This window comes from Bos indicus, chromosome X, assembly GCF_029378745.1.
Source record: "Bos indicus isolate NIAB-ARS_2022 breed Sahiwal x Tharparkar chromosome X, NIAB-ARS_B.indTharparkar_mat_pri_1.0, whole genome shotgun sequence".
Taxonomy (NCBI): Eukaryota; Metazoa; Chordata; class Mammalia; order Artiodactyla; family Bovidae; genus Bos; species Bos indicus.
This window is the reverse complement of record NC_091789.1, coordinates 104,828,162-105,116,519: the sequence shown is the minus strand read 5'-3', so window position 1 is coordinate 105,116,519 and position 288,358 is coordinate 104,828,162. Positions and strand designations below refer to the sequence as shown.

Here is a 288,358-nt window from a genome sequence, read left to right as displayed (position 1 = left end):
CCAATAGTAATAGTGTTAGTCACTCAGTCATGTTCCACTCTTTGCAAAACCCACAGATGCAGCCCACCAATCTCCTCTGTCCATGGGATTCTCCAGGCAAGAATACTGGAGTGGGTTGTCAATTCCTTCTCTAGAGGATATTCCTGACCCAGGGATCAAACCCAGGTCTCCTGCATTGCTGGAAGATTCTTTAGCATATGAGCTACAGGGAAGTTCCCCCCACCCCCACAAAAGACCCTTAAACTGTATACATTCTTAAGATTCTTTAAAACCTTTTTCTTTATTTTCTAATATGGTGTGTCAAGTGCCTTTTCTTTGAGCTCACTGATATTTTGTTTGCTTTATCTAGTCTCCTACTGAACCCACCTTGTACAGTTTTCAGCAATATGTCCATGCTTTGATTAGAATTTTCATTTTACTTATCTCCAATTCATTGTTTCTTTTTTCTGAAGTTTTAACATTTTCTTATTTGAGAAACATATTCCTGTGTTTCTCATTTCTCTTGATTCTCTGTGTTTGTTTCTATGTATTAGATAAAATGTCTACCAATCTTGAAAGGGTGGCCTTGTATAGAATTTAAAATGTATCAATGAACCTTGCTCTAGCTATTTGTTATCTTCAAACCTCTGTGATTGTACAAGTAGCCTATTTTGTTTTTAGTATGTCTCAGCTGTTGAGGGTGTTCCAAGACCTGCCAGAATCTCAAAGGGAGAGATTTCTGTCAGAATATAGATTCAGGTGTTAAGGAAGCTAGACTCCTTAAAGCAACTTTTAAAGTATGTAAATATATATTGTCCTCTGGGTTCATAAGCACAACTCCAGTTGGCCATCAAAGCAGGTGATCTGGAAGTGTCATTTGGGTGATAGTTGCAAAATTGGGATTGTAGATGAATGTATAAACTCCTTTCTTGAAGATACCAGTGAGAAATAGCTAAGCATAGGGATAGTGCAGAGATAGTGTCCTCTAACCTACATTCCCCAAGAGCATAGCTGTAGACTACTAGATTAGTGCTAAATCTGAAGTCTGCCCCTCAGGGCAAAGCTTCAAGGCAAGCAAATAAGCCTCTTCCACAGAATAACTGGGGGTGCGTATTTCAGTTTGTTGTCTGTGTAGTACCCTGGGGGATGGTAGGCTAACAAGAACTGTCTCTTCAATTGTTACAGTATTGTGGGGCATAGGAACACAAGCCCCTCTAAGCATCAGAACTGGGTATTAAAGGGATTTCCCTTGAGTAGCAGTCACAAAAACCAGGGCACCAGTTTAAAAACCAAAGCAGCAGATGTGTGTAAAATCTTTCTTCCAGGAGACACTGGCACTATGAAACATGGCAGAAGGAGAGTCTGAAGATGTCACGCACCCAGTGTGGAAAAATCTAGAGTCAAAGAATGGTGTCAGAAGGCAGAGGTAGAGCACAAATATTGCATCTGCCATTACCTCTATCATCAAAGAGGATCCCAACAGGCCTCTGCTCCTCCAGGTAGTGATTTAATACTAGTAAATAAATGTCTTCACATAAAGTCAGGGATCTTTTTAGAAGGCTGCTTATGTTTTAGGCCCTGGGGTAAGTTCATCTACATGCAAGCCTTTTCAGAGCTGTGTTTTCAATTCCCTACAGCTCTTTGCGTCTCATAGACAGGAACCACACTGGTTTTTAAAGTCAAATGTTTTGGCGGCAGTCCTAAGATGGTGGAGGAATAGGACGGGGAAACCAGTTTCTCCCCTACAAATTCATCAAAAGAACATTTGAATGCTGACTAAATTCCACAAAACAACTTCTGAATGCCGGCAGAGGACATTAGGCACCCAGAAAAGCAGCCCATTGTCTTCGAAAGGAGGTAGGGAAAAATATAAAAGACAAAAAGAGAGACAAAAGAGGTAGGGATGGAGCTCCATACCAGGAAGGGAGTCTTAAAAAAGAGAGAAGTTTCCAAACACCAGGAAACACTCTCACTGCCGAGTCTGTGGTGAGTCTTGGAACCACAGAGGGCAACATAATCAGGAGCAAAAATAAATAAATAATTAAAGCCCACATATTACGTGCCCAAGGGTAACTCCCCCAGCGGAGAAGCAGCACAGATGCCTGCATCCGCCACTAGCAAGTGGAGGCTGGGCAGGGAGGCACGGGCTGCATTGCTTAGAGTAAGGACCAGGCCTGAATGCCCTGAGGGCAATCTGAGGGAACTAACGTGGGCTAGCAAACCAGACTGTAGGATAGCTACCACACGAAAAGCCCTAACCTAAGACACCACCTGGCCCACCCACAGAACAAAGGACTGAGCAGAGCTAGCCGGCTGCAGACTGGCCCGTCCCCTGCCACCAGCGACACGCAGGCCAGGGCAGCCAGAGCTGGAAGGGGGCTATTGCGGGCCCAGAGAGGCTTTACCTACCAAACTGCAAGCAGGCTTCATTGCTAACCAAGACTTCTTGGGATTCTGGATGGTCAACATCCACTTGAGAAGGTGCACCAGTTGTACACCTAGAAAACTGAGCGGCAGGATCAAGGGAGGAGATAAGTCGCAGCGACCAAGCTTGCCAAACACCTGGTCACCTGAGCTCTTCGGATCTGGGAAGGGCACAAAACGCAGGCCCAACCGAGTCTGCACCTCTGAGGACTACCCGAGTACCTGAACCTGAGTGGCTTAGACCTGGGAAGTGCATACAACCAGAGCTGGCCTCAGACAGTTCCTAGAAGAGCAACCTAGAACCTAAGCAGTGTAGACAGGGAAAGCACACATGCCGTGAGCGGGGGGAAACCCAGTGTGGTTGAGACACTGCAAGCACATGCCAGTGTTTTTCGTTTGCAGCTTCCCTCCCTCCCCACAGCACAACTAAACAAGTGAGCCTAAAAAAGTGTCCACCACCGCCCCCTTGTGTCAGGGCAGAAATTAGATGCTGAAGAGACCAGCAAACAGAAGAAGCTAAAACAGAGGGAACCTCCTTGGAAGTGACAGGTGCAAAAGATTAAAACCCTCTAGTTAGCACTGACTACATAGGAAGGGGCCTATAGATCTTGAGAAATATAAGCCGGATCAAGGAACTATCTGAAAATGAACTGATCCCACACTGCCCAAAACTACACCAGAGAAAGTCCTAGATATATTTTTACTATTTTTACTATCATTCTTTAATTAAAGGTGAAAAGACAGCCTTTAGAATGGGAGAAAATAATAGCAAATGAAGCAACGGACAAACAACTAATCTCAAATATATACAAGCAACTCCTACAGCTCAATTCCAGAAAAATAAATGACCCAATCAAAAAATGGGCCAAAGAACTAAAGAGACATTTCTCCAAAGAAGACATACAGATGGCTAACAAACACATGAAAAGATGCTTAACATCACTCATTATCAGAAAAATGCAAATCAAAACCACTATGAGGTACCATTTCACGCCAGTCAGAATGGCTGCAATCCAAAAGTCTACAAGCAATAAATGCTGGAGAGGGTGTGGAGAAAAGGGAACCCTTTTACACTGTTGGTGGGAATGCAAACTAGTACAGCCACTATGGAGAACAGTGTGGAGATTCCTTAAAAAACTGGAAATAGAACTGCCTTATGATCCAGCAACCCCACTGATGGGCATACACACTGAGGAAACTAGAAGGGAAAGAGACACATGTACCCCAATGTTCACCGCAGCACTGTTTATAATAGCCAGGACATGGAAGCAACCTAGATGCCCATCAGCAGATGAATGGATAAGAAAGCTGTGGTACATATACACAATGGAGTATTACTCAGCCATTAAAAAGAATACGTTTGAATCAGTTCTAATGATGTGGATGAAACTGGAGCCTATTATACAGAGTGACACAAGCCAGAAGGAAAAACACCAATACAGTATACTAACGCATATATATGGAATTTAGAAAGATGCTAACAATAACCCTGTATATGAGACAGCAAAAGAGACACTGATGTATAGAATAGTTTTATGGACTCTGTGGGAGGGGGAGAGGGTGGGGTGATTTGGGAGAATGGCATTGAAATACGTATAATATCATATATGAAATTAGTCACCAGTTCAGGTTCGATGCACAATACTGGATGCTTGGGGCTGGTGCAGTGGGACGACCCAGAGGGTTGGTATGGGGAGGGAGGAGGGAGGAGGGTTCAGGATGGGGAACACATGCATACCTGTGTCGGATTCATTTTGATATTTGGCAAAACCAATACAATATTGTAAAGTTTAAAAATAAAATAAAATTTAAAAAAATTTAAGTCCTCTATTACTCCTTTAATTTTCATTTTTATAACCTACTATTACTTTGCAAAAAAAAAAGAGAACCTTATTTTTTAAGCAAACTTCATATATATGTATATTTTATAATTTTTGTGATTTTTTTTCATTAATTTTGTATTTTTGAAAATCCAAATTCTACTCTAGACTTCTAATCTTTGCTTTTTGGTATTTGTTATCAATTTTGTACCTTTAAGAACCCAATCTTCAGTACCCATTTTTACTTAGGGGTGAGATTACTGCCTTGACTGCTTTCTCCCACTTTGGACTCTCCTTTTTCTCCACCAGGTCGCCTCTATCTCCTCCCTCCCCCTTCTCTTCTATACCAAACTCTGTGAATCTCTTTGTGTGTTCCAGATGGTGGAGAACACTTAGGGAACTGATTACTGGCTGGATCTGTCTCTCTCCTTTTGATTTCCTCCGTTATCCTCCTGGCCACCTCTGTCTCCTTCCTTCTTCTTTTCTTCTCTGTATAACTCTGTGAACATCTCTGAGTGGTCCAGACTGTGGAGCACACATAAGGAAGTGATTACTGGTTAGCTTGCTCTCTCCTCTTTTGATTCCATCTCATCTCATACTGGTCACCTCTATCTCCCTCCTCCCTCTTCTCTTCTCCATGTAACTCTGTGAACCTCTCTGGGTATCCCTCACTGTGGAGAAACTTTTCATCTTTATAGATGTATAAAGATGCTGTATAGATGGAGAAGTCTTGAGGCTACTGTAAAAATAAGACTGAAAACCAGAAGCAGGAGGCTTAAGTCCAAATCCTGAGAACACCTGAGAGCTCCTGACTCCAGGGAACATTAATCGACAGGAGCTCATCAAACGGGTCCATACCTTCACTGAAACCAAGCACCATCCAAGGGCAAACAAGTTACAGAGCAAGACATACCATGCAAATTCTCTAGCAACAGAAACCCAGGCCTGAACTTCAATATACAGGCTGCCCAAAGTCACTCCAAACCCATTGACATCTCATAACTCATTACTGGACACTTAATTGCACTCCAGAGAGAAGAAATCCAGCTCCACCCACCAGAACACTGACACAAGCTTCGCTAACCAGGAAACCTTCACAGGCCACCCGTACAACCCCACCCACAGCGAGGAAACTCCACAATAAAGAGAACTCCACAAACTGCCAGAATACAGAAAGGCCAAGCCAAACTCAGCAATATAAACAAGATGAAGAGACAGAGGAATACCCAGCAGGTAAAGGAACAGGATAAATGTCCACCAAACCAAACAAAAGAGGAAGAGATAGGGAATCTACCTGATAAAGAATTCCAAATAATGATAGTGAAAATAATCCAAAATCTTGAAAACAAAATGGAATCACAGATAAATAGCCTAGAGACAAGGACTGAGAAGATGCAAGAAAGGTTTAACAAGTACCTTAAAGAAATAAAAAAGGTCAATATATAATGGATAATGCAATAAATGAGATAAAAAACACTCTGGAGGGAACAAATAGTAGAATAATGGAGGCAGAAGATAGGATTAGTGAGGTAGAATGGTAGAAATAAATGAATCACAGAGGAAAAAAGAAAAACGAATTAAAAGAAATGAGGACAATCTCAGAGACCTCTGGGACAATGTTAAATGCCCCAACATTCAAATCATAGGAGTCCCAGAAGAAGAAAACAAAAAGAAAGACCATGAGAAAATACTTGAGGAGATAATAGCTGAAAACTTCCCTAAAATGGGGAAGGAAATAATCACCCAAGTCCAAGAAACCCAGAAAGTCCCAAATAACATAAACCCAAGGTGAAACACCCCAGTTCAGTTCAGTTCAGTTCAGTCGCTCAGTCGTGTCCGACTCTTTGCGACCCAATGAATCGCAGCACGCCAGGCCTCCCTGTCCATCATCAACTCCCGGAGTTCACTCAGACTCACGCCCATCAAGTCAGTGATGCCATCCAGCCATCTCATCCTCTGTCGTCCCCTTGTCTTCCTGATCCCAATCCCTCCCAGCATCAGAGTCTTTTCCAATGAGTCAACTCTTCGCATGAGGTGGACGAAACACCCCAAGACACATTAATCAAATTAACAAAGTTCAAACACAAAGAACAAATATTAAAAGCAACAAGGGGAAAAAGACAAATAACACACAAGGGGATTCCCTTAAGGATAGCAGCTAATCTTTCAATAGAAACTCTTCAGGCGAGGGAATGGCAAGACATACTTAAAGTGATGAAAGAAAATAATCTACAGCCCAGATTACTGTACCCAGCAAGGATCTCATTCAGATATGAAGGAGAAATCAAAAGCTTTACAGACAAGCAAAAGCTGAGAGAATTCAGCACCACCAAACCAGCTCTCCAACAAATGCTAAAGGATCTTCTCTAGACAGGAAACACAAAAAGGGTGTATAAATTCAAACCCAAAACACTAAAGTAAATGGCAATGGGATCATACTTATCAATAATTACCTTAAATGTAAATGGGTTGAATGTCCCAACGAAAAGACAAAGAGTGGCTGAATGGATACAAAAACAAGACCCCTATATATGTTGTCTACTAGAGACCCACGTCAAAACAGGGGACACATACAGACTGAAAGTGAAGGGCTGGAAAAATATATTCCACACAAATAGAGACCAAAATGAAGAAGGAGTAGCAATACTCATATTAGATAAAATAGACCTCAAAACAAAAGCTGTGAAAAGAGACAAAGAAGGACACTAAATAATGATCAAAGGATCAATCCAAGAAGAAGATATAACAATTATAAATATATATGCAACCAACATAGAAGCACCACAATGTGTAAGACAAACGCTAACAAGTATGAAAGGGGCAATTAACAAACACAATAATAGTGGGAGACTTTAATACCCCACTCACACCTATGGATAGATCAACTAAACAGAAAATTAATAAGGAAAGACAAACTTTAAAGGATACAATAGGCCAGTTAGACCTAATTGATTTCTATAGGTCATTTCATCCCAAAACAATGAATTTCACCTTTTTGTCAAGTGCACACGGAACCTTCTCCAGGATAGATCACATCCTGCACCATAAATCTAGCCTTGGTAAATTCAAACAAATTGAAATCATTCCAAGCACCTTTTCTGACCACAATGCAGGAAGATTAGATCTCAATTAGAGGAGAAAAACTATTAAAAACTCCAACAGATGGAGGCTGAGCAACAAGCTGCTGAATAACCATCAAATCACAGAAGAAATAAAAAAAAAAATCAAAATATGCATAGGAAAGAATGAAAATGAAAACACAACAACCCAAAACCTATGGGACACTGTAAAAGCAGTGCTAAGTGGAAGGTTCATAGCAATACAGGCATACCTCAAGAAACAAGAAAAAAGTCAAATACATAACCTAACTCTACACCTAAAGCAACTAGAAAAGGAAGAAATTAAGAACCCCAGGGTTAGTAGAAGGAAAGAAATCTTAAAAATTAGAGCAGAAATAAATGCAAAAGAAACAAAAGAGACCATAGCAAAAATCAACAAAGCCAAAAGCTGGTTCTTTGAAAGGATAAATAAAATTGACAAACCATTAGCCAGACTCATCAAGAAACAAAGGGAGAAAAATCAAATCAATAAAATTAGAAATGAAAATGGAGAGATCACAACACACAACATAGAAATACAAAGAATCATAAGAGACTACTATCAACAATTATATGCCAATAAAGTGGACAACTTGGAAGAAATGGACAAATTCTTAGAAAAGTACAACTTTCCAAAACTGAACCAGGAAAAAATAAAAAATCTTAACAGACCCATCACAAACACGGAAATTGAAACTGTAACCAGAAATCTTCCAGCAAACAAAAGCCCAAGTCCAGATGGCTTCACAGCTGAATTCTTCAAAAAATTTAGAGAACAGTTAACACCTATCCTGTTCAAACTCTTCCAGAAAATTGCAGAGGAAGGTAAACTTCCAAACTCATTCTATGAGGCCACCACCACCCTAATACCAAAACCTGACAAAAATGCCACAAAAAAAGAAAACTACAGGCTAATAACACTGATGAACATAGATGCAAAAATCCTTAACAAAATTCTAGCAATCAGAATCCAACAGCACATTAAAAAGATCATATACCATGACCAAGTGGGCTTTATCCCAGGGATGCAAGGATTCTTCAATATCCGCAAATTAATCAATGTAATACACCACATTAACAAATTGAAAAATAAAAGCCATATGATTATCTCAATTGATGCAGAGAAAGCCTTTGACAAAATTCACATCCATTTATGATAAAAAGTCTCCAGAAAGCAGGAATAGAAGGAAAACACTTCAACATAATAAAAGCTATATATGACAAACCCACAGCAAACATTATCTTCAATGGTGAAAAACTGAAAGCATTTCCTCTAAAGTCAGGAACAAGACAAGGGTCTCCACTTTCACCACTACTATTCAACATAGTTTTGGAAGTTTTGGCCACAGCAATCAGAGCAAAAAGAAATAAATGGAATACAAATTGGAAAAGAAGAAGAAAAACTCTCACTGTTTGCATATGACATGATCCTCTACATAGAAAACCCTAAAGACTCCACCAGAAAATTACTACAGCTAATCAAAGAATATAGTAAAGCTGTAGGATATAAAATCAACACACAGAAATCCCTTGCATTCCTATACACTAATAATGAGAAAATAGAGAAATTAAGGAAACAATTCCATTCACCATTGCAGCGAAAAGAATAAAATACTTAGGAATATATCTCCCTAAAGAAACAAAAGACCTATATATACAAAACTATAAAACACTGGTGAAAGAAATCAAAGAGGACACTAATCAGATCAGATGAGATCAAATCAGTCGCTCAGTCATGTCCGACTCTCCGCAACTCCATGAATCACAGCACGCCAGGCCTCCCTGTCCTCCCTGTCCATCACCAACTCCCGGAGTTCACTGAGACTCACGTCCACCGAGTCAGCGATGCCATCCAGCCATCTCATCCTCTGTTGTCCCCTTCTCCTCCTGCCCCCAATCCCTCCCAGCATCAGAGTCTTTTCCAATGAGTCAACTCTTAGCATGAGGTGGCCAAAGTACTGGAGTTTCAGCTTTAGCATCATTCCTTCCAAAGAAATCCCAGGGCTAAACCCCTTCAGAATGGACTGGTTGGATCTCCTTGCAGTCCAAGGGACTCTCAAGAGTCTTCTCCAACACCACAGTTCAAAAGCATCAATTCTTCGGCACTCAGCCTTCTTCACAGTCCAACTCTCACATCCATACATGACCACAGGAAAAACCATAGCCTTGATTAGATGAACCTTTATTGGCAAAGTAATGTCTCTGCTTTTGAATATGCTATCTAGGTTGGTCATAACTTTCCTTCCAAGGAGTAAGCATCTTTTAATTTCATGGCTGCAGTCACCATCTGTAGTGATTTTTGAGCCCAGAAAAATAAAGTCTGACACTGTTTCCCGTTTCCCCATGTATTTCCCATGAAGTGGTAGGACTGGATGCCATGATCTTCGTTTTCTGAATGTTGAGCTTTAAGCTAACTTTTTCACTCTCCACTTTCACTTTCATCAAGAGGCTTTTGAGTTCCTCTTCACTTTCTGCCATAAGGGTGGTGTCATCTGCATATCTGAGGTTATTGATATTTCTCCCAGCAATCTTGATTCCAGCTTGTGTTTCTTCCAGTCCAGCGTTTCTCATGATGTACTCTGCATAGAAGTTAGATAAACAGGGTAACGATATACAGCCTTGACGAACTCCTTTTCCTATTTGGAACCAGTCTGTTGTTCCATGTCCAGTTCCAACTGTTGCTTCCTGACCTGCATACAAATTTCTCAAGAGGCAGATCAGGTGGTCGGGTATTCCCATCTCTTTCAGAATTTTCCACAGTTTATTGTGATCCACACAGTCAAAGGCTTTGGCATAGTCAGTAAAGCAGAAATAGATGTTTTTATGGAACTCTCTTGCTTTTTCCATGATCCAGCAGATGTTGGCAATTTGATCTCTGGTTCCTCTGCCTTTTCTAAAACCAGCTTGAACATCAGGAAGTTCATGGTTCCCATATTGCTGAAGCCTGGCTTGGAGAATTTTGAGCATTACTTTACTAGCATGTGAGATGAGTGCAATTGTGCGGTAGTTTGAGCATTCTTTGGCATTGCCTTTCTTTGGGATTGGAATGAAAACTAACCTTTTCCAGTCCTGTGGCCACTGCTGAGTCTTCCAAATTTGCTGGCATATTGAGTGCAGCACTTTCACAGCATCATCTTTCAGGATTTGGAATATTGCAACTAGAATTCCATCACGTCCACTAGCTTTGTTCGTAGTGATGCTTTCTAAGGTCCACTTGATTTCACATTCCAGGATGTCTGGCTCTAGGTCAGTGATCACACCATCGTGATTATCTGGGTCATGAAGATCTTTTTTGTACAGTTCTTCTGTGTATTCTTGCCATCTCTTCTTAATATCTTCTGCTTCTGTTAGGTCCATACCATTTCTGTCCTTTATCGAGCTCATCTTTTCATGAAATGTTCCTTTGGTGTTTCTGATTTTCTTGAAGAGATCCCTAGTCTTTCCCATTCTGTTGTTTTCCTCTATTTCTTTGCATTGATCGCTGAAGAAGGCTTTCTTATCTCTTCTTGCTATTCTTTAGAATTCTGCATTCAGATGTTTATATTTTTCCTTTTCTCTTCGCTTTTTGCTTCTCTTCTTTTCACAGCTATTTGTAAGGCCTCCCCAGACAGCCATTTTGCTTTTTTGCATTTCTTTTCCATGGGGATGGTCTTGATCCCTGTCTCCTGTACAATGTCACGAACCTCATCCCATAGTTCATCAGGCACTCTATCTATCAGATCTAGGCCCTTAAATCTATTTCTCACTTCCACTGTATAATCATAAGGGACTTGATTTACATCATACCTGAATGGTCTAGTGGTTTTCCCTACTTTCTTCAATTTCAGTCTGAATTTGGCCATAAGGAGTTCATGATCTGAGCCACAGTCAGCTCCTGGTCTTGTTTTTGCTGACTGTATAGAGCTTCTCCATCTTTGGCTGCAAAGAATATAATCAATCTGATTTCCATGTTGACCATCTGGTGATGTCCATGTGTAGAGTCTTCTCTTGTGTTGCTGGAAGAGGGTGTTTGTTATAACCAGTGCATTTTCTTGGCAAAACTCTATTAGTGTATGCCCTGCTTCATTCTGTATTCCAAGGCCAAATTTACCTGTTACTCCAGGTGTTTCTTGACTTCCTACTTTTGCATTCCAGTCCCCTATAATGAAAAGGACATCGTTTTGGGGTGTTAGTTCTAAAAGGTCTTGTAGGTCTTCATAGAACCGTTCAACTTCAGCTTCTTCAGCATTACTGGTTGGGGCATAGACTTGGATTACTGTGATATTGAATGGTTTGCCTTGGAAACAAACAGAGATCATTCTGTCGTTTTTGAGATTGCATCCAAGTACTGCATTTTGGACTCTTTTGTTGACCATGATGGCCACTCCATTTCTTCTGAGGGATTCCTGCTGGCAGTAATAGATATAATGGTTATCTGAGTTAAATTCACCCATTCTAGTCCATTTCAGTTCGCTGATTCCGAGGACACTAATAGATGGAGAAATATACCATGTTCATGGATCGCAAGAATCAATATAGTGAAAATGAGTATACTACCCAAAGCAATCTATAGATTCAATGCAATCCCTATCAAGCTACCAACGGTATTTTTGACACAGCTAGAACAAATAATTTCACAATTTGTATGGAAATACAAAAAACCTCGAATAGCCAAAGCAATCTTGAGAAAGAAGAATGGAACTGGAGGAATCAACTTGCCTGACTTCAGGCTCTACTACAAAGCCACAGTCATAAAGACAGTATGGTACTGGCACAAAGGCAGAAATATAGATCAATGGAACAAAATAGAAAGCCCAGAGATAAATCCATGCACCTATGGACATCTTATCTTTGACAAAGGAGGCAAGAATATACAATGGAGAAAAGACAATCTCTTTAACAAGTGGTGCTGGGAAAACTGGTCAACCACTTGTAAAAGAATGAAACTAGAACACTTTCTAACACCATACACAAAAATAAACTCAAAATGCATTAAAGATCTAAACATAAGGCCAGAAATTATAAAACTCCTAGAGGAGAACATAGGCAAAACACTCTCTGACATAAATCACAGAAGGATCCTCTATGACCCACCTCCCAGAGTAATGGAAATAAAAGAAAAAATAAACAAATGGGACCTAATTAAACTTAAAAGCTTTTGTTCAATGAAGGAAACTATAAGTAGGGTAAAAAGACAGCTTTCAGAATGGGAGAAAATAATAGTAAACAAAGCAACTGACAAAGAATTAATGTCAAAAATATAGAAGCACTCCTGCAGCTCAATTCCAGAAAAATAAGTGACCCAGTCAAAAAGTGGGCCAAAGAACTAAATAGACATTTCTCCGAAGAAGACACACAGATGGCTCTCAAACACATGAAAAGCTGTTCAACATCTCTCATTATCAGAGAAATGCAAATCAAAACCACAATGAGGTACCATCTCACACTGGCCAGAATGGGTGCTATCAAAAATCTACAAAAAAAGAAGTGCTGGAGAGGGTGCAGAGAAAAGGGAACGCTCTTACACTGTTGGTGGGAATGCAAACTAGTACAGCCACTCTGGAGAACAGTGTGGAGATTCCTTAAAAAACTGGAAATAGAACTGCCATATGACCCAGGAATCCCACTGCTGGGAATATACACCAAGGAAACCAGAATTGAAAGAGACACGTGTACCCCAATGTTCATCACAGCACTGTTTATAATAGCCAGGACATGGAAGCAACCTAGATGTCCATCAGCAGACGAATGAATTAGAAAACTGTGGTGCATATTCACAATGGAGTATTACTCAGCTGTTAAAAAGAATACATTTGAATCAGTTCTAATGATGTGGATGAAACTGGAGCCTATTATACAGAGTGAAGTAAGCCAGAAAGAACAGTATACTAATGCATATATATGGAATTTAGGAAGATGGTAACGATAGCCCTGTATGTGAGATAGCAAAAGAGACACAGATGTATAGAACTGTCTTTTGGACTCTGTGGGAGAGGGAGAGGGTGGGATGATTTGGGAGAATGGCATTGAAACATGTATAATATAATATGTGAAATGAATCGCCAGTCCAGGGTCGATGCATGATACAGGGTGCTCAGGGCTGGTGCACTGGGATGACCCAGAGGGATGGAATGGGGAGGGATGTGGGAGGGGTTTTCAGGATGGAGAACACTTGTACACCCATGGCTGATTCATGTTGATGTATGGCAAAACCAATACAATATTGTAAAGTAATTAGCCTCCAATTAAAATAAATAAATTTATATTAAAATAAAGTCAAATATTTTGGATGCTTGTCCTTCATGTGTAAGTCTTGACATTTGGAGTGTTTGATGTCAGGTATAACACCTTCATCCACCATAGAACGTTTGGATTTGTGAATTTCCTTCTAATTGGGGGTTGCTATACTGGGGATGGGGTTTATGGCAAGAAAATGTCTCAGAAAATGTCCTATTTATCTCAATGTGGCCCTTTTCTCATTTCCTGATGTGAAGGAGATGCTCAGCTAATTTTCAGCATTTTATCAGAAGAAATTGTTCACTGTGTATCTGTAGATTTGGTATGTCCATGGGAGGATGTGAGCCCAAGATCTTCCTACATCAACATTTTGAGCAACGTTATATAATCTACATATTCTTATGATACCAGCTCAGGGCTTTCCAACAGAGTAATGATAGTCTAATGATACATTCTTGACCAGGTCGAATGAGGAAGAGGTCAATGACAATTCCAAAGTCTAGTTTCTGGTGAAATTTTAGGGCAGGTATCTTTGTTGGCAAAGCCCATGTGCAACTGGCAGGCTATTGAAGTATCTAAAAAGCAACTGGGTAAAGGTATATTATTGATGCTCAAAGGTGAAGACAAACTGTGGTTGAGTCATCTACACACGTTTCACTGAATAGCATATGCTAAGTTTATAACTCAAAATACAAGAGTCCATAGATGCTCTGGATTTAACAGAAATGCATTGTTTTTAATGGTATCTATTAAAGCAATAATATCTGATAAAAATATCCGATGAGAAGAGAGAGGCTACCCACTCCAGTATTCTTAGATTTCCTTTGTGGCTCAGCTTGTAAAGAATCCCCCTGCAATGTGGGAGACCTGGGTTAGGTCTCTGGGTTAGGAAGATGCCCCTGCAGAAGGGAAAGTCTACCCACTCCAGTATTCTTGCCTAGAGAATCTCATGGAAAGAGGAGGTTGGTAGGCTACAGGCCATAGGGTTGCAAAGAGTTGGACATGACTGAGTGACTTTCACTTTCACTGTCTTAGCTGGTACTGTTGTGTATTTACCACCTGTACCAGTATGGGAAGGTTAATTGATTCCCACCAGGAAGTACTCACCAGTAGTATAAGCGACTTAATTTTGTTCCATGAGTTTACCTCATTGTTGGAGCATGATAAACTGCTTCAGTTGTGTCCAACTGTTTGCCACTCGATAGGCTGTAGCCCACCAGGCTCCTCTGTCCATGGGATTTCCAAGGCAAGAATACTGGGGTGGGTTACCATTTCCTGCTCCAGGGGATCTTCCCAATCCAGTGATCGAATCTGAGTCTCTTACATCTCCTTCATTGGCAAGCAGATTCTTTACCACTATCATCACCTGGGAAGCCCTTTTGTTGAAGAGGTCCATTCAAATAATAGGAAAATGGATAACCTTGGGAGGGACAAGCAGAACATCAACATCAGTTTAGCAAATCCAGGCTGACATTTTACATTTGTGTTGTAGAGCAATATGGTGATATAGGAATTTCTAGCTCTCTTCATCCCCCTCCAAGAAACATCAATTTGAAAAATTATCCATAACTCCCAGGTGGTGCTAGTGGTAAAGTACCTGCCTGCCAATGCAGGAGATGTACGAGACTCAGATGTAAGAGACACAGGTTCCATCCCTGGGCCAGGAATATCCCCTGGAGGAGAGTATAGTAACCCACTCCAGAGTGGGCCACAACTGAAGTGAATTAGCACTCATTCATGAACAACAATACCTTTGCAAGACATGAGAGGTTATAGTAACTGAGTGAGGCACATAAATAAGAAGAGATGCATAGAAGAGAGTAAGAAATATAGATTTGCACTCTCCATTAGCCCTCCCCAAGCCCAGGTAGTCCATTGCATAAACAGACTCCTTCCTTATTGGAGGAGAGAGAAGTGAGCACCCAACTTCACCATGGGTGACAGGGCCTACCTGCCACAGCACTAGGTTAACTCTTGCAATCTTAGGTAGCTTCCTGTGGGTTCTTGTGAAACAAGTTTCTGGCTCACCTGAGCACCCTCTAGCTCCAGCTACTCCAAACAGTTCCATGGCTCTATGTGGCTACTGCAGCACCAAGATCCTGGTAGACTCTATAAACCCAGCCTCTAGGCTTAGCTTGGTACCTAATGACTCTAGCAGTTCCAAACAGCTCCTACAGCTTCATGTGGCTTGCATGGCACCAGGCAACTCTGTGGGACCAGGCTTTCACTGGGCTGCCACAACCCCAGACTCTGGACCCACCCTGATGCTTGCTGACTTTCACAGCCTTGGGCAGTTCCCATGTCACCAGGCTCCAGGAAGTCTTTCAAGAACCCAGGCTTTTGATTCACCCTATTTCCAGTCAACTCCCATGACTATTGGGTACTCTTCTGGCAGTAGAGTCTAGGTGAAAATTCTTGAATCCAAGCTCCTAGTTGGGCCCAGTATTAGGCTGACTACCACAGACCCACTCTTTTGACTTAGTACCAAGGAACCCTAAGACCCTAGTGCACTCCAGTACCAAGCTGTCCCCTGTGAACCTAAACTCCAGACAAGCTCCCATGGAACCAGGCTCCCATCATGCCCCAGCACTAAGCTAGTCTCCAAGGCCCTGCCTTGAAAATAGATATGACAAAACCAGGTTCTCAGCCTGCCATGGCATCAGACCAGCCTCCACAGATCCAACCACTAGGCTGTCCCCAGAAGCTCCAGGTTACAATTTAACTTCTGTGGTCCCAGGTTCCAGGGTTACCCTACTACCAGCTCCCATACCCTCAGCCTCCAGGCCAGGTCCTGCAAAACCAGGCTCCTGGCCAGCCCACACTAGTAACAGACTGGTCCTTTAAACTTTAAGATGCAAATGCTACTCCAGTGGTCTACTCCAGTGGTCACTGGGACTGGGTTCACGTCTGTAGACTCAGGTTCCTGCCCATGCAGAACCAGGTCCTAGGCCAATGAATGCAGACCAACTCCAGTGAATCAAGGTTACATGCCCACCCCCTGTGGATCCAAGCAGCAGGTTGATCCTCAAGTGCCCAAGCACCAGGCCTCTCTATAAAAAGACTGACAGTATTCTTGCTTGAAGACACCACTAAATGGCCTACTTAGGATTTCTGGAAAGACTGACTGGTGATGGGCTTTGCCTGCCAAACCAGTGTGTAAAGAGTAGAAGAGGTGCCTACTTCCTCAACTGTGCAGGTATCAACAAAGGGCCAAATGAATCATGGATAATCAGTGAAACATGACACCACCAAAGGAAACTAATAAAACTTCAATGACTAAATCTTAAAGAAATGGATATCTATAAGCTGTAAGAAAAAGAATCCATAATAATTGTCTTTTAAAAATTCAATCAAGGACCAGAAAATACTAACAATGAAATGAAATTAGAAAATGTATGAACAAAATACCAAAGACAAATACAAAATAAAAATAAATAAACACTAAAATTGAAGAATAAAAAGGATTCAATAGAGAGCTTCAAAAGCAGATTCAACCAAAGAGGGAAAAGAATTAGTGAACTAGCAGATGTGTCATATCATTGGAATTACTCAACATAAGAGCAAAAAGAAAAAAACACTGAAAAGATTAAAGAAAGGTTATGGGAATTATGGTATACCACAAAAAGGAACAATCTGCTCATTATTGGAGTCCCAGAAGGAAAAAATAAGGGGAAAGGGGCAGAACACTGATTTTAAAAAGCTAATGGCTACGACCTTCCTAAATCTAGGAAAAGATTTGGACATCCAAGTTCATGAAGCTAATAGGTCCTTTCAAAATTTAAAACAAACACAGTATTTTCCAAAACAAACTATAACAAAACTGCCTAACATAAAAGAGAGAGAATTCTAAAAGCAGAAAGAAAAAAAAGTTTTATATATAGATAATTGCTTAAGCTATATAAGGCTATTTCTCAGCAGAAGTCTTTCAAGCTCAGAGAGTGTGGTGATATATTCAAAGTGCTAAAAGATAAAACACAGCCAACCAAGAAACAAAGCAAAAATTAACATTCCAGATCTAATTAAAATTAAAAACTTTTGAACAGCAAAGGAAACCAGTGACAAAAAAAAAAAAAAAAAGACATCCTGCTGACTGTGAGAAAATGTTTGCAAATAATGTGACTAAAAAGCAGTTAATATAAAAATATACAAACAGCTCCAACAACTCAATGTAAAAAACAAAACAAAACACCAATCTGATTAAACAATGAGCAGAAGTGAGTAGACATTTTCCAAAGAATGCATATGGATGGCTAAGTGGCACATGAAAAGATGCTCAGTGTCACCAATAATTAGATGAATGCAAATCAAAACAACTCTATCACATGTTTCAGAAAGGCTATATTCCATTATAGGCTATTAGAAGATAATGGCTATAACTCCTTATGCTATACAGTGTATCCTTCTGCTTATCAATTTTATACATGAGGTTTCTATATCTAATCCTATACTCCTGATTTGGCCTTCCCACCTCCATTCACCCCTTTGGTGATCACAATTTGTTTTCTATGTCTGTGAGTCTGTTTCTGTCTTTGCATATACATTCACTTGTATTATTTTTTAGATTCCACATATGTGATACATACAGGTTTTGCCTTACTCTGACTTATTTCAGTAAATCTAATCTCTAGGTCCATCTAGATTGCTGCAAATGGCAGAATTTCATTCTATTTTTATAGTTGAATGATATTTCATTTTATATAAACATATCACATTTCTTAATCCAAATAATCTGTTGTTCCAGTCTTTTAAAGAGTGTTGTTATGAACACTGGGGCTTATGTATCTTTTAAAATTAGTGTATTCATTTTTTCAAAGTGAAAACTTGATACAGGAAACAGGAGTGGAATTATTGGATCATATGTATCCATGGTGGTTCTATTTTTAATTTTCTATACTGTTTTCCATAATACCTTCAGAATTTACATTTTCATCAATGGTGTACAAGGGTGCCCTTCTTCTCCATATCCTCTCCAACATTTGTTATTTGTAGGCTTTGATTATAGCCTTTCTGAAAGAGTTATCTATATATAAACCTTTTTTTTCTTGCTGCTTTTAGAATTCTCTCTTGTATGTTAGGCAGTTTTGTTATAGTTTGTCATGGAAAATACTGTGTTTGTTTTAAATTTTGAAAGGATCTATTAGCTTCAGTTTTAACTGTTGATTCTTGAGCCACATACAGGTTTCTCAGGAGACAAAGAAGGTGGTCCAGTACTCTGGTCTCTAAGAATTTTCCACAGTTTATTGTAATCAACATAGTCAAAGGCTTTAGAATAGTCAATGAAGAGGAAGCAGATATTTTTTTTTTTCTGGAACCCCCTTGCTATCTTCATTTTTCAGTGAATGTTGACAGTTTGATCTTTGGTTCCTCTGCCTCTTCAAAACCCAGCTTATACATGTGGAAGTTCTTGGTCATGTACTGCTGAAGTCTGTCTGGAAGAATTTTGAGCATTATCTTGCTAGCATGTGAAATGGGTGCAATTGTATGTTAGTTTGAACATTCTTGGCATTGCCTTTCTTTGGGACTGGAATGAAAACTGGCTTTTTCCAGTCCTCTGGCCATTGCTGAGTTTTCTAAATTTGCTGACATACTGAGTGCAGCATTTTAACAACATCATCTTTTAAGATTTAAAATAGCTCAGATGGAATTCTGTCACCTCCACTAGTTATGTTTTTAATAGTAATTCCTAAAGACCCACTTGACTTCACACTCTAGATTTCTGGCTCTAGGTAAGTGACAACACCATCGTGGTTATTTGGGTAATTAAGATCTTTCTTGTATAGCTCTTCTGTGTATTCTTGGCAAATCCTCTTAATCAGTTAAATTTCTGTTAGGTCCTTATCATTTCTGTCTTTTACCATGCCCATCCTTGAATGAACTATTTTCTTGCTATCTCCAGTTTTATTGGAGTCCAGTGTTTCCTATTCTATTGTTTTCTTTTATTTCTTTTGGAGAAGGCAATGGCACCCCACTCCAGTACTCTTGTCTGGAAAATCCCATGGACAGGGGAGCCTGGTAGGCTGTAGTCCATGGAGTCTCGAAGAGTCGGACACGACTGAGTGACTTCACTTTCACTTTTCAGTTTCATGCATTGGAGAAGGAAATGGCAACCCACTCCAGTGTTCTTGCCTGGAGAATCCCAGTGACAGGGGAGCCTGGTAGGCTGCTGTCTATAGCGATGCACAGAGTCGGACATGACTGAAGTGACTTAGCAGCAGCAGCATACCTGAATGGCCTAGTTGTTTTCCCTACTTTCTTCAGTTTAAGCTTCAATTTTGCAATAAGGAGCTCTTATTTTTGCTGGCTGTATAGAGCTTCTCCACCTTTGGCTGCAAAGAATATAATCAGTCTGACTTTGGTATTGACCATCTGGTGATGTCGTTGTGTATAGTCATCTCTTAGAATATTGGAAAAAGATGTTTGCTATGACCATCGTGTTTGCTTGGCAAAACTTGTTAGCTTTTGCCCTGCTTCATTTTATACTCCAGGTCCAAACTTGCCTGTTATTCTGGATATCTCTTGACTTCCTACTTTGCGTTCCAATCCCCTATGATGAAAATGACATCTTTTTTTCGGAGTTAGTTCTAGAAGGCATTGTAGATCTTCATAGAATTGGTCATCATCAGCTTCTTTGGCATGGTTGGGGCATAGACTTGGATTACTCTGGTGCTGAATGGTTTGCCTTGAAAATGAACAGAGATCATTCTTTTGCTTTTGAAGTTGCACCCAAGTACTGCATTTTGGGCTCTGTTGATTATGAGGGTTACTCCATTTCTTCTAAGGGGTTCTTGACCACAGTAGTAGATATAGTGGTCATTTGAATTAAGTTAGCTCATTCTCGTCCATTTTAGTTCACTGATCCCTAAGATGTCAGTGTTCACTCTTGCCATCTCCTGTTTGACCAGGTCCAAGTTATCTTGATTCATGGACCTGATGGGGCTTCCCAGGTGGTGCTAGTGGTAAAGAACTCACCTGCCAATGCAGGAGATATAAGAGATGTGGGTTTGATCCCTGGGTTGGGAAGAGTCCCCTGGAAGAGGACATGGCAACCCACTCCAGTATTCTTGCCTGGAGAATCCCATGGAGAGAGGAGCCTGGTGGGCTAGAGTCCACAGCATCACAAAGTTGGACATGACTGAAGTGGCTTAGCATGCACACAGGCACATGGACCTAACATTTTAGGTTCTTATGCAATATTCTCTTTACAACATCAGACTACTTTTACCACCAGACACATCCACAACTGAGTGTTGTTTCTGCTTCGGCCCAGCCACTTCAGTCTTTCATGAGCTATTAGTAATTGCCCTCTCTTCTTGCTCAGTAGCATATTGGACACATTCCAACCTGTGGAGCTCATCTTACAGTGTCATAACTTTTTGCCTTTTCATACTGTCCATGGGCAAAAATACTGGAGTGGGTTGCCATTTCATTCTCCAGTGGACCACATTTGGTCAGAACTCTTCAATATGACCCATCTATCTTTGGTTGCCCTGCACAACATGTCTCATAGCTTCATTGCGTTAAGCAAGGCCCTTCTCCATGACAAGGAATTGATCCATGAAGAAGAAAGAAATACTACACAATAAGAAAAAGAAGTTTTTGCTTTGAATAACAGCATCTAAAAAACTCAGAATAATGCTGAATTAAAAAAAAATACACACCTAGAATATAGTGTGTGATTCTATTCATTTTATTTTCAACAGAATTAAAATTAATTTATAATAAGGGAGAGCAGATCAGTGGTGCCTAGGGATAGGGATGGGATTGTGTAGAGAGGAAAGCTATAAAAAGTGGAATAAAAAGACTTTTAGGGGTGATAGATATAGTCGGTATTACAATTTTGGTAAGAGTTTCATGAAACCCAGGGATCAAACCCAGGTCTCCCACATTTCATTCAGATTCTTTACCATCTGAGCAACCAGAAAAGTTCCATGACTAACACTAAGGCTTCTCTGATGTTTCACATTGGGAGAAAACCAGCCCAAGAGGCTGCACCCACCCAACTTTGGCTCCTACAAACCCAGACCCTTTGAGGTTCTATTCCAGACTTGCCATGTGACCTTGGCCAACACTGGGAGCTTTCTTGAGTCCTTAAGTTTCCTCAGGCAAAACTTCCTGGCATGTCAAGTGAGGGCCTGCTTTTCAGTTTGACAGTCCAGGAGCCTGTTTGATTCTGTTATGAAGCACATGTAAACACAATTATGTGTCAGAAGTTTGATATTTAAGGAACACTCTGGACTAGGCACCTGCTGTTGGAAAATGAAAAAGCAATAAACAGTTATTATAAATTTCACTTGAAATGTCAATTACTCAAATGTTCTAACTGGGTTAGAATGCTTTGTTAGCAAAAAGTTTCAACCAATTCCTGTCCTCAGTTTTTTCCCCAATACTTCTTCATCTCTCAAGATCCCAATCTAAGGTTATATACAAGTCCACAGTAGACTTTGGGGCAGTGCTTCCTTCTTGGAAAAGTAAGTCATATGCAAAACAGACTAAAGTACAATGCAGCCAGTGGTTGGGAACAATACTCAGCCTGGGCTTGAAGAGTTTAGGAGATGGCAAGGAAGAAAAAACAAATTTTTTTTCTTTTAGTATTTCTTAGAAAAAAAGTATTTATATTTCTATTTAAGGTATGTGCATTATTTAAGACATAGTGCTATTGTACATTTAATAGACTACAGTACAGTGTAAACAAAACTTTTATAAGCACTGGAAAACCAACAAATTCATGTGACTCATTTTATTGGTATTTCGTTTATTGTGGTAATCTGAAGCTGAACCTGCAAAATCTCCAAGGTACACTTGGATGTGGTCAGATATGTTTGCTCCCTGTTGTATCAAAGATTGTCAGTGGCAGCTCTAGCTTCAGTAAAATTGTCATATATTACCTTGAAGATTCACTAGATAAGTCTATTGGACTTTGAAGCAAGCACATTGCATCTCCATGTGTGGGATAAATGATGTGGAGCTCACCGATAGCTCTCCTGCTGAGCCAGCTGCAAGGAAAAAGTTTTCTTTCGACCAAAGTAGCTATCAGGTTGTGAACCTCTTTTTCACTCTAGGCCTCGCCCTCTGTGCTGAGCCTGAGTCCAAAGTTTACCTCACAGAGAACTCAAAGCCAATGCTCAGATCCATGTGAGGCTGTCTAATTGTGGCATGGGACCCTGGGGAACAAACTCCTAGAAGAGGGAGGAGGGAGGTGAGGACAACAGTGAAATGAGCAGAAGTTGAAAATAAATGTGGATAGATGGTGGTTACTATGGTCACAAGATCATGAGTCGAATATATACCATGTATCCTTCTGAGAAGTTAAATCATCAGAATATGAAGGGGGTTAAACTTCCAGCAAATATGGAAGGCAGAGAGTCAAGTTTTGCAAAGTTCCCTGCTTAGAAAATAGTCCCTCTCAGCCATGCCCTCTGTTGGCAGACAGTGAAAATATTTTCCAGAGGAGGGCCCAGGCCATCAATCCCTGGTTCATTTTCTGGTCCCAGAAGGATCTTCTCTAGGGAAAGGATTGGCTCCATGGGTTCTTTTCTTGAGATCTAATTCCCCTGACCTAGTCAGAGTGCACTGCACCAAGGTTGTAGATGGTAGAGAATCCAGGCTTAGGCCAAGTCTTGGCATGACCATGCAACCTCTGAGTGTGGCTTGGGGTATTCATAGTAAGAATAAAGGGAAGGTGAATGAAAACTCTCTCACTCATATAATCCCTGGGGGGAAACTGGAGCTTATGTAAGGAAGCCCGGACATTCTCAGAAATTGTATAATTGATATATTCTGAGGAGGAGATGCAGGGCATGGGGAAGGTTTCTGCGGTCTTGTAGTTGTCAAATTCGCACAAAGCACAGCTAGCTGGTCCGCAGGAATAAACACAAAGTTTACCCTGGCCCCATCCCCTCTTCTCTCAGTTGAACCAGAGAAAAACAACTATGTGAACTTCCAGCATTCTCACTCTGCATCCTCTGCCAGAGCACAGCATTTTGGAGTGAGAGACACAGTAAATAAGACTGTACCTTCCCTCTGTTGACACAACAGGGGGGCTTTAACTATATTACTGGGGTTCAGGAGGGACAGGACAAAGGTCATTCGGGTTGACTTGTTTCCATCGAGCCTATGCCTTATGTTGTTGTCAAGTCCTTTGTTCAGTTCAACTCTTTGTGACTTCATAAACTGCAGAACCTCAGGGTTTCCTGTCCTTTACTATCTCCCAGAGATTTCTCAAACTCATGTTCATTGAGTTGGTGATGCCATCCAACCAACTTATCCTGTCATCACCTCCTCCTGCCTTCTATCTTTCCCAGCATCAAGGTCTTTTCCAATGAGTCCACTCTTTCCATTAGGTGACCAAGGTATTCAGCTTCAGCATCAGTCCTTCCAATGAATATTCAGGGTTCATTCCCTTTAGGATTGACTGGCTTGATCTCCTTGCTGTCCAAAGGACTTCCAAGAGTTATCCAGCACCACAATTTGAAAGCACAAATTCTTATGTGCTCAGTCTTCTTTATGGTCCAATTCTCACATCCATACATGACTATTGGAAAACCATAGCTTTGACTATAAAGCTATGTTGTCAAAGTGATCTCTCTGTTTTTTAAAGCATTCTCTTGGTTTGTCATTGCTTTTCTTTCAGGGAGCAAGGTTCTTTTATTTCATTGCTGCAGTCAGCATCCACAGTGATTCTGATGCCCAAGAAAAGAACATCTGCCACTCTTTCCACTTTTCCCCCTTATATTTGCCACGAAGTGCATGAGCATACCAGATGCCATGATCATAGTATTTTGAAGGTTGAATTTTAAGCCAGCTTTTCATTTTTCTCTTTCACCCTAATCAGGAGGCTCTTTAGTTCTTTTAGTTCATGCTTTCTACTATCAGAGTGGTATCATCTGCATATCTGAGGTTGCTGATATTTCTTCTGGCAATCTTGATTCCAGCTTGTGATTCATCCAGCCTGGCATTTCTCATGATGTACTCTGCATTTAAGTTAAATAAGCAGGGTGGCAATCCTTTCCCAAATTTGAAGAAGTCCATTGTTCCATGTATGTTTCTAATTGTTGCTTCTTGACCTGAATACAGGTTTCTAAGGAGGCAGGTAAGGAAATTAAAAGATGCTTACTCCTTGGAAGGAAAGTTATGACCAACCTACATAGCATATTGAAAAGCAGAGACATTACTTTGCCAACAAAGGTCCATCTAGTCAAGGCTATGGTTTTTCCAGTGGTCGTGTATGGATGCGAGAGTTGGACTGTGAAGAAACTGAGTGCCAAAGAATTGATGCTTTTGAACTGTGGTGTTGGAGAAGACTCTTGAGAGTTCCTTGGACAGAAAGGAGATCCAACCAGTCCATTCTGAAGGAGATCAGCCCTGGGTGTTCTTTGGAAGGAATGATGCTAAAGCTGAAACTACAATACTTTGGCCATCTCATGTGAAGAACTGAATCATTGGAAAAGACTCTGATACTGGCAGGGATTGGGGGCAGGAGGAAAAGGAGACAACAGAGGATGAGATGGCTGGATGGCATCACCGACTCGATGGACGTGAGTCTGAGTGAACTCCAGGAGATGGTGATGGACAGGGAGGCCTGGCGTGCTGCGATTCATGGGGTCGCAAAGAATCGGACACAACTGAGCGACTGAACTGAAATGAACTGAAGGTGGTCTGGTATCCCCATCTCTTTAAGAATTTTCCACAGTTTTTTTTGTGTGTGTGTGATCCACACAGTCAGAGGCTTTTACGTAGTCAATGAAGCAGAAGTAGATGTTTTTTTTCTGGGATTCCCTTGCTTTTTATATGATCCAATGGATGTTGGCAATGTGATCTCTGGTTTCTCTGCCTTTTCTAAATCCAGCTTGTACATCCAGAATTTCTTGGTTCACCTACTGCTGAAGCCTAGCCTGAAGGATATTGAGCATCACCTTGCTAGCATGTGAAATGAGAGAAATTGTACACACGTTAGAACATTCTTTGGTACTGTCCTTCTTTGGGATTGGAATGAAAACCATTTCCAGTCCAGTGGCCACTGCTGAGTTTTCCAAATTTGCTGACATATTGAGTGCAGCACTTGACAGCATTATCTATTGGGATTTGAAATAGCTCAGCTGGAATTCCATCATCTCCATTATCTTTGTTCGTAATAATGTTTTCTAAGGCCACTTGACTTCACACTACAACATGTCTTGCTCTAAGACAGTGAACACAGCATCGTGGTTTTCTGGGTCACTAAGGCCACTTTTGTCTAGTTCTTCTGTGTATTCTTGCCACCTCATCTGCTTCTGTTAGGCCCTTGTCATATCTGTCCTTTATTGTGCCCATCATTGAATGAAATGTTCCCTTGGTATCTCTAATTTTCTTGAAGAAATCTCTGGTCTTTTCTGTTCCATTTCCCTCTATTTCTTTGCATTGTTCACTGAAGAAGACTTTCTTATCTCTCCTTGCTATTCTTTGGAACTCTGCATTCAGTTGGGTATAGCTTTCCCTTTCTCCTTTGCCATTCACTTTTTTTTTTCCCCAAGCTATTTGGAAGGTTCCCTCAGACACCCATTTTGCCTTCCTGCATTTCTTTCACTTGGGATCATTTTGGTCACTGCCTCCTATACAGTTTCACGAATCTCCATCCATAGTTCTTCAGGCACTCTGTCTACCAGATTTACTCCCTTGAATCTATTTGTCACCTCCACTGTATAATCATAAGAGATTTTCTTCAGGTCATACTTGAATGGTCTAGTGATCTTCCATACTTTCTTCAATTTAATCCTGAACTTCATAATATGATAACTTCGTGCATGATCTGAGCCACTGTCAGCTCCAGGTCTTGTTTTGCTGACTCTATAGAGCTTCTCCATGTTTGGCTGCAAAGAATATAGTCAATCTGAATTTGATACTGACCATCTGCTGCTGTCCATGTATAGAGTCATCTCTTGTGTTGTTGGAAGAGGGTATTTGCTATGACCAGTGAGTTCTCTTGGCAAAACTATGTTAGCCCTGCTTCATTTTCTACTCCAAGCCCAAACTTGCCCTGTTACTCAAGGTATCTCTTGATTGCCTACTTTTGCATTCCAATCCCCTATGATGAAAAGGACACCTTTTTTTGGTGTTATTTCTAGAAGGTCTTGTAGGTCTTCATAGAACTGTTCGACTTCAGCTCCTTTGGCACTAGTGGTTTGGGATTAAACTTGGATTACTGTGATGTTGAATAGTTTGCCTTCGAAACGAACTGAGGTCATTCTGTCATTTTTGAGATTACACACAAGTACTGCATCTCAGACTCTTTCATTGCCTGTGAGGGCTACTCCGTTTCTTCTAAGGGATGGTTGCTCACAGTGGTAGATATAATGATCATGTAAAAGCAAAGACATTACTTTCCCAACAAAGGTCCATATAGTCAAAGCTATGGTTTTTCCAGTAGTCATGTACGGATGTGAGAGTTGGACTATAAAAAAAAGCTGAGCACTGAAGAATTGATGCTTTTGAACTGTGGTGTTGGAGAAGACTTGTGAGAATCCCTTGGACAGCAAGGAGATCAAACCAGTCCATCCTAAAGGAAATCAGTCCTGAATATTCACTGAAAGGACTGATGCTGAAGCCTCAATATTTTGGACACCTGGTGCAAAGAACTGAATCATTGGAAAAGACCCTGATGCTGAGAAACATTGAAGGCATGAGGAGAAGGGGATGACAGAGGATGATATGATTGGACGGCATCACTGACTTAATGGACATGAGTTTGAGCAAGCTCTGGGATTGGAGATAGACAGGGAAGCCTGGCGTGCTGCAGTTCATGGGGCCACAGAGTTGGACATGACTGAGTGCCTGAACTGAATTAAATTCGTCCATTCTCATCCGTTTTAGTTCACTGATTCCTAAAATGTGATGTTCACTCTTGCCATCTCCTGCTTGGCCATATTCAATTTACCTTGATTCACTGATCTAACATTTCAGGTTCCTATGCAATATTGTTATTGACAGCATCTGACTTTACTTTCACCTCCAAACACATTCACAACTGTGTGTTGTTTCCTCTTTGGTTCAGCCTCTTCATTCATTCTGGAGCTGTTTCTCTGCTCTTCCCCAGTAGTATATTGGACACATACCAACTTGGGGGGCTCATCTTCCAGTGTCATAACTTTTGGCCTTTTCATGCTGTTCATGTAGTTCTCAAGGCAAGAATACTGATGTGGTTTGCCATTCCCTTCTCCAGTGGACCATGTTTTATCAGAACTCTCCACCATGACCTGTCTGTAAGAAAGAAAGAAAGGGGTGGAGGAGAAAGGAAGTGACAATTTATTTTAAAATGATGATTAAATAGCTGATTCTCTCCATTGTACAGCAGTAACTAACACAACATTGTAAAGCAATTATATGCAGTGGTGTGTGTATGCTCAGTTGCGTCCAACTCTTTGCAACCCCATGACTGTAGCCTGCCAGGCTCTTCTGCTCATGGGATTTCCAATGCAAAATACTGGAGTGGGTTGCTATTTTCTCCTGCAGGGGATCTTCCCCACCCAGGCATGGAACTCAGGTCTCCTGTGTTTTCTGTACTGGCAAGTGGTTTCTTTACCACTAGTGCCACCTGGGAAGCCCCAACAAAATAAACACCTTTTTAAAAATACTTGCAGAAATTTAAAAAACAAATAAATGATGATTAAGAAGATAATTGAGGTGATTAAAACACACTTTGCTTAACCCTTCATAAAGTGGACAGTTTCTTTTGGAAGAGCTGCATCCTGAAGAGGAAGGCAGGAAGCTTGTATAGGATAGACAACAGGGAAGAGAAAAATGGAAACTACCTGATTGGCTGGGTCTGTGGGGTCACTGTTGTTTGGGATGCAATGAGCAAGGAGATAAGTTGGGAAGCCAATGCTGGCTTGGCTTGGGGTTGGCTGACTGCATGTATGTGGTTCTGGTCAAGCAGAGCATTCTATAAGGACACAAAAGTTTCTTATGCTTCAGCTTACTGATATGGCACCCAGGAGGGTGCAGCTCCGTGTTGGACCCTCATGATCTGGGGGCTGACTGGGCTCTCTGGCCATTGCCCAGCATCTCCAGAGAAGATGGGACTATGTTACTGACCTCTCTCCCTCTTCACTTGTTTTTACTCATTCGTTCTGTTTTAGTGCACTGCATTTTCTTCCCCCACCCTTCCCACTCATAAGGTCACTTTACATATATTCTCAGAAAACAAGGGTGAAAGAAGAAGTGACCCTAGGTCAATCTGGCCGGCCACTTATGAGCCAGGACCCTGAGTCTCTGGCTCCAGCGGGTGGAGTGTGTGGGTTGGGGTCCCCAAGCTGCGTCCCACCCACGTGGGAGCCCATGGCTGGCTTCTTGGAGGCAGAGGTGGAGGCAGAGTTGATCAGGTTGACAGTCGGGTGGCTGAGGTAAAACTTGTCAGTTTATTCTCAAGGGATGCAGCATCAGGGCTCCTTGGTACCTGAGTCGTCCTCCTGACCTGGAAGCAGCTGTTGGCCTCGACTCATGGCGGTTGTGGGAGAAGAGCTTGGAGCCCTTGTGAGATGGGGAGTCAGGGCCTGGGTCCCTGAATGCCACTGGCTCCTCACCCACCCTTGTCACCAGGCCCTGCTTCTGGATGATGGCATATCTTCACAGCCCTTGCCTCTACCCTCCTCCCAATTTCTGTATGTATATGTATACATATACATACACACAGTGGAATATTACCCAGCCACCAAAAAGTAATTACAATTTTGTCATTTGCAACTACATAGATGGACCCAGAGGGTATTCTGCGTAGTGAAATAAGTCAGAGAAAGACAACTACTCTATGTTATCTATATATCGACTAATAAAATAAAAAAAGTAAATATAACAAAACAGAAACAGCTTCACTAATATAGAGAACAAACTAGTAATTGCCAGTGGAAGAAAGCATCACTATGAAGAAAGCTAGTGGAGGTGATGGAGTTCCAGTGGAGATATTTCAAATCCTGAGAGATGATGCTGTGAAAGTGCTGCACTCAATATGCCAGCAAGGAAAACTCGACTGGAAAAGGTCAGTTTTCATTCCAATCCCAAAGAAAGGCAATGCCAAAGAATGCTCAAACTACCGCACAATTGCACTCATCTCACATGCTAGTAAAGTAATGCTCAAAATTCTCCAACCCAGGCTTCAGCAATACGTGAACTGTGAACTTCCTGATGTTCAAGCTGGTTTTAGAAAAGGCAGAGAAATCAGAGATCAAATTGCCAACATCCACTGGATCATGGAAAAAGCAAGAGAGTTCCAGAAAAACATCTATTTCTGCTTTATTGACTATGCCAAAGCCTTTGACTGTGTGGATCACAATAAACTGTGGAAAATTCTGAAAGAGATGGGAATACCAGACCACCTGATCTGCCTCTTGAGAAATCTGTATGCAGGTCAGGAAGCAACAGTTGGAACTGGACATGGAACAACAGACTGGTTCCAAATAGGAAAAGGAGTACGTCAAGGCTGTATATTGTCACCCTGCTTATTTAACTTATATGCAGAGTACATCATGAGAAATTCTGGGCTGGAGGAAGCACAAGCTGGAATCAAGATTGCTGGGAGAAATATCAATAACCTCAGATATGCAGATGACACCACCCTTATGGCAGAAAGTGAAGAGGAACTCAGAAGCCTCTTGATGAAAGTGAAAGTGGAGAGTGAAAAAGTTGGCTTAAAGCTCAACATTCAGAAAAGGAAGATCATGGCATCTGGTCCCATCACTTCATGGGAAATAGATGGAGAAACAGAAGAAACAGTGTCAGACTTTATTTTTTTGGCCTCAAAAATCACTGCAGATGGTGACTGCAGCCATGAAATTAAAAGACGCTTACTCTTTGGAAGGAAAGTTATGACCAACCTAGATAGCATATTCAAAAGCAGAGACATTACTTTGCCAACAAAGGTCCGTCTAGTCAAGGCTATGGTTTTTCCTGTGGTCATGTATGGATGTGAGAGTTGGACTGTGAAGAAGGCTGAGTGCCGAAGAATTGATGCTTTTGAACTGTGGTGTTGGAGAAGACTCTTGAGAGTCCCTTGGACTGCAAGGAGATCCAGCCAGTCCATTCTGAAGGAGATCCAACCAGTCCATTCTGAAGGAGATCAGCCCTGGGATTTCTTTGGAAAGAATGATGCGAAAGCTGAAACTCCAGTACTTTGGCCACCTCATGCGAAGAGTTGACTCATTGGAAAAGACTCTGATGCTGGGAGGGATTGGGGGCGGGAGGAGAAGGGGACGACAGAGGATGAGATATCTGGATGGCGTCACTGACTCGATGGACATGAGTCTGAATGAACTCTGGGAGTTGGTGTTGGACAGGGAGGCCTGGCGTGCTGCAATTCATGGGTTCGCAAAGAGTCGGACACGACTGAGCGACTGAACTGAACTGAACTGAAAGCAGTGCAGATAGACAAGATAGGGGTAATGAATTGAGGTACACCGTACTATGTATAATATAAATAATTTACAAGCATATATCTTACAGCATAGGAAATATAGGCAATATTTTATAATCACTTTATAATCACTATAATGAAGTATAAAGTATTTAATCACTATACTGTACACCTGAAACTAATATAATATTGTAAATCAACTGCACTTCAATAAAAATTTAAAAATCAAAAAGGAAATAGCACACATACGCACAGACACATATATACACACACACACAAAGAAACTGTGCATCAAGAAGTGAGTGGAATTAACTATTTAAAGTGATGAAAAAAATCTATACCAATCTATAATTCTGGATCAATTTGAATTTTCTTTTAAAACTGATTGAGTTACTTTGCTCACAATCCTATATGCAAGGCAGCAACAGAGACACAGATGTAAATAACAGACTTTTGGACTATGTGGGAGAAGGTGAGGGTGGGATGATTTGAGAGACTAGCATTGAAATGTATATATTACTGTATGTAAAGTAGATGAGCAGTGCAAGTTTGATGCATGAAGCAGGGCACTCAAAGTCGGTGCTCTGGGACAATCCAAAGGGATGGGGTGGGGAGGGAGTTGGGAGGAGAGTTCATGATGGGGGGACACATGTGCAACCATGGGTGATTCATGTCAATGTATGGCAAAAGCCACCACAATATAAACCCTTCAATTAAAATAAATAGATTAATTTACAAAGTGACTGAGACACAGGTTTTCCTAAACAAACAAAAATTGAGAGCCCTAGTTATCAGTGGTCCTGCATTTTAAGAATTTATTTTCAAAATCTTCAGAAAATTTGGAATATTATATGTCAGAAATTATGTTACACATAAATGAAGGAAAGATGCTGGAGAAGAAATATATGAGGGCAAAGAAAAATAATATTTTCCTTATCCTTAGCAGACAACTGTGTATTCAAAATCATAGTAGTAGCCTTGTAGGGAGTGATTATATCTTTCAGGTAAGTGAAATGAATGATAAAATTTTCATAAGGGAAAGTGAGGAACTGAGAATACTGTTTGAAGGCCCTTCAGTTACATGTGGAGTAATATAATGCTACTTGAAAAATGGGTTTGAATTAGCTTTAAATGTATATTGCAAACACAAGGGAAACAAAAATATGTCTTAAATAGAGTACAATGATATGCTAAGAAAGGAGAAAAATGGGATGACATAAAATGCTGAATTAAAACAAAAGAAGGTAGATAAATCGTGGAAGACCAAAATGAAAAGAAAGAACAAAGCTATAAATAGAAAAGAGTTATACATAGTACTTATTTTTCTCTTTCTGACTTACTTCACTCTATATGACAGACTCTGGGCCCATCCAAGAATGACCCAATATCATCCACGAATACCCAATATGGCTGATTGATATTCCATTGTATTTATTTACCACATCTTCTTCACTGCCATGTGTAAAACAAATAGCTAGTGGGAACCTGATGTATAGTGCAGGGAACTCAGCTGGGTGCTCTGTGATGACCTAGATGAGTGGGAGTGGGGTGTGGGAGGGAGACCTAAGAGAGAGGGGATATATATACATATAACAGTTTCACTTTGTTGTACAGTAGAAACTAACATTGTAAAGCAACTATACCCCAATTAAAAAAAATAAAGTAACAAAACTGGTACATATCAATCATACTATATCAATATTACTTCAAAAGTTAATGGCCTACATCATCAAAAAATCTACAAACAATAAATACTGGAGAGGGTTTGGAGAAAAGGGAACCCTCTTGCACTGTTGGTGGGAATATAAATTGATACAGCCACTGTGAAAGACAGTATGGATATTCCTTAAAAAACTAAGAATAGAACTACCATATGACCCAGTAATCCCACTACTAGTCATATACTCTGAGAAAACCAAAATTGAAAAAGACACATGTACCCCAATGTTCACTGCAACACTATTTGCAGTAGCTAGGACATGGAAGCAACCTAGATGTCTATCGACTGATGGAATGGATAAAGAAGCTTGTATATACAATGGAATATTACCTGGCCATAAAAAGGAATGCATTTGAGTCTGTTCTAATGAGGTGGATGAACCTAGAGGCTATTATACAGAGTGAAGTAAGTCAGATACAGCAAAACAAACATTGCATATTAACACATATGTATGGAATCTAGAAAGACGGTACTGGTGAACCTATTTGCATGGCAGCAATGGAAATGTGGACATAAAGAACAGACTTGTGGACACGGGGATGGGTGGAGGAAGGAGAGTGTGGAATGAATGGAGAGAATAACATGGAAACATATACACTACCATATATAAAATAGATATCCAATGGAAATTTGCTGTATGACTCAAAGAGCTCAAACTGGGGTTCTGTAACAACCTAGAGGTGTGGGATGGGGTGGGAAATGGGAAGGACATTCAAAAGGGAGGGGACATATGTATACCTATGGCTGACTCATGTTAATTCATGGATGAAACCAACACAATATCGTAAAGCAATTATCCTTCAATTAAAAATAAACACATTTTTATAAGTTGAATGGCTTAAATACACCAGTCTAAACACCAAGACCAATAGTGGACCATAAGAACACCCAGCCATATGCTTTCTATTTAAAAAAATCACATTAAATGTAGAAGCACATAAATGTTGAAAGTAAATGAATGGGCCAGGATGGTGGAGTAGGAGATAGCAGCTTCTCTTCTTTGACAAATAACAATTAGATAGTTACCCAGGAATAAAAAAAAAATAGTTCTATGATAGCTCAGGAGATCACTTAAGTTTTATTTTATTTTATTTTGTTCCAGAGTGGAACAAAAAACCTGAGAATGACTGCCACCTTCAAATTGCTTGTATTATCCCAACCCCCAGGCTGCTGCTGCTGCTAAGTCGCGTCAGTCGTGTCCGACTCTGTGCGACCCCATAGACAGCAGCCCACCAGGCTCCCCCGTCCCTGGGATTCTCCAGGCAAGAACACTGGAGTGGGTTGCCATTTCCTTCTCCAATGCATGAAAGTGAAAAGTGAAAGTCCCCCAGGCTGGCGCTACTCAATACCAAGAGGGAACTTCCCAGCCTGAGAGAGTTTGGAAAAGGAGAGAGAGTGAGCAGCTAGCCTTCCCAGCCATTCTGTGCACTATACTAAGAACTTGCTTTGGGTTGGCCTCCAGTATAAATGGGACTTCCCTGATGGCTAAGTGGTAAAGAATCTGTCTGCAGTCCTGGAGACAGAGGAGACATGGGTTTGATCACTGGGTGAGGAAGATCCTCTGGAGGAGGAAATAGCAACCTACTCCAGTATTCTTGCTTGTAAAATTCCATGGACAGAGGACCCTGGTGGATTTCAGTCCATAGGTTCACAAAGAGTTGGACACAACCGAGCATGCACACACCTATAAATAAAAACTGAGATGTACAGAGATGGGTAGGAACAAGGAAGAAGAGCAGGGGCTACCTGTATCAGGCCCAGGGCAGGAGTGACTGTGGTTCCCAATGGTTTGCTCTGTGGTTCCCACCAGCCGTTACTACTGATGTCCTCAATGAAAAGTGAAAGTGAAAGTCACTGAGTCATGTCCAACTCTTTGCAACCCCATGGACTATACAGTCCATGGAATTCTCCAGGCCAGAATACTGGAGTGGGTAGCCTTCCCCTTCTCCAGGGGATCTTCCCAACTCAGGGATTGAACCCAGGTCTCCTGCATTGCAGGTGGATTGTTTACCAGCTGAGCCACAAGGGAAGCCTGATGACCTCAATAGTCTTACCATATGCTGCAGATATGTCGAGCTTACATCAGTCAGGACCTCATCATGGACTGAAGAGAACTGATCCATAGAAGACCTCAGCATCTTTTGCCACTGAGGATCCCCAAACTTTTCACATTCACAAAAGCCTGTTGCCTGAGTCCCTCCCTGCTCACTTCTTTTTCCTCAGCTGCCCAGTCCAGCACTCCACAAAATCCCTTGGCCCTGGGATTTGTACTGGTAGTTAACTCTAGCCTCTGAAGCTGTGCCTTGGTCAAATCCCACTACGAGAGGATCTGCAGGTAGCACTTCTAGATGAACAAGGACATGACAATAGCACAGGGTCTTGCAGTTTCTCATGTGCCCAGATCTGGTATGATTCTTGTCACTGAATTTTACTGCTGTGCATGTACCTTTGGCTATCCCCTGCAGCAGCACACTGATATCAAAGACCTCTACAGATGCTCATGGGCCTATATCTGGCCCTGATACTGTCACTGGCCTATATCACTGCACACATGCACAGCTAGCAACTACAGCCTTGCATCTGCTGCCCTAAGTTCTGTCACCAATCTCTACAGCTTTGTATACATTTGACTAGCTCCTCTGGTACATGAGTGCACACTGACAGCCCAGGCCTGCACAGCTGTTTGTGCATCCATATCTAGCCCCAACTGCTGTCACTGCACCACCAGGCATGCCCACAGCTAGCACCTACAGTTCTACACTTTCCTAATATTAGCTCCAACTCCTGTCCACATCCTTCACTGCCATGTGTATGCTCCTGGTAAGCCCCTGCAACCACACAAGGACATGAAGGACATGCCAACAGGCAAGACCTCACAGATGCCCCTGTATCAAGAGCTGGTCCTAATCCCTGTTGGAGGCCTGCACCTCACATAAGCCAACACCTAAAGGTATGGGCATGCCCCCGCACTGTTAGCTTCTATTCCCTTAACTGGACACTGCCATTATCCACATGCCTGTGGGTAGCCCCTGTAGCCACATGAGTTCATGTCAACAGCCCAGGTTTCCTCAGCTGCTCAGGTGTCCTGAGTCACCACAGACTCCTGTCACTGGCCTATGCCACCATACCTGAACAGAAGTAACTTCTTCAGACAAACACCTGCACAAAATCTTCCCCAACTATCTTCAGTGGAGCACTGGCTATACAAGCTATCTGTGTATAGCCCCTAAAACCATAGAAGTACACATTGACAGACTGGGACATCACAGTTGCTCGTTTACCTGTAGTTTGCCCCAGCCCCTGCCACTGACCCTGGACCTCACCACAGCTCATGTGCCTGTAGCCAGACCCTGCTACTATGCAGGAACCCACAGCTCATCCATATAGCCAAGCATGCACATTGGAGCATTGGTTCTGGCCACAACCACCACCTGCCCACATTCTTCACTGCTGTATCTGGAGGAAATGATGAGGACTCCGTCAGTCTTTATAGTCACAATGAACCCTTCACTGACTTTCACTGTCAAAGATCACATAGCTGTCCACATTTTGGACACCACCTTCATGAACTGAGAAGACATCACATCCCACTTGGCATAACATATCATTAGATCCAGGACCACAGCACATTCTAGCATTCCACCCAAGGACAGCTGAATGACCTTCCTTACTAAAGACAATCTGTAAAGTTTAGACTAGTTTGCTGCCACTTCAAATTTTCAGACACCTATGAAGGCTACAGGGATCACAAAGAAGTAGGGAAACGTGATTTCCCCATAGGAATACAGTAAATCTACAATATCTGGCCTAAAAAAGTGGAGCGCCATTAACTGCCTGAGAAAAAAATTTAAAACTATTGTTCTAAAGAAGCTCAGAAAGCTACAGGAGAAGAGAGATATACAATTTAACAAAATCAGAAATACAATGCAAGAAAAAAATTAGAAATTCAACAAAGATATAAAAATAGTTTTATTTTTTTTATTTTATTTTTTTATAACAAAGATATAAAAATAGTTTTAAAAACAAAATTTTGGAGCTAAATAATAGAATGAACTAAAAATGGAATGTGAATGCATGCTAAGTTGCTTCAGCCATGTCTGACTCTTGTGACCCTATGGACTGTAGTCCTCCAGGCTCCTCTGTCTATGGGATTCTCCAGGCAAGAATATTGGAATGGGTTGCCATGCATTCCTCCAGGGGATCTTCCCTATCCAGGGATTGAACCCATGTCTCTTATGTCTCCTGCATTGGCAGGTGGGTTCCTTACCACTAGAGCAACCTGGAAAGCCCCAAAATGCAATAGACAACTTGAATACTGACTCAATCAAGCAGAAGAATCAGCGAATGTGAAGACAGATCACTTGAAATTATCCAGGCAGAATGAAAAGAGGAAATAGTAGAAAGAAATGAAGAAAGATGATGGGACTTAGGTAACACCAACTAACTAAACAACATTTACATTGCAGGAATCCAAGAAGTAGAAAGGAGAAAGAGAAAGGAAAGATAGATTATTTTAAAAATAATGAAATGAAAACTTTCCAAATCTGGGGCTTTGCCCAGATGAACATCCAGGCACATAAAATTTAAAGGTCTTAAATTAGGTTCAATTCAAGGAAGACTTCACCAAGGCAGTTAAAGAAAAACTGTCAAAAAATTGAAGACAAAGGACAAAATCCTGAAGCAGTAAGAGAAAAGAAGCTTGTCACACAAAAAGGAAACCGCCCCCCCCCCCCCCATAAGGTTATAAGAGGGTTTCTCAGAAGAAACCTTGCAGGTCAGGTGAGAGTTGGATAATATATTTTGACAGAGATGAAAGAAAAAATAACCTGCCAGCCAAGAATACTTTACCTGGCAAAGTTACCTTTCTGAAATGAAGGTGAGAAAAAGATGCCTCCAAATAAAAAGCAGAAGAAGATTATGACCCCTAGAACTGCATTATAGGAAATATTAAAGGGAGTTCTTCAAGCATAAAAGAAGGAATAATAGCTAGCAACATTAAATCATGTAATGGTATGAGAGAGTCATTTCCTAGTCAGGTTGATAGGGAGTCTAGGGGTCCCCAAGGAGAAAGGGGTCTGGAATTCTCAAGGAGGAAGAAAGGACAAACTTTTTTTCTTTCTCTTCTCCACATTCCTTAGGATTATATAACAATAATGTATCCTGCCTAAGGACAGTCTTTGGATTCAACCTTCTGTTATCTTAAATTGTTAATTATGGGAGCAGACCTGGTCTTTACAAGGATGTATCTTGCCTGAGGACAGTGTTATCTTAAAATGTAAATTATGGGAGTAGGTCTGATGAGGTCTTTACAACCTCCAGACATTCTTTGGATTATATAACCTCATTGTTAACACTAGCAAGCGGGTACTCTTTCTACCCGCTTCTGATGTCTATGTCAGAAGCTTTCTCTATCTCCTTTATACTTTAATAAAACTTTATTACACAAAAGCTCTGAGCGATCAAGCATCGTCTCTGACACCGGATTGAATTCTTCTCCTCCGGGGGCCAAGAATCCTGGTGTATTCGCGTGATTCAACAACAACCTTTCAGGTATAAAACTGGCTAGTAAAGGCAAACATACAGTCAAATTCAAAATACATTAATATTCAATTGGTTCACTTCAGTTCAGTTCCTCAGTCATGTCCAACTCTTTGAGACCCCACGGACTGCAGAACGCCAGGCCTCCCTGTCCATCACCAACTCCGGGAGTTTAAACAAACTCATGTCCATTGAGTCAGTGTTGCCACCCAACTATCTCATCCTCTGTCGTCCCCTTCTCCTCCCACCTTCAATCTTTCCCAGCATCAGAGTCTTTTCAAATGAGTCAGCTCTTTGCATCAGATGGCCAAAGTATTGGAGTTTCAGCTTCAACATCAGTACTTCCAATGAACACTCAGAACTAATGTCCTTTAGAATGGACTGATTGTATCTTCTTGCAGTCCAAGGGACTCTCAAGAGTCTTATCCAACACCACAGTTCAAAAGCATCAATTCTTTGGCTCTCGGCTTTCTTTATAGACCAACTCTCACATCCATACATGACTACTGGAAAAACCACAGCTTTGACTAGATGGACCTTTGTTGGCAAACTAATGTCTCTGCTTTTGAATATGCTATGTAGGTTGGTCATAACTTTCCTTCCAAGGAGTAAGCGTCTTTTAATTTCATGGCTACAGTCACCATCTGCAGTGAATTTGGAGCCGCCCCCCCCCCCCCCCCCCCCCCCGCCAAATAAAGTCTGACACTGTTTCCACTGTTTCCCCATCTATTACATGAAGTGATGGGGCCTGATGCCATGATCTTAGTTTCCTGAATGTTGAGTTTTAAGCCAACATTTTCACTCTCCTCTTTCAATTTCCATGGCTCTTCAACTCTTTTTCACTTTCTGCCACAAGAGTGGTGTCATCTGCATATCTGAGGTTATTGATGTTCCTCCTTATAATCTTGATTCCAGCTTGTGCTTCTTCCAGCCCAGCGTTTCTCATGATGGACTCTGCATAGAAGTTAAATAAGCAGGGTTACAATATACAGCCCTGACATACTCCTTTTCCTATTTGGTACCAGTCTGTTGTTCCGTGTCCAGTTCTAACTGTTGCTTCCTGAACTGCACACCGATTTCTCAAGAGGCAGGTCAGGTGATCTGTTATTCCCATCTCTTTCAGAATTTTCCACAGTTTATTGTGATCCACACAGTCAAAGGTTTTGGCATAGTCAATAAAGCAGAAATAGATGTTTTTCTGGAACTCTCTTTCTTTTTCCATGATCCAGCGGATGTTGGCAATTTGATCTCTGGTTCCCTCGGCCTTCTGTAAAATGAGCTTGAACATTGGGAAGTTCAGAATTCATGTATTTTTGAAGCCTGGCTTGGAGAATTTTGAGCATTACTTTACTAGTGTGTGAGATGAGTGCAACTGTGTGGTAGATTGAGCATTCTTTGGCATTGCCTTTCTTTGGGATTGGAATGAAAACTGACCTTTTCCAGTCCTGTGGCCACTGCTGAGTTTTCCACATTTGCTGGCATATTGAGTGCAGCACTTTCACAACATCATCTTTTAGGATTTGAAATAGCTTAGCTGGAATTCCATCATCTCCACTAGCTTTGTTCATAGTGATGCTTACTAAGGCCCACTTGACTTTACATTCCAGGATGTCTGGCTCTAGGTGAGTGATTACACCATCGTGATTATCTGGGTCGTGAAGATCTTTTTTGTATAGTTCTTCTGTGTATACTTGCTACCTCTTCTTAATACCTTCTGCTTCTGTTATGTCCATAACATTTCTGTCCTTTATTGTGCCCATCTTTGCATGAAGTGTTCCCTTGGTATCTCTAATTTTCTTGAAGAGATCTCTAGTCTTTCCCATTCTATTGTTTTCCTCTATTTCTTTGCATTGATTGCTGAGGAAGGCTTTTTTTTTTTTTTAATCTCTCCTTGCTATTCTTTGGAAGTCTGCATTCAAATGGATATATCTTTCCTTTTCTCCTTTTCTTTTGGCTTCTTTTCTTTTCATAGCTATTTGTAAGGCCTCCTCAGACAGCCATTTGCTTTTTTGCATTTCTTTTTTTGGGGGATGGTCTTGATTCTTGTCTCCTGTACAGTGTCACAAACCTCCATCCATAGATGATCAGGCACTCTGTCTATCAGATCTAGTCACTTAAATCTATTTCTCACTTCCACTGTATATTCATAAGGGATTTTATTTAGGTCATACCTGAATGGTCTAGTGGTTTTCCCTACTTTCTTCAATTTAAGTCTGAATTTGGCAATAAGAAGTTCATGATCTGAGCCACAGTCAGCTCCCCATCTTGTTTCTGCTAAGTGTATGGAGCTTCTCCCTCTTTGGCTACAAAAATATAATCAATCTGATTTCAGTGTTGACCATCTGGTGATGTCCATGTATAGAGTCTTGTGTTGTTGGAAGAAGATGTTGTCTATGACCTGTGTGTTCTCTTGGAAAAATTTTATTAGCCTTTGCCCTGCTTCATTTTGTACTCCTACTTCATTTTGTACTTCAATTTGCCTGTTACTCCAGGTGTATCTTGACTTCCTACTTTTGCATTCCAGTCCCCTATAATGAAAAGGACATCTTTTTTGGGTGTTAGTTCTTAAAGGTCTTGTAGATCTTCAAAGAACCATTCAACTTCAGCTTCTCCATATTACTGGTTTGGGCATAGACTCGGATTACTGTTATATTGAATGGTTTGCCTTGGAAATGAAGAGAGTCATTCTGTCATTTTGGGGATTGTATCCAAGTACAACATTTTGGACTCTTTTGTTGACTACGATGGCTACTCCATCTCTTATAAGGGATTCCTGCCCACGGTAGTAGATATAATGGTCATCTGAGTTAAATTCACCCATTCCAGTCCATTTCAGTTTGCTGATTCCTAGAATGTCGATATTCACTCTTGCCATCTCTTGTTTGACCCCTTCCAATTTGCCTTGATTCATGGACCTGACATTCCAGGTTCCTATGCACTATTGCTCTTTACAGCATCAGTCACATCCACAGCTGGGTATTCTTTTTGCTTTGGCTCCATCCCTTCATTCTTTCTGGAGTTATTTCTCCACTGATCTCCAGTAGCATATTGGACACCTACTGACCTGGGGAGTTTCTCTTTCAGTATCCTATCATTTTGCCTTTTCATACTGTTCATGGGGTTCTCAAGGCAAGACTACTGAAGTGGTTTGCCATTCCCTTCTCCAGTGCACCACATTCTGTCAGATCTCTCCACCTTGACCCCCCCATCTTGGGTTGCCCCACAGGCATGGCTTAGTTGCATTGAGTTAGACAAGGCTGTGGTCCTAGTGTGATTAGATTTACTAGTTTTCTGTGAGTATGGTTTCAGTGTGTTTGCCCTCTGATGCCCTCATGCAACACCCACCGTCTTACTTGGGTTTCTCTTACCTTGGGCGTGGGGTATCTCTTCACAGCTGCTCCAGCAAAGTGCAGCCATTGCTCCTTACCTTGGACGAGGGGTATCTCCTCACCACCACCCTTCCTGACCTTCAAAGTGGGATAGCTCCTCTAGGCCCGCCAGTGTCCGCACAGCCACGGCTCTTTGGGATATATTTAACTTATGTGCAGAGTACATCATGAGAAACTCTGGACTGGAAGAAACACAAGCTGGAATCAAGATTGCTGGGAGAAATATCAATAACCTCAGATATGCAGACGACACCACCCTTACGGCAGAAAGTGAAGAGGAACTCAAAAGCCTCTTGATGAAAGTGAAAGTGGAGAGTGAAAAAGTTGGCTTAAAGCTCAACATTCAGAAAATGAAGATCATGGCATCCGGTCCCATCACTTCATGGGAAATAGATGGGGAAACAGTGGAAACAGTGTCAGACTTTATTTTTCTGGGCTCCAGAATCACTGCAGATGGTGACTTCAGCCATGATATTAAAAGATGCTTACTCCTTGGAAGGAAAGTTATGACCAACCTAGATAGCATATTCAAAAGCAGAGACATTACTTTGCCAACAAAGGTTCATCTAGTCAAGGCTATGGTTTTTCCTGTGGTCATGTATGGATGTGAGAGTTGGACTGTGAAGAAGGCTGAGTGCAGAAGAACTGATGCTTTTGAACTGTGGTGTTGGAGAAGACTCTTGAGAGTCCCTTGGACTGCAAGGAGATCCAACCAGTCCATTCTGAAGGAGACCAGCCCTGGGATTTCTTTGGAAGGAATGATGCTAAAGCTGAAACTCCAGTACTTTGGCCACCTCATGTGAAGAGTTGACTCATTGGAAAAGACTCTGATGCTGGGAGGGATTGGGGGCAGGAGGAGAAGGGGATGACAAAGGATGAGATGGCTGGATGGCATCACTGACTCGATGGCCGTGAGTCTGAGTGAACTCTGGGAGTTGGTGATGGACAGGGAGGCCTGGCGTGCTGCAATTCATGGGGTCGCAAAGAGTCGGACGTGACTGAGCAACTGATCTGATCTGATTTGATCTGTTGATGGGTGGAGCTGTGTTCCCGTCCTGCTATTTACCTGGGGCCAAACCCAAGTAAGCAGATAGATATCCTGAACCGGAGCTCAGGGCCATCTGTGCTGGAGACACATATTTGGGAGTCAGTCACAAGGCAATGGCACCCCACTCCAGTACTCTTGCTTGGAAAATCCCATGGACGGAGGAGCCTGGTAGGCTGCAGTCCATGGGGTCGCTAAGAGTCGAACACGACTGAGTTACTTCACTTTCACTTTTCACTTTCATGCACTGGAGAAGGAAATGGCAACTCACTCCAGTATACTTGCCTGGAGAATCCCAGGGATGGGGGAGCCTGGTGGGCTGCCGTCTGTGGGGTGACACAGAGTCAGACATGACTGAAGTGACCTAGCAGCAGCAGCACATATAGATGGGGTTTGACGCCACCAGCCTGATGAGATCTTGGAGGAACGAGAATATGTAGAAAAGAGGTCCAAGCCCCATCCACCTTGCCAACAGTCCCTGTTTAAGCCGTGTTCTCAAACGTTTTATGCTAGGATCCCACAGGGGAAGGGGTTAAAATTCGAGGCTGATTCTGTGTGTCTTGAGATCCTGTATTTCAGCAATGCTGCAGCACAGGGACTGAAGTCTAGAGACCCCACCTAGAATGGCGGGGGCCTCGCTTATGCCCAGACAGAAATGGGAGCAATTGACAAAAAGGGTAACATGCCTCTTCACTTGGAGAAGGCAATGGCAACCCACTCTAGTACTCTTGCCTGGAAAATTCCATGGGTGGAGGAGCCTGGTTGGCTGCAGTCCATGGGGATCTCAAAGAGTCGGACACGACTGAGCGACTTCACTTTCACAAAGCTATCTTGAGAAAGAAGAATGGAACTGGAGGAATCAACCTACCTGACTTCAGGCTCTACTACAAAGCTACAGTCATCAAGACAGTATGGTACTGGCACAAAGACAGAAATATAGATCAATGGAACAAAATAGAAAGCCCAGAGATAAATCCACGCACATATGGACACCTTGTCTTTGACAAAGGAGGCAAGAATATACAATGGAGAAAAGACAATCTCTTTAACAAGTGGTGCTGGGAAATCTGGTCAACCACTTGTAAAAGAATGAAGCTAGAACACTTTCTAACACCATACACAAAAATAAACTCAAAATGGATTAAAGATCTAAACGTAAGACAAGAAACTATAAAACTCCTAGAGGAGAATATAGGCAAAACACTCTCTGACATACATCACAGCAGGATCCTCTATGACCCACCTCCCAGAATAATGGAAATAAAAGCAAAAATAAACAAATGGGACCTAATTACTTAAAAGCTTCTGCACATCAAAGGAAACTATTAGCAAGGTGAAAAGGCAGCCTTCAGAACGGGAGAAAATAATAGCAAATGAAGCAACGGACAAACAACTAATCTCAAAAATATACAAGCAACACCTACAGCTCAACTCCAGAAAAATAAATGACCCAATCAAAAAATGGGCCAAAGAACTTAGTAGACATTTCTCCAAAGAAGACATACAGATGGCTAACAAACACATGAAAAGATGCTCAACATCACTCATTATCAGAGAAATGCAAATCAAAACCACTATGAGGTACCATTTCACACCAGTCAGAATGGCTGCGATCCAAAAGTCTACAAGCAATAAATGCTGGAGAGGGTGTGGAGAAAAGGGAACCCTTTTACACTGTTGGTGGAATGCAAAGTAGTACAGCCACTATGGAGAACAGTGTGGAGATTCCTTAAAAAACTGGAAATAGACCTGCCTTATGATCCAGCAATCCCACTGCTGGGCATACACACTGAGGAAACCAGAAGGGAAAGAGACACGTGTACCCCAACGTTCATCGCAGCACTGTTTATAATAGCCAGGACATGGAAGCAACCTAGATGCCCATCAGCAGATGAATGGATAAGAAAGCTGTGGTACATATACACAATGGAGTATTACTCAGCCATTAAAAAGAATACATTTGAATCAGTTCTAATGAGGTGGATGAAACTGGAGCCTATTATACAGAGTGAAGTAAGCCAGAAAGAAAAACACCAATACAGTATACTAACGCATATATATGGAATTTAGAAAGATGCTAACAATAACCCTGTGTACGAGACAGCAAAAGAGACACTGATGTATAGAACAGTCTTATGGACTCTGTTGCAGAGGGAGAGGGTGGGAAGATTTTGGAGAATGGCATTGAAGATGTATAATATCATGTATGAAACGAGTCGCCAGTCCAGGTTCGATGCACAATACTGGATGCTTGGGGCTAGTGCACTGGGACGACCCAGAGGGATGGTACGGGGAGGGAGGAGGGAGGAGGCTTCAGGATGGGGAACACATATATACCTGTGGTGGATTCATTTCGATATTTGGCAAAACTAATACAATTTGTAAAGTTTAAAAATAAATTAAAATTAAAAAAAAAAAAAAAACCCAAGTAAGATGGTAGGTGTTATGAGAGGCATCAGAGGACAGACACACAAACCACAAAAGCAGAAAACTAGTTATTTCTTAAGTTTGTCTACAAATTTGTATTATTCACTTTCTTGGTTGTTCTCAGCCATCTCTCCTATCCCTCTGATTTGTGCTGCACCTAAGTAGTATATGCAGGTCAGGAAGCAACAGTTAGAACTGGAACTGGACTGGAACAACAGACTGGCTCCAAATATGTCCAAAAAGGAGTATGTCAAGGCTGTATATTGTCACCCTGCTTATTTAACTTACATGCAGAGTACATCATGAGAAAAACTGGACTGGAAGAAGCACAAGCTGGAATCTAGATTTCCAGGAGAAATATCCATAACCTCAGATATGCAGATGACACCACTCTTATGGCAGAAAGTGAAGAGGAACTAAAAAGCCTCTTGATGAAAGTGAAAGTGGAGAGTGAAAAGTTGGCTTGAACCTCAACATTCAGAAAACTAAGATCATGGCATCTGGTGCCACCACTTCATGGGAAATAGATGGGGAAACAGTGGAAACAGTGTCAGACTTTATTTTTGGGGGCTCCAAAATCACTGCAGATGGTGACTGCAGCCATGAAATTAAAAGACGCTTACTCCTTAGAAGGAAAGTTATGACCAACCTAGATAGCATATTGAAAAGCAGAGACATTACTTTGCCAACAAAGGTCTGTCTAGTCAAGGCTATGGTTTTTCCAGTAGTCATGTATGGATGTGAAATTTGGACTGTGAAGAAAGCTGAGCACCAAAGAATTGATGCTTTTGAACTGTGGTGTTGGAGAAGACTCTTGAGAGTCCCTTGGACTGCAAGAAGATCCAACCAGTCCATTCTAAAGGAGATCAGTACTGGGTGTTCATTGGAAGGACTGATGCTGAAGCTGAAACTCCAATACTTTGGCCACCTCATGCGAAGAGTTGACTCATTGGAAAAGACTCTGATGCTGGGAGGGATTGAGGGCAGGAGGAGAAGGGGACGACAGAGGATGAGATGGCTGGATGGCATCACCGACTCGATGGACGTGAGTCTGAGTGAACTCCGGGAGTTGGTGATGGACAGGGAGGCCTGGCGTGCTGCAGTTCATGGGGTCTCCAAGAGTCCGATACAACTGAGCAATTGAACTGAACTGAATTGAAACTTTGGTGGAGGTATTATTCAATGGTGTATGTAAATCATAAAGGTAGTGTTAAGGTTAAAAACAAAATAATTAAAAAAACATAAAGCTACAATAATTTGCTAATGGATATACAGTATAAAAAGATGTAGACTGTGATACCAAAAATATAAAATGTATTTGGGAGAAAGAAAAATGTTGATATTTTGTATGCTGACAAATTTATGTTGTTATCAGGTTAAATCAGACTGTTACAAGATATTTTATGTAAGTCTCATTGTAACCACAAAGCAAAAACCTATAGTCAATACACAAAATTGGAAGAAATCAAAGTATATTACTACAGACAATTACTAAATCACAAAGACATCAAGAAAGAAAAAAAAGTAACAAAGAATCCATAATACTCTCAGAAAACAATTAAGAAATGGCAAAAGTCTTTAAAAGTGAAATTGTTAGTCACTCAGTCGTGTCTTACTCTTGCAACTCCATGAAGTGTAGCCTGCCAGGCTCCTCTGACTCTGGAGTTCTCTAGGTAAGAATACTGAAGTGGGTTGCCATTCCCTTCTTCAGGGGATCTTCCTGACCTGGGGATTGATTGAACCCAGGGTCTCCTGCATTGCAGGCAGATTCTTCACTGCTTGAGCCACTAGGGTAGCCCCCAGTAAGTTTTACTTATTAAAAATTATTTTAAATGTAAATAGACCAAATTGTCCAATCAAAGGACATGGTGGTTAAATGGAATTTTTAAAAAAGACTCAACCATAAGCTGCCTACAGTGAACTCATTACAGATTTAAGGACATACATATGCTCAAAGTAAATGGCTAAAGAAGATATACCATGTACACACAAACCAAAAGAGAGCAGGGTTAGCTATACTTATTTCAGAGAAAATAGATTTTAGGACAAAAACTGTAATAAGAGAGAAAGAAAATATGTTTTCAAAATATGTGGCCAGTTCCTCAAGAGAAAATATCTCCAGTATTAGACCATCTAATTGAACAAGGCAATTCATGACAGATACAAAGGTAGAAATAGGCAGCAATACAATAACAGTAGGGGACATCAGTAAGCTGCTATGAGCAAAGAGTAAATAATACAGACAGAAATATCAGTAAAGAAACATTGGACTTGAACAACAACTTAGATCAAATGAAGCTAACAGATATAGGGAAAACTTTCCATTCAAAGCAGCAATTCATATTCTTAAGAGCTCGTGAAATATTTTCTAAGATGAATAATATGCTTGGCACAAGAGAAATCTTAACACATTCAAGAAGACTGAAAATATATTAAGTATCTTTCCTGACTCCAATGGTATGAAACTAAACAGAAATTAATAACAGGAGGAAAACCTAAAAAATCACAAATATGTGGAAATTGAACAAAACACTACTGAAAAAGCAATGGAATGGGAAGTGAGAGGGAGGTTAAGTGATGTACCAATATATACAAATCAATAAATGTGATATACCACAATAATAAAAGTAAAGGATTAAAAAGTAGAAAATAACATTAGACTTAATTTTAAGAGCTAACACCATGACAGTTCTAGAAGAAACGATAGGAAAAAAAATCTAAGTGAACTTGGATTGGGCAAAAATAAGTAGGTAGCCAAAACTATGAAGTATAATAGACAAAATCAATAAGTAGGATATCATCCAAATTAAAATAATTCACTCCAATAAGGGCATTATTAGGAAAATGACAAGTAAAACAGAATCGGAGATAATACCTGCAAATATATAACCATCAAAGGTCTTGTAATTAGAATATTATAAAGAACTGCTAAAAATCAGTAATAAGTAAACTAAACAAATACAATGGGAAAACATTTGAACAGACACTTCAGCAAATAAGATAAATTGGTGGCAATTAAGCATATGAAAAGATGCTCAACTTTATAAGCAATTGAGATATTCATTAAAACTAAAATTATATATCACAACACACCTATTAAAATGGTTCAAATAAAAAAAACTCATCATATGAGTAAGTGATGAGATTATATGTTACAGATATTTGGAAACAGTTTGGTGGTTTCTTAAAATGTTAATTTTAATTTTATTTTTAAGCTTTACAATATTGTATTGGTTCTGCCATATATCAAAATGAATCCGCCACAGGCAAAAATGTTAAACATACAGTTAATGTAGTGCTGCTTTTAAGATTTTATCTAAGTGAAATGAAAGCATAGGTCTCTCAAAGACTTGTATGCTGGGGACCAGCCCCAGCTGATCCAGGGTATTCGAAGGAGAGACGGCCTAGGCGACTATTTATATGCTAATTAGAGATATAGAGAACAATAGAATGAGGATAGCTCAGTAGGAAAATTCAGTGGAGAAAAGAAGCTGAGTAGCTTGGTTTACGCGGGAGACCAATAAAACTTCAAGACAAGAAGTTTGCACCACTTACGTAGGCCGCAGGCGCCCTCTCGAATAGCGGAAGGTGTCTCACCCTAGACTCCTTCTCGAGTGGGTCTTAGAAGCCCAGGCATAATTAGTAAGCGTGGTGGGTTCCGCGCTCCAGATGGAGACTCAGCTGGAAGTTAAAGGGAAGAATGACATGGGGAGACCAAGCGCTGGTGAACAAGGCCCGTAGCTTTATTTTTAACAGGGGCTTTTATACCCTAAGTTACACATAGAGGATAATAGGGGATGCAAAGTCAGCAGTCTTTGATTCTTATCAAAAACCAAGGTTTCTTTCCTGCAAATGTATCGTATACAAATGGTTTAGGTGATTTACATCATCTTCTGGCCAGAAGGCCTACTAACATTTTATGACTCTTGACAAGGACTTATCAACAAAGACTTACTTTCTCTAAGAGTAATTATTTCAAGGTTTGGCACCATCTTCCAAAGATAAAATTGCATTCCTATAGGGCGGATGTGTAATGGGTTTACAACAAAGAAAGAATTTATTACCTTAAGGGTCTAAAGTTACTAACACCAAGGCCACTACTTATTTTTTCTACATACCCACTATTAATTGATACATATTCAAGGATACAATTCAGGGGATGTGAAAACTTGGCAACAAGCATTGACTCATCAATGAAATCCTTTACTAGTTTATTCTGACAGTTTTTAACTCTCTGAGAGGCTCTAAGCTATTTGAATATCTTAAGCTTCCCATGCCTCTCGAGGCTGGGAGACTGTAAACAATCGTATGCATAGCTGCAGGAGTCCGGGTAAACTTGTCAGGCGAGTTAGAGAGCCATCAGAGGGGTTTGGATTTAAACACTCCTAATTGCCCAGGAACTTTATTAATTGGAGCTGTAAGCTAACTCTTTGACACGGAGAGAGAGAGAGATGGTGGTAGGGGACAGCCCCCAGTAAGGTCAGAGGTGAGAGCACAAAGCAATAAAGTAGGCAGACTCTGGTTTTTTGGGGGAAAATGCTCGAGAATATCCGGGGGGACTCCTGAGGCTCGATCCCGCCTTTGCGTGTGCCGAGCCTCCTTCCTCATGACCTTTGTCATGAGTGGAATGCCTCACTGGCTCCCCGCACTTGTACATGAATATCCATAGCAGCTTATTTGTAGTATTCAAAACTGAAAACAGCCCAACTAGTCATATGATGAAACATACAACAACAATAAGAAATAACTTATTGCTGAAAATAACAGCATTGGAAAAAAATCTCAAAATAATTATGCTAAGTTAAAAAAGACAAAAAAAAAAAAAAAGAAAATATAGTATATTATTACATTTGTGTAAAATTAAACAAAATGCAAAAGGCATTTAGTGAAATTAAGACAATAGTGAAAGAAAGCAGATCAGTGGTTGCCTAGGGACAGGGATGGGCTAAGTAGAGAAGAAAGTAATACAAAGGGAAAAAAAGTTTTTGGAGGGGATGGGTATGGTAACCATTTTGATTGTGGTAAGGTGTTCAGGAAAATGTAAACATGGATTTATTTTCTAATTTAAGGACTGGAAAAGCATGTTTGGAGTGGAAGAATCCTGAAATAATTTAAGGTCTGGAAAGTGCTTATCAACTTATTACCCAAATAGCTTTTCTTTAAAATGATACTAAATCAAAATGTTCAAGATTTTTTCTATTTAATGTGGTGTTGTCTTTTTTGCATTCTTGGTCATATTTTACAACTAAATCTTTGTATTCTACAAATATGCTTTTTTCTGTACTATTAGTAATGTGCATCTCCAGTAAGGTCCTGCTTTTCAGTTTGCCAGTACAAGAGCCTGTCTGATTCTGATGTGAACCACTTCTAGGCACAAGTATGTGTCAGAAGTCTTAAATTTAAGGAACATTCTGGACTAGGCACCTGCTGTTGCGAAAACAAAAAAGCAACTAGCAGTTATTGCAAATTTCAGTTGATAAGTCAAAGACTCAAATGTACAAACTGGGTTTGTACAGACTGTTCTGTTACCAAAAAGCTTCAACCAGTTCCTGTCCTTGGTTCTTTCTTCCCAATACCACTTCGTCCCTCAAGATCCCAGTCTAAAGTTGCATACCAGCCCACAGTTGACTTTGGCGAAATTGCTTCCTCTCTGGAAAGGTAAGTCATGTGTGAAACATGCTAAGGCAAAACGCAGCAGTGGTTGGGAATAAATTTTGGCCTGGTCCTGGAGAGTTTAGGAGATGCTGAGGAAGAAAAATAAAAACTTTTTAAAGTAATTTTTAGCGATAAAGTATTAATATTTTTATTTAAGGTAGGTGCATTTTTTTTAACTGAATAGACAACAGTATAGGGTAAACATAACTTTTATAAGCACTGGGAAACCAACAAATTCATGTGACTCACTTTATTGATATTTGTTTTATTGTGGCAATCTGGAACCAAACTTGCAATACCTCCAAGGTACACCTGTATGTGGTCAGGTAGGTTTGTTCTCTGTTGTGTCAATGGCAGTTCTAGCCTCAGAGTCCACTAGGCTTTTAAACAAGCATGTTGCGTCTGCATGTGTGGGATAAATAATGTGAAAACCAATAGATCCTGCCAAGCAGGCTGCAAGGAAAAGATTTTTTTTTTTTTTTTGACCGAAGTAGTCATCTTGCTTGGAACCTCTTTTCATTGTAGGCCCTGCCCTCTGTGCTGAGCCTCAGTCCAAAGTTTACCTCACAGAGAACTCAAAGCCAAAGCTCAGATCCCTGTGAGGTTGTCTAATTGTATCATGGGGCCCTGGGGAACAAACTCCTAGAAGAGGGGGGAGGGTGTGAGGACAACAGTGAAATGAAGTTGAAAATAAATGTGGATAGATGGTGGTTTCTATGGTCACCAGATCATGAGTGGAATATACCATGTATCCTTCTGAGAAGTAAAACCATCCTCAGGATATGAAGGGGGTTAAACTTCCAAGGCAATGGCACCCCACTCCAGTACTCTTGCCTGGAAAATCCCATGGACGGAGAAGCCTGGTAGGCTGCAGTCCATGGGGTCGCTGAGGGTCGGACACGACTGAGCGACTTCACTTTCACTTTTCACTTTCATGCATTGGAGAAGGAAATGGCAACCCACTCCAGGATTCTTGCCTGGAGAATCCCAGGGACGGCGGAGCCTGGAGGGCTGCCATCTATGGGGTCGCACAGAGTTGGACACGACTGAAGCGACTTAGCAGCAGCAGCAGCAGCAAACTTCCAACAGCTATGGAAGGCAGAGGGTCAAGTTATGCAAAGTTCCCTGCTTAGTAGATAGTCCCTCCCAGCCATGCCCTCTGTTGGCAGACAGTGAAAAAATTTTCCAGAGGAGGGCTCAGGCCATCAGTTCCTGGTTCATTTTCTGGTCCCAGACAGATATTCTTTAGGGAGAGGATTGGCCCCATGAGTTCTTTTCTTGAGATCGAATTCCCCTGAGCCAGTCAGAGTGTATCAAATTTGCAGATGGCAGAGAACCTAGGCCTAGGCCAAGTCTTGCAGTGGCCATGCAATCTCTGAGTGTAGTTTGGGCGTGTTTATAGTAAGAAGAAAGGGAGAGTGAATGAAAACTCTCTCACTCCTATAATCCCTAGGGGAAACTGGAGCTTATTTACGGAAGCCTGGGCATCCTCAGATATTACTATTGATATATTCTGAGGAGCAAATGCATGGCATGGGGAGGTTTCTGTGGTGCTCTAATTAACATGAAGCACAGCTAGTTGGTCCCCAGAAGTAACACAGAGTTTACCCTGGCCCCATCCCCTCTTCTCTCAGTTGAACCAGGGAGAAACAGCTATGTGAACTTTCAGCATTCTTGCTCTGCATCCTCTGCCAGAGCACAGCAAGTGAGTGCTCTGTTGGAGTGAGAGACACAGGGAATAAAACTGTACCTTTCTGCCATTGACACAACAGGGGGACTTTCATTGTTTTGCCATGGTTCAGGAGTGACAGACAAGGGTCATTCTAGTCGACTCAGTTCCTCCCAGCCTATGTCTTATGTCACTGTTCAATCCCTAACTCGTATCTGACTGCAACTCCATTGACTGCAGCATGCCAGGCTTCTCAAATTCCTGTCCATTGAGTCGATGATGCCAACCAACCATCTCTTTCTCTGTTGTCCCCTTCTTCTCTCACCCTCAATCTTTCCCAGTATCAGGAACTTTTCCAATGAGTCAGCTCTTCACATCTGGTGGCCAAAGTATTGGAGCTTCAGCTTCACCTTCCAATGAATACTCAGGGATGATTTCCTTTAGGCTTCACTGCCTTGATCTGCTTGCTGTGCACGAGACTCTCAAGTGTCTTCTCTGGCACCAAAATTCAAAAGCATCAATTCTTCAGCACTCAGCCTTCCTTTTAGTTCAACTCTCATATCCATACATGACTAATGGAAAAAACCATAGCCTTCACTATACAGACATTTGTTGGGAAAGTGATGTCTCTGTTTTTTAATACCCTCTCTATGTTTGTCACAGCTTTATTGCCAAGGAACAGGAGTTTTTAAATTCGTGGCTGCAGTCAACGTCTGCTGTGATTTTGGAGACAAAAAATAAAATCTACCACTGTTTCCAATTTTTCCCCATCTATTTGTCATGAAGTGCATGATGGGACCAAATGCCGTGACCTTAGCATATTGAATGTTGAGTTTTAAGCCAGCTTTTCACTCTCCTCTTTCACCCTGATCAGGAGGCTCTTTAGTTCTTTTAGTTCACTCTTATTACCATCAGAGTGAAATCATCTATATATCTGAGGTTGCTGATATTTATTCTGGCAGCCTTGATTTCAGCTTGTGATTCATCCAGCCTGGCATTTCATATGATGTACTCTGTATATAACTTAAATAAGCAGGGTCACAAGCCTTTCCGATTTTGGAGAAGTCCATTGTTCCACATCTGGTTCTAATTGTTGCTTCTTGACCTGCATATATCTTTCTAAGGAGTCAGGTAAGGTGGTGTGGTATCACCATCCCTTTAAGTATTTTCTATAGTTTTTTTTTTTGTGTGTGTGTGATCCTCACAGTTGAAGGCTTTAACATAGTCAATGAAGCAGAGGTAGATGTTTTCCTGGAATTCCTTTGCTTTTTATATGATTCATTGGATGTTGGCAATGTGATCTCTGGTTTCTCTGCCTTTTCTAAATCCAGCTTGTACATCCAGAATTTCTTGGTTCACCTACTGATGAAGCCTAGCCTGAAGGATTTTTTAAAAATTTATTTATTTTAATTGGAGGCTAATTACTTTACAATATTGTAGTGGTTTTTGCCATACACTGACATGAATCAGACATGGGTATACATGTGTTCCCCATCCTGAACCCCCCCTCCCATCTCCCTCCCCACCCCATCCCTCTGGGTCATCCTAGTGTACCAGCCCTGAGCACCCTGTCTCATGCATTGAACCTGGACTGGTGATCTGTTTCACATATGGTAATATGCATGTTTCAATCCTATTCTCTCAGATCATCCAACCCTTGCCTTGTCCCAGAGGCCAAAAGACTGTTCTATACATCTGTGTCTCTTTTGCTGTCTCACATATAGGGTTATCATTGCCATCTTTCTAAATTCCAAATATATGCCTTAGTATACTGTATTGGTGTTGTTCTTTCTGACTTACTTCACTCTGTATAATAAGTTCCAGTTTCATCCACCTCATTAGAACTGATTTAAATGAATTCTTTTTAATGGCTGAGTAATACTCCATTGTGTATACGTACCACAGCTTTCTTATCCATTCATCTGCTGATGGACATCTAGGTCACCTCCATGTCCTTGTCATTGTAAACAGTGCTGCGATGAACATTGGGGTACATGTGTCTCTTTCAATTCTGGTTTCCTTGGTGTGTATGCCCAGCAGTGGGATTGCTGGGTCATAAGGCAGTTCTATTTCCAGTTTTTTAAGGAATCTCCACACTGTTCTCTATAGTGGCTGTACTGGTTTGCATTCCCACCAACAGTGTAAGAGGGTTCCCTTTTCTCCACACCCTCTCCAGCATTTATTATTTGTAGACTTTTGGATAGCACCCATTCTGGCTGGTGTGAGATGGTACCTCATTGTGGTTTTGATTTGCATTTCTCTGATAATGACTGATGTTGAGCATCTTTTCATGTGTTTTTTAGCCATCTGTATGTCTTCTTTGGAGAAATGTCTATTTATTTCTTTGGCCCATTTTTTTTTTTTTTAATTAGGTCACTGATTTTTCTGGAATTGAGCTGCAGGAGTGCTTGTATATTTTTGAGATTAATTATTTGTCAGTTGCTTCATTTGCTATTATTTTCTCTCATTCTGAAGGCTGTCTTTTAACCCTGCTTATAGTTTCCTTTGTTGCACAAAAGCTTTTAAGTTTAATTAGGCCCCATTTGTTTATTTATTTATTTTTATTTCCATTATGTCAGAGTGTGTTTTGCCTATGTTTTCCTCCAGGAGTTTTATAGTTTCTGGTCTTATGTTTAGATCCTCAATACATTTTGAGCTAATTTTTGTGTATAGTGTTAGAAAGTGTTCTAGTTTCATTATTTTACAAGTGATTGACCAGTTTTCCCAGTACCACTTGTTAAAGAGATTGTTTTTTCTCCATTGTATATTCTTGCCTCCTTTGCCAAAGATAAAGTGTCCGTAGGTGCATGCATTTGTCTCCAGGATTTCTATTTTGCTTCATTGATCTATATTTCTGTCTTTGTGGCTGTACTATACTGTCTTGATGACTGTAGCCTTGTAGTATAGCCTGAAGTCAGGCAGGTTGATTCTTCCAGTTCCATTCTTCTTTCTCAAGATTGCTTTGGCTCTAGAGGTTTTTGTATTTCCATACAAATTGTGAAATTATTTGTTCTAGTTCTGTGAAAAATACCATTGTTAGCTTTATAGGGGTTGCATTGAATCTATAGGTTGCTTTGGGTAGTATACTCATTTCCACTAGATTGATTCTTCCAATCCACGAACATGGCATATTTCTCCATCTATTTGTGTTCTCTTTGATTTCTTTCATCAGAGTTTTATAGTTTTCCATATATAGGTCTTTTGTTTCTTTAGGTAGATATATTCCTAAATATTTTATTTTTTTCATTGCAATGGTGAATGGAATTGTTTCTTTAATTTCTATTTCTGTTTTCTCATTGTTAGCGTAGAGGAATGCAAGGGATTTCTCTATGTTAATTTTATATCCTTCAACTTTACTACAGAGGAGCCTGGTAGGCTATAGTCCATGGTGTCACAAATGTCAGACACGACTGAGAGACTTCACTTCACTTCACAACTTTACTATATTAATCGATTAGTTCTAGTAATTTTCTGGTGGAGACTTTAGGGTTTTCCATGTAGATGATCATATCATCTGCAAACAGTGAGAGTTTTATTTCTTCTTTTCCAATCTGGATTACTTGTATTTCTTTTTCTGCTCTGATTGCTGTGGCCAAAACTTCCAAAACTATGTTGAATAGTAGTGGTGAGAGTGGGCACCCTTGTCTTGTTCCTGACTTTAGGGGAAATGCTTTCAATTTTTCACCATTGAGGATAATGTTTGCTGTGGGTTTGTCATATATGGCTTTTATTGTGTTGAGGTGTGTTCCTTCTATGCTTGCTTTCTGGAGAGTTTTATCATAAATGGATGTTGAATTTTGTCAAAGGCTTTCTCTGCATCTATTGAGATAATCATATAGTTTTCATCTTTCAATTTGTTAATGTGGTGTATCACATTGATTTGTGGATCTTAAAGAATCCTTGCATCCCTGGGATAAAGCCCACTTGGTCATGATCTTTTTAATATGTTGTTGGATTCTGTTTGCTAGAGTTTTGTTAAGGATTTTTACATCTATGTTCATCAGTGATATTGGCCTGTAGTTTTCCTTTTTTGTGGCATCTTTGTCTGGTTTTGGTATTAGGGTGATAGTGGCCTCATAGAATGAGTTTGGAAGTTCACCTTCCTCTGCAATTTTCTGGAAGAGTTTGAGTAGGATAGGTGTTAGCTCTTCTGTATATTTTTGGAAGAATTCAGCTGTGAAGCTGTCTGGTCCTGGGCTTTTGTTTGCTGGAAGATTTCTGATTACAGTTTCGATTTCTGTGCTTGCGATGTGTCTGTTAAGATTTTCTACTTCTTCCTGGTCCAGTTTTGAAAAGTTATACTTTTCTAAGAATTTGTCCATTTCTTACACATTGTCCATTTTATTGGCATATTGCTGCTGATAGTAGTCTCTTATGATCCTTTGTACTTCTGTGTTGTGATTTCTCCATTTTCATTTCTAATTTTGTTGATTTGATTCTTCTCCATTTGTTTCTTGATGAATCTGGCTAATGGTTTGTCAATTTTATTTATCTTCTCAAAAACCAGCTTTTAGCTTTATTGATTTTTGCTATGGTCTCTTTTGTTTCTTTTGCATTTATTTCTGCCCTAATTTTTAAGATTTCTTTCCTTCTACTAACCCTGGGGTTCTTCATTTCTTCCTTTTCTAGTTGCTTTAGGTGTAGAGTTAGGTTATTTATTTGACTTTTTTCTTGTTTCTTGAGTAAGCCTGTATTGCTATGAATGTTCCCCTTAGCATTTCTTTTACAGTGTTCCATAGGTTTTGGATTGTTATGTTTTCATTTTCATTCTTTTCTATGCAGATTTTTATTTATTTTTTTTATTTCTTCTGTAATTTATTGGTTATTCAGAAGCGTGTTGTTTAGCCTTCATATGTTGGAATTTTTAATAATTTTTTCCCTGTAATTGATGTCTAATCTTACTGTATTGTGGTCAGAAAACATGCTTGGAATGATTTCAATTTGTTTGAATTTACCAGGGCTAGATTTATGGTCCAAAATGTACCTATCCTGGAAAAGGTTCCGTGTGCACTTGAGAAAAAGGTGAAATTCATTGTTTTGGGGTGAAATGTCCTATAGATATTAATTAGGTCAAACTGGTCCATTTACTGTCAAAATTTATTGTAAAATTCGTGCAGTTAAAAACTCTTCAGAATAAAAGTATTCTCCTTTGAAAAATTTTTTAGTGTACTAATCATAACACAAGTCCTTTTACTCTTTTCAGGCAGCAACATTTTAGGAATCCATTGTGTACTAGTTGCTGTGTGGAGAGAAAAATGAACCCTGTATTTAAGGAGTTTAAAATACAAATGAGAACACAAGTGAGATCTGTTTTTTATGGGAAGAAAGCAAATATATTCTTGTAGATTTTGGCATGAAGAAAGATACCAGAGATGAATGCCACAAAAGCAGCTCAACTTGAAGCAGGTAAATTTAGTGATCAGAACAGAACAAGATTAACTAGGATAAACTTCCATAAAGAGATGCTGTACAGAGTAACATATCCTTTTCATGCTGATTATCTTAACAAGGTTTAATACATGTGATTATTTTTCAGTCTTTTGAGTTTAAATTGTTCAAGTAGCCATAAGGTCTGAAAACAGACAAATATACATAAGCAGTTTATTCATCTTCTATGATATGTTCAGTGTTCCTCACTAGCAGTTCATGGTTAAATAAGCAAATTTGCAATGAACAACATGCACTACCAAAAGGCACTCCCATCAGTCCTTGTACATTCATTTATATTGCATTGTCCCAGATGATTCAGGTCAAATTTTCACTGAATAAGCTTGCACCTTTTCTCATTTGCCTTTTGCTTCTCTTCTTTTCTCAGCTATTTGTAAGGCCTCCTCAGACAACCATTTTGCCTTCTTGCATTTCTTTTATTTGGGGATGGTTTTGATTAACACCTCCTGTACAATGTCACAAACCTCTGTCCGTAGTTCTTTAGGCACTCTATCAGATCTAATTAATTGAATCTATTTGTCACTGCCACTGTATAATCATAAGGGATTTGATTTAGGTCATACCTGAATGGCCTAGTGGTTTTCTCTACTTTCTTTAAGTCTGAATTTTGCAATAAGGAGTTAATGATTTGAGCCACAGTCAGCTCCTGGTCTTGTTTTTGCTGAGTGTATAAAGTTTCTCCACCTTTGCCTGCAAAAGAATATAATCAATCTGATTTCAGTATTGACCGTCTGGTGGTAACCATGTGTAGGGTCATCTCTTGTGTTGTTGGAAAAGGCTGTTCACTATAACTGGTGCATTCTCTTGGCAAAACTCTGTTAGCCTTTGCCCTGCTTCATTTTGTACTCCAAAGCCTGCTCCTGCTGCTGCTGCTAAGTCGCTTCAGTCGTGTCCGACTCTGTGTGACCCCATAGACCGCAGCCCACCAGCCTCCCCCGTCCCTGGGATTCTCCAAGCAAGAACACTGGAGTGGGTTGCCATTTCCTTCTCCAATGCATGAAAGTGAAAAGTGAAAGGGAAGTCACTCAGTTGTGTCTGACCCTTAGCGACCCCATGAACTGCAGCCTACCAGGCTCCTCCATCCATGGGATTTTCCAGGCAAGAGTGCTGGAGTGGGGTGCCATTGCCTTCTCCGACTCCAAAGCCTAACTCGTCTATTACTCCAGGTATCTCATAACCTCCTACTTTTGCATTCCAGTCCCCTATGATGAAAAAGATATCTTTTTTGGTGTTCGTTCTAGAAGGTCTTATAGATCTTCATGGAACCGTTCAACCTCAGCTTCTTCAGCATTAGTGGTTGGGGCATAGACTTGGATTACTGATATTGTAATGAATTTTGATACTGAATGGTTTGCCTTGGAAATGAACAGAGATCATTTTGTCATTTTTGAGATTGTACCCAAGTACTGCATTTCAGGCTCTTTTGTTGACTATGAGAGCTACTCTACTTCTTCTAAGGGATTCGTGTCCACAGTAGTAGATATAATGGTCATCTGAATTAAATTAGCCCTTTACAGTCCATTTTAGTTCACTGATTCCTAAAATGCCAACGTTCACTCTTGCCATCTCCTGTCAGACCACTTCCAATTTACCTTGATTCATGGACCTAACATTCCAGGTTCCTATGCAATATTGTTCTTTACAGCATTAGACTTTACTTTCACCACCAGACACATCCACAGCTGGGCGTTTTTTTTTTTTACTTTGGCTCAGCCTCTTCATTCCTTCTGGAGTTATTTCTCCACTCTTCTCCAGCAGCATATTGGGCACCTACTGACCTGGGGATTTCATCTTTCTGTGTCATATCTTTTGCCTTTTCACACTATTCATGGGGTTCTCAAGGCAAGAATGCTGAAGTGGTTTGCCATTCCCTTTTCCAGTGAAACATGTTTAGCATATCCTAGAAGTAATCAAGGGAGCTCAATCTACTAGAAATATTACGTAATCTCTGTTTCTAGACTTTGTGGTCCCTGGTATTTTTTATAAGATTCACCTACTGTCAGTCTTATAAACATTTTTGCCATTTATATTATACAAGGGAAAAAATGAATACTAAAAATGAGATAATGGGGAAAAAAAAAAAAACAGATTTCTTTTGCTTCCAAATTATTCTACAGAATGTTCTACCAGAACATTTTGCTGAAGTGATTTTAATCTATAGTTGAAAGACTCTTTATATGATACTCAGAATACATTACAAATTTGGTTTTAAAATAGATTTGAGTCTAGAACAGGACTCATTCACAATGATTCCAGAACACAATGCAGAAGTGCAACAGTTAGGTGATGACTTCTTAATTGTTCAAGGGGATAAAGATCTTCAAATATGGATGGAAATTAATCTCTAAGAGTTATTCTCCTTTACAGACTACAATATTATTGTCAGTTTCATATACTTTTACTTTATAAAGAACTTCCACATGAAGAAATTTATGGAGGTTTTCCAGATATATACGGCTACATTTTCTGTTGTGCTTACAATGTCTGTAAAATACAGCACATCTAAATCCAGATTCTTATGATCAAGGGGCTTCATAATTGCCTTCTCCATATACTCTTTGAGGTCAGTCAAATTCATGACCATTCCTGTAACAGGAACAATCTCTCCATATACTGTCACCACAACTTTATAATTGTGCCCATGGCCATTTGGGTTGTTGTACTTCCCAAATAATTTCAAGTTTTCTTCATTACTAAGAAATTTGCTGTGGAGGTGGTGGGTTGTGCTGAAGGAGATGAGGCGGGATACTCGTGCCTGCCAGAGAGGGCCCAATCCTGCCCCATTCATGGCTCCATAAGCCCAGGGCCTGGCCAGCATCTTAACCCCTCGGCTCACTGTCAGCCTGGGGTGGGCCCCACTGTATCATTTAAAGTTTGTGTTTCCTTGTTAATTTTCTGTTTAGTTGATCTATCCATAGGTTTGAGTGGCATATTAAAGCCTCCCACTATTATTGTGTTATTGTTATTTCCCCTTTCATACTTGTTCAGTTCAGTCACTCAGCCGTGTCCAACTCTTTGTGACCCCATGATTTGCAGCACACCAGGCCTCCCTGTCCATTACCAACTCCCAGAGCTTACTCAAACTCATGTCCATCGAGTCGGTGATGCCATCCAGCCATCTCATCCTCTGCTGTCCCCTTCTCCTTCTGCCCCCAATGCATCCCAGCATCAGGGTCTTTTCCAATGAGTCAACTCTTTGCATGAGGTGGCCAAAGTATTGGAGTTTCAGCTTTAACATCAGTCCTTCCAATGAACACCCAGGACTGATCTCCTTTAGAGTGGACTGGTTGGATCTCCTTGCAGTACAAGGGACTCTCAAGAGTCGTCTCCAACACCACTTTTTAGCATTTGCCTTACATATTGTGGTGCTATGTTGGGTGCATATATATTGATAATTGTTATATCTTCTTCTTGGATTGATCCTTTGATCATTATGTAGTGTCCTTCTTTGTCTCTTTTCACAGCTTTTACTTTAAAGTCTATTTTATCTGATATGAGTATTGCTACTCCTACTTTCTTTTGGTCTCCATTCGCATGAAATATCTTTTTCCAGCCCTTCATTTTCAGTCTGTATGTTTCCCTTATTTTGAGGTGGGTCTCTTTTAGACTGCATATATAGGGGTCTTGTTTTTGTATCCATTCAACCAGTCATTGTCTTTTGGTTGGGATATTCAACCCATTTACATTTAAGGTGATTATTGATAAGTATGATCCCATTGTCATTTACTTTGTTGTTTTGGGTTCAAGTTTATACACCCTTTCTGTGTTTCCTGTCTAGAGAAGATCCTTTAGCATTTGTTGGAGAGCTGGTTTGGTAGCACTGAATTCTCTCAGCTTTTGCTTGTCTGTAAAGCTTTTGATTTCTCCTTCATATCTGAATGAGACCCTTGCTGGGTACAGTAAATTGGGTTATAGATTTTTCTCTTTCATCACTTTAAGTATGTCCTGCCATTCCCTTCTGGCCTGAAGAGTTTCTATTGAAAGATCAGTTGTTATCCTTATGGGAATCCCCTTGGGTGTTGTTATTTTCCCTTGTTGCTTTTAATATTTGTTCTTTGTGTTTGATCTTTGTAAATTTGATTAATATGTGTCTTGGGGTGTTTCACCTTGGGTTTATCCTGTTTGGAACTCTCTCGGTTTCTTGGACTTGAGGGGCTATTTCCTTCCCCATTTTAGGGAAGTTTTCAACTATTGGATCCAGATTGCTACAGAACACAACACCTACAACAAATATCATTCTTGGAATTACTAAAAGCTTTCTTTTGAGAGTTTCATCAAGTAAGAATGTCCGCTATCACCTAGAAAGTATCAGATCAGATCAGATCAGATCAGTCGCTCAGTCGTGTCTGACTCTTTGCGACCCCATGAATCGCAGCACGTCAGGCCTCCCTGTCCATCACCAACTCCCGGAGTTCACTCAGACTCACGTCCATCGAGTCAGTGATGCCATCCAGCCATCTCATCCTCTGTTGTCCCCTTCTCCTCCTGTCCCCAATCCCTCCCAGCATCAGAGTCTTTTCCAATGAGTCAACTCTTCGCATGAGGTGGTCAAAGTACTGGAGTTTCAGCTTTAGCATCATTCCTTCCAAAGAAATCCCAGGGCTAAACCCCTTCAGAATGGACTGGTTGGATCTCCTTGCAGTCCAAGGGACTCTCAACAGTCTTCTCCAACACCACAGTTCAAAAGCATCAATTCTTCGGCACTCAGCCTTCTTCACAGTCCAACTCCCACATCCATACATGATCACTGGAAAAACCATAGCCTTGACTAGACAGACCTTTGTTGGCAAAGTAATGTCTCTGCTTTGGAATATGCTATCTAGGTTGGTCATAACTTTCCTTCCAAGGAGTAAGCGTCTTTTAATTTCATGGCTGCAGTCACCATCTGCAGTGATTTTGGAGCCCAAAAAGATAAAATCTGACACTGTTTCCCCATCTATTTCCCATGAAGTGATGGGACCGGATGCCATGATCTTTGTTTTCTGAATGTTGAGCTTTAAGCCAACATTTTCACTCTCCACTTTCACTTTCATCAAGAGGCTTTTTAGTTCCTCTTCACTTTCTGCCATAAGGGTGGTGTCATCTGCATATCTGAGGTTATTGATATTTCTCCCAGCAATCTTGATTTCAGCTTGTGTTTCTCCCAGTCCAGCGTTTCTCATGATGTACTCTGCATATAAGTTAAATAAGCAGGGTGACAATATACAGCCTTGATGTGCTCCTTTTCCTATTTGGAACCAGTCTATTGTTCCATGTCCAGTTCTAACTGTTGCTTCCTGACCTGCATACAAATTTCTCAAGAGGCAGGTCAGGTGTTCTGGTATTCCCATCTCTTTCAGAATTTTCCACAGTTTATTGTGATCCACACAGTCAAAGGCTTTGGCATAGTCGATAAAACAGAAATAGATGTTTTTCTGGAACTCTCTTGCTTTTTCCATGATCCAGCGGATGTTGGCAATTTGATCTCTGGTTCCTCTGCCTTTTCTAAAACCAGCTTGAACATCAGGAAGTTCACAGTTCACATATTGCTGAAGCCTGGCTTGGGGAATTTTGAGCATTACTTTACTAGCATGTGAGATGAGCGCAATTGTTCGGTAGTTTAAGCATTCTTTGTATACCAGAAAGTATAGTAGGTGGGAAAAGAAGGAACAAAATGCTTGGAAAGGAAGACGTGAAACTGGTACTATTTGTATATGATATAATTCTGTACATTAAATTCTACAGGTATTTACAGACAAATTAGTAGAATCAATAAAAGAGTTTAGGTGCCTGTTTATAGGATAAAATATTAACATTCAGAAGTCAATTTTATTCTATTTACCAGCAACGCATTTACAAAATGAAAATTTCAAAGGCAGTATTTGTAAAATATGAAGTGCCTAGGATAAAATGCTCTTATGGGAAAAATGAAATATTATTGGGACATATTAATGAAGTTTTTATTAAAAGGAAAGCCACACCATATCTGTTCAATAACATTCTATATTATAGACAAGAAGTAAAATCTAAAAGTGCAATGCAGTCCCAATTAGAACCCTAAATGAGATTTTGGTTGAATTTTTTCTGATGAATTGATATTTGAAAAGGATTCAAGAGAGGCAATGGAGAAGGCAATGGCACCCCACTCCAGTACTCTTGCCTGGAAAATCCCATGGATAGAGGAGCCTGGTAGGCTGCAGTCCATGGGGTCGCTAAGAGTTGGACACGACTGAGCAACTTCACTTTCACTTTTCACTTTCATGCATTGGAGAAGGAAATGGCAACCCACTCCAGTGTTCTTGCCTGGAGAATCCCAAGGACCGCAGAGCCTGGTGGGCTGCTGTCTATGGGGTCGCACAGAGTCAGACACGACTGAAGCGGCTTAGCAGCAGCAGCAGCAGCAAGAGAGGCAGAAAATAACCTAGACATTCTCAAAGAACAAGGTAGAGTTGACTGTCCTTATCCAAATAACAGAATTGGCTGTAGAACTGTAGGGATTAATTTATGGTATTTTAAGTAGACAGATAAATAGAGCCATGGTACTTAATAGAGAGTCCACAAACTAGCCCATGCATAGGTAGACGTTTGATTTATGACACATGCAGAACTGCAAATCAGTTGGAAAAGGGCAGACTTTTCAATAAGTGGTTCACTGAAACAATCAGATATTCACATTAAAAAAAAAAAAAAAGAAAGAAAGAAACCATACTCAACACTATACACAGACATCACTTGTAGGTGGATTATTACCTAACTGTGAGAGGCAAAACCATAAGTATTTCATAAAACAATATAGGGAATAGTTTCATGGCCCCAGGGCAGGGACAGATTTGTTGAAACAGAAAAGCACTAGCCATAAGGAAAAGAATGATAAAGTTTGACTATGCTATCATTAGGTATGTTATATAATTAAGCATGTCTTAATCAAAGTCTGTTCACAAAGCACAGCACAGAAGAGAAAATACAAACAACAAAGTGAAAGATTATTTTAGCCACACATATAACCACCAATGGATTGGTATTTAAAACACATAAATAATTCACTATATCAGTAAAAACAAGATGGGAAATAGAATATAAAAATGGTGAAAGAGTTGAACATGAACAGGCTTTTCATAGAAGAGAATGTCCAAAATGTTCATAAACGTGAGAATGTGCAAAAACTTAATAGTAGAGGAAAACAAGTAAATTAAATTCCGGCAATACTTGGTGTAGATGAAGATGTGCAGGCAGAGGAACTCTCTATGTTGCTGCTGAGACTGTAAGTTGGTACAATCACTACAGAAAACAATTTGGCACCATGTAGAAAAGCTGAAGATATGTATACTCCATGGGGCAGTGATTCTGTTCTTGCATATATACCCAAGAGACTTTTAAACATGAGTCCCATGAAAAATGCCCAAGAATGTTAATTGCATCATTGTTCATGATTAAAAGCTAAAAACAGCCCAGTGTTCATCCAGTGTAAAATGGTACAATCATATTACAATTACTTTGCTAAAATCATGCATTGGAATGCTAAGCAATGATGGAGACAAAAGGTCTAAGGCTAATAGGCACAAGATGGATGCTGCTGCTGCTGCTAAGTTGCTTTAGTCATGTCCGACTCTGTGTGACCCCATAGATGGCAGCCCACCAGGCTCCGCTGTCCCTGGGATTCTCCAAGCAAGAATCCTGGAGTGTGTTGCCATTTCCTTCTCCAATGCATGAAAGTGAAAAGTGAAAGTGAAGTCGCTCAGTCATGTCTGACCCTCAGCGACCCCATGGACTGCAGCCTTCCAGGCTCCTCCGTCCATGGAATTTTCCAGGCAAGAGTACTGGAGTGGAGTGCCATTGCCTTCTCCAACAAGATGGATGAGTCTCTCAAATAAATATGATATAGAATGAGAGAAGCAGGTCATAAAAGGGAGCATGCAGTATGATTCCATTGACACAACTTCAAATAAACTGTATTGCTTAGGAATGCATACAGAAGCTGTAAAGTCATGTTTATAAAAAAGCATTTTAGAAATGATTATCATAAAGTCAAGATAATGACTATATCCATAGGGGAGGGTGTGGGTTGTGATTCGGAGGAACACCGGTGGTTGTATGCTGGAAGGCTGGCAAAGTTCTATTTCTTGACTTTGGCCCTGGTTACCTGTGTTTGCTTTTATAAGGGGCTTCCCTGGAATTATCTAAACCTGGTAGCTATATTTTATGCACTTCTATGTGCATCAGACAGTATATTAAACCTAGACAGCATATTTGGAGAAGGCAATGGCACCCCACTCCAGTACTCTTGCCTGGAAAATCCCATGGATGGAGGAGCCTGGAAGGCTGCAGTCCATGGGGTCGCTGAGGGTCAGACATGACTAAGCGACTTCACTTTCACTTTTCACTTTCATGCATTGGAGAAGGAAATGGCAACCCACTCCAGTGTGATTTCCTCGAGAATCCCAGGGATGGGGAGCCTGGTGGGCTGCTGTCTATGGGGTCACACAGAGTCGGACACGACTGAAGCGACTTAGCAGCAGCAGCAGCAGCAGAAGCAGACAGCATATTAAACAGCAGAGACAGGGAGGTAGTTCTAAGATGGTGGAGGAATAGGATGGGGAGACCACTTTCTCTCCTGCAAATTCATCAAAAGATCATTTGAACACTGAGCAAATTCCACAGAATAACTTCTAAACCCTGGCAGAAGATACCCGGCACCCAGAAAGCAACCCATTCTCTTTGAAAGCAGGTAGGACAAAATATAAAAGATAAAAAGTGAGACAAGAGTTAGGGACAGACACCCATCTGGGGGAGGGAGTCGTGAAGGAGGAGAAGTTTCCAAACACCAGGAAACCCTCTCACTGGTGGGTCTGTGAGGAGTTTTGGAATCTCAGAGGCCATCATAACTGGGAGGGGAAAAAAACAAAAACCCCACAAATAATGCACCTAACTGCAACTCCCAGTGGAGAAGTAGTCCTTGATGCTTGTGTCCGCCAGCTGCAAGTGGGGGCTCTACAGGAAGGTATGGGCTGCATGCTTAGGGTAAGGACCAGGCCTGTATACCCTGAGGGCAATCTGAGGGAGCTAATGTGAGATAGCAACCCAAATTGTGGGATAGCCAGAGAGAAAAAAGAGAGAGAGAGAGAACTTTCCCATGAAAAGCTCTAAGGTACAGCCTAGCCAACTCACAGAAAAAAGGACTGAGCGAATACCAGAGGAAAGCTAGCCAGCTGCAGACTAGCCCCTCCACCCACCAGAGGCTGAGAGGCAGGCTGGTGACAGCAAGAGCAGGAAGGCAAGGGGCAATCTTGGCTCCAGAGATGGCATCCTCCACCAAACTGGAAGCAGGTTCCCAATTGCTAACAAGTCTTCCTGAGATCCTGGATGGTTGACCTCTTCCAGGAGGGTCGCAGTCAGAGATTAGCTCCCCAGAGGAGACACACGGCACACCTGAGGTTGCACTTTCGTGGCACACCCAGGAAACTGAGGGGCTGGGACTGGGAGGTGATAAGATGCACCACCCACCTGGGAGAGTGTGCTTGCCAAGCACCTGGTTGACTGAGCTGCTCAGGCCTGGGAAGGGCATAAAATGCAGGCCCAACCAAGTCTGTGCCTTTGTGGAGTAACCGAGAACCTGAATTTGAGTGGCTTAGACCTGCAAAGTGCACGCAACCCAGGGCCTGCTTTGGACAATTCCCCTGCAGAGCAACCTGGAGCCTGAGCAGTGTAGACTGGGAAAGCATATGCACTGTGAGCTGGGGCAAACCCAGTGTGGCCCAGACACTGCAAGCAATCCCCCAAAATGCCAGTGATATTTGTTTGCAGCGTTCCTCTTCCCTGGTGGCTCAGATGGTAAAGTGTGTGCCCGCAATGCGGGAGACCTGAGTTCGATCCTTGGGTTGGGAAGATCCCCTGGAGAAGGAAATGGCAACCCACTCCAGTACTCTTGCCTGGAAAATTCCATGGGCAGAGGAGCCTTGTAAACTACAGTCCACGGGGTTGCCAAGAGACTGAGCCACTTCACTTCACTTCTTCCCTCTCCACAGCACAACTGAACAAGTGAGCCTAAATAAGTGACCACCTTCTCCCCTTTGTGTCAGAGAGGAAATTAGACACTGAAGAGACTTGCAAACAGAGGAACCCAAAATAAAGAAGAGGGAACCACTTTGGAAGTTACAGGTGCAACAGATTAAAACCCTGTAGTTAGCACTGACTATATTAGAAGGGGCCTTTAGACCTTAAGAAGAAGTATAAGCTGGAACAAGGAACTATCTGAAACTGAACTGGCCCCACACTGCCCTCAACAGTTCCAGAGAAATTCCTATATATATTTTACTATTATCATTTTTTAATTAAAAAATTTATTTTTAAGTTCTTTATTATTCCTTTAATTTTCATTTTTATAACCTATTACCTTGCAAAAAAAGACCCTATTTTTAAAGCAAATTTCATATATATATTTTATAATTTTTGTGATTTTTTTTTAATATTGTATTTTTGAGAGTCTAACGTCTACTCTAGATTTTTAATCTTTGCTTTTTGGTATTTGTTATCAATTTTGTACCTTTAAGAATTCAACCTTCAGTACCCATTTTTACTTAGGAGTGAGATTACTGGCTTGATTGCTCTCTCCCCCTTTTGACTCTCCTTTTTTCCCCCTAGGTCACCACTATCACCTCCCTCCCCCTTGTCTTCTCTACCCAACACTGTGAATCTCTTTGGGTGTTCCAGGCTGTGGAGAACACTTGGGGAACTGATTACTGGCTAGATCTGTCTCTCACCTTTTGACTTCCCCTCTTCTCCTCCTGGTCACCTCTATCTCCTTCCTCCCTCTTCTCTTCTCTATGTAACTCTGTGAACCTCTCTGAGGGTTCTAGACTGTGGAGAGCACATAGGGAATTGATTACTGGCTAGATTGCTCTCTCCCCTTTTGATTCCCCCTCTTCTCCAAAGACTCTGATGCTGGGAGGGATAGGGGGCAGGAGGCAAAGGGGACAACAGAGGATGAGATGGCTGGATGGCATCACCGACTCAATGGATGTAAGTTTGAGTGAACTCCGGGAGTTGGTGATGGGCAGGGAGGCCTGGTGTGCTGCGATTCATGGGGTTGCAAAGAATTGGACACGAATGAGTGACTGAACTGAACTGAACTTCTCCTCCTGGTCACCTCTATCTTCCTCCTCCCTCTTCTCTTCTCCATGTCACTCTGTGAACCTCTCTGGGTGTCCCTCACTATGGAGGGACATCCTAGATGTTTTATCATTGGTTCTGTATGGATGGAGAAGTCTTGAGGCTACTGTAAGAATAAGACTGAAAGCCAGAGGCAGGCGGCTTAAATCCAAAACTTGAGAACACCAGAAAACTCCTGACTCTAGGGAACATTAATCAACAAGAGCTCACCAAAAGCCTCCATACTTACACTGGAACCAAGCTCCACCCAAGAGCCAACAAGTTTCCTAGCTAGACATACCAAGCTAATTTTCCAGCAACACAGGAACATAACCCTGAGCATTAAAATACAGGTGGCCTAAAGCCACAACAAACCCATAGACACCTCAAAACTCATACTGGACACTTCATTGCACTCCAGAGACAAGAGACCCAGCTCCACCCACCAGAACACCGACACAGGCTTCCCTAACCATAAGCCTAACCATAAGCCACTCGTCCAACCCCACTCACAGGGAGGAACATCCACAATAAAGAGGAACCACAAACTTCCAGCATACAGAAAGGACACCCCAAACACAGCAATCTAAACAAGATGAAAAGGCAGAGAAATATTCATCAGGTAAAGGAGCATGATAAATGCCCACCAAACCAAAGAGGAGGAGATAGGGAGTCTACCTGAAAAAGAATTCAGAATAATGATAGTAAAGATGATCCAAAATCTTGAAAACAAAATGGAATTACAGATAAATAGTCTGGAGACAATGACTGAGAAGGTGCAAGAAATGTTTAACAAGGACCTACAAGAAATAAAAGAGTCAATCAATAATGAATAATGCAATGACTGAGATCAAAAACACTCTAGAGGGAACCAACAGTAGAATAACTCAGGCAGAAGAGAGGATATGTGAGGTGGAAGATAAAATGGTAGAAATAAATAAAGCAAAGAGGAAAAAAGAAAAAATGTGAAAGAAATGAGGACAACCTCAGAGACCTCTGGGACAATGTTAAACACCCCAACATTCAAATTTTAGGAATCCCAGAAGAAGAAGACAAAAAGAAAGGCTATGAGAGAATACTTGAGGAGATAATAGTTGAAAACTTCTCTAAAATGGGGAAGGAAATAGCCACTCAAGTCCAAGAAACCAAGAGTCCCAAACAGGATAAACCCAAGGCAAAACACCCCAAGACATATATTAATCAAATTAACAAAGATCAAACACAAAGAACAAATATTAAAAGCAACAACACACAAGGGGATTCCCATAAGGATAACAGCTGATCTTTCAATAGAAACTCTTCAGACCAGAAGGGAATGGCAGGACATACTTAAAGTGATGAAAGAGAAAAATCTATAACCCAATTTACTGTACCCAGCAAGGATCTCATTTAGATATGAAGGAGAAATCAAAAGCTTTACAGACAAGCAAAAGCTGAGAGAATTCAGCGCCACCAAACCAGCTCTCCAACAAATGCTAAAGGATCTTCTCTAGACAGGAAACACAGAAAGGGTGTATAAATTCGAACCCCAAACAACAAAGTAAATGACAATGGGATCATACTTATCAATAATCACCTTAAACATAAATGGGTTGAATACCCCAACCAAAAGACAATGACTGGTTGAATGGATACAAAAACAAGACCCCTATATATGCAGTCTAAAAGAGACTCACCTCAAAACAAGGGACACATACAGACTGAAAATGAAGGGCTGGAAAGAGATATTTCATGCGAATGGAGACCAAAAGAAAGTAGGTGTAGCAATACTCATATCAGATAAAATAGACTTTAAAATAAAGGCTGTGAAAAGGACAAAGAAGGACACTACATAGTGATCAAAGGATCAATCCAAGAAGAAGACATAACAATTATCAATATATATGCACCCAACATAGAAGCACTGCAATATGTAAGGCAAATGCTAACAAGTATGAAAGGGGAAATTAACAATAACACAACAATAGTGGGAGACTTTAACACCCCACTCACATCTATGGATAGAACAACTAAACAAAAAATTAACAAGAAAAGACAACCTTTAATTGATACAATGGACCAGTTGGACCTAATTGATATCTATAGGACATTTCACCCCCAAACAATGAATTTCAACTTTTTCTCAATTGCACATGGAACCTTCTCCAGGATAGATCACATCCTGGGCCATAAATCTAACCTTGGAAATTCAACAAATTTAAAATCATTCCAAGCATCTTTTCTGATTACAATGTGGTAAGATTAGATGTCAACTACAGGAAAAAAAAAAAAAGGGAGGTGGGAGGGGGGTTCAGGATTGGGAACACGTGTACACCCGTGGCAGATTCATGTTGATGTATGGCAAAACAAATACAATATTGTAAAGTAATTAGCATCTAATTAAAATAAATAAATTTAATTAAAAAAATACAAACATATGGAGGCTAAATACCCCGCTTCAAAACAACCAACAAATCACAGAAGAAATCAAAAAAGAAATCAAAATATGCATAGAAACAAATGAAAATGAAAACACAACAACCCCAAACCTATGGGATTCAGTAAAAGTGGTACTAAGGGGAAGATTCATAGCAACACAAGCTTACCTTAAGAAACAAGAGAAAAATCAAATAAATAACCTAACTCTACACATAAAGCAATGAGGAAAAGAAGAAATGAAAAACCCCAGGGTTAGTAGAAGGAAATAAATCTTAAAAATTAGGGCAGAAATGAAAAAGAAACAAAGGAGGCCATACCAAAAACCAACAAAGCTAAAAGCTGGTTCTTTGAGAAGATAAATAAAATAGACAAACCATTATACAGACTCATCAAGAAAAAAATTGAGAAGAATCAAATCAACAAAATTAGAAATGAAATGGAGAAATCACAACAGACAACACAGAAATACAAAGGATCATAAGAGACTACTATCATCAAAGATAGGCAAATAAAATGGACAACTTGGAAGAAATGGACAAATTCTTAGAAAAGTATGACTTTCCAAAACTGAACCAGGAAGAAATAGAAAATCTTAACAGACCCAGTACAAGCATGTAAATTGAAACTGTAATCAGAAATCTTCCAACAAACAAAAGCCCAGGACCAGATGGCTTCATAGATGGATTCTACCAAAAATTTAGAGAAGAGATAACACATATCCTACTCAAACTCTTTCAGAAAATTTCAGAGGAAGGTAAACTGTCAAACTCATTGTATGAGGCCACCATCACCCTAATACCAAAATCAGAAAAAGATGCCACAGAAAAGCAAACTACAGGCCAATATCACTGATGAACATAGATGCAGAAATCCTGAACAAAATTCTAGCAAAAAGAATCAAACAAAATATGAAAAAGATCATACCTCAAGATCAAGTGGGCTTTATCCCAGGGATGCAAGGATTCTTTAATATTTGCAAATCAATCAATGTTATACACCACAAATTGAGAGATAAAAACCATATGATATTCTCAATAGATGCAGAGAAAGCCTTTGACATAATTCAACATCCATTTATGATAAACCCCCCCCCCCCCCCGCCAGAAAGCAGGCATAGAAGGAACATACCTCAACATAATACAAGCCATATATGATAAACCCACAGGAAACATTATTTCTTAATGGTGAAATATTGAAAGCATTTCCCCTAAAAACAGGAGCAAGGCAAGGGTGCACACTCTCACCACTACTATTCAACATAGTTTTGGAAGTCTTAACCACAGCAGTCAGAGAATAAAAAGAAATAAAAGGAATCCAGACTGGAAAAGAAGAAGTAAAACTCTCACTGTTTGCAGATGATATGATCCTCTACATAGAAAACCCTAAAGACTCCACCAGAATATTACTAGAGCTAATTAATGAATATGGTAATATTGCAGGATATAAAATTAACACACAGAAATCCCTTGCATTCCTATACACTAACAGTTAGAAAATAGAAAGAGAAATGCACAGATATCATGTAATTAATCGAAAGGTGGTTTGCTTAATAAATATTTAACTGTGAAAAAAAAAAAGAAAGAGAAATTAAGGAAACAATTCCACTCACCATTGCAACAAAAAGCATAATATACTTAGGAATAAATCTACCTCAAGAAACAAAAAAGCTATATATAGAAAACGATAAAAAACTGATGAAAGAAATCAAAGAGGACACAAATAGATGGAGAAATATACCATGTTCATATATTGGAAGAATCAATCTAGTGAAAATGAGTATCTACCCAAGGCAATCTATAGATTCAATGCAATCCCTATTAACCTACCAATGATATTTTTCAGAGAACTAGAACAAATAACTTCACAATTTGTAGGGAAATAGAAAACACCTCTAATAGCCAAAGCAGTCTTGAGAACTAATAATGGAACTGGAGGAATCAACCTGCCTGACTTCAGGCTCTACTACAAAGCTACAGTCATCAAGACAGTATGGTACTGGCACAAAGACAGAAATATGGATCAATGGAACAAAATAGAAAGCCCAGAGATAAATCCACACACCTATGGACACCTTATCTTTGACAAAGGAGGCAAGAATATACAATGGAGAAAAGACAATCTCTTTAACAAGTGGTGCTGGGAAATCTGGTCAACCACTTGTAAAAGAATGAAGCTAGAACACTTTCTAACACCATACACAAAAATAAACTCAAAATGGATTAAAGATCTAAACATAAGACCAGAAACTATAAAATTTCTAGAGAACATAGGCAAAACACTCTCTGACATACATCACAGCAGGATCCTCTATGACCCACCTCCCAGAATAATGGAAATAAAAGCAAAAATAAACAAATGGGACCTAATTAAACTTAAAAGCTTTTGTGCAATGAAGGAAACTATAAGCAGGGTGAAAAGACAGCCTTCAGAATGGTAGAAAATAATAGTAAATGAAGCGACTGACAAAGAATTAATGTCAAAAATATAGAAGTACTCCTGCAGCTCAATTCCAGAAAAATAAATGACCCAGTCAAAAAGTGGGCCAAAGAACTAAATAGACATTTCTCTAAAGAAGACATACAGATGGCTAACAAACACATGAAAAGCTGTTCAACATCACTCATTATCAGAGAAATGCAAATCAAAACCACAATGAGGTACCGTCTCACACCGGTCAGAATGGGTGCTATCAAAAAGTCTACAAACAATAAATGCTGGAGAGGGTGCAGAGAAAAGGGAACCCTCTTACACTGTTGGTGGGAATGAAAACTAGTACAGCCACTCTGGAGAATAGTGTGGAGATTCTCTAAAAAACTGGAAATAGAACTGCCATAAGACCCAGGAATCCCACTGCTGGGCATACACACCAAGGAAACCAGAATTGAAAGAGACATGTGTACCCCATTGTTCATCACAGCACTGTTTACAATGACAAGGACATGGAAGCGACCTAGATGTCCATCAGCAGATGAATGGATAAGAAAGTCGTAGTACATATACACAATGGAATATTACTCAGCTATTAAAAAGAATGCATTTGAAACAGTTCTAATGAGGTGGGTGAAACTGGAGCCTATTATACAGACTGAAGTAAGTCAGAAAGAAAAACACCAATACAGTACATTAATGCATATATATGGAATTTAGAAAGATAGTAACGATGACTCTACATGCGAGACAGCAAAAGAGACATAGATGTAAAGAATGGACTTTTGGACTCTATGGGAGAAGGCGAGGGTGAGATGATTTGAGAGAACAACATTAAAACATGTTTATTATCATATGTGAAATAGATCACCAGTCCAGGTTCGATGCATGAGACAGGGTGCTAGGGCTGGTGCACTGGGATAACCCTGGGGAGGAAGGTGGGAGGGGGGTTCAGGATGGGGAACACATATATACCCATGGCTGATTCATGTCAAATATATGGCAAAACCCACTACAATATTGTGAAGTAATTAGTTTCCAATTAAAATAAATTAATTTTAAAATGCAACACATCTAAAAAAAACAAACAAACAAACAGAGACATTATTTTGCCAACAGAGGTCTTTCTGGTCAAAGCTATGGTTTTTCCTGTTGTCATGTATGGACATGAGAGTTTGAATATTAGGAAAGCTGAGTGCTGAAGAATTGATGCTTTTGAACTGTGGTGTTGGAGAAGACTCTTGAGAGTCCCTTGGGCTGCAAGGATATCCAACTAGTGCATCCTAAAGGAAATCAGTCCTGAATATTCATTGAAAGGACTGATGTTGAAATTGAAACTCCAATACTTTGGCCACCTAATGCCAAGAACTGACTCGTTTGAAAAGACCCTGATGCTGGTAAAGACTGAAAGTGGGAAGAGAAGTGGACATCAGAGGATGAGAGTGTTGGATGGCATCACCGACTCAATGGACATGAGTTTTTGTAAACTCTGGGAGTTGGCGATGGACAGGGAGGCCTGGCGTGCTGCAGTCCATGGAGTCGAAAAGAGTTGGACACGACTGAGCGACCGAACTGAACTGAAATGTGCCTCAGATTTAAAAAAAAAAAAGTTTCCTCCAAAAATTTAATAGAAAGAAAAATGTGTGATGTAGAAATTTTGATGAGGTTTGAATTGTTGTGGATTAAAAACTTGATGTTTTAATCAAGAGATCAGCAGTTGTCCATTATTAAAAGAGGGGAAAGAAGGGATTATTTAAACTGTCGCTTAGTCACTAAGACACGTCTGACTCTTTTCGGACACCATGGACTGTAGCCGGCAAGGCTCCTCTGACTGAGACTTCTCAGGTAAGAGTACTGGAGAGGGTTGCCATTTCCTTCTCCAGGGAATCTTCTTGACCCAGGGATGGACCCGCGTCTTCTGCATTGGCCGGCATATTCTTTACCACTGAGCCACCAGGGAAGCCCATTTAAACTATAGGTATCCCATAATATAGTCAGCACTTGAAACCTTTCTCTTGCCAGATAATTCACCCTATATTTATATCGGTTCCCAACTCTGACAAATTGGAGGATCATCATCAACATTGATAAGATCATTAGGCATCACAGGCCAAATCCATTACAGTGAGACTAGGCCACCATACTTAATTGCAAGCAGGCACACCGAGGCTACTGGTCAGGCAAAAGGCATCTGTGCCTTTTTCTCAGGACAGTCCACTACAGTAACTTAGGGTTTAACCTTATCACATTTCACCAATATTGCTGTCCAGAGACCTCCACGTACTGGAGAATCTAGAGTAAGCTGAGGAATGCACTCATCATGCTGTGAGATTGGACATGAAATTTACCATGGTGTACCCAAAGCTGGAAGAGCGAAGAGTTGGTTTAGGTTGTGCACCTTATAGGGAGAACCCAGAAGGAGGTTTGGTCTTCCAGATTTCAATATAAACTACTTCATCCTCCAGGCCTTGCATTTCTAGGCTCAACAGTGCTAATCTGCTTTGACCCCACCTCTTACTCATTATAGTCTCTGCAACAGCAGGACGAAAAATTTAACTATGGGACAAATTTTCCTGAGGACATTGCTCAAGACAGTTCTGAATATGGAAGTTTCCAGGAAAATTTTTAAAAAGCCATCATTTTCCATAGTGTATTCTCTCAGGAATTTTCTGTCACCTATCAATCCAGCCAGCCAGCCATCCAATACACAGTGTATAACACATGGTAAGTGCTAACTACCATGCTTAGTACTGGGAGGGACTGGGGTGTATGTGTTTATTTTGGTACATACCGTGAGGTTCCAGTTTATATTGTCATTTAGTAGATAGATACCTAAGGTAGTCATTTCAGCACTTTTTACTGAAGTGAACTGCCATTTCCCTTGTATCTCTGAAAACCTCCTTGATTTCCTACTAATATTAACAGTGGAACTTGCTTATGTATACGAGGCTCTGCCCCTGGGCGTTTTATTCTGTTCTAGAGACCCTGTACAAGAATATTTAAATCACGGTGGCGTTCAACACGTTTTAATATCTGATAGGGCCTGTTTCTGCGCAGTACATTTTTTTTTTTTTTTCCCTTTCAGGAACGTGTTCGGGCCCGCGGCAGGGGGCGGGGTCGCACCTCCTCCGCGGCTCTGGTTCCAGGGGAGCTTCACAGACGAAGAGATGGAAATCCCGAGGCTGCTCCCGGCTCGCGGGATGCGACAAACCGGCGGGGCTGGCAGCCCCGAGGGTGGCGGCCGGATCCGCGGAGGTGCTAACTTGCGGGCCGGTCAGGCCCCGGCGCGCCGCCTCCTGCTGCTCCGTGGCCCTCAAGATGGCGGGCCCGGGCGGCGGCGTGAGGAGGCCAGCGCGGCTTCCTCGTGCCCAGGCCCGGGCCCGAGCCCTTTGGCGCTGAGGCCCGATCACGCTACCGGCTGTGGCAGTGGCGGCGGGAGCGGCGGCGATGACTTCTTCCTGGTGCTGCTGGACCCGGTGGGTGGAGACGTAGAAACCGCGGGCGCTGGCCAGGCCGCAGGGCCCGTGTGGAGGGAGGAGGCCGGGCTGGGCCCAAGGCTCCTGGGGGGCGAAAGCGGCGCGAACCCCGAGGGCCGCCCTGCGCTGGGCCCCAGCTGCCTGTCGGCTATCCCCGCCCCAGTCCCGGCCTTGGCCCCGATCCCCGCTCCAGGCCTGGGCCCTGCCACGGCCTTCGCAGGCACTGTCACCATTCACAACCAAAACCTACTGTTGAGCTTGGAGAATGGCATTCTCACTCTGGCCACGCCCCCACCGCCCGCCTGGGCGCCTGGGGTCGCCCCTGCCCCGCAGCCCAGGGGTCTGGTCGCCCCGCAAGCTGGGATCCCACACGCCGCGGAGTCTGGAGATTGTCCCGAGCTGCCGCCCGACCTCCTGCTGGCGGAGCGGGCAGAACCTGCGCCTGCCCCAGCTCCCAAGGAGGAGGAGGAGGGCCCGGCGGCTGTTGAGAGCCCCCGCGGGCCGCCAGGCCCAGGCCAGGGCGTGTTGCTGTACCTGTGTCCTGAGGTGCAGTGCGGACAAACCTTTGCAAAGAAGCACCAGCTGAAGGTGCACCTGCTGACACACAGCAGCAGCCAGGGCCAGCGGCCCTTCAAGTGCCCCCTGGGTGGTTGTGGGTGGACCTTCACCACCTCCTACAAGCTCAAGAGGCATCTGCAGTCACACGACAAACTGAGGCCCTTCGGCTGCCCAGCAGAGGGCTGTGGCAAGAGCTTCACCACCGTGTATAACCTCAAAGCACACATGAAGGGCCACGAGCAGGAGAACTCATTCAAATGTGAGGTGTGTGAGGAGACCTTCCCCACGCAGGCCAAGCTCAGCGCCCACCAGCGCAGCCACTTCGAGCCTGAGAGACCCTACCAGTGTGCGTTTTCCGGCTGCAAGAAGACATTTATCACAGTGAGTGCCCTGTTTTCCCATAACCGCGCCCACTTCAGGGAACAGGAACTCTTTTCCTGTTCCTTTCCTGGCTGCAGTAAACAGTATGACAAGGCTTGTAGGCTGAAAATTCACCTTCGGAGCCACACTGGTGAGAGACCGTTCCTTTGTGACTTTGAGGGCTGTGGCTGGAACTTCACTAGCATGTCCAAACTCCTAAGGCACAAACGGAAGCACGACGATGACCGGAGGTTCATGTGTCCGGTGGAAGGGTGTGGGAAATCTTTCACAAGGGCTGAACATCTGAAAGGCCACAGCATAACCCACCTGGGCACGAAGCCTTTTGTGTGCCCGGTGGAAGGTTGCTGTGCCAGGTTCTCTGCTCGCAGTAGTCTCTACATTCACTCCAAGAAACACTTGCAGGATGTGGACACTTGGAAAAGCCGATGCCCAGTCGCCACTTGTAATAAACTCTTCACATCCAAGCACAGCATGAAGACCCACATGGCCAAAAGGCACAACCTGCGCCAGGATCTCTTAGCTCAGCTGGAAGCTGCAAATTCTCTTACACCCAGCAGTGAACTTACCAGCCAGGGGCAGAGTGACCTCAGTGATGCTGAGCTTGTGTCTCTCTTCTCTGATGTGCCTGGTAATAATAGTTCTGCTGCAGTACTGGACACGGCATTGGTGAACTCTGGGATCTTGACTATTGATGTGGCTTCTGTGAACTCAACTCTGGCAGGAAACCTCCCTGCTAATAATAATAATTCCTTAGGGCAGGCAGTGGACCCTCAGGCCTTGATGGCCACCAGTGACCTTCCTCAAAGTTTGGATACCTCACTCTTCTTTGGAACGACAGCAGCAGGTTTTCAGCAGGGTCCCTTAGATATGGATGATGTCTCAAGTCTAAGTGCGGGGCCGTTGGCATCTCTGAGTTCTTTGGCTTTGAAAAACTCGAGTCAAGAGCCCCAAGCTTTGATCCCTAGCAGTAAGCTAACAGTAGACACAGATGCTCTGACTCCTTCAAGCACCCTTTGTGAAAACAGTGTCTCAGAACTACTGCCACCAACCAAAACGGAATGGAATGTACATCCTGACTCTGACTTCTTTGCACAGGAGGAAGAAACCCAGTTTGGATTCTCCAATCCAGCAGGAAACCATGGGTCTCAGAAAGAAACAGATCTTATCACAGTGACTGGCAGCTCATTTTTGGTATGAACTAAATTCTGTTCATTCCTGCCACATGGCTTACTTTTATTGATGACACTCAATTTTGAGAATATTCTGGCCTGAATGCTTAAATACAGTCATTTCTTATAGGTCTGAAGGAGAACAGAGCCCTGGGCTGCAAGTTTGGAGATTTAAATCCTGATCTTGGGTCTGGAACTTGCGGGTTGTGTGACCTTGAACAAGTCACTTATCCTATCTGAGCCTTAATTTCCTTATTTATGAGATGAGGTGGTTTGAATAGATTGTTCATGTGGTCATTTTAGCTCTATTTTCTTGAGTTTGTGCTCTTTCTTGAAAATTTTAGGACCTTTTACAATGATTAACAACTGCATATGCTGCTAATGTAAGGAAAAGTGCACTGAGAGTTAATGATCTGAATGCATAGAACTGGTGTTTAACTTTAAAATTTTAGTGGAAAATTTTTGCAGTGCCAAAATATCTCTAAAATCTAGTGGTAGCGCTTTAAAAAGAAAGCTGAAAGTCTGGGTTAGCTCTTTTTACATTTTTATCTTTCTAGCCTCTTTTTTTTTTTTTTTTTTGATGGAAGGCTGTGTTGGCGAAAGTGCCAAGTGTTTGATATGACTCAGAGTCAGAAATATTGACTTTGTGGTGTTGAAAAAGTGGCCTTAAATAAGTCATTTTCTCTTACTAACCCTTATTTCCCTAGGTGTCATGACTTCATTGTAATTTACACATACCTGATGCATTGTAGACTTCCTTTTCTATCCTATTAGTTAGGTTTGGAGGGAAAATGTTTTGTACTTTGGCATGCTTTAGTGAAATTTTATGACCTTTTCTGCCCTCTCATTCCCTTCTTCAAAGAGAAACAATTAGCATAATTTAACATCATGCTTGTTCAGGCAATGATGTTTAATGCAGGTTAACAAACAGAAAAGGGAATCTCTGTCTCCCACAGATTAAGGAATTTTTACAACACAATTCTGTGAGTTTGCCAACCTGTTCAATAGACCAGGACAGTGTCTTTGCTCTGCCTTCAAAGCTGTCTTGTAGAGTGACGAGAAAGCCTGTGGTTCCAAGAAAATCTGGAAATGGACCAGAGTAAGATTTTCTTCCCTCTGTGCTCCAGAGAGTTCATTGTTTGCCTTCTTCCAGAGTTGGAATGAGAGATTTACTTTGCATTTTGAGTAAATATTATCTGTCTTACCTGAGCATAGAATTTTATAGTTTATGTAGCACTTTCACAACTGTTATATTTGATCCTCACAATATTTTGAGATAATTGTGGCAAAGTTGCAACTATAAGTCATATTAATATTTACCTAACTCATGTCTGTGTGTGTGTGTGTGTCTATGTGTGTGTATGTATGTATGCACATCAACTTTCATTCTACTCTTCAGAGTTTCATGGTAACTTTTGTTTATAACCACTTGTTCTGTTCCACCATAATTGATGTCTGTTGTCTTCTGCCAGCTCTGCTCCCTCTCTATTCTCTCACATGTGCACTACATTCCTTGCCATGATCTCTGTTTTTTTGAATTAGGTAAGTTTTTTTCATGGTCACCATCTCTCAACCATTCAGGACATGGCCCATTTTTCAGTCCCAATATTTACTGCAAGTCTGAATTAAGAAATTATTTTCTGGAATTAGAGGTCAGAGTGTTTGTATATGAATCAAATAATAATGGGCATATTTTATGTAAGGTTTTAGTGAGACATGTAGTTTTTTATTTTTCTATTTTTTTTTTTTTTTACTGTGTAATTCTGCTAGCAAACACTATTGCTCTGAAGCATTCTAATCCAGTACTGTTTGTATGTACGTTTGTCGATAACAATTACTGTAGCACTTTGGCAGTGCACTTTATAATTTGCCATCTTGAAATGCATCTGTGCTGTCTAATTTTTAAATTGGTTGTACTCATTCAGTGAAAAAGCAAAAAGTATGCATCAATTTGTACTCCAAAGAAATGGTCAGAGTGTAATTGTTTCTAACCGTTTAACAGTTCTCCCTCAGCACTTTCAAAAAATTTAAGCCCATTTTAGAAATGTGTTGTCATCACTTAAGTCCAAGAGGAAGGTCTTAAGCATCTGTTAATATATATAATCATAAAGATATTTTAAAATCCTGTCATTTTGTTTCTTTTATCCCTCATTAAAAATGATCTTAAAATATGCTTTTGTTATATTCTGTTGCATTGTCAAAGGACAGGCTCTATTTTTCTTGAAGATAAAAATCTTGTATTTATGGGCCCACATGATTTCTTTCAGTCAATTTGTTGAAAAGATTTCTCACTCAATACCTTTTTTCCAAGCTGACAGTGAAAATAGCATGAAACTACAGTCAGAAGTATCACTACAAGCATAATGGTTATGTTTTTGTTAGTGTTGGCATAAATTTGCCATTCAGAAGAGAATAGTGGGGTATGATTTAATATTATCTCATTTGCTTTTTGTGCTTTTTCAGTCTTTGATCTATTAAAATTTTGCCAATTGAAATCCTAATAACAAAATACTTTATAGAAAGCTTTGCATCCCCAGGGTGTTCACCATGAGTTGAAATACTTTTATCTTGACATTTTTACCTTGATCTCACTATAGTATTACATAATTGAAAGCCTTGAGTAATAGAAGTGAAACTTGATAGAATATAAGGGTCATTTTTCTCTGGATCAAATACTTCATATTCCTATCCAGGAAAAATAAAAGAAGGGTATTTATGACTATTCCTTGATTCCAGATAAAACATTGATTAATTCCCTGTTTGTGAATATCCATAATCCCTTCATAATTACTGACATCAAACAGATCCACTTGATGATTTGGTAATAAAACCTAATTTGGTTGCAGCTCACTCAAACTATTGATAACAGTGATGATTGAAATATAAGACTGAGCTGAAATTTATGTAATTTATTGGTTCTGAACTAAAGATTTGTTTAACAATTTTTTTATAAAGTGAAATATGTTATGAATATTTAGAGAACAGGTTATCAAGCACTTTGTCAGAACACAACTATATATTAAAAGCAAAACACTTATTACAAATGAATTTTTTATATTTTTCAAATTTAAGTTGATTTGGTAACATTATAAGCTTATTGTATATTTCATGCTAATTTACTGCCTATATACAAAATACAAGATAGAAGAGTATTAGAGATTCAGATAAGAGGAATTAAATGTGAGCTACTTCTTAATTTTGGAGAGGAAATGTAAATTTACATTAAATATTTCATATCAGAACAATATCAGCAAGTGTGTTTTCAGACATTAAATTAATGGCTTGGAGGAAAGGAGGAGCAATAGCTATGCTTTAATGTATGGTTAGATTTAATTACATAGATAAGAAAATAGATAAATTCCAGTCAGGAAAAAAAAGCACAAGAAAAGAATTTGAAATGCAATTGGCCACAAAACACTTGGAAAGACAACTAGCTCAAATGCAGGATGCATTTTTGATAAGTGCTAGGTCTGCAAATATGGAACCAATCTCTGAAGAACTATGAAAACCAGTCACACTGGATAGGACTTTATTCTGGACATGTTTAAGAGTCAGTGAAAATATTAATGTTTAAGAAGAGAAGTTAAATGATGAATATATAGAAAGTTTAATATAGTAGACATGTACAATGTGAATTTGGTTAGGGGAAATAGGAAAATCATTTAGGACTCTAACAATTTCAGGGTTCTGTGATGAAGGCTTGGACTGGAGTTGTGGCAGAAAAGGACAGATTGGAGATGTTTCTAAATTGGAGAAACATATAACTTGGTGACTCACTGAATATATGAGACATCTATGAGAGAACAGAAGATCAGAAATGATGCTTTAAGGATTTTTTTGAAAACTAAAACTTACATTTCATTAACATAAAATGTTGGGTATTGACTGTTTTCAGGAATATATACTGAAACAAAATTAATTTAGGGCATGTTTAATTTATTGAGAAGTGAAGAATCAGTTAAACCCTGAATAAACTATACATATTGTGGGTTATACACACGATTAGACAGGGGCCATTTCATATCTCTTGGCTCCTTCATATAGTCTCAGATTTACATTCAATGTCTGTACTCTGGTTTGCCTTTGAGTATTAATATCTGCAGTCGTCTTCAACCTCATACAACACCCTCCCACAATACTCTGCATCAAAATGTGCTATATTACCTTGTCTGACAATTTTTTGTTACAATACTCTTCCCTACAATGGATATTCAACAGATGTTTTATGTAGTACTTAGTAATATAATAAATCAATTCTCCAGAATTGAGAGATGCTGTGTAGTCATTACTTTCAATAGTTCCTCAATATAAACTCTGCTAGATTGAATTTTACCTATATTTTTCTCATAGTAGAACAGATAGGACCAGAATTGTCCAAAACTAACTTCCATGTGATCCTTGGGGCTCCTTATTCATGATTCCCTCTGTGACTAACAATGTGGTGTAGGAACTAAGTCACAGGGATCACATCCTCTCTTATTTATATATCCTAGCATTTCCCCCCCCTCCTTTTTTTTTTTTTTTTTTGGTTACCTTTACCAATAATGGTGATAACTCAGATGGAATGGAGTCCAAAGAAAAAGTGAGAGAATGAAAAAGTAGCATAAATAATTACATAGCAATTATATTTTGTTTGATGGTGAATTTTGTCATCTGATGTTCTGTCATCAACAGAACACTTCATCTCATTCTGATTTTCTGCTAACATTTCAGTCAGTTCAGTTCAGTCGCTCAGTCGTGTCTGACTCTTTGTGACCCCGTCGACTGCAGCATGCCAGGTTTCCCTGTCCACCACCAAGTCCTGGAGCTTGCTCAAATTCATATCCATCGAGTTGGTGATCCCATTCAACTATCTCATCCTCTGTCGTCCCCTTCTCCTGCCTTCAGTCTTTCCCAGCATCAGGGTCTTTTCTAAGGAGTCAGGTCTCCACATCAGGTGGGCAAAGTATTGGAGCTTCAGCTTCAGCATCAGTCCTTCCAATGAACATTCAGGGCTGATTTCCTTTTCAATTGACTGGCTTGATCTCCTTGCAGTCCAAGGGACTCTCGAGTCTTCGCCAACACCGCAGTTCAAAAGCATCAATTCTTTGGCACTCAGCTTGCTTAATATTCAAACACTCACATCCATACATGACTACTGGAAAAACCATAGCTTTGAGTAGATGGACCTTTGTTGGCAAAGTAATGTCTCTGCTTTTTAATATGCTGTCTAGGTTAGTCATAGCTTTTCTTCCAAGGAGCAAGCATCTTAATTTCATGGCTGCAGTCACCCTCTGCAGTGATTTTGGAGCCCAAGAAAATAAAGTCTGTCACTGTGTCCATTGTTTCCTCCATCTATTTGCCATGAAATGATGGTACTGAATGCCATGATCTTAGTTTTTGGAATGTTGAGTTTTAAGCAAGCTTTTTCACTTTCCTCTTTCCCTTTCATCAAGTGTCTCTTTAGTTCCTCTTCACTCTCTGCCATAAGGGTGGTGTCATCTGCATATCTGAGGTTATTGATATTTCTCCTGGAAATCCTGATTCCAGTTTGTACTTCATCTAGCCTGGCATTTCACATGATGTACTCTGCACATAAGTTAAATAAACAGGGTGACAATATACAGCTTTGATGTTTTCCCAATTTGGAACTAGTCTGTTGTTTCATATCCAGTTTTAATTGTTGTTTCTTGACCTGCATGCAGATTTCTCAGGAGGTAGTCAGGTGGTCTGGTATTCCCATCTCTTAAAGAATTTTCCACAGTTTGTTGTGATCCACACATTTAAAGGTTTTGGTGTATGTCCAACTCTTTGTGACTCCATGGACTATACACTCCATGAAATTCTCCAGGCCAGAATACTGGAGTGGGTAGCCTTTTCCTTCTCCAGGGGATCTTCCCAACCCAGGGAGTTTTGGTCTGGAAGATCCCCTGGAGAAGGGAACGGCAATCCACTCCAGTATTCTTGCCTGGAGAATTCTATGGACAGACCATGGGGTCACAAAGAGTTGGACACAACTGAGTGACTAACACTTTCATCTTTGTCATAGCTTTTCTTCCAAGAAGCAAAGACCTGAAAAAAACACTTGGTCTACAGAAAACCATTCACTATTTTAAACAAAGCAAGACAGTGATTTTAAGAGCACTAAGAAAGTGTGAATCCCTTAGGAAGATCTCTTACTGTTATCAGCTTTTTAAGAAATGGATAATTACTGAGTGCTTACTCTGTGTGAGACACTATAAAGTTTAAAACAAAAGCTTGCATGCATGCTAAGTTGCTTCAGTTGTGTCTGACTTTGTGAACCTATGGACTGTAGCCTGCCAGGTTCCTCTATCCATGGGATTCTCCAGGCAAGAATACTGGAGTGGGTTGCCATGTTGTCCTCCAGGGGATCTTCCTAACCCATGGACTGAACTTGTGTCTCTTACATCTCTTGCATTGGCAGGTGGGTTCTTTAACAATTCATTCAAACAAACATTTTTGAGCACATATTTGACAATCTGTTCTTATGCTCACAGACATTATTATATAAGTAAAGAAAACTCAAGCAATGAAAAATAATATATAGTCAAGTTCTAAATGGTTATAGTTTAGAATGATAAAGATTTAAATAGCAGCTGTCATTCTTAGAGTATGGAGTAAAAATTGTGATAAGAAAAATTCAATACACAAATTATCAAAGGTACTTCAAAAAATTTTAAGAATCTAAACTTTAATTTGGCATACAGCAATTAGATTAAACTATCCTAAATTAAAATTTAAACAAAATTTTGAGTGGTACTTAAATAATTATAAGGAATCCTTTGGCAAATACATTTTAAATTATGCTTTATTTTTATTTATTCTATACTGGAATCCTGAATGTAGTATTATATATGAAAGTGATCTTCTGGAAATCATATAAAATAAATGTCATTTTCAAAGCAAAAACTATAGATAATAGTACTAAGATAAGTGAAATTTCTTTTTTTTTTTAGAGTAGAATTATTTTATTTTATTTTATTTTATTTTTTTTTTGGTAGGAGGAGCACAACTGCATTTATTTATTTATTTATTTAAATTTTATTTTATTTTTAAACTTTACAATATTGTATTAGTTTTGCCAAATATCGAAATGAATCCACCACAGGTATACCTGTGTTCCCCATCCTGAACCCTCCTCCCTCCTCCTCCCCATGCCCTCCCTCTGGGTCGTCCCAGTGCACCAGCCCCAAGCATCCAGTATTGTGCATCGAATCTGGACTGGCGACTCATTTCATACATGATATTATACATGTTTCAATGCCATTCTCCCAAATCTCCCCACCCTCTCCCTCTCCCACAGAGTCCATAAGACTGATCTATACATCAGTGTCTCTTTTGCTGTCTCGTACAGGGTTATTGTTACCATCTTTCTAAATTCCATATATATGCGTTAGTATACTGTATTGGTGTTTTTCTTTCTGGCTTACTTCACTCTGTATAATAGGTTCCAGTTTCATAACACAGTTGGAAAGGGGAACAAAGTCCACCATAGCAAAACACGACTCTCTTTAGTGGCAAGCAGCACTGTGTTTCCGAGATGAAAAACAATTACAAATGGTAGCAAAAACAAAGACATTTCAGCTCTAGGCACTCTCCCTTTGGAATGAAGCCCCAAAATTGTTAATCTTTAGCAGGCTTTATTTCCCTTTCTTGTTTACCTGATACAATGGAGGGATAACTGTGGTATGAAACAACATTATGCTGGATGTGGAAGAAGGAAGCTGGCTACCTATCTGTTTGTGGGGAATTAGCCAAAACAGAGAGCTGAAGTGGAAATTCCTCAGGCAATGACTCAGTGAATAGAGTAAAAGTTCATTCCAGGATAGTTCCAATTTTAGATTGTGTACTGATAGATATTTTTTCCTCTTGATTCATATTGGAATTAATTAATACTAAATATAGCATTTGGTGTTTCTAAGGAAATGCAACATTTTTTTCTCCCTTAAAGTCACCTTATGTTCCTGTGCTCCTTGTAATTTATGATTATTACTTTATTGTTAATTATCAATAATATAAATAAGAACTGTTATCAGATGCCATGACATACTAATAGAACAAAGGGGATGTCATATTTGTTATTTTTGCCTCACTTACCAGAAGGTTGATTAAGTAAAACTTGTTTTTCTATGTTTTTTCCTTTGAAGATTCACTTTCCCAAGGCTATGTCATTGTTTATGTACTTAGAAAGCAATAGGTCTTTGGAGCATTGTTAAAATATTAATGTCTTTGCAATTATAACCTTAGTAATTTGGCTACCTTGAAAATGGAGAAACCTAGGCCAGATGTAAAACTACTTCCCTGGCGAGGGCATATGGAAAGGAATGAAGGAAAAATTCATTGGGAAAAACAGAAATTCCTTTCTGTTATTAAATCAGACTTTGTTTTATCAATCCTTGTGATTAATCTTGTGTATTTTACCGCATATCATAGTCTACATTCAGAAGACTCTATATACAGTATTGAGTCTTTCTTAAAATAAGACTTTAAAAATTTGCTGACTTTTAATATATTTAACTTTTATTGAATTATAATTGGCATACAATATAATGTTAGTTTCAAGTGTACAACATAGGTATTTAACATTTTTTTTTTTTTTTTACTTTTAATTAGTTCAGTTCAGTTCAGTCGCTCATCGTATCTGACTCTTTGTGACCCCATGAACCGTGGCATGCCAGGCCTCCCTGGACATCACCAACTCCCGGAGTCCACCCAAACCCATGTGCATTTAGTCGGTGATGCCATCTTACCATCTCATCCTCTATTGTCCCCTTCTCCTCCTGCCCTTGATCGTTACCAGCATCAAGGTCTTTTCAAATGAGTCAGCTCTTCGCATGAGGTGGCCAAAGTATTGGAGTTTCAGCTTCAACATCAGTCCTACCAATGAACACCCAGGACTGATCTCCTTTAGGATGGACTGGTTGGATCTCCTTGCAGTCCAAGGGACTCTCAAGAGTCTGCTCCAACACCACAGTTCAAAAGCATCAATTCTTCAGCGCTCAGCTTTCTTCACAGTCCAACTCTCACATCCATACATGACCACTGGAAAAACCATAGCCTTGACTAGACAGACCTTTGTTGAAAAAGTAATGTCTCTACTTTTTAATATGCTGTCTAGGTTGGTCATAACTTTCCTTCCAAGGAGCAAGCATCTGTTAATTTCATGGCTGCAATCACCATCTGCAGTGATTTTGGAGCCAAGGAAAATAAAGTCAGCTACTGTTTTCACTGTTTCCCCGTCTATTTCCCATGAAGTGATGGGAACAGATGCCGTGGTCTTTGTTTTCTGAATGTTGAGCTTTAAGCCAACTTTTTCACTCTCCTCTTTCACTTTTCATCAAGAGGCTCTTTAGTTCTTCTTCACTTTCTGCCATAAGGGTGGTGTTATCTGCATATCTGTGGTTATTGATATTTCTCCCAGCAATCTTGATTCCAGCTTGTGCTTCCTCCAGCCCAGCTTTTCTCATGATGTACTCTGCATATAAGTTAAATTAGCAGAGTGACAATATACAGCCTTGACGTACTCCTTTTCCTATTTGGAACCAGTCTGTTCCATGTCCAGTTCTAACTGTTGCTTCCTGACCTGCATATAGGTTTCTCAAGAGGCAGGTCAGGTGATCTGGTATTCCCATCTCTTTCAGAATTTTCCACAGTTTATTGTGATCCACACAGTCAGAGGCTTTGGCATAGTCAATAAAGCAGAAATAGATGTTTTTCTGGAACTCTCTTGCTTTTTCCATGATCCAGCGGATGTTGGCAATTTGATCTCTGGTTCCTCTGCCTTTTCTAAAACCAGCTTGAACATCTGGAAGTTCACGGTTCATGTATTGCTGAAGCCTGGCTTGGAGAATTTTAAGCTTTATTTTACTACCGTGTGAATTGAGTGCAAGTGTGTGGTAGTTTGAGCATTCTTTGGCATTGCCTTTCTTTGGGATTGGAATGAAAATGGACCTTTTCCAGTCCTGTGGCCACTGCTGAGTTTTCCAAATTTGCTGGCATATTGAGTGCAGCACTTTCACAGCATCATCTTTCAGGATTTGAAATAGCTCAACTGGAATTCCATCACGTCCACTAGCTTTGTTCGTATTGATGCTTCCTAAGGCCCACTTGACTTCACATTCCAGGATGTCTGGCTTTAGGTGAGTGATCACACCATCGTGATTATCTGGGTTGTGAAGATCTTTTTTGTACAGTTCTTTTGTGTATTCTTGCCACCTCTTCTTAATATCTTCTGCTTCTATTAGGTCCCTAACATTTCTGTCTTTATTGAGCCCATCTTTGCATGAAATGTTCCTTTGGTATCTCTAATTTTCTTGAAGAGATCTTTGCTGCTAAGTTGCTTCAGTCGTGTCCGACTCTGTGCAACCCCATAGATGGCAGCCCACCAGGCTCCCCCATCCTTGGGATTCTCTAGGCAAGAATACTGGAGTGGGTTGCCATTTCCTTCTCCAATGGATGAAAGTGAAAATTGAAAGTGAAGTTGCTCAGTCGTGTCCGACTCTTAGCGACCCCATGGACTGAAGCCTACCAGGCTCCTCCGTCCATGGGATTTTCCAGGCAAGAGTACTGGAGTGGGGTGCCATAGTCTTTCCCATTCTACTGTTTTCCTCTCTTTCTTTGCATTAATCACTGAGGAAGGCTTTCTTGTCTCTCCTTGCTATTCTTTGGAACTCTGCATTCAAATGGTATATCTTTTCTTTTCTCCTTTGCTTTTCACTTCCCTTGTTTCCACAGCTATTTGTAAGGCCTCCTCAGACAGCTGTTTTGCTTTTTTGTATTTGTATTTCTTGGGGATGGTCTTGATTCCTGTCTCCTGTACAATGTCATGAACCTCCATCCATAGTTCATCATTTTCTTTTTAATTTAATTTATTTGAAGTATACTTAATTTTATTGAAGTATAATTGCTTTGCAATCATATTTATTATAAAATTATATTTATATAAATTTTTTATTATAAAATTAATTTAATTTAATTTTATTGAAGTATAATTGCTTTGCAAAATTTTGTTGTTTTCTGTCAAACCTCAGCATGAGTCAACCGTAGGTATACATATATAATTTCCATTTTGAACCTCTGTTCCATCTCCCTCCCCAACCCACCCTTCTAGATTGATACAGAAACCCTGTTTGAGTTTCCTGAGCCATACAGCAAATTCCAGTTGGCTATCTATTTTACATATGATAATGTAAGTATGCAGATGACACCACCCTTATAGCAGAAAGTGAAGAGGAACTAAAAAGCCTCTTGATGAAAGTGAAAGTGGAGAGTGAAAACGTTGGCTTAAAACTCAACATTCAGAAAACAAAGATCTTGGCATCTGGTCCTATCACTTCATGGGAAATAGATGGGGAAACAGTGGAAACAGTGTCAGGCTTTGTTTTTTCCGGCTCCAAAATCACTGCGGATGGTGATTGCAGCCATGAAATTAAAAGATGCATACTCCTTGGAAAGAAAGTTATGACCGACCTAGATAGCATATTAAAAAGCAGAGACATTACTTTTTCAACAAAGGTCCATCTAGTCAAGGCTATGGTTTTTCCAGTGGTCATGTATGGGTGTGAGAGTTGGACTGTGAAGAAAGCTGAGAGCCGAAGAATTGATGCTTTTGAACTGTGGTGTTGGCGCAGACTCTTGAGAGTCCCTTGGACTGCAAGGAGATCCAACCAGTCCATCCTAAAGGAGATCAGTCCTGGGTGTTCATTGGTAGGACTGATGTTGAAGCTGAAACTCCAGTATTTTGGCCACCTCACGCGAAGAGTTGACTCATTGGAAAAGACTCTGATGCTGGGAGGGATTGAGGGCAGGAGGAGAAGGGGACGACAGAGGATGAGATGGCTGGATGGCATCACTGACTCGATGGACGTGAGTTTGAGTAAACTCCAGGAGTTGGTGATGCACAAGGAGGCCTGGCGTGCTGTGATTCATGGGGTCGCAAAAAGTCGGATACGACTGAGTGACTGAACTGAACTGAATGTAAGTTTCCATGTTACTCTTTCCATACATCTCACCCTTTCCTCCCCTCTCCCCATGTCCATAAGTCTATTCTCTATGACTGTCACTCCACTGCTGCCCTGTAAATAAGTTCTTTAGTACCATTCTTCTAGATTCTGTATATATGTGGTAGAATACAATATTTATCTATCTCTTTCTCACTTCACTCTGTATAATATGTTCTAGGTTCACCCACCTCATCAGAACCGATTTAAATGCATTCCTTTTTATGGCGGAGTAATATTCCATTGTGTATATGTATCACAACTTCTGTATCCATTCATCTGTTGATGGATATCTAGGTTGCTTCCATGTTCTAGCTATTGTAAATAGTGCTGCAATGAACAATGGGATACATGTGTCTTCTTCAATTTTGGTTTCCTTAGGGTATATGCCTAGGAGTGGGATTGCTGGGTCATATGGTGGTTTTATTTCTAGTCTTTCAAGGAATCTCCATACTGTCTTCCATAGTGGCTGTATCAATTTACATTAACCAACAGTGCAAGAGTGTTCCCTTTTCTTCACACCCTCTCCAGCATTTATTGTATGTAGAATTTTTGATGATGGCCATTCTGACTGGTGTGAGATGATATCTCATTGTAGTTTTGATTTGCATTTCTCTAATAAGATGTTGAGCATCTTTTCATGTGTTTGTTAGCTATATGTATGTCTTCTTTCAGAAATATCTGTTTAGGTCTTTTTCCAGCTTTTTGATTGGGTTGTTTGTTTTTCTGGCATTGAATTTTATCAGCTGCTTGTGTATTTTGAAAATTAATCCTTTGTCAGTTGTTTCATTTGCTATTATTTTCAGCCATTCTGAGGGTTTACATTTCCACCTGGCTTATAGTTTGGCTTAACTTTTAAGTTTAATCAGGTCCCACTTGTTTACTTTTGTTTTTATTTCCGTTACTCTAGGTGGTAGGTCATAGAGATCTTGCTTTGATTTATGTCATCGGGTGTTCTGCCTATGTTTTCCTCTAACAGTTTTATAGTTTCTGGTCTTACATTTAGGTCTTTAATCCATTTTGAGTTTATCTTTGTGTATGGCGTTAAAAGTGTTCTAATTTCATTCTTTTACATGTAGCTATCAAGTTTTCCCAGCACCATTTATTGAAGAGGCTGTCTTTGCCCCATTGTATATTCTTCCCTCCATTGTCAAAAATAAGGTACCCATAGATGCATGGGTTTATTTCTGGACTTTCTATCTTGTTCCATTGGTTTATAATTCTGTGTTTGTGCCACTACCATACTGTCTTGATGACTGTAGCTTTGTAGTATAATCTGAGGTCATGAAGGTTGATTTCCCCCAGCTCCATTCTTCTTTCTCAAGACTGCTTTGCCTATTTGGGGTCTTCTGTGTTTCTGTATGTTTCCATATGAATAGTGAAACTAAAACAAATATTTTTTTTTTTTTTTTTTTAGTTCTGTCAAAAATGTCATTGGTAATTCGATAGGGATCACATTGAATCTGCAGATTGCATTTGGTAGTATACTCATTTTCACAATACTGATTCTTCCTACCCAGGAACATGGAATATCCCTCCATCTGTTTTCTTTTGTCTTTTTAGGGAAGTTTATTCCTACAGATTTAATTCTTTTGTTGCAATGGTGACTGGGATTGATCCCTTCATTTCTCTTTCTGATTTTCCATTTTTGGTATGTAGAAAAGCAAGTGATTTCTCTGTATTGATTCTCTGCAAGTGATTGTCTGTATCCTGAAACTTTGCTAAATTCACTGATTAGCTCTAGTAATTTTCTGGTGGTGTCTTTAGGGTTTTCTATGTAGAGCATCATGTCATCTGCAAACAGTGAGAGCTTTACTTTTCTTTTCTGATCTGTATTCCTTTTATTTACTTTTCTTCTCTGATTGCTATAGCTAGGACTTCCATAACTATGTTGAATAATAGTGGTGAAAGTGGATACCCTTGTCTTGTTCCTGATCTTAGGGGGAATGCTTTCAGTTTTTCACTGTTGAGAATAATGTTTGCTTTGCTGCTGCTGCTGCTGCTAAGTCGCTTCAGTTGTGTCCAACTCTGTGCGACCCCATAGATGGCAGCCCACCAGGCTCTCCCATCCCTGGGATTCTCCAGGCAAGAACACTGGAGTGGGTTGCCATTTCCTTCTCCAATGGATGAAAGTGAAAAGTGAAAGTGAAGTTGCTCAGTCGTGTCCGACTCTTAGCAACCCCATGGACTGCAGCCTACCAGGCTCCTCCGTCCATGGGATTTTCCAGGCAAGAGTACTGGAGTGGGGTGCCATTGCCTTCTCCAATGTTTGCTTTAGGCTTATCATATATGGCCTTTTCTGTGTTGAGGTAGGTTTATTCTATGCCGATTTTTTGGAAGAGTTTTAATCATAAATGGGTGCTGAATTTTGTCAAAGGATTTTTCTGCATCTGTTGAGATTGTCATATGATTTTTATCTTTCGATTTGTTAACATGGTGTGTCACATTGATTAATTTTCATATATTGAAGAATCCTTGCGTACCCAGAATAAACACAACTTGATTAAGCAGTATGAATTTTTTCTGTTTGCTGAAATTTTGTTGAGGATTTTTGCATCTATATTCATGAGTTATATTGACCTACTGTGGTTTTCTTTTTTGTGTTGTCCTTGTCTGGTTTTGGTATCAGGGTGATGGTGGCCTCATGGAATGAGTTTGGAAGTGCTCCTTCCTCTGCAATTTTTTGAAAGGGTTTTGAAGGATAGACATTAACTCTTCTCTAAATATTTGATAGAATTCTCCTGTGAAAGCATCTTGTCCTGGGCTTTTGTTTTTTGGGAGATTTTTTATTACAACTTTAATATCAATGCTTGTAATCAGGTTGTTCATAATTTCTATTTATTCCTGACTCAGTCTTGGAAGATTGAACTTTTCTAAGAATCTGTCCATTTCATCCAGGTCGTCTATTTGATTGCCATATAGTTGTTCAAAATAGTCTCTTATAATCCTTTGTATTTCTGCATTGTGTGTTGTAACCTCTATTTTTTCATTTCTAATTTTCATTTGATTCTTCTCTCTTTTTTTCTTGATGAGTCTGACTAAAGGTTTGTCAATTTTATCTTCTCAAAGAACCAGCTTTTAGTTTTATTAATCTTTAATATCGCTTCTCTCATTTCTTTTTCATTAATTTCTGCTCATATCTTTATGAGTTCTTTCCTTCTACTAATTTTGGGGTTTTTTGTTCTTCGTTTTCCAGTTGCCTTAGGTGTAAAATTAGGTTGTCAATTAGATGTTTTTCTTGTTTCTTGAGGTAGGATTGTATTGCAATAAACTTCCCTCTTACAACTGCTTTTGCTGCATCCCATAGGTTTTGAGTTGTCGTGTTCTCATTGTCTTTTGTTTCTAGAAATTTTTGATTTCCCTTTTGACTTCTTCAGGAACCTGTTGGTTATTTAGAAATGCATTGTTTAATCTCCACGTGTTTCTTACAGGTTTTTCTTGTAATTGATGTCTAGTCTTATAGCATTGTGTTTGGAGAAGATCCTCGGTATGATTTCAACTTTCTTAAATTTACTGAGGGTTGACTTGTGACTCAAGATGTGGTCTATCCTGGAGGATGTTTCATGTGCACTTGAGAAGAAGGTGTATTCTTCTGCATTTGGCTGGAATGTCCTCAAGATATCAATGAGATCCATCTCATCTAATGTATTATTTAAGACTTATATTTCCTTATTAAATTTTCTGTTTTGATGATCTGTCCATTGGTGCAAGTGGGGTGTTAAAGTCTCCTACTATGATTGTGTTACTGTCAGTTTCTCCTTTTATGTCTGTTAGTGTTTGTGCTATGTATTGAGGTGCTCCTGTGTTGGGTGCATAAATATTTATAATTGTTATGTCTTTCTAATGGATTGATCCCTTGATCATTATGTAGTGTCCTTCCTTATCTCTTGTAATCTTTATTTTAACATCTTTCTTGTCTGATATGAGGATTGCTACTTTAGCTTTCTTTTGCTTCCCATTTGCCTGGAATATATTTTCCCATCCTTTTACTTTCAGTCTATATGTGTCTTGAGGTCTGAAGTGGGTTTCTTGTAGACTGCATATATATGGGTCTTGTTTTTGGATCCATTCAGCCAGTCTGTGTCTTTGCTTGGAGCATTTAATCTATTTACATCTTAAGTAATTACTGATATGTATGTTCCTATTGCCATTTTCTTAATTTTGGGGGGTTGATCTTGTAGATCTTTTTTCTTCTTATATTTCTTGACTATATAAGTCCGTTTAACATTTATTGTAAAGCTGGCTTGATGGTACTGAATTATCTTTACTTTTGCTTGTCTGAAAAGCTTTTTATTTCTCCATCAGTTTTCAATGAGATCCTTGCCAGGTAAAGTAATCTTGGTTGTAGATTTTTCCCTTTCAGTACTTTAACTATATCCTGCCATTCCCTTTTGGCCTGCAGAGTCTGCTGAAAGAACAGCTGTTAAATGTATGGGGGTTCCCTTGTGTGTTACTTGTTGGTTTTCCCTTGCTGCTTTTAATATTTTCTTTGTGTTTAGTCTTTGTTAGTTTGATTAGTATGTGTCTTGTCGAGTTTCTCCTTGGGTTTTTACTGTATGAGATTCTTTGCACATCTTAGATTTTTTGACTATTTACTTTTCCACGTTGGGGAAATTTTCAACTATAATCTCTTCAAAATTTTTCTCATACCCTTTCTTTTTCTCTTCTTCTGGGACCCCTATAATTCGAATGTTGGTGTGTTTGATATTGTCCCAGGGATCTCTGAGACTAGCCTCAGTTCTTTTCATTCTTTTTACTTTAATCTGGTCTTCAGCAGTTATTTCCACCATTTTATCTTCCAGCTCACTGATTCTTTCTTTGGCTTCATATATTCTGCTATTGATTCCTTCCACAGTATTTTTAATTTCAGTAATTGTGTTGTTTGTCTCTGTATGTTTGTTCTTTAATTCTTCTAGTTCTTTGTTAATTGATTCTTGCATTTTCTCCATTTTGTTTTCAAGGTTTTTGATCATCTTTACTATCATCATTCTGAATTATTTTCCAGGTAGTTTGCCTATTTCTTCTTCATTTATTTGGACTTCTGTGTTTCTAGCTTGTTCCTTCATTTGTGTAGTATCGCTTTGCCTTTTCATTATTACTTTTTTTTTTTTTTTTTTACTTACTGTGTTTGAGGTCTCCTTTTCCCAGGCTTCAAGGTTGAATTCTTTCTTCCTTTTCATTTCTTCCCTTCTAAGGTTGGTCCAGTGGTTTGTGTAAGCTTCATATAGGGTGAGATTTATGCTGAGTATTTTTTGTTGTTTTTGTTTTTGTTTTTTTTTTCTTCTGATGGGCAAGGCTGAGTGAGGTGGTAATGCTGCCTGCTGATCATTGGATTTATATATTTGTTTATTGTTTAGATGAGGCATCCTGCCCAGGGTGCTACTGGTGGTTGAGTGATGCTGGGTCTTGTATTCAAGTGGTTTCCTTTGTGTGAGTTCTCACTATTTGATAGTCCCAGGGTTAGTTCTCTGATAGAATAGGGTCTTGGAGTCAGTGTTCCCACTCCAAAGTCTCAGGACTTGATTTCTGGTCAGGAACAAAGATTCCACAAGTGGTTTCTTATGGCATTAAGTGATATTGAAACAAATATCCAAAAATAAGAAAACAAAGATGAACCCCAGACAAATGGCAGTTGCAAAATCAGGCATATAATTAAAGTAATGGAATATACACTTATACATATACACCCATAAGGAAAGTCAAAACAGTCCAACAAAAATAAAGTACAGTAGATTGACCCTACACACAAAGGAAATCAAAAATTATATTTACCAGTTAAAAACAAAACTAACCAAAGCACAACTGGAAAACAAAACTAACAAATATGTTAAGAGGAAAGGAAAAAAGAAAAGAAAGAAGGAATAGATATGTAAAATTAAGTAGAGGTAGATGAAGAAGATTTATATACATTAACGATTAACTCAAGGGGCAAAGACCAATAGGAAAGGCAAACAAAGGAATAAATGTAGAAAAATATAATAGGTTAAAAAATTAAAAATTGAAATTATAAAAAAGAGAAAAAAGAAAAGAAAAAAAGAAGAAAGAAAAAAGGAAAAAAAAAACTCCACAGAACTGCAAAATCCCAATGTAGAGGTTTATAACAATAATAAAAAGTGTGACTGAATATACACAAATACATATGCACCCGTAAGGAAAATCAAAACAGTCCAACAAAAGTAAAGTACAATAGATTGACCTGGTAAACAAAGGAAACCAAAAATTATTTCTACCAGTTAAGAACAAAACTAACTAAAGCACAAACTGGAAAACAAAACTAAAGCAAGATGCCAATTGGGGAATAAAGCAATGAAAATAAAACTAACAAATATGCTAAGAGGAAAGGAAAGAAAGAAAAGAAAAAAAGAATACATATGCAAAGTTAAATAGAGGTATATAAAGCAGATTTATATACATTAAAGATTAACTGCAAGGGGAAAAGTACAGTAGGAAATGCAATTAGGAATAAATGTAAAAAATGATAGTAGATTTAAAAAATTAAATACTAAAATTAAAAACAGAGTAAAAAAAAAAATAGGAAAAACTTCACAGAACTGCAAAAGCCCAATGTAGAAGCAGAGGTTTATAACAACAATAAATAATGTGACTGAGGGAAAAAAAAAGCTCAAAAGCTTAATTAGATTTCATAGTGCCAATAAAATCGACAACTACAATGGGGGGAGGGGCGGGGAGAGGGGAAGAAAAAAGAAAAACAAAATCTAACAGAATCTACAGAGCAAGTGAAAACATAAGACTAATAAAAGTTTTTCTTGAGTCACTGCTGTCAGAGTCCTTTCCCTCGCTGGGAGTCACAGTACACCTCACATTGCTAGGATGCACTCCAGCACTCTACTGATCTCTAGACCTGCTGTGGGGGCAGCTCAGATTCTAATCTGGTCCTACTCCTGTGTGTTCTTCCTTCAATGTCCACAGCTATCAGAACTAGTGCGTTTTCTTTTGTGGGGGCTCTCAATATCTTTTTATATATTCCATAGACACAGAGTCTGCCTAGTTGATCATGTGGATTTAATCTGCAGCTTGTACAGCTGGTGGGAAGGTTTTGGGTCTTCTTCCTTTGCCACACTACCCCTGGGTTTCAATTGTGGTTTTATTTTCACCTCTGCATGAAGGTTGTCCACTGGGGTTTGCTCCTAGGGCTGCCCTCGAGGACTTGGGTTTGCTCCTGTGTGGGCCATGTGTGGAGGTGAGGCAGCTGCTTGGGTCACAGGGGTTCTGGCAGCACCAGGTACTCAGAGGAGTTGGAGGTTAGGCAGCAGGAAATATAGTGCTCTGGAAGGATATGGCAACTAGTATTGGCCAATATGCTCCAGTATTCTTGACTGGAGAGCCCCCCTGACAGAGTAGCCTGGCAGGCCACAGTCTATAGGGTCACAAGGAGTTGGACACAACCGAAGCTACCCTGAACACATAGCCTCAAGGCTATTTTTGCCTGTGGCAGCTCTGCCCCAGTGAGAGCTGAGCATGTACATGGCACAACTGCTTGGCTTGCAGGGACCCTGATGGTGGCAAGTTTGCAGGGACATGAACTGCCTCTGCTGGAGGAGTTATGGCTCTATCAGAGTCTTTTTTCAAGCCTCTTATAGCTGGTGATCAGAAGGGCTCTTTGGCCAGTCTTTCTCCATAGCCCTGCCTGTTCAGGAACTTAAAGGGCTCCCTTGCCTGGAGTCCGTCTCTGTTGTTTGGTGCATCAGGCACTTAAAGGTTTGGGTCCTATTCTGTAGTTCAGTGCTTCAGGTGTTTGATGGGCCAGCCTCTCTATTGTTAAGCTGCCTGATGCGATGCTGGCATGTGGGGTGAAAGGTTATGGTGATGGCTCCACCCCGTATGCATGACTCAGCTGTACTGCCTTGCTTTGATGACTGGCTGGCTTTGTTCTACAGGCATTTCCCACCAAAATCTCCTCCCTCACACCCTTTCTATCTGTCTCTCTGCAGTCAACAGCAGCCCTTGCCCTGGGATTGCTCCACAATCCCTAAACTCCAGCTCCCAGCCACTGCATCTTCCAGGGGACCTGCATCCCTGTCCAAGGTATGTATGACTGAGTCAAGTACTGTCTGATTCTCATTCCATTTAGGCTGCCACAGATCAGCTGTTTCACTCTTACCCTTAAATGTTTCTCCTCTGACTCAGACAATTTCCCCCATATGGGGATGGGACCCCTGCTTCAGTTCACCCACCTGCTGAGGGCAAGTCCAGTCCTACTAATATTCCTGTTTTTTTTCCCCTAGTTCCTTCCTCTTAATGAGTTTTGCGTGGTTTTATATATTCTTTTCCACTGGTCAGGTCCTCCTGTCTGCTCTCAGCTGGTATTCTGCATGCACTTCTGTGTCTGAAGGTGTATTCCTGATGTATCCGTGGAGAGAGATGTATTCCACGTCCACCTGCACTACACCATCTTGTTCTCTTGCTCTTGCCACATTTCTTTTTATCAAAAGACTTCAAGAAAGTAAAAATGGAAGAGAAGCATTCTATTAAATGGAATTTGACAGTTTTCTACATTGTGAAATGATCACAACAAGTCTAGTTTTATCTGTCACCATACAAAGTTATTACAATATTATTGACCATATTCCCTATGCTGTGCATTACACCCCCAGCCTTGTAGCTGGAAATTTGTATCTTTTAATACCCTCACCCTTTTCGCCTGCCTCCCCGCACCTCCCCTCTGACAACCACCAGTTTGTTTTCTATATCTATAGTAGGCATTGGATAGTTCTTTTTATTACTAAATCTGTGTACCAAATCTACTGAATATTATAAAGACTCGCTGCTTAGGATCTTGTTTGCAAAATGGTTCTTGTTGTCCTTCATCTTAGATTCTTTTGGGGTAAAAAATTCCTCAAAGATAAAATGTTACCTGAATTTATACAAATCTTTAAAGATTCTTCCCAGAAACAGAAATGAAAATTTAAACAACAAAAAAAGATAAGTTTTCTCTACAGTCAAATGTTTAGGCTTTTCTTCAGTGTCTTTGGTCTCTAACATCTGTATAAAAGCTTAATGGTGATTTTTCAATGCCCAGTATTTTCCAGTTACAGTTAGCCATATGAAACCTTCAAATACATGTTATTGCAGCATAAGTCATCTATCAAATACTATCTACAATTCAGAATTTTCATGAAGATAAGAAGTGAAGAGAAAAGCTTGCCAAATTTAGGTTTGCCTGTTGAAATGCCAAAATGTGATCAAATTAGATGCTATTAATTATTTTACATCTTTGGTGTTTTACTGTTTGGTGCTTTCAACTCTTTCTACAACAAAAGTTTAGAAAGTATTTTAACCTAAATGTAAATCTGATAATTCATTTTTTATTGATTATTCTTTGTAAGATTGATACATTCTTGATTCAATAAAAATTCAGATAACCTATAGGTTATCTGTTTTGAAACTGCATTATATATTTTAATCATTCCTTGCTTTAATTTTTAAGCTACTATATATTGAATCATAACTGGTTCTATGAAGCATTTTATTTGTAAAATTTATTATTTTTTATATATTTTTAAAATGTTTTAAATTTAAATTTATTTAAATTGGAGGCTAATTACAATATTGTATTGATTTTGTCGTACATCACCATGAATCCACCACAGGTGTACACGTGTTCTCCTTCCTGAACCCTGCTACCACCTCCCTCCCTGTACCATCCCTCTGGGTCATCCCAGTGCACCAGCCCCAAGCATCCTGTATCCTGCATCGAACCTGGACTGGCAATTCATTTCTTATATGATATTATACATGTTTCAATGCCATTCTCCAAAATCATCCCACCCTCTCCCTCTCCCACATAGTCCAAAAGACTGTTCTATACATCTGTGTCTCTTTTGCTATCTCGCATACAGGGTTATCGTTAGTGTCTTTCTAAATTCCATATATATGTGTTAGTATACTGTATTGATGTTTTTCTTTCTGGCTTACTTCACTCTGTATAATAGGCTCCAGTTTCATCCATCTCATTAGAACTGATTCAAACGTATTCTTTTTAATGGCTGAGTAATACTCCATTGTGTATATGTACCACAGCTTTCTTATCCATTCGTCTGCTGATGGACATCTAGGTTGCTTCCATGTCCTGGCTATTATAAACAGTGCTGTGATGAACATTGGGCTACATGTGTCTCTTTCAATTCTGGTTTCCTCGGTGTGTATGCCCAGCAGTGGGATTGCTAGATCATAAGGCAGTTCTATTTACAGTTTTTTAAGGAATCTCCAAACTGTTCTCCATAGTGGCTGTACTAGTTTGCATTACCACCAACACTGTAAGAGGGTTCCCTTTTCTCCACACCTGTCCAGCATTTATTGCTTGTGGATTTTTGGATCGCAGCCATTCTGACTGGCGTGAAATGGTACATCATTGTGGTTTTGATTTGCATTTCTCTGATAATGAGTGATGTTGAGCATATTTTCATGTGTTTGTTAGCCATCTGTATGTCTTTGGAGAAATGTCTGTTTAGTTCTTTGGCCCATTTTCTGATTGGGTCATTTATTTTTCTGGAATTGAGCTGCAGGACTTGCTTGTATATTTTTGAGATTAGTTGTTTGTCAGTTGCTTCATTTGCTATTCTTTTCTCCCATTCTGAAGGTTGTCTTTTCACCTTCTTATAGTTTCCTTTGTTGTGCAGAAGCTTTTAATTTTAATTAGGTCCCATTTGTTTATTTTTGCTTTTATTTCCAATATTCTGGGAAGTGGGTCATAGAGGATCCTGCTGTGATTTATGTCAGAGAGCGTTTTGCCTATGTTCTCCTCTAGGAGTTTTATGGTTTCTGGTCTTATGTTTAGATATTTAAACCCTTTTGAGTTTATTTTTGTGTATGGTGTTAGAAAGTGTTCTAGTTTCATTCTTTTACAAGTGGTTGACCAGTTTTCACAGCACCACTTGTTAAAGAGATTGTCTTTTCTCCATTGTATATTCTTCCCTCCTTTGTCAAAGATAAGGTGTCCATAGGTGCAGGGATTTATCTCTGGGCTTTCTATTTTGTTCCATTTATCTATATTTCTGTCTTTGTGCCAGTACCATACTGTCTTGATGACTGTGGCTTTGTAGTAGAGCCTGAAGTCAGGTAGGTTGATTCCTCCAGTTCCATTCTTCTTTCTCAAGATAGCTTTGGCTATTTGAGGTTTTTTGTATTTCCATACAAATTGTGAAATTCTTTGTTGTAGCTCTGTGAAAAATACCATTGGTAGCTTGATAGGGATTGCACTGAATCTATAGATTGCTTTGAGTTGTATACTCATTTTCACTATATTGATTCTTCTGATCCATGAACATGATATATTTCTCCATCTATTAGTGTCCTCTTTGATTTCTTTCACCAGTGTTTTATAGTTTTCTGTATATAGGTCTTTAGTTTCTTTAGGTAGATATATTCCTAAGTATTTTATGCTTTTCGTTGCAATGGTGAATGGAATTGTTTCCTTAATTTCTCTTTCTATTTTCTCATTATTAGTGTATAGGAATGCAAGGGAATTCTGTGTGTTGATTTTTTATCCTGCAACTGTACTATATTCATTGATTAGCTCTAGTAATTTTCTGGTGGAGTCTTTAGGGTTTTCTATGTAGAGGATCATGTCATCTGCAAACAGTGAGAGTTTTACTTCTTCTTTTCCAATTGGGATTCTTTTATTTCTTTTTCTGCTCTGATTGCTGTGGCCAAAACTTCCAAAACTATGTTGAATAGTAGTGGTGAAAGTGGGCACCCTTGTCTTGTTCCTGACTTTAGGGGAAAAGCTTTCAATTTTTCACCATTGAGGATAATGTTTGCTGTGGGTTTGTCATATATAGCTTTTAGTATGTTGAGGTATGTTCCTTCTATTCCTGCTTTTTTTAGACTTTTTTATCATAAATGGATGTTGAATTTTGTCAAAGGCTTTCTCTGCATCTACTGAGATAATCATATGGCTTTTATTTTTCAATTTGTTAATGTGGTGTATTACATTGACTGATTTGCGGATATCGAAGAATCCTTGCATCCCTGGGATAAAGCCCACTTGGTCATGGTGTATGATCTTTTTAATGTGCTGTTGGATTCTGATTGCTAGAATTTTGCTAAGGATTTTTGCATCTATGTTCATCAGTGATTTTGGCCTGTAGTTTTCTTCTTTGTGGCATCTTTGTCAGGTTTTGCTATTAGGGTGATGGTGGCCTCATAGAATGAGTTTGGAAGTTCACCTTCCTCTGCAATTTTCTGGAAGAGTTTGAGTAGGATAGGTGTTAGCTGTTCTCTAAATTTTTGGTAGAATTCAGCTGTGAAACCGTCTGGACTTGTGCTTTTGTTTGCTGGAAGATTTCTGATTACAGTTTCAATTTCCGTGCTTGTGATGAGTCTCTTAAGATTCTATTTCTTCCTGGTTCAGTTTTGGAAAGTTGTACTTTTCTAAGAATTTGTCCATTTCTTCCAAGTTGTCCATTTTATTGGCATATAATTGCTGATAATAGTCTCTTATGATCCTTTGTATTGTGTGTTGTCTGTGTGATCTCTCCATTTACATTTCTAATTTTATTGATTTGACTTTTCTCCCTTTGTTTCTTGATGAGTCTGGATAATGTTTTATCAATTTTATTTATCCTTTCAAAGAATCAGTTTTTGACTTTGTTGAATTTTGCTATGGTCTCTTTTCTTTTGCATTTATTTCTGCCCTAATTTTTAAGATTTCTTTTCTTCTACTAACCCTGGGGTTCTTCACTTCTTCCTTTTCTAGTTGCTTTAGGTGTAGAGTTAGGTTATTTATTTGACTTTTTTCTTGTTTCTTGAGGTATGCCTGTATTGCTATGAACTTTCCCCTTAGCACAGCTTTTTACAGTGTCCCACAGGTTCTGGGTTGTTGTGTTTTCATTTTCATTCGTTTGTATGCATATTTTGATTTCTTTTTTGGTTTCTTCTGTGATTTGTTGGTTATTCAGCAGCGTGTTGTTCAGCCTCCATATGTTGGAATTTTTAATAGTTTTTCTCCTGTAATTGAGATCTAATCTTACTGCATTGTGGTCAGAAAAGATGCTTGGAATGATTTCTATTTTTTTGAAATTACCAAGGCTAGATTTATGGCCCAGGATGTGATCTATCCTGGAGAAGGTTCCGTGTGCACTTGAGAAAAAGTTGAAATTCATTGTTTTGGGGTGAAATGTCCTATAGATATCAATTAGGTCTAACTGGTCTATTGTATCATTTAAAGCTTGTGTTTCCTTGTTAATTTTCTGTTTAGTTGATCTATCCATAGGTGTGAGTGGGGTATTAAAGTCTCCCACTATTATGGTGTTATTGTTAATTTCCCCTTTCATACTTGTTAGTATTTGTCTTACATATTGCAGTGCTCCTATGTTGGTTGCATATATATTTATAATTCTTATATCTTCTTCTTGGATTGATCCTTTGATCATTATGTAGTCTCCATCTTTGTCTCTTTTCACAGCCTTTGTTTTAAAGTCTATTTTATCTGATATGAGTATTGCTACTCCAGCTTTCTTTTGGTCTTTATTTGCATGGAATATCTTTTTCCATCCCTTCACTTTCAGTCTGTATGTGTCCCCTATTTTGAGGTGGGTCTCTAGTAGACAACATATATAGGGGTCTTGTTTTTGTATCCATTCGGTCACTCTTTGTCTTTTCGATGGGACATTCAACCCATTTACATTTAAGATAATTATTGATAAGTTTGATCCTGTTGCCATTTACTTTATTTTGCGTTCGAGTTTATACACCCTTTTTGTATTTCCTGTCTAGAGCATATCCTTTAGCATTTGTTGGAGAGCTGGTTTTGTGATGCTGGATTCTCTTGGCTTTTGCTTGTCTGTAAAGCTTTTGATTTCTCCTTCATATTTGAATGATATCCTTGCTGGGTACAGTAATCTGGGCTGTAGGTTATTTTCTTTCCTCACTTTAAGTATGTCCTTCCATTCCCTTCTGGCCTGAAGAGTTTCTATTGAAAGATCAGCTGTTATCCTTATGGGAATCCCCTTTTGTGTTATTTGTTGTTTTTCCCTTGTTGCTTTTAATATTTGTTCTTTGTGTTTGATCTTTGTTAATTTGATTAATATGTGTCTTGGGGTGTTTTGCCTTGGGTTTATACTGCTTGGGACTCTCTGGGTTTCTTCAACTTGGGTGATTATTTCCTTCCCCATTTTAGGGAAGTTTTCAACTATTATCTCCTCAAGTATTTTCTCATGGTCTTTCTTTTTGTTTTCTTCTTCTGGGACCCTTATGATTCGAATGTTGGGGCGTTTAATATTGTCCTGGTGGTCCCTGAGATTGTCCTCATTTCTTTAAATTCGTTTTTCTTTTTTCCTCACTGATTCATTTATTTCTACCATTCTAATCTTCTACTTCACTAATCCTATCTTCTGCCTCCGTTATACTACTATTTATTGCCTCCAGAGTGTTTTTGATCCCATTAATTGCATTATTCATTATATATTGACTCTTTTTTATTTCTTCTAGGTCCTTGTTAAACCTTTCTTGCACTTCTCAATCCTTGTGTCCAGGCTATTTATCTGTGATTCAATTTTGGTTTCAATATTTTGGATCATTTTAACTATCATTATTCAGAATTCTTTATCAGGTAGATTCCCTATCTCTTCCTCTTTTGTTTGATTTGGTGGACATTTATCCTGTTCCTTTACCTGCTGGGTATTCCTCTGTCTCTTCATCTTGTTTATATTGCTGAGTTTGGCTTGGCCTTTCTGTATTCTGGCAGTTTGTGGAGTTCTCTTTATTATGGAATTTCCTCACTGTGGGTGGGGTTGTACGGGTGGCTTGTCAAAGTTTCCTGGTTTGGGAAGCTTGTGTCAGTGTTCTGGTGGGTGGAGCTGTATTTCTTCTTTCTGGAGTGCAATGAAGTGTCCAGTAATGAGTTATGAGATGTTAACATGTTTGGAGTAACTTTGGGCAGCCTGTATTTTGAAGCTCAGGGCTATGGTCCTTTGTTGGTGGAGAATTTGCATGGTATGTCTTGCTCTAGAACTTGTTGGCCCTTGGGTGGTGCTTGGTTTCAGTGTAGGTATGGACCTGTTTGATGAGCTCCTGTCGATTAATGTTCCCTGGAGCCAGGAGTTCTCTGGTGTTCTCAGGATTTGGACTTAAGCCTCCTGCTTCTGGTTTTCAGTCTTATTTTTACAGTAGCCTCAAGACTTCTCCATCGATTCAGCACCATTGATAAAACATCTAGGTTAAAGATGAAAAGTTTCTCCATGGTGAGGGATACCCAGAGAGGCTCACAGAGTTACATGGAGAAGAGAAGAGGGAGGAAGGAGTTAGAGGTGACCCGTTGAGATGAGGTGGAATCAAAAGAGGAGAGAGCAAGCTAGCCAGTAATCACTTCCTTATGTGCGCTGCACAGTCTGGACCACTCAGAGATGTTCATGGAGTTATACAGAGAAGAGAAGAGGGAGGTAGGAGACAGAGGTGGCCAGGAGGATAACGGAGGAAATCAAAAGGAGAGAGACAGATCCAGCCAGTAATCAGTTCCCTAAGTGTTCTCCACCATCTGGAACACACAAAGAGATTCACAGAGTTGGGTAGAGAGGAGAAGGGGGAGGGAGGAGATGGAGGCACCCTGGTGGAGAAAAAGGAGAGTGCAAAGTGGGAGAGAGCAGTCAAGCCAGTAATCTCGCTCCCAAGTAAAAATGGGTACTGAAGATTGGGTTCTTAAAGGTACAAAATTGATAACAAATACCAAAAAGCAAAGATTAAAAATCTAGAGTAGAGGTTGGATTTTCAAATGTACAATATTAAAGAAAAGAAAAGAAAAAGTCACAAAAATAATATATATATATATATATATGTGTATGTGTATATATATATATATATATATATATATATATATATATGAAGTTTGCTTTAAAAAATAGGGTCTTTTTTTTTTGCAAAGTAATAGTAGGTTATAAAAATGAAAATTAAAGGAGTAATAGAGGACATAAAATTAAATTAATTAAAAAAAAAGAATGATCATAAAAATAGTAAAAATATATCTAGGACTTTCTCTGGTGTTATTTGTGGGCAGTGTGGGGTCACTTCATTTTTGGATAATTCCTTGGTCCGGCTTATATTTCTCAAGACCTGTAGGCCCCTTCCTATATAGTCAGTACTAACTACAGGGTTTTAATCTATTGCACATGTCACTTCCAAGGCGGTTCCCTCTGTTTTAGCTTCTTCTGTTTGCTGGTCTCTTCACTGTCTGAATTCTGCCCTGACACAAGGGGGTGGGGGTGGTGGACACTTTTTTAGACTCACTTGTTCAGTCGTGCTTTGGGGAGGGAGGGACGCTGCAAACAGATAACACTGGCCTGTGCTCACAGTGTCTCAGCCACACTGGGCCTGCCCCCGCTCACAGCACATGTGCCCTCCCCACCCACACTGCTCAGGCTCTAGGTTGCTCCTCCAGGAACTGTCTGAGGCCTGCCCTGGGTTGTATGCACTTCCCAAGTCTAAGCCGCTCAGGTTCAGGCACTCAGGTAGTCCTCAGAGGTGCAGACTGGGTTGGGCTTGCGTTTTGTTCCCTTCTCAGGTCCAAGAAGCTCAGGTGATGAGGTGTTTGGCGAGCGAGGTCACAGTGATTTATCGCCTCCCCTGTCCCTGCCACTCAGTTTTCTGGGTGTACAACCGGCGCACCTTCTCAGGCAGATGTTGACTGTCCAGAACCCCAAGAAGTCTTAGGAAAGAAGCCTCCTTGGAATTTGGTAGATAATGTCTCTCTGGGGCTGTGACTGCCCCCTTCTGGCTCTGCCTTCCTGTCACTGGAGGGGGATGGTCTGCAGCTGACTAGCTCTGTACAGTCCTTTGTTCTGTGAGTGGGCCTGGCGGTGTCTTAGGTTAGGGCTTTTCGCATGATAGCTATCCCACAGTCTGGTTTGCTAGCCCAAGTTAGTTCCCTCAGATTGCCCTCGGGGCATTCAGACCTGGTCCTTACTTTAAGCAATGCAGCCCGCGCCTCCCTGCCCAGCCCCCACTTGCTAGCAGTGGGCGCAGGCGTCTGCGCTGCTTCTCCACAGGGGGAGTTACCGTTGGGCACGTAATCTGTGGGTTTTAATTATTCATTTATTTTTCCTCCCAGTTATGTTGCCCTCTGTGGGTCCAAGGCTTGCCACAGACTCGGCAGTGAGAGAGTTTCCTGGTGTTTGGAAACTACTCTCTTTTTAAGACTCCCTTCCTGGGATGGGGCTCCATCCCTATCTCTTTGTCTCTCTCTCTTTTTTTTTTTTCTTTTATATTTTTTCCTACCTCCTTTTGAAGACAATGGGCTGCTTTTCTGGGTGCCTGATGTCCTCTGCCAGCATTCAGAAGTTGTTTTGTGGAATTTATTCAGCGTTTAAATGTTCTTTTGATGAATTTGTGGGGGATAAAGTGGTCTCCCTGTCCTATTCCTCCGCCATCTTAGGACCGTCCCCTCTATTTTTTTTTATATTTTAAATGAAACATTACATACATTACAAATAGATCATAATAAATGTATAGCTACTTGAATTTTCACAGAGTGGATACATCCCGGTAACTACTACCCGGATCAAGAGCTAGCATACTATCAGAATCTAAAATTCCCTCATGCCCTTTTCCAGTTATTATTCTGAACCAAAAAATATTATCTTGACTTCTAAAACCACAAATTAATGCTTTTTTAAAATTATTATTATAGAGATAAAATTCACACAACATAAAAATCACTATTTTAACCATTTAAAGTGTACCATTCAATGGTTTTTAGTACATTCACAGTGTCATAGAACTATCATGGCTATTTCCAGAATATTTCATCATTTAAAAAGAAACCCCATACCTATTTAGCACTTATCCCTCATTCCTCCTATCCACTAGAAACTACTAATTTACTTTCTATATCTATGGATTTGGCTATTCTTCATATTACATATGAATGGAATTATGCAATATGTGGCCTATTATGTCTGGATTATTTTGCTTAATATAATACTATATTTGATGTTCATCTATGTTATAGGATGTATCAGTACTTCATTCACTTTATAGCTGAATAATGTTCCATTGTATGGGTATACCACATTTTGTTTATTTATTAATTAGTTAATGGATATTTGAATTGTATCCACTTTGGGGCTATTATGACTAATGCTGCTATGGACATTTGTGTACAGGTTTTTGTTTGAATATACTAAAATCATAGATTGCTTTGTCCTTCAGTCGTGTCTGACTGTTTGTGACCCCATGGACTGTAGCCCCCCAGGCTCCTATATCCATGGGATTTTCCAGGCAAGAATACTGGAGTGGGCTACCATTTCCTCTTCCAGGGGATCTTCCAGACCCAGGGATTGAACTCGTGTCTCCTGTGCCTCCTGCATTGCAGGCAGATTCTTTACCCACTGGGATACTTGGGAATTTGTTTTTGCTTGTTTTTAAGCTTTATAGTATGTATTCCTTTTGTCTCTGAATAGTAAGTCAAAATAAGTGAAATATTACTCAGCAGTTTGTAAGGTTCAGCCACACTTCCGCATGTAGAAATAGTTCATTTTTCCTTGTACAGAGTTCTATTGTATGCCTATATCATAATTACTCATATTCTGTTTATGGGCATTAATGTTGTTTTTAGGTTTGGGCAAGTATTAATTAAGGACATATATTCATTCCTATGAGTTATAGGAGTGCAGCTTGATATGTCTAGTTTTAGTAACTACTCTCAAACAGTTTTCAAAGGTTCTTTTACTAATGTACACTCCTTCTTAGCAGTTATGAAAGGTCTAGTTATTTCTCAGACTCACCATGACCTGTTAATGTTTGACTTTTTCATTCAGCCATTTTAGAGGGTATTTACTGGAATAGCATTTTAGTTTTAATTTACATTTCTCAACTAAAATCAGGAATTGTTGCATAGATAATTTTAGAATAAATCTTAAGCTTATTTTTAAAATTTAGACGTAACTAACAACTTATTTGAAATCTGCTTTATAGTGAATTTTTTTGAAGTTTCTGTGTTTGATGGAAATAGAATACCAAAGAAGTGCATATTATGTACCTTTGGTAATTAATAAAAACCACAGTGTAAATTGACATAATGACTTTAAAACTGTATCTCTATATATTATTGCTGCTATTAATTCATATTGATAAAAATTTTAAATATAAATTATTGGACAAATATGGAGATCAAATTGAATTTGGCTTTGGTTTTAAATGTACTTCTCAAATTAGGAGAAAAACAGCAATTCTATATAGAATGGTTGAAATATGCACATGGGTCACATATGTTTCTACGTGATGGAAATGTTTCCATGTTAGTATACAGCACATAGTTTGCCTAAAATATTCCATGCCATCTGTAGATGAAAGCCCCTAAAAATACAGCAAGGTAGAAACCAAAACAGTCATAAATTATAAGATGTGGAACATTTTCAGATGTCAACTTAAAAGCACAACCTAAAAGTTGAGAATTATGCTTTATTCAGTGACCTCACTGAGGATTATAGCCCAGGATACAACTGCTCAGATATTTCTGAGAAGCTGTTCCGAAGAGTTCCAGGAGGAGTCAGAATATACAGGATATTTTCCTGAAAAACAAACAAACATGTAGACAAAGATCAGAAGATTAGTGCTAATCAGAGAAAACAGATACACCTCAAGTTAATGACTTTAGTGCCTATTTATCTATGGTAAGATGGGAGAGTCTGGGATCATTGAAAATATTCCTTTCATATGCATCCTTACTATCTAAGGCCATCATGAATTCCTCTCAGATCACACCTTGGAGGATGATTGCAGTGGCTGATGGCTTAATGACAGGCAACATTTATTGTTTACCAGAATGACAGACAGCATTCTTTGTTTAGTGAAAGAACAGCAAAACATTCTTTGTTTAGTGAAAAGCAACACTTTTTTGGCCCACAGAACCTCTTCTTGGTCATAAATTCAACCAAGGTTTGAGGCATTTCCAGACCAATTTTCCCCACAACACTAGGAAGTCTCATCCTAGATTAGGTGAGGCTTCTCTTGATAGACACAATGTGCTAATTTTTAAATTAGTCCATACTGATAACCTAAAATTCTCTGGGTTGCCTGTTTTACTAGTCTGTTATGATCCAGAAACTGTTTTCCCTTGTTGCTTCTTCCCATATCTACAGTTGCACTATTATAATTATTCTGTGTAAAGTTTTATACATACATGCATATATATATGTATGTATACATGATTGACTACTTCAAGATGTTTCAGTTCAGTTCAGTTCAGTCACTTAGTCGTGTCCGACTCTTTGAGACCCCATGAATCGCAGCACGCCAGGCCTCCTGTCCATCACCAACTCCCGGAGTTCACTCAGACTCACCTCCATCGAGTCAGTGATGCCATCCAGCCATCTCACCCTCTGTCATCCCCTTCTCCTCCTGTCCCCAATCCCTCCCAAATATGTTTAGCCATCAGTAATTTTGTTGGAAGCCTGGTCACACACTGGGTAATACAAGAGATAATAATCCTATAAAATATACAGGATATAAGGAATACAGCTGGTAACATTAATAAAGCCATAGTACATCAGAGAGAGACACAAAGCATAAATAATTTGAAAACAAGAGACAGCAAACTAAAACAATTATTTATATAACTAGTTGTAATCTGGTCACAATAAACCATTAAGTCCACAAAGGAGCCAGCTGCAGAAACCAAATTATTGAGGGATCAGGTCAAGAGAAAAAGGTAAATGTTTCATCTTCAATTACAAAGTATATGTTATCAACTTGTTGTAGGTTATAGTGTAAAAGAGAAGTTTTTCTGGGAAACAAAGATGAACAAACAGTATATTTCAGGAAAACAAAACAAAACAAAACAAACATTCAGTCCCATGGTGACTCAGACAGTGAAGAGTCTGCCTGCAATGCAGGAGACCCAGGTTATCTCCTTTGGTCCAGAATATCCCCTGGAGAAGGGAATGGCAACCCACTCCAGTATTCTTGCCTGGAAAATTCCATGGCCATAGGAGCCTGGTGGGTTCCATGTAGTCACAAAGAGTCAGACATGACTGAGCGACTAACACTTCAGTCCCATGTAATTAATTCCTGTTCACCTGAATGAAGTTATTAGGTTTTCCATTAGAGCTTTATGATTTCTTACCCAGTTTAGTGGTATTATCTGAAAGTTATCAGACATTTATATTTGTCAAAATTCTTTTTTATGAATCTCTTTGAAGATATTCATTTTATAAAAGCATCAGAGTAAAATAATGATTATCTATAAATTAAAACATTTAAAATGCTGTGGCTAAAGATCTGATTATAATGAAATTGACAAGAAATTTGATTATTTCTGTAACATAACATTTTAAGGTACTAATAACTGAAAATATTATACCTGAAAATATTATACATTTATATTTATATGTATATTTATAACTGAAAATATTATACATTTCAGATTTGTGTGTGTGTGCACTCAGTGGCTCAGTAGTGTCCAACTCTTTGTGACCCCATGGACTGTAGCCTACCAGGTTCCTCTGTCCATGGAATTTTCCAGGCAAGAATATTGGAGTGGGTTGTCTTTTCCTCATCCAGGGGATCTTCCCAACCCAGGGATCAAAACTGCATTTCTTGCATCTCCTGCATTGCCAGGCTGATTCTTTACCACTAGCAACACCTGGGCAAATACTTAGATTTTAGGAGTTTCATATAACTTTTGGAGTATGTGTATTAATGATACCCATAGAATATAACCTAAGAAGTTTTTATCACCATTTATATGACAATGTTTCCCATATAATTTAACATATCCAAGCCTAATTAGTTTCTCTTTGTGTAGTTTCAGGGGCCCTTTGATGCATGCAGAAGTTGGCTGGAGGTCAAAAGACTTCATTAAATTTTGATTTAGGAAATTATATGAATAAATATCAAAAGGTTTAGAACACTGAGAATTTTATATTTGGGAAATTTGTCAAAGATAAATATTTTAAAGCACTTGGTCAAATAGGATCATGAGTCCCTGTGAAACAATACAGTACTTATTCATTCAATCAAAGTAACAATAAAATATTTTTAAGGTACTTGCAGATCATTTAGAAAGAAAAACTCATAATCTCTTATTAAATGTAGATTAACATTCCAAGAATACTGTTCTCATAACAGAGAAAACCAAACTCTGATCCTGTACCAGCCTACCCTCAATAACAAAATTCATTTACCTAATTAAATTCAATCCAATCCCAGCTTGATGTTGCACAAAACTTTTCTCAAAATTCCCCTTTACAAATCTCCTGTAACTTTCTATATCTGTATTCATTCATCTCTTATTTTCTTTCCCATCCAGAAAACAAGCTTTAAGACAAAGTCACTTTCCTTTAACAAAATGCATTTCCATTCTTTATACCTAGACAGCATATTAAAAAGCAGAGATATCACTTTGGCAACAAAGTTACATATAGTCAAAGCTATGGTTTTTCCAGTAGTCATGTATGGATGTGAGAGTTGGACCATAAAGAAGGCTGAATGCCAAAGAATTGATGCTTTTGAACTGTGGTGTTGGAGAAGACTCTTGAGAGTCCCTTGGACTGCAAGGAGATCAAGCCAGTCAATCCTAAAGGAAATCAACCTGGAATATTCATTGGAAGGACTGATGCTGAAGCTGAAACTCTAATACTTTGGCCTCCCGATGCAAAGAGCTGATTCGTTAGAAAAGACCCTGATGCTGGGAAGGATAGAAGGCAGGAGTAGAAGGGGACAACAGAGCATGAGATGGTTGGATGGTATCACCGACTCAATGGACATGAGTTTGAGCAAGCTCCGGAACTTGGTGTTGGACAGGGAAGCCTGGTGTGCTGCAGTCCATGGGGTTGCATAATCAGATACGACTGAGCAACTGAACAACAAATACCTTCTTTTGCTAAAAATATACATCCTACATTCCTTGAACACTTAAATGTTTTCCTTATTATCCCAGTAGCTTAATAATGTATTTTCAATTTGAATTCTTAAAAACCTTGACCTCTAATGAAAACTGATTAGCAATAATTGTGAACTCTTGGTCATATCAGCATTTCCTGATAGGCAAACATATGAATATTCCACAACCTCTAAAACATATATCTTCTCATAGTCCATTTTTTTTTTTCTCTCAATGCGTGGCAAAACATGTTCGTTAAATCCTAAAATCTTTAGTTTCCCTCTTGTAAGGAGACAAAAGTAAGTAAATATAGGCCTAATTAGCAGTAAGTGATCCAGCACCTTATCTTATTGGAAATGAACTGATATTTAACAAATTCCATAATTTAGCTTAGCAAAACTGTAAAGTTTCAATTACCAAAAATCTTGAGAAACTATTTTAAATAGATGTACCCAAAACATAATTATTCCTAAAGAGTTCACGTGAAAACTATCTCTGCTGCTGCTGCTGCTAAGTCGCTTCAGTCGTGTCTGACTCTGTGCGACCCCATAGACAGCAGCCCACCAGGCTCCCCTGTCCCTGGGATTCTCCAGGCAAGAACACTGGAGTGGGTTGCTATTTCCTTCTCCAATGCATGAAAGTGAAAAGTGAAAGTGAAGTCGCTCAGTTGTGTCCGACCCTCAGCGACCCCATGGACTGCAGCCCACCAGGCTCCTCCGTCCATGGGATTTTCCAGGCAAGAGTACTGGAGTGGGGTGCCATTGCCTTCTCCAGAAAACTATCTCACTTAACCTTTATTTCATAACTTAAGAAAATATCATCATACCAAGTTGATTTTCCTTGCTGACAAAGTCTACAAGACAAATAGCATAAACTTATTGACCTTCAGTAAACCTAGTTACAATAAAAAAGTCTGTTTGATAAAGCAAATAGCTTAAATTAGCTTTAGTACCAGATATTAATGTTGAGTATTTCCTAGATCATGTGAACCTGGAATTAATTCTTGCCAGTTTTCTTTGTATTTAGAAATATTTTATTTGTAAGGTCTTAAAATCAATAGAAAGAGCTTTTTTATAAATTTAATTTTGATAATATCCAGAGGTAGACATATGTTGTATGTATAATGTATATAAAACATATAAACAGACAACACTAAATATCTCAGCTTTATTTTAACATCTAGTTATGAATCAGGTATTATACATTTACTAGTTTATAGGTAGCAGTTGGGAAAATTAAATTTATTTCCTTAGATTGATTAAGGCATTACTAATTGAGGACAAATCTTCAAGATTTTTATCTGTCCTTGATAAATCTTTAAGGAAGCTGTGAATCAGATTTTGGGTTTCCAGCACTTTTCCAGCACTTTCAATGTTAAAATCCTTTCCCCTTTAGTCACCTTTGATTTCAGGTTTTACCTGATTGAGCTAATTAGGCTCTGCCTCAGGTCAATATATTGGAGAAGGAAATGGCAACCCACTCCAGTGTTCTTGCTTGGAGAATCCCAGGAATGGAGGAGCCTGGTGGATTGCTGTCTATGGGGTCACACAGAGTCAGACACAACTGAAGCGACTTAGCAGCAGCAGCAGCAGCAACAGCAGGTCAATACGGGTTGTACTTTCATTTCTAGTTTGTAGAAGTTTGTAAGACACAAACATTTGCTTTCAACTCTCCAATGACCTTGTCTGCTACTTGAATGACATAAAAAGGTGGAATTGTCTAGCTAAATATTTTTTCATTTGCTTTGTTAAATCAGTGAGAAGATTTCCAACAAAACTGGAAATCAAGGGGTTTTTGTATTTTAATTAATTTACTTTTTTAATTGAAGGGCAATTGCTTTACAATCCTGTGTGGTTTCTGTCATAAAACAACATGAGTCAGTCATAATTCTCTTCTCTTTCTCTCTCTCTCTCTCTCTATATATATATATATATATATGACAATTTTTAAAATTTTATTTTTAATTGGAAGATAATTACTTTACAATATTCTGATGGCTTCTGTCATACATCAACATGAACCAGCCATAGGTATACATTCTTAAACTTCCCTCCTACCTCCCTCTTCATCCTAACCCTCTAGGTTATCACAGAATAACAACTTTGGGTTCCCTACATTATACAGCAAATTCCCACCAACTATCTGTTTTACATATGGTAATATATATGTTTGAATACTACTCTCTCAAGTCATCCCACCTTCTCCTTGCCCCAATCTGGCCATAAGTCTGTTCTTTATTTCTGTGTCTCCTTTGCTGTCCCACAAATAGGAAAATCAGTATCATCTTTCTAGATTCCATGCTGCTAAGTCACTTCAGTCATGTCCGATTCTGTGCAACCCCTTAGATGGCAGCCCACCAGGCTCCCCCATCCCTGGGATTCTTTAGGCAAGAACACAGGGGTAGGTTACCATTTCCTTCTCCAATGCATGAAAGTGAAAAGTGAAAATGAAGTCACTCAGTCATGTCTGACCCTCAGCAACCCCATGGACTGCAGCCTTCCAGGCTCCTCCATCCATGGGATTTTCCAGGCAAGAGTACCGGAGGGGTGCTGTTGCCTTCTCCATCTAGATTCCATATATATGAGTTAATATGTGATATTTATCTTTCTCTTTCTGACTTAATTCACTATGTATAATAGGCTCTAGGTTCATCCACCTCATTAGAACTGATGCAAATGCATTTTTTAGAGCTAAGTAATATTCCATTTTGCCAAGAAAATGCACTGGTCATACCAAACACCCTCTTCCAACAACACAAGAGAAGACTCTACACATGGACATCACCAGAAGGTCAACACCAAAATCAGATTGATTATATTCTTTGCAGCCAAAGATGGAGAAGCTCTATACAGTCAGCAAAAACAAGACCAGGAGCTGACTGTGGCTCAGATCATGAACTCCTTATTGCCAAATTCAGACTTAAATTGAAGAAAGTAGGGAAAACCACTAGACCATTCAGGTATGACCTAAATCAAACCCTTATGATTATACAGTGGAAGTCAGAAATAGATTTAAGGGCCTAGATCTGATAGATAGAGTCCGTGATGAACTATGGAATGAGGTTCGTGACATTGTACAGCAGACAGGGATCAAGACCATCCCCATGGAAAAGAAATGCAAAAAAGCAAAATGGCTGTCTGAGGAGGCCTTACAAATAGCTGTGAAAAGAAGAGAAGTGAAAAGCAAAGGAGAAAAGGAAAGATACAAGCATCTGAATGCAGAGTTCCAAAGAATAGCAAGAAGAGATAAGAAAGCCTTCTTCAGCGATCAATCAAAGAAATAGAGGAAAACAACAGAATGGGAAAGACTAGAGATCTCTTCAAGAAAATTAGAGATACCAAGGGAACATTTCATGCAAAGATGGGCTCGATAAAGGACAGAAATGGTATGGACCTAACAAACAGAAGCAGAAGGTATTAAGAAGAGGTGGCAAGAATACACAGAAGAACTGTACAAAAAAGATCTTCACGACCCAGATAATCACGATGATGTGATTACTCATCTAGAGGCACATATCCTGGAATGTGAAGTCAAGTGGGCCTTAGAAAGCATCACTACAAACAAAGCTAGTGGAGGTGATGGAATTCCAGTTGAGCTATCTCAAATCCTGAAAGATGATGCTGTGAAAGTGCTGCACTCAATATGCCAGCAAATTTGGAAAACCCAGCAATGGCCACAGGACTGGAAAAGGTCAGTTTTCATTCCAATCCCAAAGAAAGGCAATGCCAAAGAATGCTCATACTACTGCACAATTTCACTCATCTCACATGCTAGTAAAGTAATGCTCAAAATTCTCCAAGCCAGGCTTCAGCAATACGTGAACCATGAACTTCCTGATGTTCAAGCTGGTTTTAGAAAAGGCAGAGGAACCAGAGATCAAATTGCCAACATCTGCTGGATCATGGAAAAAGCAAGAGAGTTCCAGAAAAACATCTATTTCTGCTTTACTGACTATGCCAAAGCCTTTGACTGTGTGGATCACAAGAAACTGTGGAAAATTCTGAAAGAGATGGGAATACCAAACCACCTGACCTGCCTCTTGAGAAATCTGTATGCAGGTCAGGAAGCAACAGTTAGCACTGGACATGGAACAACAGACTGGTTCCAAATAAGAAAAGGAGTTCGTCAAGGCTGTATATTGTCACCCTGCTTATTTAACTTACATGCAGAGTACATCATGAGAAATGCTGGACTGGAAGAAACACAAGCTGGAATCAAGATTTTCAGAAAAAATATCAATAACCTCAGATATGTAGATGACACCACCCTTATGGCAGAAAGAGGAACTCAAAAGCTTCTTGATGAAAGTGAAAGTGGAGAGTGAAAACGTTGGCTTAAAGCTCAACATTCAGAAAACGAAGATCATGGCACCCAGTCCCATCACTTCATGGCAAATAGATGGGGAAACAGTGGAAACAGTGTCAGACTTTATTTTTGGGGGCTCCAAAATTACTGCAGATGGTGACTGCAGCCATGAAATTAAAAGACGCTTACTCCTTGGAAGGAAAATTATGACCAACCTAGATAGCATATTCAAAAGCAGAGACATTACTTTGCCAACAAAGGTCCGTCTAGTCAAGGCTATGGTTTTTCCTGTGGTCATGTATGGATGTGAGAGTTGGACTGTGAAGAAGGCTAAGTGCCGATGCTTTTGAACTGTGGTGTTGGAGAAGACTCTTGAGAGTCCCTTGGACTGCAAGGAGTTCCAACCAGTCCATTCTGAAGGAGATCAGCCCTGAGATTTCTTTGGAAGGAATGATGCTAAAGCTGAAACTCCAGTACTTTGGCCACCTCTTGCGAAGAGTTGACCCATTGGAAAAGGCTCTGATGCTGGGAGGGATTGGGGGCAGGAGGAGAAGGGGACAACAGAGGATGAGATGGCTGGATGGCGTTACTGACTCGATGGACGTGAGTCTGAGTGAACTCCGGGAGTTGGTGATGGACAGAGAGGCCTGGCGTGCTGCGATTCATGGGGTCGCAGGAAGTCGGACACAACTGAGCGACCAAACTGAACTGAACTGAATATTCCATTGTGTATATGTACCTAAATTTCCTTATCCGTTCATCTCTCGTTGAACATCTAGGTTGCTTCAATGTCCAAGATATTGTAAATAGCGTTGTGATGAACATTGCGGTACATTTGTCTTTTTCAGTTATGATTTCTTCAGGGTATATGCCCAGTAGTGGGATTGCAAGGTCATATGGTAGTTTTATTCCTAGTTTTTATTTTATTTATTTGTTTGTTGTTCAGATGCTAAGCTGTCTCTGAATCTTTGTGATCCCATAGACTGCAGCATGCTAGACTCCTCTGTCCTTTACTATTTCCCAGAGTTTGCTCAAACTCATGTCCATTGAGTTGGTGAGGCTATCTAACCATCTCATCCTCTGCCTCCTCCTTTTCCTTTTGCCTTCAATCTTTCCCAGCATCTGGGTCTTTTCCAATGAGTCCACTCTTTCATATCAGGTGGCCAAAGTATTGGAATATATATATATATATATATATATATATATATATATACACACATACACACACACATACACACATACATACATACACACATACATACATATTCTTCAATTTCTTTAATCAACAAATTTAAATTTGACAAAGAAAACACATATCATACATACCCAAGCCAAATACCTACAATTTCACCATAAAATTCTCATAAAAATAATATATATGCATATAGTCCCTTAACTTCAGTACCTGAATTACTGTACGAAATTACCTAGGAGAAGGTGAGTACACTGGTGTTTGGGAAGCTTTAAAAGACCATCTTAGAATTCTGCATACCACAGTCACAGTTACAGTGAAGTGAATAGAAAATACACTTCAAGATCCCTCAGTTGCATAGCTTTTTCCAGGACGTCTAAGAGGAGCCCTTGCCTTTCTATGTGTGTTTACATAGACTTATGTTTATATAATTTTCTCAAAAGTAATATATTTTGCCCATGCTTAAGACAACAGATACTTCTCACTATAAATTTCCTCATTTTTGTTTTCTCATGCTATTTTGGAGATCCAGTTAAGGGGAAGTTAAGTTTGAAATACTTTTAATTTCTTATTAGATGGAAAGTTTTATGTGGTACGTGCACTGGTTGGGAAAAACTTTGTTGGATACTTCTGCTGTTTGCCATGCCCACACACTTGCTGGTGTAACACAAAGGTGTAAAGCTAGGGCTGCACCACATTATGAATGGAGCTATTGAGATCCAATACTGGAAATGTGGGAGAAGAGAAGAAAAAATAGATTTGAGATTTTTGGAACTGGAAGCTAGTATGTGGAAAATATTTCATGAAGTCACAAACGTAAAATTGTATGTGAAGAATTTGTTTCTCATTAAATCATAGTTGAAAGCAAAATTTTCTACTTTCAGGAATGTTTTTAGTAAAGTAGCATATTCAATTAAAATCCACAATATATTTTAATAGAAATGAATATGTAATTAAGCTTAAATATACAATTTTATTTCCAATTTGAGATAATGTTTATAAGAATTTTATGGAGAAATTACAGCATTTGGCTTGGGAATGCATGATGAGTATTTTCTTTGTCAAATTTAAGTGTATTAATTAAAGAATTAAAAGAAAATTCTGGTAAAAATCAGTGAAACATGAAACAAAAGTGATAAATATGAACAATGAAATTAATAGAAATGATTCTTATATCGAGAGTCAACTTACAGACAAAACACATACAGATTAAGCCAAAAATGTTAATTTTTAAAAAGGAATAGATAAGTTTTTAATAGAATTAGTAATGGTTGTATGTGCTCCATTATGTCTGACTCTTTGTGACCCTATGGACCCTATGTAACCTTCCAGGCTTTTCTGTCCATGGGATTTTCCAGGTAAGAGTACTGGCATGTGTAGCCATCCCCTTCTGGAGGGGATCTTTCCAACCCAAGGATCAAACCCAGGTCTCTCATTGCAGGCAGATTCTTTACCATCTGAAGCACCAGAGAAGCCCTAAATTAGTAATAGTTTCTTAGAGTTTTTTGATAGCCTAGTTAATGAAGATAATTCAACCATTTGTAAACACTATAAGAAGATTTAAACGTTTTGCTGATTTTACACAAAATACTACTACAAATGAACATTAATATATCAAGTAGAGTAATTAACACTGGACAGTAAAAAAAGAAACTTTAAAATTCCTGAAATTGCACAGATATGACAGAAACTTGACAAAGTTTCATTGAAATCTAATAACAATTTTGAATTTTGCATGATAATTAAAAATAAAAACAAAATTTGCCTGTCCATGAGGATTGCTGGATTTTATTTCTACTCTCTTTTTATAATTTATTTGTTTATTTTAAACAAAACAAAGATGAACATTTTAATGATAAAAGGTACAATTCACAAAGGATATAGAATTTAAATTCTATCTTAAATTTAAAGAATGAAGAAACAAAGATACATAAACAAGAATCAGAAGAAATATTAGGGAAAAAAATATATAATCACAGTGAAATATATTAACAGTTCTCTGAGCATATTTTATCAAGTGCAGACAAAATAATAAGATAATCTTGAGTAATGTCACTAATAATTTAAATACAATAGATTTATACTTAATTTATATTAACCATATTCTGCACAAATATTTTTAAAGTTTTGTATCTCACACTACCAGGCTTCCCTGGTAGCTCAGCTGGTAAGGAATCTGCCTGCACTGCAGGAGACTCCAGTTCAATTCCTGGGTTGGGAAGTTCCCCTGGAGAAGGGACAGGCTACCCAATCCAGTATTCTTGGGCTTCTCTCGTGGCTCAAATGGTAAAGAATCCACCTTCAGTGTGGGAGACCTGGGTTCAATCCCTGGGTTAGGAAGATTCCCTGGAGGAGGGCGTGACAACTCACTCCAGTATTCTTTCTTGGAGAATCCCCATGGACAGAGGAGTCTGGCAGGCTATAAACAGTCCATGGGATCACAAAGAGTCAGACACAACTGAGCAGCTAAGCACAGCACAGCACAACATGTTATTAGATGTCCATAGGACATTTAGAAAAACTCACAAAAAGATAAACATTACTAAATTTCAAAAAGTAGAATTCTTTGTGTGTGTGTGTGTGTGATTTGGTTATACACACACAAAATAAATGTGTATTCAGTTTTACACATATATTATTTTTGAAATTATTTTCCATTATACGTTATTACAAGATATAGACTATATGTCCCTGTGCTATATAGTAGACTTTTGTTGCATATCTATTTTTTTAAATTAGAAATGTAGTTTTCTATTCATACAAAGTCAAAGAAGTGGAATAAAAGTGTCAAAAATTTTTTGGTTAGGCAAAAATTCATGAGTTTTCTAAAATATATATTATACATATTACTTATATACATGTATACAAAAGCTTTTCTACTATGGTTAATAAAGGCTTGAGAAAGAACATAAAAAATGGATAAGTTGGAGAACATAAACTAAATGAAATGGCAGTACTGAATATGAAATAGAAAAAGTGAAACAGGTTAGATAAATGTAGAAGATTCTCATGTAGTACAGTTGTTTTTAAATATGGCCTCTCATTAGAAACATATTTGGAGCTCTGACAGAAAAAAATGCTTGATAATTTGTATTTTTCAAAAAATTCCAAGATAATTCTAATATGCATCCAGATTTTAAAAAGTGATTACAGGGTTTTCTATTAAATGGTAGTTTTGGTTATATAGAATTCTGAAATTTTTCTTTTGATCAATGATGATACAATGGTTTTAAGTAAGTATTAGTTCAGTCAGTTCAGTTCAGTTCAGTCGCTCAGTCATGTCCGAGTCTTTGTGACCCCATGAATTGCAGCACGCCAGGCCTCCCTGTCCGTCACCAACTCCTGGAGTTCACTCAAACTCACGTAGTAAAAGATGTTTATTAGTTTTCACAATCAATAGCCAGACCAAAAAAAAAAAAGATAATTACAATTGAAAGTCATAATGGGAACATGATTAACCTAATGGTATAGAATAATTAAATTAAATTTAGAGACTCAAGCAGAGTGATATGTGGTAAGCAGAAGTGCATACACGCACATGTTTTCATCTGCTCAGCCCGTCTATGTCTTTTGATTAGTGCATTTAATCTATTTGCATTTAAGGTACTTATTGATATATGTGACCCTATTTTCTTAATTGTTCTGGGTTTATTTTCTGTAGGTATGGCTTTTCCTTCTCTTGTTTTCTGCCTAGAGAAGTTCCTTTAGCATTTGTTGTGAAACTGGTTTGAAGTGAAAATGAAGTCCTCGGTTATGTTCGACTCTTTGTGACCCTGTGGACTGTAGCCTACCAGACTCCTCCGTCCATGGGATTTTCCAGGCAATATTGGAGTAGGTTGCCATTTCCTTCTCCAGGGGATCTTCCTGACCCAGGAATTGAACCTGGGTCTCCCACATTGTAGGCAGACGCTTTACCATCTGAGCCACCAGGGAAACTGGTTTGGTGGTGTTGAATTCTCCTAACTTTTGTTTGTCTTGAAAGCTTTTGATTTCTCCATCAAATCTGAAGGAGCGTCTTGCTGGGTAGAATATTCTTGATTGTAGGTTCTTCTCTATAATCATTTTAAATATGTCATGCCATTCCCTTCTGGCTTGTAGAGTTTCTGTTGAGAAATCAGCCTGATGGGAATTCCCTTGTATTTGTCATTTTCCCCTTGTTGCTTTTAATATTTTATCTCTGTCTTTAATTGTTGTCAGTTCTATTACTATGTGTTTCAGTGTGTTCTTCCTTGGGTTTACCCTGCCTGAGACTCTCTGTGCTTCCTGGACTTGGTTGATTATTTCCTTCCCTATATTAAGGAAGTATTCAGCTATTATATCTTTAAATATTTTCTCAGCTCCTTTCTCTCTCTCTTCTCCTTCTGGGACCCATATAATGTGAATGATCATGTATTTAATACTGTCCCAGAGATCTCTTAGGCTGTCTTCATTTCTTTTCATTCTTCTTTCTATATTCTGTTCTGTGGCAGCGATTTCCACCATTCTGTCCTCCAGGTCACTTATCTGTGCTTCTGCCTCAGTTATTCTGCTATGGATTCCTTCTACTGAATTATTCATCTCTGTTTGTTTGTTGTTTAGTTCTTCTAGGTCTTTGGTAAACATTTCTTGCATCTTCTCAATCTTTGCCTCCATTCTTTTTCTGAGATCCTGAATCATATTCACTATCATTATTCCGAATTCTTTTTCTGGAAGGTTGCCTATTTCCACTTCATTGAATTGTTTTTTTGTTTTTGTTTTTGTTTTTTTTGGGTGGGGGGGGGGGCGGTTTATGTTGTACCTTCATCTGGGATGTAAGTTTGTGCTTTTTTGTGCTCGTCAGCTTTCTGTAATATGGTTTTGTTTTAGTCCCTGTGGGACTATGATTCTTGCTTCTTCTGTCTGCCCTCTGATGGAGGAGTCTAAGAGGCTTGTGTAAGCTTCCTGATAGAAGGGACAGGTGGTGGGAAAAGCTTGGTCTTGCTCTGGTGGGCATCCTCCTGTCAATGGTTGTTCAAAAGCTAATTGTGATTTTGATGCTCTTGAAGGAGGAGAAGAGTGCACGTCCTCTACTCTTCCACTTGAACTGGAGTTTTATTCCTAGTTTTTAAAGAAACCTCCATACTGTTCTCCACAGTGGCTGTATCAATTTGCATTCCCACCAATAATGCAAGAAGGTTCCCTTTTATCCACACCCTCTCCAGCATTTCTTATTAGTAGACTTTTGATGATGGTAATCCTGACCAGTGTGAGATGATACCTCATTGTAGTTTTGATTTGCATTTCTCTAATAATGAGAGATGTTGAGCATCATTGCACGTGTTTATTAGCCATCTCTATGTCTTCTTAGGTGGAGAAGGCAATGGCACCCCACTCCAGCACTCCTGCCTGGAAAATCCCATGGACAGAGGAGCCTGGTGGGCCACAGTCCATGGGGTTGCTAGGAGTCAGAGAAGACTCAGAGACTTCACTTTCACTTTTCACTTTCATGCATTGGAGAAGGAAATGGCAACCCACTCCAGTGTTCTTGCCTGGAGAATCCCAGGGACGGGGGAGCCTGGTGGGCTGCTGTCTATGGGGTCACACAGAGTCGGACACAACTGAAGCGACTTAGCAGCAGCATGTCTTCTTAGGACAAATGTCTGTTTAGGTCTTCTTCCCACATTTGATTGGGTTGTTTGTTTTCCTTGAATTTAGCTACATGAGTTGTTTGTCTATTTTGGAGATTAATCCTTTGGCAGTTGTATCATTTGTTATTCTTTTTTCTTTTTTTTTTTTGGAATAATTATTTTAATTGGAGGCTAATTACTTTACAATATTGTGGTGGTTTTTGCCATACATTGGCATGAATCAGCCATGGGTGTACATATGTCCCACCATATTGAACCCCCCTCCCACCTCTCTCCCCTAGCTATCCCTCTGGGTTGTCCCACAGCACCAGCTTTGAGTGCCCTGTTTTATGCATCAAACTTGAAATGGTCATCTGTTTTATATATGGTAATATACATGTTTCTGCTGAAGCTGAAACTCCAATACTTTGGCCACCTCATGAGAAGAATTGACTCATTGGAAAAGACCGTGATGCTGTGAGGGATTGGGGGCAGGAGGAGAAGGGGATGATAGAGGATGAGATGGCTGGATGGCATCACCAACTCGATGGACATGAGTTTGGGTAAACTCTGGGAGTTGGTGATAGACAGGGAGGCCTGGCATGCTGCAATTCATGGGGTTGCAAAGAATCGGACATGACTGAGCAACTGAACTGAACTGAACTGAATATACATGTTTCAATGCTATTCTCTAATATCGTCCCAACCTCGCCTTCTACTCCATAAGTCTGCTCGTATAATCCATACTCCAAAATCCTGCTCTTTACATCTGTGTCTCTTCTGCTAACTTGCATATAAGATCATCATTACCATCTCTCTAAAATCCACATATATGCATTAATATAGTGTATTGGTGTTTCTCTTTCTGGCTTATTTTACTCTGTATAATAGGCTCCAGTTTCATCCACCTTATTAGAACTAATTCAAATGCAATCTTTTTTATAGCTGAGTAATATTCTATTGTGTATATGTACCACAACTTCCTTATCCATTCATCTGCTGATGGACATCTAGGTTGCTTCCATGTCTTGGCTATTAAAAACAGTGCTGCAATGAACATTGTGGTACATGTGTCTCTTTAATTTCTGGTTTCCTAAGTGTGTATGCCCAGTAGTGGGGTTGCTGGGTCATGTGGCATTTCTATTTCCAGGTTTTAAAGGAGTCTCCACACTGTTTTCCATAGTGGCTGTAGTAGTTTGCATTCCCACCAACAGTGTAAGAGCATTCCTTTTTCTCCACACCCTCTCCAGCATTTATTATTTCTAGACTTTTGATGGCAGCCATATTGACCAGCATGAGATGGTACCTCATTGTGGTATTGATTTGCATTTCTCTGATAATGAGTGATGTTGAGCATCTTTTCATGTGTCTGTTAGCCGACTGTATGTCTTCTTTGGAGAAATGTCTGTTTATTTCTTTGGCCCATTTTTTGATTGGGTTGTTTATTTTTCTGGAATTGAGCTGCACGAGCTGCTTGTATATTTTTGAGATTAATTCTTTGTCACTTGCTTCAATTGCTGTTATTTTCTCCCATTCTGTAGGCTGCCTTTTCAACTTGCTCATAGTTTCCTTCATTGTGGCAAAAACTTTTAAGTTTAATTAGGTTCCATTTGTTTATTTTTTTTCCATTACTCTGGGAGGTGGATCATAGAGCATCTTGCTGTGATTTCTGTCAGAGTTCTGCCTATGTTTTCCTCTAAGAGTATTATACTTTCTGGTCTTATATTTAGATCTTTAATCCATTTTGAGTTTACTTTTGTGTATGGTGTTAGAAAGTGTTCTAGTTTCATTCTTTTACAAGTAGTTGACCAGTTTTCCCAGCACCACTTGATAAAGTGATTGTCTTTTCTCCACTGTATATTTTTGCCTCCTTTGTCAAAGATCAGGTGTCCATAGGTGCATGGATTTATCTCTGGGCTTTCTATTTTGTTCCATTGATCCATATTTCTGTCTTTGTGCCAGTACCATACTGTCTTGATAACTGTAGCTTTGTAGTATAGCCTGAAGTCAGGCAGGTTGATTCCTCCAGTTCCATTCTTCTTTTTCAAGATTCCTTTGTCTATTTGAGGTTTTCTGTGTTTTCATACAAATTGTGAAATTATTTGTTCTAGTTCTCTGAAAAATACTTGGTAGCTTGATAGGGATTGTGTTGAATCTATAGATTGCTTTGGGTCATATACCCATTTTCACTGTATGGATTCTTCCAATCTATGAACATGTCATATTTCTCCATATATTTGTGTCATCTTTGATTTTGTTCATCAGTGTTTTATAGTTTTCTATATATAGGTCTTTTGTTTCTTTAGGTAAATTTATTCCTAAGTATTTTATTCTTTTTGTTGCAATGTTAAATGGGATTTCCCCCTTAGTTTCTCTTTCTGTTTTCTCATTGATAGTGTATAGGAATGCAAGGGATTTCTGTGTATTAAGTTTATATCCTGCAACTTTACTATATTCATTGATTAGCTCTAGTAATTTTCTGGTGGTGTCTTAGTGGTTTTCTGTGTAGAGGATCATCTCATCTGCAAACAGAGTTGTACTTCTTTTTTTCCAATCTTGTTTCCTTTATTATTTTTCTTCTCTGATTGCTGTGGCTAGGACTTCCAAAGCTATGTTGAATAGTAGTGATGAGAGTAGGCAACCTTGTCTTCTTCCTCATTTTAGGGGAAATGCTTTCAATTTTTATCCTATGAGTATAATTTTTACTGTTGGTTTGTGGTAAATGGCTTTTATTATGTTGAGATGTGGTCTTTCTATGCTTGTTTCAGGTGAGTTTATCATTAATGGGTGTTAAATTTTGTCAAAGGCTTTCTCTACATCTATTGAGATAATCATATGGTTTTTATCTTTCAGTTTGTTAATGTGGTATATATCACATTGATTGATTTGCAAATTTTGAAGAAACTTTGAATCCCTGGGATAAATCCCACCTGGTCATGATGTATGATCTTTTTAATATGTTGTTGGACTCTGTTTGCTAGAACTTTGTTAAGGATTTTTGCACCTATGTTTATCAATGATATTGGCCCATATTTTTCTTTTTTGTGGCATCTTTCTTTGTTATTAGGGTTATGGTGGCCTCATAGAATGAGTTTGGGAGTTTGCCTTCCTCTGCAGTTTTCTGGAAGAGTTTGAGTAGGGCAGGTGTTAGCTCTTCTCTAAATTTTTGGTAGAATTCACCTGTGAAGCCATGTGGCCCTGGACTTTTGTTTGTTGGAAGATTTTGTATTATAGTTTCAATTTCCATGCTTGTGACAGTTCTGCTATGATTTTCTATTTCTTCCTGGTTCAGTTTTGGAAGGTTATACTTAGAATTTGTCCATTTCTTCCAAGTTCTCCATTTTATTGGCATATAATTGTGCATTGTAGTCTCTGATGATTTTTTTTGTATTTCTGTGTTGTCTGCTTCTTCTTTCTCCATTTTCATTTCTAATTTTATTGATTTGATTCTTCTAGCATTTTTTTCTTGATGAGTCTGCATAATGGTTTATCTGTTTTATTTCTTCTCAAAGTACCAGCTTTAAATTTTGTTGATGTTTGCTATAGTCTCCTTCGTTTCTTTTTCATTTCCTTCTGCTCTGATTTTTATGATTTCTTTCCTTCTTCTAACGTTGTGGTTCTTCTTTTCTTCTTTTTCTAGTTGCATTAGATGTAAAGTTCAGTTAATTGTTTGACGTTTCTTCTGTTTCTTGACGTAGGCTTGTATTGTTATGAATCTCCCTCTGAGCACTGCTTTTACTGAATCCTATAGCTTTTGGGTGCTCGTGTTTTAATTTTCATTTGTTCCTATGAATATTTTGATTTCATTTTTGATTTCTTCCATGATCTGTTGGTTATGCAGAAGCATGTTGTTTAGCCTCCATATAAATTTGTATTTTAATAGTTTTTTTTTTCCCTGCAGTTGACATCTAATCTTGCTGTGATGTTATCAGAAAAGATGCTTGAAATGATTTCAATTTTTTGAATTTACCAAGGTTAGATTTATGGCCCAGGATGTGGTCTATCCTGGAGAAGGTTCCTTGTGCACTTGCGAAAAAGTTTAATTCCCTTGTTTTTAGGAGAAATGCCCTATGAATATCAATTAGGTCTAAATTGTCCATTGTATCATTTAAAGCTTGTGCTTCCTTGCTAATTTTCACTTTAGTTGATTTATCCATAGGTGTGAGTGGGGGTGTTAAAGTCCCCCACTATTATTGTGTTACTGTTAATTTCCCCTTTCATACTTCTTAGCATTTGCCTTACATATTGAGGTGCTCCTATGTAGGGTGCATATATATTTATAATTGTTAATATCTTCTTCTTGGATTGATCTTTTGATCATTATGTAGTGTCCTTCTTTGTCTCTTATCATGGTCTTTATTTCAAAGTTTATTTTATCTGGTGTGAGTATTGCTACTCCTGTGTTCTTTTGGTCTCAATTTGCATGAAATATCTTTTTCCAGGCCTTCAGTTTCAGTCTGTATGTGTCCCTTGGTTTGAGGTGGGTTTCTTGTAGACAGCATATATACAGGTCTTGTTTTTGTATCCATTCAGCCAGTCTTTGTCTTTTGGTTGGGGCATTTAACCCATTTACATTTAAGATAATTATTGATAAGCATGATCCCATTACCATTTAATATTTTGTTTGGGTTCATTTTTATAAACCTTTTCTGTGTTTCCTGTCTAGAGAAGATCCTTTAGCTTTTCTTGAAGAGCTGGTTTAGTGGTGCTGAATTCTCTCAGTTTTTGCTTGTCTGTAAAGCTTTTGATTTCTCCTTCATATCTGAATGAGATCCTTGCTGGGTAGAATAATCTTGGCTGTAGGTGTTCTTCACTTTAAGTATATCCTGCCATTCGCTTCTGTCCTGGAGAGTTTCTATTGAAAGTTCATCTGTTATCCTTATGGATCCCCTTGTGTGGTATTTGTTGTGTTCCCTGTGCTGCTCTTAATATTTACTTTTTATGTTTGATCTTTGTTATTTTTTTAAGCCATTTATCAGTTATTTATTATTATTTTTACTTTACAATATTGTATTGGTTTTGTCATACATCAACATGAATCCGCCACAGGTGTATATGTGTTCCCCTTCCTGAACCCCCCTCCCACCTCCCTCTCTGTACCATCCCTCTGGGTCATCCCAGTGCACCAGCCCCAAGCATCCTGTATCCTGCATTGAACCTGGACTGGCGAGTCATTTCTTATATGATATTATACATGTTTCAATGCCATTCTCCAAAATCATTCCACCCTCTCCCTCTCCCACAGAGTCCAAAAGACTGTTCTATATATCTGTGTCTCTTTTGCTGTCTCGCATACAGGGTTATCGTTAGTGTCTTTCTAAATTCCATATATATGTGTTAGTATACTGTATTGGTGTTTTTCTTTCTGGCTTACTTCACTCTGTATAATAGGCTCAAGTTTCATCCACCTCATTAGAACTGATTCAAATGTATTCTTTTTAATGGCTGAGTAATACTCCATTGTGTATATGTACCACAGCTTTCTTATCCATTCATCTGCTGATGGACATCTAGGTTGCTTCCATGTCCTGGTTATTATAATCAATGCTGCAATGAACATTGGGGTACACGTGTCTCTTCAATTCTGGTTTCCTCAGTGTGTATGCCAGCAGTGGGATTGCTGGGTCATCAGTCAGTTCAGTTCAGTTCAGTCACTCAGTCATGTCCGACTCTTTGAGACCCCATGAATCGCAGCACGCCAGGCCTCTCTGTCCATCAACAACTCCCAAGAGTTCACTCAGACTCACGTCCATCCAGCCATCTCATCCTCTGTCGTCCCCTTCTCCTCTTGCCCCCAATCCCTCCCAGCATCAGGGTCTTTTCCAATGAGTCAACTCTTCGCATGAGGTGGCCAAAGTACTGGAGTTTCAGCTTCAGCATCATTCCTTCCAAAGAAATCCCAGGGCTGATCTCCTTCAGAATGGACTGGGTGGATCTCCTTGCAGTCCAAGGGACTCTCAAGAGTCTTCTCCAACACCACAGTTCAAAAGCATCAATTCTTCGGTGCTCAGCCTTCTTTACAGTCCAACTCTCACATCCATACATGACCACAGGAAAAACCATAGCCTTGACTAGATGGACCTTTGTTGGCAAAGTAATGTCTCTGCTTTTGAATATGCTATCTAGGTTGGTCATTACTTTCCTTCCAAGGAGTAAGCGTCTTTTAATTTCATGGCTTCAGTCACCATCTGCAGTGATTTTGGAGCCCCCAAAAATAAAGTCTGACACTGTTTCCACTGTTTCCCCATCTATTTCCCATGAAGTGATGGGACCATATGCCATGATCTTCGTTTTCTGAATATTGAGCTTTAAGCCAACTTTTTCACTCTCCACTTTCACTTTCATCAAGAGGCTTTTTAGTTCCTCTTCACTTTCTGCTATAAGGGTGGTGCCATCTGCATATCTGAGGTTATTGATAAGACAGTTCTATTTCCAGTTTTTTAAGGAATCTCCACACTGGTCTCCATAGTGGTTGTACTAGTTTGCATTCCCACCAACAGTGTAAGAGGGTTCCCTTTTCTCCACACCCTCTCCAGCATTTATTGCATGTAGACTTTTGGATCACAGCCATTCTGACTAGTGTGAAATGGTACCTCATTGTGGTTTTGATTTGCATTTCTCTGATAATGAGTGATGTTGAACACTTTTCATGTGTTTGTTAGCCATCTGTATGTCTTCTTTGGAGAAATGTCTATTTAGTTCTTTGGCCCATTTTTTGATTGGGTCATTTATTTTTCTGGAATCGAGCAGCTGATCTTTGTTAATTTGATTCATATGTATCTTGGTTGTTTTGCCTTGGATTTATCCTGTTTGGGACTCTCGGTTTCTTGGATTGGGATGGCTGTTTCCTTGCCCGTATTAGGAAAGTTTTTGACCATTATCTCAAGTATTTTCTCATGTCGTTTATTTTTGTCTTCTTCTTCTGTGACACTCATGATTTGAAAGTTGGGGCATTTAACATTTTCCCTTAGGCTTCTCAGATTGTCCTCATTTCTTTTCATTCTTTTTTTATTTTCCCCTCTCTGTTTCATTTATCTCCAACATTCTGTCTTCCACCTTTCTTATCCTCTCTTCTGCCTCAGTTATTCTACTGTTGATGCCCTCCAGAGTGCATTTGATCTCAGTCATTGCATTATTCATTATTGATTGATTCTTCTTTATTTCTTCTAGGTCCTTGTTAAACATTTGTTGGATCTTATCAATCCTTGTTTCTAGTCTATTTATCTGTCACTCCATATTGTTTTCAATATTTTGATCATCTTTACTATCATTATTCTGAATTCTTTTTCAGGTAAACTCCCTATCTCCTCCTTAAGGAGGAGGGAGATAGAGGTGACCAGGAGGAGAAAAGTTTGAGTCAAAAGGGGAGAACAGTCTAGCCATTAATCTAATCCCTAAGTGCTCTCCACAGCCTGGAACACCCAGAGAGATTCACAGATTTATGTAGAGCAGAGAAGAGCAAGGAAGGAGATAGCGGTGACCTAGAGGAGAAAAGGGAGAGTCAAAATGGGAGAGAGCAATCAAGCCTATAGTCAATTCCCTAAGTAAAAATGGATAATGAGGATTAGATTCTGAGATACAAAATGATAACAAATATCAAAAAGCAAAGATTAAAAACCAAGAATAGAAGTTAGACTCTCAAAATACAACATAAAAAATACAAAACATAATCAATCAGAGTAATTAAAAAATATGGAATTCTTTTTAAAAATGCAGGATTTTTGGAAAGGTAATAGTAGGCTATAAACGTGGAAGTTAAAGGAGTAATAAAGAACTTTTTTTTTTAAATTAAAAGGTGATAATAATAAAAATATATCTAGGAATTTCTCTGGAGTTGTTGTGGGCAGTGTGGTGTCTTCAGTATCAGGTAGTCCCTTGTTCTGGCTTGTATTTGTTCTCTGGGTCTATAGGTGTCCCTCAAATATCTCCAGTATTAAATGCAGGGTTTTAATCCTTTGCATCTGTTACTTGCAGAGCAGTTTCCCCTTCTTTGTTTATTTTGGCTTCCTCTGTTTGCAAGTCTCTTCAGGGTCTATTTCTACCCTTGACACAAAGGGGTGAAGGTGGCCACTTATACAGGCTCACTTGTTCAGCTGTGTTGTGGGGAGTGAGGGACACTGCAAACAATTATCACTTGCATGTGTGGGGAGTGCTTGAAGTGGATGGACCACATTGGGTTTGTCACAGCCCAAGGTGCTGTGTGCTTCCCAGGTCTACACTGCTCAGTCTCCAGGGTGCTCTGTGAGGGCACTGTCCCAAAAGGGCCCTGCATTTCATGCACTTCCCAGGTCTAACCACTCAGGTTCTCTTGTATTCTGCAAGGGCACAGACCCAAATGGGCTGTGCGTTTTGTGTCCTTCCCAAGTCCAAGCAGCTTAGGTGACCTAGTGCTTGGCAAGCACACTCCCAGGTGGGCTATGTGTCTTATTCACTTGCACGGTCCCCGCTGTTCATTGTTCCGGGTGTGCCACGAGAGCACAGTCCCAGGTGTACCGTGTGTCTCCTCTGGGGAGCTGATCTCAGATTCTGACACCCCTGGCAGATCTCAGTCGTCCACAATCCCAGGAAGATGAGGTTAGCAACTGGGAGCCAGCTCACAGTTTGGTGACAGATTCTGTCTCTGGGGCCAAGTTTGCAGCAGCCCCTTGTCTTCTGTCTCTGGCTGTGGCTTGCCTGCCTCTCTGCCTCTGGGGAGGGAAGGCCCTAAGCAGCCGGCTTGCTCTCCTTTGGTAATCGCTCAATTCTTTGTTCTGTGAATGCACCAGGGGTCACTGTGTGGCGATAGAATCTTTCGAGGGAAAGGTCTTTTTTTGTCGTTTCTCTGTCAATCCCATGGTTTCAGTTGCTATATCACATTATCTCCCTCAGATTGTCCTCAGGGCATTCAGGCCTGGTCCTTACCCTAAGGACTCATGATGCAGCCCATGCCTTCCTGTCCAGCCCCCACTCACTGTGGTAGATATGAGTGTCTATGCCACTTATCTGCTGGCTGTTGTGGTTAGGTGCATATTCTGTGTTTTTCCCCCCCTCCTGGTTATGTTGTTCTCTGAGGTTCCAAAACTCCCCACAGACACACCTGTGAGAGGGTTTGCTACTGTGTGGAGACTTCTCTTCCTTCTTGACTCCCTCCCCAGGATGGGTCTCTGTCCCTAAATCTTTTGTCTCAGTTTTTGTCTTTTATATTTTGTCCTACCTCCTTTTGAAGAGATTGGGCTGCCTTTCTGGATGCCTGGTGTCTTCCAGCAGTGTTCAAAAGTTGTTTTGTGGAAGTTGCTCAGCATTCAGATGGTCTTTTGATGAATCTGTGGGAGAGAAAGTGGGCTCCCTGTCCTATTCCTCTGCCATCTTGGGACTGCCCTCATTTACTATTATTTTTTTCTTTTTGTAGAGTTGTATTTTCACCTTGCTTAGTTTCCTTCATTGTACAAAAGCTTTTAAATTTAATTAGGTCTAATTTGTTTATCTTTGTTCTTATTTCCTATTACTTTAAGAGGTGGGTCATAAAGGAGCTTGCTGTGATTTATGTAAAAGAGTATTCTGCCTATGTTTTCATCTAAGAGTTTTATAATTTCTGGTCTTATATTTTGGTCTTTAATCCATTTTGAGTTTATTGTTGTGTGGTGTTAGGAAATGTTCTAATTTCATTCTTCTACATATAGTGGACCAGTTTTCCCAGCAGCACTTGAAGAGACTGTCTTTTCTCCGTTGTATGTTTTTGCCTCCTTTGTCAAAGATAAGGTACCCTAGGTGCATGGATTTATCTATGAACTTTTTATGTTGTTCCATTGGCCTATGTTCCTTTTTTTGTGCCACTACCATACTGTCTTGATAACTGTAGCTTTGTAGTATAGCCTGATGTCAGGAAAGATGATGACTACAGCTCCATTGTTCTTTCTTAACATTGCTTTGGCTATTTGGGGTCTTTTGTGTTTCCATACAGTTTGTGAAATTATTTTTTCTAGTTCTGTGAAAAATATCATTGTTAGTTGGATAGGGTTTGCACTGAATCTATAGGTTGCTTTGGTGTGTATAGTCATTTTCAAAATACTATTTTTTCCAATCCAAGAACATGGAATATCTCTCCACCTGTTTGGGTAGTCTTTAATTTCTTTCATCAGTGTCTTATAGTTTTCTGCATACCTGTCTTTTGTCTCCTTTGGCAAATTTATTCCTATGTACTTTATTCTTTTTGTTGCAATGATGTAATGGTACTGCTGCTGCTGCTGCTGCTGCTAAGTCACTTCAGTTGTGTCTGACTCTGTGTGACCCCATAGACGGCAGCCCACCAGGCTCCCCCATCCCTGGAATTCTCCAGGCAAGAACACTGGAGTGGGTTGACATTTCCTTCTCCAATGCATGAAAGTGAAAATTGAAAGTGGAGTCGCTCAGTCGTGTCTGACTCTTAGCGACCCCATGGACTGCAGCCCACCAGGCTCCTCCATCCATGGGATTTTCCAGGCAAGAGTACTGGAGTGGGGTGCCATTGCCTTCTCCATGTAATGGTACAGTTTCTGTAATTTCTCTTTCTGATCTTTCATTGAGTGTATAGCAATGCAAGGGATTTCTGTGTATTAATTTTGTATGCTAAGATGTTACTATATTCCTTGATAAGCTCTAGTAGTTTTCTGGTGACATCTTTAGGGTTTTCTATATAAAGAATCGTGTAATCTGCAAGCAGTGAGAGTTTTAATTCTTCTTTTCCAGTCTGTATTTCTTTTACTTGTTTTTTATTCTCTGATTGCTATGCCTAGGACTTCCAAAATTATGTTGAATAATAGTGGTGAGAATGGGCACCCTTATCTTCTTCCTGATCTTAAAGCAAATGCTTTCAGCTTTTCACTGTTGAGAATAATATTTGTTGTGGGTTTGTCATATATGACCTTTATTATATTGAAGTATGTTTATGTTATGTCTACTTTCTGGAGAGTTTTTATCATAAATGGGCATTGAATTTTGTCAAAGGCTTTCTCTGAATCTATTGAAATGATCATATGGTTTTTATATTTCGATTTGTTAATATAGTGTCTCATATTGATTTCTGTATATTGAAGAATCCTTGCATCTTTGGCATAAAGCCCACTGGATCATGATGTATGATCTTTATAATGTGTTGTTGGATTCCATTTGCTAGAATTCTGTTGAGGATTTTTTCATCTAATTTCTTCAGTGTTACTGGTCTGTAATTATGTTTTGTGGCATCTTTGGTTTTGTTATCAGGGTGATGCCAGTCTTGTAGACTGAGTTTGGGAGTTTTCATTTGTCTACAATTTTCTGGAAGATTTTAAGTCAGATATATGTTAGCTTTTCTCTAAACTTTTGATAGAATTTCCTCATGAGGCCATCTGTCCTTGGGCCTTTTTGTATGCTGGAAGATTTTTTATTACAGCTTCAATTTCAGTGTTTGTGATTGGTCTGTTCATATTTTCTATCTCTTCCTGGTTCAGTAGAAGTTTATAGTTTTATAAGAATTTGTCCATTTCTTCCAGGTTGTCCATTTTATTGGCATATAGGTGCTCATGGTTGTCTCATTATCTTTTATATTTCTCTGTTACCTGTTGTAATTTCTCCTTTTTCATTTTTAATTTTAATGATTTGAGTTTTCTCCTTTCTTGATAGGTCTGGTTAATAGTTTGTCAATTTTATCTTCTCAAAACACCAGCTTTTAGTTTTATTGATCTTTGCTATACTTTTCTTAATTTCTTTTTCATTTATTTCTGCTCTGATCTTTATGATTACTTTTGTTCTAACTTTTGGAGTTTTTTGTTCTTTTTTCTACTTGCTTTCTGTGTAAGATTAGATGGTTTTTTTTCTATTTCTCTCTTGTTTCTTGAGGTAGGCTTGCACTGTTATAAGATTACCTCTTAGCACTGCATCCCATAGTCCCATTTACTGCAGCTCAAAACAGTTGTCATGTATTCATGGTCATTTCCTTCTAGTCATATTTTGATTTCTTCAGTGTTCTGTTGGTTATTCAGAAGCATGTTGTTTAGCCTCCATGTGTTTGTGTTTTTTATTGTTTTTTCCCTGTAGTTGACATCTAATCTTATAGCACTGTGGTCAGAAAAGATGCTTCAAATTATTTCAATTTTTAGAAATTTACCAATCTTGATTTATGGCCCAAGATGGGGTCTATCCTGGAGAATATTCCATGTGAATTTGAGAAAATGGTGAAATCTATTGTTTGTGGATGAAATGCCGTGTGGATATCAGTTAGGTCCAACTGGTCCAATGTATCATGTAAAGCTTATATTTCCCTATTAATTTTCTGTCTGGATGATCTGTCCATTGGTATTAGTGAGGCATTAAAATCTCCCACTATTATTGGGTTACTGTTAATTTCTTAGCAATTGCCTTATGTATTGAGGTGCTCATATGTTGGGTGCATATATATGGTTGTATTATAATATAATATTAATTATATAAATTATATATATTTATTATATTATATAAATTATAATTTATATAATTATAAAAGTTTATATATATTATATATATAATTAGAACATATATATTATATATATAAAATGTATATTATGTATATAAGTTATATATATAAAATCATATATATAATATGAATTATTATATAATAATATTTTATTTTATTATATTTTAATAATTATATATTATTATATAATAATAATTTATATAAAATATAATTTATATATGTAATATAAATTATATATATAGTTAGAACAAAAGTAATCACAACTATTATATAATCATATAATTATATATATAATTTATATATAATCATATATATATATATATATAATCATGTATATTTATATATAATTATATATATAATCATATATATAATTATATATAATCATATATATAATTATATGTAATCATATATATAAATATATATTATATTATATATAATGATTATATATAATATATATAAAATTATAAATCATATAAATATATATGATTATATATAATTATATATATAATATAAATTTTAATATATATATTACATATATATAGTTAGAACAAAAGTATATATATATATAATATATATATAAAGTATATATTAAAGTATGTACAAAGTATATATTATATATATAAAGTATATATAAAGTATTATAGATACAATTTATATATAATATAAATTATATATAGTTAGAACAAAAGTGATCATAACTATTATATAATCATATAATTATATATAATCATATCATTATAACTATTATAATTATATATATAATTATATATACATATATATAATATATCGGAGAAGGCAATGGCACCCCACTCCAGTACTCTTGCCTGGAAAATCCCATGGGTGGAGGAACCTGGTAGGCTGCAGTCCATGGGGTCGCTAAGAGTCAGACATGACTGAGCGACTTCACTTTCACTTTTCACTTTCATGCATTGGAGAAGGAAATGGCAACCCACTCCAGTGTTCTTTCCTGGAGAATCTCAGGGACGGGGGAGCCTGGTGGGCTTCCGTCTATGGGGTTCCACAGAGTCGGACATGACTGAAGCGACTTAGCAGCATATAATATATATATAATATAATATAATTATATCTTCTTCTTGGAGTGATCCTTTGACCACTATAGAGTGTCCTTCTTTGTTTCTTGTAACAGTATTTTAAAGTCTATTTTATCTGGTAAGAAATATTATTTCTGCTTTCTTTTGATCTCTGATTGCATGGAATATCTTTTTCTAACCCCTCACTCTCAGTCTGTATGTGTCCTTAGGTCTGAAATAGATCTCTTGTAGACAGCATATGTAGGGGTCTAATTTTTGTATCCATTCAGTCAATCTGTGTCTTTTGGTTGTAGCATTTAGCCCATTTACATTTAAGATATTTAAAAGTATGATCCTGTTATTATTTACTTTATTGTTTTGGGTTTGTTTTTATAGCCCCTCTTTTTCTGTGTTTCCTGTCTAGAGAATTTCCTTTAACATTTGTTAAGGAGCTGATTTGATTGTGCTGAATTCTCTTAACTTTTGCTTCTCCCTCATTTCTGAATGAGATTCTTACTGCATAGAGTAATCTTGGTTGTAGGTTTTTCCTTCTCATCACTTTAAGTACATCCTGCCATTCCCTTCTGGCCTGCAGAGCTTCTGTCAAAAGATCAGCTCTTATCTTATGGGGATCCCCTTGTATGTTATTTGTTGTTTTTCCCTTTCTGCTTTTAATATTTGTTCTTTGTGTTTAATTTTTGTTAGCTTGATTAGTATGTGTTTTGGCATGTTTCTCCTTGAATTTATCTTGTGTGGGTCTCTCTGGGCTTCCTGGACTTGAGTGGCTCTTTCCTTTCCCATTTTAGGGAAGTTTTTTTGACACTAATCTCCTCAAATATTTTCTGGTGCCCTTTTATTTTCTTCTCCTGGGATTCCTATGGTTTGAATGTTGCACCACTTAATGTTATCCCAGAGGTCTCCGAGACTGTTCTTATTTCTTTTTATTCTCTTTTCTTTATTCCCCTCTACTTCAGTTATTTCCACTATTCTTCAGTTATCTTCCAGCTCAGTTATCTCTTCTTCTGTCTCATTTACTCTACTGTTGGTTCCCTCCAATGTAGTTTAATCTCAGTTATTTATTACTCATTATTGATTGTGTATTTTTTTAATTATTCTGGGTCCTTGTCAAACATTTCTTGCATTTTCTCAATCTAGGCCTTCAATCTGTTTATCCATGCATCCATTTTATTTTGAAGATTTTGAATCATCATAATTGTCTTCAGGTAGACTATTTCCTCCTCATTTGTTTGGTGTTGTGGGTTTTTTCCATGTTCCTTCATCTGCTGTATGTTTTGCTATCTTTTCATTTAGTTTAATTTACTGTGTTTGGGATTGCCTTTCTGCTGGCTGGGAGGTTGTAGTTTCTCTTAATTATGAAGTCTGCCCACCTCCACAGCCCCCTTGGGTATGACTGGACAAGTGCCATGTGAATGTTTCCTTGTTGGGGTGGCTTGTGCCTGTATTTTGGTGAATGGACCTCAGTCTGTCTCTCTGGAAGGTAGTGCCATGTCCAGTAGTTTGTTTTGGGGTGGCTGGGGTTTTGGTATGGGTTTCAGCAGCCTGTCTGTTAATGTTCAGAGTTGTGCTCCTCTTTTGCTGAAGGACAGAAGTTTCTTGGCTTTTTGGTGGAGCTTGGATTCAGTGTTTAGATGGCGGCCTTTAATTGGGCTCTCATCTATTAGTGTTCTATGGTATCAGGAATTCTTGATTGTCCAAAGTCCTGGAGTTGTATCTCCTGCCTTGTGGGTTCACGCTTAACCCCCTACAGTAGCATCAGGACTTCAGGTCACATAGCACAGAAGACAAAGCCCTTAGATTAATGGTGAAGCCACTCTCAACAGCCAAGAATGCCCCAAGAGATTCATAGACTTACATAGAGAAAAGGAGGGGAAAAGGAGAAAATAAAAGGATGTAGAGAAGGGTCAAGAGAGAAGAGAGCCATCAAGCCTATAATCAAACCCTTAAGTGAAAATGGGTGGTAAAAATTAGTTTCTCAAAGATACAAAATTAAAAACAAAAGGTTGAAAAAAAAACAAAAATAATAAGTCTAGAAAAAATTCATCTCTCAGAAATAGAAAATTGCAAACAAAACAGCAAGCCGCAAAATAAAAAATATGAAAAATTTTAAAATACAGTATTTTTAAAGCAACAGTGGGTTATAAAAAATAAATATTAAAAGAGTAATAAAGAGCCATATTAGTACAATATGAGAAAAAAGAAAAAAAATGGGATGGGAAGTATATATAGACTGGAAATGAGAGGACTATCAGAGTGATTCCTACATTTTCCTGTTCCAGTCAATTTGCATACTCAGAAAGTCCTCCATTATATTGAAGACGGTCTCTGGACCTGTTGTGGGCAGTGTGGAGTCAATTCAGAATCATATCTTCCCTTGGTCCAGCTTGTACTTCCTCCCAAAGTCTACAATTGCCCCTAATGCACAGAGAGTCAGGTTATTCATGGGAATTTAAACCACTGCCCCTGTACCTTCTGGGATGGTTTCCACTTCTTTCCTTTGCTCACACAGCCCTTGGTGTTCTCTTTTGTTTATGGGCCTGCCACTGCTTGTGAGTCTCTCTCCCATGTCTGCTTTCTTCCCAGACACAAGGGGGTGAAAGTAGCCAGCTTATACTGACTCACTTTCTCTGTAGTGCTGGGGAGAGTGCAGGGTTCAGCAGGCACCACTGGGTGTGTGGGGAATCATCACTGTGGGCTGGGCCGCTCAGGGGTCGCCACAGTTTTAGGTCGATTATGCACTTCCCCAAGGGAGTTGGTCCTGTGTTGTGGGACCCTTGGCAGTGCCAAGCTGCCTGGGCTCCCTGCTTGGACCTGTGGGATGTTGGCCCAGTCTGAGACGAATTGTGTTCTTCCCCAACTGGTCCTGGATTGTGAGTCCCTTGGCCAAGTCAAGCAACTCAGGTTCACAGGAAGTGACTCACAATTACTCATAGCTTGGTGGCACCTGTGATATCCCTCACAGCATTATCCTGCCTTCTGCCTCTGGTACTTATGTCTGCCTCACCATTCCTGGGTTGTATAACACAGCTGGCTTACTGCTCTTCAGCACTCACTAGGGTGGAGACCTTTGTTCTCTGAGCCAGTGCAGCTTTAGAACCTTCCTGCAGGAATGATGTTTTGTTTCTCTGGTGGACCCAGGGTTTTCCCTGGTCTGCTTTTACTGTATTGTACCAACCCCCTCAGGGTATTTTCATGTTATTCAAACTCAGAGCTCTGCCTGAGGACCAACCCCTAGAGTCTGATCTTCTGCATCCTGATCCCACTTGCTGTGGGTGGACATGAGCCTGTGAGCCCCTTCTTGGTTAGGAAGTGCCATTTGGTACATTCTCTGTGGTGAATTTTCTCCATTTTGCCTTCACCTGTCTCATTGTGTTCCCCTCTGTAGTTCCAAAGCTCCCCTTGATCTTGCCTGTGAAGGGGTTTCCTAGTGAAAGGTTGTTGTTGAATCATGTAAAGACGCCAGGATTTTTGGTACCAGGACGAGAAGAATTTAATCCAGGGCCAGAGATGAGGCTTGATCACTCAGAGCTTTTGTGTAATAAAGTTTTATTAAAGTATAAAGGAGATAGAGAAAGCTTCTGACATAGGCATCAGAAGGGGGCAGAAAGAGTACCCCCCTGCTAGTCTTCAGGTGGATGTTATTTCAGGTGGATGTTATATAGTCACTAGCAGTCTGTTAATGAAAGAAAGGAATGTCTTAAAACTCAGAATGGCACCAGGCCCCTCACCCATAAGATGCATTTTGGGATAATCTTGGCACAAATGGTTCATCCTGGGCCATAAAATGATTAACTTGAATCTTGAAGAAGGACAGATCACCATACAAATGATTTCATTTACATAGATTAGGGGAACAATATCTGAGTATAACATACTGGTTTGTTAAGTCGGTTCTGAGCCAGGAGGCGGAACTGACTTGAAGACAGAGTTTGGGATAAATGCATAGTACATTAGCGTAGCTTAAGGTAAACATTTCCATAAAAGAAATGCATTGGTTATCTCTAAGTTTGAGAGTAGTTAACTTCAGGTGAAACCAGGTGTCATTATGGCAACACATTATTTTAAGAGAAACCTCCTTTTAAATTTGTATAGAGGAGGAAAAATATTGCTAGTTTGTTTCCTCCTGCCTCTTAAGAGAAATAAAAATGTCTGACATTTGCAGGCTATTTCCTCCATTTGGAGGCCCCTGGCCTTCCTGCCTGTTACTCTCTCACTACTGTGCAGAAGTTTTCCTCTTTCATGACTCACTCCTCAGGGCAGGGGTCCCTGTCCACAAATCCTTTGTATCCTTTTTTGTCTTCATCATTCACCATACCTCATTCCAAGGAGATTGATTTGCCTTTCTGAAGTCTGGGATCATTTGCCAGTGTTCTGAAGATGTTCTGTGGGAACTGAATGTGGTCTTCCAGCCCTATTCCTCTGCCATCTTCCCAGGAGTTCTCTTATTTATGACTAACTTCATTTTGTATAGCAGGCTCTAGGTTCATCCACCTAAGTTCAACTGGTTCACATTTGTTCCATTTTATGGCTAAGTAATATTCCATTGTATAGATGTACCACATGTTCTTTATCCATTCATTTATTGATGGACATCTAGGTTGCTTCCATGTCCTGGCTATTATAAATAGTAATGCAATTGCAACATTTGGGGTTACATGCTGTAACCCTATGTAACTTTGAGGTTACATGGGTATTTTTGAATTATGGTTTTCTCAAGGTATATGCCCAGTAGTGGGATTACTGGGTCATATGGTAGTTTTATTCCTAGTTTTTAAAGGAATCTCCATTCTGTTCTCCATAGTGGCTATATCAATTTACATTCCAACCAACAGTGCGAGATGGTTCTCTTTTCTTCATATCCTCTCCAACATTTATTGTTTGTGGACTTTTTGATGACACCCATTCTGACCAGTGTGGGGTAATACCTGATTGTCATTTTGATTTGCATTTTTCTAATAATGAGAAATGTTGACCATCTCTTCATGTGTTTATTGGCCAACTGTGTGTTCTTTGGAGAAATGTATGTATAGGTCTTCTGCCCATGTTTTGATTGGTTGCTTGCTTTTCTGATATTGAGATTAATGAGCTGCTTGTATATTTTGGAGATTATACCCTTTTTAAGTATCAGTTGTTTCATTTTCAATTATTTTCTCACATTCTGAAGGCTGTTTTTTCATCTTGTTTATACTTTCCTTTGCAATGCAAAAGGTCTAAGTTTAATTAGGTACCATTTGTTTACTTTTGCTTTATTTCCATTACTCTAGACATGAGTGAAAGAGCATATTGCTACAGTTTATGTCAAAGAGTGTTCTGCCTATTTTTTCCTCTAAGAGGTTTATAGTTCCTGGCCTTACATTTAAGTCTTTAATCCGTTTTGAGTGTATTTTTGTGTATGGTGTTAGGGAGTGTTCTAATTTCATTCTTTTACATAGAGCTGTCCAGTTTTCCCAGGAACACTTATTGGAGAGGTTATCTTTTCTCCATTATATGCTCTTGTATCCTTTGTCAAAGATAAGGTGCCCATAGGTGTGTGGGTTTATCTCTGGGCTTTCTATCTTGTTCCATTGGTCTATATTTCTGTTTTTGTTTCACTAACATACTGTCTTGATAAACTGTATCTTTTTAGTATAGCCTGATGTTAGGGAGCTTGATTTCTTCAGCTCCATTCTTCTTTATCAAGATTTCTTGGACTATTTGGGGTCTTTGGTATTTCCATAAAAATCGTAAAGAATTTTGTTCTAGTTCTGTGAAAAATGCCGTTGGTAATTTGATGGGAGTTGCACTTAATCTGTAAATTGTTTTGTGTAGTATATAGTCATTTTCATAATATTGATTGTTCCAATCCAAGAATATAATATGTCTCTCTATTTGTTTGTGTCATCTTTGATTTTTTTGATCAGTGTCTCATCGTTTTCTGCATACATGTCTTTTGCCTCTTTAGGTAGGTTTATTCCTAAGTAATTTATTATTTTTGTGGCAATGGTGAATGGGATCATTTCCTTAATTTATCTTTCTGATTTTTCATTGATAGTGTGTAGGAATGCAAGAGATTTCTGTGTATTAATTTTGTATCCTGTGACTTTACTAAATTCATTGATAAACTCTAGTAGTTTTCTGGTGGCATCTTTAGGGTTTTCTATGATAGTATCAAGTCATTTGCAAAGAGTAAGTATTTTACTTCTTCTTTTCCAATCTGGATTCCTTTTATTTTTTTCTTCTCTGACTGCCTTGGCTAGGACTTCCAAAGCTATAGTGAATAATAGTGGTGTGAGTGGACACTCATCTTTTTCCTGATCTTAGAGTTAGTGTTTTCAGTTTGTCACCATTGAGAATAATGTTTGCTGTGGGCTTGTTGTATATGGCCTTTATTATCCTACTATGCCCATTTCCTTGAGTATTTTTCTAAACCATAAATAGGTGTTGAATTATGTTGAAAGCTTTCTCTCATTGTTGAGATGGTCATATGCTTTTTATCTTTCAATTTATTAATATATTTGTCACATTGATTGATTGGCATATATTGAAGAATCCTTGAAACCCTGGAATAAACCCTACATGATCATGATTTATGATTCTTATAATATGTTGTGAATTCTGTTGAGAATTTGTGCATATTGTTCATCAGTGATATTGGCCTGTAATTTTTTGTGTGTAATATCTTTTTCTGGTTTTGGCATCAGGGTGATACCTTGTAGAATTGAGTTTAGAAGCTTTCTCTCACTCTGAAATTATTTGGAAGAGTTTGAGCAGGATAGGTGTTAGCTCTTCTCTACCCATTTGATGGAATTCATCTGTACAGGCATCTGGCTCTGAACTTTTGTTTGTTGGAAGATTTTTGATCACAAATTTGATTTCAGTGTGATTGATCTGATCATATTTTTTGTTTCTTCTTGGTTCAGTCTTGGAACTTTGTACTTTTCTATGAATTTGTCCATTTCTTCCAGGTTGTCCATTTTATTGGCATAAAGTTGCTTATAGTAGTTCCTTACAATCCTTTATATTTCTGCATTGTGTGTTGTAACTTTTTCATTTTTCACTTCATATGTTGTCTTTTTCATTTCTAATTTTATTGATTTGAGTCTTCTAACTTTTTTTCGCGATGACTCTGGTTAATGGTTTGTCAATATTATTTATCTTCTCAAAAAACAGATTTTAATTTTACTGATCTTTATTTTTACTTCTTTTTAATTTCTTTCTGCTCTGATCTTTATTATTTCCTTCCCTCTGCTAACTTTGGTGTCTTTGTTCCTTTGAGGGTGGGTTGTTCTTTCTTTCTAGTTGCTTTAGATTAAGTTAGATTCTTTATTTGATGTTTTTTTCTTGTTTCCTGAGGTAGGCTTCTATTGCTGTAAACTTCTCTCTTAGCACCGCTTTTGCTTCATCCCATATATTTTGGCTTGTTGTGTTTTCAATATCATTTGTTTCTAGGTATTTTTAAATTTCCTCTTTGATTTCTTTAGTGACCTCTTGGTTATTTAGAAGCTTATAGTTTAGCCTCTATGTGTTTGTTTCTTTTACATTTTTTTCCTTCCTATGCTTTATATCTAATCTCATAGCTTTGTGGACAGAAAAAATGCCTAATACAATTTCAATTTTCTATGTTTCCCAAGGCTTGATTTGTGACCCAAAATGTGATCTATCATGGAGAATGTTCCATGTGCACTTGTGAAAAAAAAAATGTATCCTGCTGCTTTTGTATGGAATGTCCTCTGATATCAATTAAGTTCATCTGTTCTAATCTGTCATTTTAAGGCTTCTATTTCCTTATTAATTTTCTGTCTGGATGATCTGTCCATTGGTAAGAATGAAGTGTTAAAGTCCCCCACCATTATTGTGTTATTATTGATTTCCCCTCAAATGTTAGCATTTGCCTTATATATTGAAGTACTCCTATGTTAGATGTATATATTAATATTTTTATAATTATTATATTATCTTCTTAGATTGATCCCAAGATCATTATGTAGTATCTTTGTCTCTTTTAACAATCTTTATTTTAAAGTCTATTTTATCTGATATGAGTATTGTTACTCCAGCGTTGTTTTCATTTTCATTTTCATGGAATAACTTTTTCCAACCCCTCCCTCACTTTGTCTGTATGTGCCCCTAGGTTTGAAGTGGATCTGTTGTAGATAACATACATATGTGTCTTCTTTTGTATCCATTCAACCAATCTGTGTCTTTTGGTTGGAGTACTTAGCACATTTACATTAAATGTAATTATTGATAAATATGATCCTATTAACATTTACTTTATTGTTGTGGGTTTGCTTTTGTAAGTCTTTCTTTCTCTTGTTTCTCCAATCTAGATAAATTCCTTTAGCACTTGTTGTCAAGGTGGTTTGGTGGTGCTGAATTCTCTTAACTTTTCTTGTCTGTAAAGCTTTTGATTTCTCCATCAAATTTTAATGAGATCCTTGCTGGGTAGAGTGATCATGGTTATAGGTTTTTCCTTTCATTACTTTAAGTATATCCTGCCACCAGTCCCTATGGCCTGCATAATTTCTGTTGACAAATCAGCTTTTAACCTTATGAGGATTCCCTTGTATGTTATTTATTGCTTTTCACTTGCTTCATTTAATATTTTTTCTTTGTATTTAATGTTTTTAGTCTGATTAATATGTGTCTTGGCATGTTTCTCTTTGGACTTTTCTTGAATGGGACTCTCTGGGCTCTGGACTGGGGTGACTATTCTTTTTCCCATGTTAGGGAAGTTTTTGAGTATAATATCTTGAAATATTTTCACATACACTTTCTTTTTCTCTTCTTTTCCTGGGACTGCTATAAATCAAATGTTGGTGTGTTTAATGTTGTCCCAGAAGTCTCTGAGACTGTCCACATTCCATTTCATTCCTTTTTTTCTGAATTCTGTTCTTGTTCAGTTACTTCCACCACTCTATCTTATAGCACACATATCTATATGTCCATTCTTCTGCCTCAGTTATTCTGCTATTGGTTCTCTCTAGTGCATTTTTTATTTCAGTTATTGTATTGTTCACTGCTGATTGTCTGTTCTTTACTTCTTCTAGGTCCTTGTGAAATATTTTTTGTATCTTCTCAATTTGTGCCTCAATTCTCTTTATCTATTCTATTCATTCTATTTCTGAGATTTTCCATTATCTTTACTATTGCTACTCTGAATTATTTTTCAGCTAGATTCTATTTACTCTTCATTTTTTTGTTTTGTGAGTTTTTACCTTGTTCCTTCATCTTCTGCATGTTGCTTTTTCTGATTTTGTTTATCTTACTTACCCTTTTAGGGGGTTTCCTTTCCATAGGCTGCAGGATCGTGGAGTCTTCCCCCAGTGGTTGGGGTTGGACCCGTGCCTTGAGAAGGCTTCCTGATGAGGGGAACCTGTGCCTGTCTTCTGATAGTGGAGGTGAATTTTGTTCTCTGATTGATGGTGCTGCATCCAGTGGTGTGTTCTAAGGTATCTATGAACTTAGTATGGCTTTAGGCATCCTCCCAGAAAATGGGTTGATTTGTGTTCCTGTTTCCTGGTTGTGAGTATGAGGCATCCAATACTTGAGATTGCTTGCCTTTGGGTGGATCTAGATCTTAATGTTGAGATAAGGGCCTTTGGGAGAGCTTTCACTGATTAATATTCCAGGGAGTCAAGAGTTCCCTGGTGGTCCAACCTCTTGGACTTGGTTCTCCCATCTCAGAGATTCAGGCCCAATCCCTGGGTGAAGCACCAAGACTCTGCAAGCCACACAGCAGAGAAGAGAGAGAAAAAGAAAAACATCAAACAAAAAAGCAAAGACAGAAAAATCTCCAAGAGAAATGATAAAGGAAAACCAAACATAAACACACAAAAAAAGACACACATGCAAAAAAAAGAAGAGAAATAAAGGAAACAAAATGAGAGAAATCAAACAAACAAAAAAACAAACCCATAAATGAAAACAAACACTAAAAACTAAACTAACAAAAACACAAAACCAAGATTAGATCAAGTTCAGAAAGCAAACCAAAAAAGGGGCAAAGAGAACATAAAACACCGAAGAAGTAAAGATTAGATAAATATGAAATATAATTAAAAATAAGATAAAAAAGAAAGAAAAAAACATGGAAAATGCAATATAATAAAAGTACTGCAGAAATAGAAGAAAATAAATTTCTTTAATAAAAGCATACAAAAATTAAAATTAAATAAAAATTTTTTAAAGTAGAGTAATAATTTAAAGAGAACAGCAAAAAAAAAAAAAAAAAAAAGCAAAATAAATAAATAGAACAGCAATAGAACAAACCAAAGAAGAAATGTCTATATATGGGAGTGAAGTGAGAAAGAGAGAGTAATATTAAGAAGAATATTTTCCTGTGTTCTTAGTGTCAGTGGTCTTGCCCCCACAGTGAGCTCCAGCCAAGCTGCTTACTCAGGAAGTCCTCCAATATTTCTAGGAATTTCTCTGGACCTGCTGTGGTCACTGTGGGGCCAGCTCAGACTCTGATATGGCCTTACTCCAGCTTGTACTTGCTTCCAAAATTCACAATTACCCCCAAAGTCTGCAGCCTCAAATGTGGGAACCCTTGTTGTTTATTCAGATATTCCACAGATACAAGGCTTATCAAGCCAACAGAGGGGATTTAATACAGTGCTCTTGCGACCGCATGAGCAAATTTCCTTCTTCTCTGCTCATACAGCCCTTGGTTATCAGCTTTGGTTTTGGCCTCACCTCTGTTTGTATGCTGCCTTCAGGCATCTGTTCCCCATTGAGAGGGTAACAGGCAGGAAGGCTAGGGGTTCCCAAGTGGAGGAAATAGACTGCAATTATCAGAGTTGTTTTTTCTCTCTTAAGTGGCAGGAGGAAACACACTGTCAGACATGGTTTTTTTTTTTTTTTTCCCCCCTCTCTATACAAAATTAAAAGGATATTTCTTTTAAAATTCTGTGTTGCCATGACGACACCTATTTCCACCTGAACCTAACTTTTCTCAAACATTGAGCTAACCAATGCATTTTCTTATGGAAATGTTTTTCTTAAGCTATGTTAATGAACTATATATTTACCTTAGAATCTGCCTTCCTTCAAGTCAGTTCTGCCTAAGACCCAGAACCAATAATGGCTCAACAAACCAGTATGTTTTACTAATGGAACTGTTCTCATAAGCTATGTTAATGAAATTATGTATTTGCTTGGAAACCTGCCTATTTTCAAAATTCATGTTAATTGTTTATGGCTTGGAATGACTCACCTTGTGCCAATGCTATCTCAAAATGCATGTTGTGGGTGAGGGGCCTGGTGCCACTCTCAATTTTGAGGCATTTCTTTTCTATAATTAGAAGCATGCTAATAGGTTTAAAACTCCTTGCTAAAAACTAGCAAGGGGACACTCTTTCTGCCCCCTTCTGATGTCTATGTCAGAAGCTTTCTCTGTCTCTTTTATATTTTAATAAAACTTTATTACACAAAAGTTTTGAGTGATCAAGTCTCCTCACTAGCCCCAGATTGAATACCTCTCCTCTGGAGACCAAGAATCCCATCATTGTTCATGGTTCACAGTGGCAACCTTTCAATACCCAGACAAGAGAGAGCAAAAACAACAGCTGATTAAGGCTCACTTTCTCATTGGGGCAGGGGGGAGGGAGGGTTAGGACAGTCACAGGTTGGGAGTGCTTGTGGTGGCAGAGGTCTGTGGGAAATTACTACAGCCTGAGGTGGGTTATGTGCTCTCCCAGGGGAGTTGGCCCCAGGTTGTAGTCCCTTGTCAGTGCCAGGCTGCACAGGCTCCCAGAAAGGTGTAGGCAGTGACCCTATGCCTGCTCAAAGCTTGATGGCAGCTGTGACATGTGTCACTCCCACCTCTGGGGTAGGAGACAGCAGCCATGACTCACACCACCTCTTGAGCTTGCCTAGGTGGTGTACTACCATCTATGAATGCATGGAGTTAGAGAGTTCATGACTAGCCTACCCTTCTCCTCTTGTATCCCAAGACAATGATCTCTTGTCCCTCTGGAAAGCCCAGGCTTTTCCTGAACTTCCACAGCTGTGTTGTACTAGCCCCTTTAGACCATCTTCATAGGCAGTCAAGTCCTCTCCTTGGAGTCTGACCTCTGAAGCCTGATCTCAGCACTCAGACTCCACTTGCCCCAGTGGGCATGCAGACAAGGATTTCAGGCTGGGGGTGCTGGTTGGCAACAATCTCTGTGCAAAAGTCTCTCCTCTTTGTCCTATGCACGCTTGTTGCTGTTCTCTCCTCTGAGGTTCCAAAGTTCCCCACTGACAGAGTTATGTTGAGGCAGATTGATAGGGAGTGCAGAAACCGCTAAGGAGGAGGTGACATATTTTTCCCTTTATTCATACAATTCTTTTGCCATATTCATGTAGGACATGTTTCTCTTAAGCTCTGTGTTACTATGGCAACAATCTATTTTATCTGAAGACTAGCTTTCCTTAGGCCAGGAGCTAATGACTCAGTTCAGTTCAGTTCAGTTCAGTCACTCAGTCGTGTCCGACTCTTTGCGACCCCCATGAATCGCAGCACACCAGGCCTCCCTGTCCATCACCAACTCCCGGAGTTCACTCATACTCATGTCCATCAAGTCAGTGATGCCATCCAGCCATCTCATCCTCTGTCGTCCCCTCCTCCTCCTCCCCCCAATCCCTCCCAGCATCAGGGTCTTTTCCAATGAGTCAACTCTTCGCATGAGGTGGCCAAAATATTGGAATTTCAGCTTCAGCATCAGTCCCTCCAATGAACACCCAGGACTGATCTCCTTTAGGATGGACTGGTTGGATCTCCTTGCAATCCAAGGGACTATCAAGGGTCTTCTTCAACACCACAGTTCAAAAGCATCAATTCTTCGGCTCTCAGCTTTCTTCACAGTCCAACTCTCACACCCATACATGAACACTGGAAAAACCATAGCCTTGACTAGACGGACCTTAGTTGGCTAAGTAATATCTCTGCTTTTCAATATGCTATCTAGGTTGGTCATAACTTTCCTTTCAAGGAGTAAGCGTCTTTTAATTTCATGGCTGCAATCACCATCTACAGTGATTTTGGAGCCCCTAAAAATAAAGTCTGACACTGTTTCCACTGTTTCCCCATCTATTTCCCATGAAGTGATGGACCAGATGCCATGATCTTCATTTTATGAATGTTGAGCTTTAAGGCAACTTTTTCACTCTCCTCTTTCACTTTCATCAAGAGGCTTTTTAGTTCCTCTTCACTTTCTGCCATAAGGGTGGTGTCATCTGCATATCTGAGGTTGTTGATATTTCTCCCGTCAATCTTGATTCCAGCTTGTGCTTCTTCCAGCCCAGCGTTTCTCATGATGTACTCTGTGTATAAGTTAAATAAGCAGGGTGACAATATACAGCCTTGACGAACTCCTTTCCTATTTGGAACCAGTCTGTTGTTCCATGTCCAGTTCTAACTGTTGCTTCCTGACCTGCATACAGATTTCTCAAGAGGCAGATCAGGTGGTCTGGTATTCCCATCTCTTTCAGAATTTTCCACAGTTTATTGTGATCCACACAGTCAAAGGCTTTGGCATAGTCAATAAAGCAGAAATAGATGTTATTCTGGAACTCTTGCTTTTTCAGTGATCCAGTGGATGTTGGCAATTTGATCTCTGATTCCTCTGCCTTTTCTAAAACCAGCTTGAACGTCTGGAATTTCATGGTTTACATACTGCTGAAGCCTGGCTTGGAGAATTTTGAGCATTACTTTACTAGCATGTGAGATGAGTGCAATTGTGCAGTAGTATGAGCATTCTTTGGCATTGCCTTTCTTTGGGATTGGAATGAAAACTGACCTTTTCCATTCCTGTGGCCACTGCTGAGTTTTCCAAATTTGCTGGCATGTTGAGTGCAGCACTTTCACAGCATCAGGATTTGAAATAGCTCAACTGGAATTCCATCACCTCCACTAGCTTTGTTCATAGTGATGCTTCCTAAGGCCCACTTGACTTCACATTCCAGGATGTCTGGCCCTAGGTGAGTGATCACATCATCGTGATGATCTTGGTCATGAAGCTCTTTTTTGTACAGTTCTCCTGTGTATTCTTGCCAATTCTTAATATCTTCTGCTTCTTTTAGGTCCATACCATTTCTCTCCTTTATCGAGCCCTTCTTTGCATGAAATGTTCCCTTGGTATCTCTAATTTTCTTGAAGAGATCTCTAGTCTTCCCATTCTATTATTTTCCTCTATTTCTTTGCATTGATCACTGAGGAAGGCTTTCTTATCTCTCCTTGCTATTCTTTGTAACTCTTCAGATGCTTGTATCTTTCCTTTTCTCCTTTGCTTTTCACTTCTCTTCTTTTCACAGCTATTTGTAAGGCCTCTTCAGACAGCCATTTTGCTTTTTTGCATTTCTTTTCCATGGGGATGGTCTTGATCCCTGTCTCCTGTACAGTGTTACGAACCTCCATTCATAGTTCATCAGGTACTCTCAATATCAGATCTAATGATCATGAACAGTATATCTCAGCCAGGGACATGCTGCTCAGATCACATTGTCCCTGGCTAGTCTTGGGCCAATGTTATCTCAAAATGCATGTTATAGGAGAACGTCCAGGTAAAACCACAGCCTTGAGCTCTGGTTTAACCCTTTCCTTCTGGCTAATCTCATGCTGAGGTCATCCGAGGATATATGTTATGCGAAAAGGTCTAGACAAAATTTTCACAAACTTGAGGCATTCCTTTTATTTATCTTCAGCAGCTATCAGAAAAAGTAGATAATACTCTACTTAAACTAATGAGACAGGTGATCTTTCTACCCCTTCTGATGTCTATGTCAGAAGCTTTTTCTATCATTTTTACTTTAATGAAATCTCTATTACAAAAAGCTCTGGGAGACTGAGACCATGTCTTTGATCCCAGAGTTAAATCTTCTCTTTCAAAGCCCACAAATCCAAAAACACCATTCACCAAACACCGTAAGCTAAGCTACCAGCGAGGGGCTTTCTGAGTGTATGGAAATTTTTCCTCTTTCACAGCTCCCTCTTAGAGGCATATGTCCCATCCCAATTCTTTTGTCTCTTTTTCACTTATTTCTTTCGTGCTACCCCACTGGGTGGAGATTAGCTTGCATTTTTGGAAGTCTGAGATCTTCCGCCAGCATTCGGTAGGTGTTCTTTAGGAGGTCTTCCACATGCAGATGTGTTTTTGATATATTTGTTGTGAGGAAGTTGATCTCCACGTCTTACTCCTCTGCTATCTTGAAGATTCCCCCTCAAGTGTTTTATGTTCTAGAACTTTAGGTTCAATTTACCATGCCTTCAAAGGGTTGAACAAGGCATTCAACAATGACCCTCTTTCTGAGCACACAGTTTATACCCAGAGCAAAAATCTCTATTACTATTTTTACTAGCCCCTGTATATTAGCTCCCAGTTTTTATTTCATATTGTGCAGACTCAGTTAACCCTGTTGATTCTTTTAGTATGTTTAATCAATACTGTCTGAAGGGCAGATTTATATGCCCTGTCTTATAATTCCAGGCAGGGGAAGCATTCCCCAGTGAGATATAATGTCTATTCCATGATAAAATTGGGTGAAATAGATATAATCATTTTATTCAAAGCCAATTTCAATATGGGCTTCCTAGTGGCACAGTGGGAAAGACTCTGCCTGCCAATACAGGAGACACAAGAGATCCCTGGCCTGGGGAAATCCCATTGAGAAGGAAATGGCTACCTACTCCAGTATTCTTGCCTGGAAAATTCTATGAACAGAGGAGCCTGGTAGGCTACAATGGGGTCACAAAGAGTTGGACATGACTGAATGACTAAGCAGAACTTTCATCTCAGTCTTGTCAACTTTTATACCTTTAGTTTTCATTAAGAGCCTATCAACAAGCTTTGGTCCCACAAGAAGTCCTAGAAGCTTTCCTTTTTATCCCCCAGCCATTTTATCTATTTTTATACAAAGGCTTTGGGTTCCTCAAGTGAGGGATTGAATCAAGGGACTCAGGCCCTTTTGTCAATCTTTAATTTGATTAACACAATTTTGTAAATCAATTATAGTTCAATTAAAAATTTTCCATCTTGTTGGGAAGAAGTCTATAGACTTTCCGTCATCTTTTTTTTCTGTTAATCACTCTAGTTAGCATTAATTAACCAATGATGTTTTTAAAATTTTTATTAGAGTATAGTTAATTTACCATGTTTTTTTATTTTCAAGTGTACAACAAAGTGAATCAATTATACGTATAAACAATTCCACTCTTTTTTTTAAAGATTCTTTTCCTATGTAGGCCATTACAGAGTACTGAATAGAGTTCCCTGTGCTATATGGCAGGTTATTGTTAGTTATATATTTTATATATAGTAGTGTGTATATGTCAGTCTCAAACTCACAATTTATCCCTCCCCCCAGCTTATCACCTGGTAACCACAAGATTACTTGCTACATCTGTGTCTCTGCTTCTGTTTTGTAAGTAAGTTTATTTGTACTCCCCTTTTTTAAGATTCCACATATAAGCAATATCATATGATATTAGCCTTTCTCTGTCTGACTTACTTCACTCAGTATGAAAATCTCTAGGTCCATTTATGTTGATGCAAATGGCATTATTTTGTTCTTTTTATTACTGAGTAATATTCTATTGCATGTACCACATCTTCTTTTTTTTCTCCACATCCTCTCCAGCATTTTTTGTGTATAGAGTTTTTGATGGTGGCCATTTTATCCTGTGTGAGGTGATACCTTATTGGAGTTTTGATTTGCATTTCTTTAATAATGAGTGATGTTGAGCATCTTTTCATGTGCTTTTTGGTCATCCATATGTCTTCTTTGGAGAAATGTCTATTTAGATCTTCCCTCATTTTTTGATTGGATTTTTTTTATATTGAGCCACATGAGCTGTAATTAACCAATGTTTCAATTAGCATCTGTAAGACACATTAAGGTGAAACCAAAACCACAAGTAAGGCATCCCAAACAATTTTTTCCTTGTTATTTTTGTTTGTTTTAGCCTAAGGTAGTTCTTGGTTAGTCAAGTATGCATGTGAAAGTTGGACCATAAAGAAGGCAGAGTGCCAAAGAATTGAAGTTTTTGAACTGTGTTGATGGAGAAGATCTAGAGTCTGTTGGACAGCAAGATCAAGCCAGTCAGTCCTAAAGGAAATCAACCCTGAATACTCATTGGAAGAACTGATACTGAAGCTGAAGCTCCAATAATTTGGCCACCTGATACGAACAGTTGACTCACTGGAAGACCCTGATGCTGGGAAAGATTGAAGGCAGCAGGAGAAGAGGGCAGCAGAGGATAAGATAGTTGGATGGCATCACTGATTCAATGAACATGAACTTGGGCAAACTATGGGAGATGGTGAGGGACAAGGAGGCCTGCTGTGCTGTGCTGTCCATGGGATCACAAAGAGTCAGAAACGACTTGGAAACTGAACAATGACAGCAAGGTAGTTCTTAAGTTAGCTGTTACATATTTTTTATACACTTTCTAATTTGTTTTTATTTTTTAAATAGATACAAATAAAACAGAAAACTCTTTAAAAATTTACCAGTTTAAAAGTTTCTCCAATTTAAAGAATCCATCATCTGCCCATTGACAAATAGTATCTTAATATTGACTCAAACCTGTAAGACATGAGGGGCATCCTAACAAAAGAGTGCAAAGGAAAATCTAGAAAGTTTACTTCTCAAAACAGTCTTAGAAAGAAAAAGTTTCATTGTACAGGCAGATGCATGAAGGTGAAGTTGTCAAAGGCCTCAGAGAGTTGTCACAGCCAGCCAAAGACTGCTCATAATCTCAGTCTGTTTACCTTGCTGCCAAATATGCACAATATGTACCTTCTGCATTGCAGTGACAAAGCTTTTCATAGGAAGATAAGTTAGATCTTCTACTGATCAGTTAGAACATCTACATCTAAAGGAAGATCAGTTAGAACATCTGATCAGCTAGACATCTACATCTAAAAGAAGATCAGTTAGAACATCTACATCTAAAAGACATACAGAGAGAAGTTCAAGTTCCCTGTAGAAGGGCTTTTGCTCTTTTAAGGTCAAAATTCTGAAAAGACATTTTATCAAACTGGATTTTTTCTAGCTGAACAAGCAAGAAAATTTTAAAAAGTAATTTTAGTATGTCAAAGGAATCCTAATTAGGCTATGTTTAGGTGAGATTTACTTTAATTCTCAGTTAAGCAAGTTATTGAAAGTATAAATTCTTTATGTAACATAATAAAATATTCCCAGTGTCTCTCAACTGATGATAACCCACTTGGTGTCTTTCAACTGAGCAAAATCTTCCCAGCATCTTTTGGCTGAGGATTCCCAACTCAGAGGTACTCAAGTACCTCCTCTTGAAACTACGTTTTAAGGAAAATCTACTCATCCAGTGAGGAGTTTAATAATATTGAATAAAACTTAGTATCACCAGCCAATAACAGGAGATCCAAGGCCCAAGGGAAACTCACCCAAATTAATTTGGACTCTCCAAGGAGGTGAGCAGGCACAAGAGGGCTTCTGCTGGTACCAAAGCTTTGATTCCTCATAGAGTTCAGATGAAAGAGAGAAATCTGCTTGTTTCCCTTTGTGGTTGCCAAAACTGATGACTGAAAAAAAAAAAAAAAAAAAAGCACCTAGAAGTTGAGAATTATGTTTTATTTAATGGCTTCCTGAATACTACAGCTCAGGATAAAGCGTCTCAGATAGTTCTAAGAAACTATTCCAAAGGGATAAGGGAGGAGCCAGGTAATATAGGATTATTTTTTTTTGCTGAAAAAAAAATGTAGTAAAACATTCAAAGATTGTTGCTAATCACAATATAGATATCTCAAGTTAATGATTATTATTATTTTTTTTTTTTTTGCCTTTCCAAAGATGGTAAGATTCAGGAGTCTGGGTTCATTGAAATTACTCCTTTCATATACATCTTAACTATCTAGGGCCAGTATCCTCTTTATCTCCATCTTGAATGCCCCTCAGAGTATACTATCAGGGGCAGCTCAGTGACTGATGGTTTGATGGCCAAAATATCTTTTGTTCAAGGGAATGGAAGGCAACATTTTTTGTTTATTGAAGTGACAGGAAACAGTCTTTGTCCACACAGAGAATGCTCTGTTTTTCAAACAAAAGTTTCAAAAGAGTTTCAAAATGGAAGATGAATTCCTATGTAAGTAAATCTAACAAGGAAGACATTTTATTGATAGCAGTACAGTTTAAAGAAAGAAATGCATAGGTTAGAAATTGATTTTATTGAAAGTTCAAATTTCAATACGTCAGCATATTTATTTTTGGAAAACATTTTTGCTTTGTTGAGATAGCACTAATACCTGGACCTAAACTAGTATAACTTTCTTCTTCTTAAGTCACACTCTTAAAAACAAGATTGTGGGAATCTACTGACATGGGTTCAAATGCCATTTCTGCTTCTCACTCATAATGGGAGCTTGAGTAAATCATTCCACCTTTCTAAGCCTCAATTACCTCACGTGTAAAACTAGGTAATGAAACCTGGTTTGGTAGAGTCAATAAGGTTTGAAAGTATATTGAAGTCTTTGAATATTGTGAAGTTTACAGACATAAAGGGAAACCTAAAACTAAGGAATTCTTAAATCCATTTTTAGAATCCATAAAATTTGCAAAACCCTAGAATGAAAAGTAGCAAAAATTTAGTGAAAAGTAGCAAAATTTTAATCTAAATAAGAGGACAGGATACATCAGAATCAGGATTAGAAAAATATTTATGATTCGGGTTGGGGTTGCCACAAGACAAATATTCAGGTAGAGGTTACAATAATACAAATATTCAGATATTTTTTTCCCTAAGTATCAGTACCAATACATGTAGTACAAATACATACCCCTTAGCACAGATATATTTATCTATATATACATATGTATGAATTCAGTTCAGTTCAGTTCAGTCACTCAGTCCTGTCCGACTCTTTGAGGTACCATGGACTGAAGCACACCAGGCTTCCCTGTCCATCACCAACTCCCAGAGCCTGCTCAAACTCATGTCCACTGAGTCAGTGATGCCATCCAACCATCTAATGCTATGTCATCCCCTTCTCCTGCCTTCAGTCTTTCCCAGCATCAGGGTCATTTCCAATGAGTCAGTTCTTCACATCAGTTGGCCAACGTATTCAGCTTCAGCATCACCTCTTACAATTAATATTCAGGACTGATTTCCTTTAGAAGTGACTGGTTTGATCTCCTTGCAATGAAAGGGACTCTCAAGAGTCTTCTCCAACACCATAGTTCAAAACCATCAATTCTTCAGCGCTCAGCTTCCTTTATAGCCCAACTCTCGCATCCATACATGGCTACTGGTAAAACCATAGTTTTGACTAGATGGACCTTTGTTGGCAAAGTAATGTCTCTGCTTTTTAATATGCCGTTTAGGTTGGTCACAGCTTTTCTTCCAGGAGAAAGCGTCTTTTAATTTCATGGCTGCAGTCACTGTCTGCAGTGATTTTGGAGGCCCCCAAAATAAAGTCTCTCACTGTTTCCATTGTTTCCCTAACAATTTGTCATCAAGTCATGGGACCAGATGCCATGATCTTAGTTTTCTGAATGTCGAGTTTTACGCCAACTTTTTCACTCTCCTTCACTTTCATCAAGACTCTCTTTAGTCCTTCTTCACTTTCTCCCATAAGGCTGGTGTCATCTGTGTATCTCAGGTTATTGATACTTCTCCTGGCAATCTTGATTCCAGCTTGTTCTTCATCCAGCCTGCCATTTCATATGATGTACTCTGCATATAAGTTAAATAAGCAGGGTGATAATATACAGCCTTGACATACTCCTTTTCTGATTTAGAACCAGTCTGTTGTCCCATGTCTAGTTCTAATTGTTGCTTCTTGACCTGCATACAGATTTGTCAAGAGGCAGGTAAGGTGATCTTGTATTCCCATCTCTTTAAGGATTTTCCAGTTTGTTGTGATCCACAAAGTCAAAGGATTTTGCATAGTCAATAAAGCAGAAAGAGATGTTTTTCTGGAACTCTCTTGCTTTTTCGATGATCCAACAGATGGTGGCAATTTGATCTCTGCTTCTTCTGCTGTGGCTGCTGCTGCTAAGTCGCTTCAGTCGTGTCCGACTCTGTGCGACCCCAGAGACAGCAGACCACCAGGCTCCCCCGTCCCTGGTATTCTCCAGACAAGAACACTGGAGTGGGTTGCCATTTTCTTCTCCAATGCATGAAAGTGAAAAGTGAAAGTGAAGTCGCTCAGTCGTGTCCAACTCTTAGCGACCCCATGGACTGCAGCTTACCAGGCTCCTCCGTCCATGGGATTTGCCAAGCAAGAGTACTGGAGTGGGTTGCCATTGCTTTCTCCACTGATTCCTCTACCTTTTCTAAATCCACCTTGAATATCTGGAATTTCACAGTTCATATACTGTTGAAGCCTTGCTTGGAATATTTTGAGCATTATTTTGCTAGCATGTGAGATGAGTTAAATTGTGCAGTAGTTTGAACATTCTTTGGCGCTGCCTTTCTTTGGGATTGGAATGAAAACTGACATTTTCCATCCCTGTGGCCAGTGCTGAGTTTTCCAAATTTGCTGGCATATTGCGTGAAGCACTTCCACAGCATCATCTTTTAGGATTTGAAATAGCTCAAGTGGAATTCCATTGCCTCCACTAGCTTTGTTTGTAGTGATGTTTCCTAAGGCCCATTTGACTTTGCATTCCAGGATGTCTGGTTTTAGGTGAGTGATCACACGATTCTGGTTATCTAGGTCATGAAGATCTTTTTCATATAGTTCTTCTGTGTATTCTTGTCACGTTTTCTTAATATCTTCTGTTTCTGTTAGGTCCATACCATTTCTGTCCTTTATTGTACCCATCTTTGCATGAAACGTTCCCTTGGTATCTCTCATTTTCTTGAAAAGATCTCTAGTCTTTCCCATTCTATTATTGTCTTCTACTTCCTTGCACTGATCACTAAGGAAGGCTTTCTTATCTCTCCTTGGTATTTTTTGGAACTCTGCATTCAAATGGGTTTATCTTTCCTTTTCTCCTTTGCCTTTGGCATCTCTTCTTTTCACAGCTATTTTCAAGGCCTCCTCAGGCAACCATTTTGCCTTCTTGCATTTTTTATCTTGGGGATGGTCTTGATAATTGGCTCCTGTACAATGTCATGAACCTCTGTCCATAGTTCTTCATGGACTCTGTCTATCAGGTCTAATCCCTGGAATCTATTTGTCACTTCCACTGTATAATCATAAGGGATTTGATTTAGGTCATACCTGAATGGTCTAGTGATTTTCCCTACTTTCTTCAATTTAAGTCTGAATTTGGCAATAAGGAGGTCATGATCTGAGCCACAGTCAGCTCCTGGTCTTTTTTTGCTGACTGTATAGAGCTTCTCCTTCTTTGGCTGGAAAGAATATAATCAAACTGATTTCAGTATTGACCATCTGGTGACATCCATGTGTAGAGTCATCTCTTGTGTTGTTGGAAGAAGGTGTTTGCTATGAACTGGCACCTTATATTTATTTAACACTGAATAGAATTTAATGAATGCAATTAAACTTTTTATCTAATGATACTTGTTTCAGGTAAATAAGACAAATATTAACTGAATATTAACTGCACAATTGCACTCATCTCACATGCTAGTAGAGTAATGCTCAAAATTCTCCAAGCCAGGCTTCAGCAATACGTGAACTGTGAACTTTCAGATGTTCAAGCTGGTTTTAGAAAAGGCAGAGGAATCAGAGATCAAATTGCCAACATCTGCTGGATCATCGAAAAAGCGAGAGTTCCAGAAAAACATCTATTACTGCTTTATAGGCTATGCCAAAGCCTTTGACAGTGTGGATGACAATAAACTGTGGAAAATTCTGAAAGAGATGGGAATACCAGACCACCTGATCTGCCTCTTGAGAAACCTATATGCAGGTCAGGAAGCAACAGTTAGAACTGGACATGGGACAAAAGATTGGTTCCAAATAGAAAAAGGAGTTCGTCAAGGCTGTATTTTGTCACCCTGCTTATTTAACATATATACAGAGTACATCATGAGAAACGCTGGGCTGGAAGAAGCACAAGCTGGAATCAAGATTGTCGGGAGAAATATCAATAACCTCAGATATGCAGATGACACCACCGTTATGGCAGAAAGTGAATAAGAACTAAAGGGCCTCTTGATGAAAGTAAAAGAGGAGAGTGAAAAAGTTGACTTAAAGCTCAATATTCAGAAAACTAAGATCATGGCATCTGGCCCCATCACTTCATGGCAAATAGCTGGGGAAACAGTGGAAACAGTGGCTGACTTTATTTTTCTGGGCTCCAAAATCACTGCGGATGGTGATTGCAGCCATAAAATTAAAAGATGCTTGCTCTGTGGAAGGAAAGTTATGACCAACCTAGACAGCACATTAAGAAGCAGAGACATTACTTTGCCTACAAAGGTCCATCTAGTCAAGGCTATGGTTTTTCCAGTAGTCAAGTATGGATGTGAGAGTTGGGCTATAAAGAATGCTGAGCACTGAAGAACTGATGCTTTTGAACTGTGGTGTTGGAGAAGACTCTTGAGAGTCCCTTGGACTGCAAGGAGATCCAACCAGTCCATGCTAAAGGAGATCAGTCTTGGGTGTTCATTGGAAGGACTGCTGTTGAAGGTGAAACTCCAGTACTTTGGCCACCTGATGCAGAGAGCTGATTCATTTGAAAAGACCCTGATGCTGGAAAAGATTGAAGGAAGGAGGAGAAAGGGATGACAGAGGATGAGATGGCTGGATGGCATCACCAACTCGATGGACATGAGTTTGGGTAAACTCCAGGAGTTGTTGATGGACAGGGAGGCCTGGCATGCTGAGATTCATGGGGTCGCAAAGAATCGGACACAACTGAGCGACTGAACTGATATATATATATATATATATATATATATATATATATATATACACACACACACATATATATATATATACACACATACACACACACACACATATATATATATATACACACACACATATATGTGTTCTTTTTCAGATTGTTTTCTATTATAAGTTGTTGCATGGTATTTAATATAGTTCTCTGTAGGATGCAGCAGGTCTTAGTTGTTATCTGTTTTTAAGATTTATTTAATAGGAGAATAATAACAATATTCTGATGGCCTCTGCCATACATCAACATGTATTGGCCTCAGGCATATATGTTCTCTCCCTCCTGAAACCCCTCTGTCCTCCCTCTCCACCCCATCCTTCAGTTTTTCACAGAGCACCGGCTTTGGTTTCCCTATGTCATATATCAAACTTCCACTGGATATCTGTTTTACATATGGTATATATGTATACATATATGTATACATATGGTATATATGTATACATATATGTATACATATGGTATATATGTATACATATATGTATACATATGGTATATATGTATACATATATGTATACATATGGTATATATGTATACATATATGTATACATATGGTATATAATGTATAAGTTTCAATGCTATTCTCTTAAATCACTTTTATTCAACATAGTTTGGAAGTCCTAACCACAACAATCAGAGAAGAAAAAGAAATAAATTGAATTCAAATTGGAAAGGGAGAAGTAAAATGGTAGCTATCTCCAGATAACATAATACTATACAGAGAAAAGTTCTAAAGAGGTCACCAGAAAACTACATCTCATCAATGTATTCAGTGAAATGCAGAATACAGTATTCACATACAGAAATCTGTCATGTATTTATACACTGAAAACAAATTACCAAAAAAGAAAGTAATTGAAAAATTCTATTTCCTATTGCATAAATAGAACAAAATACCTAACAATAAACTTACCTAAGAAGGAAAAAGACCTATGCTCTAACAATCATAACATATCCATGAAAGAAATTGAAGACAAAATTAATAGATTGAAAGATATATCATGTTCTTTGATTAAAGGAATAAATGTGGTTTAAATGACCATATTACCCAAGGCAATCTCCAGAATGAATCCAATCTCTATCAAAATACCAGTGACATTTTTCACAGAACTAAAATAATTTTTAAAAATTATATTGAAAAAAATTATATTTAAAAATTATAATGCCTCAAATACCCAAAGTGATCTTGAGAAAAAATAGAGCTCAATGAACCATACTTCCTGAATTCAGACAATGATACTGTCATATAAACAGTACTGGTGTTGACACAAAAACAGACACATAGATCAGTGGGATATCATAGAGAGCTCAGAAATAAACCCACACACTTCTGGTCAATTAATCTATGACAAAGGAATCAAGAATATACAGTGGAGAAAAGATAGTCCCTTCAGAAAGTGAGGCTGGGAAATCTGGACAGATACATTTAGAAAATGAAATTAGGACATTCTCTAACACCATAGGATCTTCCCTTGTAGCTCAGTCGGTAAAGAATCTGCCTGCAATGCAGGAGACCCAGGTTTGATTCCGGGAAGATCCCCTGGAGAAGGAAATGGCAACCCACTCCAGTATTCTTCCCTGGAGAATCCCATGGACAGAGGAGCCTGGCAGGCTAAAGTCCATGGGGTTGCAAGAGTTGGACATGACTTAGTGACTAAACCACCACCTAACACCATAAACACAAATAAACTCAAAATGCATTAAAGATCTATATGGGAGACTGGATACTCCTAGACAATAAATTTAGAAAGCTTATAAATTTATTAAAACTTCATAAAAATTTATAAAACTCCTAGAGAAAAATTTAGGCAGAATACACTTCAATATTAATCACAGCAATATTTATTTGGGTCTTTGCCAACCAAGGTTCGTCTAGTCAAGGCTATGGTTTTTCCTGTGGTCATGTATGGATGTGAGAGTTGGACTGTGAAGAAGGCTGAGCACCGAAGAATTGATGCTTTTGAACTGTGGTGTTGGAGAAGACTCTTGAGTGTCCCTTGGACTGCAAGGAGATCCAACCAGTCCATTCTGAAGGAGATCAGCCCTGGGATTTCTTTGGAAGGAATGATGCTAAAGCTGAAACTCCAGGACTTTGGCCACCTCATGCGAAGAGTTGACTCATTGGAAAAGACTCTGATGCTGGGAGGGATTGGGGGCAGGAGGAGAAGGGGTCGACAGAGGATGAGATGGCTGGATGGCATCACTGACTTGATGGACGTGAGTCTGAGTGAACTCCAGGAGTTGGTGATGGACAGGGAGGCCTGGCGTGCTGCGATTCATGGGGTCGCAAAGAGTCAGACACGACTGAGCGACTGATCTGATCTGAACTCTGAAAGTAAGGGAAATAAAACAAAACAAATAAATGGTACATAATTAAAGTTAAAAACCGTTGCACAGCAGAGGAAACCATAGGCAAAATGAAAAGACAACCTACTGTTTGGGAAAAATATTTTTAAACAATATGACCAATTGTTGTTGTTCAATTGCTAAGTCATCTCTGACTATCTGTGACCCCACGAACTACAGCATGTCAGGCTTCCCTGTCCTTCACTGTCTCCCAGAGTTTGCTCAAACTAATATCCATTGAATCAGTGCTGCCATCCAACCATCTCATGCTTTGTTGCCCCCTTCTCCTCCTGCCCTCAATCTTTCTCAGCTTTAGGGTCTTTTCCAATAGGTCAACTCTTCACATCAGCTGACCAAGTATTGGAATTTCAGCATCAATCCTTCCAGTGAATATTCAGGGTTGATATCCTTTAGGATTGACTGTTTTGATCTCCTTACTGTCCAAAGGACTCTCAAGAATCTCCTCCAGCACCACAATTCTGAAGTATCAATTCTTCGGCCCTCAGCCTTCCTTCTCACACCTCTGTATAACTATTAGAAAAACCATAACTTTGACTATACAGACCTTAGTCAACAAAGGGATGACTCTGCTTCTTAATATGCTATCTTGCTTTTCTTCCAAGGAGCAACTGTCTTTTAATTTCATGGCTATAGTTACATGCAGTGATTTTGGAGCACAAGAAAATAAAATCTGTCACTGCTTCCATGTTTTCCCCTTCTATCTGCCATGAAGTGACAGGAAGGGATGCCATGATCTTAGTTTTTTGAATGTTGTTTTGAGCCAGCTTTTTAACTCTCTTCTTTCATCCTCATCAAAGGGCTCTGAAGTTCCTCTTCATTTTCTGCCATTAGGGTGGTATCATCTGCATATCTAAGGTTATTGATATTTCTCCTGGCGATATTGATTCAACCTTGTGAATCACCCAGCATTCTACATGATATACTTTGCATATAAGTTAAATAAGCAAGGTGACAGCCTTGATATACTCCTTTCTCCAAATTAAACCAGTCCATTGTTCCATGTCTGGTTATAACTGTTGCTTTTTGTCTTGCATACAGGTTTCTCATGAGAGAGGTAAGGTGGTCTGGTATTCCATCTGTTTAAGAGTTTTCCATGGTTTGTTGTGATCTACATCATCAAAGGCTTTAGTGTAGTCACTGAGTCAGAAGTAGATTTTCTTGGAACTCCCTTGATTTTTCTATTATCTAACGGAGGTTGGCAATTTGATCTCTCATTTCTCTGCATTTTCTAAATCCAGCTTATACATATATAAATTCTCAGCTCCTCTATGAAGAACAATGTGGAGATTCCTTTAAAAACTGGTAATAGAACTACCATACGACCCAGCAATCCCACTCCTGGGCATACACATCAAGGAAACCAGATTTGAAAGTGACACATGTACCCCACAGAGAAGGCACTGGCACCCTACTCCAGTACTCTTGCCTGGAAAATCCCATGGATGGAGGAGCCTGGTAGGCTGCAATCCATGGGGTCGCGAAGAGTTGGACATGACTGAGCGACTTCACTTTCACTTTTCACTTTCATGCATTGGAGAAGGAAATGGCAACCCACTCCAGTGTTCTTTCCTGGAGAATCCCAGGGACGGGGGAGCCTGGTGGGCTGCCGTCTATGGGGTCACACAGAGTCGGACACGACTGAAGCAACCTAGCAGCATGTACCCCAATGTTCATTGCAGCATTATTTATAATAGCTAGGACATGGAAGCAACCTAGATGTCCATCAGCAGATGAATGGATAAGGAAGTTGTGGTACATATACACAATGGAATATTACTCAGCTATAAAAATAAATGCATTTGAGTCAGTTCTAATGGGTGGATGAAACTGTAGCCTATTATACAGAGTGAAGTAAGTCCAAAACAGAAACACCAATATTGTATATTAATGCATATATATGGACTTAGAAAGACAGTAACAATTATCATATATACAAGGCAGCAAAAGAGACCAAGATGTAATGAGCAAACTTTTGGACTCTATGGAAGAAGGCAAGAGTGGGATGATTTGAGAGAATAGCATTGAAACATGTATATTACCATATGTAAAATAGATGACCAGTTCAAGTTTGATGCATGAAGCAGGTCAACCAAAGCCAGTGCCCAGGGACAATGCAAGGGATGGGGTGGGGAGGGAGGTGGGAATGACTTCAGGGTGGGGGGACACATGTAAACCTGTAGATAATTTATGTCAATGTATGGCAAAAATCATCACTATATTGTAAAGTAATTATCCTCCAATTAAAATAAATTAATTAATAAAAAAATTAATAAAATTTAAAAAATTGGAGCTACCAAGGGAAAATTTTAAGCAAATATGGACACCAAAAGAACAGAAATGGCAAGGACCTAACAGAAACAGAAGATACGAAGAAGAGATGACAAGAAGACAGAGAAGAACTCTACAAAAAAGGTCTTAATGACCCAGATAACCAAGAGGGTGTGATCACTCACCTAGAGCCAGACATCCTGGAGTGTGAATTCAAGTGGGCCTCAGGAAGCATCACTATGAACAAAGCTATTGGAGGTGATGGAATTCCAACTGAGCTAATTAAAATCCTAAAAGATGATGCTGTTAAAGTCCTTCACTCAATATGCCAGAAAATTTGGAAAACTCAACAGTGGTATAGGACTGGAAAATGTCAGTTTTCATTCCAATCCCAAAGAAAGGCAATGCTATATAGTGTTCAAACTACTGCACAATTGCACTCATTTCACATGCTATCAAAGTAATGCTCAATATTCTCCAAGCTAGGCTTCAACAGTACATGAATCGAGAACTTCCAGATGTTCAAGCTGGATATAGAAAAAGCAGAGGAACCAGAGATTAAATTGTGAACATCTGTTGGATCATAGAAAAAGCAAGAGAGTTTCAGAAAAAAACTCTTTTTCTACTTCACCGACTATGCCAAAGCCTTTGACTGTAGATCACAACAAACTCTGGAAAATTCTTCAAGAGATGGAAATACCAGACCACCTGACCTGCCTCCTGAGAAACCTGTATGCAGGTCAAGAAGCAACAGTTAGAACTGGACATGGAACAACTGACTGGATCAAAATGGCAAAAAGGAGTACGTCAAGGTTGTATATTGTCACTCTCCTTATTTAACTTACATTCAGAGTACATCATGCGAAATGCTGGGCTGGGTGAAGCACAAGTTGAAATCAAGATTGCCAGGAGAAATATCAGTAACCTCAGATATGCAGATGATAAGACTCTTATGGCAGAAAGTGAAGAGGAACTGAGGAGCCTCTTGATGAAGGTAAAAGAGGAAAGTGAATAAGTTGGCTTAAAACTCAACATTCAAAAAACTAAGATCATGGCATCTGGTCACATCACTTCATGGAAAATAGATGAGGAAACAATGGAAACAGTGAGAAACTTTATTTTGAGGGATCTCTAAAATTACTGCAGATGATGACTGCAACCATGAAATTAAAAGAAGTTTGCTGCTTGGAAGAAAAGTTTTGACAAACTTAAACAGCATACTAAAAAAGCAGAGGCATTACTTTGCCGATAAAGGTCAGTATAGTCAAAGCTATGTTTTTTCCAGTAGTCATGTATGGATGTGAAAGTTGGACCATAAAGAAAGCTGAATGACAAAGAATTGATGGTTTTGAACTGTGGTGTTGGAGAAGACTTTGGAGAGTCCCCTGAACTGCAAGGAGATCAAACCAGTTGATCCTAAAGGAAATCAGTCCTGAATGTTCTTTGAAAGGATTAATGCTAAAGCTGAAGCTGCAGTAGTTTTACTACCTGATGTGAAGAGCTGACTCATTAGAAAAGACCTTTATGTTGGGAAAGATTGAAGGCAGGAGGAGAAGGCAATGACACAGGATGATATGGTTGAATGGCATCACCGACTTGATCATCATGAGTTTGTACAATCTCAAACTTGAGTTGGGAGTTGGTGCTGGACAGGGAAGCATGGCATGCTGCAGTCCAAGGGGTCACAAAGAGTTGGACCAGACTGACTGAACTGAACTGAATCATGTTAATGGAATATGAAAAACTTGCAATGGATCCCACCCCTGGGTGGAAAAAGTAATATCTGCACTCTCTAAAAATGAAGGTATTATCAATACTACTATGGGAGCAATAACTTGTGCCCCTCCAAGTTGCATTTTTGTCTGTGGCATAGGAAGTGACCCTCCAACATGAGGTGTGCATTTCCTAGATAGCTGGAAATTCATCTTTTCAGATGAGTCAGTTCTTCACATCAGGTGGCCAAACTATTCGAGTTTCAGTGTCAGCATCAGTCCTTCCAATGAATATTCAAGGTTGATTTACTGTAGGATGGAGTGGTTGGATCTCCTTGCAGTCCAGGGGACTCTCAAAAGTCTTCTCCAACACCACCGTCCAAAAGCATCAATTCTTCGGTGCTCAGCTTTCTTTATAGTCCAACTCTCACGTCCATAACTGACTACTGGAAAAACCATAGCTTTGATTAGATGGACCTTTGCTGGCAAAGTAATGTCTCTGCTTTTTAATATGCTGTCTAGTTTGGTCATAGCTTTTCTTTCCAAGGAGCAAGCGTCTTTTAATTTCAAGGCTGCAGTCACCATCTGCAGTGATTTTGGAGCCCCCCAAAATAAATCTGTCACTATTTCCATTGTTTCCCCATATATTTGCCATGAAGTGGTCGGACCACATGCCGTGATCTTAGTTTTTTGAATGTTGAATCTTTACCCAACTTTTTAACTCTCCTCTTTCACTTTCATCAAGAGGCTCTTCAGTTTTTCTTTGCTTTCTCCCATAAGGATGGTGTCATCTGCATATCTGAGGTATTGATATTTCTCCCATAAATCTTGATTTCAGCTTGTACTTCATCCAATCCAACATTTTTCATGATGTACTCTGAATATAAGTTAAATAAGTACAGTGACAATATACAGCCTTCACGAAATCCTTTCCCGATTTGGAAGCAGTGTGTTGTTTCATGTCTAGTTCTAACTGTTGCTTCTTGACCTGCATACAGATTTCTCAGGAGGCAGGTCAGGTGGTCTGGTATTCCCACCTCTTTAAGAATTTTTCACAGTTTGTTGTGATCCACACTGTCAAAGGCTTTGGCATAGTCAATAGAACAGAAGTAGATGTTTTTCTGGAACTCTCTTTCTTTTTTGATGATCCAATGGATATTGGCAATTTGATCTCTGCTTCCTCTGGCTTTTCTAAATCCAGCTTGAATATCTGGAAGTTCATGGTTCACATACTGTTGAAGCCTGGCTTGGAGAATTTTGAGCATTACTTTGCTAGCATGTGAGATGAGTGTAATTATGCAGTAGTTTGAACATTATTTGGCATTGCTTTTCTTTGGGATTCGAACGAAAACTGGCCTTTTCCAGTCCTGTGGCCACTGCTGAGTTTTCCAGATTTGCTAGCATATTGAATGCAGCACTCTCACAGCATCGTCTTTTAGGATTTGAAATAGTTCAACTGGAATTTCATCACCTTCATCAGCTTTGTTCATAGTGATGCTTCCTAAGACCCACTTGACTTTGCATTCCAGGATGTCTGGTTCTAGATGAGTGATCACACCATCCTGTTTATCTAGGTCATGAAGATCTTTTTCATATAGTTCTTCTGTGTATTCTCACCAAGTCATCTTAATATCTTCTGCTTCTGTTAGGTCCATACCATTTCTGTCCTTTATTGTGCCCATCTTTGCACGAAATGTTCCCTTGGTCTCTTTAATTTTCTTGAAGAGATCTCTAGTCTTTCTCATTTTATTGTTTTCCTCCATTTCTTTGTCCTGACCACTGCAAAGAGCTGATTCACTTGAAATACCTTAATGATGGGAAATATTGAGGGAAGGAGGAGAAGGGGGCAACAGAAGATAAGAGATGATTGGATGGCATCACTGACTCAATGGAGATGCGTTTGAGCAACTCAGGGAGATTGTGAAGGACAGGGAAGTCTGTCATGCTGTAGTTCATGGGGTTGCAGAGTCAGACATGACTTTGTGACTGAAGAACAACAACAATCTTACACCTAAAGCTATCAGAGAATAAAGATCAAACAAAACCCAATGTTAGTAGAAGGAAACAGGAAAATAAGAGCAGAAATAAATGAAATAGAAGTGAAGAAAATAATGGCAAAGATCAATACAACTAAAAGCTGGTTGGGCTTCCTTTGTGGCTCAGACAGTAAAGAGTCTACCTGCAATGCAAGAAACCTAGGTTCGATCCTTGGGTCAGGATGATCCCCTGGAGAAGGAAATGGCTACCCACTCATCAAACTAAACAAAATTGATAGTCAGACTCTTCAAGAAAAGAAGGGAAAGGACTCAAATCATTAAAATTAGAAATGAAAATGGAGGTGGGTAGAGGTGGCCCAGTCAAATGCTTGGGGAGTTGGGCAGGAGTCCAGCAGACCTGAGGCAACAAGGGAGCTGGGCAGCCTCAATTACCTGGTAACTGCTTCTCTTTCTGGTGTCTCCTCCACATAGTGAGAAGTATGTTCATGGAAGTCCCTGAGACAGCCTCCATGGAGGAGCAGAAAGAAATGGAAGATAAAGTGACTAGTCCAGAGAAAGCGGAAGAAACAAAATTAAAAGCAAAGTATCCTCATCTGAGACAAAAGCCTAGAGGTTCAGATTTTTTAAGGAAATGATTGCCGAAAGGGCAAAAAGTATTTTGATTCTTGGAATTACAGTATGGCTATATCACAGCCACAGATAAGACAGAGGTCACTGGTGACCACATTCCCACTCCATACAACCTTCCTCAATGGTAATCATCTCTTGTTAGCAAACTGGCTGGTTGATTAAAAAATTTGGACTGCATGTGTCTTGTAATTCCCAATATTTCCCCTTAATATATTACTTCTATGCTTTTTATTTACTTTCACTCACTAAGTCATTCAAGAGTGATGACTTCGCAGGTAGCAGTAGTGTGTGCTACTCTTGTAAGGGGATGTGGTTTAGTTGCTAAGTTGTGTCTGACTTTTGCGACCCCATTGACTGTAGCCCACCAGGCTCCTCAGTCTATAGGATTTTCCAGGCAAGAATACTGGAGTGGGTTGCCATTTCCTTTTCCAGGGGATCTTCCCAATCCAGGGATCAAACCCAGGTCTCCTGCACTCCAGGCAAATTTTTTACTGACTGAGCTACCAGGGAAGCCCTGGTAAGGGAATATACTAATACTTATGTATAGTTTTTACTAGTTTAACGGTGCACTGGTGAAAAGAACATGTTAGAGCAAAGTAAAGTAATCTACTTGAAAATAATTGTATGTATTACCTAACTCCTAGTGTAGCAATGGTTCCAACAAGTAACAAGTAAGTTTTACAATTTTAATGTTTTGGCTTTCTTTAATTCATTCAATTATAGCTTCGTATGCTACTCTTATTTAATATAACCTCTACTGTATTGAATTCTTCTACATTTTCCTTTTGGATTTTGTAAAACAGAAATTTAAGACCACAAGTTTGAAGAAAAGTCACATATTTCAAATACAGACATGACTCCAAAAGATTTGTATCCTGTGTTTGAACTATAATGGCCTTAACTCTGTTTCAGCTTTAATAGTAGAATGTTATTCAGGCAATATTTGCCCATTCTGTTGTAACTTATGTGACTCTGGTGCTTAACAGCTACTGTTGAAGCTAATATTCTTACTAAGTTCTATAGTGTTAAAATACCTTTTGTTGTTGAAGATGTTGTTGAACATGTGCATTAACTGTTGAATTCACTTTTGTGCCACTTTTGTACCACTTTTGTAAGTACATTTTTTCCCACAGCTTCTCACAACTGTCTGTATTAATTTCACATATTAAAGAGTAGATGATGTGCCAACCAGAAGCACAAGAATTCCTATACAAAACTCTATATGTCATTTATCATTTATATATACTAAGATTGAAAGGTTGTGGTTTGTGAGCTGTGTGCTATGTCGGGATTCATGACCCCCAGAGGAGACAGTTTTGATCTGGGGCCAGAGACAAGGCTTGACTACTCAGAGCTTTTTATGTAGCAAAGTTTTATTACATTACAATAGAGATAGGGAAAGCTTCCACATAGACATTAGAAGGGGACAGAAAGAGTGCCCACTTGCTAGTCTTTAGCAAGGTGTTTTATGTCTGTTAGTGAGTGAGTGAAAGTTGCTCAGTCATGTCCAGATCTTTGCAACCACATGGACTGAAGACTGCAGTGAGCTCCTAATCAGATAAGAGAGACACCTCAAGACTGAGGGAGTTTCATCAGGCCCCTCTCCCACAATATGAATTGTTGAGCTAGAATGGTAAAAGGTGCGTCATACTCGGCCATAAAACAATTGAGATGAATATTGATTTGTTGAGTCAAGGGCTTCCCTTGTAGTTCAGACGGTAAAGCATCTGCCTACAATGTGGGAGACCCAGGTTTGATCCCTGGGTCGGGAAGATCCTCTGGAGAAGGAAATGGCAACCCACTCCAGTACTCTTGCCTGGAAAATCCCATGGACGGAGGAGCCCAGTAGGCTACAGTCCATGGGGTCACAAAGAGTCAGACATGACTGAGCGACTTCACTTCAAAGCCAGCAGCCCAAGATTTAAGAAAAGAAAAGAAAAGGAAAAAAAAAAAGGTTAGTGTTAGGTAGAACTGTCTTCCTCAACAGAGAAGGGGGAAAAAAGTCTGCCTGCCACTTGCAGTTTGTTTCCTCCTGTGACTTGGGGACCTCTGGCTTTCCTACTTGCTAACCCTCTCAAGAGCAGTTTATGGTCTTGGAGTTATAGAATACTAAACTGAAATGTGTGCTCAGTCTTGTTGTTGTTGTTCAGTCACTAAGTGGTTTTCAACTCTTTGTGACCCCATGGACTGCAGCATGCCAGGTTTCCCTGTCCTTAACTATCTCCTGGAATTTGCTCAAATTTGTGTCCATTGAGTCGGTAATTGCTCAGTCTGTCATATACTTAATTTTTCATTTGTTACTAATATTCATGACATTCAGTGGCCTCGTACAACTATGTTATGTTTCTTATGCATGTCTTTTGTCCTATGCAGAACATATTTGACTTTTATGAAAATTAAATTCATGTAATTTATATAAATGTTTTTTTAATATAAATTTGTTTATTTTAATTGGAGGTTAATTACTTTACAATATTGTATTGGTTTTGCCATACATCAACATGAATCCACCACAGGTATACATGTGTTTCCCATCCCGAACCCCCTTCCCTCCTTCCTCCCCGTACCATCCCTCTGGGTCATCCCAGTGCACCAGCCCCAAGCAACCAGTATCATGCATCGAACTTGGACTGGCGATTCGTTTCATATATGATATTATACATGTTTCAATGCAATTCTCCCAAATCATCCCACCATATATATAAATGTCTTTTAATGTAGAAACTTTTTACTTCCATAGTCAATTTGAGGGACATTAGAATAAAATGTCTTCTCTGGTGGCTCAGTTGGTAAAGAATCCACTTACAATGCAGACCTGAGTTCAATCCCTGGGTTGGAAAGATCCCCTGGAGGAAGGGCATCGCAACCCATTCCAGTATTCTTGCCTGGAGAATCCCCATGGACAGAGGAGCCTTGAAGGCTGCAGTCCATGTGGTCGAAAAGAGTTGGACACCACTGAGTGACTAAGCATATATATATAGAATAAAATAATTTGCTTCCTGTGGCCTTTCCTTTTTTTTTCTTGCTTCTTTGACTCAAATTGTGTTGGGCTGTGCTGTTCAGTCTATTCAGAAACATATGTATCTATAATTTTACTCTTGAATGCTGTATTTTCTCACACAATGATTTCTCAGTTGTTAACTACTCTTAATCCTGTATTATTACTAATTGACAGTTTTTTAAATAAAAGGAAATTTATAATGAAACAAATATTTGAGAAGACTGGCCCAGAAACCTAGTTATGATAAGATGAATTTTAAGTAATTATAGTGAACTAAGTGAACTAGGCTTGTGACAATTAGAGCAATTTACATGATATGTGGAACAGATAATTCATATTTAGATATTTTGCTTCTATAGATGTCACTTCAATAAAATGTAAATATAATTTTACTTGTCATTTATCTAGTTAGAACTTTGACAGACTTTATTGGGACAAATTTACTGCTCTTTTCAGAGCTCTGCCCATAAGCTGTGATACTGTAGCATGATGCTGAAGATCTGTAGCCTGAGATGATAGTATTATTTTCTTCATCTTTGACTTGTGCAAGACTGCCATCTCTTTTGGATCCAGGGATCTTTTCTAGATCTTGGCTTCATTTGTACACCTGCTTTCCTCTGACCCCAAATTACCATAAATGGTGCATTAAGCATAGCACCTGCACTTAAAGGCTGCCTAGCGCTCTGAGAAAAGCTTGCTGATTGTCTTCCTCATCCTTCCACTCCAAAAGCAGAAAACAACAAAATCAATAATGTGCTAATTTGTTATAAAGATTAATTATATATATAAACAGATTTGTAATGGGAGTGAGTAGGTTATACCAAAGTATGTATAATCATTGTGGGATTGATTTAAGAATTGCAAAATACCCCAAAGTAGAATTTTGGTAATATCTAGTAGGTTTTTTAATAACTATTTGCAAGCAATCATCATTAAATTCACACATATGTCAGAGATTAACCTGAAAGATCAGATCATGTTATTCTTGATTATGATAGGATTCCTGCTATAGTTTGCGACAAGAGATGTAATTGCTGTCTGAATTTTAGCTTGTATCAAGTGAAAGTCACTCAGTTGTGTCCAACTCTTTATGGCCCCATGGACTTATACAGTCCATGGAATTCTCCAGGCCAGAATACTGGAGTGGGTAGCCTTTCCCTTCTCCAGGGGATCTTCTTAAACCAGGGATCGAACCCAGGTCTCCCACATTCAAGGTGGATTCCTTACCAGCTGAGCCATGAGGGAAGCCCAAGAATACTGGAATGGGTAGCCTATCCCTTCTCCAGAGGATCTTCCCAACCCAGGAATCAAACCAGGGTCTCCTGCATTGCAGGTGGTTTCTTTACCAACTGAGCTATCAGGGATGTCCTGATCATGGACGTATTAGATTGTATAATAAATGCTTATATTTATCTACTTCAAAATTTGTTGCAGATCTGTGAAATACTAAGTACCCAAAATAAAATGCTGTCTTTTATTAAAAGCAAATTTCCTCATTAATAAAATATTGTTTTTTTATTAAAGGTAAATTTTCTCATTAAACCAACCTACCTTCTCTAAAGTCACAGTGATTGAAATCTCAGGACTTTCCATCAGGAAAGACCTGCCATGTAGGACTCATAGGTATGATTAATTGCTTAGGCTTCATTATTAGTGATTAAGATAGGGGTTTTGCACTTTTCTGTTTTTGTTATTTAGAAGCTCAGTTCATTGAAGACATATTTGCAGATTGTTTCACCATTGCTTGATACTTTTGACTAAGCTGAATTTAATTAAACTTTCTATGGTTTCATATTTGTGGTTTGAGAAAGGGCTGATTTGAATCATTGTCTTTATTATAAATGAATGTTGGAGTAAATAAGTTGGAGATAAATACTTCATTAAAACCAGATAAAAATAAATTACCTGTTTCATATCCAGTAGCTCCTGTTTGATAGTACAGTTCTGAGAAACATTTCATTTTTAAAGGCTACATCTGACTAAAATAATTATATTTATTGGCTTGTTGAAATAGTAAGGAATTGCTGTTCTACTGAACTAGAAGGAGCATGCTTACAATCTATTTACAAGTTATTCAAAATTATTGTGCTGCACACCTAAAAATAAGTCCTAAATGTTCACCAAAGCCTCTACTTGTTGTTACTTCACTGGAAATTTGTTGCTCTTTTTACTTGATGCAATAAAACTATACCTCTGAATATTTATTGATACATTTTACTAAACCAGATATGTAGGCTTTCTCAATCCAAAGTACTCAAATTTTATCAAACACTTAAATGTGAACTCTACTTGGACTGTGCTCTAAACTTAGTGTTTAGTGATCCAGGGACAGATATCCTATAGGAAGGAAGTGCATGTCCGAGTGGCAACTAAAACAGTTTCTGTTGTGGCCTTTTCACATTCCCCAACATGCAGACATATTACTTCCATTTTTCATTTTCCTTTTTTACCTCATTTTACTTCACTTCCCCCATCCTGTTGTCATTCCTGCTTGTTTCTTAAGGCCCCTGATGGCATTTATTAAATGGTATTTCAGATCAGATCAGATCAGATCAGTCACTCAGTCGTGTCCGACTCTTTGCAACCCCATGAATCGCAGGATGCCAGGCCTCCCTGTCCATCACCAACTCCCGGAGTTCACTCAGACTCACGTTCATCGAGTCAGTGATGCCATCCTGCCATCTCATCCTCTGTCGTCCCCTTCTCCTCCTGCCCCCAATCCCTCCCAGCATCAGAGTCTTTTCCAATGAATCAACTCTTCGCATGAGGTGGCCAAAGTACTGGAGTTTCAGCCCCAGCATCATTCCTTCCAAAGAAATCCCAGGGCTGATCTCCTTCAGAATGGACTGGTTGGATCTCCTTGCAGTCCAAGGGACTCTCAAGAGTCTTCTCCAACACCACAGTTCAAAAGCATCAGTTCTTCGGTGCTCAGCCTTCTTCACAGTCCAACTCTCATATCCATACATGACCCCAGGAAAAACCATAGCCTTGACTAGACGAACCTTTGTTGGCAAAGTAATGTCTCTGCTTTTGAATATGCTTTCTAGGTTGGTCATAACTTTCCTTCCAAGGAGTAAGCGTCTTTTAATTTCATGGCTGCAGTCACCATCTGTAGTGATTTTGGAGCCCAGAAAAATAAAGTCTGACACTGTTTCCACTGTTTCCCCATCTATTTCCCATGAAGTGGTGGGACTGGATGCCATGATCTTCATTTTCTGAATGTTGAGGTGTAAGCCAACTTTTTCACTCTCCACTTTCACTTTCATCAAGAGGCTTTTGAGTTCCTCTTCACTTTCTGCCATAAGGGTAGGGCTGATGAATTATTAATCCTTTAATGTCCTTTCCAGTATACCATAACTAAGGATGTATTTTGGGCTTCCCAGTTGGCACTAATGGTAAAGAATCCAACTGCCAATGCAGGAGACATAAGAGATGTGTGTTCAATACCTGGGTTGGGAAGATCACCTGGAGGAGGTCAGGGAAACCCACTCCAGCATTCTTGCTTGGAGAATCCCATGGATAGAGGAGCCTATCAGGCTACAGTCCATAGGGTCTCAGAGTCAGACATGACTGAAGTGACTTGGCTTGCACACATGCAAGGAACCATTAAAAAAATTTTTTTAAAACAGTATCTTTATCTGAACAAGGACAAGTTTGAACCACTGTCCTAATTCTGCAATTCAGTGTGCACTGCCAATCTTCCCCCATATCCTTTCTACCTCTGACACCACATCACACCTTATAAAATTGGAATCAAAGAAGTCTTATTCTGGGATTGTTATTCAAAGGATAAAAACCCCGATTTTAATACTATTTTACTAATTTCTGCCTCTTAATAGGTAGACTACTGGATTTTATTATGGAAATCACTGATGGTCATGAAAACCATTAACTCTATTTGTAATATGTTATTGATCAACTAAACAGCATTTGGGAGAAATATCTAATTTTTTAAATAAGCCGTCGAATCTGTGACTGCATCTCTTATTTGTTATTTTAAACTTTTTATTTTGTATTGGGGTTTAGTCTTAACAATGTTGTGATAGTTTCAGGTGAACAAAAAAGGGATTCAGCAATACATATATGTGTATCCATTTTCACCCAAATTCCCCTCCCATACAGGCTGCTACATAACATTAACCACAGTTAAATGTGCCATACAGTAGGTTTCTTTGGTTATCCATCTTAAATATAACAAAGTATACAGATCCAACGGGACACTTGCCTGTATTAAAAGGGCCAAGAATAAAAGAATTTTTGCTGAACATGCCTATAGAGTTTGCAATTAAAGCTGAAAATTGTCAAATAACTCTTCCAAAATTATATTTGTGAAATATACAAAAAATAAATATCTACTTAATTCCTATTGGAAAAAAGAAATGTAAACAGAGACATTGCAACTGACACAACAGAAATACAAAGTATCATAAGAGAGTAGTACAAGCAACTATATGCCAATAAAATTTGAAACCTGGAATAAATTGACAAATTCTTAGAAAAATACATCCTCAGATGCACAGTCTCAGCTTAACTGTGGGGTTTTAATCTGTTGCACCTGCCACTTTCAGGGTGGTCCCCCCTTCTTTGCTTATTTTGGCTTCTTCTTGTTTGCAAGTCTCTTCAACATCTTATTTCCACCCTGACTTGAGGGGTCAAAAGTAGCCACTTATTCAGGCTCACTTGCTCAGTTGTGCTGTGGAGAGGGAGGGGTGAAAAGATGTTCAACATCACTCATTGTTAGAGAAATGCAAATCAAACCCACAATGAAGCACCATCTCATGCTGGTCAGAATGACCATAATCAAAAAGTCTACAAACAATAATGCTGGAGAGGGTGTGGAGAAAAGGGAACCCTTTTACACTGTTGGTAGGAATTCAAACTAGTACAGCCACTATGGAGAACAGTGTGGAGATTCCTTAAAAACTGGGAAAAGAACTGCCAAATGACCCAACGATCCCACTGCTGGCCGTACACCCCAAGGAAACAAGAATAGAAAGAGACACACATACCCCAATGTTCACTGAAGCACTATTTACAATAGCTAGGACATTGAAACAGCCTAGATGTCCATCAGCAGATGAGTGGATAAGGAAGTTGTGTTATATATACACAATGGAATATTACTCAGCTATAAAAAGGAACACATTTGAGTCAGTCCTAAGGAAGTGGATGAAAATGGAGCCTATTATACAGAGTGAAGTAAGTCAGAAAGATAAAGACAAATACTGTATATTAACGCATATATACGGAATTTTGAAAGATGGCAACAACGACCCTGTATGGAAGACAGCAAAAGAGACACACATATACAGAACAGACTTTTGGACAGACTAAATCCAAGATGTTGGACCACCAGAGAACTCCTGACCCCATGAAATACTAATTAGTGAGAAATCTCCCAAAGGCCTGCATCTCAACACTGAGAACTGGACCAACCAAAGGCCAGCCAGCTTCACTATTTAATGCTTTGTGCCAAATAGATAGCAAAACACTTTCCACAGCCCTTCCCATTAGGAAATAGGCTGCACACCACTGGGTACAAAACTGTCTTTTAGAGAGACAAGATCCAACTTCACCCACCAGAATATATGCACAAGTCCCCCTAAACAGGAAAACTTCACCAAGCACTGGCCCAACCCTACCTGCTGGGGGAAGACTACATAACTAAGAGGAACTAAGATTTGCAGCCTGTGGAAGGGAGCCCCCCAAAACAGTAAATTAAACAAATGAAAAGACAGAGAAACATGCAGCAAATGAAGGAGCATGGTAAAAACACACTGGTCCAAATAAATGAAGACAAAATAGACAGTCTACATGGTCAGGAAGCAACAGTTAGAACTGGGCATGAAACAACAGACTGGTTCCAAATAGGGAAAGGAGTATGTTAAGGCTGCATATTGTCACCCTGCTTATTTAACTTATATGCAGAGTACATCCTGAGAAACGCTGGGCTGGATGAAGCACAAGCTGAATTCCAGATTGCTGGGAGAAATATCAATAACCTCAGATATGCAGATGACACCACCCTATGGGAGAAAGCAAAGAAGAACTAAAGAGCCTCTTGATGAAAGTGAAGGAGGAGAGTGAAAAAGTTGGCTTAAAACTCAACATTCAGAAAACTAAGATCATGGCATCTGTTCCCATCACTTCATGGCAAATAGATGGGGAAACAGTGACAGACTTTATTTTTGGAGGATTCCAAAATCACTGCAGATGGTGACTGCAGCCATGAAATTAAAAGACGCTTACTCCTTGGAAGAAAAGTTATGACCAACCTAGACAGCATATTAAAAAGCAGAGACATTACTTTGCCAACAAAGGTCCATCTAGTCAACGCTATGGTTTTTCCAGTAGTCATGTATGGATGTGAGAGGTGGACTATAAAGAAAGCTGAGCAATGAAGAATTGATGCTTTTGAACTGTGGTGTTGGAGAAGACTCTTGAGAGTCCCCTGGGCTGCAAGGGGATCCAACCAGTCCAATCTAAAGGAAATCAGTCCTGAATATTCATTGGAAGGGCTGATGTTGAAGCTGAAATTCCAGTTTGCGTACCTGATGTGAAGAACTGACTCATTCGAAAATACCCTGATGCTGGGAAAGATTGAAGGCGGGAGGAGAAGGGGACGACAGAGGATGAGATGGTTGGATGGCATCACCGACTCAATGGACATGAGTTTGAGTAAACTCCGGGAGTTGGTAATGGACAGGGAGGCCTGGTGTGCTGCAGTCCATGGGGTCACAAAGAGTTGGACACAGTTGAGCATCTGAACTGAACATGAAAAAGAATTCAGAGTAATGATGGGAAAGATCCAAAACATCAGAAATAAAGTACAGGCACTGATAAACAGACTGGAGGCATGGATTGAGAAGATGGAAGAGATATTTAACAAGAACCTAGAAGAAATAAAGAACAATCAACAACATAAAAACTGAAATAAAAATGCAGTAGAGGAAGACAATAGAGGATTAGCCAACACAAGAGAATGGATAATTGAACTGGTAAATGGAATTGTGGAAATAACTGAAGGAGAGCAGAATAAAGAAACGACACTGTAAAGAAATGAGAACAGTCTCAGAGGTATCTGGGACATTAAGTGCACCAACATTTGAATTATAGGGGTTGCAGAAAAATAAGAGGAAAAGAAAAGGCATGAAAAAATATTTGAGGAGATTATAGTCAAAAACTTCTCTAACATAGGGAAGGAATTGCCCAGCCATGTCCAGGAAGCCCAGAGAGTCTCATACAAAATAAACCCAGAAATAAACAGGCCAAGACACATTGATCAAATTAACAAAAATTAAACACAAAGAACAATTACTAAAAGAAGCAAGGGAAGACCAACAAATAACACACAAGGGAATCCCCATAAGGTTAACAGCTGATTTTTCAGCAGAACCAGTGCAGGCAAGAAGGGAATGGCAGGATATACTTAAAATGATGAAAGGAAAAAAAAAATCCTACAACGAAGACTACCCTACCCAGAAAAGATCTCATTCAGGTTTGACAGAGAAATCAAAAGCGTTATAAATAAGAAAAAACTAAGATAATTCAGCACCAAACCAGCTCTATAACAAATGCAAGAGGAACTTCTCTATAAAGTTCTAGACAGAAAACAACAAAAAGAAAAGACCTACAAAAACAAATCCAAATCAATGAAGTAAGTGATTATAGGATCACACATACCAATTACCTTAAATGTAAATGTATTAAATTCTCCAACCAAGATACAAACTGGCCAAATGGATACAAAACAAGGCCCCTATATATGCTGTCTACTAGAGACCAACTTCATTTCAACAGACACATGCAGACTTAAAGTGCGGGGCTGGAAAAAGATATTCCACACAAATAGAAATCAAAGGATAGCAGGAACACCAACATTTATATCAGATAAAATAAACTTTCAAATAAAGACTGTTATAAGAAACAAGGAAGGACACTACATAATAATCAAGGTATCAAGAAGAAGATATAATGATTATAAATATTTATGCACCCATCATAGGAGCACCTCAATACATAATGCAAAAGCTAACCACTACTAAGGGGTAATACAATAATAATGGGGGATTTTAACACCCCAGTCACACCAATGGACAGATCATCTGGACAGAAAATTAATAAGAAATCACAATCCTTAAATGACACATTGGACAAGATAGAATTAATTGGTATCTATAGGACATTCCATATCCAAACAGCAGAATACAGTTTTTTTCTCAAGAGCATGTAGACCATTCTTCAGGATAGATCACATTTTGGGTCAGAAAACAAACATTGGTTAACTTTTAGAAAATTGAAATTGTATCAAGCCTTTTTTGAGACCACAATGCTATAAGATTAGATATCAATTACAGGAAAAGGACTAAAACACAAACACATGAAAGCTAAACAATACAGTACTTTATAGCCAAGAGGTCACTGCGGAAATAAAAGAGGAAATTAAAAAAAATCTAGAAACAAATGAAAATAAAAACATGATAACTCAAAAACTATGGGATGCAGTAAAAACAGTAGTAAGAGGGAAGTTTATAGCAATATAAATTTACCTCAAAAAATGAGAAAAACATCAAATAAACAATTTAACCTTATATCTAAAGCAACCAGAAAAAGAAGAACAAAGAAACCCCAAAGTTAGCAGGAGGAAAGAAATAATACCTATCAGAGCAGAAATAAATAGAAATAAAAGAAACAATAGCAAATATCAATAAAAATAAAAGGTGGTTCTTTGAGAAGATAAAGACAGTTAACAAGCCATAGCCAGTCATCAAGAAAAAAAGGGAGAAGACTCATATCAATAAAGTTAGAAATGAAAAAGGAGAAGTTTCAATAGACACAATAGAAATGCAAAGGATCATAAGAGACTACTATGAGCAACTATATGCCAATAATGGAAAGGAACAAACTCACAAGACTGAACTAAGAAGAAGTAGAAACTATGAACAGACCAATCACAAGCACATTGAAATTGAAACTCTGATAAAATATCTTCCAACAAAGAGCCCAGGACCAGATGGCTGCAATGGTGAATTCTATCAAACATTTAGACAGGAGCTAACAACTGTCCTGCTCAAACTGTTCCAAAAAAGTTTCAGAGGGAGGAAAACTCCCAAATTCATTCTACAAAGCCACCCTCACCCTGATACCAAAAGCAGACAAAGATATCACAAAAAGAAAATTACAGGCCAATATCACTGATGAACATAAATTTTTAAAATCTCAACAAAGTTCTAGCAAACAGAATCCAATAACATATTAAGGGAATCACACACCGTGATAAAATGGGTTTATCCCAGGGGTGCAAGGAATCAATATATGCAAATCAATCAATGTGATACATCATATTAACAAATTGAAAGATAAAATTCATATGATAATTTCAATAGATGAAGAGAAAGCTTTCAACAAAATTCAACACCAATTTACAATTAAAAAACTCTTTGGAAAATCAGTATAGAAAGAACCTACCTCAACATAATAAAGGCTATATATGACACATGGCAAACATTATTCTCAATGGTGAAAAACTGAAAACATTTCCTCTAAAAGTAGGAACAAGACAAGGATGCCCACTTTTGCCACTTTTACTCAATATAGTTTTGAAAGTCCTAGCCACAATAATCAGAGAAGAAAAAGAAATAAAAGAATCCATATTGGAAAAGAAGTAAAGTCACTCTTTGCAGATGACAGGATTCTGTACATAGACAACCCTAAAATGCCACCAAAAAACTGCTAGAGGTAATCAATGAATTTAGTAAAGTTGCAGGATGTAAAATGAATATACAGAAATTACTTGCATTCCTATACACTAATAATGAAAAATCAGAAAGAAACTAAGGAAACAATTCCACTCACCATTGCAACATAAAGAATAAAATATCTAGGAGTAAACCTTCCCTGGTGGTTCAGATGGTAAAGAATCTGTCTGCAATTCAACAGACCCAGGTTTGATGCCTGGGTCAGCAAGATCCCCTGGAGAAAGAAATGGCAACCCAACCCACTCCAGTATTCTTGCCTAGAGAAATCCATGGACAGAGGAGCCTGGCAGGCTCCATTGTCCATGGGGTCGCAAAGAGTCAGACACGACTGAGCGACTAACACTTTCACTTTCAAAGAGACAAAAGAATCTGTATGCAAACAATACAAGCAGATGAGGAGATATACTTTTTCTTGGATTGGAAGAATCAATACTTTCAAGATGACTATACTATCCAAAGCAATCTACTAATTCAGTGAAATCCTTATCAAATTACCAATGGCATTTTTCACCAAACTAGAAAAAAAATTTTCAAAATTTGTATGAATACAAAAGACCCCAAAGAACCAAAGCAATCTTGAGAAACAAAAATGGAGCTGGAGGAATCAAACTCACTTTCTTCAAAATATTCTACAAAGGTACTGTCATTAAGATAGTATGGTACTGGCACAAAAACAGAAATATGGACCAATGGAACAAAGTAGAAAGTGCAAAGATAAACTCATGCACATATGGGCACCTTATCTTTGACAAAAGAGACAAGAATATACAATGGAGAAAAGACAGCCTCTTCAATAAGTGGTGTTGAGAAAACTGGACATCTATATGTAAAAGAATGAAACTAGAACACTTACTAACACCACACACAAAAATAAACTCAAAATGGATTAAAGACAAACTGTTAGTTGCTCAGCTTCCAACTCTTTGAGACACCATGGACTGTAGTCCACCAGACTCCTCTGTCCATGGAATTCTCCAGGCAAGAATACTGGAGTGGGTTGCCATTCCCTTCTCCATGGGATCTTCTCAACCCAGGGGTTGAACCCAGATATCCCGCATTGCAGGCAGATTCTTTACCATCTGAGCCATGAGGGAAGCCCAAACACTTAAATGTAAAGCCAAAAATTATGGAGGAAAGCATAGGTAGTACACTTACTGACACAGATCACTGCAAGATTCTCTCTGACCCACTTCCTAGATTAAAGGAAATAAAACCAGAAATAAACAAATGGAATCTAATAAATCTTAAAAGTTTTTGCACAGCAAAGGAAACTATAAACAAAATGTAATGAGAAAATAATTGCAAACAAAGAAACTGACAAAGCATTAATCTCCAAAATATATAAGCAGATCATACAGTTCAATATCAGAAAAAAAAAAACAACCCAATTAAAAAAGGGCAGATGCCCTAAGCAGATGTTTCTGCAAAGAAGGTGTACAGATGGCCAATAAACATATGAAAATATGCTTAGTATCACTCACTATTAGAGAAACACACATCAAAACTACAATGAGGTATCACCTCACACCAGAATGGCCATCATCAAAAATTCTATACAAAATAAATTTTGGAGAGGATATGGAGAAAAGGGAACCCTTCTGCAGTATTGGTGGGAATGTAAACTGATACAGCCATTATGGAAAACAGTATGCTGATTCCTTAAAAAAAAAAGCCTTGCAATAAATCTACCAGCAATCCCACGACAGGACATATGCCCTGAGAAAATCACAATGCTAAAAGAAAAACCACAATTGTAAGACACATATATGAAAAAACAAACAAAAACAGAGTTCTAAAAGACACATGTATACCAATGTTTATTGCAGCAATATTTACAATATCCAGGACATGGAAGCAGTCTATATGTCCATTGACAGATAATTGATAAAGAAGTTGTGGTATATATATACAATGGAATGTCAGCCATAAAAATGAATGAATCTGAGTCAGTTGTAGCGAGGTAGATGAACCTGGAGCCTCTTATACAGAGTGAAGTAAGTCAGAAAGAGGAAAACAAATATCACATATTAATGCATATATGTATGGAATCTAGAAAAAAGGTACTGATGAACCTAGTAGAGAACAGACTTTGGATACAGTGGGGGGAGGTGAAGATGGGACTAATTGAGAAAGTAGCATTGACCTATATACACTATCATGTGTAAAATAGTTAGTGGGAAGTTGCCATATAACACACTGGGCCCAGCCTGGTGCTCTTTGATGACCTAGAGGGGAGGGATGGTGGGAAGGGAAGGATGCTCAAGAATGAAAGGATATATATATATGTATATATATATGTGTGTGTGTGTGTGTGTGTATTCATGACTGATTTATGTTATTATATGGGAGATGCTGTGAAAGTGCTGCACTCAATATGCCAGCAAATTTGGATAACTCAGCAGTGGCCAAAGGACTGGAAAAGGTCAGTTTTCATTCCAATCCCAAAGAAAGGCAATGCCAAAGAATGCTCAAAGTGAAAGTGAAAGTGAAGTCGCTCAGTTGTGTCTAACTCTGCGACCTCATGGACTGTAGCCTACCAGGCTCCTCCCTCCATGGGATTCTCCAGGCAAGAGTACTGGAGTGGGTTGCCATTTCCTTCTCCAGGGGATCTTCCTGACACAGGGATCGAACCCAGGTCTCCCACATTCCAGGCAGATGCTTTAACCACTGAGACACCAGGGAAGCCCCTACTACCACACAATTGCACTCATCTCACACGCTAGTAAAGTAATGCTCAAAATTCTCCAAGCCAGGCTTCAGCAATATGTGAACTGTGAACTTCTAGATGTTCAAGCTGGTTTTAGAAAAGACAGAGGAACCAGACACCAAATTGCCAACATCTGCTGGATCATCAAAAAAGCAAGAGAGTTCCAGAAATCATCTATTTCTGCTTTATTGACTATGCCAAACCCTCTGACTGTGTGGATCACAATAAACTGTGGAAAATCCTGAAAGAGATGGGAATACCAGACCACCTGTCCTGCCTCTTGAGAAACCTATATGCAGGTCAGGAAGCAACAGAAAAAACTGGACATGGAACAACAGACTGGTTCCAAATAGGAAAAGGAGTTCGTCAAGGCTGTATATTGTCACCCTGCATATTTAACTTATATGCAGAGTACATCATGAGAAACGCTGGGCTGGAAGAAGCACAAGCTGGAATCAAGATTGCTGGGAGAAATATCAATAACCTCAGATATGCAGATGACACCACCCTTATGGCAGAAAGTGAAGAGGAACTAAAAAGCCTCTTGATGAAAGTGAAAGAGGAAAGTGAAAAAGTTGGCCTAAAGCTCAACATTCATAAAATGAAGATCATGGCATCTGGTCCCATCACTTCATGGGAAATAGATGGGGAAACAGTGGAAACAGTGTCAGACTTTATTTTTTGGGGCTCCAAAATCACTGCAGATGGTAACTGCAGCCATGAAATTAAAAGACGCTTACTCCTTGGAAGGAAAGTTATGACCAAACTCGATAGCATATTAAAAAGCAGAGACATTACTTTGCCAACAAAGGTCCGTCTAGTCAAGGCTATGGTTTTTCCAGTAGTCATGTATGGATATGAGAGTTGGACTGTGAAGAAAGCTGAGCACTGAAGAATGGATGCTTTTGAACTGTGGTGTTGGAGCAGACTCTTGAGAGTCCCTTGGACTGCAAGGAGATCCAACCAGTCCATTCTGAAGGAGATCAGTCCTGGGTGTTCATTGGAAGGAATGATGCTAAAGCTGAAACTCCAATACTTTGGCCACCTCATGCAAAGAGTTGACTCATTGGAAAAGACTCTGATGCTGGCAGGGATTGGGGGCAGGAGGAGAAGGGGACTACAGAGGATGAGATGGCTGGATGGCATCACCTACTCTATGGACGTGAGTTTGAGTGAACTCCGGGAGTTGGTGATGGACAGGGAGGCCTGATGTGCTGCAATTCATGGGTCGCAAAGAGTCGGACATGACTGAGTGACTGAACTGAACTGAACTGAAAAGGTGTGTAGTGACATCATATGTTTTTTTAATTTCCAATTTCCTGGTGACATACAATGTGTAGCATCTTTTTGTATGCTTATATGCTCTCTGTATATCATCCTTAGTCAGCTGTTAACATTATTGGTCTATTTTTAATCAAGGTTTTTGTTTTCTTATTGCTTGGTTTTAAGAATTCTTTGTGTATTTCAGATAATAGTCCTTTATAAAATGTGTCTTTTGCTAATGTTCTTACTTAATCTGTGTCTTATCCTCTAGTATCCTGGATAGTGTCATTTGTAGAGAGAGGTTTTTAATTTTAACAAAGTCCAGCTTGTCAATTATTTTATCAATCATGTGTTTAATATATTATCCAAAAGGGCATCAACATACATGATCACTTAGGTTTTCTCATACTATCTTCTAAGAATTTTATAATTTTGTATTTCACATTTGTCTACAATTTAATTTTGTGAAATAAATAATGTCTGTTTCTAGATTATTTTCTTTCTTTCTTTCTTTCTTTTTGCATGTGTATATCTAGTTGTTCCAGTACTGTTATAATTCTTTTTTCTCCTTTATATCACCTCTGCTCCTTTGTCAAAGATAAATTGACCATAAGTATGGTGTCTACTTCTGGGCTTTCTATTTTGTTCCCCAGGTTTCTTTGTCTATTTTTCCCCAATACCATATTGTCATATGTATTTTGCTTTAAGTCATGACTTCCTTGAAGTCATGAATGTCAGCCCTCTAACTTTTCCTTTAATGTGGTGTTGACTATTAAGTGTCTTTTACCTTTCTGTGTAACTTTAGATTCAGCTTATCAAAATTCATAAAGTAATTTTCTGAGATTTGGATTAGGGATAGACTGCATATGTAAGGCAAGTTGAAATATTAATAATATTGTCTTCCTATTCATGAACATGGAATATCTCTTCATTTGTTTGGTTCTTTTAAATTTTTCTTTGTCAGACTTTTGTAGTTTTTCTCATATAGATCTTGTACATATTTTGTTAGATTTATACATCAGTATCTCATTTTCATATGTATTAATATAAATGTTATTTTATGTTAATTTCAAATTCTGCTTGTTTCTTATTGGTATATAGGAAAGCACTTCAATTTTGTACAATAATCTTATATCCTTCAAGCTTTCTGTAACCACTTATTATTTCCTGTCTCTTTTGTATATTCTTTTTTTAAAATTTTTTTAATTCTTTTTTTTTTCTCAATTGTATTTTTTTTTTTTTTTTTTACTTTACAATATTGTATTGGTTTTGCCATACATCAACATGCATCTGCCAAGGGTGTACATGTGTTCCCCATGCTGAACCCCCCTCCCACCTCCCTCCCCATACCATCCCTCTGGGTCATCCCAGTGCACCAGCCCCAGGCTTCCTGTATCCTGCATCGAACCTGGACTGGCGATTCATTTCTTATATGATATTATACATGTGTTAATACCATTCTCCCAAATCATCCCCCCCGTTCCCTCTCCCACAGAGTCCCAAAGACTTTTCTATACATCTGTGTCTCTTTTGCTGTCTAGCATACAAGGTTGGCATTACCATCTTTCTAAATTCCATATATATGCATTAGTATACTGTATTGATGTTTTTCTTTCTGGCTTACTTCACTCTGTATAATAGGCTCCAGTTTCATCCACCTCATTAGAACTGATTCAAATGTATTCTTTTTAATGGCTGAGTAATACTCCATTGTATATATGTACCACAACTTTCTTATCCATTCATCTGCTGATGGACATCTAGGTTGCTTCCATGTCCTGGATATTATAAACGGTGCTGCAATGAACACTGGAGTACACATGTCTCTTTCAATTCTGGTTTCCTCGGTGTGTATGCCCAGCAGTGGGATTGCTGGGTCGTATGGTAGTTCTATTTCCAGTTTTTTAAGGAATCTCCAAACTGTTCTCCATAGTGGCTATACTACTTTGCATTCCCACCAACAGTGTAAGAGGCTTCCCTTTTCCCCACACCCTCTCCAGCATTTATTGCTTGTAGACTTTTGGATCACAGCCATTCTGACTGATGTGAAATGGTACCTCATTGTGGTTTTGATTTGCATTTCCCTGATAATGAGTGATGTTGAGCATCTTTTCATGTGTTTGTTAGCCATCTGTATGTCTTCTTTGGAGAAATGTCTATTTAGTTCTTTGGCCCATTTTTTGATTGGGTCGTTTATTTTTCTGGAATTGAGCTGCAAGAGTTGCTTGTATATTTTTGAGGTTAGTTGTTTGTCAGTTGCTTCATTTGCTATTATTTTCTCCCACTCTTAAGGCTGTCTTTTCACCTTGCTTATAGTTTATTTTGTTGTGCAGAAGCTTTTAATTTTAATTAGATCCCATTTATTTTTGCTTTTATTTCCAATATTCAGTGAGGTGGGTCATAGAGGATCCTGCTGTGATGTATGTCAGAGAGTGTTTTGCCTATGTTCTCCTCTAAGAGTTTTATAGTTTCTGGTCTTATGTTTAGATCTTTAATCCATTTTGAGTTTACTTTTGTGTATGGTGTTAGAAAGTGTTCTAGTTTCATTCTTTTACAAGTAGTTGACCAGTTTTCCCAGCACCACTTGTTAAAAAGATTTTTTCTCCACTGTATATTCTCGCCTCCTTTGTCAAAGATAAGCTGTCCATAGGTGCATGGGTTTATCTCTGGGCTTTCTATTTTGTTCCATTTATCTATATTTCTGTCTTTGTGCCAGTACCATACTGTCTTGATGACTGTGGCTTTGTAGTAGAGCCTGAAGTCAGGCAGGTTGATTCCTCCAGTTCCATTCTTCCCCTAAAGTCAGGAACAAGATAAGGGTGCCTACTCTCACCACTACTATTCAACATAGTTTTGGAAGTTTTGGCCACAGCAATCAGAGCAGAAAAAGAAATAAAAGGAATCCAAATTGGAAAAGAAGAAGTACAACTCTCACTGTTTGCAGATGACATGATCCTCTACATAGAAAACCCTAAAGACTCCACCAGAAAATTACTAGAGCTAATCAATGAATATAGTAAATTTGCAGGATATAAAATCAACACACAGAAATCCCTTGCATTCCTATACACTAATAAAGAGAAAACAGGAAGAGAAATTAAGGAAACAATTCCATTCACCATTGCAATGAAAAGAATAAAATACTTAGGAATATATCTACCTAAAGAAACTAAAGACCTACATATAGAAAACTATAAAACACTGATGAAAGAAATCAAAGAGGACACTAATAGATGGAAAAATATACCATGTTCATGGATCAGAAGAATCAATATAGTGAAAATGAGTATACTACCCAAAGCAATCTATAGATTCAATGCAATCCCTATCAAGCTACCAACAGTATTTTTCACAGAGCTACAACAAATAATTTCACAATTTGTATGGAAATACAAAAAACCTCAAATAGCCAAGGCAATCTTTTGTATATTCTTATAGATGAACTTATCATCAGTGAACACAGACAATTTTTGTCTTGCTTTCCAATCTGTATAATGTTTATTTCCTTTTCTTCCCTTATTTCATTACTAAGGTTATACTTTATAGTATTAAAAAATAGTAAGGGGACATCCTTGCTCTGTATGTGATTTTAGTGGGAAAGCTCCCAGTTCTCACAATTAAGTATAATACTAGTTGTGAAAGATCTGAGAGTTTTATCATAAATGGGTATGGAATTTGCTAAAATGTTTTTTCTTCCTCTATTGATACAGATGATACCACCCTAATGGCAGAAAGTGAAGAGGGACTAAAGAGCCTCTTGATGAAGGTGAAAGAGGAGAATGAAAAAGCTTTCTTAAAACTCAGCATTCAAAAAACTAAGATCATGGCATCTGGCCCCAACACTTCATGGCAAAAAGATGGGAAAAAATGGAAATTGTGGCGGATTTTGTTTTCTTGGGCTACAAAATCACTGTGGATAATTACTGCAGTTATAAAATTAAAAGAGGCTTGCTGCCTGGAAGAAAAGCTATGACAAACCTAGAAAGCATATTAAAAAATGGAGACATCACTTTGCTGACAAAAGTCCATATAGTCAAAGCTATGGTGTTTCCAGTAGTCATGTATGGATGTGAGTGTTGTACCATAAAAGAAGGCTGAGTGCTGAAGAATTGGTGCTTTTGAGCTGTGGTGCTGGAGATGCTTGAGAATCCCTTGGACTGCAGGAGATCAAACCAGTGAACTCTAAAGGAAATCAACCCTGAATATTCATTAGAAGGACTGATATTGAAGCTCCAACACTTTGGGCACATGATGCAAAGAGCTGCCTCATTGGAAAAGACCCTGATGCTGGGAAAGATTGAGGGCAACAGAGAATGAGCTAGTTGAGTGGTGTCACCAAATTAACCTGGCATGCTGCAGTCGATGGGGTTGCATACAGTCAGATAGGACTTAGTGACTGAATAACAACATCGATATGATCATATGATTGTTCTTCAGTCTGTTGATGTGATGAAAGTGAAAGTAAAGTCGCTCAGTCGTGTCCGACTCTTTGCGACCCCATGGACTGTAGCCAACCAGGCTCCTCTGTCCATGGGATTTTCCAGGCAATAGTCCTGGAATGGATTGCCATTTCCTTCTCCAGGGGATCTTCCCAACCCAGAGATTGAGCCACCAGTGAAGTCCTTAGATAGCATTAATTGATTTTATATAGAATGTTGAACCAGCTTTGCACACCAGGGACAAATCTCATTCAGTCTCAGTGTGTAATTCTTTTTAGACTCTTTTGGATATGGCTGAATAATATTTTGTTGAGGATTTCATGTTCATTAAAAATATTGGGCTTTAGTTTTCTTTTTTGTAATATCTTTGTCTGATTTTGGAGTTAGGATAATGCCATCCTTATAGAATGAGTAAAAAAATGTATTCCCTCAACTTCTGTTCTCTGAAAGAAATTTAAGAGACTCAGCATAATGTTTTTCTTGCATGTTTGGTAGAATTTACCAGTGAATCTGTCTGGTACAGGTGCCTTCTATATTCAAAATTTATTGGTTATTTATTTCATTTTATATAGATATAAGCCTATTCAGATTGCTTATTCTTTTGTGAATTTTGGTAAATTATATAGTTTAAAGTATTGATCTGCTTTCATCTAAGTTATTGTATTTGTGGGCATAAAGTTTTCATAGTATTTGTTATCCTTTTAATTCTTATACCTTTTGTATTTATGTCTTCTTTCATTTCTAACACTAATAATTTGTGTTCTAGCTTCTTTTGTTAGTTGACCTGACCAGATACTTATCGACTTTATTGACCTTCAAAGGCCAAGCTTTTATTATTATATCTATTGATTTCTTGCTTTTAATTTCAACAATTTCTACTCTATTATTTTTTTTCTTATGTTTACTTTGATTTAATTAATCCTTCTTTACCTAGTCATACAAGGTAGAAACTTAAATTATTGGTTTATATCTGCCTTCCTGTCTCATACATGTCTTCAATGCTATAAATTTCCCTGTAGGCACTGCTTTCACTGCATACCACACATTTTGATAAGTTGTGTTTTTGTTTTCATGTGGTTCACAATATGATTAGATTTCTTTGAAATTTCCTCTTTAATTCATTTTTCTGAAGTGTGTTTCTTAATCTCCACATACTCTGGAATTTTCCACCTATCTTTATGTTATTTGTTTCTAGTTTAGCTCCCTTGTTATGTCTGCTCTCTGGTAGACTGAGAGCAGACACTGTATGATTTCTATTTTTTACATTTATTAAGATTTTTATAGATGAGAATGTGTTCTATATTGATGACTTTTCTGTGTGAGCTTGAGAACAATGTGTGTATTTTGTTTTTTGATGAAGTATTCAAAAGATGTCCATTATTACCAGTTGATAAATGGTGTTGAGTTTAACCATGTCTTTATTGATTTTCTGCCTCCTGGGCCTTTACATTTCTGAGGAAAGGTGTTAAAGTCATCAACTATAATAGTGGATTTGTGTATTTCTGCTATCAGTTTTTGCTTCATGTAGTTTGATGATGTGTTTTTAGGTATACACATATTAAAAATTATGTTCTCTTTGAGAATTGAATCTTTTTCTATATGAAATGTCCCTTTTAAATCTGCTATAACTGTCCTTCCTTTGAAGTCTGCTCTAAAATTAATCTAGCTACTCCTATATTTTCTTTTTGCTGGAGGTACTGGTGTTTTATTTGTACATTTATCTACAGTTAGGAATGAATGTAAGCTTTACTATCATTTACAATGTGGATTGGGCTTCCCTGGTGGCTCAGATGATAAAGAATCCACCTGTAATGTGGGAGACCCTGGTTTGATCCCTGGGTCAGGAAGATCCCTTGGAGGAGGGCATGGCAACCCACTCCAGTATTCTTGCCTGCAGAATCCCCATGGACAGAGGAGCCTGGAGGGCTACAGTCCATATGTAGATTGACAAATGTCACATAGCTAAGTGTCAAGGACAGAAATCAGGGCAGAGTGTGAGTTCTACCAGTAGAGGGCGATAAAGGAGAGGACTTTATTTGTACTACAAAATCCCACATTATTTTGACTAGTGTTGTTATGGCAAGCTTTCTTAATCCATTTACTTTTTATCTATAAGTGCCTTTGTATTTGAAGTAGGTAGGTTTCTTGTAGACAACTACAGTTGTGTAGTGGTTTGACCTACTCTAAAAATCTCTTTTAATTTACATTTATGTTTTATAATTATTTTCTGGTGGCTTAGTCAGTAAAGAGTCTGCTTGCAATGCAGAAGACCTGTGCTCAATACCTGGGTCGGGAAAATTCCCCTGGAGAAGGAAATGGCAACCCACTCCAGTATTCTTCCTGGAAAATCCCATGGACTGAGGAGCCTGGAGGGCTACATTCCATAGGGTCGCAAGAGTTTGACACTTCTTAGTGACTAAACCTACCTACCTTTATAATTATGAAAGGTCTTATTTCTAGTGACAACTTCAATTTAAAAAATTTTGACATTGTTGTATTAGTTTCTGTTGTACAGCAAAGGGAATCATGTTACACATATACATTTGTCAACTTTTTTTTTTAGATTCTTTCCTCATTTATTGTTCATTGTTATTGTTCAGTTGCTAAGTTGTTCCCATGATCATTTCTAGCTGTTGCTTTTTGATCCGAATACAGGTTTCTCCAGAGACAGGTAAGGTGGTCTGGTATTCCCATCTCTTTAAGAATTATCCACAGTTTGCTGTGATCCACACAAATACTTTTGTGTAGTCAAATACAGCTTATTACTGACTATTAAATAGAGTTCCCTGTGCTATACAGTAGGTTGTTATTAGTAATCTATTTTATATATAGTAGTGTGTATATCTCAATGCTAATCTCCAAATTTTTCCCTCCCCTCTTACACCCTGGTACCCATAAGTAGATTTCCTGCATCTGATGCTCTATTTCTGTTTTGTAAATAAGTTCATTTGTAGCCTTTTTAAGATTCCACATATAAGTGATAACATGGCATTTGTCTTTCTCTATCTGACTTACTTCACTCAGTATGACAATCTTTATGTCCATCCATGTTGCTGCAATGAGAGTACTTTATTTTTTATGACCCAGTTAACATCCCATTGTATATATGCACTACATCTTCTTTATACATTTCTCTGTTGATTGACATTTAGATTCCCTCCATGTCTGGCTACTGTAAATAGTGCTAAGGTGAAGATTGGGGTGTATATATATAGTTAAATTATAATTTTCTCCAGCTATATGCCAAGAAATGGGATTGCTGGATCATATAGTAGCTCTCAATTTTTAGTTTTTTGAGGAACCTCTGTATTCTCCATAGTGGCTATACCAATTTATATGTCAACAAATAGTGTAGAAAGATTCCCTTTTCTACACATCATCTCCATAATTCATTGTTTGTAGATTTTTTGATGATGGCCATTCTGACAAGTATGAGGTTATAATTCACTGCAGTTTTGATTTGGATTTCTCCAGTAATTAGTGATGTTGAGCATCATTTCATATGCCTCTTGGCCATGTGTATCTGTTCTTTGGAGAAATGTATATGTCTTTAGCTCATTTTTTGATTGGGGTGTTTGTTTTTTAGATATTGAAATGCATGAGCTGTTTGAAAACTTTGGAGACTAATCCCTTAGGTTGCATCCTTTGAAATAATTTTCTATCACTCTGTGGGTTGTCTTTTCATTTTTTATGGTTTCCTTTGCTGGGCAAATGCTTTTAAGTTTAATTAAATTCCATTTATTTATTTCTATTATCATTATTCTGAGACATGGGTCAAAATATTTCTACAATGTATGCTAAAGTATGATCTGCCAACGTTGTCCTTTAAGAGTTTTATAGTGTTTAGTTTTACATATAAGTCTTTATTCCATTTTAAATTTATTTTTGTGTGTCATGTTAAAGAATGTCATAGTTTTATTTTTATATGTAGCTGTCCAGTTTTTCCAGTACCATTTATTGAAGATACTGTTCTTTCAAGAAATGTATATGCTTGCCTCCTTTGTCATAGATTAATTGACCATAGGTGCATGAGTTTATTTCTGGGCTTTCCATCCTGTTTCATTGACCTGTGTTTCTGTTTTTGTGTCAGTATCATATGGTTTTGATGGCTGTAGCTTTGTAATATAGTCTGAAGATAGGGTGGCTGATACCTCCAGCTTCTTTCTTCTTTCTCAGGATTGTTTTAGCTATTCTGGGCCTTTTGTGTTTTCTTGCAAATTTTAAGTTTTTTGTTCTGGTTCTTTGAAAAATGCCACTGGTAATTTGATAGGAATTGCACTGAATCTGTAGATTCCATGAGGACTATAGTTACTTTGATGATATTAATTTCTTATATCCAAGAACATGGTGTATCTTTCCATCTATTTGTTTAATCTTTGATTTATTTCATCAGTGCCTTTTGGTTTAGCTCATCAGTGCCTTTTTTAGAGTACAGGTCTTTTGTCTCCTCAGGTTTATTCATAGGTATTTTATTCTTCTTGATTTGATGGTAAATGGGAATGTTTTTTAAATTTCTCTTTCAGATATTTCATTTTTAGTGTGTAGAAATGCAACATATTTCTGTGTATTAATTTTGTATCCTTCAATCTCAGGAAATTTATTGATGATACCATCTTTAGGCTTTTCTATGTGTGGGAACATATCATCTACAAACAGTGACAGTTTTAATTTTTTTCCAATGTGGATTCCTTTTATTTCTTTTCTTCTCTGATTGCCTTTTGCTAGGACTTCCAAAACTATGTTGGATAAAATTGGCAAGAATGGATATCTTAATCTTGTTCCTGATCTTAGAGGAAATGCTTTTCAACACTAAGTATTCTGTTAGCTGTTAGTTTGTCATATATGGCCTTTATTATGTTGAGGTATGTTCCTTCTATGCCCACTTTCTGGAGTGTTTTTATGATAAATGGGTGTTGAATTTTGTCAAAAGTTTTTCCTTCATCTATTAAGATGACTATATATTTTTTCCTTCAATTTACTGATGTAGTGTGTCACACTGATTGATTTGTGGTTTTTGAAAAATACCTGTATCCTTGGGATAAATCCCACTTGATCATGGTGTATGATCCTTTTAGTGTATTGTTGGATTCACATTGCTTGTAGTGGATTGCTGTGTCTATGTCATCAGTGATACTGGTCTATAGTTTCCTTTTTTGGAGGCATCTATTTTTGGTCTTGGTATCAGAGTGATGGAGACCCAATAGAATGAGTTTATGAGTACTTCTTCCTCTGCAATATTCAAAAATAGTTTCAGATGGATAGCTATTAAATCTTCTCTAAATGTTTGATAGAATTCTCTTGTGAAGCCAAATAGTTCTGGACTTTTGTTTGTTTGGTGTTTCAACATCAGTTTCAATTTTAATAATTGTGATTGGTCTATTTCTATTTCATCCTCCTTTGTCTTGGGATATTTTACCTTAGTCCATTTATTACTTAGTCATTCATTTTATTGCATATAGTTGCTTGTAGTAGTCTCTTATGATCCATTTTATTTCTGTGGTGTCCATTGTAACATTCTTTTTCTTTCCTAATTTTATTAATTGATGAGTCTCACTAAAAGTTTATCAGTTTTCTTCTTGATGAGTCTCACTAAAAAATTATCAATTTTGTTTATCCTTTCATGATTAGCTTTTAGTTTCATTGATTTTTCTTGGTCTCTATGGCATTTATTTTTGCTCTTATCTTTATAATTTCTTTCCTTCTGCTGACTTTGGGTTTTGCTTTTTTTCCCTTTTCTGTAGCTGTTTTGGGTGTAAGGTTAGACTGTTTATTTGTGATTTTTTAAAATGTTTCTTTCCTGAGATAAGATTGTATTTCTACAAACCTTCCTCTTAAGAAATATTTTTGCTCTGTCTCATAGATTTTGAATTCTTGTGCTTTCATTTTCATTTGTCTCTAGGTATTTTGGGGTTTACTCTTTGATTTCTCCTATTATCCATTGGTTGTTCAGTAGCATATTATTTAGCCTCCACATGTTTGTGTTTTTTAGTTCTATTCATGCCGTTGATTTTAATATCATAGCTTTGTTGTCATAAGATACTTGATAATATTTCAGTTTTATTAAATTTATCAAGGCTCTCTTTTTGGTCCAGCATATGATCAATCCTTCAGAATGTTCCATGTGCACTTGAAAAGAATGTGCATTCTTCTGATGTTGGATGGATAATCCATACATATCAGTTAAATCCACATAGTCCAATGTGTCATTTAAGACCTGTGTTTCATTATTAATATTCTGTCTGGATGATGTGTCCATTGATGAAATTAGAGTATCAATACACTGTTATTGTATTACTGTCAATTTCTCCCTTTATGACTTTTAGTATTTTCCTTATATATTGAGGTGCTCCTATATAGGCTGCATATATATTTATAATTTTTATATCTTCTTCTTGGATTGATGCCTGGATCACTATATAGAGTCCTTTGTCTCATGCAACAGTCTTTGTTTCAAAGTTTATTTCCACTGATATGAGTATTGTTATTCCAGCTTTCTTTGTATTTCCATTTGCATGGAATACTTTTTCCATCCACTCACTTTGCATCTGTGTGTGTCCATATATCTGAAGTGGCTCTCTTTTAGACAGTATATATATGAGTCTTATTTTTGTATACATTCAGACAGTCTATGTCTTCAGTAGAGTATTTAATCCATTAATGTTTAAGGTAATTATCAACATGTATGTTCTTAATGCTATTTTGTTGTTTTGGATTCATTTTCATAGGTTCTTTTTAGCCCTTTCTCTTTTGTTACCTTCTCTTGTGATTTGATGATTACCTTTACTGTTGTGCTTGGATTCCTTTTACTTTTTTGTGCGTATACATTGTAGATTTTTGGTTTGTGGTTACCATAAAGTTTTGATATAGCAATCTGTATACAAATAAGTTTTTCTCAAGTTACTGGTCTCTTAAATTCAAATCCATTTCAATATTCTTCATTTGTATTCTCCTTTTCTCATTTTTTATGGTTTTCATATCATATTTGTGTGTGAATAATTTGCTACACTTACTGTATATTTGCCATTACTGGAGAGCTTTTCCATTTGTAATTTTCTTTTCCACCTAGAAATTTTCATTAGGTATTTATTATAAAGCTGTTCCGGTTGTGAGGAATTTTCTTAGCTTTTGCTTGTCTGTAAAGCTTTTGATTTCTCTGTCCAATCTTAATGAGAGCCTTGTTAGGTAGATTATCCTTGGGTGTAGGTTCTTGCCTTTCCTACAAAATAAATAAATCATATATTTAATTATATGATTAAATATATCATGGCTATCATTTCTGGCCTGCAGAGTTTCTGATGAGAAATAAGATGATAACCTTATGAGAGTTCCCTTGTAAGTTATTTCTTGATTTTCCCTTTTGCTTTTAATATCTTTTCTTTGTATTTAATTTTTGATAATTTGTTTAATATGTGTCTTGCCGTGTTCCTCCTTGGGTTTATCTTGTATAGGATTCTGTACTTCCTCAAACTGGGTGACTATTTCCTTTCTCACGTTAGGGAAGTTTTCAGGTATTATCTCTTCAAATATATTCTCCTTCCCTTTCTCTCTCTCTGCTCCCTCTGGGAGCTCTACAATATGATGTTGTTGCATTTATTTTTGTCCTAGCAGTCTCTGAGACTGTTCTCACTTCATTTTTCTTTATTCAGATCTGTATCTGTGATTCCCACCATTCTGTCTTTCAGTTTATTAATTTTTCTGCCTCAGTTATTCTTCTTTTGAGATTTTCTAGTGCATTTTTCATTTTAGTTATTGCATGGTTTATCTTTTTTTTTTCTTTAGTTTGCTAGGTCTTTGTTAATTATTTCTTGTATCTTCTCAATCTGTGCCTCCATTCTTTTTCTGAGTTCTTGAATCATCTTTACTTTCATTACTTTGAATTATTTTCATCCAGATTGCCTATCTCTTCTTCACTTAGTTATACTTTTGGGGTTTTATCTTGATCTTTCATCTGGGACATATTCCTCTGCCAATTCATTTTGTCTGACTTTCTGTGATTGCAGTTTCCTTTCAGAAGGCTGCAGGCTTGTAATTCTTCTTGCTTCTGCTGTCTGCACCCTGGTGGATGAAGCTGAGTTTTGTTCCTCGGGTGGCAGAGCTGTGTGAACAGTTGCTTTCCCTGGGAAGCTGTGTGCTCAAGAAGACTTTAAGCAGTCTTTCTGCTAATGGATGGGGCTATGATACCTCACCTGTTGATTGTTTGTACTGAGGCATCCCAGCACTGTAGCCTACAGGCTGTTGAGTGGGGCCTTGTCTCGGTGAGAAAATGACAGCCTTTGGGAGAGCTCATGCCAATAAGTATTCCCCAGAACTACCACGGCCATTGTCTTTGTCTTCAAAGACAAAGATGTGAGCCACATCTGCCCCTGGCCTCTGAAGGAGACCCTCCAATACTAGCAGGTAGGTCTGGCCCAGGTTCTATCTGATTTTTCCCCTGAGTCCTGGGGCACATACGATCTTGTGTGCAACCCTCCAAGAGCGGAGTTTCTGTTTCCCCTAGTCCTGTGGAATTTCTGTGACCAAATCCCACTGGCCTTCAAAGCCATATTCTCTGGGTGATCCTCCACCTGTTTCCAGATTCCCAGCTTGGAGAGCCTAGCACTGAGCTCACAATCTTCACTACTATGGGAGAACTTCTGTGACATCATTATTTTCCAGTTTGGGATTTACTCACCCAGTGGATATGGGATTTGATTTTATTGTGATTTCACCCCTTCTACCATCTCCTTGGGCTTCCCTGGTGGCTCTGCTGGTAAAGAATATGCCTGCAATGTGGGAGAACTGGGTTTGATCCCTGGGTTGGGAAGATCCCCTGGAGAAGGGAATGGCTACCCACTCCAGTATTCTGGACTGGAGAATTCCACAGACTGTATAGTCCATGAAGTCACAAAGAATCAGACACCCCTGAGTGACTTTCACTTTCACCATCTCCTTGTGATTTCTTCTTTGTCTTTGTATGTAGGATATCTTTTTTGATAGGCTCCAGTTTTTTTTTTTTTTAATTTTTTGTCAATGGTTGATCAACAGTTAGTTGTGATTTTGTGTTTTCATCAGAATAGATTAACTCATGTCCTTCTACTCCACCATCATGTCCCCAGCTTGCCCACACTATTTGTTTTCTCTTTTGTTGCCTGTGTGTAGCATATTATACTAAAGAAAACATTTTGAAATCTTCTGTCGAATTTTTTCCTTATGTTTTTGACTAAGGTTTTTATAGCTGTAGCCATTGCCTTAGGTTTTGATCCCTTTTGAGTTAATTTTTTGCATGGTGTAAATTAAGAATCATTCTCCATTCTTTTGTATGTGGATATCTTGTTCTTCCAACAGTATTTACTGACAAGACTGTTTTTACCCACTGTATTATCTTTATGTCATTGTCAAAATATTTTGCCTATATACATAAAGATTTTTTTTCCCCCTGGGCTCTGTATTTCATTCTATGTTCTATATATCTATGTTTATGCCAGTACCACATTGCTTTGATGACAGAAGTTTGCCAATAGATCTTGAAATCATTAAGTATAAAAGTTTCAACTTTTTTCTTTTGCAAGAATATTTTGCCTATTTTCTATTCCTTAAGATTCCATATAGATATTATAATGTACTTTTCATTTGTGTTTCATTTCATTTCATCACCACTGGAATTTTGATAAGGATTGCATCAAAGCAATAGATTTCCTTGGGTGGTATTAATATATATATTATATTAATAATATTTTCTTCCACTATAAGAACAGAAAGTGTCTTTATTTAGGTATTCTTTATTTCAGCAATGTATTGTAATTTTTATTGTACAAGCCTATTACTTCCTTTTAAGATTGTTCCCAAATATATTATTGGAAGAGGAAGTAATTTCTAAATTTCCTTTTTAGACTGTTTATTTTATTGTATAGAAGCACAACTGATTTTTTCATGTTGATTTAGTGTCCTGCTACTTTGTTATATTCATTTATTAGTTTCAATAGTTTTTTTATATTCAGAATATTGTACATATAAAATTATGTTATCTGTGAACAGAAAGTTTTACTTCTTTCTTTCCCATTTGTTTATCTTTTGTTTCTTTTTATTGCATGACTGCTCTGTTTAGAATTTCCTACACTATGTTGAATAAAAGTGGCAAAATCAAGCATCTTTGTTTTGTACCTAATCTCAGAGGTAAAGTTTTAAGCCTTTCAATATTTAGTATAATAGATGTGAGATTTTACTACATGACCTTTATTATATTAAGATTTTGTCCTATTCTTAGTTTTTTTTTTAATTTTTTGTTACAAAATGTGTGTTGGATTTTGTAAAATTCCAATTCTTTTTATGCATCAATTGGGATGATTTTGTTTTTTTCCTTTCATTTTTCTAATGAGCCATATTATATTGATTGGTGTTTACATATTGAACTATTCTTGCTTTCCATGAATAAATCTTACATGGTCTTATATCCTGCTTTTGAATTCTGTTTGGTAGTATTATATCAATATTCATCAGGGATATTGTTCCATAGATAACTTGTCGTGGTTTTGTTTCACTTTGGTACTAGGGTAATACATTTGGACATGTTCCATTTTAAATATTTTGAAAGATTTTGAGGATAATTGATGTTAATTCTTCCTTACATGTTTGTTAGAATTCACCAGTGAAGACATCTGGTCCTGGACTTTTCTTTCTGGGAGGTTTTTGGTTACTGATTTAATTCCCTTAGTAGTTTTAGGTATTTTCAGATGATCTGTTTCTTCATGATTCAGCTTGAAAGGCTGTGAGTTTCTAAAAATCTGTCCATTTTATCTAGAAGATCCAACTGTTAATAGTATTTTATTATAATACCTTTATTTCTTTAAGATATTTTGTTATATCTCTTATTTATATTTTTAGGTTTTTTGTGTCTTCTTTCTTTTATCTGAATCTATTAAAGGTTTGTCAAGGTCATTGATCTTTTCAATAATCCAATGCTTGATTTCATTGATGTTCTCTTTTCTTTTAAAGACTTCTTTATTTTGTTTATCTCTACTCTAATATTTATTATTTCCTTCCTGCATTTAGCTGTGGGTTTGTTTATTTTTTCTTTTCTATTTTTCTTAATGTGTGCAGTCATGGATTTTTTTTTTTTTTTGAGGGAGTCATTATTTTTGTAATGTAAGTATTTACAGTTAAAAATTTCTCTTAGCATCTCATAGGTTTTGATATGTTGTTATAATCAGTAGTCTCAGGATACTTTCTAATCTATCTTTGATCATTATGATTTCTTCTTTGACCATTGATTGTTTAATTAGCATTGTATCTGTATTTTTAATTTCTAGATTTTCTCTTTTCCCTCCACCACTAATTTCTAGTTTTATTACATTGTTGGAAACACAATATGATTTTTATAGTCTTAAATTTACAAGACTTATTTTTTTTGACTAACAGGTGATCTATCCTGGAGATTGTTCTGTGTGAATTTGAGATAAATATGAATTTTGCCATTATTGGATAGAATTTTCTCTATACATCATCTCAGGTCCATTGTTTTATAGTATTCTTCATGTTTGTTATTTTTCTTTCTTTCTTTCTTTTTTACTTATTTCTTGTCTGGTTGGTCTATTCAATATTGAAAATAGAATTTTACTCTTTATCTGACATGCCTTCCCTCCTTATAATTCTGTCAATGTTTGCTTCACATATTTAGGATCTGTGATGTTTGAGGCATATGAGCTTAAAGTTGGTATGTCTTTGTGGTAAATTTGACATTATACAAAGTCCTTCTTAAATTCACAATGATATATCACTTCACAAATCTCCAGATGGCTGGCATCAAATACTCCACAAATATAACAAATGTTAATAAGAATGTAAACAAAAGGGAACAGTTGTACATTTTTGGTTGGAATGTAAATTGGCATAACATTATGGAAAGAGTAATGAGATTTCTTAAAAAAGTAAAAATAAAATTACCATATCATCTAGTAATTCCTAGGTATATATATCTGAAAAAAGGACTAATTGGTGAAAAGATACATGCAGCCCAATGTTCACAGCAGTAATATTTACAACAACCAAGATATGGAAGCAACTTAAATGTCCATCAAGTGATGAATAAATAAAGATGTGGCATATGTATACAATGGGATATTACTCAACCATACAAAAGAATGAAATTCTGCCATTTGGAATAATGTGGATGGACCTAGATAGTAAAATAAATACTCTATATTATCACTTGTAAAGTCTAAAATATAAAACTTGTGAATTTATGCAGTGAAGCAGAAACAGACTCACATATATAAAGAACAAAACATATATAGAGAAAAAGATGGTGGAGGAGTAGGTGGCTGTGGAGTACATCTCTCTCTATGGATACATCAAGAATACACATACAGACACAAAAGTGCATGCAGAACACCAGCTGAGAGCATAAAGGAGGACCTGACTTGTAGAAAAGAATATATAGAACCACACAAAACTCTGTAAGAGGAAGGAACAGTGGGGAAAAACAAGAGTATTAATAGGACTGGACCTACCCTTGGTGGGTGGGGGAACTGAAGCAGGGTTTCGATCCCCACAGTGGGGAAATTGTCTGAGTCAGAGGAGAAATATTTAAGGCTGAGAGTGAAACAGCTGATCTGTGGCAGCCTAACTGGAATGAGAATCAGACAGTCCTTGCCACAGCCATACATACGCTGGGCAGGAACGTGGGTCTCCTGGAAGGGGCAGTGGCTGGGAGCTGGACTTAGGGGATTGTGAAGCAATCCCAGTGCGAGGGCTGCTGTTGACAGCAGAGAGACGGATCAAAGGGATGTGAAGGAGGAGATCGTGGTGGGAAGTGCCTGTGGGGGAAAGCCAGGCAGTCATGAAAGCAAGGCAATACTGCTGAGTCACACATAGGGGGTGGACCCATTACCATAGCCTCTCTCTCCCCACATGCCAACATAGAAGCACACTGCACTAAAGAGTAGGACCCCACCCAGGGGTGGTGCCTCATGTGCCAATCTATAGAGTAGGACCCCAGTCATGGGGGCCTCTCTATGTGTCTGACTTGCCAAAAAACAGAGAAGGACCCCAGTCAAGGGATCCCTTTAAGTGCCTGAATGGGCAGAGCTATGGAGAAAGACTGGCCAAAGAAGCCTTCTGATCACCAGCTACAAGAGGCTCAAAAAAAGACTCTGATAGGGCCATAACTCCTGCCATGGAGGCAGTTTGTGTCCCTGAACACTCAGTGCTGCCAGTGTCCCTGCAAGCCAAGCAGTTGCATCACCTTCACGGTCAACTCTCACTGGGGCAGAGCTGCCACAGGCAAAAAAAAAAAAAAGTCTTGTGTTTATGTAGGCAGGGTCACTTCGGTCCTGTCCAGCTCTTTGCGACCTGTCAGACTTCTCTGTTAGAGAGGGGGTTCTCCAGGCAAGAATACTGGAGTGTATTGGCCAATACAGGTTGCCATAGCCTTCTAGAGCATTATATGTCCTGCTGCCCTAGACGCCAACCCCTCAGAGTACATGGCTTTGTCAGAACCCCTGTGACCCAAGCAGATGCACCACTTCCACACCTGGCCCTCACAGGGGCAAACACAAGCCCTCCAGGGCAGCCTCGGGAGCTAAACCCCAGTGGACAAACCACATGCAGAGGTGGAAATAAAACCACAACTGAAACCCAGGGGCAGTGTGGCTAAGGAAGAAGACCCAAAACATTCCCACCAGCTGTAAGTGGCAGATTAAATCCACACGATCAACTAAGCAGACTCTGTGTCTGGAATATATAAAAGGCCACTGAGAGCTCCCACAAAAGAAAATGCACTAGCTCTGACAGCTGTGGACATTGGAGGCAAGAACACACAGGAGTAGGACCAGATTAGAATAAGAGCAGCCCCCAAAGCAGGTCCAGAGAGCAGTACAGTGTTGGAGGGCATCCCAGGGAGGTAAAGTGGACTGTGATTTCCAGGGAGGGAAAGGACTCTGACAGCAGAGACCCAAGAAAATCATTCATTATTCTTATTTTTTGAGTTGTTCTGTAGATTCTTTTGTGTACTTTCTTTCTTTTTTTCCCTTTTTTCACACATCTGTTGTAGTTGTCAATTTTACTGGCACTAAGAAATTCAATTAAGCCTTTGGGCTTTTTTTTTTCCTTTTTCCTCTGTCACATTTTTTTATAGTTGTTATAAACCTCTGCCTCTCTGTTGGGATTTTGCAGTTCTGTGGAGTTTTCCACTTTTTTTACTTTTCTCTTATTTTAATTATAATTTTTAAAATCTATTATTATTTTTCTACATTTATTCCTTTGTTTGTTTTTCCTAATGTTCTTTTCCCCTTGCATTTAATCTTTAATGTGTATAAATATTCTTTATCTACCTCTATTTAACTTTGCATATATATTCTTTCTTTCTTTTCTTTCTCTCCTTTCCTCAAAACATATTTGTTAGCTTTATTTTCCTTGCTTTATTCCCCAATTGGCACCTTGCTTTAGTTTTGTTTTCCATTTTGTGCTTTAATTAATTTTGTTCTGGTAGATATAATTTTTGGTTTCCTTTGTTTGCTGGGTCAATCTATTGTACTTAATTTTTATTGGACTGTTTTGATTTTGCTTATGTGTGTATATGTATATGTGTATATTAAGTCACACTTCTATTGTTGTTATAAACCTCTGCCTCTACATTGGGCTTTTGCAATTCTGTGGAGTTTTCTTTTTTTCCCCTTTTTTCTTTACTTCTTCCATTTTTTCATCTTCTCTCTTTTTTTATAATTTTAATTTTTAAAAACCTATTATATTTTTCTACATTTATTCCTTTGTTTGACTTTCCTACTGTTCTTTTCCCCTTGCAGTTAATCTTTAAAGCATATAAATATTATTCATCTACCTCTATTTAACTTCGCATATCTATTCTTTCTTTGTTTTCCTCTCAACATATTTGTTAGTTTTGTTTTCATTGCTTTATCCCCCAGTTGGCAACTTGCTTTAGTTTTGATTTCCAGTTTGTGCTTAAGTTAGTTTTGTTCTTAATTGGTAAATATAATTTTTTATTTCCTTTGTTCACCAGATCAATCTGCTGCTGCTAAATCACTTCAGTCATGTCCAACTGTGTGACTCTATAGATGGCAGCTCACCAGGCTCCCCCATCCCTGGGATTCTCCAGGCAAGAACACTGGAGTGGGTTGCCAATATTTTATTTTTGTTAGACTGTTTTCACTTTGCTCATGGGTGTATATGTATATGTGTATATTCCATTATTTTAATTATTATGTGCCTGACTTTGTAACTGCCATTGGTCTGGGGTTCATCTTTGGTTTCTCGTTTCTGGAGATTTGTTATACTCTCCCTTAATGCCATAAAAAACCACTTGTGGAATATTTGTTCCTGACCAGAGATCAAACCTCGAGCCTTTGGGAAGGGGACTCCAAGCACCTAGACTACCAGAGAACTAACCCAAGGGAGTACCAAATACTGAGAACTCACACAAAGAAAACCACTTGAATATAAGACCCAGCATTACCCAACTACCCATAGCACCCTGTGCAGGACGTTTCATCTAAACAACAAACAAAACAAAGATACAAACCCAATCATCAGCAGACAAGAGTACCACCTCATTCAGCCTTGCCCATCAGAGGAAAAAAACAAACAAACAAACAAAAACTCAGCACAAATCTCATCCTATACAAAGCTCACACAAATCACTGGACCAACTTTTAGAGGTCAGAAACCAAAAGTAAGAAAAAATTCAACCTTCTTCAAGGAAAGAATTCATCTTTCCTTGAAACCTGGGAAAAGGAGACCTCACACACAATACTTGAAAAAATGAAAAGGCAGAGAAATACTGCACAAATGAAGGAGCAAACTAGAAACACAGAAGTCCAAATAAATGAAGAGGGAAAAGGAAAATTATGTGAAAAAAGAATTCAGAATAATGATAGTGAAGATGATCAAAAACCTTGAAAACAAAATGCATAAAATGCAAGAATCAATTAACAAAGACCTAGAAATATTAAAGAATAAGCATACAGAGACAAACCACACAATTACTGAAATTAAAAATACTGTAGAAGGAATCAATAGCATAATATCTCAAGTAGAAGAATGAATCAGTGAGCTGGAAGATAAAATGGTGGAAATAATTTCTGAAGAGCAGAAAAAAAGTAAAAAGAATGAAAAGAGCTGAGGACAGTCTCAGAGACCTCTGGGACCACATAAAATGCACCAAAATTCGAATTATAGGGCTCCTAGAAGAAGAAGAGAGAAATAAAGGTATGAGAAAGTTTTTGAAGAGATTATAGTTGAAAACTTCCCCAACATGGAAAAGGAAATAACCAATCAAGTCCAAGAGGCACAAAGAGTCCCATATAGAATAATCCCAAGGAGAAACATGCCAAGACACATACTAATCAAACTAACAAAGACTAAACACAAAGAAATAGTATTAAAAGCAGCAAGGGAGAATCAACAAGTAACAGACAAGGGAAACTTCATACGCTTAAAAGCTGATCTTTCAGCAGAAACTCTGTAGGCCAGAAGGGAATGGGAGGATATATTTAAGTACTGAAAGGGAAAAATATACAACCAATATTACTTTGCCCAGCAAGGATCTCATTCAAAATTGATGGAGAAATAAAAAGCTTTTCAGATAAGCAAAAGTTAAGAGAATTCAGTACCACCAAACCAGCTTTACAATGAATGTCAAATTGACTTCTATAGTCATGAAATACAACAGAAGAAAAAAGATCTACAAAATCAACCCAAAACAATTAGAAAATGGCAATAGGAACATATATATCAATAATTACTTTAAATGTAAATGGATTAAATCCTCCAACCAAAAGACACAGACTGGCTAAATGGAAATAAAAACAAGACCCATATATATGCTCTCTGCAAGAAACCCACTTCAGACCTCAAGACACACATAGACTGAAAGTGAGGAGATGGAAAAATATATTCCATAAAAATGGGAAGCAAAGGAAAGCTGGAGTAGCAATCCTCATATCAGACAAAATAGACCTTAAAATAAAGATTACAAGAGATAAGGAAGGACACTACATAATGATCAAGGGATCAATCCAAGAGGAAGACATAACAATTGTAATATCTATGCACCCAACATAGGAGCACCTCAATACATAAGACAAGCACTAACAGACATAAAAGGAAAAATTGACAGCAACACAATCATAGTAGGGGACTTTAACACCCCACTCACACCAATGGACAGATCATCAAAACAAAAACTTAATATGGAAACACAAGTCTTAAATGATACATTAGATGAGATGGATCTCATTGACATCTTAAGGACATTGCAGCCAAATGCAGAAGAATACACCTTTTCTAGTGTACAAGGAACATTGTCCAGAATACACCATATGTTGGGTCACAAATCAAACCTCAGTAAATTTAAGAAAATTGAAATCATATCAAGCATCTTCTCTGGCCACTATGCTATGAGACTAGATATTAATTACAAGAAAAAAACTGTAAGAAACACAAACACATGGAGACTAAACAACAGGTTTCTAAATAACCAACAGATTACTGAAGAAATCAAAAGGGAAATAAAAAAGTTTCTAGAAACAAATGGCAATGAAAACATGACAACTCAAAACCTATGGGATGCAGCAAAAGCAGTTCTAAGAGTGAAGCTTATAGCAATACAAGCCTACCTCAAGAAACAAGAAAAACATCAAGTGGAGAACCTAACTTTACACTTAAAGCAACTGCAAAAATAAGAAGGAAAAAAAAGAATATTAGTAAAAGGACAGAAATAAACATGGGAGCAGAAATACATGAAAAAGAAATGAAAGAAGCAATAGTAAAGACTAATAAAACTAAAATCTGGTTCTTTGAGAAGATAAACAAAATAGACAAACACTTAGCAAGACTCAACAAGAAAAAAAAGAAGAATCAAATCAACAAAATTAGAAATGAAAAAGTAGAAGTTACAAGAGACAATGCAGAAATACAAAGGATTGTGAGAGACTATTATGAACAACTATATGGCAATAAAGTAGATAACCTGGAAGAAATGGACAAGTTCTTAGAAAAGTTTAATCTTCCAAGACTGAATCAGGAAGAAATAGAAATTATGAACAACCCAGTTATAAGCTATGAAATTGAAGCTGTGATCAAAAATCTTCCAAAACACAAAAGCCCAGGACCAAATGGCTTCAAAGGAGTATTCTATTAAACATTTAGAGAAGAGATCATGCCTATCCTTCTAAAACTCTTTCAAAAAATTGCAAAGGGGTGTCACTAAGATGGCAGAGGAATAAGATGGGGAGACCACTTTCTCTCCCACAAATTCATCAAAAGATCATTTGCACGCTGAACAAATATCACAAAACAACTTCTGAATGCTGGCAGAGGACACCAGGCACCCAGAAAGGCAGCCCATTGTCTTCAAAAGGAGGTAGGACTAAATATCAAAGATAAAAAGAGGGACAAAAGAGTTAGGCACAGATACCCATCCTGCAAAGGGAGTCTTAAAAGAGAAATTTCCAAACACCGGCAGGTTTGTGGGGAGTTTTGGAATGTCAGAGGGCAACATAACTGAGAGGAAAAAATAAACAAAAGCCACAGATTATGTGTCTAATGGCAACTCCCAGTGGAGAAGTATATCAGAGGCTCGTGTCTGCCACCAGCAAGCAGGGGCTGAACAGGGAGGTATGGGCTGCACTGCTTAGGGTAAAGATCAGGTCTGAATGCCCTGAGGGCAATCTGAGGGAGCTAACATGAGATAGCAACCCAAACGTTGGGATAGCCAGAGAGGGGAAAAAATAAAAAAATAAAAAACAGGAAAGAGAGAGAGAGAACTTTCCTATGAAAATCTCTAACCTAAGGCACTGCCGGGCCTGCTCACAGAACAAAGGACTGAGCAAATACCAGAGGAGAGTTAGCCGGCTGCGGACCAGCCCATCCCCCGCCGGAGGCAGGGAGGCAGGCGGGCACCAGCCAGAGCTGGAAGGAAAGGGGCAAACTTGGCCCCAGAAATGGCATATCCTACCGAACTGTGAGCAGGCTTCCAGTTGCTAACCAAGTCTTCCTGGCATCCTGCATGATTGACAACCGCCAGGAGGGTCACAGCCAGAGATCAGCTCTCCAGAGGAGATGCATGGCACACCTGACAAGGCGCTCCTGCTTCACACCCAGGAAACTGAGCGGCTGGGACTGGGGAGGTGATAAGACGCACTGTACCTGGGGAGAGTGTGCTTGCCAAGCACCTGGTCGCCTGAGCTGCTTGGACTTAGAAGGGCACAAAACGCAGGCCCAACTGAGTCTGTGCCTTTGTGGAGTACCTGAGAACCTGAGCAGCATAGATCTGGGAAGTGCACTCAACCCAGGGCCTTCCTTAGACAGTTCCATGGCAGAGTAACCTGGAGCCCGAGCAGTGTAGACTGAGAAAGCACACATGCCATGAGCAGGGGCAAACCCAGTGTGGCTCAGACATTGCGAGCACTCCCCACACATGCCAGCGATATGTGTTTGCAGTGTTCCTCCCTCCTCGCAGCACAATTGAACAAGTGAGCCTAAATAAATGACCACCTTTGCGCCCTCGTGTCAGGGCAGACGTTAGATACTGATGAGACTTGCAAACAGAGGAAGCCAAAATAAACAAAGAAGAGGGAGAAACTTTGGAAGTGATACGTGCAACAGATTAAAACCCTATAGTTAGCACTGGCTACATTGGAAGGGACCTATAGACCTTGAGAGGAAGTATAAGGTGGAATAAGGAACTATCTGAAACTGAACTGACCACACACTGCCTTCAAGAGTTCCAGAGAAATCCTATATATGTTTTACTATTATCATTTTTAAATTTTTAAAAAATTTTCAGTTCTTTATTACCCCTTTAATTTTTTTTAAAACCTATTACCTTGAAAAAAAAAAAGACCCTATTTTTAAAGCAAATTTCATATTGTTTAGATAACGTCTGCTATTTTGTGGTTTTTTAATACTGTATTTTTGAGAGTCTAACCTCTACTCTAGATTTTTGTATTTGTTATCAATTTTGTACCATCAAGATGGCAGAGGAATAGGATGGGGAGACCACTTTCTCCCCCACAAATTCTTCAAAAGAACATTTGAACGCTGAGTAAACGCCACAAAACAACTTCTGAATGCTGGTAGAGGACATCAGGCACCCAGAAAAGCAGCCCACTGTCTTCAAAAGGAGGTAGGAAAAAATATAAAAAGAGGTAGGGACAGAGCTCCATCCCAGGAAAGGAGTCTTAAAAAAGAGAGAAGTTTCCAAACACCAGGAAATATTCTCACTGCCGAGTCTGTGGCGAGCCTTGGAACCACAGAGGGCAACATAAAAGGGAGGAAAAATAAATAAATAATTAAAACCCACAGATTATGTGCCCAACGGTAACTCCCCCAGCGGAGAAGCAGCACAGACACCTGCACCCGCCACTAGCAAGCAGGGGCTGGGCAGGGAGGCATGGGCTGCATTGCTTAGAGTAAGGACTGGGCCTGAAGGCCCCGAGGGCAATCTGAGGGAACTAACTTGGGATAGCAAACCAGACTGTGGGATAGCTACCATGTGAAAAACCCTAACTTAGGACACCACCGGGCCCGCTCACAGAACAAAGGAAAGAGCAAAGCAAGCCAGCTGCAGACCGGCCCATACACCCTCTATGGTGACAGGCATGCGAAGGCAGCCTTAGCTGGAAGGGGGCAATCACGGCCCCAGAGAGGCTTTATCTACCAAACTGCAAGCAGGCTTCATTGCTAACCAAGACTTCTTGGGATTCTGGATGGTCAACATCTGCCTGAGAAGGTGCACCGGTTGTACACCCAGAAAACCAAGCAGCGGGGTCCGGGGAGGGGATAAGTCACAGCAACCAAGCTCGCCAAACACCTGGTCACCTGAGCTCCTCAGATCTGGGAAGGGCACAAAACGCAGGCCCAACCGAGTCTGCGCCTCTGAGGACTACCCGAGTACCTGAACCTGAGTGGGTTAGACCTGGGAAGTGCATACAACCAGGGCTGGCCTCAGACAGTTCCCGGCAGAGCAACCTAGAGCCTAAGCAGTGTAGACAGGGAAAGCACACATGCCGTGAACAGGGGAAACCCAGTGTGGTTGAGACACTGCGAGCACATACCAGTGTTTTTTGTTTCCTGCGTCCCTCCCTCCCCACAGCACAACTGAACAAGTGAGACTAAAGTGTCCACCACCGCCCCCTTGTGTCAGGGCAGAAATTAGACACTGAAGAGACCAGCAAACAGAAGAAACTAAAACAGAGGGAACCTCCTTGGAAGTGACAGGTGCAATAGATTAAAACCCTGCAGTTAGCACCAACTACATAGGAAGGGGCCTATAGATCTTGAGAAATATAAGCTGGATCAAGGAATTATCCAAAAATGAAGTGACCCCACACTGCCCACAACAACACCAGAGAAAGTCCTAGATATATTTTTATTATTTTTGCTATCATTCTTTAATTTAATTTTTTTATTTTTAAGACCTGTTACTCCTTTAATTTTGATTTTTACAATCTACTATTACTTTGCAAAAAAAAAAAAAAGAGATCCTATTTTTTAAGCAAACTTCATATATATATATATATATATATATATATATATAATAATTTTGTGACCTTTTTTTTCCATTAATATTGTATTTTTGAACACCCAACTTCTACTCTAGACTTCTAATCTTTGCTTTTTGGTATTTTTTATCAATTTTGTACCTTTAAGAACCCAATCTTCAGTACCCATTTTTACTTGGGAGTGAGATCACTGGCTGGACTGCTCGCTCCCACTTTTTCTCCACCAGGTCGCTTCTATCTCCTCCCTCCCCCTTCTCTTCTCTACCCAACTCTGTGAATCTCTTTGTGTGTTCAAGACAGTGGGGAACACTTAGGGAATTGATTACTGGCTGGATCAGTCTCTCTCCTTTTGATTTCCTGCTTTATCCTCCTGGCCACCTCTGTCTCCTTCCTTCCTCTTCTCTGTATAACTCTGTGAACATCTCTGAGTGGTCCAGACTGTGAAGCACACATAAGGAAGTGATTACTGACTAGCTTGCTCTCTCCTCTTTTGATTCCACCTCATCTCATCCTGGTCACCTCTATCTCCCTCCTCCCTCTTCTCTTCTCCATGTAACTCTGTGAACCTCTCTGGGTATCCCTCACTGTGGAGAAACTTTTCATCTTTAACCTAGATGTTTTTATCAATGGTGCTGTATAGATGGAGAAGTCTTGAGACTACTGTAAAAATAAGACTGAAAACCAGAAGCAGGAGGCTTAAGTCCAAATCCTGAGAACACCAGAGATCTCCTGACTCCAGGGAACATTAATCGACAGGAGCTCATTAAACGCCTCTATACCTACACTGAAACCAAGCACTACCCAAGGGCCAACAAGTTCCAGAGCAAGACATACCACGCAAATTCTCTGACAACGCAGGAACACAGGCCTGAGCTTCAATATACAGGCTGCCCAAAGTCACTCCAAACCCATTGACATCTCAGAACTCATTACTGGACACTTCATTGCACTCCAGAGAGAAGAAATCCAGCTGCACCCACCAGAACACTGACACAAGCTTCCCTAACCAGGAAGCCTTGACAAGCCACCCGTATAACCCCACCCACAGTGAGGAAACTCCACAATAAAGAGAACTCCACAAACTGCCAGGATACAGAAAGGCTACCCCAAACTCAGCAATATAAACAAGATGAAGAGACAGAGGAATACCCAGCAGGTGAAGGAACAGGATAAATGCCCACCAAACCAAACAAAAGAGGAAGAGATAGGGAATCTACCTGATAAAGAATTCTGAATAATGATAGTGAAAATGATCCAAAATCTTGAAATCAAAATGGAATCAGATAAATAGCCTGGAGGCAAGGATTGAGAAGATGCAAGAAAGGTTTAACAAGGACCTAGAAGAAATGAAAAAGAGTCAATATATAATGAATAATGCAATAAATGAGATCAAAAACACTCTGGAGGGAACAAATAGTAGAATAAGGGAGGCAGAAGATAGGATTAGTGAGGTAGAAGATAGAATGCTAGAAATAAATGAATCAGAGAGAAAAAAAGAAAAACAAATTGAAAGAAATGAGGACAACCTCAGAGACCTCTGGGACAATGATAAACGCCCCAACATTCGAATCATAGGAGCCCCAGAAGAAGAAGACAAAAAGAAAGACAATGAGAAAATACTTGAGGAGGTAATAGTTGAAAACTTCCCTAAAATGGGGAAGGAAATAATCACCCAATTTTGTACCATTAAGAATCCAACCTTCAGTACTCATTTTTACTTAGGAGTGTGGTTACTGGCTTGATTTCTCTCTCCCCTTTTGACTCTCCTTTTTCTCCCCCAGGTCACCTCTATCTGCTCCCTCCCCCTTCTCTTCTCCACTTAACTCTGTGAATCTCTTTGGGTGTTCTGGGCTGTGGAGAAAACTTAGGGAACTGATCACAGGCTAGATTGGTCTCTCTCCTTTTGACTCCCATTCCTCTCCTCCTGGTCACTTCTATCTCCTTCCTCCCTCTTCTCTTCTCTATGGAACTCCGTGAACCTCTGTTAGTATTCCAGACTGTGGAGAGCAAATAGGGAATTGATTACTGGCTAGACTGCTCTTTCCACTTTAGATTCGCCCTCTTCTCCTCCTGGTCACCTCTATCTCCCTCCTCCCTCTTCTCCTCTTCATGTAACTCTGTAAACCTCTCTGGGTGTCCCTCACTGTGGAGATGAAAGATGCTCAACATCACTCATTATCAGAGAATTGAAAGTCAAAACCACAATGAGGTACTATCTCACACCGATCAGAATGGCTGCTATCCAAATGTCTACAAACAATAAATGCTGGATAGGGTGCGGAGAAAAAGAAACCCTCTTACACTGTTGGTGGGAATGCAAAGTAGTACAGCCACTATGGAGAACAGTGTGGAGATTCCTTAAAAAGCCAGAAATAGAACTGCCATACGACACAGAATTCCCACTGCTGGGCATACATACTGAGTAAATCAGAATTGAAAGAGACAAGTGTACCCCAACGTTAGTCTTTGTTAGTTTGATTAATATGTATCTTGGCATGTTTCGCCTTGGGCTTATCCTATATGGGACTCTTTGTGCCTCTTGGATTGATTGACTATTTCCTTTTCCACACTGGGGAAATTTTCAACTATAATTTCTCCAAAAGTTTCCTCATACCCTTCTTTCACTCTTCTTCTTCTGGGACCCCTATAATTTGATTGTTTGTGCATTTGATATGGTCCCAGAGGTCTCTGAGACTGTCCTCAACTCTCATTCTTTTTACTTTTTTCTGCTCTTCAGAAGTTATTTCCTCCATTTAATCTTCCCGCTCACTGATTCGTTCTTCTGCTTCAGATATTCTGCTATTGATTCCTTCTAGAGTATGCTTAATTTCAGTAATTGTGTTGTTTGTCTCTGTGTGCTTATTCTTTAATTCTTCTAGGTCTTTGTTAATTGATTCTTGTGTTTTCTCCATTTTGTTTTCAAGGTTTTGATCGTCTTTACTATCATTATTCTGAATTATTTTTCAGGTAATTTTCCTATTTCCTCTTCATTTATATGGACTTCTGTGTTTCTAGTTTGCTCCTTAATTTGTGCAGTATTTCTCTGCCTTTTCATTTTTTTTTAAAGTTATTGTGTTTGTGGTCTCCTTTTTACAGACTTCAAGGAAAGTTGAATTCTTTCCTTGAAGAAGGTTGAATTCTTTCTTCGTTTTGGTCTGACCTTCTAAATTTGGTTCATTGGTTTGTGTGAGCTTAGTATAGGGTGAGACTTGTGCTGAGTTTTTGTTTGTTTGTTTGTTTTTCCTCTTATTTGCAATTCTGTGTGAGGTGGTACTCTTGTCTGCTGGTGATTGGGTTTGTATTTTTGTTTTGCTTGTTGTTTAGATGAGTCATCCTTCACAGGGTGTTACTGATTGTTGGGTGATGCTGGGTCTTGTATTCAAGCGGTTTCCTTTGTGTGAGCTCTCACTATTTGATACTCCGTAGGGTTAATTCTCTGGTAGTGTAGGGTCTTGGAGTCAGTGCTCCCACTCCAAATGCTCAGGGTTTGATCTCCGGTCAGGAATGAATATTCCACAAGTGGTTTGTTATGGCATTAAGGGAGAGTAAAACAAATAACCAGAAATGAGAAACCAGAGATGACCCCCAAACCAATGGCAGTTACAAAATCAGGCAAATAATAATTAAAATAATGGAATATACACATATACATATACACCCATGAGCAAAGTGAAAACAGTTCAACAAAAGTGAAGTATAGTAGATTGATCAGGCAAACAAATGAAATAAAAAATTATATTTACCAGTTAAGAAAAAAACTAATTTAATTACAAACTGGAAAGCAAAACTAAAGCAAGGTGCCAAGTGGGGAATAAACCAATGGAAACAAAACTAACAAATACATTGAGAGGAAAGGAAAGAAATAAAAGGAAGAAAGAATAGATATGCAAAGATAAATAGAGGTGGATGAAGAAGATTTATATACATTAAAGATTAATTGCAAGGAGAAAAGAACAGTTTGAGAGGCAGATGAAGGAAGAAATAGGTTTAAAACAATTGAAAATTAAAATCATAAAACAGAGAAAAGAAGTAAAAACAGAAGAAGAAAGAAAAAAAAGGGGAAAAAAGAAAACTCCACAGAACTGCAAAAGCCCAATGTAGAGGCAGAGGCTTATGACAACAATAAGAAGTGTGACTGAATACACACATATACACATAGGCAAAAGCAAAACAGTCCAACAAAAATAAAGTATGATAGCTTGAGCCAGCAAACAAAGGAAACCAAGCAGATAGGCAGCCCAAAGCCATACCAAACCCTACTGGACACAGCACTGCCATTCAGAGAGATGACATCCAGCTCCATCCAACAGAACACAGGCAAACATTCCCAGTCAGGCAAACTACACAATGCACTGGTCCAACCCCACCTACAGGGTGCAGAATCCACAATTAAGAGGAATTACACTGTACAGGAGACAGGGAGGAAGACCATCCCCATGGAAAAGAAATTCAAAAAAGCTAAATGGCTGTCTGGGGAGGCCTTACAAATAGCTATGAAAGGAAGAGAAGCGAAAGCAAAGGAGAAAAGGAGAGATATAAGCATCTGAATGCAGAGTTCCAAAGAACAGCAAGAAGCGATAAGAAAGCCTTCTTCAGCGATCAATGCAAAGAAACAGAGGAAAACAACAGAATGTGAAAGACTAGAGATCTCTTCAAGAAAATTAGAGATATCAAGGGAACATTTCATGTAAAGATGGGTTCGATAAAGGACAGAAATGGTATGGACCTAATAGAAGCAGAAGATATTAAGAAGAGGTGGCAAGAATACACGGAAGAACTGTACAAAAAAGAGCTTCATGACCCAGATAATCATGATGGTATGATCACTCACCTAGAGCCAGACATCCTGCAATGGGAAATCAAGTGGGCCTTAGAAAGCATCACTACAAACAAAGCTAGTGGAGGTGATGGAATTCCAGTTGAGCTATTTCAAATCCTGAAAGATGATGCTGTGAAAGTGCTGCACTCAATATGCCAGCAAATTTGGAAAACTCAGCAGTGGCCACAGGACTGGAAAAGGTCAGTTTTCATTCCAATCCCAAAGAATGTTATGCTAACTCACTTCAGTCGTGTCCGACTCTGTGCGACCCCAGAGATGGCAGCCCACCAGGCTCCCCCGTCCCTGGGATTCTCCAGGCAAGAACGCTGGAGTGGGTTGCCATTTCCTTCTCCAATGCATGAAAGTGAAAAGTGAAAGTGAAGTCGCTCAGTCGTGTCCAACTCTTAGCGACCCCATGGATTGCAGCCTAACAGGCTTCTCCGTCCATGGGATTTTCCAAGCAAGAGTACTGGAATGGGGTGCCATTGCCTTCTCTGAATCCTAAAGAAAGGCAATGCCAAAGAATGCCCAAACTACCACACAATTGCACTCATCTCACACGCTAGTAAAGTAATGCTCAAAATTCTCCAAGCCAGGCTTCAGCAATACGTGAACCGTGAATTTCCAGATGTTCAAGCTGGTTTTAGAAAAGGCAGAGGAACCAGAGATCAAATAGCCAACATCTGCTGGATCATGGAAAAAGCAAGAGAGTTCCAGAAAAACATCTATTTCTGCTTTATTGACTATGCCAAAGCCTTTGACTGTGTGGATCACAATCAACTGTGGAAAATTCTGAAAGAAATGGGAATACTAGACCACCTGACCTGCCTCTTGAGAAATTTCTATGCAGGTCAGGAAGCAACAGTTAGAACTGGACGTGGAACAGACTGGTTCCAAATAGGAGGAGTACGTCAAGACTGTATATTGTCACCCTGCTTATTTCACTTATATGCAGAGTACATCATGAGAAACGCTGGGCTGGAGGAAGCACAAGCTGGAATCAAGATTTCCAGGAGAAATATCAGTAACCTCAGATATGCAGATGACACCACCCTTATGGCACAAAGTGAAGAGGAACTCAAAAGCCTCTTGATAAAAGTCAAAGTGGAGAGTGAAAAAGTTGGCTTAAAGCTCAACATTCAGAAAACAAAGATCATGGCATCTGGTCCCATCACTTCATGGCAAATAGATGGGGAAACAGTGGAAACAGTGTCAGACTTTATTTTTTGGGGCTCCAAAATCACTGAAGATGGTGATTGCAGCCATGAAATTAAAAGACACTTACTCCTCGGAAGGAAAGTTATGACCAACCTAGATAGCATATTCAAAAGCAGAGACATTACTTTGCCAACAAAGGTCCATCTAGTCAAGGCTATGGTTTTTCCAGTGGTCATTGTATGGATGTGAGAGTTGGACTGTCAAGAAAGCTGAGCGCCGAAGAATTGATTCTTTTAAACTGTGGTGTTGGAGAAGACTGTTGAGAGTCCCTTGGACTGCAAGGAGATCCAACCAGTCCATTCTAAAGGAGATCAGCCCTGGGATTTCTTTGGAAGGAATGATGCTAAAGCTGAAACTCCAGTACTTTGGCCACCTCATGCGAAGAGTTGACTCATTGGAAAAGACTCATGCTAGGGGGGATTGGGGGCAGGAGAAGGGGACGACAGAGGATGAGATGGCTGGATGGCATCACTGACTCGATGGATGTGAGTCTGAGTGAACTCCGGGAGATGGTGATGGACAGGGAGGCCTGGTGTGCTGCAATTCATGGGGTTGCAAAGAGTCAGACATGGCTGAGTGACTGAACTGAATGAAACCTAAGAAAGGAGACCCCCAAACATAGTAAATTAAATGAAATGAAAAGACAGAGAACTATGTAGCAGGTGAAGGAGCAAGGTAAAACCCCCCCAAACCCAACAAACGAGGAGGAAATAAGTATACCTTGAGGAGAATTAATAATAAAATAATAATAGGAAAGATGATCGAAAATCTTGAAAACAAAATGGAGGCATGGGAAATAGAGTGGAGGTATGGATTGAAAATAGTAAGACATGTTTAAAAAGGACCTAAAAGAATTCAACAATCAACAATCAACAATGCAGTCAGTTCCATTCAGTTGCTCAGTCATGTCTGACTGTTTGCAATGCCATGGACTGCAGCACGCCAGGCCTCCCTGTCCATCACCAACTCCCAGAGTTTATTCAAACTCATGCTCATTGAGCTGGTGATGCCATCCAACCATCTCATCCTCTGTTGTCCCCTTCTCCTCCTGCCTTCAATCTTTCCCAGCATCAGGATCTTTTCAAATGAGTCAGCTCTTCACATCAGGTGGCCAAAGTATTGGAGTTTCAGCTTCAACATCAGTCCTTCCAATGAATATTCAAGACTTATTTCCTTTAGGATGGACTGCTTGGATCTCCTTGCAGTCCAAGGAATTCTCAAGAGTCTTCTCCAATACCACAGTTCCAAAGCATCAATTCTTCGACGCTCAGCTTTCTTTATAGTCCAACTCTCACACCCATACATGACTACTGGAAAAACCATAGCCTTGACTAGATGGACTGTTGTTGGCCAGGTAATGCCTCTGCTTTTTAATATGCTGTCTAGCTTGGTCATAACTTTTCTTCCAAGGAGTAAATGTCTTTTAATTTCATGGCTGCAGCCACCATCTGCAGTGATTTTGGAGACTCCCAAAATAAAGTTTGTCACTGTTTCCACTGTTTAGATAAAAAATACATTGGAGGGAACCCACATTAGAGTAAATTAGGCAGAAAAAAAGGATAAATGAGCTAGAAGATAAAATGGTGGAAATAACTGAAGCAGAGTGGAATAAAGAATAAAAAGAAATGAGGACAGTCTCACAGACTTCTGGTACAACATTAAGCACCCAAACATTTGAATTATAGGAGTCCCAGAAGACAAAAGGACGGGGCATGAGAAAACATTTGAGGAGATTATAGACAAAAAATTCCCTAAAATGGGGAAGGAAATAGCCACACAAGTCAGGAAGCAGAGGGTCCCATACAGAGACATGCAAAGATATATTAATAAACTAACAAAAATTCAACACAAAGAACAAATATTAAAAGAAGCAAGGGTAAAGCACCAAAAAAGCATACAAGGGGATCCCCAACAGCTATCTTTCAATAAAACTTCAGGCCAGAAGGCAGTGGCAGGATATACTTAAAGTGATAAAAGGAAAAAACCTACAATGAAGAATACTCTATCCAGCAAGGATCTCATTTGGATTTGAAGGAGAAATCAAAGGCTTTACAGGCCACCAAAAGCTAAGAGAATTCAGCACGGCCAAACCAGCTCTTCAACAAATGCTAAAGGAACTTCTCTAGACAGGGAACACAGAAAAGACCTATAAAACAAACCCAGAACAATAAAAAATGTTCTAACCAAAAGACACAGATTAGCTGAACGGATACAAAAAAAAAAAAAAAAGACACCTACATATGTTGTCTGCAAGAGACCCACCTCAAACCTAGGGACACATATGGACTGAAAGTGAAGGGTTGGAGAAAGGTACTCACTGAAAACGGAGATCAAAAGAAAGCGGGAACAGCAATACTCATAACAGATAAAAGGGAATTTAAAGACCATTACGAGAGACAAAAGACACTACATAATGATCAAGGGGTCATTCCTAGAAGAAGACAAAACAATTATAAATATATATGCACCCAACATAGGAGCACCTCAATGTGAAAGTGTGAAAGTCGCTCAGTCATGTCTGACTCTTTGCAACCCTATAAACTATACAGTCTGTGGAATTCTCCAGGCCAGAATACTCGAGTGGGTAGCCTTTCCTTTCTCCAGGGCATTGTCCCAACCCAGGGATCGAACCCAGGTGTCCTGCATTGTAGGCGGATTCTTTACTATCTGAGCCACAAGGGAAGCCCAAGAATACTGTACTGGGTAGCCTTTCCCTTCTCCAGTGGATATTCCTGACCTAGGAATCGAACCAAGGTCTCCTGCATTTCAGGCAGATTCTTTACCAACTGAGCTATCAGGGAAGCCCTGATAATTTAATTTAATGAATATCAAAGGGAAAATTGACAGTAACACATTAGTAGTGTTAGACTTTAATATCCCACTCACACCAATGGACAGATCATCCAGAAAGGAAATTAGTAAGGAAACACAAGCTTTAAATGAAACATTGGACCAGTGGGACCTAATTTATATCTATATTGCACTTCACTCTAAGATAATAGATTTCACTTTTTTCTCAAGTACATATGGAACATTCTCCAGGACAGATCACATCCTGGGCCACAAATCAAGCCTTGGTAAAGTTTAAAAAACTGAAATCATTTCAAGCATCTTTTCTGATCACAACAGTCTAAGACTAGATATCAATTACAAGAAAAAAAAAAGTGAAAAAGAATAACAGATGGAGACTAACCAATAAACTTCTGAATAACAACAGATCACAGAAGAAATAAAAAAGGAATCAAAATATGCCTGGAAAAAAGTGACAATGAAAACACAACTCAAAACCTATGGGATATAGTAAAAGCAGTGCCAAGAGGGAAGTTTATAGCAATTCAAGCCTACCTGAAAAAAAAAAAGAGAGAGAAATATCAAATAAACAACCAATCTTATACCTAAAGAAACTAGAAATAGAAAAACCAACAACAACAAAACCCCCAGTTAGTAGAAAAAAAGAAATAATAAAGATCAGAGAAGAAATAAATGAAAGAAATGGAGACTGTAGCAAGGATCAATAAAATTAAAAGCTAGTTCTTTGAGAAGATAAACAAAATTGACAAACTGTTAACCAGACTCATCAAGGAAACAAGAGAGAAGACACAAATCAATAAAATTAGAAATGAAAAAGAAGTTACCGCAGACAATGGAGAAATACAAAGAATCATAAGAGATTACTATGAGCAACTATATGCCAATAAAATGGACAACTTGGAAGAAATGGACAAATTTTTAGAAAAGTATAAACTTCTAAAATGGAACCAGGAAGAAATAGAAAATATGAACAGATGAATCACAAGTATGGAAATTGAAACTGGAATAAAAAGTCTTCCAACAAACAAAAGCCCAGGGCCAGATGACTTCACAGGCGAATTCTACTAAAAATTTAGAGAAAAACTAACACTTATCCTGCTCAAATGCTTCTAGAAAATTGCAGAGGAAGGAAACTCCCAAACTCATTATATGAAATGACCAGTATCCTGATACTGAAACCAAACATAGATCCCACAAAAAAGAAAATTACAGGCCAATATCACTGATGAACATAAATGCGAAAATCCTCAACAAAATTCTAGTAAAAAGAATACAACCACACATTATAAAGATTATACACCATGATCAAGTCGGATTTATTCTAGGTATGCAAGGATTCTTTAATATACACAAATAAATCAGTGTGATACACCACATTAACTAATTAAGAGAAAAAACAATATGAAGACTAAATGGACATGAGTAAGAACAAACTCTGGGAGATAGTGAAGGAACAGGAAGCCTGGCGTGCTGCAGTTCATGGGGTCACAGAAAGTCGGACATGACTTAGTGACTGAACAACAACAATCTCAATAGATGCAGAAAAATCTTTCAATACAATTCAGCACTCATTATTAATAATAAAAACTTCAGAAAATGGCCATAGAAGGAACCTACCTCAACATAATAAAGGCCATATACAATAATCCCACAGCAAACATTTTCTCAATGGTGAAAAACTGAAAACATTCCTTCTAAAATCAGGAAAAAAGAAGGATGCCCACTCTCACCACTATTGTTCAACATAGTTTTGAAAGTCATAGCTATGGCAATCAGAGAAGAAAAAGAAATAAAGGGAATCCAGAATGGAAAAGAAGTAAAACTCTCACTGTTTGGAGACTACATGATACTATACATAGAAAACCCTGAAGATATTATCACAAAATTACTAGAGCTAATCAATGAATTTAGCAAAGTTGCAGGACATAAAATCAATACACAGAAATCAGTTTCATTCCTATAACAATGATAAATTAGAAAGAGAACTTAAGTATTCAATCTTATTTACCATTGCAACAAAAAGAATAAAATATCTAGGAATAAACCTACCTAAGAAAACAAAAGAGCTGTATACAGAAAACTATAAGACACTGATGAAAGAAATCAAAGATGACAAATGGAGACATATTCTATGTTCCTGGATTGTAAGAATCAATTCTGTGAATATGACTATACTACCAAATGTAATCTACAGATTTAATGAAGTCCATATCAAATTGCCAATGGCATTTTTCACAGAACTAGAACAAAAGCTTTTACAATTCATATGGAAATGCAAAGGACCCTGGATAGCCAAAGCAATATTGAGAAAGAAAAACAGAGCTGGAGGAATCAACCTTCCTGACTTCAGATTATACTACAAAGTTACAGTCATCAAGACAGTATTATATTGGCACAAAAACAGAAATATAGAACAATGGAATAAGATAGAAAGCCCAGAGATAAAGACACACAGCTATGGACACCTTATCTTTGACAAAGGAGGCAAGAATATACAATGGGGAAAGATAGTCACTTCAATAAGTAGTGCTGTGATAACTGGACAACTACATGTAAAAGAATGAAATTAGAATATTTCCTAATACCATACACAAAGATAAACTCCAAATGGATGAAAGATCCAAATGTAAGACCAGAAATTATAAAGCTCTTAGAGGAAAACATAGGCAGAACACTGTATGACATAAATCACAGCAAGATCCTCTATGACCCACCTCCTATAGTAATGGAAATAAAAACTGAAATAAACAAGTGGGACATAATTTAACCTAAAAGTTTTTGCAAAGCAAAGGAAACTATAAAAAAGGTGAAAATAAAACTCTCAGAATGGAAGAAAATAATAGCAAATTAAATAACTGACAAAGAATTAATCTCCAAAATATATAAGTGGCTCATACAACTCAATACCAGATAAAACAACCCAATCACAAAGTGGGCAAAAGACCTAAACAGACATTTCTCCAAAGAAGACATACAGATCACTAGTAATCATATGAAAAGATGCTCAACATCACTTATTATTAGAGAAATGCAAATCAAAACTACAATTAGATACCACCACATACTGGTCAGAATGACCATCATCAAAAAATCCACAAAAAATAAATGCAAAAGAAGATGTGGAGAAAAGGGAACCCTCATGCAGTTGGTGGGAATTTAAATTAATACAGCCACTATGGATGACAGTATGGAGATTCCTTAAATAATTAGGAATAAAACTACCATATGACCCAGTAATTCCACTACTAGGCATATACCCTGAGGAAACCAAAATTGAAAAACACACACATACCCCAGTGTTCTGGAGAAGGCAATGGCACCCCACTCCAGTACTCTTGCCTAGAAAATCCCATGGATGGAGGAGCCTGGTGGGCTGCAGTCCATGGGGTCACGAAGAGTCGGACATGACTGAGTGACTTCACTTTCACTTTTCACTTTTATGCACTGGAGAAGGAAATGGCAACCCACTCCAGTGTTCTTGCCTGGAGAATCCCAGGGATGGGGGAGCCTTGTGGGCTGCCGTCTATGGGGTTACACAGAGTCGGACACGACTGAAGTGACTTAGCAGCAGCAGCACCCCAGTGTTCACTGCAGTACTATGTACAAGAACTAAGACATGGAAGCAACCTAGATGTCCACTGACAGATGAACTGAATGGATAAAGAAGCTGTATTACATGTACACAATGGAATATTCAGTTCAGTTCAGTTGCTCAGTTGTCTCAGACTCTTTGCAACCCCATGAATCACAGCATGCCAGGCCTCTCTGTCCATCACCAACTCCCAGAGTTCAGTCAAACTCAAGTCCATCAAGTCAGTGATGCCATCCAGTCATCTCATCCTCTGTCGTCCCCTTCTCCTCCTGCCCTCAATCCCTCCCAGCATCAGAGTCTTTTCCAATGAGTCAACTCTTCACATGAGGTGGCCAAAATACTGGAGTTTCAGATTTAGCATCATTCCTTCCAATGAACACCCAGGACTGATCTCCTTTAGGATGGACTGGTTGGATCTCCTTGCAGTCCAAGGGACTCTCAAGAGTCTTCTCCAACACCACAGTTCAAAAGCATCAATTCTTCAGCTCTAAGCTTTCTTCACAGTCCAACTCTCACATCCACACATGACCACAGGAAAAACCATAGCCTTGACTAGACGGACCTTTGTTGGAAAAGTAATGTCTCTGCTTTTGAATATGCTATCTAGGTTGGTCATAACTTTCCTTCCAAGGAGTAAGCGTCTTTTAATTTCATGGCTGCAATCACCATCTGCAGTGATTTTGGAACTCCCAAAAATGAAGTCTGGCACTGTTTCCACTGTTTCCCCATCTATTTCCCATGAAGTGATGGGACCAGAGTGGGTTGCCATTTCCCTCTCCAATGCATGAAAGTGAAAAGTGAAACTGAAGTCGCTCAGTCGTGTCCGACCTTCAGCGACCCCATGGACTGCAGCCTACCAGGCTCCTCCATCCATAGGATTTTCCAGGCAAGAGTACTGGAGTGGGGTGCCATTGCCTTCTCTGAACATATACACTACCATATGTAAAATAGATATCCAATGGGAACTTTCTGTTTCACTTAGGGAACTTAAACCATGGCTCTGTAACAACCTAGAGGGTTGGGATGGTGGAGGTGGGAAAGAGTCAAGAAGGAGGGGACATATGGATATCTATGGCTGATTCACATTGATGTATGGCAGAAATCAACACAGTATTATAAAGCAATTATCCGTCAATTAAAAATAAATAAAATTTTTTAAATGTATAAATTCTCTAGAATCACTTCTAGTACATCCATTTAAAATGATACATCTTACTCTGGTAAACTCTATAAGGTACCTCTTTAGAATTCTGTTATTTATTGATTTTAATAATTTCCCATCTAGATCATGTCTTTGAACATAAGGACAATACTTGTCACATAAGAGGTACTTAAGAGGTAAAATATTTATTAATGGCTTAGTGAAGCATCAGTACTCTTGTGTGGAAAATCCCATGGATGGAGGAGCCTGGTAGGCTGCAGTCCATGGGGTCGCTAGGAGTCAGACATGACTGAGTGACTTCACTTTCACTTTTCACTTTCATGCATTGGAGAAGGAAATGGCAACCCACTCCAGTGTTCTTGCCTGGAGAATCTCAGGGATGGGGGAGCCTGGTGGGCTGCCATCTCTGGGGTCGCACAGAGTCAGACACAACTGAAGTGACTTAGCAGCAGCAGCAGCAGTGAAGCATACTTAGGTATAATACCTCAGGGTGTTTCACGTATTACATACTCAATACATAACTGCTGATTGGTACCTTGGTAAATGGATTTCCCTGGTGTCTCAGTGGTAAAGAATCTGCCTGCAATGCAGGAGCTGCAGGAGACATGGGTTCAGACCCTGGGTCGAGAAGATTCCCTGGAGGAGGGCATGGCAACCCACTCCAGTATTCTTGCCTGTAGAATCCCATGGATAGAGGAATCCAGCGGGCTAGAGTTCACACGGTCACAAAGAGTCAGACACAATTTAAGTGTCTTAGCATGCACTTTGGTAAATATGTATCAGTTCAGTTCAGTTCAGTTCAGTCGTTCAGTTGTGTCCGACTCTTCGTGACGCCATGAATCACAGCACGCCAGACTCCCTGTCCATCACCAACTCCCGGAGTCTACTCAAACTCATGTCCCTTGAGTTGGTGATGCCATGCAGCCATCTCATCCTCTGTCATCCCCTCCTCCTCCTGCCCCCAATCCCTCCCAGCATCAGGGTCTTTTCCAATGAGTCAACTCTTTGCATGAGGTGGCCAAAGTATTGGAGTTTCAGCTTCAGCATCAGTCCTTCCAATGAACACCCAGGACTGATCTCCTTTAGGATGGACTGGTTGAATCTCCTTGCAGCCCAAGGGACTCTCAAGAGTCTTCAACACCACAGTTCAAAAGTATCAATTCTTTGGCACTCAGTCTTCTTCACAGTCCAAGTCTCACATCCATACATGACCACTGGAAATACCAAAGCCTTGACTAGACAGACCTTTGTTGGCAAAGTAATGTCTCTGCTTTTTAATATGTATAAAGGATGGTATTAAGGGTCAGAGACTGTTGGTGCTTTTAGATCACTGTATGCTTTCTTTTAAAATACTGTTAGGCTTCTTTCTTTAGAAAAACTGACAAAAGGGTTTTATGTGGTTTTAAATGTTAGTAATTAAAAAGAATGAAATTTAGTTCACAATCTAGGACAATGTAGGTAAATCAAATTTACCATTAAATACAGCCTAATTCCTAATTCATGCTCCTTCTTTAATTTTTCAGTTTTTCTTCCACTCTTTTTATGGTTATGTCTTTTAGTGTATAAAGCAATTATAAAATGGAAAGACTATGATAGGGGTTCTCATGACTATGTTCTTATGCCACCACTTGCCTCTCAATTTTCTCTAGTGACAGATGTAACTCTGGCTAAGGAGCTACAAGCCAATCTCACAAAGATCCAGTGATGTTGGATTTTGACGATTCTACTACTGGCCTGCTCCAACTGAGACAAATGCAGGTAAAACTCACTCCAGTAAATAAAATTTTCATGAAGAATTGCTCAAATTCATAGTAACAATTCACCAACTTGTGACAGAGTCTGTGACAATACTTAAATCATTTTACCCTAAATATAGAATAACTACTAAACCTTAAGCACAGTAGTAGAAAACATACTCAATGCACAGCAGAGACTGAATAACTCATTTTGATGCAGAGTAGTCTGGAGAGGTAATGTTACATCCAGATTGGTGCTTTCCAATAGAAACTTAATAAGAGTAATAGCTGTAGCTTTTAATTTTTAAAACATTTTAATTGTTATAATGCATAACTTAAAATTTTTCCATAGCCACATTTTTAAAAGTAAAAAACGATTAGGATTAATTTTACTGTTATATTACTTTAAGCAAATATATTTAAAATATAATGTTCTCACCCCTCAAAAATGAATAAATATGTAACTTGATGGATGTATTAACTAACTAGACCCTAGGAATAGGATCTAGTTAGTTAACACATCTCACAATGTATACAAATATCAAACCACCACAATGTACATTTTAAATATTTTACAATTTTACTGTCAGTTATACCTCAATAAAACTGAAAAATATTCAAATATTATTCAATGTGTAATCAATAAAAAATACTATGAAATATTTTTGTGCACTAAGTCCTCAAAATTATGTTTGTATTTTACAGTACATCTCAATTTGGATGTTAAAGTTTCAATAATTAAAGTGAAATTTAATCCTACTAAAACAGTAAAGTTGTGTTTAACAGAAAATATTTTCAACTGTTTCAGATTCAATTTAAATTAAATTTAATTAAAAATTCAGTCTTACATTCACACTAGGCCCATTTCAAGTGCTCAATAGCCATGTAAACTAGTAACCACGTTGTTCAGTGTCTCACTCAAGACAAGGCGAAGAGGCCTCTCATAATTGAAAGGGAAATAAAAGGATCAGAATTGTATAGGTAGTTCTAAGAATGCCTGAGGGAACTAAGAAAGAGGAAGTGGCCCTCAGTTGCTGTTTAGAAAGCAGATAAAGCACAATGTGGATAGCTTATGCAGGAATAACAATTATTTTAAAATTATCATTTAGCTAAACACCATCTTAACACACTCATTTCCAAAAAAGACTTTCTTACTTACTTCACTGTTAAGTGAAAATGATTATTACAGTCCCCAAGGAAACTTGAGTTATTTCTAATTTGCTATGATGATAGCTATCTCCCTAATATCTGTTCCTTCTTGTCATTTCCCACTGACAGCATCTAGTCCAGGGTTCATGTTTCATCAGAGAACATCTGCGCTGCTGCAAAAGCTTTCTCACTGGTTTTCTATTCCAGTCTCTACCATCTAATTCAGGCTTCTCAGGTGTCACTAGTGATAAAGAACCTACCTGCCAATGCAGGAGGCATAAGAGATGCGGGTTCGATCCCTGGGTCGGTAAGATCCCCTGGAGGAGGGTATGGCAACCCACTCTAGTATTCTCACCTGGAAAATCCCATTGACAGAGGAGCCTGGTGGGCTCCAGATCATAGGGTCACACAGAGTTGGACACGACTAGAGCAACCTAGCGTGCACGCATGCACCATCTAATCCATATTGTACACTTCCATTATATTAACACTCTAGATATCATTTTCATGATCTGACTCCAGTATTTAAACACATTCACTGGCTCTCATCTGTGTTCAGAATAAACTCATTATTCTTACCGTTTTTTTTTCCCCCCCGTCAGTCATTTTGGTACCAAATTAAACTTTTCCTGTTTATCTTCTCCATTTAATCTTTTTCTGTCTCCCATCAACTGTAATCTTTGTAAATGTCAGAGTTGAATATTACTCTTCTTATAGAACCTTTAATATGTTACGTTGTATTTTGCACAATGATGCTTAATAAGTATTTATTAACTTGAAATAAATACAGTGGTACCTCCAGTTAATAAATTGCCTTCTCATATGCCTCCTGGATAAGAACATGAAGAGACAAATAAATTTCATACTTTACTCATAATTAACTCCTGCTATTCAGCACTGTTATATTCATTACATTACTTGATAAAAATGCCAATGCCAATATATTTTTAACATGATCAATGTGATCAACAGAGTACCCAGAAATAAACCTGTTTTAAGCCATTATATTATTATGCTTCCAATTGGCAAGATTTTTTTAATAAACCAAATGGAGGAGAAGCAGAAAGGAAATAGGATTAAATTAAAATGTGTACAATTATTTAAAAGAAGTGATGGCAATTTTAAACCATCAACAACAGAAATTTAACTTCATACCTTTAAAGTATAAAAAGGTCCACCATTTTTTTAGAAAATGGAGTTGAAAGGGAATTATTTGAATGAATTTGTTCAATGAAATCCTGTGAACCCATGAGAAAAGTTAACATCTGTCCTTTGAAAATTCAATGAGTAGGAAAAAGTATAATGATTTTTTTATTGGATGGAACTTGATTTAAGGAATTCAAAAAAAGAAATCACAGTATAAATTATCTTCATGTGTAAGTAATTTATTTGATGTTTGCTACTTGTGTGTTCATTCCAATCCTCGACGCACGTTAACTGCCAGATATGCAATATAGTGGTCAATTTAAGAGTCCTTAATGAATTACAATATTTTTAAATGTGCTTTATGAATACAAATATTTCTAAAGCAAAAAGAGAAAACACTGAGTAGACACAATGAAATTCTGAGCACTTCTCTGATTTACAAAAGTATGTCTACTTTTATCACTAAATGAATAAAACCACTTTAAAAATATATTTATGTGGATGTGTGTGTATACTCCCTTACACACAGTACATAAACATTTCAAAGTGACAATTTTTTGGTGCACTTCCAAAGCGCTACAATAAATGTCATCCATAGACATTCACATGCAAACACTACTGGGCTAGTACACTACAGCAAATAGAGTTTTAACTGAACTCCTTGGCAAAAACTTCTTAAAAATGGAAATAATGAAACAGAAATCCATTTCTTGTCTGCACAATATAGAAAATAATGTCTTATATCATCTGAGTCATATATATACACACAGGATTATTTAAGCTCAGAAAATAACTTCTTACTATACACACAACTGCAGTGTACACTCAGCAAATGTTACCAGTGAAGAAAATGTCTATGAGGAGATCTGAGGAACAGTGGCAAGAAGAGATCTATCCATTAAAAAATAAAAAGTAAGGCATGGCAAGGGCTGGAATGCACATACAAGGACAGGCGAGAAAGTAAACAGAAAGTAACAGAAACCAATTAAAGTGGAAAACGGCAGCTAGTTATGACACAGTAATAAATCATGAAAGTTGGATGAGTGGGAAGGGAGAGGTGAAAAGAATTTATCTTCTTTGTTTTAAGCTATATATAGAACTGTCATTCACTAGCCAAAGTCCATTTGGAATGTGCATTTGCTAAAATGCCATGAGTCACAGCAGACTTTGCCAAAACCACCACACAGGGTTGTGAAGATATTCCACAAAATTAAAAATGCCATACTCATGTAAGACAGAAATTTTACACAATATTCAGCTTCAACCTTTCCTTTCAACTCTGGGAAAATGCAGTGAGCTCTCCAAACCACAGAGAGCAGGAATCTTTCTCTGCTCCATTATCAGTTTCATGCACAAGTGACTTTGGAGGTACAGCAAAGTCTAACTCTGAAAGAGATCAAAGATGGTGACAGATTGGTCTAATGAATAGGGATGCAGATATACCTGTGAGTAATGTTTCCACTTCTGGCATTAGCCACAGAAATTCCTGGCAGGGAGGAAACAATACAGTGGAGGAAATAAAGAGATTTCCCCATCCTGCTTCACCCTAATTCTCACAAACCTTATTGTCTAGACAGGAACAGGATCAAATTATCCCAATTTCTTCCTTATAGTAAGGAGGATTGAGAGCGTGAAAGGATTGTATAAATTCAACAAGATAAGCCAAAGATGTAATATTTTTTCCTTACCTATTAAAAACTGGAAAGGATTAAAAGTCTCAGGTGTGTTAGCTATGTATGTGCACTGCTATGATCATTTGACAGCTAGGAAACTGAAGCTTAGTGAAACTAATTTATTCAAGGCCACTTATTCAACATGAATTTGACCCTGGGTCTGTTTCATCTCAGGCTTCCCTAGTGGTTCATATGGTAAAGAAACTGCCTGCAATATAGGAGACCCAGGTTCGAGACCGGGGTCAGGAAGATAACCCGGAGAAGACAATGGTTACCCAATCCAGTATTCTTGCCATGGAAAATCCCATGGACAGAGGAGACTGGTGGGCTACAGTCCATGACATCTCAGAGTCGGACATGAATGAGTAAGCATGCACATGCTGTTTCATGTCAAAGTCCTGGCTGGCAATTTCTATAAAAACAAACCTCATCATCAAAAGAGACGAGGAAGATAAATGGTGAGCAGAGTCAACACATTTTTTGTTACCTTTTCTCCTTGTTAGTTCTATCTTCAAGAAAATATTTTGTCATTGAATATATTTCTAATGAATTTTTACATATGCCTTCAGCAGCATTTATTCCTCCACTAATAGTAACTCTACAAGAACAAATCATGATATCAGAAGCAAGGTAATTATGAATTAATGCACTATCACTGGAAGCTGCAAATATCCAAGAGAAAACTAGACATTCTGTGCCACATGCTAAAAGAACACAACACATGAAACATTCATGGCCCCTCCATTCTGACCAAGTCTCTAGATCCAAACACCAAATTAAGGAAATAGAGTGTAGAGGAATGTGACACCACGTGGATATAATCACCAAGACTTAAGACTGGTAAGCTCTACATGTGAAATAACTTTTCTTCAATGAATTAAATGCAAAGAGACAATAGGGTAATATACAGATTAAAAAGACACTTAAGAGGCTTACTCAGATTCTAACTGTTTAAATGTTAACAACAAATAGCATTTATGAGACAATTATAAGCTGGAATGTTGACAGTATTAAGGAATTACTGCTAACTTTAAGTATGACAATGGAACTGAAGATTTTTTCAAAAGAGCCCATGCTTTTCAGAACTATATATTGCATATTTATGGTCGAAATTATGTGATACCTTGTATTTATTTCAAAATAATACTGGAAGAGGGTATGAATGGAGATTAGATAAAAAAAGAATATTCATGAATTGATAATAGCTGAAGTTGGGTGTGATGTATATGAATGTTCATTATATTATGTGTATATTATGCATGTTTGAAAAAAGCACATGCAACATCACTGAAAAAATGTTCTAATTTTTCTCAAGGAAAGAAGCTTATTATCAAGGAATCATAGAGTTGAAAAGACCTTAGAAACAATCTATTCAAACCACCTCATCTCATAAATAAGGAAATTAAGGCTCAGATAGGATAAGTGACTTGTTCAAGGTCACACAACCCGCAAGTTCCAGACCCAAGATCAGGATTTAAATCTCCAAACTTGCAGCCCAGGGCTCTGTTCTCCTTCAGACCTATAAGAAATGACTGTATTTAAGCATTCAGGCCAGAATATTCTCAAAATTGAGTGTCATCAATAAAAGTAAGCCATGTGGCAGGAATGAACAGAATTTAGTTCATACCAAAAATGAGCTGCCAGTCACTGTGATAAGATCTGTTTCTTTCTGAGACCCATGGTTTCCTGCTGGATTGGAGAATCCAAACTGGGTTTCTTCCTCCTGTGCAAAGAAGTCAGAGTCAGGATGTACATTCCATTCCGTTTTGGTTGGTGGCAGTAGTTCTGAGACACTGTTTTCACAAAGGGTGCTTGAAGGAGTCAGAGCATCTGTGTCTACTGTTAGCTTACTGCTAGGGATCAAAGCTTGGGGCTCTTGACTCGAGTTTTTCAAAGCCAAAGAGCTCAGAGATGCCAACGGCCCCGCACTTAGACTTGAGACATCATCCATATCTAAGGGACCCTGCTGAAAACCTGCTGCTGTCGTTCCAAAGAAGAGTGAGGTATCCAAACTTTGAGGAAGGTCACTGGTGGCCATCAAGGCCTGAGGGTCCACTGCCTGCCCTAAGGAATTATTATTATTAGCAGGGAGGTTTCCTGCCAGAGTTGAGTTCACAGAAGCCACATCAATAGTCAAGATCCCAGAGTTCACCAATGCCGTGTCCAGTACTGCAGCAGAACTATTATTACCAGGCACATCAGAGAAGAGAGACACAAGCTCAGCATCACTGAGGTCACTCTGCCCCTGGCTGGTAAGTTCACTGCTGGGTGTAAGAGAATTTGCAGCTTCCAGCTGAGCTAAGAGATCCTGGCGCAGGTTGTGCCTTTTGGCCATGTGGGTCTTCATGCTGTGCTTGGATGTGAAGAGTTTATTACAAGTGGCGACTGGGCATCGGCTTTTCCAAGTGTCCACATCCTGCAAGTGTTTCTTGGAGTGAATGTAGAGACTACTGCGAGCAGAGAACCTGGCACAGCAACCTTCCACCGGGCACACAAAAGGCTTCGTGCCCAGGTGGGTTATGCTGTGGCCTTTCAGATGTTCAGCCCTTGTGAAAGATTTCCCACACCCTTCCACCGGACACATGAACCTCCGGTCATCGTCGTGCTTCCGTTTGTGCCTTAGGAGTTTGGACATGCTAGTGAAGTTCCAGCCACAGCCCTCAAAGTCACAAAGGAACGGTCTCTCACCAGTGTGGCTCCGAAGGTGAATTTTCAGCCTACAAGCCTTGTCATACTGTTTACTGCAGCCAGGAAAGGAACAGGAAAAGAGTTCCTGTTCCCTGAAGTGGGCGCGGTTATGGGAAAACAGGGCACTCACTGTGATAAATGTCTTCTTGCAGCTGGAAAACGCACACTGGTAGGGCCTCTCAGGCTCGAAGTGGCTGCGCTGGTGGGCGCTGAGTTTGGCCTGTGTGGGGAAGGTCTCCTCACACACCTCACATTTGAATGAGTTCTCCTGCTCGTGGCCCTTCATGTGTGCTTTGAGGTTATACACGGTGGTGAAGCTCTTGCCACAGCCCTCTGCTGGGCAGCCGAAGGGCCTCAGTTTGTCGTGTGACTGCAGATGCCTCTTGAGCTTGTAGGAGGTGGTGAAGGTCCACCCACAACCACCCAGGGGGCACTTGAAGGGCCGCTGGCCCTGGCTGCTGCTGTGTGTCAGCAGGTGCACCTTCAGCTGGTGCTTCTTTGCAAAGGTTTGTCCGCACTGCACCTCAGGACACAGGTACAGCAACACGCCCTGGCCTGGGCCTGGTGGCCCGCGGGGGCTCTCAATAGCCGCCAGGCCCTCTGCCTCCTCCTTGGGCGCTGGAGCAGGCGCAGGTTCTGCCCGCTCCGCCAGCAGGAGGTCGGGCGGCAGCTCGGGACAGTCTCCAGGCTGCGCAGCGTGCGGGATCCCAGCTTGCGGGACGATCAGACCCCCGGGCTGCGGTGGGGGCGTGGCTAGGGTGAGGACGCCGTTCTCCAAGCGCAACAGCAGGTTTTGGTTGTGAATGGCGACTGTGCCTGCGAAGGCCGCGGCAGGGCCCAGGCCTGAAGCGGGGATCGGGGCCAGGGCCGGGACTGGGGCGGGGATAGCCGACAGGCAGCTGGGGCCCAGCGCAGGGCGGCCCTCGGGGTTCGCGCCGCTTTCGCCCCCCAGGAGCCTTGGGCCCAGCCCGGCTTCCTCCCTCCACACGGGCCCTGTGGCCTGGCCAGCGCCCGCGGTATCTACGTCTCCACCCACCGGGTCCAGCAGCACCAGGAAGAAGTCATCGCCGCCGCTCCCGCCGCCGCTGCCACAGCTGCTAGCGTGATCGGGCCTCAGCGCCAACGGGCTCGGGCCTGGGCCTGGGCCTGGGCAAGAAGAAGCCGCGCTGGCCTCCTCACGCCGCCTCCCGGGCCCGCCATCTTGGGGGCCCCGGAGCAGCAGGAGGCGGCGCGCCGGGGCCTGACTAGCCCGCAGGTCAGGACCTCCGCGGATCCGGCCGCTGCCCTCGGGGCTGCCAGCCCCGCCGGTTTGTCGCATCCCGCGAGCCGGGAGCAGCCTCGGGATTTCCATCTCTGCGTCCGTGAAGCTCCACTGGAACCAGAGCCGCGGAGGAGGCGCGATCCCGCCCCCTGCCGCGGGCCCGAACACGTTCCTGAAAGAGAAAAAAAAATGTGCACTGCGCAGAAACTGGCCCTATCAGATATTAAAACGTGTTTAACGCCACCGTGATTTAAATATTCTTGTACAGGGTCTCTAGAACAGAATAAAACGCCCAGGGGCAGAGCCTCGTATACATAAATAAGTTCCCCTGTTAATATTAGTAGGAAATCAAGGAGGTCTTCAGAGATACAAGGGAAATGGCTGTTCACTTCAGTAAAAAGTGCTGAAATGAATACCTTAGGTATCTATCTACTAAATGGCAACATAAACCGGAACCTCACAGTATGTACCAAAATAAACACATACACCCCAGTCCCTCCCAGTGCTAAGCATGGTAGTTAGCACTTACCATGTGTTAAACACTGTGTATTGGATGGCTGGCTGGATGGATTGATAGGTGACAGAAAATTCCTGAGAGAATACACTATGGAAAATGATGGCTTTTTAAAAATTTTCCTGGAGACTTCCATATTCAGAACTGTCTTGAGCAATGTCCTCAGGAAAATTTGTCCCATAGTTAAATTTTTCGTCCTGCTATTGCAGAGAGTATAATGAGTAAGAGGTGGGGTCAAAGCAGATTAGCACTGTTGAGCCTAGAAATGCAAGGCCTGGAGGATGAAGTAGTTTATATTGAAATCTGGAAGACCCAACCTCCTCCTGGGTTCTCCCTATAAGGTGCACAACCTAAACCAACTCTTCGATCTTCCAGCTTTGGGTGCTGCTGCTAAGTCACCCCAGTCATGTCCGACTCTGTGTGACCCCATATACGGCAGCCCACCAGGCTGCCCCATCCCTGGGATTCTCCAGGCAAGAACACTGGAGTGGGTTGCCATTTCCTTCTCCAATGCATGAAAGTGAAAAGTGAAAGTGAAGTGGCTCAGTCGTGTCTGACCCTCAGCGACCCCTTGGACTACAGCCTACCAGGCTCCTCGGTCCATAGGATTTTCCAGGCAAGAGTACTGGAGTGGGGTGCCATTGCCTTCTGCGTCCAGCTTTGGGTATACCATGGCAAATTTCATGTCCAATGTCACAGCATGATGAGGACATTCCTCAGCTTACTCTAGATTCTCCAGTACGTGGAGGTCTCTGGACAGCAGTACTGGTGAAATGTGATAAGGTTAAACCCTAAGTTACTGTAGTGGACTGTCCTAAGAAAAAGGCACAGATGCCTTTTGCCTGCCCAGTAGCCTCGGTGTGCCTGCTTGCATTTAAGTGTGGTGGCCTAGTCTTACTGTAATGTATTTGGCCTGTGATGCCTAATGATCTTATTAATGTTGATGATGATCCTCCAATTTGTCAGTCATCAGTGAGTTGGGAATTGATATAAATATAGGGTGAATTATCTGGCAAGAGAAAGGTTTCAAGTGCTAACTAGATTATGGGATACCTACAGTTTAAATGGGCTTCCCTGGTGGCTTAGTGGTAAAGAATCCTCCTACCAGTGCAGTAGACACGGGTCCATCCCTGGGTCAAGAAGATTCCCTGGAGAAGGAAATGGCAACCCTCTCCAGTACTCTTGCCAGAGAAATCCCATGGACAGAGGAGCCTGGCCAGCTATAATCCATGGGGTCCCAAAAGAGTCAGGCATTTTTAGTGACTAAATGACAGTTTAAACAATCCCTTCTTTTGCCTCTTCTAATGATAATGGACACTTACTGCTCTCTTGATTAAAAGATTCATCCATAAGAGTTCAAACCTCATCAAAAGTTCTACATCACACATTTTTTTTTTCTATTACGTTTTTTGGAGAAAGCACTTATTTTTTCAAATCTGAGGCACAGAGAAGTGCATATAACGTATCTGCCAGGTTTAGATAATGCCAGGGAAGCCTCTTGTAAAAACAAACACACGTAATCAGGACCAAGGTCAAGAAATAGAACATTGCCAGCCTTCCAGAATACAGCCACTGGTATTCCTCCCAATCACAACCCACACTCTCCCCTATGGATATAGCCATTATCTTGACTTTATGATGATCATTTCTAAAATATTTTTTTATAAACATGACTTTACAACTTTTGTATGCATTCCTAAGCAATACAGTTTATTTGAAGTTGTGTCGGTGGAATAATACTGCATGCTCCCTTTTATGGCCTGCTTCTTTCATTCTATATCATATTTATTTGAGAGACTTGTCCATCTTGTGCCTAGTAGACTTAGACCTTTTGTCTCCATCATTGACTAGCATTCCAATGCATGATTTTAGCAAAGTAATTGTGATATGATTGTATCATTCTACACTGGATGAACACTGGGGCTGTTTTTAGCTTTTAATCATGAACAATGGTGCAATGAACCTTCTTGGGCATTTTTCATGGGACTCATGTTTAAAAGTCTCTTGGGTATACAAGCAAGAAGAGAATCACTGGCCCATAGAGTATGCATATCTCCAGCTTTTCTACATGGTGCCAAATTGTTTTCTGTAGTGGTTGTACCAACTTACAGTCCCAGTAGCAACACAGAGAGTTCCTCTGCCTGCATATCTTCATCTACACCAAATATTGCCAGAATTTAATTTACTTGTTTTCCTCTACTATTAAATTTTTGCACATTCTTACGTTTATGAACATTTTGGACATTCTCTCCTATGAAAAGCCTGTTCGTGTTCAACTCTTTCACCATTTTTCTATTCTATTTCCCATCCTGTTTTTACTGATACAGTGAGTTATTTATGTGTTTTAAATATCAATCCATTGGTGGTTATATGTGTGGCTAAAATAATCTTTCGTTTTGTTGTTTGTATTTTCTCTTCTGTGCTGTGCTTTGTGAACAGACTTTAATTAAGACATGCTTAATTATATAACATACTTAATGATAGCATAGTCAAAATTTATCATTCTTTTCCTTATGGCTAGTGTTTTTCTGTTTCAAGAAATCTGTCCCTGCCCTTGGGCCATAAAACTATTCTCTATATTGTCTTCTGAAATATTTATGGTTTTGCCTCTCACAGTTAGGTCATAATCCACCTACAAGTGATGTGGATTTTTTAATGTGGATATCTGATTGTTTCAGTGAACCACTTATTGAAAAGTCTGCCCTTTTCCAACTGATTTGCAGTTCTGCATGTGTCATAAATCAAACATCTACCTATGTATGGGCTAGTTTGTGTATTCTCTATTAAGTACCATGGCTCTATTTATCTGTCTACTTAAAATACCACAAATTAATCCCTACAGTTCTACAGCCAATTCTGATATTTGGATAAGGCCACTCAATTCTACCTTGTTCTTCAAGAATGTCTAGGTTATTTTTTTTTGCCTCTCTTGAATCCTTTTCAAATATCAATTCATCAGAAAAAATTCAACCAAAACCCCATTTAGGGTTCTAATTAGGACTGCATTGCACTTTTAGATTTGATTTCTTGTCTATAATATAGAATGTTATTGAATGGATATGGTGTGCCTTTCCTTTTAATAAAAACTTCATTAATATGTCCCAATAATATTTCATTTTTCCCATAAGAGAGCATTTTATCCTAGGTACTTCATATTTTACAAATACTGCCTTTGAAATTTTCATTTTGTAAATGTATTGCTGGTAAATAGAATAAAATTGACTTCTGAATGTTAATATTTTATCCTATAAACAGCCACCTAAACTCTTTTATTGATTCCACCAATTTGTCTGTAAATACCTGTAGAATTTAGTGTACAGAATTATATCCTCTGCAAATAGTGCCAGTTTCACGTCTTCCTTTCCAAGCACTTTGTTCCTTCTTTTCCCACCTACTATACTTTCTGGGTAATAGTGGACATTCTTACTTGATGAAACTCTCAAAAGAAAGCTTTTAGTAATTCCAAGAATGGTATTTGTTGTAGGTGTTGTGTTCTGTAGCAACCTGGATCCAATCAGGAGATGGAAAATACACAGTGGACAGGAGAAAATTAAACATAATGTTTAAACATAAAGAATTATTAAATATGACACATGTAGGATATATAGGATATAGGAAAACTCTATATGGTATCCTGGGTTTAAGAAGCATGCCCAAAGAAAGACAAACTTGGAATGGGGGTTCCTCCCCAAGGCTAGAGATAACAGCTCATTGGAGAAGGTGTAGCAGAACCTACTGGATGGCAGAGAAGTTTGCTAATTTACCAGTGCCAGAGCCAGTCTGCGGAACCAGAGCTGGTCTACAGTGGCAGAGTAAACAGGAAGGTATCCTCTGGAGAACATCAGTGTGGGAAAGTCACAGCTCATGGCCAGCATGTGGACATGTAGTAGGAACAAGGGACCTGGTGGAGTTGGAGGCCTGGAACTAGCAATGTCCTATACATAGGATCAGGAGGGCCTCGATGTTGTGAGGGTCGCAGCCTTTGGATAAGTGCAGGAGATAAACCTAGTGGTGGGGTAAGGTGAGGAATGAGTGCAATCAAGTAGGGGGAATCAGTGGGTAGGTGGCTTGGAGCACAAGATATCCCTATAAAGAGGCCCACAGAAAGCTAACCAGGCCATACTGGTTCTGCACAATTGATGAGGACAGTTTTTCTGGGCCCATGCTTGGAGCAGAACACCTAGGCTATCGTTACACTCACACTTCTGACAGAAGTCACAGGAGAGCTACTTCCTCCTTCAGTGTCCATCCAGTGTCTTCTACCTGAGAAAACAGAACATCATGATCACTCTGAAAGAGAGATTCTTAAAGTAATCCATCCATTATCAGAGAACTTATCTTAAAGGGTGAAATTAGAACAGGGAGGCAATACATTAATAATTGGTTTCATATCCTTTATCAGTTTAGGGGTGTCCCTTCTATTGTTACTTTGCTACACGAATCATAGGCACACTGTTGTTTTCCAGTCACTAAATCATGTCCAACTTTGCAAACCCATGGACTGTAGTGCACCAGGCTTTCCTGTCCTTCACCATTTCCTGGAGTTTGCACAAATTCATGTCTATTGAGTCAGTGATGTTATCTAACCATCTCATCCTCTGTGGCCCCCTTCTCCTCCTGCCCTCAATCTTTCCCAGCATCAGTCTTTTCCAGTGAGTCAGCTCTTTGCATCAGGTGGCCAAAGTATTAAAGCTTCAGCCTCAGCATCAGTCCTTCCAATGAATATTCAGGGCTGATTTCCTTTAAGATTGACTGGTTTGGTCTCCTTGTTATCCAAGGGACTCTCAAGAGGCTTCTCCTTCACCACAGTTTGAAAGCATCGAATCTTTGGCACTCAGTCTTCTTGGTGGTCCAATTCTCACATCCGTACATGACTACTTGAAAAACCATAGCTTTAACTGTCCAGACCTTTGTCAGCAAAGTGATGTCTCTGCTTTTGAATACGCTGTCTAAAATAGGCAAAGAGTTGGACACGACCGAGCAACTGAACTGAACTGAAAATAGGCACCCACTCTATCATCATACTGTTTCTCTGGTGAATTAATGATTGAAGCAGCAGGACTGGCCATTTAAAGAGTTATAATAGACAGCTTATAATTCTTGTTGGACCCAGGGCTGCTTGGCCTGAAATGAGTTTTGCTGCAAAACCCAGGCTCTGGCACAAAGTGGGTGTCATGGGGCTAGGGCAGAGACACTGTGACCTCTGCATTCTAGGCCTACCCAGGGCTTGCCTATTCTACCTGCAAGAAGAGACTAGGTGCATGCTGAGATTGCCTCTTACACCATGAGTGTGAATAGCACATGTTCTACTCAGGAATAGACTAGTTTATACCTGAAATGTAGCTCTACTTTTTTGATTAGTACCTGATTTAGTACCTGAGCTAAACAGGGAGAGAAGATACTTGGATTTCATTTAAAGCCATACTCATCAGAACACTGTCCATGGAGGAGCAGGGCAAAAGATGCCTGTGTGCTAACAAAGTGCATGTTTTTGCCAGTGTTGGCAACTTGAGTACTTTAACTGCACTTTTCTAGCTTGCCTTTAGGCTCAAAAATGGACAAAAATTGATGAGGGGAAATGACCTATAATTTTGCCATTCTTAAATGACAAATTATCCATTCTTTAGTGACTGAACTGGCATCTTATACTGGGAAGGAGAGACAATTTAATTTAAAAGAAAAAAAAACTTTATTCTTTTGGTGCATCCATATTCATGGATAGAATAAGATACCACTAAATCCAGAGGCGGGGGGGATACTGTTATAGTTGCTCATCCTTGGAATATTGAACTCTCTTCCTAGTACTTCCAATGTATAAAGCATATTCACCTCTTCTGTTCAGAAGTCACACAAGACACATTAACCCATAGCCTTCTGTTCTCACACAGGACTGGGGTGGCTTCCTATTCCAAGCACCATGACAACTTGTACAGGAGGAACTGAATATGAATAGTAGGTTTATCCTTTAAAGGCTGTTGGACCTGCTACCTTGGCTCTCTTAACCACCAGGCACGCAATGATGAGACACAAATGTGAAATCTGAAACTTGCTCACTAACAAAAGGAGAAACTCTCTAGGGCTGCCACACGGGAAGTTTTTACCACTGGGGATCCAAGCAGGTGCTCTCACTTGGTAGAAATCATTGAGAACCAGGTTTTGTGGAGATATACACTTCTAGTCTGGCTTCTGAAGGTGGGCAGTGTAGCTGCAGCTGTTGGAGCTCTCCCTGCAGCAGGAAGGTGAATTTGTGAGTTCCCCACAAACCACTGTCACAGAAAGCTAACCAAAATGATCACATGGATCACAGCCTCATGTAACTCGAAGAAGCTATGAGCCATGCTGTGCAGGACAACCCAAGATGGATGGGTCATGGTGGAGAGTTCTGACAAAACATGGTCCACTGGAGAAGGGAATGGCAAACCACTTCAGTATTCTTGCTTTGAGAACCCCATGGACAGTATGAAAAGTCAAGAATATATGACACCAGTAGATAAGCCCCCCAGGTCAGTAGGTGTCCATTATGTTACCAGGGAAGAGCAGAGAAATAGCTCCAAAAAGAATGAAGAGGCTGGGCCAAAGTGGAAATGATGGTGTTGTGTGGTGGATGTGTCTGGTGGTGAAAGTGAATTCTGATGCTGTAAGGAACAGTACTGCATAAGAACTTGGAATGTTAGGTTCATGAATCAAGGCAACTTGGACATGGTCAAACAGGAGATGGCAAATGTGAACAGTGACATTTTAGGAATCAGTGAATGAAAATGGATGAGAATAGGCAAATTTAACTCAGATGACCATTTTATCTATTACTGTGGCCAAGATTCCATTAGAAGAAATGGAGTTGCTCTCATAGTCAACCAAATAATCTGAACTACAGTATTTGGGGGCATTCTCAAAAGCAGCAGAATAATCTCAGTTGGTTTCCAAAGCAAACCATTCAACATTACAGTAATCCAAGTCTATGCCTCAATCACTAATATCAAAGAAGATGAAATCAAACAGTTCTACGAAGACCTACAAGACCTTATAGAACTAACAACCAAAAAAGATGTCCTTTTAATCATAGAGGATTGGAATGAAAAAGTAGGAAGTCAAGAGATACCTGAGTAACAGGGAAAATTTGGGCTTGGAGTACAAAATGAAGCAGGGCAAAGGCTAGCAGAGTTTTGCCAAGAGAACACACTGGTCATAGCAAACACCCTCTTCCAACAACACAAGAGATGATTCTACACATGGACATCAGCACATGGTCAATACCGAATTCAGATTGATTATATTCTTGACAGCCAAACATGGAGAAGCTCAATAGAGTCAGGAAAAATAAGATCTGGAGCTGGCTGTGGCTCCAGTGCAATATGCACTCCATATTGCAAAGTTCAGGATTAAATTGAAGAAAGTAGGGCAATCCATTAGACCATTCAGGTATGGAGGTGACAAATAGATTGAAAGGAGTAGATCTGGTAGAGTGCCTGAAGAACTATGGACAGAGGTTTGTAACATTGTATAGAAGGCAGTGACCAAAACCATCCCAAGGTGGAAGAAATGCAGGAAGGCAAAATTGTTGTCTGAGGAAGCATTACAAATAGCTGGGGGAAAAAAAGAGAAGTGAAAGGCAAGAGAGAAAGGGAAAGCAAGCCTTCCTAAGTGAACAATGCAAAGAAATAGAGGAAAACAATAGAATGGGAAAGACTAGAGATCTCTTCAAGGAAATTAGAGATACCAAGGGAAAATTTCATGCAAAGATGGACACAGTAAAGGACAGAAAAGGCAAGGACCTAACAGAAGCAGATGAGATTAAGAAGAGGTGTCAAGAATACACAGAAGAACTAGACAAAAATGGTCTTAGTGACTCAGATAACCATGATGATGAGATCACTCTCTTAGAGCAAGACATCCTAGAGTGTGAAGTCAAGTGGGCCTCAGAAAACATTACTATGAACAAAGCTAATGCAGGTGATGAAATTCCAGCTGAGCTATTTCAAATCCCAATAGATGATGCTGTTAAAGTGCTGCACTCAATATGTCAGCAAATTTGGAAAACTCAGCATTGGCTGCGGGACTGGAAAAGGTTTTCATTCCAATGCCAAAGAAGGACAGTGCCAAAGGATGTTCTAACCTCTGTACAATTGCTCTCATTTCACATGCTAGCAAGGTAATGCTCAAAATCCTTCAGGCTAGGCTTCATCAGTAGGTGAACCAAGAAATTTTGAAAGTACAAGCTGGATTTAGAAAAGGCAGAGGAACCAGAGATCACATTGCCAACATCTATTGAATCATATAAAAAGCAAAGGAATTCCAGGAAAACATCAACCTCTGCTTCACTGACTATGTTAAAGCCTTCAACTGTGAGGATCACACCCCCCCCCCAAAAAAAAAAAAAAAAAAAAAACTGTAGAAAATACTTAAAAGGGTGGCAATACCAGACCACATTACCTGCCTCCTTAGAAACCTGTATGCAGGTCAAGAGCAACACTTAGAACCAGACACGGAACAATGGACTTTCAAAATCGGGAAAGGCTTGTGACCCTGCTTATTTAACTTATATGCAGAGTACATCATGTGAAATGCCAGGCTGGATGAATCACAGCTGGAATCAAGATTGCCAGAAGAAATATCAGCAACCTCAGATATGCAGATGATTTCACTCTGATGGTAATAAGAGTGAACTAAAAGAACTAAAGAGCCTCCTGATCAGGGTGAAAGAGGAGAGTGAAAAGCTGGCTTAAAACTCAACATTCAATATAGTAAGGTCATGGCATCTGGACCCATCTTGCACTTCATGGCAAATAGATGGGGGAAAATTGGAAACAGTGGTAGATTTTATTTTCTTGGGCTCCAAAATCACAGCAGACGTTGACTGCAGCCACGAATTTGAAAACTCCTGTTCCTTGGCAATAAAGCTATGAAAAATCTAAAGAGGGTATTAAAAAGCAAAGACATCACTTTGCCAACAAATTTCTGTATAGTGAAGGCTATGTTTTTTTCCATTAGTCCTGTATGGATATGAGAGTTGGACCAAAAGAAAGGCTGAGCACTGAAGAATTGATGCTTTTGAGTTTTGATGCTGGAGAAGACAACTTGAGAGTGTCTTGGATGGCAAGTAGATCAAGGCAGTCAATCCTAAAGGAAATCATCCCTGAATATTCATTGGAAGCTGAAGCCAAAGCTCCATTACTTTGGCTACCAGATGTGAAGAGCTGACTCACTGGAATAGTTCCTGATGCTGGAAAAGATTGAGAGCGAGAGGAGAAGGGAGCAACAGAGAAAGAGATGGTTGGTTGGCATCACCGACTCAATGGACAGGAATTTGAGAAGCCTGGCATGCTGCAGTCAATGGGGTTGCAAAGAGTCAGATACAACTTAGGGACTGAACAGCAACATGAGACATAGGCTGGGAGGAACGTAGTCAACTAAAATGACCCTTGTTCTGTCACTCCTGAACCATGGCAAAACAGTGAAAGTCCCCCTGTTGTGTCAATGGCAGAAAGGTACAGTCTTATTCCCCGTGTCTCTCACTCCAACCTGCTGTGCTCTGGCAGAGGATGCAGAGCAGGAATGCTGAAAGTTCACATAGTTGTTTCTCCCTGGTTCAACTGAGATAAGAGGGGATGGGGCCAGGGTAAACTCTGTGTTACTTCTGGGGACCAGCTAGCTGTTCTTCGTGTTAACTTAACTATAGCACCACAGAAACCTCCCCATGCCATGCATTTGCTCCTCAGAATATATCAATAATAATTTCTGAGTATGCCCAGGCTTCCTTACATAAGCTCCAGTTTCCCCCTAGGGATTATATGGGTGAGAGAGTTTTCATTCACTCTCCTTTTTTTCTTACTATAAACACCCCAAACCACACTCAGAGATTGCATGGCCACTGCAAGACTTGGCCTAGGCCTGGGTTCTCTGCCATCTGCAACCTTGGTGCGTTATGACTGGCTCAGGGGAATTTGATCTCAAGAAAAGAACTCATGGGGCCAATCCTCTCCCTAAAGAATATCTGTCTGGGACCAGAAAATGAACCAGGAACTGATGGCCTGAGCCCTCCTCTGGAAAATTTTTTCACTGTCTGCCAACAGAGGGCATGGCTGGGAGGGACTATCTACTAAGCAGGGAACTTTGCATAACTTGACCCTCTGCCTTCCATAGCTGTTGGAAATTTAACCCCCTTCATATCCTGAGGATGGTTTTACATCTCAGAAGGATACATGGTATATTCCACTCATGATCTGGTGACCATAGAAACCATAATCTATCCACATTTATTTTCAACTTCTGTTCATTTCACTGTTGTCCTCACACCCTCCCCCCTCTTCTAGGAGTTTGTTCCCCAGGGCCCCATGCTACAATTAGACAACCTCACAGGGATCTGAGCTTTGGCTTTGAGTTCTCTGTGAGGTAAACTTTGGACTGAGGCTCAGCACAGAGGGCAGAGCCTACAATGAAAAGAGGTTCCAAGCAAGATGACTACTTTGGTCAAAAAAAAAAAAAAAAAAAAATCTTTTCTTTGCAGCCTGCTTGGCAGCATCTATTGGTTTTCACATCATTTATCCCACACATCTGAGAAGGCAATGGCAACCCACTCCAGTACTCTTGCCTGGAAAATCCCATGGATGAAGGGGCCTAGTAGGCTGCAGTCCATGGGGTCGCTAGGAGTCAGATACGACTGAGCGACTTCACTTTCACTCTTCACTTCCATGCATTGGAGAAGGAAATGGCAACCCACTCCAGTGTGATTGCCTGGAGAATACCAGGGACGGGGAGGCTGGTGGGCTGCCGTCTATGGGGTCGCACAGAGTCGGATACGACTGAAGCGACTTAGCAGCAGCATCCCACACATGCAGATGCAACGTGCTTGTTTAAAAGCCTAGTGGACTCTGAGGCTAGAGCTGCCACTGACCATCTTTGACACAAGAGAGAGCAAACCTACCTGACCACATACAGGTGTACCTTGGAGGTATTGCAAGTTTGGTTCCACATTGCTGCAAAAAACAAATACTAATAAAGTGAGTCAAATGAATTTGTTGGTTTCCCAGTGCTTATAAAAGTTATGTTTACCCTATACTGTTGTCTATTCAGTTAAAAAAAAATGCACCTACCTTAAATAAAAATATTAATACTTTATTGCTAAAAATTACTTTAAAAGCTTTTTTTTCTTCCTCAGCATCTCCTAAACTCTCCAGGACCAGGTCAAAGATTATTTCCAACCACTGCTGCGTTTTACCTCAGCCTGTTTTGCACATGATTTATCTTTCTAGAAAGAAAGCAATTTCACCAAAGTCAACTGTGGCCTGGTATGCAACCTTAGACTGGGATCTTGAGGGATGAAGAGGTATTAGGAAAAAAGAACTGAGGACAGGAATTGGTTGAAACTTTTTGGTAAGAGAACAGTCTGTACAAGCCCAGTTTGTACATTTGAGTCCTTGACTTACCAAGTGAAATTTGCAATAACTGCTCATTGCTTTTTTGTTTTCCCAACAGCAGGTGCCTAGTCCAGAATGTCCCTTAAATTTAAGACTTCTAACACAAACCTATGCCTAGAAGTGGTTCACATCAGAATCCGACAGGCTCTGGACTGGCAAACTGAAAACCAGGACCTTACTTGAGATGCACATTACTAATAGTATAGAAAAAAGCATATTTGTAGAATACAAAGAAATAGTTGTAAAATATGACCAAGAATGCAAAAAGGACAGCACCACATTAAATAGAAACAATTTTGAACATTTTGATTTAGTATTCACTTTAAAGAAAAGCTATTTGTATAATAGGTTGACAAGCACTTTCCAGACCTTAAATTATTTGAGGATTCTTTCACTCCAAACATGCTTTTCCATTCCTTAAATTAGAAAATAAATCCATGTTTAGATTTTCCTGAACACCTTTACCACAATCAAAATGGTTACCATACCTGCCACTTCTAAAAACTTCTTTTTCCCCTTTGTATTACTTTCCTCTCTACTTAGCCCATCCCTGTCCCTAGGCAACCACTGATGTGCTTTCTTTCACTACTATCTTTATTTCACGAAATGCCTTTTTCATTTTGTTGAATTTTATAGAAATGTAATAATATGCTATATTCTCTTTTTTGTCCTAACTCAGCATAATTATTCTGAGATTTTTTCCCAATGGTGTTATTTTGAGCAATAAGTTATTTCTTATTGTTCTTGTATGATCATATTTCTGTTTGGGCTGTTTTCAGTTTTAAATACTACAAATAAGCTGCTATAGATATTCATGTACCAGTCTTTGTGAGACCTATGCTTTCATTTCACTTAGATAAAATCTTAAGAACAGAACTTTTTAAGAAACCACCAAACTGTTTCCAAATATCTGTAACATATAATCTCATCACCTTGAAAGAAAATAACCTACAGCCCAAATTACTGTACCCAGCAAGGATCTCATTCAAATATGAAGGAGAAATCAAAAGCTTTACAGACAAGCAAAAGCTGAGAGAATTAAGCACCACCAAACCAGCTCTCCAACAAATGCTAAAGGATCTTCTCTAGACAGGAAACACAAAAAGGTTGTATAAACTCGAACCCAAAACAACAAAGTAAATGGCAATAGGATTATGCTTATCAATAATTACCTTAAACGTAAATGGGTTGAATGCCCCAACCAAATGACAAAAACTGGCTGAATGGACACAAAAACAAGACCCCTATATATGTTGTCTACAAGAAACACACCTCAAAACAGGGGACACATACAGACTGAAAGTGAAAGGATGGAAAAAGATATTCCAGGCAAATAGAGATGAAAAGAAAGCAGGACTAGCAATACTCATATCAAATAAAATAGACTTTAAAACAAAGGCTGTGAAAAGAGAAAAAGAAAGACACTATATAATGATCAAAGGATAAATTCAAGAAGAAGATATAACAATTATGAATATATATGCATCCAACATAGGAGCACTGCAATATATAAGACAAATGCTAATAAGTATGAAAGGGGAAATTAACAATTACACAGTAATAGTGGGAGACTTTAATACCCCACTCACAACTATGGATAGATCAACTAAACAGAAAATTAACAAGGAAACACAAACTTTAATTGATACAATAGACCAGTTAGACCTAATTGATATCTATAGGACATTTCACCCCAAAACAATGAATTTCACCTTTTTCTCAGGTGCACACAGAACCTTCTCCAGGATAGATCACATCCTGGGCCATAAATCTAGCCTTGGTGAATTTAAAATAATTTAAATCATTCCAAGCATCTTTTCTGACCACAATGCAGTAAGATTAGATCTCAATTACAGGAGAAAAACTATTAAAAATTCCAACATATGGAGGCTGAACAACACGCTGTTGAATAACCAACAAATCACAGAAGAAATCAAAAAAGAAAACAAAATATGCATAGAAATGAATGAAAATGAAAACACAACAACCCAAAACCTGTGGGACACTGTAAAAGCAGTCCTAAGGGGAAAGTTCATAGCAATACAGGCATACCTCAAGAAACAAGAAAAAAGTCAATAAATAACCTAACTCTACACCTACAGCAACTAGAAAAGGAAGAAATGAAGAACCCTAGGGTTAGTAGAAGGAAAGAAATCTTAAAAATTAGGGCAGAAATAAATGGAAAAGAAACAAAAGAGACCATAGCAAAAATCAACAAAACCAAAAGTTGGTTCTTTGAAAGGATAAATAAAATTGACAAACCATTAGTCAGACTTATCAAGAAACAAAGGGAGAAAAATCAAATCAATAAAATTAGAAATGAAAATGGAGAGATCACAACAGACAACACAGAAATACAAAGGATCATAAGGGACTACTATCAGCAATTACATGCCAATAAAATGGACAACATGGAAGAAATGGATAAATTCTTAGAAAAGTACACCTTTCCAAAACTGAACCAGGAAGAAATAGAAAATCTTAACAGACCCATCACAAGCACGGAAATTGAAACTGTAATCAGAAATCTTCCAGCAATTGTTTGCTGGAAGACCAGGTACAGATAGCTTCACAGCTGAATTCTACCAAACACCTATCCTACACAAACTCTTCCAGAAAACTGAAGAGGAAGATAAACTTCCAAACTCATTCTATGAGGCTACCATCACCCTAATACCAAAATAAGACAAAGATGCCACAAAAAAGGAAAACTACAGGCCAATATCACTGATGAACATAGATGAAAAAATCCTTAACAAAATTCTAGCAAACAGAATCCAACAACACATTAAAAAGATCATATACCATGACCAAGTGGGCTTTATCCCAGGGATGCAAGGATTCTTCAATATTTGCAAATCAGTCAATGTAGTACACCACATTAACAAATTGAAAAATAAAGGCCGTATGATTATCTCAATAGATGCAGAGAAAGCCTTTGACAAAATTCAACATCTATTTATGATAAAAACTCTCCAGAAAGCAGGAATAGAAGGAACATACCTCAACATAATAAAAGCTATATATGACAAACCCACACCAAACATTATCCTCAATGGTAAAAAATTGAAAGCATTTCCCCCAAAATCAGGAACAAGACAAGGGTGCCCACTCTCACCACTACTATTCAATATAGTTTTGGAAGTTTTGGCCACAGCAATCAGAGCAGAAAAAGAAATAAAAGAAATCCAAATTGGAAAAGAAGAAGTAAAACTCTCACTGTTTGCAGATGACATGATCCTCTACATAGAAAACTCTAAAGACTCCACCAGAAAATTACTAGAGCTAATCAATGAATATAGTAAATTTTCAGGATATAAAATCAACACACAGAAATCCCTTGCATTCCTATACACTAATAATGAGAAAATATAAAGAGAAATTTAGGAAACAATTCCATTCACCATTGCAACAAAAAGAATAAAATACTTAGGAATGTATCTACATAAAGAAACTAAAGACCTATATATATATAAAATTATAAAACACTGGTGAAAGAAATCAAAGAGGACATTAATAGATGGAGAAATATACCATGTTCATGGATTTGAAGAATCAATACAGTGAAAATGAGTATACTATCCAAAGAAATCTATAGATTCAGTGCAATCCCTATCAAGCTACCAATGATATTTTTCACAGAGCTAGAACAAATAATTTCACAATTTGTATGGAAATACAAAAAACCTCGAATAGAGAAAGCAATCTTGAGAAAGAAGAATGGAACTGGAAGAATCAACCTGCCTGACTTCAGGCTCTACTACAAAGCCACAGTCATCAAGACAGTATGGTACTGGCACAAAGACAGAAATACAGATCAATGGAACAAAATGGAAAGCCCAGAGATAAATCCACACACCTATGGACACCTTATCTTTGATAAAGGAGACAACAATATACAATGGAGAAAAGACAATCTCTTTAACAAGTGGTGCTGGGAAAACTGGTCAAACACTTGTAAAAGAATGAAACTAGAACACTTTCTAACACCATACACAAAAATAAACTCAAAATGGATTAAAAATCTAAACGTAAGACCAGAAACTATAAAACTCCTAGAGGAGAACATAGGCAAAACACTCTCTGATCACAGCAGGATCCTCTATGACCCACCTCCTAGAATACTGGAAATAAGAGCAAAAATAAACAAATGGGACCTAATTAAAATTAAAAGCTTCTGCACAATAAAGGAAACTATAAGCAAGGTGAAAAGACAGCCTTCAGAATGGGAGAAAAGAATAGCAAATGAAGCAACTGACAAACAACTAATATCTAAAATATACAAGCAACTCTTGCAGCTCAATTCCAGAAAAATAAATGACCCAATCAAAAAGTGGTTCAAAGAACTAAATAGACATTTCTCCAAAGAAGACATACAGATGGCTAACAAACACATGAAAAGATGCTCAACATCACTCATTATCAGAGAAATGCAAATCAAAACCACAATGAGGTACCATTTCATGCCAGTCAGAATGGCTGCGATCCAAAAGTCTACAAGCAATAAATGCTGGGCAGGGCATGGAGAAAAGGGAACCTTCTTACACTGTTGGTGGGAATGCAAACTAGTTCAGCCACTATGGACAACAGTGTGGAGATTCCTTAAAAAACTGGAAATAGAACTGCCTTATGACCCAGCAATCCCACTGCTGGGCATACACACTGAGGAAACCAGAAGGGAAAGAGACACATGTACCCCAATGTTCATTGCAGCACTGTTTATAATAGCCAGGACATGCAAGCAAGCTAGATGTCCATCAGCAGACAAATGGATAAGAAAGATGTGGTACATATACACAATGAAATATTACTCAGCCATTGAAAAGAATACATTTGAATCAGTTCTAATTAGGTGGATGAAACTGGAGCCTATTATACAGAGTGAAATAAGCCAGAAAGAAAAACACCAATACAGTATACTAACGCATATATATGGAATTTAGAAAGATGGTAATGATAACCCTGTATGCGAGAGAACAATTGAGACACAGATGTATAGAACAGTCTTTTGGACTCTGTGGGAGAGGGAGAGGGTGGGATGATTTGGGAGAATGGCATTGAAACATGTATATTATCATATAAGAAACGAATCACCAGTCCAGGTTTGATGCAGGATACAGGATGCTTGGGGCTGGTGCACTGGGATGAACCAGAGGGATGGTATGGGTAGGGAGTTGGGAGGGGGGTTCAGGATGGGGAACACGTGTACACCCGTGGTGGATTCATGTTGCTGTATGGCAAAACCAATACAATATTGTAAAGTAATTAGCCTGCAATTAAAATAAATAAATTTAAATTAAAAAAAGAAACAATCTCATCACTTACTCATATATTTTTTATTTGAACCATTCTAATAGGTGTGTTATGATATATTATTTTAGTTTTAATGAATATCTCCTCAATTGCTTATAATGTTGAGCATCTTTTCATATACTTAATTGCTGCCAATTTATCTTATTTGGTGAAGTGTCTGTTCAAGTGTTTTCCCTTTATATTTGTTTAGTTTACTTGTTACTGATTTTTAGTAGTTCTTTATATATTCTAACTACAAGATCATTAATGGTTATATATTTGCAGGTATTATCTCCCATTCTATTTTACCTGTCATTTTCCTAATAATGTCCTTATTGGAATGAATTGTTTTAATTTGGATGATATTCTACTTATTGATTTTGTCTGTTATACTTCATAGTTTTGGCTACCTATTTATTTTTGCCCAATTCAAGTTCCCTTAGATTTTTTTCCCTATCGTTTCTTCTAGAACTGTCATGGTATTAGCTCTTAAATTTAAATCTAATGTTGATTTCTACTTTTTAATCCTTTACTTTTATTATTGTGGTATATCACATTTATTGATTTTTATATACTGACACATCATTGCATCCCAGAATGTGTCTAAATTTGTTTTAGGTTATGCCTACTTTTATTTTATTTTATTTATTTTTTGATTAGAGGATAATTGCTTTACAATATTAGAACTGGACATGGAACAACAGACTGGTTCCAAATAGGAGAAGGAGTATGTCAAGATTGTATATTGTCACCCTGCTTATTTAACTCATATGCAGAGTACATCATGAGAAACGCTGGGCTGGAAGAAGCACAAGCTGGAATCAAGATTGCTGGGAGAAATATCAATAACCTCAGATATGCAGATGACACCACCCTTATGGCAGAAAGTGAAGAGGAACTAAAAAGCCTCTTGATGAAAGTGAAAGTGGAGAGTGAAAAAGTTGGCTTAAAGCTCAACATTCAGAAAACGAAGATCATGGCATCTGGTCCCATCACTTCATGGGAAATAGATGGGGAAACAGTGGAAACAGTGTCAGACTTTATTTTGGGGGGGCTCCAAAATCACTGCAGATGGTGACTGCAGCCATGAAATTAAAAGACGCTTACTCCTTGGAAGGAAAGTTATGACCAACCTAGATAGCATATTCAAAAGCAGAGACGTTACTTTGCCAACAAAGTTTCGTCTAGTCAAGGCTATGGTTTTTCCTGTGGTCATGTATGGATGTGAGAGTTGGACTGTGAAGAAGGCTGAACGCCAAAGAATTGATGTTTTTGAACTGTCGTGTTGGAGAAGACTCTTGAGAGTCCCTTGGACTGCAAGGAGATCCAACCAGTCCATTCTGTAGGAGATCAGCCCTGGGATTTCTTTGGAAGGAATGATGCTAAAGCTGAAACTCCAGTACTTTGGCCACCTCATGCGAAGAGTTGATTCATTGGAAAAGACTCTGATGCTGGGAGGGATTGGGGGCAGGAGGAGAAGGGGACGACAGAGGATGAGATGGCTGGATGGCATCACTGACTCGATGGACATGAGTCTGAGTGAACTCCGGGAGTTGGTGATGGACAGGGAGGCCTGGCCTGCTGCAATTCATGGGGTCACCAAGAGTCGGACATGACTGAGCAACTGAACTGAACTGATTGTGTTGGTTTCTGCCACACAGCAACATCAATCAGCCGTAGGTAGACACATGCCCCCTCCCACCTTAACCTCCATCTCACTTCCCACCCCATTGCTTTTTCAGTAGCGTTTTGTTAAATTTCCACATATTTGTCATTTTTTTAGGTTTTCTTCCTGTTATTAATTTCTGTTTAGTTTCATACCATTGGAGTCAGGAAAGATACTTGATATATTTTCAGTATTGAATTTGTTAAGTTTTCCTTTGTGCCAAACATATTATTCATCTTAGAGAATATTACACGAGCTCTTAAGAATATGAATTGCTGCTATATCTATTAGGTTCATTTGATCTAAGTTGTTGTTCAAGTCCATTGTTTCTTTATTGATGTTTCTGTCTGTGTTATTTATTCTTTGCTCATAGCGGGTTACTGATGTCCCCTACTGTTATTGTATTGTTGCCTGTTTCTACCTTTGGATCTGTCATGAATTGCCTTATTTATTTAGGTTGTCTAGTACTGGAGATATTTTATCTTGAGTAATTGACCACACATTTTGACCACATATTTTCTTTCTGTCTTATTACAGTTTTTGTCCTAAAATCTGTTTTCTTTGAAATAAGTATAGCTAACCCTGCTCTCTTTTGGTTTGTGTGTACATGTAATATCTTCTTCAGCCATTTACTTTGAGCATAATATGTCCTTAAGTCTGTAACGAGTTCACTGTAGGCAGCTTATGGTTGAGTCTTTTTTAAAAAATCTGTTTAACCACCATGTCCTTTGATTGGACACTTTAGTCTATTTGCATTTAAAATAATTATTGATAAGTAAAACTTACTGAGGGCTTCACTAGTGGCTCAAGCAGTGAAGAATCTGCCTGCAGTGCAGGAGACCAGGGGTTCAATCAATCCCTGGGTCAGGAAGATCCCCTGAAGAAGGGAATGGCAACCTACTCCAGTATTCTTAGCTGGAGAGTTCCAGGGACAGAGGAGCCTGGCATGCTACATTCCATGGAGTTGCAAGAGTCAGACACAACTGAGTGTCTAACACTTTCACTTTTAAGGCCATTTGCCATTTCTTAATTGTTTTCTGAGAGTATTTTAGATTTTTTGTAACTTTTTTTCTTGATGTCTTTGTGATTTAATAATTTTCTATGGTAATATACTTTGATTTCTTTCACTTTTGTATATTTACTATAGGTTTTTGCTTTGTGGTTACAATGAGGCTTACATAAAATACCTTATAACCTGATAACAACATAAATTTGTTAGCATACAAAATATCAACATTTTTCTTTCTCCAAAACACATTCTATATTTTTGGTATCACAGTTTACCTCTTTTTATACTGTATATTCATTAGCAAATTATTATAGCTTTATATTTTTAAATTGTTTTTAACCTTTGCACTATGGTTATGATTTACATACACCATTGAGTATTACCTCCACCATAGTTTGGCCCCAGGTAAATGGCAGGGAAGGAACACATCTCCACCCATCAACAGAAAATTGAATTAAAGATTTACTGAGCATGGCCCTGCCCATCAGAACAAGACCCAGTTTCCCCCTCAGTCAGTCTCTCCCATCAGGAAGCTTCCATAAGCCTCTTATCCTTCCCCATCAGAGGGCAGACAGACTGAAAACCACAATCACAGAAAACTAACAAATCAAATCACATGGACCACAGCCTTGTCTAACTCAATGAAACTATGAGCCAAGCCATGTAGGGCCACCCAAGACAGACGGGTCATGGTGGAGAGTTCTGACAAAATGTGGCCCACTGGAGAAGGAAATGGCAAACCACTTCAGTATTCTTGCCTTGAGAACCCCATGAACAGTATGAAAAGGGAAAACACATATGAATAACAGTTTATCTTTCAAAAGAAACTCTACAGGCCAGAAGGGAATGGCAGGATATATTTAAAAAGAAAGAAAGAGAAAAAAAAACTACAACCAAGATTACTATAACCAGCGAGGATCTCATTCAAAATTGCTGGAGAAATCAAAATCTTTACAGCACAAAGGGAGGGCCTGGGGTGCCCAGAGAGGCAAAGCATACAAACTTCTCCAGCGCACACAACACTCACAGCACAGAGGGCAGGCCCAGGGGATCAAGAGAGGTGTGGCATACAAACCTTTCCAGTGCACACAAATTGCAGGGCACAGAGGGCAGGCCCAGGGAGCCAAAAGAAGAACACACAAGCCCCTTGACATACAGGGCAGGCTGGGGAGCCAAGACAAGTGCACACAAGCCACGTGACACAGAGAGCGGGCCCAGGGAGCCAAGTACACAGAATCCCCATTACACAGAGGGTGAGCTCATGGGGCTGAGGGAAACCCCACAAGTTTCCGTGATACACAGGGCATGGTCGGGAAGCCGAGAAAAGATGCACAGAAACCCCTACCTAGCAAGCTTATGTGTGCAGTGTAAGGTGGGACCTGGGAACAGAAGCACCAGCAAAGATTCCAGGGACAAGTAGGGGGCTGGAAGCAGTGAAGATGTGCTGAGATGGCCACTTTTACTTGGCTGCGGAAATAGATGTGCCTAACACTGACAAAGCCAGAAGGACTGCACAACAACATACCGAACCCATAGAAACCCCAAAACCCACTGCTGGACATGCACTGCCCAACTAATTTTCATTTTACAGCTAACTAGCATTCCAAAGAAGAAAATACACCTTTAGTCAAGACACTCAGATTCCAACATTTACACACAGCATGTGCGTGACCAGTGTAGAGACTCTACAGGACACACTGGATGATTTTTTTGAACACTGGTATAATCTGAGAGTTCTGTGACTAGTTAGTAATATACCTATAACTAACCTGTTTAGGTGAAACTGTTCTCTGAGATGACCACCCATCAAGGAGTTCCAAGGAACCCAATTCTTTTAGAAAACTCAAGCATTAGACTAAGGAAATATTGACTGAATACAACAGAAGCAACCAATGTGTTTTTCAACTAACTCTGTCTACAACTGACTAGCTTTCCCAGGCAGAAAATACACTTTTGGCCAAGAGGCTCTTATTTCAGTATTAACACAAAATGGTTCTGAACAGTGTAGAGACTCAAACAGGAGACACCGGATGCTTCTTTGTGAACAAGGTGTGATCTGAGAGTTCTGGGACTAGTTAGTATTGTACCTATAATTAATCTGGTTAAGTGAAAATATATTCTGGGATAACCTCCTAATAAAGAGTTCCAAGAAGCTCTATCCTTCAGAAATTCAAGGTTTAGCTTAAGGAAGTTGTTGAGTGAATACAACAAGAGCAATGAAAGTGTTTTTCAACTAAGTTTCAGTCTACAACTCACTAGCATTCTGAGCTGTAGTCAAGAGGTTCATATTTCAAGATTCACACAAAGCATGTTACTGAACAGTGTAGAGACTCAAAGAGGACACTCTGTATCCTTCCTTGTGAAACTTGGTTTGAGGCAAGGATTCTGTAACTAGTTAGTATTATCCCTATAAGTAACCTGCTTAGGTGAAAATGTCCTCTGAGATAACCTCCTAACAAGGAGTTCGAAGCAGCGTGTTCCCTTCAGAAAACACAAGCATTATACTAATGAAGTTGTTGACTGAATAAAATGAAAGCAACCAAAGTTGTTTTCAACTAACATTCAGTCCAAAACTAATGAGCTCTCTGAAGCAGAATATTCAGCTTTAGCCAAGAGGCTTGGGTTTCAAGATTCACACACAGCATGTTTCTGATGTGTGTAGAGAATCAAACAGAACAAACAGTAAGCATTTTTGTAGGAAGCTGATAAGAATCCAGCTTTTTGTGATTGGTTAGTCAGTCAGTCAGTCAGTTCAGTCGCTCAGTCGTGTCCAACTCCTTGCGACCCCATGAACCGCAGCACGCCAGGCCCCGCTGTCCATCACCATCTCCCGGAGCTTACCCATCATGTCCATCGAGTCCGTGATGCCATCCAGCCATGTCATCCATACCTATAACTCTCCGGTGTCCTGTTGTTCAGATGTTAGCCACTAGATGGCGGGCTAGGAAGTGAAAGTGAAGTCCCTCAGTCGTGTCAGACTTCCCTGGTGGCTCAGATGGTAAAAGCGTCTGCCTACAATGCAGGAGAATGGGGTTCGATCCTTGGTCTGGGAAGATCCCCTGGAGAAGGAAACGGCAACCCATTCCAGTATTCTTGTCTGGAAAATCCCATGGACAAAGGAGCCTGGTAGGCTACAGTCCATGGGGTCGCAAAGAGTCTAACACGACTGAGCGACTTCACTTTCTTTTTCATACCTATAACTAACCTGGTTAGGTGAAAATGTACTCTGAGATGACTGCCTAACAAGGAGTTCCAAGGAGCCTATTTCTTTCTGAAAACTCTAGTGTTAGATGAAGGAAATGTTGATTGAATACAACAAAAGCAACCAACATGTTTTTCAACTAACTTTCCATCTACAATTGGCTGGCTTTCTGAGGCAGAAAATACACCTTTGGTCAAGAGGCTCACATTTCAATATTAACACACAGAATTTTTCCTAACAGTGTAGAGACTCAAACAGGACACATTGGATGCTTCTTTGGGAACACTGGTGTGATCTGAGAGTTCTGGGACTAGTTAGTATTGTACCTATAACTAACCTGGTTAGGTGAAAACACACTCTGGGATAACCTCCTAATAAAGAGTTCCAAGCAGCTTCTTAACTTTTGGGAAATTCACAGTTTAGCTTAAGGAAATTGTTGAGTGAATGCAACAAGAGCAAAGTGTTTTTCAACTAAGTTTCAGTCTACAACTAACTTTCTTTCTGAGCTGTAGTCAAGAGACTCAATTCACACAAAGCATGTTACTGAAGAGTGTAGAGACTCAAACAGGGAACACTGGACAATTCTTTGTGAACACTGATTTGAGCTGAGTGTTCTGTGACTAGTTAGTACTATACATATACTAACCATGTTCTCTGAGAGTACCTCCTAACAAGGAGTTCCAAGCAGACTGTTACTTGCTGAAAACCTAAGCATTAAAATAAGGAAGTTGTTGAACTGAATAGCATAAAAACAACCAAAGTGTTTTTCTCCTAACTTTCAGTCTACAACTAAAGAGCTTTCCAAGGCTGGAAATACACATTTAGTCAAGAGGTCCAATTTCAACACTCACACAGAGGATATTTCTAAACTGTGTAGAGACTCAAACAGGATACACTGTATCCTTCTTTATGAACACTGTTTTGAGATGAGAGTTCTGTGACTAGTTAGTACTATACCTATAACTAAGCTGATTAGGTGAAAATGTACTCCTAGATGACCACCTGACAAGGAGTTTCAAGCAGACTGTTTCATTAAACAACAACAACAACAACAAAAACTCAAGGGTTTGAATAAGGATGTTGACTGAATAAAACAAAAGAAACCAAAGTGTTTTTCAACTCACCTTCAGTCTACAACTAAATCATTCCCCGAGGCAGAAAATACAGCTTTACCTAAGAGGCTCGGATTAGAATATTCATAAACAGCATGATTCATAAACAGCATGTAGAGACTCAACAGGACACACTTGCTGCCCTTTTTTTACCTCTAGAGCTCAGGACAGAGCCACAAGCTCTGCTAGTTGAACATTCATTCCTGGAGGGAGAGACTTTGCTTCTAAAACCTGTTTAACTATCACAATGGTGTAACTTGCTTTCTGCTTATCATCCTTAACAAAAGAACTGACGTCTGTAAATATTTCTATGTCAGAATTATCTAATGGGGTATCCATTAGATCTTCCAAAGCTGCATAGTTTAAAGTTATAAATTGGCAACAATCATCATCAGGTGTTTAATTTTCCTTCTCAGAAAGAAGAGTGGGAGGATTAAGTTTCCACAAACTTTAAGCTTAGTTATTGGTCCTTCTAACAACAATGACTGATATTTAAGAAGCTGACTATCTATCATCCAAATATTAACCTTAGAGTTTAAGATTCACATCTTAAATGTGAAGACTCACATCATGAGAGGTCAGTACACTAAGATTTTTCCCATTAGTAAACTTAAGAGATATCGGTACTAATAAAGCAATAATAGCTATCAACCTTAAATTATTTAGATAAGCTACCATTTGTTGGTGAGGCACTTGGAGTTGTGTCATAACTCCCGAGGGCATACCTTTTCTTTCAGTGACAAACAAATTAAACTCTGACCCTGTGGGAAAGCTCAAAGTGGGAGCTTGCAGGAGAGTAGTTTGAGGAGCCTTAAAAGCCTTTTGGGTATCTAGAGACCAAATCAGCTTGTTGGTTTGGGCTTGCTGAGTTTCAGTTACAAGATTATATAAAGGCTGGGCAAGTTCCTTATAACCCAGAATCTAACTGTGGCAGTAGCCTGTGATGTCCCAAAATCCTTTCAGTTGTCTTAAATTCATATAAGGGATGATTAACTATAGGCTTAATTTTCTCAGGGCCTATGGCCCTCCTCCCTTTGGACATGATTAGGTATTCAAATCAATGACTGAAAAATACTTGGCTCATTCAGGAATTTCAGACAAGAAAAATAAGGATTAGGCATCACAGGGTGTAAAGGAACCACAGCCTCATTTATTATTTGTAAATCTTAAAATAGTCACCATTTATCTTTTGACTTTTTCCCACCAAAAATACCCCTGTGCCTTTAAAGTCTCAATGATTGGCTTTAACCCTTCCTTAACCTTGGGTTTTAGAGGATATTGCTTTCTATGTGGAAATAGGTTAGGGTCTTTGAGCTGACAATGACATGAATAGCATTTGTGCTCGACTCACGCAGTTTTTCATTCAGCCCACATTCTAGGATTTGCATCTTGTTCAGTTAATGGGAGAGAAAGAGAGGGCTCCATATTCATGAAATCAGAGGCATGGACCTTGCTCAGTGTATCCCTCCCCAAAAGGGGTGAGGGAGACTCTGGCATGTTAAGAGACTTATGTGAAAACAGCACAAAGTTCCAGCTGCAGCTTAGAGGACAACTGAAATAATAATGTTTGACTCATCCAAACAGTCCTATTACAGAAGTGGCTCAGGGAGAAAGTGGGCCAGGGGCTTCAATAAGCACATAGTAACTTGCCCCAGTGTCTAAAAGGAAATCGACTGGTTTACCCCCCCCCCCACAGTTATTACCCAGGGTTGCTCAGGTGTAATTAGGATGGGAGCTTTTGTGGGGACCTCTGGGCACCTTTAGTCCTCATTGTCTTGAGAGTCTGATCCCTGGGGCCTGTGTCTCTGAGGGCATTCTCTTCTCTAGTGTGATCATTTGAAGACCAGACATGGAGCTGCAGGTGGCTTAGGTGCCTGAGAGCAATCCTGCTTGAGGGGTCCCTCCTTTCCACAATAATAGCAAGTCAGTCCCTTTTCACCTGGGTGGGTCCCTCAGGACATTTTCCTCTGGCTGTTTCATAGCAGACCTGAGAGCCATCGCTGGGGCTTCAGTCTTTCCCAGTCTTTTTTTGCCTCTTTTTCTCCCTATTCTCTGCCATAATAAACTGTCTGAGCCTGTTGGACAGGTTGGCTAAGACTGATTTATTCCATACACCTGTTTTAGTAGTTTATGGCAGATATCTGGAGCTGACTGAGTGAGAAATCTACCTTTTAAGATCACTCCTCCCTCTGCATTTTAGAGATCAATCTCACTGAATCTCTGAAGAGCTTTCCAAGGTTTATCTAAGAATTTAACGGGAACTTCCTTCTCTCCATGTTCTATGCTTGTCAGTTTGGCAATAAGCCGTAGCATGTGGTCACCTGAGTTCTTCAAGAATACATCTGACAGAGTGACTCTGGTCCCCATCTTTCTTTAACCATGCTATTATCCAGTCTGGCTCCGTTGCGGGGACTATCTGATTCCAAGTTGGGAAGGTAGCTATCTCACCCCCTCCCCTTTTATTGACTTATTATCAAGTCATTCATCTCCCTAGGGAACAGTTCAGGTCAGTCGCTCAGTCATGTCTGACTCTTTGCGACCCCATGAATCACAGCACGCCAGGCCTCCCTGTCCATCACCAACTCCCGGAGATTACCCAAATTCATGTCTATCGAGTCAGTGATGCAATCCATCCATCTCATCCTCTGTTGTCCCCTTCTCCTCCTGCCCCCAATCCCTCCCAGCATCAGGGTCTTTTCCAATGAGTCAACTCTTCACATGAGGTGGCCAAAGTATTGGAGTTTCAGCTTCAACATCAGTCCTTCCAATGAACACCCAGGACTGATCTTCCTTAGGATGGACTAATTGGATCTCCTTGCAGTTGAAGGGGCTCTCAAGAGTCTTCTCCAACACCACAGTTCAAAAGCATCAATTCTTAGGCACTCAGCTTTCTTCACAGTCCAACTCTCACATCCATACATGACCACTGGAAAAACCATAGTCTTGACTAGATGGACCTTTGTTGGCAAAGTAATGTCTCTGCTTTTGAATATGCTATCTAGGTTGGTCATAACTTTCCTTCCAAAGAGTAAGCGTCTTTTAATTTCATGGCTGCAGTCATCAGCTGCAGTGATTTTGCAGCCCCAAAAGATAAAATCTGACACTGTTTCCACTGTTTCCCCATGAAGTGATGGCACTGGATGCCATGATCTTCATTTTCTGAATGTTGAGCTTTAAGCCAACTTTTTCACTCTCCTCTTTCACTTTCATCAAGAGGCTTTTTAGTTCCTCTTCATTTTCTGCCATAAGGGTGGTGTCATCTGCATATCTGAGGTTATTGAATTTCTCCTGGCAATCTTGATTCCAGCTTGTGCTTCTTCCAGCCCAGCGTTTCTCATGATGTACTCTGCATAGAAGTTAAATATGCAGGGTGACAATATACAGCCTTGACGTACTCCTTTTCCTATTTGGAACCAGTCTGTTGTTCCATGTCCAGTTCTAATTGTTGCTTCCTGACCTGCATACAGGTTTCTCAAGAGGCAGGTCATGTGGTCTGGTATTCCCATCTCTTTCAGAATTTTCCACAGTTTACTGTGATCCACACAGTCAAAGGCTTTGGCATAGTCAAAAAAGCAGAAATAGATGATTTCTGGAACTCTCTTGCTTTTTCGATGATCCAGCAGATGTTGGCAATTTGATCTCTGGTTCCTCTGCCTTTTCTAAAACCAGCTTGAACATCTGGAAGTTCATGGTTCATGTATTGCTGAAACCTGGCTTGGAGAATTTTGAGCATTACTTTATTAGCGTGTGAGATGAGTACAACTGTGTGGTAGTTTGAGCATTCTTTGGCATTGCCTTTCTTTGGGATTGGAATGAAAACTGACCTTTTCCAGTCCTGTGGCCACTGCTGAGTTTTCCAAATTTTCTGGCATATTGAGTGCAGCACTTTCACAGCATCATCTTTCAGGATTTGAAATAGCTCCACTGGAATTCCATCACCTCCACTAGCTTTGTTTGTAGTAATGCTTTCTAAGGCCCACTTGACTTCACATTACAGGATGTCTGGCTCTAGGTAAGTGATCACTCCATCATGATTATCTGAGTCATGAAGATCTTTTTTGTACAGTTCTTCTGTGAATTCTTGCCGCCTCTTCTTAATATCTTCTGCTTCTGTTAGGTCCATACCATTTCTGTCCTTTATTGAGCCCATCTTTGCGTGAAATGTTCCCTTGGTATCTCTAATTTTCCTGAAGAGATCTCTAGCCTTTCCCATTCTGTTGTTTTCTTTGCATTAATCGCTGAGGAAGGCTTCTTATGTCTCCTTGCTATTCTTTGAAACTCTGCATTCAGATGCTTATATGTTTCTTTTTCTCCTTTGCGTTTTGCTTCTCTTCTTTTCATAGCTATTTGTAAGGCCTCCTAAGACAGCCATTTTGCCTTTTTGCATTTCTTTTCCACGGGGATGGTCTTGATCCCTGTCTGCTGTACAATGTTACGAACCTCTGTCCATAGTTCATCAGGCACTCTGTCTATCAGATCTAGTCCCTTAAATCTATTTCTCACTTCCACTGTATAATCATAAGGGATTTGATTTAGGTCAAAGCCTGTTGATGAAAGTGAAAGTGGAAAGTGAAAAAGTTGGCTTAAAGCTCAACATTCAGAAAACGAAAATCATGGCATCTGGTCCCATCACTTCATGGGAAATAGATGGGGAAACAGTGGAAACAGTGTCAGACTTTATTTTTCTGGGCGCCAAAATCACTGCAGATGGTGACTGCAGCCATGAAATTAAAAGACGCTTACTCCTTGGAAGGAAAGTTATGACCAACCTAGATAGCATATTCAAAAGCAGAGACATTACTTTTGCCAACAAAGGTTCATCTAGTCAAGGCTATGGTTTTTCCAGTGGTCATGTATGGATGTGAGAGTTGGACTGTGAAGAAGGCTGAGAGCCAAAGAATTGATGCTTTTGAACTGTGGTGTTGGAGAAGACTCTTGAGAGTCCCTTGGACTGCAAGGAGATCCAACCAGTCCATTCTGAAGGAGATCAGCCCTGAGATTTCTTTGGAAGGAATGATGCTAAAGCTGAAACTCCAATACTTTGGCCACCACATGCTAAGAGTTGACTCATTGGAAAAGACTCTGATGCTGGGAGGGACTGGGTGCAGGAGAAGGGGATGACAGAGGATGATGTGGCTGGATGGCATCACTGACTCGATGGATGTGAGTCTGGGTGAAATCCAGGAGTTGGTGATGGACAGGGAGGCCTGGCGTGGTGGGATTCATGGGGTCGCAAAGAGTCGGACACGACTGAGAGACTGAACTGAACTGAACTGAACTGAATCGTCTAGTGGTTTTCCCTACTTTCTTCAATTTAAGTCTTAATTTGGCAATAAGGAGTTCATGATCTGAACCACAGTCAGCTCCCAGTCTTGTTTTTGCTGACTGTATAGAGTTTCTCCATCTTTGGCTGCAAAGAATATAATAAATCTGCTTTCAGTGTTGCCCATCTGGTGATGTACATGTGAAGAGTCTTCTCTTGTGTTGTTGGAAGAGGGTGTTTGCTATGACCTGTGCGTTCTCTTGGCAACACTCTATTATTGTTTGCCCTGCTTCTTTCTGTACTCCAAGGCCAAATTTTCTGTTACTCCAGGTGTTTCTTGACTTTCTACTTTTGTATTCCAGTTCCCTATTGTGAACAGGACATCTTTGTCCATGTCCGAGGTCAGGGGTGGTGGCCAACAGGAGCTACCCCACGCCCAAGGTCAGGGGCACCAGCTGAGAGGAGCAACCTCACGTCCAAGGAGCAGCGGCTGCTGGGGCACACGAGGGGCAAAAGGAGCTACTTCCCGTTCAAGGTCAGGAGGGGTGACCTCGTCCAAGGTAAGGAGCAGCGGCTGCGCTTTGATGGAGCAGCCGTGAAGAGATACCCCACGTCCGAGGTAAGAGAAATCCAAGTAAGATGGTAGATGTTGTAAGGGGCATCAGAGGGCAGACACACTGAAACCATAATCACAGAAAACTAGCCAATCTGATCACACAGACCACAGCTTTTTCTAACTCAGTGAAACTAAGCCATGCTGTGTGGGCCCACCCAAAATGGATGGGTCATGGTGGAGAGGTCTGATGGAAGGTGGTCCACTGGAGAAGGGAATGGTAAACCACTTCAGTATTCTTGCCTTGAAAACCCCATGAACAGTATGAAAAGGCAAAATGATAGGATACTGAAAGAGGAACTCCCCAGGTCAGTAGGGGCCCAATATGCTACTGGAGATCAGTGGAGAAATAACTCCAGGAAGAATGAAGGGATGGAGCCAAAGCAAAAACAATACTAAGTCGTGGATGTGACTGGTGATAGAAGCAAGGTCCAATGCTATAAAGAGCAATATTGCATAGGAACCTGGAATGTTAGGTAAATGAATCAAGGCAAATTGGAAGTGGTCAAACAGGAGATGGCAAGAGTGAACGTTGACATTCTAGGAGTCAGCAAACTAAAATAGACTGGAATGGGTGAATTTAAATCAGATGACCATTATATCTACTACTGTGGGCAGGAATCCCTTAGAAGAAATGGAGTAGCTATCATGGTCAACAAAAGAGTCCAAAATGAAGTACTTGGATGCAATCTCAAAAACGGCAGAATGATCTCTGTTCATTTCCAAGGCAAACCATTCAATATCAAAGTAATCCAAGCCTATGTCCCAACCAGTAATGCTGAAGAAGCTGAAGTTGAATGGTTCTATGAAGACCTAGAAGACCTTTTAGAACTAACACTGAAAGAAAGATGTCCCTAGGCAACAGCTTTCCCCAAAACTCAAGTTTCTGAGTCAGGGGTTAGCATCTGTCCCAGGATATATTATAATTCTCTAAGTAGGGTTAAACTCTGGAGATAGAACTTATCCCAGTTTTTCATAATACATTTTAGTGGGGGTGGTTCTAGATGTGCTAGCTCCCCCTTGCAAAGAAAAAAGGTAGCGCCCAGAACCTTGCTCTTTTCCAACAGAGGTGTTCCTCCTTGCTCTAGATGGGGGTGGAGACAGATTTTCCACCAAAGCTTTCCTTTCCTGGTAGGGCTTAATCTGTCCCTTACTGATGCAGGTGCCTTACTCGTTCCTCCCAGTTCTATCACTGAAGTGGGGTGGAGATGCACCAGGAGTAGACCTGATGGCATCCCAGATTGACGTCCAGTTCCTCTCATTTAAGACCTTGATTTGATTTCCCCTCCTCCTCTGATGCCACTCAGAGTGCGACAGAATGTTTTGGGAAATGGAATGTTTCCCAGGCTAAGACTACTAGGGGAAGGATCCATCTTCTGTGTTCCTGTGCACATTCTTGAATGCAGTCCTGACTGCAGTATAATTGGTGAGCCATAAGGGAAGAACAACAACCAAGATGTCCCTTCTGAATGTCACTGCAGCAGTATATGTGATAACGAAAGAGGTGATGAAAGGTCAGCCAGTTAGGAAAAAGTGATTTTTGCCCTCCAGCTATTATTACCAATCCTTCCAGTTCATTTCCACAGATTCCACAGAAAGAATATCTAAGGAATTGAGACAGAAGCCACTGGAGAGCCTCCTCTGGTCCACTAAGAGCTAACTCTATCAAAGGAATAAGCCCCTTGTACTTCCAATCTGGCCAGATCCTGGGATTCCTGATCTGTGTCCTCAAAACTTTATGGTCACCATAAGTGCTCCTATCCACATAGATTGGAGGTGCAACCATGACCTGACTCACTTTCAGGTCACTAATCCCTGAGGTGGGCAGCTAAGAAAGCAACCTCTAGCCTGAGAGACGATCTTGCTCCTGAACATGCTCCTAGTAAGGCTAGGCACTTCCAAACTTGAGGTCTAAGTAAAAGTACATAGCTACAGCATGGATCACAAGTCCCTTGAAAGTCTATGATCTGACAGATTGGGTTAGTAGTTTCAATTCCCAGGCAGTTATGAAATGGTCAAAGAGACCAGAAATTTTGACTGAAAAAGGTGAGTTTGATCCACATGCCTCGTCCATCTCTGGCTGCTCCCTTGTAGGAGACGTTGGGTGCCTCTTGACATTAGCAGGTCGGTATAATCCCCTGACAGGGTTTCTGTCATAAACTGTATGAGGTCACCACAGAACTGCAGATTCGGATACGCCATTTGCTTCAAACCTGTTTGAGCATCTCTTTCAATCAATTGCACATGCAGGTACACTATACAGTTAGTAAAGCAGAAAATGTGTTTACTAGGAAACCAAAGAACTAGAACTCCGAGTGTCCGTACTCTGTCCTAAAGAATCCTGGACCAGCCCAAAGATAAAAAGTTGTGGTTGCAAGCTGTGTACTACTCCAGGATTCCTAACTTCTGGAGGAGAGGATTTTGATCAGGGGCCACAGACGAGGTTTGACTACTTGGAGCTTTTTGTGTAGCAACATTTTGTTAAAGTATAATATAGATAAGGAAAGTTTCTGACATAGACATAAGAAGGGGACAGAAAGAGTGCTCCCTTGCTAGTTTTTAGCAAGGTGTTTTATGTCCATTAGCAAGCTGCTAATCATATAAAAGAAACACCTCAAGGCTGAGGGTGTTTCATGGGGCCCCTCTCCCACAATATGCATTTTTGAGATAGAATGGCACAAGGTGTGTCATCCCTGGCCATAAAACAATTGATGTGAATACTGGTTTGTTGAACCATTATCAGTCCAAGGTTTGAGAAAAAAAAAAAAGATTAGTCTTAGGCAGAACCAAAAGGAATATTCCAAAGCAAATACATGGTTTTATTAACATAACTTTAAAAAAAATTAAGAATTTCAGTAAGAAAAATGCATTGCTTCCATCAAGGTTTGAGAAAAGTTAAGTTCAGGCAGACCCAGATGTCGTCAACGGAGAAGGGAAAAAAAATCTGTCACTTGCAGTTTATTTCCTCCTGCTGCATGGGAACCTCTGGCCTCACTACCAAGGCTGTTACCACCCTTGAAAGTGTTGTATGCTTGAGTTTACAGTCTTGTTTACATCAGAAAACTCAAGCATACAATTAAGGAAGTTGTTGAAATGAATACTACAAAAGCAACCAAAATGTTTTTCAACTATCTTTCAGTGTACAACTAACTAGCTTTCTGATGCATAAAACACACTTTTAGTCAAGAGGCTGTGATTTCAAGAATCATGAACAGCATGTTTCTGAACAGAGTAGAGACTGAAACAGGACACACTGGATTGTTTCTTTGTGAACATTGATTGAGCTCAGAGTTCTGACTAGTTAGTACTATACCTATAACTAACCTGGTTAGGGGAAAATGTACTCTGAGATGATAGCCTAACAAGGAGTACCAGCCTGCTTCATTCACAAAATTCAAGGGTTAAACTAAGGCAGTTGTTGACTAAATAAAACAAAAGAAATGACAGTGTTTTTCAACTAATTTTGACTCTGCATCTAACTAGTTTTCCAAGCAGAAAATAAACATTTAGTCAAGAGGCTTTGATTTCAAGATTCAAACACATAATGTTTTTGAAAAGTGTAGAGACTGAAACAGAACACACTGTATCTTTTGTGAATACTGGTTTGAGCTGAGTTCTGTGACTAGTTAGTACTATACCTGAAATTAGCCTGATAAGGTGAAAATGTACTCTGAGATGACCTGCTAACAATGAGTTCCAAAGACTGTTTCTGTCAGAAAATTAAAGCATGAGTAAGGAAGTTGTTGAACTGAATAATACAAAAGCAACCAAAGTGGCTTTCAACTAACTTTCAGTCTACAACTAACTCACCTTCAAAGCAGAAAATATACCTTTAGTCAAGAGACTCTGATTGTAAGATTCACACACAGCATGTTTCTGAACAGAGACTCAAATGGGATACACTGGTTCCTTCACTGTGAAAACTGTTTTGAGTCAAGAGTTCTGTGATTAGTTAACATGATACCTATAACTAACCTGGTTAGGTAAAAATGTACTTTGATTTGATGTCCTAACAAGAAATCCAAACAGCCTGCTTCCTTCAGAAAACTCAGAGGTTAGATTAAGGAAGTTTTTGAACTGAATACAACAAAAGCAACCAGAATGTTTTTCAACTAACTTTCAGTCTACAACTAAATAGATTTCCAAGTCATAAAATACAGCTTTTGTCTAGAGACCGGGATTTCAATATCCACACAAAACATGCTTCTGAATGGTATAGAGACTCAAAGAAGACACACTGGATCCAATTCTGAAAAATGGTTTGAGCCCATAGTTCTGTGACTAGTTAGTACTATACCTGTAAGTAACCTTGTCAGGTTAAAATGTATTTTGAGTTGACCTCTTAACAAGGCGTTCAAGCAAGCTTTTTCTGTCAGAAAACTCAAGCATTAGGCAAAGGCAGTTGTTGAAATGAATGCTATAAAAGCAACCAAAGTGTTTTTCAACTAACTGTTTACAATGAACTAGCTTTCAGAGGCAGAAAATACCTTTAGTCAAGAGATTCATATTTCAAGATTCACACACAACATGTTTCTGAACAGTGAAGACTCAAACACGACACACTGGATCCTTCTTTGTGAACACTGGTTTGATCTGAGAGTTCTGTGATTCTTTAGTACAGTGCCGATAACTAACCTGGTTAGGTGAAAATGTACTCTAGGATGACTGCCTAACCAAGAGTTCCAAGCAGCCTGTTTCTTTCAAAGAATTCAAGGCTTAGACTAAGGGATTTTGAACTGAATGCAACAAAAGCAACCAAAGTATTTTTCAACTAATTTTCAGTCTAAAACTAATTAGCTTTTCAAGGAAGAAAGTACAACTTTAGCCAAGAGGCTAGAATTTCAATATTCACACACAGCATATTTCTGCACCATGTTGAGACTCAAACAGGCCCCACTAGATCCTTCTTTGTGACGAGTGGTTTGAATCAAAAGTTCTGTGACAAGTTTGTACTGTACCTATAACTAACCTGGTTAGGTGAAAAGGTACTGTGAGACGACCTCTTAACAAGAATTCCAAGTTGCCTGTTTCCTTCAGAAAATCAAAGTTTAGACCAAGGAAGTTGTTTACTGAATACAAATATAGCTACCGAAGTGTTTTTCAACTAATTTTCAGTCTACAACTAACTAGATATCCAAGGCTAATACAGGTTTAGCCAAGAGGCTCAAATTACAAAATTCACACACGGCATGCTTCTGAATAGTGTAGAGACTCAAACATGAGACACTGGATCTTTGTGAACATGGCTTTGAGATGAGAGTTCTATGACTAGTTAGTACTATACCTATAACTAACCTGGTTAGGTGAAAATGGACTCTGAGAGGACCTCCTAATCTGAAGTTCTGAGCAGGCTGTTTCTTTCAGAAAGCCCAAGGGTTAGGTAAAGGAAATTGTTGAATCAATTGCTACAAAAGCAACCAAAGTGTTCTTCAACTAACATTCAGTCTACAACTAACTAGCCATCCAAGGCAGAAAGTACAGCTTTTGCCAAGAGGATCAGATTTCAAGATTCACACACAGCATGTTTGTGAACACTGTAGAGGCTCAAACAGGGCACACTGGATCCTTCTTTCTGAACACTGGTTTTGAGAGAGTTAACTTAGGTTGATAAGGATTCCAAGCCAAAGGACCCTTTAAGTAGGAGATGAATGTTTTTTCTTTTTCACATTCTTTTGCCTTAGACAAGTAGGCCTATGCCTACTTGTATCTCTTTCAAAGGCATGCCTTTTTTTTTTTTTTTTTTTTTTTGAGCTTTGGATGTATGTTATGGGAGATGGTCTGGGTATAACTTCGACAGTTTTGAGCTCTGGGTTAATCTGTTCCTTCTGGTTAGTCTCATGCTGATGTCAACCCAGGATGTTTGTTATGGGAAAGGGTCTGGGCAACATTTTCACAGCCTTGAGGCAAATTTTTCTGTTCTCAAAAGCTAGCAGAAAAGTATATAAGGTTTCACTTAAACTAGCAAAGCTGGTACTCTCCTGCTCACTTCCAGTGCCTCTTTCTGGAAGCTTTCTCTATTCCTGTTACTTTAATAAAGTCTACACAAAGCTCTACATGCATGAGACTGTCTTTGGTCCCAGAGTTATATCATCTCCTTCGGAGACCACGAATTTGGGGGCACCTTTCACTGTAAGGTATCATCTTGGGAGTTCATCCAGAATCTTCAAGACAAGGTAAGAATATTCAGAGTTGGGACACTTTTGCTCTTTTACTGTAAAGTCTATGCTTCCCTGGTGGCTCAACTGGTAAATAATCTGCCTGCAATGCAGAAGACCTGAGTTCAATCCCTGGGTTGGCAATATCCCCTGGAGAAGGGAATGTCTACCCTCTCCAGTATTCTGGCCTGGACAATTCCATAGACTGTATAGTCAATGGGGTCACAAAGAGACATGGCTGAGCAGCTTTTGCTTTTTCTATTCTACTAATCCAGAAGCATATGGACTGAACTTCTTTTCCCCAGTTAGCTTTTCCTTGTCTCTCTGACGATTGAAAGGTTGCTGCTATGAGCCACGAATGACGAAGGAATTTGTGGCCTCCAGAAGAGAGGAATTCGATCTGGGACTAGTGACGAGGCTTGATCTCTCAGAGCTTTTTGTGTAATAAAGTTTTATTAAAGTATAAAAGAGACAGAGAAAGCTTCTGACATAGACATCAGAAAGGGACAGAAAGAGTGCCCCCTTGATAGTTTTTAGCAAGGAGTTATATACCTATTAGCAAGCTGCTAATTAGAGAAAGGAAACACTTCAAAACTGAAAGAGTTGCACCAGGCCCATCACCCACAACATGCATGTTGAGATAGCATTGGCACAAGGTGAGTCTTCTCAGGCCATGAGAAAATTGACATGAATCTTGAAGAAAGACAGATTTCCAAGCAAATACATACATAGTTTGTTAACAAAGCTTAAGAAAACATTTCCATGAGAAAAATGCATCGGTTAGCTCCAGGCTTGAGATAAAGTTCAAGAGGAACCAGGTGTCACCATGGCAACACAGGATTAGAAGACAAAAGAAAAGGAAAGTCTGCCAATTGCAGTTTATTTCCTCCTGCTGCTTGGGGACTTCTGGCCTCCCTATCGAGGCTATTAACACTCTCATTCCCCCCTTTTCTTTAAGGAAAATCCACAGTAATAGCAAGTCCATCCCTTTTCATCTGTGTGCCTCTGGGCATTTTTCTTCAGCCTGTTTCAGAGTAGACTTGAAAGCCATCCATTTCAGATCTTCAGCCTTTCCTGTTTTTTTATGGGCTTCAGTCTTTTATGTTCATAAAACATCCCTGGGCTTTTATGTTCATAAAATCCCTTTATGACTCATTACTTCTACTGCTGTCAGGATTGTACTCAGGAATGTGCACAGGAAGACAAATACTTCCCCTAGTAGTCCTAGCTTGGGAGGCATTCCAGAAGGCTACTCTGTTGCACTCTGAGTGGCATCAGAGGAGAAGCAGAAATCATTTTTTTATGAAAAAAAGACTGGGCTTCAGTCTTTCCTGGTCTTTTTCTTCCTTTTCTCTTCCTCCTCCCTGCCATAATAAACTGTCTGAGCCAGTTGCAACAGGTTCTCTAAGAGTGATTTGGTCAATACACCTGTTTTAGTAGCTTACAGCAGATATCTGGAGTCGACTGAGTGAGAAATTGATATTTTAAGATGACAAAGACTCACCTTCAGGTTGCTGACCCCTGAGGCAGGCAGCCAAAAGTGTGATCTCTAGCCTGAGAGACGTTCCTGGAGCTAGAACTCCACCTCACTCGCAAAGGTACTCTTGTAACTTTAGGCTCCTATTAAGGCTAGGTGCTTCCAAACTTGGGATCTAAGTAAAAGTACATGGTAACAGCATGGATCACAAGTCCCTTGAAAGTCTATGATCTGACAGTAGTTTTAATTCCCAGGCAGTTATGAAATGGTAAAAGAGACTGGAAAGTTTGAGGAAGGAGAGTTCAGGGTCCACATGCTTTGTCCAACTCTGGCCTCTCCCCCTAGGAGACTTTGCATGGCTCTTGACCTTGACATGTCAGTATAATCCCTCAACAGTGTCTCTGCCATAAGCCATATGAGGTCGCCATGAAATTGCAGATTAAGACACAACTCTTGCTTCACATTTGTTTGTGCATCTCTTTCAGTCAATCACACAGCCAGGCACACTGTAGATTTAGTCAAGTAATGCAGAAAATGTAAGGAAATGTCAAGGAGCACATTAGGGAGCTAACTGTATCTCTAGCTCCAGTGACATGTCTCAGACTGGAAATCACCATCCTGACCCCAGAGGCCCACAGGCAAGTTCTTGTCATGACTATGCCTCTGAACCAAATGAACGAATTTGGTTAACTCCAGCCAGGGAAAGAAGCTTAGGTGGAAGAACTGTCTCCACCCCCATCTAGAGCAGGGAGGAATGCTTCTGGTAGTAAAAAAGCTGTGGCACTGGGTGCCCCCTTTTGTCTTTCTTACAGATGGGAGCCTGTAGTTCTAGAATCACCCCTTTGAATTGTATCTTGAAAAACTGGGATAAGTTTGATCCATAGAGCCTAAAAAGTCCCTTATATACAGGCTTTCTTTGCCTTAACAGAAGACCTCACCTCCCCAGAGAGACAATCCCTGCTGGGACAACATCTTATCAGGCAGTCTATCCCTGTCATTAGAGCCAATTTGAACATTCTCTGGTTTAACTTTCAACTATGAAACTATGACTACAAAAAGGAGAGATGACATTTTTGACACCTAACGGCCATGACTCCTGAGAAAACTTGCTAAAATGAAATATTTTTGAAATTGCAAAACTGATTATTTTTGCAGGTGCAATTAGGAAAAAGCTGGCTTGCTAAAATACTTTCTTTGTAGCTCCAGCCCTGCCTGAGAAATAAAAACATGCCTGGGGAAAAACCTAAAGTTAAGTCTTATGTCCTTGAGATACACAGCCCACTCTGCCTGGGACTCCAGCCATGAGCAAATTGGTAGAAATTCAAGCCAGGGGTAAAAAACAGGCAAAGAGACATATTAGATTTCAAGCGAAAAACTGAGTTCTCTATCCAGATTTGTGCGTGTCTTAGTGTGTGTCTTCATCCTTGGACAATATTGCTGAAGGCTAATTGGGCTAAAGAGAAGTAAGTGCTTACAAATCAAACAATGCTGAGTTCAGTAAAATTAAACTAAAATGAATTCCACGCTTGTGAGAACTGGGAAATATTCACTATTGAATTGATATATGGTGTTGATGTTTGTTTATTGATCTAATTAGCATAGACATTGTGAATATACTTTTGCAAATGATATAGCTTTGGGTGATTTATATTTACCAATCTACAGAATGATGATATAAAGTAAAGTTCATGATTGCTGAAGGAAATAGGACATGTGTTTTCAATAAAATGATATAAGGAATGGAACTGCATTTTACTAAGGGAAAAGGAAGTAAATCTGAAATTACATGTGGCTGTTCTCTGAATGGGCAAATAAAGTGATGAATACAAAAAATACATGAAAGGTTTGTGACAAATGAAAAAAAAGGCTTGTGGCAAGTGAAAGAGAGTTTTGTGCATGATACAAGGTCCTTAAGACATTAAACTGCCTTTGAAGTGTTTTCTTGTTACTTTAAGTGAATAACTATTGTTTCAAAGTGAATATAGGCTGGTACCAGGCTGGAATTTAGTTTTCTCTCCCTGTTAAAAGAACAAAGTTTTCTTGGAATGTGGCTTTTGATAACAGAGTATGGCACACATAGACAAAGCTCATTCTGCTTCTACAAAAATTAATCCCTCATCAGGGAATTTTAAATTAATAAACAATGGCTATACACAGTGGGGGCTATGGGAAATTCAAGACAGCTGCTTGGCTTTTCCAAACTCCTGATAAACTTCCCTTTTAGTTGATAAGATAAAGCCTTTTCTGGTTTCAGGGTTAATATCTAACAATAGAAAATGGTTAAAATGTGTTTTATACAATCTCCATGGATTGGGGCACCCACTTTGCTGGACAGGTCATATAGACATTGGCAAAAAGCTTCACAAGTGTCTTGGAGACTATCACTTTTACTGGCATCCTCAGTCATTGGCAAGGAGAGCAGAACAAAGGGATCAGTTACATGGGATTTTGTACAAATCTTTGCAGCCCCATGGACTATACAGTCCATGGAATTCTCCAAGCCAGAATACTGGAGTGGGTAGCTTTTCCCTTCTCCAGGGGATCTTCCCAACCCAGGGATCAAACCCAGGTCTCCTAAATTGCAGATGGGTTCTTTACCAGCTGAGCCATGAGGGAAACCCAAGAATATAGGAGTGGGTGGCCTATCCCTTCTCCAGTGGATCTTCCTGACCCAGGAGTTGAACCCAGGTCTCCTATATTGCAGGAGGATTCTTTACCAACTGAACTATCAGGGAAGCCCTGGGATTGAATAGACTGCCAAATAGAATTACAATTTTAATGACTTTTTGTCTGACATATTACTGACTTATAATCTTTGTTTACAGATATAAATAAGTTCTTCTCCTTGAGTTACTGATAGTTTAAAACAATTTACACCTGTGGGTAAAACTATAAAGTTTTTCTCTCTGCCTCATTCCTCCAGAATTTGGAGACACTTGGTTCTGAACAGCCTTATCAGGTATAAATCTCAAAGGATACTAAAGCTCTAAAACAAAGAAAATCCACTCAACTGACGTGAGGCCTATGGCATCTATTATGTTTCACTGAATATTAAATTCTAGTTTTGTTAATTAAGGTCTGTATTTACTAAGACTCACTTCTGAGATAGTCCCTTGAGGTCATAATATATTGCTAAGAGGTTTAATTAAGTTGCTAAAAAGTATACTCTAAATTTGTTTCTAAAGCTTATCTCAGTAACCAATCTTTTAACTAAGATCACATGTTTCAAGATCTGCAACCAGGAAATTAACAGCAGGCAATAGTCATTGAACAAATTAAGTCAGATTACCTGGAGATGTCACTGGACTATACCTAACGGAAGATCTTAAGTTCTCACTTACGATTTTACTGTTATTGTTAACTATATTTTTCCTATGTTGCTTGTTTCAAAAAGTGTTGTCTTTACACAATCAGGTATGTGACTGAGACACTGATATGATGGTGGACAGTTCCATATAGAATCCATAGTTATAATGGGGTGATTCTGTATATGAGAAGAAGCAACAACAGGGAATATTTTCCTGGATCAAGAGACTAGTGAAACAGGTGCAGTCCAGAGACTTTTGCTACTCCTGGCCCTAGTCCAGTAACAGCACATTGAGTAGCCTATCAGTGAAATCTACAGACCTGGAAATGAGCCTTCTCAGAACTGTGGGACAAGATGGTCATGAAATGCCCCCCAAACCATGGTCAAACTCATGACCATAAAGGGGCCCTGCAACTGGAAACTGGCACTTGCCATCTGTTTCTACAAAAAGTAAATCATGGACACTACAACTGCTGACCTTCAACATCTTCTGAAAGGAATTCAGGGTGGAAATCAGAAATTAGGCACTCACTCTGGGATCTGGGAAAAGTGGACAAAACAGGCCTTCAGAAAGATATTTTCAGGAGGGAATTTTCTTGAGTCCAAATTCTTTCATCTTCTCATACCTAGAAAAACACTAAAATTGTTAATGGTGACAACTACTTTGGCTTATATGTTAATAACACACTAAGAGGCTGAGGCCTCCTTGGACAAACTTAGACTACCGTCTCCCTAAAACACCTGTTTCCATTGGGGTTCAGGCTCATTCTTCTAAAAAGACATGGTAAGATTTGTCTGTTAAAGTTAAGTTGTCACTCTTTCAACTACTTCTAAGTGGGTTTGTTATGTTACATTCCAAAAACATATAAACATGCCAAGTGGCTCCATTCTTATAAACAGGGCACCCCAAGCTGGGATGGACCAGGATAAAAGTTACTACCGAATGTACTCTGATTGCAATAATAATTTTACTGATTTTAATCTCTGCATTTTAATCTACTTGTCTAGTTTGTTCTTTCTAAAGGATACAGATATTTTAAATGACTTCAAAAACAAAGTAACGGTGATGCAGAGATTCTGGTCACTCTTTAAAATTGACTCCCTTGATGTTACACTCTGGTCACAGATACAATCATAGTTTACAAGCTCTCATGGTGGAAAACTATCTTGACTGTAATAATTGTAATCATTTTATTCTTGCTGTTTGCTCCTTCCATCTGTAATTGTATAATGAAATCTGTATCTAAATGACTTGAGGCTTTTAAGTTACAAATGATTCTTCATTTTCCTACAATTTCTACTGCCTCCTCCAGCTATTATTTGGGGCCCCTGAATTATAAACCCTAAATAAAAGATTAAGGGGAATAAGTTGCTTCAACAACTTAGGGTTGGCACCTCTCACCCACAGGAAGCAGTTACAGACATATTTTTTTCCCACTCCTTTCCCCTCAGCAACAATATTCTCCTCAAAGAAAAAGAGGGGAATGAGAAAGTTAATCTAGCAAGGTTGACAAAGAGTCCAAGCCTAAGCCTCCTTTAAGGAGGAGGTAAACATTCTTCTATTTCACATTCTTTTGCCTTAGACAAGTAGGCTTCATAGGCAGCAGTATCTCTGGTTCAAGGAGATGTCTTTTTTGAGCATTGGATGCATGTTATGGGAGACAGTTAGGGTAAACCTTCCACAGCCTTGAGCTCTGGGTTAACCTATTCCTTCTGGCTAATCTCATCCTGATGTCAATACAAGATTTATGTTATGGGAAAGAGTCTGGGCAAATTTTTCATAACCTTGAGCTGTTTTCTTTCTATTCACAGCAGTTAACAGAAAAGTTATATAAGGCCCTGATAAACTAGTGAGGCGGATACATTCCTGACCCATTCCAGTGCCTCTTACTGGAAATTTATCTATCCCTTTTACTCTAATAAAAGGTAGACAAAGCACTGAATGACTGAAACTGTCTTTGGAACTGGAGTTAAAACTTCCTGGGAGACCACGAATCCATTGGCAGCATTCACTGTAAGCTATCAGTTTGAGTGGAGACATCTGTGACTAATTAGTACTCTACCTATAACTACCCTGGGTAGAAGAAAAGGTCCACTGAGATGACTGCTTAAAAAGTAGTTCCAAGTGGCCTGTTTCTTTAAGAAAACTAAACTGTTAGGCTAAGTAAGTTGTTGACTGAATACAACAAATGCGACAAAAGTGTTTTGCAACTACCTTTCAGTCTGCAACTACCTACCTTTCCAAGGCAGAAAATACACTTTTTCCCAAGAGGTTCCAATTTCAAGATTCACAAACAGTGTTTCTGAAGTGTGTAGAAACTCAAACAAGACACACTAGGTTCTTTGTGAACATTCGTTTGAGCTGAGAGCTCTGTGAATAGTTAATATTATACCTCTAAATAAACTTGTCAGGTGACAAAGTACTCTGACGTGAACTCCTAACAAGTAGTTCAAAGCAGAATTTTTCTTTTCAAAAACTCAAGAGTTTGACTAAGGAAGTTGTTGAAGTGAATACTATGAAAGCAACCAAAGTGGTTTTCAATTGAATTTCAATCTACAAATAACTACATTTCTGTGGCAGAACATACAGCAATAACAAAGAGACTCTGATGTCAAGATTCACAGGTAGGATGTTTCTAAACTGTGTAGACAATAAAACAGAAGACACTGGATCCTTCTTCGTGATTTCTGCTTTGAACAGAGAATTCCATGACTAGTTAGTGCTATCTGTATACTTATCCTTGTTAGGTGAAAATGCACTCTGAGATGACCTCCTAACAAGGAGTGCCAAGCAGCCTGTTTCCTCCAGAAAACTCAAGATAAAGATTTAGGGAGTTGTTGAACTGAATACAACAAAGGCATTTAAGTGTTTTTCAACTAACTTTAAGTCTACAACTAATGAGCTTTCTGAGGCCAAAAATAAACTTTAACCAAGATACTCAGATTTAAATATTCACACACAGCTTGTTTTTGATTACTGTACAGACTAAATAGGAACCACTGAATACATCTTGGTGAACACTGTTTTGAGACAAGAGTTCTCTGACTAGTTAATTCTATACCTATAACTAGCCTGTTTAGGTGAAAATATACTCTGAAATGTGCTCCTAATAAGGAGTTCCAAGCAGCCTGTTATGTTCAGAAAACTCATGAGTTAGACTAAGGAAGTTGTGGAACTGAATACAACAGAAGCAACCAAAATGATTTTCAACTAACTTTCAATCTGCAACTAACTAGCTTTCTGAGGCAGAAACTACAGCTTTAGCCAACAGGCTGTGATTTCAAGGTTCACTCACAGTGTGTTGCTCAACCAGTGCAGAGGCTCAAACAGGACACACTGGGTGCTGCTTTGTGAACATTGGTTTGAAGTGAGAGTTCTGTGTCTAGTTAATATTATAATTATAAGTATCTTGATTTTGTGAAAATGTACTCTTTGTAAATCTCCCAACAAGGAGTTCCAAGCAACCTGTTTCTTTTAGAAAACTCAAGCTTTACACCAAGTATGTTGTTGACTGACTGAAAATAACAATAACAAAGAAAAACCATTTCAACAAATATTCACTCTGAAACTAACTAACTTTTTGAGGCAGGAAATACAGCTTTAGCCAAGAGGCTTGTGTTACAAGATTCACACACAGCATGATTCTGAACAGTGTAGAGACTCAAAAAGGACACACTGGATCTTTCGTTTTGAACACTGGTTTGTCCGAGATTTCTGTGACTATACATGTACTATACATGTACTCTGAGATGACCTCTTAACAAGGGATCCAAACAGTCTCTTTCCTACAAAAACTAAAACATCAGATTAAGGAAGTTGTTGACTGAATACAAAAGAAGCAAACAAAGTGTTTTTAGCCAACTTTCAGTCTACAACTAACTAGCCTACTGAGGAAGAAAATACAGCTTTAGCCAGAAGACTTGGATTTAAAGATTCACAGGCAGCAGCTTCTGACCAGTGCAAAGACTCAAGAAAAACACACTGGATGGAGAACAAGATGGTGGGGGAGTAGGTGGACATGGAGTACATCTCTCTCCATGGATACAACATGAATACACCTTCAGACACAGAAGTGCATGCAGAACACCAGCTGAGAGCTGCCAGGAGTACCTGAGCAGTGGAAAAGAATATATAGAACCATGAAAAGCTTGGTAGGATGAAGGGACTATGGGGAAAAACAGGAGTGTTAGTAGGACTGGACCTACCCTCAGCTGGTAGGGGAGCTGAAGCAGGGGTCTGATCCTCACATCAGGGCAATTGTCAGAATCAGAGGAGAAACATTTAAGGCTGAGAGTGAAACAGCTAATCTGTGGCAGCCTAAATGGAATGAGAATCAGACAGTCCTTTCCACAGCCATTCATACCCTAGACAGGGATGCAGGTCCCCTGAAAGAGGTTGGGAGAAGGACTGTAGGGATTGTGGACAAATCCCAGGGCAAGGGCTGCTATTGACTGAGGAGAGATGGAGGGGATTTGAGGGAAGAGATTGTGGTGAGGAATGCCTTTGGAGGAAAGCTGGGCAGCCATGGAAACAAGGCAACACTGCTGAATCACATGCAGTGGGTGGAGCCATCACCATAGCCTCTCTCTAGCCCTACATGCCTGCATCATCACCTGAACAATAGAGAGGCTGGCCCATAAAATGCCTGATACAATGAACTACAGAGTAGGACACCACCCAGGGTGCCCATTTAAGTGCCTGATGTATCATTCTACAGAGTAGGACCCAGTCAGGGGTACCCTCTATGTGCCTGATGCACCAAACACCAGAGAAGGACCCCAGGCAAGGGAGTTGTCTAAGTGCCTCAATGGGCGGAGCTATGGAGAAAGACTGGCCAAAGAGGCCTTCTGATCACCAGCTACAAGAGGCTCTAAAAAAGACTCTGATAGGGCCATAACTCTTGCAGTGGAGGCAGTCCATGTCCCTGCACATTTGGCGTTGTCAGGGTCCCCACAAGCCAAGCAGCTGCACCACATTGATGCTCAACTCTCACTGAGGCAGAGCTGCCACAGGAAAAAAATCTTTTGCATCTATGCACACAGGGTTGCTTCAGTAGAGTTCAACTCTTTGCGACCCTGTAGACTGTGGCCTGCCATGCTTCTCTGTCAGGGAGAGGGTTTCTGCAGGCAAGAATACTGGAGCTTATTGGCCACTACTTGTTGCCATACCCTTCTAGAGCACTATATTTCCTGTTGCCCTAGCTGTCAACTCTCCAGAGTACCTGGTGCTGCCAGAACCCCTGAAACCCAAGCAGTTGGACCACCTCGACACCTGGACCTCACAGGGGCAAACCCAAGTCCTCCAAGGAAGCCTCAGGAGCAAACCTCAGTGGATGACACACATGCAGAGGTGGTAATAAAATCACAATTGAAACCCATCAGCAGTGTGGCTAAGGAAGAAGACCCAAAGCCTTCCCACCAGTTGTACAAGCTGAAGATTAAACCCACACAATCAACTAGGCAAACTGTGTCTATGGAATATATAAAGGGTCATTGAGAGCTTCCACAACACACACATACACACTAGTTCCGATAGCTGTGGATTTGGAGGCAAGAACACACAGGAGTAGGACCAGATTAGAATCTGAGCTGCCCCTATAGCAGGTCTAGAGATCAGCAGTGTTGGAGGACATCCTAGGGAGAGATCAAGCCCTGAGCCTTTGGAGTGGGAGCATTGATTCCAAGACCCTAGGCTACCAGAGACTTACTAACCCTAGGGAGTATCAAATAGTGGGAACTCACACAAAGAAAACCACTTGAATACAAGACTCAGCATCACTCAACAACCAGTAGCACACTGTGCAGGATGCCTCATCTAAAGAACAAACAAAACAAAAATATAAACCCAATCATCAGCAGACAGGATTACCACCTCACTCAGTCTTGCCCATCAGAGGAAAAACAAACAACCACCAACAATAAAAAAAACTCAGCACAAATTTCACCCTATACAAAGCTTACAAAAACCACTAGGCCAATCTTAGTAGGGCAGAAATCAAAAGGAAGAACAAATTCTACCTTGAAGCCTGGGAAACAGAGATATCAAACACAATAAGTTAAAAAACAATAATGAAAAGGCAAAGAGATACTACAAATGAAGGAACAAATTATAAACACCAAAGTCCAAATAAGTGAAGAGGAAATAGGCAAACAACCTGAAAAAGAATTCAGAATAATGATAGTAAAGATGATCAAAAACCTTGAAAACAAAATGGAGAAAATGCAAGAATCAATTAATAAAAACCTAGAAGAAGTAAAGAATAAAAAAACAGAGACAAACAACACAATTACTGAAATTAAAAATACTCCAGAAGTAATCAATAGCCGAATATCAGAAACAGAAGAAAGAATCAGTGAGCTGAAAGATAAATTGGTGGAAATAACTTCTGAAGAGCAGAATAAAGTAAAAAGAATGAAAAGAACTGAGGATAGTCTCAGAGACCTCTGGGACAATATCAAACGTACCAACATTCGAATTATAGGGGTCCCAGAAGAAGAAGAGAAAAAGAAAGGGTAAGAGAAAATTTTTGAAGAGATTATAGTTGAAATTTCCCCAACATGGAAAAGTAAATAGTCAATCAAGTCTAAGATGTGCAAAGAACCCAATACAGGATAAAGCCAAGAAGAAATTCACCAAGACACATACTAATACAACTAACACGGACTAAACACAAAGAAAATATTGAAAACAGCAAGGGAAAAACAACAAATAACATACAAGGGAAGCCCCATATGTTTAACAGCTGATCCTCAGCAGAAACTCTGCAGGGCAGAAGGGAATGGCAGAATATAGTTAAAGTACTGAAAGGGAGAAATCTACAACTAAGATTACTGTACCAGGCAAGGATCTCATTCAAAATTGATGGAGACATAAAAAGCTTTTCAGACAAGCAAAAGTTAAGAGAATTCAGTAGCACTAAACCAGCTTTACAACAAATGTTAAATGGACTTATAGATTCAAGAAATACAGAGGGAAAAAAAATCTACAAAATGAATCTCACACAATTAAGAAAATGGCAATAGGAACATATATCTCAATAGTAAGTTTAAATGTAAATGGATTAAATGCTCCAACCAAAAGACATACTGGCTGAATGCATACAAAATCAAGATCCATATTTATGCTGTCTACAAGAAACCCACTTCAGGCCTAAAGACACAAATAGACTGAAAGTGAGAGGGTGGAAAAATATATTCCAAGCAAATGGGAAGCAAAGCTGGAGTAGCAATCCTCATATCAGACAGAATAGAACTTAAAATAAAGAAGATTACAAGAGATAAAGAAGGACACTACATAATGATCAAGGGATCAATCCAAGTGGAAGACATAACAATTGTAAATATCTATGCACCCAATATAGGAGCACCTCAATACATAAGACAAACACTAACAGACATAAAAGAAGAAATTGATAGTAACACAATCATAGTAGGAGACTTTAACATCCCACTCACACCAATGGACAGATGATTAAAACAATATTAATAAGGAAACACAAGTCTTAAATGATACATTAGATGAGATAGATCTCATTGATATTGTCAGGACAATCCATCCAAATGCAGAAGAAAACACCTTCTTCTCAAGTGCATATGGAACATTCTCCAGGATAGACCACATCTTGGATCACAAACCAAACCTCAGTAAATTTAAGAAAGTTGAAATTATATCAGTCATCTTATCCAATCACAATTCTATGAGATTAGATATCAATTGCAAGAAAAAAACTGCAAGACACACAGACACATGGAGATTAAACAATGAGTTTTAAAATTACCAACAGGTTACTGAAGAAATCAAAAGGGAAGTCAAAAAATTTCTTGAAACAAATGGCAATGAAAACATGACAACTCAAAACATGGGATGCAGCAAAAGTAGTTCTAAGAGGGAAGTTTGTAGCCGTACAATCCTATCTCAAGCAAAAAGAAAAACATCTAACAGACAATCTAACTTTACACCTAGAACAACTGGAAAAGGAAGAACAAAAAAATGCAAAATTAGTAGAAGGAAATAAATCATAAAGATCTGAGCAGAAACAAATAAAAAAAAATGAAAGAAACACTAGTAAAGATTAATAAAACTAAAACCTGGTTCTTTGAGAAGATAAACAAAATTGACAAGCCTTTACCCAGACTCATCAAGAAAAAAAGAGAGTAGAATCAAATCAACAAAATTAGAAATGGAAAAGGAGAGGTTACAAGAGACAATGCAGAAATACAAAGAATTATAAGAGACTATTTTGAACAACTATATGGCAATAAAATAGATAACTTGGAAGAAATGGAAAGATTCTTAGAAAATTCAATATTCCAAGACTGAACCAGGAAGAAATAGAAATTATAAACAACCCAATTACAAGCACTTACATTGAATCTGTGATCAAAAATCTCCCAAGAAACAAAAGCCCAGAACCAGATGGCTTCACAAGAGAATGCTATCAAACTTTTAGAGAAGAGTTAATGGCTATCCTTCTAAAACTCTTTCAAAAAACTGCAGAGGAAGATACACTTCCAAATTCATTCTATGAGGCCACCATCACCCTGATACCAAAACCAGACAAAGAAAACACATAAAAAGAAAATTACAGGCTAATATCACTGATGAACATAGATGCAAAAATCCTCAACAAAATTTTAGCAAACAGAATTCAGCAATGCATCAAAAAGCCCATATACCATGATCAAGTTGGGTTTATTCCAGGGATGCAAGGATTCTTCATTATATACAAATCAAACAATGTGATACACCATATTAACAAATTGAAATATAAAAATCATATAATCACCTCAAAAGATGCAGAAAATCCATTTGACAAAATTCAACACCTATTTATGATTAAAACGCTTCAAAAAATGGGCACAGAAGAAACCTACCACAACATGATAAAGGCCATATATGATAAGCCTACAGTAAATATTCTCAATGGTGAAAAACTGAAAGCATTCCCACTAAGATCAGGAACAAGACAAGGGTGTCCATGTTCACCACTAATATTCAACATAGTTTTGGAAGTCCTAGCTACAGCATTCATAGAAGAAAAAAAATAAAAGCAATCCAGATGGGAAAAGAGGAAGTAAAGCCCTCACTGTTTGCAGATTACATGATACTGTACATAGAAAAACCCTAAAGATATTAGAAATTTACTAAAGATAATCAGTAAATTTAACAAAGTCACAGGATACAAAATCAATACACACAAATCACTTGCATTTCTATTTACTATCAATGAAAAATTAGAAAGAGAAGTTAAGGAATCAATCCTATTTACCATTGAAACAAAAGGAATTAAATATCTAGGAATAAACTTACCTAAGGAAAAAAAAAAGAATTGTACAAGAAATTGTACAAGAAAAGAAAATTACAAGCACTAATAAAAGAAATAAAAAATGACATAAACAGATGGAGACATATTGCATGTTCCTGGGTAGGAAGAATCAATATTGTGAAAATGACTATGCTACCAAATGCAATCTACAGATTCAATGTTATCCCTATCAAGTTGCCAATGACATTTTTTCACAGAACTAGAATAAAAAATTTTACAATTCATATGGAAACACAAAAGACCCTGAATAGCCAAAGCAGTCTTGAGAAAGAAGAATGGAGTTGGAGGAATCAACCTTCCTGACCTCAAATTAGACTACAAAGCTACAGTCATCAAGACACTATGGTACTGACACAAACACAGAAATATAGACCAATGGAAGAAAATAGAACAAAATAGAAAGCCCAGAAATAAACCCATGCACCTAGGGGTACCTTATTTTTGACAAATGAGGAACATACAATGGGGCAAAGGTAGCTTCTTCAATAAATAGTGCTGGGAAAACTGAACAGCTACATGTAAAAAAATGAAATTAAACC

General features: G+C 39.1%; 2 protein-coding genes and 2 pseudogenes across 2 annotated transcripts; 2 read left to right on the top strand and 2 right to left on the bottom strand.

Moving 5' to 3' along the window:
• Nucleotides 1–59,988: 59,988 nt before the first annotated feature.
• On the bottom strand, nucleotides 59,989–60,593 carry LOC139181716 (6-pyruvoyl tetrahydrobiopterin synthase pseudogene; annotated as a pseudogene).
• Nucleotides 60,594–76,876: 16,283 nt separating this feature from the next.
• On the top strand, nucleotides 76,877–83,622 carry LOC139181407 (zinc finger X-linked protein ZXDB-like). The gene has a single exon (XM_070784756.1). It carries the CDS (start codon nucleotides 76,942–76,944, stop codon nucleotides 79,384–79,386), a length of 2,445 nt encoding a protein of 814 aa, XP_070640857.1. The 5' UTR covers nucleotides 76,877–76,941; the 3' UTR covers nucleotides 79,387–83,622.
• Nucleotides 77,122–179,247, top strand: LOC139181408 (cAMP-regulated phosphoprotein 19 pseudogene; annotated as a pseudogene).
• Nucleotides 179,248–232,061: 52,814 nt separating this feature from the next.
• LOC139181406 (zinc finger X-linked protein ZXDB-like) lies at nucleotides 232,062–237,647 on the bottom strand. The gene has a single exon (XM_070784755.1). It carries the CDS (start codon nucleotides 237,557–237,559, stop codon nucleotides 235,142–235,144), a length of 2,418 nt encoding a protein of 805 aa, XP_070640856.1. The 5' UTR covers nucleotides 237,560–237,647; the 3' UTR covers nucleotides 232,062–235,141.
• Between the last annotated feature and the right edge of the window lie 50,711 nt (nucleotides 237,648–288,358).

What these genes read in the sequence shown, in the direction of transcription:
- LOC139181407 (XM_070784756.1), top strand. Translation starts at nt 76,942, where the DNA reads ATGGAAATCCCGAGGCTGCTCCCGGCTCGCGGGATGCGACAAACCGGC.
- LOC139181406 (XM_070784755.1), bottom strand. Translation starts at nt 237,559, where the DNA reads ATGGAAATCCCGAGGCTGCTCCCGGCTCGCGGGATGCGACAAACCGGC.